This window comes from Theropithecus gelada, chromosome 2 (genome assembly GCF_003255815.1).
Source record: "Theropithecus gelada isolate Dixy chromosome 2, Tgel_1.0, whole genome shotgun sequence".
In the NCBI taxonomy this organism is placed as follows: Eukaryota; Metazoa; Chordata; class Mammalia; order Primates; family Cercopithecidae; genus Theropithecus; species Theropithecus gelada.
This window is the reverse complement of record NC_037669.1, coordinates 103,354,773-103,572,353: the sequence shown is the minus strand read 5'-3', so window position 1 is coordinate 103,572,353 and position 217,581 is coordinate 103,354,773. Positions and strand designations below refer to the sequence as shown.

The following is a 217,581-nucleotide window of genomic DNA, read 5'->3' as shown; positions in this document are numbered from 1 at the left end:
GGGTTTCACCGTGTTAGCCAGGATGGTCTCGATCTCCTGACCTCGTGATCCGCCCGTCTCGGCCTCCCAAAGTGCTGGGATTACAGGCTTGAGCCACCGCGCCCGGCCCAAACACAGACTTTAGAACAACTTTGCTTACTATGTTTACATTAAAAACAACGCAAAAATTCTGGGAGCTATAAAAAGCACCTGAGAACTTTTTCCAGGCAGGAAGCTGGGGCAATCATAGGGCTCACCTCATTTGTTTTTCACCTCTCAAGGATCACTTTTTTGATTTTTAGTATGGTATACAATTGTGTCTTTTACTTTGTTCATGTTTTTTGGTTAAAGTAGGAAGGTAAATTCAGTTCCTCTTACTCCATCCTGATCAGAAGCAGAAATCGTACCCTAAATACTCTTCATTACATCACCTTGTTTGTTTCTTCACAAATCATACCACACTCAAATTATTTTGCTCATTGTCTCTCTGCTTAGCTATTACTTATCTTATTCATCAGAATACAAACTACATGGAGCAGGAAACTTTTTCTCCTATATCCACTGGATGTACATGTATTATCTGGCATGTATCTGGCACATAGTGAATTATTAATAAATATGTGTTGACTATATAAATAAATGAGCTCATAGTACTCAATCTGTACCTTCCAACTAAGCCAATAGAAGTCCAGAAACCTTCTATATATGGCTCTTTGGGAATGGAATACATCCCCTCACAAAAAGAGCCCCTCATCATCCCTCCCAACTTGAGCCAGCAAGCTTCTCTGTCTGCCTTCTTGTTCTCCCTGTCTTTCTCCCATAGGTCAAAGGGCCAGATTCATCCCTCTGATATCTTTTGTCTGGACCGTACAATGGATTTTTTTCAATTTGTGTCAAGATTTTATAATTGGGAGATTTTGCTGACAAATATGAATTTCTGGCTTCTTTTGATCAACCAGAGCTGGCAACACTGTTTACTACCTGGAAACAGACTGCTGGAACACAGCCATGGTTACTCTTCTTAGGAGGGTCACATGCTCCCCTGTTTACCACAATCCCCACTCAACCAGCCTCACTGACTCTACCTATACAGCTGGAATAGGCATTGGAACCTACGACCTGGTTTGGCATTTGAAAATACAACCTTTTCCAATCCAAAGGAGACCCTCAATTTCCAAGGCAACAAGATCTACTTGCCTTCGTGGTAAGCCTGGAAGAAATAAAGACATTTAATTTTCCCGTTAGCTTCCCTGGTACATAATAATTGTGCCCTTCACAGAGAGACCTAGGAAGGAGACTGATAAAGGCTAGAAGTTTGACTCCAATGTAATAATTAAGTGTAAGTTTAGCTGCAAATGACACATCACTCAAAAGCACATTTAAATTAACTAGACAGAAGTTTATTTCTCTCTTTCCTGGAAGTTCAGAAGCAGACAATCCAGAGCTGGTATGACACTCCTCATGGTGAGTCTCCAGTTTCCTTGTATCTAGAACTCTGCCATGCCACTTTATGATCCAAGATGTCCCCCTGTCTCTAGCAATCTTGTCCACATCCCAGGCAGTAAGAAGGAGGAAAAGAAGAACATTAGGCTTTTATTGTCTTAAACAACTTCTGGAAATTAAACGAACACACTAATCCTGTTTCCATCCAGTTCTGATCAGAACGTAACCACCTGGTTCCCCTCAGATAAAAGGGAGGCATACTCTTTATTAGCAATGTTGACCAGGTTGCTACTACTTGGAAATGCCAGTAGTATGCCAAGCTAATAGAGATTATTAACTTGGGCTGCCAGAACACGACCATAGCTATCCTTCTTAGAAGGGTCACATGCTGTCCTGTTTATCACACTCCCCACCCAACCAACTTCGCTGACCTTACCTATGCAGCTGGAATAGGCTTTTGAACTTAGGACACCAGAATGTTAAACACCAGGGATTCTATTTCTATAAAAGAAGGGGGAAATGGATACCGCAGAATCACTTTTGGTTTCTGATGCTCCGGTATATAAAAATAAGGAAGAAGAAGACCTCAGAAGCTGCTTCATGGATGTTTTTCACTTGCTCTAAAGTTTCTTCTCGCCACTCCACGCCTAGGACTCTTTCTAATAAGTATTGGGACTCAGTAAGTGTTGCTGGAGGATCTAACATCAACATAACTCCAAACATTGACATAATCTCAGGAAAATGTAGAGAAACATGGAAAGAGAACTGAAGTTGAATTTTCCTACTAACTGGTTGGATAGGGGATTGTACTGGACATTAAATTACAATACAGAAAGTAAATGAAGTCCTATTTTTCTTACACCAGGAAGACACTGAGCAAAAACACCTGCTATTGCTTTCCCAGACAAATCCTGAAAAACAGAGCTCTAATGTTGGTGGCCTACCTCTGAGAGCAGAATCAACACTCTGTCCCTGGAATAGTGGGATCAGCTTATAGGCTATAGGAGATTCCCTGGATTCTGTTTGGCATGGGAAACAGGCTGAAGACAAAGACAGGAATAAAGAGACACATTATCTTGAAGGAAGAATTCTGTGGTTGAAGGTGGATACAGGAAAGACTCAATTATGAGCATCTCTGCAGCTGCCAATCTCCATTAGCTTAACAAATTACACACACATGCCCACACGCACGCACGCACACACACTGCTATATGACCAAGTTCACTATGAACCCATCAGCTGGGACCTGCCATTTGATTCTCCTGACAACAGCTGCAAAGAAGAGCAAGAAATATGAGGAACAGGACAGGGAAAAATAACATACATCAGAAACATACTGCCATGGAGCAATGAAAACTGTGACCAAATATTTGAACACAACCTAAGAAATTAATGAAATAATCACCCCTTTAAAACAAGAGCGCAAAACCAAATAAAATATTCAAGGAAGAAACAACACTGGAAGATGTTTCAACATAATGTGAAAAAACATCAAAACAGGAAAGAGGAAAAAAGCAATTGCAGAAATATAAACCAATTTGGAAGGAGCAAGACAGACACAGAAGGCTGAACAAAGAAGGGAGAAAAAAATACAGAAAATTCTGTAAGACAAATTAAAAACTAAACAGAGTCAAACTACAAACTATGAAGAAATAGTTGCAAGACATGATGAGTAAGAAGCTAATTTCCCTTCATATAAAGAATGTTGGCCAGGCATGGTGGCTCACGCCTATAATTCCAGCACTTTGGGAGGCCAAGGCAGACAGATCACCTGAGGTCAGGAGTCTGAGACCAGCCTGGCCAACAGGGTGAAACCCCGTCTCTACTAAAAATACAAAAATTAGCCAGGCGTGGTGGTGGGCACCTGTAATCCCAGCTACTCAGGAGACCGAGGCAGGAGAATCACTTGAACCCAGGAGACGGAGGTTGCAGTGAGTGGAGATCGCGCCACTGCACTCTAGCCTCGGTGACAACAGTGAGACTCCATCTCACAACAAACAAACAAACAAAAAGAATGCTGTCTTAGTACTTTCAGGCTGTTATAACAAAATGCCATAGACTGAGTGGATTATTAACAACAGAAATTTATTTCTCATAGTTTGGTAACCTGAAAGATCAGGATGCCAGCACGGTCAGGCTCTGGTGAGGGCCTTCTTCCGTTTCGCAAACGGTTGGACTGCTCACTCTGCTCACACATGGAGGAAAGAGGATGAGAGCGCCCTGGGGTCCCTTTTATAAGAGCACTAATTCCATTCTTGAGGGTTCCATCCTCATGACCTAATCATCTCCCAAAGACCTCATTTCCTAATACCATCACACTGGCGGTTATGAATTTGAGGGGACACAAACATTTCAGTCCATGGCAAATATATACAGTAAATAAGAAAAAAAAACAGAAACCCAAAAGAAAAATCATTAAAGAATATGAATAGACATCTCACTGAAAAATAAACACAAATGGATTTTAAATGTCTGAAAAAGTTATCATAAACAAACTAATAGTATAAAAAGTGAATATTAAAACTCAGATTGCTAGATATAACTACTCCATTGGCAAAGGTCAAAAAGCAATATAACACATTGGCAAGGAAATAGGAAAATATGTTTCTCATACATTTTCTTTTTTTTTTTTTTTTGAGACAGAGTCTCGCTTTGCCGCCCAGGCTGGAGTGCAGTGGCCGGATCTCAGCTCACTGCAAGCTCCGCCTCCTGGGTTTGCGCCATTCTCCTGCCTCAGCCTCCCGAGTAGCTGGGACTACCGGCGCCCGCCGCGTCGCCCGGCTAGTTTTTTGTATTTTTTAGTAGAGACGGGGTTTCACCCTGTTAGCCAGGATGGTCTGGATCTCCTGACCCCGTGATCCGCCCGTCTCGGCCTCCCAAAGTGCTGGAATTACAGGCTTGAGCCACCGCGCCCAGCCTTCTCATACATTTTCAAAGGAAGCATAAATTAACCATCAGTGGATGGCGATTTGTAAAACCTATCAAAATCTCGAATGCACATGTACCTTGACCTACCAACTCTATTTCTAAGAACGCATCCTGTAGATTTGCTCTCATATGTATGCAGAAATGAATGTGCAAGGTTACTAACTACATCACTGCTTGTGATAGGAATTGGAAACAAGGTAAATATCTATCAACATAAGATTTGTTACATATGTTGTAAAGGTAGAAAAAAATGAGGTAGATCACTATATACTCATACATATAAGATATGTTATTCAGTGAAAAATTCAAAGGTAATAGTGTTGAAAAGAAAATTAGGAAGTCAGCCGTGAGAAGAGGAAAGAAGACTTACTTTGCATAGCATACTCTCTGGTGTGATTTTAATATTTTACCTTATAAACATAATTGGTGTCCCTATAAATAAAAACCCAGTCAAAAATAATTAATTTTAAAATATATTATCCAATTTTAAGCTCAATGATAAGCTCATTTTAAGCTCAATGATAAATAATAAGAGGTGGTTATTTGAGAACCAATCCAAACCAAGACCAGACCAAACTCTCCAAGTGCGGCAGCTGTTGGGAAATATTGTATATTTGTAGTAATGACTCCGATTTTTCAGTCCTCCTTGTATCCATGCCCTTTGTTGTTGTCAGGTAACTTTCAGTGGTTTCTCGCTGTAGGTGGGACATAATTCGACTCCTGACATCCACATGACTTGCTTTGGCTAATACAATAAAATGGAAGTGATGAGATGTCAGCAGTTAAATTAGGCTTTCGGAGACTGTATGTTTCAGCTTGTTCCTTGTGCTTCTGCTCTCTCCATGAGAAGGACATGCATAAGTAGCCCACTTGTCCCAGGAGAAGAGTAAGAGTCATATGGATCAGATTGATTGCAGCTAAGATTGTGTATCCAATCGCAGCCTGAGCCAACCCCAACCTTGAGTAGAACGTCCAGGGGACTTACAGACTCATGAGCAAGCTCAGTTAAGATCAGCCAAGCTCAACCTCATAACCTGGGAGCTTTAATAATGAATTGTTGTTTTAAATAATTGTTAATCCCGAAATCTCACTACTGGGTATCTACCCAAAAGAAAATAAGTCATTATATGAAAGACACTTGCATACATATGTTTATAACAGCACAATTCACAATTGCAAAGATGTAGAACCAACCTAAATACCCATCAACTAATGAGTGGATAAAGAAAATGTGGTATATAGACACCATGGAATATTACTCAGCCATTAAAAGGAATGAAATAATGTCTTTTGCAGCAACTTGGATGGAGCTGGAGGCCATTACTCCAAGTGTAACACAGGAGTAGAAAACCAAAAACCATATGTTCTCACTTATAAGTGGGAGCTAAGCTATGAGTATACAAAGGCATACTGAGTGGTATAATAGACTTTACAGACTCAGAAGGTGGAGGGTGGGAGGCGGGCTAGGGATAAAAAACTACACATTAGGTACAATGTACACTACTGGGGTGATGGGTGCACTAAAATCACAGAATTTACCACTATATAATTCATCCATGTAACAAAAAAACCACTTGTACCCTAAAAGCTATTGAAATAAATTTTTTTTAAAAAGGAAGAGGGAAGAGGAATTGCCCCTCGAACAACAACCCAGCGTCAATCACAAACTCCCAATGTGTTCCAAGGTATACTCTGTATCTCAATTCTTTGTATTCGTGTAGCCTAATAAAGCACACAGATTTTCAATAAATGCTTATTAGAATAATTGGATGATTCAGAAAGTTTAGGACTACCTGGGGGATTTTGGAACAGTGACTGTGGATACATAAATGAAATTATAGATCATCTAGTAGTCTTTTCCCTGACACCTTCACTCTTGCCTGTCAATCATTTTGACTTCTGGCCAGGAGTTGTGCAGTGAGAAAATGCAAATGGGCAGAGGAGCAAAGAAGCCTCCGTTTCCTTTTTTGTGAAAAGGATAAGGATAAAATAAAGCTTGTCTGCTATTAAAAAATAAATAAATAATTGTTAAGGTGGTTTGTTACATGACAATTGCCAGCCAACAGGGATGGTGTCAAGGTGTTTTAACCATATTATCTTGAATGGAGTGTGGTAAGGCCAGAAACAGATTATGAGAGAGAAACAGAAAATAATTCTACAGTTATTGTACTCACAGGTCCCTGGGAAAACACAGCACACCATGCAGGGAGGCTCAGATGAAACTCTGGGCTGATCATGAGGCAGAGGGAGAAAGGGCACCTGTGGGCAGGTGCCTTTATTATGGTTTCTGTGGGAAGGAATGCGTGAGGCAGGGTAAGCAAGCTAGTTTTGCTAGTTTGAGCCATTCCAGAATTAGCTAGTTCAAATAATTTCTGGGGCATGGTGGTTGTTCCTAGTCACCTGATACCTGGCCATGGGCTGATTAAGGCAGGGATAGAGCAATTCAGGTGTATGGAAGCCCTGAGTGTGAGAGCCTAGTAGAGGAGGTGGTTGAGGATGTGGATTTAATTGGGTGCTCAAGACAGAGAACTGACCAGCCTCTAGCCAGGGCCTCAACCCTGGATTAAGACAGTATTTTTAGAAAACTATAATACTCAAGGTCGTAGTCCCTGTGGCCTTATGGATTTTTTTTTTCTCACAGAATATGTACTAAGGAGCAGCCAGAGGCAGGCATCCTGGGGAAAAAAAAAAAAAATCAGATAAGGGGTATATCAATTATTAATTATTCGGATTAAAAGTCCATTGAGGGTGTTCCAGTTGCTATGGTTGCATAACAAACTACCCCAAAACACACTGGTTTATTTTGCTTACAGATCTGCCATTTGGGTAGGGCTCAGTGAGAACAGCTTGTCTCCATTCTATTTGGCATCATGAGGGGCAGCCTGAGGGTCGGGGGCTAGAGCCATCTGAAGTCCTGATCACTCATGTGTCTAGTGGTCGATGCTGGCTGTGAGCTGACACCTTAGCTGGGGTTATTGGCTAAAACACCTACATGCAGCCTCTCCATTTGGCTGCATGGGCTTCCTTATAACACGGCGGCTGGGTTCTCCAGACCCTTGTGATAGGAAATGTAAATAATCTAAATATCTAACAACATGAGATTTGTTACATATACTGGTGGAAGCCATATCATTTTTAAACGACCTAACCTTGGAAATAATGCAGTTTTCCTTCTGCTATACTCTATGCCTTAGGTTAGTAACAAAGCCCCACTCAGGTTCGAGGAGGGGGAAATAGACTCCATCTCGATGAGGAGTGTAAAAGTGCTGGGACAGCATGTGGACTAGAAATACTGCTGTGTCTGTTTTTGGAAAATACAGTCTGCCTCAGGGGATGGGGGAGCACAGGAAAAATGAGGTAGGCGGTGTCTCTGAGGTGAGAGAAGAGAGTAGGGGCATGACTAAGCTTGGCTATGAAGAAGAGCCTGGGAGAAGCAGGCAAGCAATGCCCGCCTGTGGTAGAAAGTGAACTGGAGATGCTGGTAAGCAGCAAGGAGCTTTCATGGCCTGCCTGACAGTTGTCACCTTTCTTTAGTGTCATCTGTGCTGGGTGCTGCTTAGGACTAATGATGCCAGGGTGTGGTGGGAGGTTAAAAGTATGGCTGAAGGTACAGGAGTCAGTGGTACCTGATGCTGCATCAGGTCCCAGACGGAGTGTCTTGGGCTCAGGCTTGGCTGGCAGGAGGGGCAAATCTGAAAGCTATCATGGACACAGTGGGGGCAACAAATAAAATCCCTGTTATTTGTACAGTGCTAGGGAGGCATGGAGCAGTGTACTAGAAGCTGGTGAGGAAAAGGCAGTCACTTAATGTCTTTGACCTCAGTTTCCACATCTCCAAAGTGGACATTGCCTACTTTTCAGGGTTACCAGGAAGATTAAGTACAAGGATACCTGAGACATTTGGTTACAAACGCCAGTTAGTGGACACTCCTCATAGAGGCCATGATTGCTATGCTTGGATTCTCATGAGCCTTCTCAAAGGAAAAGGAACTAAGTGCCAGTATTTTGCCCAGAAATAGACTGACTCCCAGGTGTCAACATTATCTCACAATATTAATTCCTGGGAGCATTTACAGGGAAAGCAACAGAGTCTGATAGGGGAGATGATCCACTTCTTGATTTGAACCTGACAGAGCTCAGAGCCTCCCACTCACAGCAGACGACCTGCAGACTGGGTTTCCCAGAGAAACCAGCTAGTTCTTGCTGCAAGGGAGGTGCCTCTATTTGAAGCTAAGACTGACACACAGCCCCAGATTCAGACTGGAAAAAGGCCAGGAGCCTTGCTCTTTCCTCCTCCCCATGGGCCTCCCCCTGTTCTTTTTGCTCTCCCCAAGTCCCCTCTCAGAACTTAGCTAAGCCTGGCCCCTCACCCATCTTGCTCTCGGAGCAGAGGAGTTGCTGAGACAGGGAACAAAGGAGGCCGCACTCAAACGCTGACAGTCTCAGATGCACCCACTCAAGTGCACACTCTTGGCCCTGATTCTGTGTTAAGCTGTGAGCCAAAAATACGTCTCATGTAGACGGGAAAATGTGTCTAGAATAGCATTGTCTGCACCCACACACACACACCCCACCAGCCCCACCAAACTTTGGACTGTACACTAGGCCTGGCAAGCAGTAGGTGCTCCACTCCCAGCCTTCCCCTCTTTTTTCTCCTGCCTTCTGCCACTCAGGGCCAGCTGTAACTTCACTTTGGAAGTCTGCAGAACTGGTTCAAGGGCTCCAAAGAATTCTCTTTGATCATCCTCTGGTTCTCTTACACCCTCGGAAACAGAGGTCCAATTCAGTTCAACAAACATTGAAAAAAATTCAATAAACACTGAAAAAAAAAATGAGCACCTACTGCGGGCCAGCCCCCTGCTTAATGCCAGGGCAGGCCACTAGGAGCTCTTCACCAGAGCAGCACAGCCTCACTGAGCTTTCTGGGCAATGAGAATGTTCTAAACCTGGGTGGTCCAATATGGTAACCACTAGCCACACATAGCTACACTGCACTTAAAACGTGTCTAGTGTGACTGAGGAACCAAACTGTCCATTTAACTTCATTTTTAATAATTGTCACAGGTGGCCAGTAATTGCTACATTGGAGAATGTAGGCTAGAAGGACGCAGGCGTGTGCACGACAGCTCTCTTCTACCTTCCACTCCAAAGTCCTACAATAGAGGTATGGAGACCACACGCTGGGGGAGCAGGAGAGCACGAGGGTTAGGGGTTAGGAAAGGCTTCTTGGAGGTGGTGTTCTGGCAGAAGAGGATTAAAGGAGGGAGAGGATTTCAACAGGGGAGCCTAGGTGGGAAAGGGACTTCCAGGCAGACACTAGCACTGGGCAAAGGTGCAGAAGCTGGAAGCGGGGTGTATCTCCAGGGGGCTGTGAGGAAAGGGGGAGGCTGGTACATCAGTTCCTTAGGGGTAAAGAGGTTGAAATGGGACATGAGGCTGGACTAGCAGGCTGAGGAGAGCTTGACTGTCAGGCTACACGCTGCGGGCACCCTGCTGCCTTTGAGCAATGAAACGATATAGCCAAGGTAAGCTTGAAGAAGCAGGCAGCTATGTCTAAGACAAACAAGGGGGAAAGCTGGGCAGCCCTGGGAGGTGGGTGCCATTATCCAAGCGAGAGGGAATGAAGACCTGAGTCGGGACAGAGGTAAGGATTTGGGGAAGGGGGAGTGTGAGTGTTCCTTCGAAGCCACTCCTAGCACCTTCTTCTCTGTATTTGCATCCCCAGCACCCAGCTAAGTTTCAGACTATAAAAGGAAGTCAAAGCACGTAGTAAGTGGCCAATAAATGTTTGCAGCGGGGAAGGATGAAATGGAGCAATTTCTTAGGTATGATGATTGGTTAGAATGCAGCCATGGGGCTGAAACAGGGATTGATTTTCATTCCCTTGAACTCCAGAGAGCTCTTGGGTGCTTACTGAGGGCTGCACACATGGGTACGGGGAATGTGGCATAAAAGAGCCCCAGCCCTGTGCTCAGGGAGATCACAGCCTCACTGGGGGAGGCAATCAGCTTCTGAGGCTCCTGTCTGAATCCAGGATGGCCCCTAATGAAATCTGAGAAGTCAGGAGGAAAAGCTGGCAGGTCGGGCAGAGCATTATTTTTTGAGGCGTGCTAACTTCAGTGTGCCAGTGAGACATCAGGATGGAGAGGCCCAGCTAGTCCTTAGAATAGGTGTTGGCGCCACAGTCTTCGCTTGTGAAGTCCTGAGCCCAGTGGAGAAACAGAAGGAGCAGGAGGGGTAGAGGTGTCCAGGAAGTAGAATCAGAAATGGAGGCAGAAGGCAGTGCCCACAGAACAGGCTTCAGGCTCCCCTGTCACATCACAGGCTCTGGTCTCTGTGATTGCCAAGTGGGGCTAATGGACTCAACCAAACCCATTCTCCTTTAAGTGTTGCTCAAAAAAACCAACACTGTTACCAGTGATACGGACTAAACTGTGTTCTCAAAATTCATGTTGGAGTCCTAACCCCCCATACCTCAGAATGTGACTGTACTTGGAGACAGCGTCTAAAGAGGTAATTAAGTTAAATGAAGACATTAGGGTGGGCCTTAATCCAATATGGCTGATGTCCTTATAACAGGACATTAGGACACAGACAGGCTCAGAGGGAGACCCTGTGAAAACACAGGGAGGAGACAGGCACCTCCCAACTGAGGAGAAGGCCTCACAAAAAATTAAACCTGCCAATGCCCTGGTCTTTGACATCTAGCCTCGCCACCATGAGAAAATAACTTTCTGCTGTTTAAGCCATCCAGTCTGCACAGTGCATTGTATGGCAGCCCTAGCAAACTAACACACCTGGCCATTGTTCAGCAGGTGACAGCTTTAGGCAAGAAGGCCTCTATTCCTCTTCTCCTTCTGCCAAACAGGCAGTGCCCTCCCCACTGAGCAGAACTTCCTTTCCCCTTCCCCTTTCCCACAGGACCCCACTCCCACACACCTACTCTCAACCCGACAAGGGCGATAAAAGGATTTTTAGAGCCCTTCAGGTTGCAGTTTCTCACTTTATTTTTTAAAATATCTCCTGTAATATGGGCAGACAAAACAGTGTTTGTCCCTTGGTAAAGACTCCTCAGATATATTTCCAGTTTGCAGTTCATGTGCACTAAACTGTAGTTGTTTTAACTCCACCTGGACACCCCCAGGCAGCCTATGCATTTTTTTTTTTTTTTTTGGCCTTAGAATTAAATGCAAGAAGAAACAGAGGGATAAGAAATTCAGCCGCATGCATCCTCTTCCTCTGTGTCCCAGTCCCCAAAACACACCACACAGAGAGAGGAGAGCGCATGCATCCCCTTTCCCTGGCAAGTGTCCTCTCACTCAAAAGCTGTGCCCTTGGCACCCAGGCCACCTTCCACCTCCTCCAGCACATACAGCCTGACAGCACAGCATCGTTCAGTTACAAGCTCAGGTCTCCCTGACAGCCCTGACCTGACTTGGGGTCCTAAGAGCTGAGTTCTGACAAGCAAGGAGAGTTGGTGATCAAGGGCAGTAGTGCAGCCAGCTCCAAGGACTCTGATGCTTGGCATCAGGCATGCCAAGTCCCAGGATGGCAGGATGCATCTTCTGCCTTTCATCCAGCTGTTTTGAGATCTCGACGCCCTCGCCAGAGGAGATCCATGTTTTACCCCTTGCCCTGACCAAGCTCTGAGAGAAGTTGAAAAAGTCGCCAACTTGATCTGTAGTTCTGCCCACCCACCTTGTGAAATTAGGAATATCCATGCAAGGGACTCTTTCCCTTCCTTGGATCTGACTAAGCCCTCTGTTGTGCCAGGGGTCCTTCTCTAAGGCCAACGAGATGGGACAGTGAGAAAGAATCCCTGACATTGGGTTCACCACCGTGGCTCTCACCCAGGAAAATGGACTTCGGGAGCAGCTGAGCCTGCAGCTGACAGATAACAGCTGTGGGGTGGCCCCAGCTCCTTCCCACTGGCAAATTAGCACCTGCCAGACCTGCGTCAAAATAGCCAAAAGACTCTGGATCATTGGATGCAAGCTGACATCTGCTTGAAGGGAAAGTGAAAGGAGGAAAGTGGTGGGGTAGAAGACAGAAGACAGGTCTCAAGAAAACTTCTCAAGAAAACTTCTGTCCTCTCTGTATCCGTACAGTTCAAACAAACTTACCAATGCCTGGGCTAACTACTGGAGTGGAGGTCCTGAGGGACAAAGCTAGACAGAGCTCTCAGGGTCTCGGTTTCCATCTGCATAATGGATGTACAAAGACATCTCTCTCATGGGGTTGTTGTGAGTATTCACGCAGGGCCAGTCCCTGTATGCACCAGTACCAAAGGACTCATCCCAGTACACGACAGCTGTTACTACTGAAAGAAGTCAGGGAAGGAAGCAGGAGGATGCCATCAGTCCCAAGACTCAAGGGCAAGGATGCTCTCATGGAGTAAAATAGGAGGTGTAAAGCCAAGATTACGAAGAACAGGACACCAAAGGATCTGGTGATAATGTTCAAGTTGTACATAACGAACAGCGTAAGGGATTCCCTTTTAGTTACGTGTGGGTAGAGATGCATACCAGGTATGCCCTTGGAACCCAGGCCACAATCCACGGCCTCCAGCGCATACAGCCTCACAGCCCAGACTCTCCAGAGTCTACTTTCATTTTAGCAGGATTTCTGCTTCTTTAACAATTTTGTTTCGAAGCTCTTTGAAATAAATTTGATTTCAGGTCAACTGGATGAGAAGCACAGGGCCAAGCTAGATCCAGGTGAGACCTCAAAGGATGCAGGAGCCAGGATATCACCGCCATGGAGCGCACAACACTGGCTCTCAATATTGCTTTGCAAACGCCTGCGTGCAGAGAGAGGGTTCTCTTTTGACCACCTCTTTGGGCCACAAATGTTTTCCCTCTTGAACCTCTCTATTTTGCTGTCTAAAAATTTCTTTGTTGTTTCTTGTGACCACAAACATAATCCAAACTATTTTTAAAAATCTAACTCTTACCGAATACGCAAGGACACCAGCAACAACAATTTGGCACTGAATTTTTGTGTTCGTTTTACAGAGAAATAAGTTGAACCATGAAGGTTTCTCTGTGGTTTGAGTTTTCAGTGAGCGAGTGATCTTTGCCATATTTTCATGCCAGCAAATTTAGGTAGAAACCAACCCATGTTCATGGTAGTCAGCCATGCCCCTGAGGAACACATGGATTGTCTCCAATTTTGCACTCTCCCAGACACTCCTGAAGTAAACATTTATTTGGAAACTTGTAGAAATGTTTCTTTAATATAAATTCTTAAAAAGTAGGAATGCTGGTTATATTCATACAATGGAATATTATTTGGCCTTTAAAAGGAAGGAAATTCTGACCCCTGGTACAACATGGATGGGCCTTGAGGACATTGTGCTAAGCGAAATAAACCAGTCACCAAAGGACAAATACCATATGATTCTACTTACATGAGGTCATAGTCAATTCACGGAGACAAAGTAGAAGGGTGGCTTTCAGGGACTGTGGGTAAGGGGAAATGGGACTGGTGTTCAGTGGCTACAGAGTTTCCGGTTTGCAAGATGAAAAAGTACTAGAGATCTGTGGCACAACAATGCGAACATACTTAACACTACTGAACTGTATACTTAAAAATGATTAAGATGGTCAGCTTTTTTTTGTATTTTACCACAGGCAAAACACAATAAAAAAGAGAAAAGGACTGACCAAAACAAAAATTGGGAATGCTGGATCCAAGGGTGAGTCCATTTTCAATTTTAATAGATATCGTTGAAGTGCCCTCAAGAAAACCTAGACTGATTTTTGTTCTCATTACAGTGTGTGAGGGACTTCCTTGTCCACTTTTTCTCCATCATGATTTGGTAACAGCGAATGGGAGAGAAAGCGGGGAGAAACTGATACACTTTACTTGAAGTATAACAAAACAATGTTTGTCTGCTCAGCTGTGTCCTGATCCTCAAGAGTGGCCACAAAGTAAATTGGGTTGCAGCTTTCTGCAGGGTAGGTACAGATATCTGTGATGCCTCCAGAAACTCCAGTTATTCTGGTTCTCTTCCCCCATCCCACTCCCTAACCTTAAAATGATGACTCCAAAAATCACAGACTGGCCTACATAATTCCCTTAAACAGCTGTCCTACAGAATCACTAAAACTTGGGTTAAAAATAGTCTCAGTCTCTAAAAGAAGGCTGGGTCCCTGGAACAAAGCCCTCTTAGAAATGCTCCCACCTCCACAGAGGGAACACAAAAGCTGACCCACGTGGCCCCAGGGTTCCTCATCAAGCCTGACCCTCTCTGCCACCGTGGAGAACAGAGAAGCTGCCTGAAATCTTTTCACATCCTTGGTCCATCGATGAAACAGAAGTCGGAAGGGAGGGAGAATAATGCAATTACAACCAAGCTATGCATTTGTGCCATTATTTCCATTTTATAAATTCCCAAAGGCGCTCAGAGAATTTAAAATGTAAGTAAGGTGTCTGAATTCACAGTCAGTATGAGAAGCCACATTTTAATCTTAGGTCTTGCTCCAAAGATACTGTGATGACAGTACCCTGTTCCCCATTGCAGCCCATCCCCTCAAAATGTCCTATCAGATATTCAGGTCACATCATCTATGAGAAGAGTAAATTCTGAGTCTTAAACAGAGGACATAAAGTTCTGAACAGGGTTAGAATTCTGCAGCACCAGGAGGAAGGCTTCTAAACAACCCATCTCAAGAACGCCTGGTACCTTGCTGATGGCTTCTCCCTCCTCCTTAACGAGCAAAGAAATGCATTTTCCTGGGTGGCGGGTGGGAGTAAGGATCAGCTGTCTGTTGTTGGCGGGCCTGATTTCTCCGCTACCAAAAGGAATTAAAGTCTATCGGGTTACACAGAGTTTTCCAGGGAACTCTTCTTAAGTTTTGCACCATTATGGTGGTGGTTGTGGGAGGGGAAGGTGGTTCCTCAAGCACCCACCTGGGCTTTTGCTCTACAGTTAAAATCTCTGAAGCAGATTTAGAGTGACAAGATCAGGGGAAGCCAGTCTCCATTGTCTAGGAGAGATATTTGTGGCAGAAAGGAGAGCAATTTCCTGCTGAATTGATTTACCATCCTCTGAATCATGAACTTACAGATGACCCGGGACACAGGTTTCTACATGGTATTGTAGACCTGGGACACAGCTACATGGTATTGATCCAGGAACATGTTTAAGGCATCCCAGACGCCAGATTAGGCTGCTGGAGAAGGCCACGGAGAAATTTATTATTTTATTTACTTTATGTGTGTATGAGAGAGGGAGGGAGCATGGGAGAGAGATGTTGGGCATCGAGCAGATTATGATGGTTATGGCTGGAGAATCTCTGAAAGCTGGCTTCTTGTCCTGCAAGGACCCTGAAGGAGAAAAATGCATAAGGAGAAATGACCAAGAAGAGTAGCACAATGTTGTTTCGTTAGCTACATACCATACCCCAGACCTGCAATAAAAGTATACATCCAAGGCCCCCACCAATCATATTTCAGTACCCAGGAGTCCCGTGCCCAAATAGCCCTGAGCCACTGATGTACTGGGCCCAAGCAGAGGCCAAGCATGGCTGGTTGGGGAAGAGGGGGTGCAGCCATGTAATGAGTTTGGATATATGGCTGAAATGTTCACACACATGCCAGGGAGGCTGTTCATGGTATAGGATAAAGCCAAGGGTGGGAAGAGAAGGAGAGGGGAAAGGACACCATGTTCTTATCCCAGACCCCACAAATGTTAGGAATGGGCCTATCCATCTGTAACAGCCAGAAGTGTTGGCTGCCAGTGGCCCAGGGGAACCAGAACCCAGGAGTTCAGTGGAAAGAACCACGTAACATTGGTAAGAGGGACCCACCCCTCCTGCAGGTTGTCCCCGCAAGCAAGTCTCAGCTGCTGGTGAAGGCCTGCACAACTAGGTAGTTGCCAAAGTGCACATGGGAGGCAAATGACAAATACTTGGTTCTAGGGGTGGGTTCCAGGATCCCTTCAGGGCACTAGGGTCCTAGGTACTATGGTACCTAGGCCATGAATGAGGTGGACGAAGCCCTTTCTTCCAATGCTGTGTAATACATAGGATCCAGTAGTTCTGCTCTGCCACCTACCTGCTCACTGACCTCAGAACACCCCTCGCTTCACACACATATAAATGAGTAGTTCTCATTCTATATTTTGGAAAATTGTTAAGATTGAAAGTTCACAGATGTGACATGCCTAAGAGTACCGGACATGCTGGAAGTCCTTGTTTTGCTGCATAACAAACCACCCCAAAATTTAGTAACTTAAAACAATAATGATTTATTAATTCTCATAATTCTGGGGGTCAGAAATTTGGGCAAGTCGCAGCAGGTGGTTTTCTGTTCCATTTGGCCTTAGCTGGGGTCACTGACTCAGTCGCATCCTGCTGTCACCTAAGCCGAAGTGTTCAGGAGGGCCTCACTCACGTGAATGGTGCCTGGGGCTCCTCTGCGTGGCCTCTGCACATGGCTAGCTCTGGCTTCTGCACAGCCTGTTGGTCTCAGGGTATTCGAATTCTCACATGGCAGCTGGATTACCCCAAAATTTCCAAGCCTCTCAAAGGCCAGACTTGGAAATGGCACAGTATCACCTCAGCTGCATTCTGTTGGCTGAAGCAAGTCCGGTTGTAGAGGAGAGAGACTCCACCTCTGGATGGGCGAAGTGACATAGAGATGGGAAGGAATTGATAGTGGCCATCCTTGAAATCTACCTATCCCTCAACTTTTTTTCTTTTTGAGACAGGGTCTTGCTCTGTCATCCAGGCTGGAGTACAGTGGTGCAATCATGGCTCACTGCAGCCTCCACCTCCTGGGCTCAGGCAATCCTTCAACCTCAGCCTCCCAAGTAGCTGGAACCATAGGCGCGTGCCATCACACACAGCTAGTTTTTTGTTTGGGGTGTGTGTGTGTGTGTGTGTGTGTGTTTTGATAGACAGGGTCTCACTATGTTGCCCAGGCTAGTTCAACTCTTTGTTCAGTTACGAATTTGCGTTTGCTCTCTGTGTATTTTCCAACCTTTTTTTTTTTTTTTTTTTCAAGAAAGTAGCTAGGACTTTAGGCTTTCTTTGTTCAGGGGTGAGGCAGGGGCCAAGGGATGTCATGACCAATAGGGACCTGTCCTTATCCTCATGGCAATACAATGGGGAGGTGAGAAAACTTCAGGGGGTGGCTCAATTGTTCATCTCCAGAGGCCAGACCAGATACCCCACAGCTTCTAGTCTTGCCAAGCTTGACTTGGAGGGAGAAGAATCACCCATCTTCTCAGATACCCTATCAGCTGGGACAGGAATGGGTTAGCAGCAGCCATGATGAACTGAAGGAAAGAGGGGCTCCCTCATTTTCCCCATACCAGATTGGCCTCCTAATACTTCAGAGATCCCAAGGAAGCAGAAAGGCCTAATGACTTAGGCCACATTTCCCACCAAAGGAGGAATATGGTCCAGAGTAGGATTTGAATTAATTTAAATAAAATGTGACATTTCTTACATGATTGAGATTCCATGTATTATACTGTTAGACCATTAAACCCCAACATTATCAAAGCCATACTGAAATCAGAAGGAAACAGAGGAAGCTCATATCCAATGCCATTAACATTTACAAATAAAATGGAATGCCTCATATGTGTATATAAGGTAAAACCTGGAAGTTGCTTTGTTGAGATTTGAGATGAGATATTTATAGCCTTGGTCATTTTCTTAGGCCACAGGAGTGATCCTCCTATCCAGGCCTGGAGGGCTCTTTCTGAGAGCTCCAGAGTGCGAAGTACAAGCCCTGTCCATCTGCCAGCCTCATCCCTCTCACATCTCCATGAACTGGGAGCCCATCTGGCAGCACTAGACTCAGCCCCTCGGGAGGAGCCCAGAAAAGCCTCTTTGACGTCACTAGAGAGATTAATACTCTGGTGGCCAGTGGGAGACCTTGGTGACAACCAGAACCTATTATGAACACTAGTATTTCCTCTTTCCACACTACCTGAGAGCAGGTGCAACATAAGCTTTAAGTCACACAGAGCTCATGGCAGTTGGTGCTGGCCAGGATGTCCAGCATTTTGGGACTCATTTTGGACTACAAGTGACCACTCCAGGGAACCAGAGGCAGGCTCCCCAGGAAAAGGTGAATTACAGCATCTTCGTCCCTAGGTTTGGGAGTAGTGCAGTGGATGACTCTTGTATGTAAACTACAATGCTCAGGGTAGTGAAGGTTGAGGGTGCTGAAGACAGTAAAACTGGCAACTGTGGGAGCAGTGCACGCTGTGCTGTGCCATCCACTGGGAATGACTCTGGGCAGCTGCTCTGTCCCGTTCTTGAAGGACAGAGGCCAAGCTGCTCCAGGTGGGTGACAGTAGAATGCACACAAGTTTCCCTGATGGGCCCCACTTTTCTATAGGAAAACACTATTGCCAAAAGATGAGTGAGAGACTGAAGAGAATGAGCTCTCTAATGCCCAAGAGCTGGCACACACTGCACTAGTAGGCAGGAGTGATAGGCTCTGAGAAAGAATTGCTGGCATCTGCTGTTGACCTTGGCGCCTGAGTCCTTAGTGGAAAGGGTGCTAGTTAGAATCAGAAAACCCAGGTCCATGTATCAGCCCTGCCCCAAACCAGCTCTGTGACCCAGGGCAAGTTGTATCATCTGGGCCTCAGTTTCCCCACCAGTGATTTGGTAAAGTACTGAGGTGCTAGCACAGAGCTTAGGATGCTGCTAGCTCCTGTGTCAGTTTGTTCTTCCTGGAAGACTGGACTCTTGTTGCAGAGAGAATGTGAGGAGAACAAGAGCTCTTGGTTAATCAGGTAGGGGTGTGTGTGTGTGTGTGTATAGAGAGAGAATGTGAGGAGAACAAGAAGTCTTGGCTAATCAGGCCAAAGGGTGTGTGTGTGTGTGTGTGTGTGTGTGTGTGTGTGTGTTGGTGGAAGGAGGGAACAGTCACCAGAGGTTTATAGGGCCCTCTCCCTTTCCCCAGCAGGCCTCAAAGAACCCAAACAGCATTCTGAATGCTTAACACTGATTGCAAGGAACTGAAGTAAATGTCTAAGGCACTTAGAAAAACAGTTACTTCATCGTGATGGGTTTTTAGAAAATGAACTATCCCTGAAGATTCACTTCTTGACTGGGAAGACAGACAGGAGGTACATAGGTGCTTATCCAGTGGCTGGATACATGGGGTGCTTGTGAGGCAAGCTAGTGGGATATTATGACAAAGCCCCAACTTGGGGGAACCCTCTGTGCAGAAAATGTCCCAGCAGGCCTAACTGCTGCCCTTTGAAGGGTCTGCTTACTGAGTCTTGGAACTTGGATTTCAGGATGGCTCCCAATACCCCTAGAACTGATCCACGTGGCTCACAGTGCCTAAGCGGTTTGTATAAACAATGTTTATGCTGAACGCTACTTTCCTTCTGAGACTCTGGAACTTTGATATATGCTAGGCAGAAGATACCCATATGACCAGCTGCTAGTAGAAACCCTGAGCTCTGAGTCTCTGATGAGCTCCCCAGATTGGCATATTTCACACAGCAAGTTGTCACAACTCATTGCTGGGAAATGAAGCCTATTCTGTGTGACTCTGGAAAGGAGCCCTGGAAGCTTACGCCTGGTATCCCCTACACTTGGCTCCATGGGCCTTTCCCTTTGCCAGTTGTGCTTAGTATGACTTTGCTATAATCAATCAGAGCCATGACTCTGACTACATGCTGAGTCCTGTGAGCCCTCTTAATGAATTACGAAGACTAAGAGTGGTGATCTTGGGGGACCCCAGATACACATCCCCCATCCTGGACTTCCAGGCAAGTCCAAGACACCAAAGCCACCGCTACTGAACTGGGCCCAGGATTCTGGTCATTAAGGGAAGTTACTGACTCTTCTGCTGAATTCCATTCTTCTCTCCTAACCTCCACACCCCCACTCTAAGGAGCTTTATGAGTTGAGGAGTCAGATTTTTGGGGGTGGATCTCTCAGGTAGTTCTCCTGGACAGTGCTAATAAAGATATGACAGCAAGATCACCTGTCCCATTTTGAGCCTCTTTAATCTTAAAGGGTAAGATCAGATGCTTTGCTTGCTAAGACTCAGTTGTCCTGCTCACCTGATGCAAGCAAACACAGGCATCACAGCACCAAGACTGGAGAATACTCAAAACCCTGGCAACAGCTTACAGAACCACTCTGGATCAGGCAGGAAGGGACCTTAGACCACTTTCCCAAAAGGGGAAACTGAGGCCCAGCTGGCTTATGTAAATGCATTTACCACCCATGCAATACACATGTCTATCACCACTCTTTTCTCACATTTCCATATCTCTCCTACACTAGATCATGAGGCTCCTACATAATGCAGCATGAAGGTGCTCCGTGTTGAATAGACCTGATTCACCCGGCATTACACAGCTCGTTAGGAACAGGAGAGGAGTTTTATTCCAGGTCTCCTGCCTTCCAGGGCAATGTTCCTTGTTGGGAAAGCCCCAGTACATGGTACAGACAAAACTCCTTACTGTCCAATCCGTGCATGCTTGGGAGCATCCAGATTGGAAAGAATGTGCACGAGGCAGGCCCTTGAGAACACCCACCAGCTGGGAGTCCTGGACTGGGCTTTTTCTGTGTCCCTTGATTTCTGAATCTCTGAAGGCAGAGAAAGCTTCTGTCCTAGCCAGCATCAATCAGCTGACCAGGGGGAACGAGCTCCAAGACTTACCCCCTTACTCTGAGTAGAGACTGGAAATAAAACAGCAGCATGTAAGAGAAATGCTTTAACTTTATAAAAAGATGTGATAATACAGCAAGATATTATTGGGGTTTTCTTTTTTTCTGTCAAGTAAGAAAAAAAAATACCTGGAATAAAAATTAGAAACATAATCTAAGAAAAATTGGAAACAAGCATTTCAAGGAAACAATTTGGAAAGACAAGGAAGAGAAAACAATGAGCAGCATGAGCAGCGAAAGCAGCAACATGGGGGGAAAGCTGGCTCTGCTGTGAGGACAGAACAATCAAAGACCAACGTGCACCTGGCCTTCCACACCAGGCTGAGCTGAGGGGTGGGGTAAGGGTGGGCAGTAACCATCAGAGAGGCACAAAGGCTTCCCAGGTGGGACCACACTGATGGCCACTGGCTCACTGTGCGAAGAGGGTAGGCAATGGCCTCCTGCAAACAGCCCCAGATCCGCCCTCTTATAAGGCCTGCCAGCCATGTGGCAGTGACGGATTTAGCTTAGCTGGCTTCCTCTTCTGTCCACTTGCTCCAGCCTGAAGCTCTGCAGGTCACTGTCCCACAGTGATGAGCTCAGCAAGCAGAAACTCATCAGAACGTCAACCTAAGCTAGGGTAGCAAACTTGCCAGGGAGAACCAAAAACACTAGATGTACAGGGCTGTGTACAAAACACTTTTTGGAATGTCTGCACCATAGCCAAGGCAGAGTTAGGACCACTTTGGAGAGGCAGCTGGAAATGCTCCCAGCAACATTCCCCAGCCTTTCCCTCTAGGGAAGGGACATCCGAAGAACACTGGGTGAATTCTTGACTACATTCTGAGGTAGTCTAACTGTGACTTGGCACAGGTAGCTGAGAATGATCACAAAAAATCAAGGGAGGGAAGGCAGAAAAGTTGCCAAAGAGAGAAAAGGCTAACATCTCTAACAGAAGAAACTACACTACAAGTGGGCCCAGAGATGACCAGAATGTGTCCTGGGCTCGGGATGGCCAGTGACAGAGCCCACCCCTGGGCACATACAGCTCTCAGAGCACACTTGATGCTGCAGCAGTGTGGCAGGAGATGAGCGAATCCACAGGGAGATTTCCTGGTCCAGAGCAGCAGCAACTGAGGTTAGGAAAGTTTGTCTTAACACCTAGTTTACCACTAGTCCTCTGCTACCAACTCATGTCATGATGGGGATGAGCCAGACACCCCAGGGACCATGCAGTGAGGAGTCCCAACATTCCCTTCAACTACAACTCCTCTACCTTAACTTGCTTGTGGGGGGAACTAATACTGCTAGACTCTACTTGGAAACAGTTTAGAGGTGAGGGAGCAACCAGATCCTAAGCCACTGAAAGAGAAGTAATGAGAACAAAAAGCAGTGGTGTTATTAGACTCCCCTACTTTTTAAAATGCTAAGTCACATTGTTTTTGTCCTCTGCCACAGCACTCAGAATTCTAAGTCAGAATGGAATGTTCCGAAGGATGAGGAGGCAGCAGCTGTATGGACATTAGTATTTTCTCTGCTTTCCACATTTCCGAGAACGCCTTCTAGGACGAAGCTCACCAAAGTCTTCAACTTCATTTTCATAATCATCTTCCTGAACAACACCTGTGAAAGAAAGGAAAGGAGAGGACAGAGGAGGGGAGGAGAGGGGAGGGGGCAGGGGAGGGGGAAGGGGGAAGGGGGAAGGGGGGAGGGGGGAAAGGGAGGGGAGGGGAGAGGAGAGGAGAGGAGAGGGAGGGCAGAATGGTGATTTTTTTTCCCAATCCACTGTAAAATATAGCATCCTAGTAAAACCTAGTGTCTCTGTAATCATTGGTTTAAATTAATGAAATAAAGCTTTCTGCCAGGGTGCCAGAGAAAGAAAGATTTCCTTTGAGTACTGATGTTGCTTCCCAAAAAGAGTCAAAGTAAACACCCTTCTCCAGAATTAAGTTCCTTTATGGGCTGGTTCCTCTGGCCCTATTTTGGAGGCCTTTTAAATAACAAAAAAATCAAGCAAAACATAAACTCAACCATACACTTGAGTTGGTATACCAATTCTCTTCCTTTTGAAATACATATCACAAAAACCAAGACCCCAGAAGGGACTAAATGCTAAAGATTTTTTATTGGCACAGACATTTGTGCCAAGTCCCTTCAAGTTTTCCCCACCTCTGGGGTCTGTATTTTCCAGGGGCATCTGCGGTTGATGAAATACTCAGAGCAAGAAGGAATGTGGTCCTGTGGCTGGAATGGGCAAAAGGAAAGACATTCTGGATCACATATAACTTGGCAAGATCATTCTGACTGCCAGGAGAGAAAGCGCTTCATTCTACACAAACTTTTAACCCTCTGTAGGAAGAAGCACTTAAGTTTCCCCAGTGATTTTGTTTGTTTTATTCAGAAGTATATTCCCAGGCCCAGAACAACACTAATATATACTAGAAACTCAATAACTATCCACTGACTTAAATGACTGATTGACACAGGAAAACAGTTCTCAAGGGATAGCTTCACAATGCTTTGTCCATCCTTGGTAGTCACTGTATTGAGTATGTGCAGTGACTGAGCACTATCAGTACAGCTCATGAGCAGCAAGAGGTGTATGGCAACTAACACATGCCCAGAATAATGGCCCTCATAGTCAGATAGGAAAACGCAGATATTATGTTGCTAGTAATTTGCATCCTGGAGGTGATGCTCCTAGACAGTGAGAGTCCACTATTGACATCGCTGGGCTGCCCCACTTCAGATTTCCCCCGGGAGCCAGCAGTAATAAGAACCACAGAACCCAAAGTGTTACCTGTCCCCAGAATCAAGACTCCTTACCTTCCTTCTTTAAGCGGGCCTCTGTTTTCATCAACCAGTCTCGTGCATCCCTGACTGACAGGATCAGAATGTTGACCAGCCGAGTCATCGCCTCCTCCGCTACAGAAACCACAGAACAGGGCGCTGAGTAAAGATGCCATTGCAGGGACTAGAATACCAATTACTAGACCCAAAGCCTCCACGTCCCAAGAGCTGGTCTCTATGTTTTCCCTGAAAAGAGCCCTCCTTATGGGGTAAGGGACCCAAAGCTGCCTTCTGCAGCCACAAGTATAAGCTATACAACTAAAGGCTAGCCTGACGCCATTACTGTGTGTCTATAGAGACTGCCACAATTGCAAACCTTTCTAAGACACTTGTATTCAAAATGTCATTAAACCTTAAACTGAAAAGAGTATCTGAATTATGGAATGTTTTAAAATATGCAGTTTCACTAAGTTTATACATAACTTCTACTCAGTGTTGAAAGGAAGTAGCTAGTAAGAAAGTGAGGGAACTGTAATCCCAGCACCTTGGGAGGCCAAGGCAGGGAGATTACCTGGGGTCAGGAGTTTGAGACCAGCCTGGCCAACATGGTGAAACCCTGTTTTTCCTAAAAATACAAAAATTAGCTGTGCATGGTGATGGGCACCTGTAATCCTAGCTACTTGGGAGGCTGAGGCAGAAGAATCGTTTGAACGCAGGAAGCAGAGGTTGCAGTGAGCTGAGATCATGCCACCGCACTCCAGCCTGGGCAACACAGTGAGACTCTGTCTCCTTAAAAAAAAAAAAAAAGAAAAAGCCAGGGGAAATCTGATTCTAAAATGACATAAGAATTCTATTAAAGGCTCACACTGGGTAGGACTTAAGGACCCTCCTAAAAGGAAGAGACCAGCTAGACCAGCTACACACTTCCAGATCTTAATCAGGGGATGAATGGGTCAAGAGAGTCTCAAAGAGTTTTCTCAACACTTTAAACATTCTCTCTGTATCTTCTCCATAGAAGATTATTCTGGCAAGAGTCATTCTGACTGCCAGGAGAGAAAGCACTTCATTCTACACAAGCTTTTAACCCTCTGTAGGAAGAGGCATGCAAATTTCTGGAGTACCTGGGGAAACCCTCCCAAGTCAAGGATAATGACAAACTTTTAACTGGGGGAGGGGTAATCCAAACAATGAGGTTTGCTGTAACTTGAGAACATATATTCCTCATGTGTATTTCTTCTAAGGCCAAGATTCCACCATCCTCAAGTCAGAAGCCACTACAAGGAACTTAACCCTGACAAAAGTTCTCAGAGCCCAGGTCTCACCCCACCTGGGCCCTGTCTCTGCAGACCCTTACCGCCAGCCCAGGCCTTCCTCCTGTAGAGGTCCTCCACCATATCCGAAACCCTCTTGATGTGCTCCTGGACCTTTTGCAGCATGTGACTGTGCTCCTTGGAGCCCACGTGACTGTGGATCCATACACTTTGCTCAATGTCCTGCACCACCAGCTTGCCTTCATCAATGGCCGGGTCCACCTTCTCATGGAAAAATTCTGAGTATTTCTGGTAGGCCACTTGCTGCCTCTGGTGGTGTTCTAGATGGATGTGCTGCTCGTAAGACTCACTGTTCCTCTCCTGACACTCCTCCCTTTCCAACTCAGCCCTGGAAAGGACAGCCACCTCAGAAGCTGCCCCCTCAAATGCTTTGCTGGGGCTGAAATAGTTCTCTGGGTCACGGGTAAACTTCACTCCACATAGGTCACACTGGGTCCTGTCCACATCCGCCTTTTTGAAGTTCCCAGCCCTGGGCTCCCTGGCCTCCTCCCTGACACGCTCCATCTGGGTGCCCACTCTTCTCCTCCAACGGATGCACAGAGACACCACCAGGCATGCCCTTCTCAACTTCCGCTGTATGGAGGCCTTCCGTTGCTTTTGGGAAAGGATGGTGGCCAGCACATGGTCTCGGTCTTCTAATGCCAGTTCATCCATCTCATCCTGGCCAAATTCACACTCGGGTTCAGCAAAGTAGTCCACAGGGTCCAAACAGAGCAGGCGGTTTAGTCTGACCTCCTCATAATAGAGGCCACGGACTATGGACCCTTTGGTGTGTACAGGGTCCCACCGCCAGTCACAGTCCATTAGGTACTCTTCATCCCGCTCAAAGAGCAGGTCCTGCAGCGCCTCAGCCACAGACTTCACATTGACTGCCACCAACACCCGCTTCACCACCTTCAGGAGCCTCTCAGGAACCTGGCCAGGGCAGTCCATGCTCATGAGCTGCAGTCTTGACTCGATCTCCCGGAAGTGGCGGTACAGGAGAGGCTTGCAGTACGGCTGCAGGACCTCCTCAGCATTCACCAGCATCACCAAGCACAGCACCAGCGTCCGCTCAGCCTCACCCGAGACCACATAGTCTATTTCACTGAAGGCATCAAGCAGGACATTGAAGTTCACATTCTCATAGCCACATAGCACCTTGGCGAGGTAGGAGAGATGGAACCGGAAATCCTGAATGGCTCTTGTCACATCCTTGGGTTTGTATTCCTGAATGATGGAGAATACATCCCCAAGCTCCTTGTCCTTCTTGCTAAACAGAAACTCCCAGTAGTGCAAGAGTGCAATGTAGCTCTTGGGGAGGCACAGAATGACATTCTTCCAGAGGCGGGCCAGCACCACCCCACAGTGGATGAACTGGAACTCCAGGAGGGCCACTGTGTTTCCAATGCTGGGGATGAGTGGTTCTTTGCACCTCTTGATGAGGACATTCATGAAACGGAAAAAGAGCCTCTTGTAGTCTTCTGGGTTCCTATACACGTAGAATTGATCAATGCAATTCTCCAGCAGCCGGATGAAGCACAAGTGGGTCTTGTCCATATTCTCATCATCCCTGTTGGGTGCCAGCATGCCAAATTTCCCTTCTATTCCTTTTATCCTGCTGCCTCTCCCCCTGCCCCTTTCATCCTTTTCAGACTCTAGAGCTTTGAGTTCCCTGTTGTAGTTGTCCTCCTCCTGGTGGAGCAGCTTTTCAAACTCCTCCGGGTAGTTGGAAGAGAGAAGGGAAGCTTGCATGGCACTCAGCCACAGGTCTGTGGATTCCCGGCGGTTGCGTGCGCTTTCGTTTTCAAACAGAAAGTGGATATACTCTTTTAAAGCAAATCTGTAGAACCGGAAAGATTTGTAATTTGGTTTGAGGATTTCTTTGCATGCCATGGGGTTTTCTGACAAAACTCTCTGATGGAAATGCTTAGGGAAAAGGACATCCAGAATGGACTTGCAAAGGCCATACATATCTGTAGACAAAATATAATCAATTTCTTTAAGCTCTTCTGCTAAGATTTTAGGGAATACTTTTTTGGCTTCCAAAAGCAACCCGTTGATTGCCACCAAGTTCATTTTTGACTGAACTAAACACTTGGCTTCACAACGCCGCAGAGGCCTGTGAAAATGTTCACAGTTTTCATCCTCGCATTTTAAGCCTACAATAAACCTCATGCAGACTCCTCGGTAGGTCTTCCCAAGTAGGCTTCGTGTGATCTGACACAGCCTGCCCAAAAGGTGTTTGTTTAGGGCTAATTTCACTTGATCAGTCATTATCAAAAAATGGTCTTTTGTTTTCTTCTCTCTCAAGTTCAAATCCAGGTCAAAAATTATTCTTAATATGGGCCCAGGGTCGTTCTGAGCTATCTGGCAATACTTGGCATCCACCTGAGAAATCCCAAAAAACTCAAAGCAAGATTTCACCATTTCCTTCTCAGCATTGTTGGTCACTCTTTTGAGAGCCCTGACCAGACTGAGGAGGATTTCCAAGCCCCCTGGAGCCAGGCCCAGAATCTTCTCAGGCTCGGCCTCACTCTGGCTGGCTGCTTCGTAGAGTGCTTCCACCACTCCAGCTGAGTGGTTGAGCGTGTCAAACTTGAAGAAGGCATCTCTGAGCTTCTGAAAGTCTCTCAGGATTACCCCTTGCAGAAAGTGGGCCTCAGCAATGCCAGACAATTGGCCAGTTTGATAGCAGAGATCAAGTGCTTCTCTCAGAATGTCCTTGGTGTGTTCTATGTCAGAATCCCTGGCCACATTGAGGCGGGCAGCCCCCAGCAGACATGAGGCCTGGAAGTCCTTGTCAGCAGTGAGCCTGGCAGCCTCCAGGAGGCAGCCATGTTGCTTCATCAGCAGGGCAGCCTCTTCTCTCCTACCTTCCCTGTTCAGCAGGTCTGCAGCCTCTGCTAAGCGTTTCCGAGACTTCAAGAACACAAGTTGGTCTTCTATGTCTAGCTTTGAGAGGACAGCCATCATTTCCTTCATCTTATTTGCACTCAGATACTTTGCTGCAGCTTCCAAGTAAAACTGACTGGCAGAATAGGAGAGCTTGGAAATGGGAAGGGTCTTGTTCTTTAGCATTTCTTCATACCTGCAAAGACAAAGGACGCAAATGTCAACTTGGCATCACCCAATCAATAGAAAATTTCCTCCAAAATACAGCACAGAGCAACTTAAATAAAACTCCCACATGTAGATAAAACTCCCACATGTAAATAAAACCTAAACTTGTCAAGCATTCAAGTATTTTTACAAAGGCCTTATTTTACACTGTTACCAGTATAATAATAATGAATAAATTCCTTATGCTTCAATCAGGAATTGGTGTGCTTAGTTAATGAAACATAGTGGAGGTGTAACTCAAACAAGTGGGAGTGAAATCAGAAAGTCAATCTATAGGGCAAATGTTATGCATAGTCTAAATTATCCTTGAAAAACATCTCTTTGGTTCTCATAAAAGCATCAAAATCATCTGAGTCTACAACTCTGTTCAGTTTGATAAAATGAGAAAGGATAAAATGGGGGCTGCACATGCATCAGCAATTACACCAGTCTTCCTCTTATTACCCAACTTGTGATTCTTCTCTTTTAGCAGGTGTGCCTTAGTTGGGTTCCTGTGAAATTAATGAAGCTCTGAAGGACTCCCCTTTATTCTGCTGAGGGGAGTCAGAATATGTCATTATATACACACTCATAACATACTCCCATCCTCCTCAGCCCCCTTTCTTTGTGACACTGAGTCAAAGCTTATAAAGAGACTGGAAAACACAGAGTCCTGCTCTCAAAGAGCTGCTGACCCAGCACCGAGGCCACCACTTAAGTGGAAAGAGAGCAATGTGGTCAAGCCATGTCAGAAGCAGCAGTATAGCACCACCCAGAGCAGGCTGCCCCCAGAGAGAAGTGGGAGGAAGGGAGGGAGAAAGGGAGAGAATAAAACCACCTACTTTTCCACTGCAATAGCAGCTTCTTCAAAAAGCTCCTCTTGGCAGTACATTTTGAGTGCTAGATCAAATTCCTGAATCTGCTCAAAGCATCTGAAAGCATCTTTGTAGCACTGGCTTCGCTTATAGAAATAGGCAGCATCTCTTATCTAGGATGGAGTAAAATTTTACTTTTATTTAGAGTATTCATAATTAACTTTCTAATCTTAAACCAATACCACAAATAATAAAGAGGATAGTCATATATCTGCTTTTTGTTAGAATCCAGTTAAAAACCCTATAACATAGATAATATTAGGAAAACCAATTATTGGAAGGGAGAAAAATAAAGTTAAATCCCAACCTCACAGCAAACACAAACGTAAGCCCCAGGTAGATTAAAGATCTAAATGTGGAAACTATTGTGGGAAAATGTGTGAGAATATCTTTGTGACTTTGAGGTCACACTCAAGTGGAAGGAGTCTTCATGTGACTTCCAAAAATAACATAATCAACAAAACCCAAAACACAAATTTCAGGAGAAAAACTGACAGATCAAACTAATCCATCAAAACCACTCAACAAAAGACACATGAAATAAGCTAAATTAAAAAAAATAATAATAACACCTAGATCAGTACTGTCCAATAGAAGTTTTTGTGAAGATGAAAATGTATTGTTTCTTTGCTATCCAATCTAACCACTAGTCAGATCTGAATATTGAGTCTTTAAATGTGCGTAATGCAACCAAGGAACTGAACTTTTAATTTAATTTAATTTTAATTATTTTAAAGTTAAAAAGTCACACGTGGCTAATGGCTACTGTACTAGACTGGGCCTGTCTAGACAAAAAGAATTCTTGCAACCACAAGAAAAAGACTTTCCTTGAGACACAACAGAAAGCTAGGCAAAGGATATAAACTGGCAGTTTGCAGTGGGGTAAACTTGAAAGACTAACAAATACAAATGCTCAACTTTACTGACAATCAGAAGAATACAAATGAAAGCCACGGTGAAATACATCCACCAGGTTTGAAAAATGAGAAAATCACAATCTGCTGACTGTGGTCAAGAATGTGGGGAATGCAGAACCCTCGTGCACAAAGTGGAATGGCTATCCCAGAAAGCGAAGGGACTGCACTTAGTGAAGAGAAACATGTGCGTACCCTAGGCCAGCAAGCTTGCTTCTGGCAACACATCTTGAAAAAGTATCTCACAGAACCCTAAGAAGACATACTGTGCCAAAGTGCTGTGTGTGGGAGCCAGGAGCCAGTGGCAACCTGGACGTGCATCACTAGGGAAATGAATTCGTCAATGTAGTGGATGCACTCAGGAATACATGACTGTCAGAAGTATGGCCAGATCTAACACTACATAGCAAGTGATGGAAAAGGTAAAACACAGAGCAAGATGTCTTCTAGGTAAGCCTAAAGTATATATGTATAGAAGACACCAGTATTCATTCTTCAATAATGCATCCATTTGAGCACATACATAAAATATATTAGAATGACTACTAATGAGAAAAGAATGGCAATGGAGACTGGCTGTGAAGAAGAGGATGAATGAAATAAAATTCAATGACTGGACCCCATACCCACCAATGGTGGGCTTGCCATGAACAGAAGTGTCTACTAGACTCTTCTTCCTATCACAGTTCCCATCCAGTTCACCAGCTAATCCTGTCTGCTCCGTTTCCCTAACATTTCCCAGATGTGCCATCATCCCACCACCTCCACTACCACCATGGCAGTCCAGGCCCTATCATTTCAGCCTAAGCTGACGCTAGACTCTAACTGGCCTTTCTGCTTCAGCTCTTGCTGCCCTATAGACCTCTTCACAGAGCATCCAGATAATTAGCTTCATGTCACTCTTCCCAGCAAAGTCTTCCACTGGCTTCCCATCATGCTTGAACAAAGCCCAGTCCTTGCCACAGTCACCAAGGCCCTACTGATCTGGCCTTGCCACTTTCTCTTACTCATTTACCATTGCTTGTGGTTATCTCACCCAAACTGACTGGCAAGATTCAAATCAACCAACTTGGCAGCAGCCTTCTTCTGGATCCTCAGGCCACATCACCTCCCTTTTCCCAGTCCCCAGACACATTCTACCCATGGTAAGAAATGTTTATCCAGGTGCCAAGAGAGTGAAAGCTTTCCTTTCAGGGATTCCTGTGCCTTGCCTGCTTCTTGCCTCTAGAGAGTAGCGTTGTATCCCTGTTCCATTCCCATCTCCCACATCCTAAGAAGTCACATCCCATAATAAACATGGAACAGGGTAGGCAGCATCTGGAGGGCCTTGTCCTCTTCTTTGCACTGACTTGGGGCCAAACTTCAAACTTCCCAGTAGGTACCACTCCTACCTCTCTCAATGCCCAGGGTGCTCTGAGAATACCAAGAGTCACCATATTTCACATACAGACAAGGAAACCCCCTTTCCTACTGAAGGATAGTAACACCCCATAGGGGAAAACGCAACGGCTCACAGCTCCTTAAGCACAGTTTCTCCAACTATCTGTGGGAAGGGACTAAATCATTTTAAATTTCTAATCCATCACAGTTGATACATTAAAAAATGAATTGATGGGAAAATTATCACCACTTGGATGTCAAAGCAATGCCAAATGGCAATTAAAAAAATTCTAACTGCTTACTTTTATCTTTTTTGTTAATCTTGCTGCAGACAAATAATAGTTTGTGGCCTGCTGACCACTCTGTGAGTAGCTGTGTTCCAGACAAGCAGCTCTGTCCAACAGAGCTTTCTGCAATGGCAGAAGTTAACAATGCGCACTTGCAATGTGGCTAGTAAGATTGAGGATGTGAATTTTTAATATTATTGTATTTTAATTAATTTAAATTGTAAATTAAATAGCCACATGTGACTGCTGAATTAGACAGTGCAGATCTAGAGTGATTACTAGGAACACACTCAAGGAACCTCCATCTAAATGCCAGTCCACTCAGCCAAGGTGACTGAAGACTAGGAACACAGAGACAGAAAAGGAGTATATTCTAAAATCCTTCTGTCCTTTGGCTTGAGCATTTGGTTTCCCTGTGGTTAATATTAGGCCTTGAATATTAACACAGACATTAACACACAGACACACACACGCACATGTATACTGTCTTCAGAGCCTCCTAAAAGTTTGCAGAAGTAGTGAAAGTAGGATTCCCTTAGAGTTGCAGGGCCAGCGTCTCCCTCCTTGGAAGACTGTAGCCTCTTCCTGCTAGAGTAGAGGTCGAGCCTACCCCTCAATCTGCTCAAGTGCAGCAGCGGATTAGGAGCCATACCTTTCCCAGCCTCTCGCACAGCTGGGCGGAGAGCTGGAACTCCTTGGCATAGCTCAGACACTTAAGGGACAGCGTTGGCTCTTTGCACTCCAAATAGGTCTTAGCCAATTCCAAATATTCCAACTGCTTTTCCCTAGGGGAAGGAAAACAAAATAATATTTCCACGGAACGTTGACCCAACACCAATATTTAACTGCTGCTCTCATCGGAGCAAACCAGAAGTGATCCCAAGACTCTTACTTGGGGCTGACTTTCTTGGATTTCATGCTCAGGGCAGTGTCATGGGCTAGGGCCAACTTCTCCTTCTCAAATGCACCTCCTTTCTGGTAACACTTGGCTGCAACCTGGAATATGCAAAAAGTTTTATTACCAGCAAGGTTATGGAGGTAACAGACAGAACAAGAGTTAAAGTATGCATTATAAATTTGTACTGATAAAACACAAAGTCTTGCTCCAGCCCAATCTGAGACGGAGGAGCAGGAAGGTGCAGATATTCTAAAGAAAGTAGTCTTGGAGTATAAAACCCAACAGTATTCATACTGAACGGTATCTTTTAGAAGCACTCATCGAAAAGGTACAGAATACTTATTTTTTCAAGCTACCATAGTAACACCCTTATTTAATCTTCCAACAGTTACAGCAATAAGTATCAGCCTTCTCATTGTATACAGTTGCTACTTCAGGTCAGAGTCATGGAGCAACTGGCCCAAAGTTACCCAGTGGCTCTTCTGGGCTTTGACCCAGTTGGTGAGTACAACAGCTACTTTGCAGTGTTGGCAGAACAGCTGGAGTACACACACTGGAGGCAGAAATGGGGATAGAGATGGTATCACAACGTGTCCATATCCCTGGGGCATGCAGATCTGTTACCAAATCCTCTGACTATAAGATAGGCAAACAAATGTCACAGAGGAGTCAGGCTTCACCCTGATCATTGCCAGCAGAAAGCTGCTTTTCTAAAACAGGGGTGCTGATGCTATGTCTTAAAGCATACAATACATGGGCAGGAAGTTCACGTTCTGCCCAGCACATACACATTAGGTCTCAGTGTGGGCAACGGAGGGACTAAGTGGTACATGCTGATAAGGTGGACAGGATGACCACTCTCCCCTTCATGCTCTCTGTGTGGATCTCCTTTCATTCCTGTGACCTGTGCCATTTCCTTCCCATTGCAGGGCCTTTGCACACACTGTTCCTTCTAACTGAAATGCTCTTCTGTCCTTTCCCTGTCTTGTTAACTTCATCCATTCTACTGGTTTCAGTTCAAGGTTCTGTTCTTCAAAGAAGGCTTCTCAGGCCTCCATTTCCAGGAAGTTGGTTCTGGGAGCAGCTGGTCTCTCATCTGTGACACCTGCAACAGCTGGAACTGTGCATTGGTCTATGTGCCTGTTTTGCTCACCACCAGATTACTGGGATCTAAACATAATTCTTGGCCCATAGCTGCTGAAGACTAGGAACATAGAGAAAGAAAAGGGGTATTCTAAAAACCCTTTTTGTTGAATGAATGAATCTTCTGTGGTGGTTCTGAAACATTTATTGACATGCAGCCAAAAACTCAATAAACCACCTGAGTCTTGAAGTCCTTTAGCAGGATCAAAATAAAGTCAGGGGAAGAGAAGGCTTTTTATAACATTCTCATCTGTGCTGGCTCCCCTAAAAAGATTTTAGATTCAAATATTCAAAAGGCATTTTTAAAGCGATAAATAATTGGATATCCATGGGCAACACATATGGGTAACACCAACAGTGTTCTGAAGGGAATAAAGGGTAAGATGTTACATAGTTTTCCAATTTCAGACCCATACCTGCTGCCCATATTATCCCTCCCTTCCCTCCTTAACACCCACCCTCTACCCCACCAAAAAAAAAAAAAAAAAAAATTATTGGTTTCATAACAACACCCAAATGTTCAATATTTCTTTCCAATTCTAACAAGGATGGGCAGTGAATAAAATTGTGAGGCTTGGTCAACTTCTGCAGCTAAATACTACATACTTAGGAAAATACTTTCCAGACATACCCAAACCTACAATAGCGTAAATTGTTTTTTTCACCCCATATAATACATTGCCAGGGTGGCCACAGTCCTTTACTCCTCTCTATATCTGTCCATACCCCCTTACAGTGTAGCTTTCCAGCTTCTCCCATCAAGAGTGCTGCCTATTTACCCTCTCATCCAATCTAGGCTGAGACTTGCTTTGGCAACAGAATTCAGCAGAAGCGGCACTGGGCCAGTTCCAAGGCCAGGCCTCAAGGGGCCTTGTGTGTTTCTATTCACTTTCTTTGAACGCTGCTCAGCCATCATGTGAACAAACTCAGACTAGCCTGCTGGAGGAGGAAAGAAATATGATCCAGGAACCCCAGTCACCCCTGTCCCCCAAGCCAAGAGCCAGCCAACCCCCAGAAGCAGACCTGCCCCGCTGACTGCAGACACATGAGGTGCTCAGCTCAGACCAGAATCACTCAGCTGAACTCAGCACTGCCAATCCATAGAACTGTGAGCCACATAAATGACTTGTGTTAAGCCACTATGTTTCAGGATTGTTATGCAGCAAGAAGTAACTGATAAATCCCAGATGTAAGTTACATGCTACAGACTTAAAGCAATTTCCCTGAAACAATAGACAAAACTCTTCAAAGAACTGGAGCTGAAAAAACATTAAATTCCTTCTCCAGGCATGTCAGATCACAGATACCTCACACTGTGGCTTTCGTTAAGTCCTGAACTTATGATTTCATTGTCCTCATCAATTCCCAGTACCTTTACTCAGGCCCAACTCCATGAAATTCCAATTAGAAGCAGGACAAGCCCTCCATAGAAAACACTGTTTCAAAACATTTGTTCCAAAGTGGCAAGAGAAACTGCAGATACTTTTCCTGTAACATTTGAGGAGCTGAAGCCTCCTAACATGAACACTGAGGTGTAGAGAGAAAGGTGGTGATCTTTCCAAAACCCAGATCCAGTTGTTGTTTCAGAAAACATCATCTGGAGCTGCATGCATGGGGCACTCCAGGTGCCTGGGGTAGAGAAATCTTAGGGAAATGTGCATTCGGTCTGGCCATGCCTGTGGTGTCAGACACTGCTGGTTAGTTACCCACAGCAGTTACCCTCCTCTCTTTCTTGCCTTTTGGCGGAACTTATCTCCCACAAAAGGTTAAAATTGCCAGATGGGATTGCTCTCCCAGACTCTCTTGCAGCTAGAAAGGTGTATGTGACCTAGTACTAACCAATGAGATATAGGAGGAAGACCACCGAGGACTTCATGATTAAAAAAAAAAGAGAGAGATCAACAAGAAAAAAGTGCCTGCACTTCATTCCTGCTTGGAATGCTGCAGAGGGAATAGAGCACTTGGAACTGCCACAGCAGCCATTAGGCAACCAATGAAAGGGAACATCTCAGACAACCTGCAGATGACACAAGGAAGAGATGGAATGAGACTGGGCTCATGTTGACTTTGTTGAACTGCAGAACCAATCCTAAGACCTGACTTCTTGTCATTAGATCAAAGCAAAAAAAAAAAAAAAAAAAAAAAGCACTCTTTTTTTTTAGTAGAGCATTGAAAACTTGCAGGTGAAGTCATTACCACTATCTCAAGGGAGACACATCCCAGCCATGGTGCCCCACCCAAGACCCTGTAATGTGCAGGAATGCTGACTTTGGGAAAAGTAACGCGGCTGTTTAACCTAGTTTCAAAATTTCAAGAGGTCTGCTGCAGAGATAACACTTCCTGGAAGAAGACTGCTCAGGACCACTAAGATGGCTTGTAGCTGGAAGTTGGTCAGTGCAGTGTAATAATAAAGCTTAACCTATATTCACCAGACTCAGATGGGCAATGAAATCTGTTTGGTCAATTTGAAAAAAATCAAATGAGAGATCAATCTTTCACTGCTTTAAAATGCAGTATGATGACAGCAAAGCTTTTAGGCACAGAGTACAGGAGGGAAAGAAAATATATAGGATTCCTTGGTGGGGCAAAGGCCACAGCCCTCCATGATCCATCAGCACATGCTGGCACTTGGCCAAAATGAAGAGTTGTCATGCCTGCGCTGACCAGAAAAGGAGCAGGACAGGAAGCTCTCCTCATCTTGAGGTGACCTGATGTTTCAGAACACATGGCACACGCACCATTACCCTCATCCTTTCCTAGTGACAAACACTACGTTGGGAAACCTGCCCGTGAGGTCTGACGAGGGCACCAATGACAAGGATCCCTCATCCCCTGGCTCCTTGTCCAACCCCTTACCTTCCAGCACTGGTGCTTGGCGTAGTAATCTCCCTGTGCAATCCACTCCGCAGGAGTTGAGGTCTTAACAAACATGCTATCATCAAAGTCTGAAATGAGAAAGAAAAGTGTGTTTGCTTCTCTGGACTTTCTTACACTTAAAACTGTTGTTAGGGGCTGAATTGTGTCTCCCCTGCCAGTCACCAAATTCACTTGTTAAAGTCCTAACTCCCAGTACCTCAGAATGTGGCTGCATTTGGAGAGAGATAGGGCCTTTAAAGAGGTGACTAGGTTGAAATGAAGCCATTAGGATGGCCCCTCATCCAATCTCACTGGTGTCCTTAGAGGAAATTAGAATCCGAGGCAACCCCAGGGGCAAGAGTGTGAGGACACAGAGTGGCTGGTTGCAAACCAAGGAGAGAGGCCTCAGAAGAAACCAACCCTCTCAACACCTTGATCTTGAACTTGTAGCCTTCAGAACTGTGAGAAAATACATCTCTATTGTTTAGGCCATCTAGTCTGTAGTATTCTGTTATGGCAGTCAGAGCAGACTAACCTGTTGTCTTTCTAGTATTCATGTAAGATATATTTTAACTTACCAAACCACATTTCTGAGGGTATTGAAAGGAGGAGGTAGAGGGGAGAAAGGATGTGGTTTGGTTTTTAAATTTTGGTCTACTTTCCTTTTCTATGGCTATAAATCAGAAGACAGAAATTAAAAATTCCTCCTTGAAAACCCAAAGTCAAGTGGCTTTTAGCAAGCTCCCAGGCCAGGGCTTCAGCAAGAAAAAAAGGTGACAAAATTTTACACTATTTCCAAATGTGCAAACTTTGCCCTCATCACAATAAGCAATCTGACACATTCCTATTAGTGGACAGGGACCACTGTAACCACCTGCTGTCCATCCCTTCTGTTATCCTCACTAGCCTGCTGGTGACTATTTCAGCACCGCACCGCACCCCACCCCCACCCTGCCACCTGCTATCCCCCAGAGTATCACTGACAATGGGTGACAATCCCTGCAGGTTCTGAGCCACAGCTTCATGAAGCACACAAAATACAGTGAATTCCAGGGCAATATGGTAGACAAATCAGAGCTACAGGAATCAGAGACACCTAGGCCAATGGATGTCAACCGAGGGAGTGAGGCAGACAGCCCAGATTTGTTTGGAAGGTGCAAAAACACATGTTAAGCATCACAGCCTGATCCCTCCCTGCTCGCCCTCCGCTGGAGCTGTTAGCAGTACAGTGATGACTTCTCAGCATCTTATTCTGACTCCCTATGTGTTGCTATGAGTGCCCCTGTGACATTCAATTCCCACGGCAAAACCCCACCCCATATTATCTCAGAATGAGGCCAGTGACCTCTGCAGATGCCATGTAAAAGAAACACAAATCGCATAATCACTATACTCAATCCAAACACAATGGGAACAGATGCTTTAGAGAATTTATTATGTACAACTTAAAATTTGTAATTAAGACTGCACTTTTTCTTGCATTCTTAATGCTACCAAAAACATAAAATAAATTGCAGTGTTTTCATTTTGAATTTTTTAAATGTAAAAAGTCAACATCTTATGATTTTTTTTTTTTTTTTCAAATGGAGTCTTGCTCTATCGCCCAGGCTGGAGTGCAGTGGCACATTCTTGGGTTACTGCAACCTCTGCCTCCCAGGTTCAAGCAATTCTCCTGCCTCATTCTCCTGAGTAGCTGGGACTACAGGTACGCACTACCACACTGGGCTAATTTTTGTATTTTTAGTAGAGATGGGGTTTCACCACATTGATCAAGCTGGTCTCGAACTCCTGACCTCAGGTGATCCGCCCACCTCGGCCCCTCAAAGTGCTGGGATTACAGCCGTGAGCCACCGCGCCCGGCCATATGATCTCTTATAGTGGATGCCAGAACATACTTGGGGAATAAAGGGGAATGAGCTGCAGGAAAGATCGAGAAGGCCCACACTAGGCCAATCCACTCATTTTCCTTTGGGAGAGAAAATGGGCCTGAACAAGGTCCTGTCATTACACAGGTGAAGAGTTTTTGTGAGAACCTATGTTTTGTTTTTTTAACTCCTAGCCTTTGGCTTTTCCATCACAATAGTCAAGTCTTAGGATAAGAAATCTAATCCTAATCCCCAACCGAGCCATCAGTAATAACCAGAAATAGCCTCCAAATTGACTGAGGAACGCTCAGGACAAACCTCTCTCCAGCAGCCAAACCCTGCTCCTTGCCCTACCCTTCTAGAAATGAACCATGGCTTTGAGGAGATGACTTGACAACTAATCCTCAAGAAAGACAACAAATTTCTCCTTCATGAAGGGCTGATTATTTCTCTTCTCAGTTATCCTATCAGGAGAACTTCACTTCGTTAGGTAGTCTTTGCAAATTATGGAAAAAAAAAATACACAATTAAAAAAAAACCCTGCAAATAACACAGAGATAAGAAGGTGAAAAGTAAAAGGTGTCCATGTCTACTCGACAACCCCATACCCACCAATCCTAGCACCAGAGGTAATCACTATAAACGGTTTTGCATCAGAAATAATAGGTGTATACATGAATTTATATGCATGCTATCTCTCCAAATTCTTGCTATTTCCATAATCAGGAACGGAATACAGATAAGTTTTCTGATTAATTCCTTACTGTCTGAACTATCGGTTCTTACTATCGGAAATAAGAGTTCTTACTGTCTGAACTCTTAGTTTCCTTGTTTTGTGAAACTCAGAAACCAAACAGATTCAGACAACCTGTTAACTCAGTAGCTGAACTCTCACAAACCCAGTTCTTGTTAAACAAACTCAGGAACTGAATTGGATTTGATGGTTAAAGACACTTCAATAGGTATTTGTATATATACACATACGTACGTATGCATGCATAAACATTCTATTCTGATATATACTGATAAGCATAAATGGTTTTTATATTTGCATAATATAAAGTTACTTATAAATTATATCATTCTACCCATACTGTTTAAAATTTTTCTTTCACCAAATACATCTTGAACATCTTTCCTTATCAGTAAATGACAATCCACCTCCTTTTTCATTTTAATGGTTGCATAGTAGTCCCCTGAAAGAAATGCATTTAGCCTTTCCCTCATTGGAGGACATTAAGATTGTTTTTAGTTTTTTGTAATTACAAACAGGGCTGTGATGAGCATACTTATGCAGGTATCTTTGAGATTTTGAACACAAATATCTCAGATATATCCCTGGAAGTAGAACTGTTGGGTCAAAGGCATGTACCTACATGACTCCCTGAAGGAGTTAACCTTCCCAATCCCACTACAGCTATACTTTCCCACACAGCTTGGCAAATGAGTCACAACTTTCATTTCTCAGAAGATTGTGGAAAAGAAAGAAAGCACTTTCAAAAAACTACACCTTTTATTCCTGACCAGAAGAATGGTTGAAACATGATTCCTCCAACAGTGAGAGTATTTTAACAGGATCTTACCTTTATTTTCATCTGTCTTTACAACTTGGACAAAATCTCTTCTAATGAAATATTTGAATGCGGGAGCCCGTTTCTCTCGATTTTCATCAAAGATCCAGAGGTTGACCCGAGCCCGTGTGATGGCGGTGTACAGCTGCTTCAGCTCTCCGTTGAGGAGCTAAAGATAACATTGAGGACAAAGATGATGAGCCACTTGCCTATAGCTACAATGTGACACACTTCAATGGGCTTACTCTGATTTTGGAAAAACAAAGAAAACTAAATTTTAGAGAAGCATAGCACAGCTGAGAACAGGATACCAGGAACTCACTGTGGCCACAACACAGGTAAGTGAGGTTACAGTGAGGCTACGAGAAACTCCACCCCTTTCCCACCTAAGCAGGAAGTGAGCATGCCATCTGTATAGGATGACTTTTGAATCAGCCATAATTTTTTTTTGTTTTTTTTCCTGTTTTTACTATAAGTATTTTGAGTTAATTCTGAAATAATTATAGATTCACTGAAAGTTACAGTGGAAGATTCACTGGAAGGGTACAGACAGACCCCATGTCCTCAGTTTATCCCAAAGGTTACATCTTACACGATTGCTGTGATTTATTTTTAAAAATTAGACCATCATACACTTCTATTATAACTATCACTAGTACTGAATTACTCCACCTACCTTATGACTGCATCAAAATTTCTGAACAAAGCTGAGTTCCAGAGGTGAACTAGAAAGTACAACCCTCCTCCTTCCATTTTCAGACAGTGCCCACCCATCAAGCCCAGCTCTCTACTAAGAAAAAGGGAATTTACCAAAACTGAGATCCCTGCCCCTCCCTTTCTTATACTCCATTCCCTGTTGCTCAGGAAAACCAGCCAAGTACAAGCTCCATTTTTCTTTCTCATCTTCTCTTCCAGGCCTTTTTTTACTACTTCCATGTCAAGTACGCGTGTTGACAAATGGCAGAAATTCACCTTGTACATTTCTGGATTCACCATGAGAGATCGACCCTGAGAAGAGCTTGGTTTGTCCAGGGGTACTTCAATCAATGGCCGGTTTTCCTCTCTGGAGTCAGTTGATGTAGGTGTGAATGAGGAAATGATCTTCCATTCCTTATAAGCCTGAACAACAACAAAAAAGTGAAGACCAACAGAATATGCTTTTGAACTATGCATACAGCCTCCCTGAGCTTCAGCGAAAATTAAGCCTCATCGGGGGACCAGGCCTTCAACCCCAACTTTGAAGAAGATCCATCCTGTGATCTTAGAATGGATAGGAGGGAGATTAGCTTGCACAAGCAGAGATCAGGGAAGCTGTGAAAATTCCCCACACACTAGACCAAGACAGCTAAGAAGCCAGGCACACATGACCACTTCCAGGAAAGAATGCTAAGGGCTCAGGGAGTTATTCTCATTGAAAGAATTTCTACAATCAGTACGAACAGGGGAATGAATCCTCACCCCTTCTCACAACATGGTTAAGAGATGCACGTAAGTTCAGCAGTTAAGACACGTGTGGCAGAATTTTCTAACTAAATTATTTAACTGAGGATAAAGAAAATCCAGTTCTATGATGTGCAAGGTAGACTCTGAGATCAGACAGAAGAAGTTTGTATCTCAGTTCTTCCATTTATTAATTATGCAACTTTGAACACATTGTTTATTATCCTGCTCTATAAAATGAGGATAATACTACCCAACTTTGTTGAGAAAATAAAAACAGATAATCAGTGTCAAATGACTAGTACAATGTTTAATAGTTGATATTTTACCCATTTTTTCCTTTACCCAAACCCCAAAACCAAAGTGACTATGAAGACCAGGGGTTGATAAACTTTTTTTTGAAAGTGTCAAATAATAAATATTCTTATCATAGCAAGTCACATGATCTCTCTTGCAACTCCTCAACTCCGTCATTTTGGTGCTAACCCAGCCACAGTCAACAAGTAAATGAATGAATGTGTCATGTTCCAATAAAACTTTATTTGGGAACACTGAATTAAATTTCATATAATTTTTATATGCCATAAAATATTATTCTCCTTTGGATTTTTTTTCTGGCCATTTAAAAATGTGAAAACCATTCTTGGCCCACAGGCCATAAAAAAACTCCCGTAGTCTGGATTTGGCCAGCAGGCTGTAGTTTACAGACACCAGTAAAACTGAAGTGCCCAGATTACATGCAGAATTTAGAACTCAAAATTCTTAAGAAACTTCATATTTCATACTTTCCTGTGTCTTGTGAGAGTAGCTCTCCTAGCCTTTACTTTTCTTTTTATAAAATGGTGCTACTTGCCATCTATGTAACTTTTAAAGCATGCTGAAAAGGTGAAGTGGATAGAGTTTATTACCTGCCTTAAGTTACTCCATCACTTAAACTATGTAAACAAGGTTAAATGCCTTAAACACTGTCTATTAAATAGGAATGGTTATGCTACCAATCAATTATAGTACTAATCGCCATGTTCTGAAATCATGAAATCACTTAAGTAGTTGGAAGGTTTAAAACGATCTTCAGGACATATTTGTGACTGGCCTCTTTGTGAAGCTATGCAGACAACAAAATTGTTTGCCAAGGAAAGTAGGCAGAAGACCCAAGTACTTGACGTTTGAGAGGATCCTCCTGGCAGGTAGTATGAGACAGAGACTGGCTAACATTGAAAGGGCTAGGGAAACACAGTGTATTTTAAAACAGTTGTAAGAGAAGCCAAAGCTGCTCAGATGGCACACGAATGGCCTGTTTCATGAATCAAACATATTTTATTTCCCAGGTGGGCCCTTTTAGGAGTGCGCTTATGTACTTGTAGCAAGGATACAGGCCTACAGCATTTGTGGGAATAGAAGTAGGAAAATTTAAAGTCTTCCAGTTTCTTCTCTTGGTACCATCAATTGTGAAGGAAAAGGCTTAGATTTTACTAGCAAGTCTACCTTTGAGGGGTCTATTCTCTAGGTCAATTAGACAAACCATAAAGGTTGTAGTTTTCAAAGTCCCTCCTGTCCCACTGCCACAAGTATGAAACAAAGGAGGTCCCACTGGGGCAAGGTATAAATGGCAGTCACCCTTCCAAGTCCCCACCAAAGGATAGCTTGAGGGTGACTGGAAGAATGACTTCCTCTCCCCCAAAAGAAGACAACATCCTACAACAAGTTTTGGGGTGTCCGTTCTGTGGTCCCTTTCACATCTCAGGAGATGGCTTTGGTGACCATGTGGTTCAACAGGTAACAATAAACCCTCTAGAGAGAAGAATCACAAACCAGGCCAACAAGCACCATACCCCTCAACCCACTCACATATAAGCCCAGATAACAGCTGCTTCAAAGAGAGAGCTTGCCTGAAATATAAATGAGATGGAAGAAGAGGTCAAGGAGAGAGAAGAGCTCTCCACTGTTCTCCAAGTTCAAATAGCAATCACTGTTCAGCAGCCTTCAGTTACCTCGAAAGAAACCCCATGTAAGCAGCCAGACCAGAAGAGGCTGGGGATATATGGGAACTGTCTTTCCTCTCTGTTTATGAAAGCATTTCCTCTCATCTGCTGACCGATTCCCTTTGGCCTGGAGGTTGTAAATGATAAATTGAGAGTGTGCTTTGGGCCAGGGAATGCATGGTCACATTGACACCAGGAAGAACCCCAACCAAAGTATTTCCTGAAGTCTTACTGTGTACACAGGATAAAGTGGATGTTAACAAAAGATTCCGTTTGGGATTTTTTTAATTTCAGGCAACTCCCTGAGCCATTGGTGGAGGCACAGGGTCAAGATACCTGAGCCTTCGCCACTTCCAGGATCAAGGTAAGACACAAAACTGGATTTTTCTTTCACAAATAAAGCCAATCACAATTTACAGATCCTGAAGTCCAGAGCTCCTTGAGTTTCTTACTCGCACAAGCATACAACTGGTACTTAATAAAGAACAGAAACAACAAAGTCTTACCCTTCCTCTTTTAGGAGAGCCTCAGTCCAACCATGACCGATGGATGTATCATTAGGAAAAAAAGTTAGTCCTCAGAGGTAAAAATGGTTCCAGGGTTAATGAGTGTGCATCTGATTTTATTAGCAAAATTTAATAGGAAAGGAATGTACATAAGGAATCGCAGTGATATGCTAATTGTGGAAGGTTCTGGAATTCAATTCGCATGCAAGTCTTTAAAAGGAAGGAAAATGGAAAGACATTTAGAACTCAAAAATATCTGAGTTCATCTCTAGGCTCTGCCATCTACATTATGACTATGAGAAATTTACTAATCTCAGTGACCTTCTGCTTTATCTACAGATAAAGGTGGCTCATGTTTATAATCTCAGCACTTTGGGAGGCCAAGGCGGGAAGATCACGTAAGGCCAGGAGTTTGAGACCAGCCTGGGCAACACAGCAAGACCATATCTCTATAAAAATAAAAATAAATTTTGAAAAATGGAATGAGAGTAATAAGAATACATATAACCTCAGAGGGTTGGTGAGTGAGGCAATGACTCTATAAACTGCACAGCGCCTATAGCAATATTATAATAGTTGTGCTATTAAGGCAAAATAACATTTAAAAAATGATAAGAAAAAAAGGAAGGACTCTCTCTAAAGGGTCAGTTCTGGGGCAAATTTTTAAAGTGTTAAAGCCAACAGTGTTCTTGACTTGGGTATAACATAGCCCCTTTAAGCATGCATCATGTGCAATGGAAGTCTGCAACAAGGACTGGCACACAGCCAGCTAAGTCCCCAAAGAAGACCCCACAGTACAGTCAGCAGCCAGCCTGAGTCTCCACCAAAAGATGGTGGAAAAGAGAAAACGGTGGCTAGAAAACCCAGGACAATGGCCATGAGTTGGTGGCTCTACCCATAATGAACTAAGCTTGGGGAGAAAAACCCACAAGGACTCAGGAGCCAAGTGAAAGCAGTGGACCAATACAGAGGTCACTGGGGGTCAATGTGGGGACTCTTTGGCTGCCATCATCTGCATGGGCTGCAAGCAGTGGTAGTAAAGCCATGCTAGAGGGGTCTCCCATGCAAGGAAGTTGTTCTTGTCCCCCATATTACCTGATCCAGAGGGCAGGAACCAAGCCTCATTTGTCTTCCTGGAATTGTCTCTATCTATGAACTGACCTTACCCAGTTCTGTCATCACAGGGTGGACATTGCTAACCTTGGCTTCATCTGTAAGGCTCTCCTTAGAGCTTGCTCCAACTTGGGCATCCCTGGGAGCCAAGGATAACAGTGGCTAATGAGAACTGTACACTGGCACTTGGGTACTAGAGAGCCAAAGAAAGGCAGGGCACAGGGGGAACCAGCCCATGACACACTGTGAAACAACCCACAGCTAATGTCAAACCCACATCTAAACACACAAAACCTCATACTGAATGAATGATGCTCCAAAACACAAACAGGAGCCTGTGATAAACTCTCTTACCCTCAGCTCCAAATTCTCTTCCCCAGAGTGAAGTTCAGCTCATACATAAATATTCATTGTGTGAAAAGAATTAGGTGTGACATACCTCAGAATCAGTAAAAAAGTTGTAAAGGAGGACATCATCAAATTCTAAGCCTTTTGCTTCATAAATTGTTAGCACAAGTGCTAACCCCAGCTCTTCCGGAATTTTCTCCTTTGCTGTTTCATTGGCCACAAGGATTACCTGAAGAAAAACAAAAGAACATCAAATTCTACAGAGAAAACCTCAGTAAGCCTCAGTCTGTTTCTATGGGAGGAAGGTAGTGTTTTTAAAGAGAAATGGCCAGCATAAACATGGTCAGGCAGGCCAGGGGAAAGATTGAAACACTTGTTCACTCAGCCATCTCTGGAACTCACCCACTGTGGGACAGGGACTATTTTTAATGCTACCTTGCAGAATAATTTAGCTTCTCAAACCTTTTTTCAATTGCAAACTATCTTTTATTTCAAAACATAAAATCCCAAGCAGCTCACCTGGTGGGCTCCAAATTCAATGGGCTGAGTTTTCCTTTTATTCCCTCGTAGCAAAATTGCCAAGTCGCTTACACTACAAGACTCCAGAACAGTTGGCTTGGGACCATCAAAGAGGCCAGAATCCCTTGGAAGGCGATCAAAAGATTCTGGGAAATAGAACTGAAGTAAATCTACCACTCCAGATGCCAGATTGAGGATTCCTGGAACGAAATAGAAAACCCAAGTTGGATAATGAACAACATGGCTGAGTTTTTTGGTTATTTGGGGTGGGGGACATGTTTTTCCTGACAAGCAGATTTGACCCCTAGAGTATGTATAATTGCAAGCCTGTTTTCAGTTCCCATTTGATTACCATTGCAGCCCTGAGCTCTCTGGGTGCAGTGGATGAGAAGGCAGATATATGTTGCTGTGCTCAGAGAGTTTTGTGGGATCTCCTCCCCAATCTATATTCATATTAGAGAAAATTACCTCACAAAGAAGAGTCAAGGCAAAAATGTAATATAAACAATGAGACCTCGGGAGGCTGAGGCAAGAGAATCGCTTGAACCTAGGAAGCAGAGGTTGCAGTGAGCCGGGATCACACCACCGCACACTCCAGCATGGGTGACAGAGCGAGACTCTGTCTCAACTAAAAAACAAAAACAAGAACAAAAACAGAAAAGGAAAAAACAAACAAACAAACAATGAGAGCTGTTAGAATGCTCTTATAAGGGGCTGGTATTGACTTTGGTAAGAAAACCACCATTACTTTGTCCTCTCCCATTGGTGCTTACAGAGTCAGAAGCAACATTACCATGGTAAAAACAGTGCTGCATGTGAGCTAAGGAAGGCCTCCACCACTCTTTTCCCCCAGGTTTATACTCAGTTGAGAGAGGGTTACACTAAGAAAAAATGTCAGAGCAGGAGAGAGGATTTTCCAAAGAGATTTTTTCCTGGGTCCCATTTCTTCTCTAACATCTGAAGTGACATTAATAGTGACATTGACTGAATGCCTATCATACAGCAGGTACCTTAAAAGAAAGTCATCCCATTTAATCCTCACAACAACAAATCCTCACAACAATGCAGTGAGACAGATGAGACAACTGCACTTTTACAAACAGGAACTCTGAGGTCTCAGAAGTTAATAAATATCTCCAAGTGATAGGACTTCAACATAGACCTTCCTGGGTCTCTCCACTACTCTTAGAGGTCATGTGCCCTTTGCTAACACCAGATAGAATACAATGGTCTAGGCAGAACATCATGAAATGGGCATATGTATCCCCATTGCGGTTACCAAATAGTGAAAGGAAAATGTGACTATCCAATACTACTGTTATTAAAAGTATACAATATAAAGCAATAAGTCTAAGGTTTTGGAAACTGCTGAATCTAAACAAATAAGCTTCTACTGTGGTTCTCTTCCCATTAGGAGTTAGCAGGGGCCGAAGATATATCTACATTAACAGGAGAATCAGAAAAGGGAATGAAAGTTACAGTGGAATCCATTTAAATGGCCTTCTAAGGAACTAGACAAGCAATTTTTTATGTAACCATACTCAAAGAATAAAAGATGGTTCAACCATAGAAAGAAATAAAGTGCTGATACATACTATATATGCATAAACCTTGAAGACATTAAACTGAGTGAAAGAAACTAGACACAAAAGGCCATGCATTATATGATTCCGCCCGTATGAAAGGTCCACAATAGGTGGATCCGTAGAAACAGAAAGATGAGTTGTTGCCGTGGAGTGGGAGGAAGGACACAATGAGTAGTAACTGCTATGGTTATGGGTTTTGAGGGGGTTTTTAATTTCTGAAAATGTTCTAGAATTAGGTGATGGTGATAGTTGCACAATCTTGTGAATACATTAAAAAACACTAAATTGCACATTTCAAATGGGTGCCTTTTATGCTATGTGAACCTCAATGAATGCACTAGAACTCCACATTATCAACATGCAAAATTCTCAACAACAGGCCAGGCATGGTGGCTCACGCCTGCAATCCCAGAACTTTGAGAGGCCAAGGTGGGTGGATCACCTGAGGTCAGGAGTTCAAGACGAGCCTGACCAACATAGCAAAAACTCATCTCTACTAAAAATACAAAATTAGCTGGGCTTGGTGGCAGGCGCCTGTAAACCCAGCTACTCAGGAGGCTAAGGCAGGAAAATCACTTGAACCCAGAAGGTGGAGGTTGCAGTGAGCCGAGGTCACGCTACTGCACTCCAGCCTGAGCAACAGAGCAACACTCTATCTCAAAAAAAAAAAAAAAAAAAAAAGAAAGAAAAGAAATAAAGAAATCTCAACAATATAACATTAGGCAAAAATACCCAGTTGCAGAAAGGTATGTCCACCATGATCCCATTAAGGTTTTTAAACATGTAAAGCAATACTCCATATTGTTCACAGATATTTGTAGGCCAAAGGAGGTAAATTTGTTAGTATCTATAAACCACAAACGAAATATTCTAGCATTGGTACCCTGTTATTTAAACTTGTGTGCCTTAGTTTCTCCTTTATAAAATGGGACTGACGCTTACCTCGCAGTGGTGTTATGAAGATTAAGCACAGGTACTATAGATAAACTGTTTAGCGTTGTGTCTGGCACAGAAAGGGGGCAAAACTAAGACACAAATTAAAAGCACCCAAGTGTGTGTTAACTCCCACTGCCTACCACCCTCCCTTTTTTTTTTTTTTCCTTCCCTTTGGGAGAAAACCTGGTTCAGGGATTAATGACTTGTAACTGGTATATTACTTTATAAAGAATGAGCAGGTACTTCCCAAGGGCTTTAATGAAAGTTCTCAAACAGCTTAAATGTTCGCCCTGAAATGTATTCATGTTATGGCAAACTCCTTGAGATACAATTTCTTAAAGGTCAGTTGCCACCCAACCACAGCTTAAATTATCAACTTAAGGAGCAGTGGCCAAAATCATACGATCTCTTGTCCATGCGCGTATTTACTAACAAATTCCAAAATACTACCCTTACTTCAACTGTAAAAACTTAACAAGAGCTAGTCTTCAGCTTCAAAGGCAGCCCAAAGTCTGTGCCTAAGCACCCCAGTAGGCAAGCCCAAGGCCTGGACTTACCTGAGTGGGACCTGTAATTCTGGTACAGCTGGTGGATCTTCTTGGGCTTCCGAACAGCACACTGCTTGTCTACGGTGTTTCTGCTGGCGTAGTGGAACAGAGAGCGCAGATCGCTGAAGCGGAAGGCCACGCCCTTCATGATGCTCTGGGCCGTGTCCCCCGTGAGGAACATAGAGTTGGGGTCATTGATGCATTTCATCAGCAGCGCCAGCTCGGCCTGGGTAAAGTCTTGAATCTCATCACCATAGAGCTCGTGGATGGACCATGGGAGCACCCTGAGCTTCGACAGTCTCCGGGATATGTTATACAGAACATCCTCTTCATCAAAATAACCTTTCTGGGACCTGATTTGCTGATACAGACAGAAGAGGCTGTAGATCTCACTCCGGTCTTCCTTGAAATTTGGGCACCGTTTCCTCCCTAATTTCTTATATGCTTCTTCAGTGAGTCTCCCACATGGACAGCTGAGGGCCTCAAAAGAACCCTTCAGAAAAGATTTTATTTCTTTCCAAATCAGTGCGGGGTTGTAGGCAGTCCTCCCTTTGGTCATTTTGGGCCATATTTCATTTTTGAACACCTCAAATGTCACGTACACCCGGGGGTCACTGTCACCTGTACGCATTTCTACAGCTTTATCCTCCTCACTGTAGTCCCCATCCACCTCAGCCTCCTCCTCATCCTCTTGCCAACTGGGGATGGTTGACTCCTCCTGTGTGGACCATCCTATGATGGTTCTTTTCAAGCTTCCATCTTCGTTTCTCAGAAAAAAAGGTTTGGGCAGAGAAGCATCAAGCAGGAGAAGCAGCTGCTTGGAAGTGACAAACAGAGGAAAGTTCTCGTCCCTCAGGTCCTGGAGTTTGTGAATGTTGGGGTCCAGTGGTTTGTAATGACTGGTGGCCTTGGTGGACTTGGAAAGTTCAATGAAATTCCTTTGTACCTCCTGGCATAGGACGTGGTTCTTGGTCACAAAGATCTGATGTAAATGCTCCAGCTGGTGGGGATGTTCTGGTGCACATACTTCTGCAGCTTGGCCATCCCTTGCTGGCTCCACACTGGCTCCTCCTGCGCAGGCTTCGTACTCCTGCTCATCTATACTTTCTGTTTCCACTTCAATAGAACCTTCCTCTTCCTCCTCCTCTTCCTCCTCCTCTTCCTCCCCACCTGGACCCTCTTTTCCGGGTTCCACTTCCAACCTTCTCTTCAGCCAGACCTGTTTGGCCAGCAACGGGCTTCCTGCCTGCTCAGCTTTTTCCCAGTAAACGTGGAATTTCTTCCACAATCTGTACAAGCAGCAGGTTGTCTTCCCAGTGCCACTTCGCCCAATAAGGATGATGGGCTCCAGTGGCCTGGGGTTGAGGTCGATCACCGCGTACTCAAGCTCACCCACCCGGAAGGGGTACTCCACTGTGGCTGTCGTGTCATTGAGGATGTTAAAGGCCATGTTGGTGCTGAAGCTGTGGAACTTCATGATGTTATATTCTGTCTCCACTGCACTGGCTGGGGGAAAGTACTCAGGATTGACATGCTCCCTGCCCTTCTCGGCCTCCGTGTCCTCCACATAGCAGCGGGGTATACGCTTTTGAATTTTCATGTTAGCTGACACTTGGCCTTTATTGATACCCTTCAGCTTCTTCCGCAGGACACAGGACAAGCCCCGGTTGTAGGCATTGCAGATGGCCTTGATGGAATCAGCCAGTTTGCAGTGATCTAAGACGATGTCCCAAATCCGGATGATTTCCGTGTAGATTCGCCCTGATTTCTCCATTGCACACGTGTTCTGCTCCGTGGCAATGATCTTCTCAGGGTTCTCACTGCATCGAGGGGAAAAGTCAATGGCGAGCTCCCACAGCATCCGGGCTCCTTTGTCCAGCTTAGCTTCGAAGAGCTGGATGCTTCCTTTCAGGTGCTTCAGTCGCTTCTGCAGGCCCTGGGTCCACTCGCCATTTCCCAGCTGCTGAATGGCAAGGATGATTTTCTTCTTGATGACCTTGGTCATTACCTTACTAGACAGCTTCTTCAGCATTTCTGAAGTGCACTCGATCTCCCACGTCATGTTATCAAAGTCCTGGAGGCAGGCCTCAATCTCCTGCGTGCTCCAGTCATCCTGATCGTCATTGCCCTCCTTCCCTCTGTTATCAGCAGGCACAAGCTGCAAGGCCCCAAGGCCCACCTGAGCATGTCCTTCCCCCGCCTCACTACAGTCAGGGACCCCTGCACCCAGGGTCAGCTGGAGCTCATCTTTCTTTCCTTCCTTGCCAGCTCCTGCCTCCAGAGGCTCAGAGCTCTGAAGACAGTCCTCTGGGAAAGATGGATCCACTTCAATCTGCTGAATCAAAACTGTGATGTCCTGCATAAGGCAGTCTCTCAGAGAGCATGGCCTAAGAGCTCCAGGCTTCTCCCTGGTCACCTGGGTATCTGGGAGAGTCTCCCAGCTGTCAGGGACTGCACTTCCTTCAGGCAGGGTTCTGGCAGTAGCACCACATGGCACTGACTTGAATGAACCCTGGGACTTGAGCTGAGATGTGTGGCCAGGGGCAGTGGACCTTGGGAGCTTCCCCAGGTGGGCAGCAGAGTCCTGCCGGCTCCTCCGCCTGTTCTCCATCAGAGCTTTGTTCCAGGCCAAGAGCAAAGAATCGTTCTTCTTAATCCGGTGCCGTGCATCTTTGCCCTCTTTGTTCTTCAGGTTGAAGTTGATGTCAAACTTCACCAGCAGGTCTAACAGCTTCTTCATGCGCTTTAGCATGCCCTTCTGGAAGAGGATGTGCATTAGCGTGTTCCCATTGCTGTCCTGGACATTGGGGTTGAGGTAGTCGAATTCGGTGGGGTTGGACCAAAACAGATCCAACAGATGGTTGAGGAAGCTAAAACCAATGTCAGCTGAAAGGCACAAAATAAAAACCCTGTGAGCACTGAGCCACTCTTCTCAGGGGACAGCAGACCCTGGGGTTTGAGAGTGATGCCAGTCAGGGGCATCTCAGAATGCTGAACTCCCCCAAAAATCTGAACTCCATTAAAGAACTCAGTGGTTCTCAACCAACGGTGATTTGCTCCCCAAGGGACAATGGCAATGTATAGATAGAGACATTTTTTATTATCACAACTGGGGGAGTGTCACTGGCAGCTAGTAGGTGGAGGCCAGGGATGCTGCTAAACATCCTACAATGCACACGAGAGTGCCATACAACAAAGACTTATCCAGCCCAAATGTCCTGAGATAACCATATAAGATTCTAGCAAGATCCTTCATATGAAGACTCCTGAAAATGATATAAATAAATGGAAAGTACTTTTCAACTACCAACAGTCAACTATGGAACTTAAGAATCCTCCATTAACCCACCCTGACCATTCACCATGGTGGTCAGTACTTCCCAGCATGCTACAAGTGAGGGGCCAGGTGACATGGGCAGGCCTGGTCAAGAAATGGGCCTTTTTCAGATCACTGGTTTACACAAAAGGAAAGACCAGAAAACAGCATCAGTTCTAATATCCAGCTTCCTCCTCAAGGAAAAGGTTGCTTAAAAAACAAGGGCTTACCTTTGATCTCTAGAAAGATGTGGAGTGCCGCATGCAAAGGAGTATCACCTTCCGTGAGAGAAATAGCACGGGGGTCTGCGCCCTTGGTCAAGAGAAGGAAAGCCAACTCGAAGTCCTCGTATTTCAGACACATGACAAGTGGCCTCTCCTGGCTCTCCTGAAGACCATCAGGCAAGGCTGGGAGAGGGCAGAAGGGAAGGGCAATGTGAGCAGGCACAGCCTGGCTCGCCTGACGAGAGATGGACCGCTTCAGTTATTCAGTTGCAAGGGAAGAGAGCTCATGTTTACCTAACTTCCAAGATCCTCCTACCAGCACCCATTTTGGGAGGCAAAGGCTTCTGCCAGTAGTCACAAGGTGAAAGCCCAGCTCCTTCAAGCATGCTGTCCAGGTGCCTTGCCCCCGCCTCCTCTCCAGCTCCCCACCACAGGAGCATAGTTCCCATCATTCCCACTGTCCTGGCATGAGGACAGGGCATGAGAACTGAAACCCTGCCTAACATCAGTGTGAGGGCACTTTCTACATCACTTGCTTCTCTCTCTCTCTCTCTCTCTCTCTCTATATATATATATATATATATATATATATATATATATATAAAATACTTTAAGTTCTGGGATACATATGCAGAACATGCAGGTTTGTTACATAGGTATACATGTGCCATGGTGGTTTGCTGCACCCATCAACCTGTCACCTATATTAGGTATTTCTCCTAATGCTACCCCTCCCCTAGCCCCCCACCCCCAACAAGCCCTTGTGTGTGATGTGCCCCTCCCTGTGTCCATGTGTTTTCATTGTTCAACTCCCACTTTTGAGTGAGAACATGCCACAACCCTTGCTTCTACTGAGCTCCTATTCTCAACTGCCATCTTCCCTCACATCTCTCCACCCCAAATCACCTTCTTTTTAGCTCAGTCCACACAACTCCTCTGCATCGAAGTTCCCCAGCCTCCAGCCTCCACCAGAAGGCAGACCCACCCACGGTAGATCGGCAGTCTCCTCCACACACTTCCAGCAGCTGCACACTCACCTCTGTGGGCTTGGTTCCTAGCACCTGATCCTGAGGTGTGCTCTATAAGTGCTTGCTGAATCAAGGAATAAAACAGGAATTCATGACAGCTGTGGATTCCAGGCAAAGAAAGTAACACTCCACTTAAGGAAGGAGTTTAAAAAAATAAATTGTAGAAGCCGCCTCATCTACCTACTGAAAGCTGTGGACGGAGCCAACACCTAAAGGCTCTGCAAGGTGTGTGGCACTTTGAGGGCTAAGGATCAATGTGCTATTGATAACACACAATGTCTTGTGTGTCACTGTTATATCTTACATATTATGTGTTGTTGATAACACATAATGTCTGTTCTCATGAAAGACATTTCCTCATACAGCACGAAGCAAGCAGAGAACTACATAGCCAAAGCACTCTTCTAAAAGCCTGCACACATTAACTCATTTAATATCCAAAACAACCCTAAGAAAGGAGGCCTATTTATTCCCATTTTACCAATCAGGAGATGAAGGCATAAATGGCATGCCCAAGGCCACACAGTTAGTAGTGGCATTAGTGGAGGTGTGAGGGACAGAGGTAGGAGGAGGTTGGTGTTTCTAAATCAGCTTGGAAATAAAAGCCAATTCAGCAAGATGTCTGCAAACTCCAGACACACACCCAGCCATGCGTGATAGTTCTCATTAAAGCAGCAGATGCTTCCACCCACCAATTACTTGACTGTTTCTTTAAAAACAAGCATCTTGAATCCCAATCCGTTGATCAGAAAAGAATGTCACAGGAGTAGACAAGGATCCACACAGTATATCCACTGCGAGTCAAAGTCTAGCCAGAGGTCAGGAGGAAATGACTGCTGTAGGCTAAACCAGAGCCAAGGACCCTTCACACACCTGATGTTTCCCATACAAAAGAGAAAGGTAGTAACCGGAATTCACAAAAAATGCAGAGTTCCTCAAGGGCAACTCACTTACAGGGCAGTAACCTTCATCACTGTTTCAAAACAAGAATATACAGGGTAGACAATAAGGGTGAACTTCATGGTGCCTCCAAAACCAAGGGAAAGGCAGGCAGTGGCCTGGACTCCATCATGTGGAGAATGTGGACAAGTCTCCAACGCTTAGCATCCAGTCACTCTCACCTCCACTGTCTATCAGGCGGCCCAGAAGCTGTTTCTTCCGCTGGTCCCAGGTGCTGAGGTGGGGGATGATGGTACAGATGTCGAGGTCTGAGAAGTTGCAGTCTTTAATGAGGCAATCTCCAAGCGGTGGCTCTCCACTTACTTTGCGGGTCAGCAGCAGAAGCACCTCAGGCCATTTCTGTTTTTCCAATAAGAATTTGAAGACGATGGTGGCACAGTCTTGATTAATATCACAGACCAGGTCAGGAGGAATTTCTTTCAAAAATAAGAGTAAGACACATTCCAAAAACGTTCATATGATTTCTCTTCTTTCCCCAATCACAACCCAACATCCATATATAATTAACATGGATTATATAAACAAGTAATTAATTATTTGGGTCATGTTGCTTAGCCACTCGTGAACATCAGTGTAATGACCTTCAGACTTCATGGGAAGATTAGAAATACCCTATGAAGGGTAGAGACCCTGACCCAAGAGACAGAAGAATGATGACTGTGTCTTTACACAGAATACTTGAATTCAAAGTATTCTGCTGAGATCAGAAGGGCAAAAGCCTGACTTAAATTTTGCATGATATTAAGAGTGTCTTTTCCTAATAAATACTGAAATACAGAGTGATACTACAGAACAATTAAAAAGTCAAGAGCCATAAGGTAACCATGAGAAGATAGTTTATCTCTTAATTCTTGATTTTTTATCATGATAAACAAATGTTTCCATCTGATCTTTGATGTCTAAAGACAGGATAAAAGTTATTCCAATTCATACTGCTGGTGAATCTTAAGAGTAGAAAACTTGTTGTTGTTGTTGTTGTTGTTGTTGTTGTTGTTGTTGTTTGAGATGGAGTCTCACTCTGTCACTCAGGCTGGAGTACAGTGGTGCGATCTCGACTCACTGCAAGCTCTGTCTCCTGGGTTCAAGCCATTCTCCTGCCTCAGCCTCCCAAGTAGCTGGGACTACAGGCGCCCGCCACAATGCCCAGCCACTTTTTTGTATTTTTAGTAGAGACGGGGTTTCACCGTGTTAGCCAGGATGGTCTCGATCTCCTGACCTTGTGATCCACCTGCCTTGGCCTCCCAAAGTGCTGAGATTACAGGTGTGAGCCAATGAGCCCGGCCAAGAGTAGAAAATATTTTACTCAGATCTTCAGCAAGTAGATGGCCAGATTTAGCAAATAAAAACATAGGATGCCAATTACATTTGAATTTTAGATGAACAACAAATAAATTTTTGTATAAGTATATATATATGCAATATTTGGGGACACATTTATACTAAAAAATTATTCATTGCTTATCTGAAATTTAAATTTAACAGGGGATTCTGTATTTTGTCTAGCAACCCTACCACTAAGAAAGCAGGGAGATATAGCAGAAGGGGAGAAAAATCAAGGATTACCTAAATAAGAGCAACTTGATTTGCATTTGCTAGTTTTTGCTTCCCATCTTTTTCCAAGTTTTCTTAAAATGAATATTCATTTTAATATTTAAAATGTTCATTTTAAAATAAGAAGAAATTAAATATAGGCTAGTCTATCATCTTATTTTAACAGGAATCAAAATAAAAGTGTAAAAGGCAAACTATTTAAATAGGCATTTGCAATTTTTGTCCCCCAGAATCTATTCGCTCATCATCTGGTAACAGCCCTCTCCCACCTTCTGGCACTCTTCGTTGACGTATGGATGGGATAGGGTAGCATGTGATTTGGACCTAAGCCAATCAAGAATCTCCATCCTTCTGATCACATTTAGCTACAGAGGTATACATCACGATCCGAAGTGAAGCCTAGGACATTTGTTCGAACCACTGAGAGAGAGAGACAGATGGGTCCACAAGTCCAGAAATGTGGGACAAGTCAGATATTAGAGACCTCAATCACATTTCCACAGAGAGTCTGAGATGGAAGCCAACTAGTGGAGAGCTGAGTTGAAAGATGGGAGACAATGGGTCGTAGTGACATTGGTGAGCTCCCTGAAGCCAGCTGTACTTGAAGCCAGCCTGGCATTTTTATTATGAGAGTCAAAAAAGTAACTTTTTTTGCCAATTTTTAGCCCATTGGAGTCTGTCATTTTCAATAGGAAGAGCTATAAATAGCCTACCCTATGGCCAGTTAAGGATACAAAGAGGAAAAAAAGGAAAAATGAAGACAGAAAAATGTCAAAAAGGTTGGGTGGATTAGAGACCCACTCAACTCTGGAAGACAGCTGAGGGAGAGACCTTCAAGAAAGGTACAGAGAGTAAGGAATAAGAGGAAAGGGGAAAGTAACCAAGCCAAAGTGAGAGAAAGAAGAACCCACACCAACACTTACAATACCCTACAGAGAAACAAAGGAGGCATAGGAACATAGTCCATAAGACACAAAGAACATTGGAGAAGCAGCATTCCCATCACATGGGCTCTTAAGAGATTTTTACCAAATACCATTAAATAAGGTTTTATTTTCACAACCCTAAATATAAATGAGGACAGTCTTCATGGGCCATGGATCAAATGACATTAAGTCCAAAAACCAAAGGCTCCCTAGATGTGGTTTGTACAGAATGTCTACATCTAATTGATGCCATACAATGTGGCCCCATCCTAGAGTGTGTTTAACAGGTATGCTGGTTATCTTTGACTCACTGATACCTAGGAAAGAAAGGCTGACAACCTAACCTCATCTCATCCCATCCTAACAGCTAATGAGTACTAGCATTATATGTGCAGGACATTAGGCTAAGTGTTCTATATCCATTATCTCATGAGGTTAGTCCCCTAACCAAAGCAAGGGGATGAAGAAACTGAAGCTTAAAGAGGTTAATTAATTGGCCTAAGGTCACAGATCTGGTATGTGGTGGAAACAAGACTTGAATGCTAAACTCCAAGCCTTAAATACTATCATCTGCTGCATACCCTGAGTATTTGAGGTTTCTCAGGCCATGCCTTCCTGCTCTCTTTGTAAAATGGAGACATCTCAGCCTTATGAAGTGTTCATTTTAAAAATACTAAATTTTACCTACTTAGAATTTCTAGAATCTTCCCAAATTATTTAAATTTTTGTCATCTAAAGTTCTTTTCAGGAAGTTTCCTGATTTCCCCATAATGAAAAAGAACACTCAATTCTACAATAACTTTATACTCCAACATTAGCCAATATGTATAGAAGAGAGAAATATCTATAGTATTTTTTAAATGACTGTATATGCAAATATTATTTCTAGAAGGACACATAAAAAACTAGTAACACGTTGTTTCTGGGGATGGGATTTAGGGGTTGAAGTTCAGGGGTATATAATAGATTTTACACCTATTAAAAAGAACGCTCTGTACTGTGTGAATGTTTTACATGTAGATACATTATCTTTATTTTTTTAAATTAATTTCTGAACAGATATTAGAAAAGAATTTTAATGAACACAAATCATCACTTTTAACATAATTGAATGTTGTGGGAAAAATTACCTTGCAGAGTAGAAAGGAGGCGCAAGAACTTCTGAACTACTTCCTGCTTCAGAAAGTTTTTATGCAATAACCGGTTTCCTGAGTTCATATACTTCACCAGCTGCTCCAAGACCTTCCTGAAAATGTCATTTTCACTAGTGGGTCCATCACCATTGCTGAATCCTACAAAACAGCACCAGGTAATGCTTCTGAATACAGAAATTACAGCTGTTACAGATTGCAAAAATAACCACAATTCTCCAACCTTCCATATATTCACATGCTGTGCAATGTGACTTCGCCACTCCTCCTATCAAGAAGTGGAGCCTCTTTCCCCTCCACCCTCCCCTGATTCTGGACTAGCTTCATGACTTGCTATGACAAATAGTATGCAGTAGATGTGATTTTTGTGCCAGTTCTGAGTCTGGGCCTTCCAGAAGCCTTGTATACTTCTGCTGACTCTCTTGAGGCTCTGCCTTCATCATGTAAACAAGTCAAGCTAGCCTGCTGAGAGACAAGAGACAACATAGAATAGGAAGGAATCGGCCTAGTTGTCTAAACTGAGGCCCTATAGATGTGAAAGAAACCAGCCAACATCAGCAAAGACTGCAGACACTTGAATAAGTTCAATTAAGGCCGTAAGAACAGCCCAGACTAAATTGCTGACCTGTAGGATCAGGAGCTAAATAAATACGTGTTGGTTTTTTGGGGTTTTTTGGTTTTTGTTTTTTTGGTTTTTTGGTTTTTTTGAGATGGAATCTCACTCTATTGCCCAGGCTGGAGTGCAGTGGCATGATCTCGGCTCACTGCAACCTCTGCCACCGGGGTTCAAGCAATTCTCCTGCCTCAGCCTCCTGAGTAGCTGGGATTACACAGGTATCTGCCACCGCGCCCAGCTAACTTTTGTGTTTTTAGTAGACGGGGGTTTCACCATCTTGGCCGGGCTGGTCCTGAACTCCTGACCTCATAATCCACTCGCCTCAGCCTCCCAAAATGCTGGGATTACAGGCGTGAGCCATCACACCCAGCATGCTTGTTGTTTTAAGCCATGAAATTTAGGGTATTTTGTTATGCAGCAATAGATAACTGATACAACAATTCAGGGAGTGATAGCAGAAAGATGGCTTAGCACACGGCAACATCCAACTACATGTCAGCCACCCAAACTTTTATATCTTATTTGCAAGCGGAAAAGGCCAAGTAAGGAGCCATCTCTCTGGCCGAGGAAGGGAAGATAGTATCTTTTTCATTCAACTTATTTGATAAAGTAGTCATGATGAGAAAACACCCACTGGCTGGGTGCGATGGCTCACACCTGTAATCCCAGCACTTTGGGAGGCTGAAATGGGTGGATTTCTTGAGCTCAGGACTTCAAGACCAGCCTGAGCAACATGGTAAAACCCTGTCTCTACAAAACATATATAGGTACACACACATATACATATATATACACATATTCATATATACAAATAAAATACAAAAATTTGCCAGGTATAATGGCACATGCCTGTGGTCCCAGCTACTCGGGAGGCTGACGCACGAGGATTGCTTGAGCCCAGGAGGTTGAGGCTAAAATGAGTAATGATTATACTACTGCACTCCAGACTGGGCAACAGAGCAAGACCCTGTCTCAAAAGAGAGAGAGAGAGAAAAAGAGAGAGAAAGAAAGAGAAAGAGAGAAAAGAAAAGAAAAAAGAAGGAAAGAAAATAGTCACTGATGAAGTGTTGGAAAAAAAGACAAATTTTTTTATTAGGTATCAAAAACTATTCTTAATTAAAATGGAATCTTACTGAACAGATAAGGGAGCAGGACTGGACATTTATTTTCACATCAAGTGAAAAGAGCCTGGCCCAGAGTGGCACTATCATGGTTGTGAAGATATGAATGAATGTCCAATGTCATGTTCTACCAGAGTGGGAATACTTTAAAAGAGACAGGCTATTTGAAAATAGGAAAAAAAATTAAAAGCATCCTTCAGTCACGTTCCCCAGCAGTAGACACTAGATTTGCTCGCGATTTTTTAAGGAGGAAGTTTATTAAGAAGGAAGACCAGTAGGGGAGTAGGAGAAGCACAATAAGGGTGAGAGAGGAAGCCAAACACACGTATGCACTCAGGCAAAGTCCCACAGAGGGTGGCCTCAGCCTGATCCCACAAGAAGGCTCTGGAGTGTGAGTCACACTTCAGAGACGTCCCTCTGCAAGGCAAAGGAAATGGGCTTTCATATTCTCACATCTATCAGTTGCTAGCTACAGGCTGCCTTTGGACAATATAAACTCCCAGACATTTCTGGTTTAAAAAGAAGCATGAGCAAAACAGCTGCTATAAGCCCAAAGGCAGTCTCTTGAAAACAAGCCTCGGGTGCTGACTTTTCAAACTGCACACACACCAATGTCAGGGGGCACCCAGAAATGGTAAAAGGGATCCAAGGGAAGCCAGACAGAGCTCTCCAACATCTGCCACACCTTCTGACACACATCTGAATTACATTTCAAAAACTCAAGTCAGAACACCAGAAACATACACACATCCACTTCTGGGGCAAGTACTCATTGCCCACTCTAATCAAGAGACGTTCAGGTGCCAGGCAGAAAGAGGATCCACTATAGCATCATCCTCCAGAGAAGAGAAAATGATAATCATTTGGCAAAGAAAGACCCACATCACCTTGGCTGGAAGCTCACTGAGATAGAAATCGTGTGTAGTAAAGCAGTTATCTGGCTAGCAGCCCTGGACTTTGCCCTCCCATCTTCATCATAAAATACCTATGAAGACACAAAAAACGATGAAAACTCACAGTACAGAAAAAAAAATAGGACCTTTAGTAAAAGATAAACTTCCTTCACTATCAAGCTGATGGAAACTTGCTGCTTGTCTGCCTGATAAAATCTTTGCAAAAACATCATTCTTCCCCCAGGAAGATAAGTTTAGTAAAAAACTCACATGAAAATGAACAGAAACATACTAAGCTCAACAAAAGAGACAATTAGATGCAGCTGCATAATAAATACATGATTACATGGTTCAGACTTGTTAAGAAGGCAGTTATAGATGAGCAAAAGATTCAAACATCAGGAAAGAAATCAGAGAATGATACAGATGGAAAGTTGCTAAATACTGACAAATGGTATCCCTTGGTAGGAGGTCTGTGGGTGACTTGTTTATTTCACTGATCTTTTCTGATTTTGTTTCTAAATTTCCATTAAGCTTAAAAAGAGTCAAAAGAAACATCAGGAAACAAAGTTGCTTATGCATTATAATCAAGAGTTTTTTAAAAGATGACTATATAAGTACTGAAAAACAAAAGACTGAATACAAATGTGCTAACATGTAATTACAATAAATTTGCTTTTACATAAAACTATACTTTTACAAATTTTCAACAATGATCACATTTAGCAAATACAGCAGGTCCTCAAATAACATTCTCTTCAATAGTTTTATTTTAATATGGATGAGAAAACAAATTGGGTCCTCACCAGGGACACTGTGTGGAGTTTGCATGTTCTTCCCATCTTTGCATGGATTTCCTCTAAGTACTCAGGTTTCCTCCCACACCCCAAAGATGTGCATGATAGGTAAACTGGCACGTCTCAATTGTCCCAGTCTGAGTGAGTGTGGATGTGATGAGTGAGCCCTGCAATTGAATGGAATCCTGTGGAGGACTGGCTCCCACTTGGCTCCCTGAGCTGCCAGAATAAACTGGCCACCTTCAACACTGAACTGGAATAACTGGGTAAATAAATATCTTACTTGTTTTTACTAACGTTTCTTAAATGTATGTATAGCTCACATTTATTTCCATGTTTAATATTAGATCTTTATTTAGAAGTTTGGTGATGTTTTTGTGACCAAAACTATGCCCTAAGAACTTAACTCTTGTTTGTTATCAATTAACCTATGGTAAAACTGGTTTCGTTATACATCATTTTGCTTAAAGTCAGTTTCCAAGAACCTGTTAATAATGTTAAGTGATGACTTACTGTGTATATATGCAGATTTGAAATTACAAATTAAAAAGCTCTTCTGAAGTTGCAACCATAGTCAGAAGTATAGAAAATAGAAATAAATTATTTCAAAGGAGGTTTCATTTTTGTCCAAAATCTTTTTATAAGGTTTAAAAAGCAAAACTGTTAGGTTTTATTACACATATTTTTATCCATTTAAATTTACATTCTCATCGCATTTTATAAAATAAAATATAAATATGTAACTAAAAATGTGTGGAGTAAGACTAAATGACCATATCACAAATACATTAATTTTTTTCTGGCAGGTACAATTACAGAGAATTAATAGTTTCTTTTCTACATTTCATAAATTTTCTAAATATATAAAAAGATTGGTTTTATAAAAAGGAAGAAGTATGACAGACATCCTTTAAGTCTGCATTAACTGAAAACAGGCACTGTTCTGGTGCTGAGCACAGCAGAAAGCAGCTGGCTCCCCCCTGGAGGACCAGAGAGATGAGGTTTCGGAGGCCTGATGTAAGCTGACTCGAAAAGGCTAAGAACTAGTAAGTCAGAGAGAAGATCACAAACAACTGTGAGGAAAACAAAGGCTCCAATCTTGTGGTTCTTGGTCCTAAGGAAAGAGCTGAGCAGCAACAGCAGGTAGAGAAAATGGACATGCTGCCATCTGGTGGTGGCTGTGAAAACTGGATAAAGACAGTTCTGTAATCTTGACTATTTAGGACTAAAGCCTTGCTCCTCAAAGTGGTCCCTGGCATGCCCTGGCAGCTAGTGAGAAATACAGAATCTCAGGTTCTGCCCTGAATCTGCTGAATAAAAATGTGCATTCGTGTACATGTTAAGATGGAGAAACACTGGTTTAGAGAACAGCAGAAATATTTAGCAAGACCCTTTATTTCTCACCTAGATGCCAAAGCAGCCCCATCCGAAGAGATGAGGACCACTGTTATCAGCAAAATGGGTACAGCAAACTTGAGGAAGAGTCAAGGGAGAAAGTATCTTTCATCATGGTCTGTAAAGTGGAATGTTCATTCATCTGAGTGTAAAACAACTCATATCCTAATGTTATTTTGTACTCAGGACCATAGATGCGAAAAACAAATGTTAGGCACAGGTACAGCTCCCTAGCAGCAGCTCTTTCTAAAGATAATGCTTCCATCTGTCCCTTTAATGGATTAGGATGGGGAAGGATTAAGGTCCATAAAAACAAAGTGGATCCTCCTTCATTCCCATGGCCCTGCACCTCCTCCTTTGATTCTCCCATAGTCTCCTCAGCTACTGTTCTGGATAGAAACACCTTCTGGGAGCTAAAGTCTAAAGCTACATTATCCCATACATGGCCACTAACTTACATAAAATTACAGTTAATTAAATAAAATTAAATGTCTGGTTCTTCAGATGCATGAGCCACACACATTTCAACTGCTCAACAGTCACATGTGATGAGTGGCTATCATATCAGACAGAATAGGTGTAGGACATGTCCATCATCTAAGAAAATTATACTTCATGGACATGGTCTAGAAAGATCCCCCAGCCCCCGCTTAGTGGGGCTTTAAACTTTGTGCCATCAGTAAAATCTTAGAAACAAAATGTATGCATGTAACTCTGTACAACTCTCTGGATGTATAAAGGAACAGTGATATTCAGTATATAATTTCATTTGAAGATCATCACCTATGGAGTTCACATAGGCTTTAGGCTTCTCCATGAGTTCTACTGCTGGGCCAGGAGCCACGGCTCACGCCTGTAATCGCAGCACTATAGGAGGCTGAAGTGAGTGGATCACCTGAGGTCAGGAGTTGGAGACCAGCCTGACCAACACAGTGAAATCCCATCTCTGCAAAAAATACAAAATTAGCCAGGTATGGTGGTGCATGCCTGTAATCCCAGCTACATGGGAGGCTGAGGCAGGAGAATCACTTGGACCCAGGAGACGGAGGTTGCAGTGAGCAGAGATTCTGCCATTGCACTCCAGCCTGGGCAAAAAGAACAAAATTCTGTCTCAAAAAAAAAAGAGTTCCACTGCCTAGAATACTTTGGGAAATATACGACTCCACCTTGCCAGCCCTTCCTGATTAACTTATCCTCTTTATAGATTTTATTTTACTACCTTTCACTCACGTTTCTCTATAGTCTTTCAATATTCCTCTAGCACAGCAAGAAAATCTTTGTGACCAATGGTCTGGAAAACTTTACAGAAATCAAACATCCAACAAGTTTACCATTGAGTATGGAAGGCTTTAGGCTTGACTGCATCCACTACAATCACAGGCTACCTGGTGAGCCAAATGGCAAGCCTGGAACAATGCACAGTCCTCTCATGCATGCTTTTCTGCCAAGCAAGTACAGGTGAATTCTAATGAGTGAAAAGGGGACACGCTGAGATTCTACTAAGTCTTTTCTCTTGGTTCCAAACCCGGGTCACATTTAACTGGTGAAGGAGAGAGAAGAGAAGCGAGAGCAAGAACCTTGCCTCAGAAGACAAAGCATTTTTAGGATAAACAGATATTCAAGGATTGTATTAAACAAGGAAACTAAAAAAAAAAAACCTAAAACCTTAAAAACTAAACCAACACGAATGACTTAGGTCAAAGACTTTAACACTAAATAGAACATACACAGTATTGTAAGAACTGAGATTAAAATTAAAAGAAGATAAAATGTGCAGGCCAGCACAGTGACTCACATCTGTAATCCCAGCACTTTGGGAGCCCGAGGCGGGCAATCACCTGAGATCAAGAGATCAAGACCAGCCTGGCCAACATGCTGAAACCCCGTCTCTATTAATAATACAAAAATTAGCCGGGTGTGATGGTATACACCTGTAATTCCAGCTACTCAGGAGGCTGAGGCAGGAGAAATGCTTGAACCCAGAAGGCAGAGGCTGCAGTGAGCCGAGATCGCACCACTGCACTCCAGCCTGGGCAACAAGAGCGAAACTCTGTCTCTTAAAAAACATATATATACACATAAATATATACATATATATGTTGCAAACAAATCAGCCATTTTCTACCACTAAGTAGTAGTTCTTCTTTTGCTGTTTTTTTAAAATCTGAAAATTTACTGACCTGTTTGGCTACTTGCAGTTTCTCAAATCATGGAAACCATTCTGAAACTGAGATGATATGCATAAGCTCTCAAAAAGCATTCCACAATAATCTATTCATTATACTACCTCACAGAAGAAATTAGTATTCCTAAAAACAGGAGGTCATTTAAAAACTAAACACAGTATGTCAAAGCTTTGAAAGAACACCCATGAAGAGGGGGAAAAAAAAAGAGGGCTCCACCCCTCTCTCCTGTTCTCACAGTCTCATAGAAATGACACCTTTAAAATAAATAATTAAAAATTAAAACATAAACGGGGAAATGGAGTTGAGGGAGAAGTGTTTTAAAAAGCAGCTTTAATCTCCCTCACATAAAACTTTTCTCACTCCGGCAACTGCAATCATCTACAGCCTGACAGACTATCTCCGACCCCAACATATGCCCTCTTCAGGTTGCCTGCAATTTGCTGCCCACTTGCACATTCAAGGGAGGGAGTGTTTCTAGGGAAGCACATTTAAATAACTGCAGGAAATGCATGCTAACCAACTATTAAGTATTAATCAATCTAGTCCTTCAATCATAAATACAAACCATCCAAAGATCAGAAGATAATTAGGGAAAGGGAATAGCACAAAAGAGAAGCAAGAAAATGAGTCAGGTCAGGTACGGTGGCTCACGCCTTTAAGTAATCCCAGCACTTTGGGAGGCCGAGGCAGGTGGATTACTTGAGGTCAGGAGTTCGAGATCAGTCTGGTCAACATGGCAAAACCCAGTCTCTACTAAAAATACAAAAAGTAGCCGGGTGTGGTGGTGCACACCTGTAATCCCAGTGACTCAGGAGGCTGAGGCAGGAGAATCGCTTGAACCTGGGAGATGGGAGGTTGCAGTGAGCTGAGATCGGATCACTGCACCCCAGTCTGGGCAACAGAGCAAGACTCCATCTCAAAAAAAAAGAAAATGAGTCAACTAACCCCAAAAGTAACATTAATAATTCAGGGAAGAAAGGAGAAAGTTTTTTTAAAAAGTTATTTGCTTTTTAAAATGCAATTCAAGAAGATGTGGCAAATATAAAACATGAATAAGCTTCTATAGATAAGAAACAATCAGAACACAAAGAGTTCTCAAAATTAAAACTATAATTTTCCAAATTAAAAAATGCAGTGATGGACAAGATGAATTATAAAAGTAGAAGCTTTAGACGAATTTAAAGATCTGGGAAGAGAAAAGGAGATAGAGAGTGGTAGGGAAAGGTACAGAGACATATATTATAAATTCAAGAAGCTCATCCATTTGATAGCAGTGGCAAAGAGAAAAAGAGACTTGGATGGGAACAAAATAATAGAAGATAATTCCTCTGGGCTAAGAAAACAGAACGCTGGCTGGGCGCGGTGGCTCAAGCCTGTAATCCCAGCACTTTGGGAGGCCGAGACGGGCGGATCACGAGGTCAGGAGATCGAGACCATCCTGGTTAATACGGTGAAACCCCGTCTCTACTAAAAAGTACAAAAAACTAGCCGGGCGAGGTGGCGGGCGCCTGTAGTCCCAGCTACTTGGGAGGCTGAGGCAGGAGAATGGCGTGAACCCAGGAGGCGGAGCTTGCAGTGAGCTGAGATCTGGCCACTGCACTCCAGCCTGGGCGACAGAGCAAGACTCCGTCTCAAAAAAAAAAAAAAAGAAAAAAGAAAACAGAACGCAAGGGGCCAACAGATGCCAAGCCGGAAGAATGAGGAAGGACTCACATCTAGATACATATAGGCAAATTTCAGGACTCCAAGGACAGAGAAAATTCTAGAGGGGGAAAAAATGAGACTGACATCAGACTTCTATCAGTAGTAGTGGGGGCTAGAAGATAATGAAATAATTTATACAAAGTTATGAGAAACAAGGTTTTACAGTATATTTCATAAAACTAAGACAGCATAGATACTGATGAACAAAACAGAAAAGGCTGCCATTAAACTATGACATACCACTGATTATAAAACACATTCCCATTTCAAAGAAGTTAAAATTTGGCAGGCGGGAAGGCAGGGAGTGTAACTTACTATTGATGAAATAACAATGCCTATATTCAGACAAATTATCCATCAATATGAGGATAAAAGAAAGACATTTTCAAAAATTCTGTAAGTCTACTATCTATGCCTCCTCCATGAAAAACTTACTTGACCAAGTACTCCAACATATCAAGGAGGAAATCTATGTGGATAACAGTACCATAGGAGTCACGTATGAGTGTTAGAACTACAAGAAGTATAAAAATATATACATGTTTCATTAAACTGAGATGCTTAAAGAGTATCACATTTAAAGATCAAAGTTTTCAGGACATTTGGTGATTCCTTTCTATGGGTCTGCCCATGCTACTAGTTGTAGAAAAAGTAACATTTACATAATCTTACTACCATGCAAATGTCATTCACTAATTTGCAATTTTTAGAAGCAATCTGTAGATGAAGCATGAAAATCTCAAGAGTTAAGAAATAGAATATAAATAATACAAATAGCATTACTAGACAAAACCCAACAAATGGGACTGACACAGCCAAGCACTTCATCTTTTATGTGGTCTTGTCAGCAGATGCTGTCCAAAATTGATAAACCAAGAAATAGAGACATATGCGTATTTTAAATTGTTGGCCATAATTGTTTCTAAGGAATAGACTTCATTTTTGTTATCTCATATTCTAATTTTTTCCCTTTTTTTGCTGTGTACATGCATGGGAAAAAAAAAAATCACCCACACTGTCCAAAGGTGGACTTGGAAAAGTTCCCAGAATGTCATAGCATCTCTCTAAATAAGAGCTGTCTCATTCTACCTTTAAAAAAAAAAAAAAGCAAACAAGTTTTCCAAAGATTGGTAGGTCTCACTTCCATATATATACCAAAAAGAGATAAACGGATTTGTATCTAATGTCACAGAACCAGTTTTATCCCCCCCAAAAGTTAATACACTGGAAGCTGTACCTGATAGGTCCTTAGAACACGTAGCTAGCTTTTCCAAGTGACTGTTGATTTTCTCGATGGCTTTGAAGTTCTTATTCCTCTTCAGGACATCCACAACAGACCGAGACTGTCGATCCAGCAAAGTGGGATCTGCCCCAAAGTGCAGGAGCATCTGCACATCCTCTGTTTGTCCTAGGGCAGGCCAAAATGAGAAGGGGGGTTTGTCGTGGTTCCTACCATAAGATGTCCCCATGAGTGCTCTTCTTCTCAATCTCCTCCCAAGCAGCCCAGGGCAAAAGGACTAGGGTCCTCTGTTTGTGGAGCCTCAACTGCTAGCCTCCGGTAGTCCACTCAACTCCCTGAAGCAAGGAGTTCTGTGGAGAGTGGGAAGGACAATAGCTTTCAAGAGGTTCAGAAGTGCGCTTCTCTCTACCTTTCTCCCCTCTCCTTGGTAACAAGCAAGGAGAGGGGGAATCTTGTTACTAGGCAACAGTTACAGCTGTAAGGATAACATCAAGCTGTGACTTCAGATTTCTTTATTCCCTAGAGAGGAAACAAAATATTCTTCCAGGAGAAAAGTCTGCCTGGAGACAGGACATGAAAGCAGTTATTGCTTTGGCATCAGGGGCTGTTTTGTTGTCACTGTTACCACCCTCCTAGCCCCAACTCCCTGGATGCCAACTCCATTTGCTGCTCTGATGTATCTATTTGCCAAGCATCAAGGTATGTCTGTGGTCACAGATGCAACTGTTTGCAGAATGAAACAGGTATATCCCTGGGGGTACACAGGCTTAAATGGGCACAGAAAGTTAAATGAATCAATGCCTAATCTCCAACTTCCATATGTAAGCTTTCCTAAAATTCACCTCCTAAGAAGGCAACTGCCCTTCTCCCACTTTACAAAAAAAAAAAAATTAAGTCATATTTCCTGCCCATCGAGAATCTCACTGTGGTAGGCAGAATTCTAAGCCCCCAAGATTTCTGACCTGCTGTGCATCCACACCTTTTCCCAGTTACTCAATCAAATACTAGCCTAGGTCCTGCTGTGAAGAAACTTTGCAAATGAAACAAAGGTCCCAAATCAGTTTACCTTAATATAGGGAGATTATCCAGACAGGCCTGATCTAATCACATGAGTCCTAAAGGTTAAAGTTCTAGAGGTCAGAGATTCAGAGTATGAGAGGGATTTGATGCACAAGAAATTCTCCTCTGCTGGTTTTGAAGATACAGGAGACAGGACAAGGAATGTGTGTGGCCTGCAGAAGCCAAGAGCAGCCTCTGGCTGATAACCAGAGCAGCCTGTAGCTAGTAACCAGCAGAGAAACTGGGATCTCAATCGACAACGGCAAAGAACTGGATTCTTCCACAACCATGTGAGCTTAAAAGACGGCCCAGAACTCCAGATGAGAACACAGCCAAAGCCAACACCTTCAGCCTTGCAAGACACTGAGCAGAAAACTCAGTCACATCATGTCACTTTACTGACCTAGAGAACTGTGGGCTAATAAATGGGTGTTGTTTCAAGCCCCTAAGTGTATGGTGACACAGCATAACTATAATATACTGCCCCAAAGGAGGTTAAAAACTCCTCACCTCCAAGGTATCAACCCAAAGGACAATTAAAACTGATACCTGCAGAACCTCTTTTAAAAGGCACTACATAATCTATCCTTACCTATTTCCCCCCAGAATTTTATTTTTATGTTTAACAATTATAGAAATTTTACTATATTTATGTTGTTTTGATAAGCTTCATATTGATAATTAGTAATAATTCAATCCAGAAAAAAAGTAACGCTTACAGCCTTACAATCACAGAAACGTTGGAAGGACGTCATTTCCATTCTATTAAATACAAGTAAAGAAGTGAATTAACAGTTTTATTTTAAAATATCCATGTGTACAAAATTATACAAAATTCCACATGTCAACTTAAATACCTACAGAGAGGTACACAGATTTTCAAAATTCTTTAAGGGGATAAGGAAGCAAAATTTGAAAACCGCCAACAAATTAGACTTATTTTTTTGTCTCGTCAGTATCCATTCTCCCTTTTTCTGAGAACCACCCAGTTTTCCTTTGAGAAAGCACCTCCTCTCTCTCAGCCTTACCTGATTTGATGGTGTGAACACCAGAAAGACAGACACACACCCCTGTGACAACCACATTCTCTACCACTTCACCAACGCCCAGGTCCAGGGGCTAACACTTAACCAGGATCTGGCCACACCGATCATTCTGTTCTTCTGGCTCTGTCCCATACCCTCTTCCAGGGGCTAAATCCTGGCCAGGGCCTTACCAATCAGATCATTCCATTCTTCTGGCTCTAGTAATTCATTGGTTCATAGAGGACATGTGACCAAAGTCAGGTCACTAAGACACACTAGGAGGACTTGTACTGAACTATTGGGAGGAGGCATCCTCTTTGACTGAGATTGACAAATTGGCAGAAAGTAAGCCTGAAGGTTCTGGTGGCCTTAACTGAAAGGCAGCCTGTCTAAAAATGAAACTAACAGAAAGAAGAAATAACCACAAACCACTATTGATGAAAACAAACAAACGCAACAACTCTCCCAACAACACTTTCAAAATGAACATATCAAACTTGATTTTCATTAGAACGTAATTATTTCTTCACACAAAGGACTAAGAGGCAAGACAGACTCTTGAAGACAGCTTTGGAGCGAGCAACTGAATCAAACTCTGGAGTCTTCAGTCATATGAGACAATAAATTCTCTTTCTTGCCTAAACCAGTTTGAATGTAGCTTCTAACCAAGACACATGCAATGATCCAACCTCACTTCTTCAATTTTAGGAGCTAACCATATCTAGACTTGGGTTCTGCTGCTGCCCAGCTCTGGTGAGTTCCTGAGCCCCTGCCGTCCTGGGCCTCTCAAATCTGTATGCACCAGAGCCAAAGAGACCATTGTAACAACAAGCACCCACCAAACTACAAACAAAGCTGAAGATTTCTAAGGCCCAGCTGATGCTGCAATTTTTTCAAATGGGTTTAAAATTTAGGCCAACTTAAATAATCTGGAGAGTTCTTGATTCTGTATGTACCAAAAAATACTTAAGAAGAAGATAATAAACTCAGTGTTCAGGCAACATTTCTGGGGTTTAAGTTATCAATAGCTTTCAAAATCCAAATACATACCAATATGCTAGCACATCTTAAACATATATGCTTTTACTTGTACATCATAAAATATTTGCAGAAAAAAAATCTAAGATATTAGTAACATTCATTCCTTGGTGCCTAAAGGACAGAGAAGAATAGAGACCCTTGATGTATACATTTTGTACCTTTTGATTTTTTAATATATTTAAAATTTAAATAAAATAAAAATATATCCAAATAAATAGCATGTACAATTCCTTCAAACAAGCAACTTCTTAACTAGGAAATCATCCTATAGATACAACCCCACTGATTCACAAACATATACGTAAAAAAGAATGGTCTCCAAGCATTGTTTTCAATTGCAAAATGAGCTAAAATACATTTAACCATCTATCAGTATGAGCTGTTAAAAAAATGAAACTGCCATGCCGATACTATTAGGGAAAGATGACTAAGATACATTGTTGCTGAACAGAATGTAGAGCGTACCTACATTTATATTTAAAAGGGAAAATACTGGCATTATAAAAATACATTACTGGCAAAACTCACAAAAAAATGTTTTAGTAGTTGATTTTGTAGAAAGAGATTTACTTTTTATCACATTCTTTGGAAGTGTCTGAATTGTTTAAAGGAGTATAAAACTATGAAACTATGTATTGACCATCGTTCACCAGTATTTTAAATAATAAACGATATACAGTTGGATAGCATTCTGATTAATACCAAGTTGTTTTTCCTGGCTTCTGCTGAACAAGTAAAACAAATACTGAAAAGACTGAGCGTACATGTGAGGAATGAGTTGAGGTAAAGAAAAAACATGCGAGTCAATAGTTTAGATCGGGGTCCCCAACCCCCTAGCTGTGGACAGGTGCTGGTCAGTGGCCTGTTAGGAAGTGGGCCTCACGGTAGGAGGTGTGTGGAGGAGAGCGAGCATCACCGCCTGAGCTCCACCTCCTGTCAGATCAGTAGCAGCACTGGATTCTTGTAGCAGTGCAAACCCTATTGTGAACTGCGCATGTGAGGCATCTAGGATCTATATTGCCACTCTTGAGAATCTAACTAATGCCTGGTAATCTCAGGTGGAACAATTTCATCCCAAAACTATCCTCTTCTCCCACCCCCAACTACACCCCACCATCTGTGGAAAAATTGTCTTGCACAAAACCAGTCCCTGGTGCCAAAAAGGTTGGGGACCACTGGATTAGATTACAAGAGTTTGTTCACTCATTTACAGCTGCAGGTCCTAAACTGCCAACATCTCTAACCATCTGATTAGTTTCCATGAGCCACATCTTAGATATTCCATGAATCATGACCTTTTAGTCAATGTAGCAACAGGGATTTCAACTTACATGTTCTTACCTGTAAGTGAGGGCTACACAACTAGAATACATGGATACCAGGAGAGAAACAACAGACGCTAGGGCCCACTTGAGAGTGTAAGGTGTAAGGAGGGAGAGGATCAAAAAAAACCACTTATCAGCTACTATACTTACTACCCAGGTGATGAAATGATCTGTACACAAAACCGCTATGACATGCAGTTTACCTATATAATAAACCTACACATGTACCCCTCTGAACCTAAAATAAAAGTTCAAAATAAAAAAGAAAGAAAAAAAATGGCTCACTAAAAGAATCTTTTTAAATGCCCATTTAACTGTCTTGTTTAATTAAAACGTACTAGGATTTTCCTAGTTTCCTCATCCTGGATAGGGAGGCTGCTGGGTTGTTGGCAATAATAAAATTTTTCTTTAAGGAATTTTGCTAACAAACCATTGCATTTTTAGATATAAATGCTTTTAAATTATCAATTTAAATTGCCTGACTAATTAGAATCATTTATTTCACTTGATACACATGGCTTCAGGAAAATTTTCAATTTACCTGGAAGTGACTTATCCCTTGGGTTGCTCAGAATGATTGCATATTAGAAACATGGGCTTCCCTGTGAATTTTGTTTTGGCAATTGTTTAAAGAAAAAGAAAACCATTTACATATACATACACAAAACAAAACAACCAGAATGATCCTCAGGCTTATGAGAAGCCAAGTTATGATTAATGACTATGAGAATTTCCCCCAACATTTAGAAAATCTGTTCTCTACTGCAGAGCAAATAATATACCATGGTATCGAATGCTCTTTACTGATAAAGGAAGCAACTACAGAGAGCTTTTGTTTCTTCGTTCAAAGTAACCAGTGCTATTGATGAAAAAAACAACAACAAATCCAACAACTCTCCCAACACCATTTGAAAATGAACATATCAAACTTGATTTTCATTACAATGTAGTTATTTCTTCACACTAGTAAATGAAAAACCAAGACCCAGATTTTATATTTTATATTATACACACACACACATCATCATCATCATCATCTTCTGGACAAGAATGCCAAGTTAGTCTTTCTTCATAAAAAGCAATTACAATTTAAGAAAAATCCACACTTTTCTCCTTTGCCAGCATCAAGTTGGCCTCATTTGAATCTTTCCATCTCATGAGAAATATCGATTCTCCATTGCTGTCTGTGGCACCAATTATTCTTTCAGGATTAAGACCTCTAGCAAGCCCTCTTGGTTTCTCAGCAGCATCTTTTTCCTTCTTGGATTCGCTGTCATCAGATTTACTGTGAGATACAGTATTTTGTAATTTCTTTTCTTTACTTAATTTGGGAATTAATAAATGCTTCAATTAACTCTGGAGAATCTAAATTTTCTTCAGGTAACCAAGCATTGTTTCACGATGTTCTTCCATCTGCAGGTCTGTAGCATCTGTAAATTCCTTCCACTTGAAGAAATAGCCACTTTCCCTTTCACTACGTATCAATCTACTACTTTTTCCACCACAAATTCTCTAACGTTTTTACTCTTTCCTTTCTGTTTTTTTCCCCTTGTTTGCAATGTAGCTTAATTGGAGGCCATTTTCTTATTGCACACTTGAAGAGCCACTATTCACTGCCTCTCAGCAGTTCTGGGTCATGGGTCTGTGGCATCTCCAACCCTGTGCACCTTAAGCTCAAGCCAGATCCAATGAACTTTTTTTTATCAAAAGCATGAACTTTCAATATTTTCCCCCTTTAAAATATTTTTTCAGTTGAGATACAGCTCATATAACAAAAAATCCATTCTTTTAAAGTGTATTATTTGCCCGGGTGTGGTGGCTCATGCCGGTAATCCCAGCACTTTGGGAGGCCGAGGCAGGCAGATCACCTGAGCTCAGGAGTCCAAGACCAATCTGGCCAACACGGTGAAACATCATCTCTACTAAAAATACAAAAATTAGCCAGGCATGGTGGCATGTGCCTGAAGTCCCAGCTACTCAGGAGGCTGAGGCAGGAGAATAGCATGAACCCGGGAGGCGGAGCTTACAGTGAGCAGGGATCACACCACTGCACTCCACCTGGGTGACAGAGCGAGCGAGACTCCATCGCAAAAAAAAAAAAAAAAATTGCCAGGCATGGTGGCACATGTCTGTAGTCCCAGCTACTTGGGAGGCTGAAGCAGGAGAATCGCTTGAACCCAGGAGGCAGAGATTACAGTAAGCCGAGATCACATCACTGCACTCCAGCCTGGGCGACAGAAGGAGAATCTCTCTCAATAAATATAAACTGTATAATTTAATTAGTTTTAGTATATTTATGAAGTTGTACAACCATCACCACTATCCAATTCCAGAACATTTTCATCACCCCTAAAATAAGTCTCATACACGTTAAGTTGTTCTCTACTCCCCTTCCCCAACCCCTGGCAACCAGTAATCTACTTTCTGTCTCTAGGATTTCCTTATTCTGGACATTTCATATCAACGAAATCACATAACATGTGGTCTTTTTTGTCTGCTTCTTTCACCTAGCATAACGCTTGCAAGGTTCGTCCGTGTTGTCGCATGTATCAGTACTTCCTTTTTATGGTTGAATAATATTCCCTTGCATGGATATGGCATATTTTGTTTATCCATTCCTCAGTTGACAGAGATTTGGGTTGTTTCCACTTTTCTGGCTATTATGAATAATGCTGGTATGAATAACCATGTATAAGTTCTTATTTGGGCATGTTTACATTTTTTCTGGTATATACCTATGAGCGACATATTTGGTCTTATGGTAACTGTTTAACTTTCTGAGCAACTGTCAAACTGTTTTCCAAAGCAGATGCAGCGTTTTTCTTACCCACCAGCAATGCATGAAGGATCCAAGTTTTCCATTTCCTTGTCAACATTTGTTATCTTTTTTTATTTTAGTCATCCTGGTGGGTATAAAGTGTACTGAAAATTTTTAAACTGGTTTTTAGAAAGGTGATTCAAAGACGCCTATAACACATGAATAGGCAAAGAGATAAATAGAATAAAACAGAAAGTTCAGCATTAGTGGCATCTCAAATTACTGAGGTTAAGACAGACTTTTAAATAAATAGTACAGCGACAAATAGGTAATCATTTGGAAGAAAGTAAAGCTACATTCTTACAATGAACTACAATGGACCAAGAATCTAAATGTAAAAAAATGAAACACTACAGGCACCTGAAGACAATACGGGTGAGTTCCTCTTTAACTTTGGTGTAAGGAAAGACTTTGTAACTCCAAATCTGGGGGCAATAAACAATAGATTGATAAATTTGACTATATAAAAAGAAAAACAAATTGCATGACAAAAAACACCAAAGTCAGAAGACAACTGACAAACTGGGAGAAAATAATTGCAATATATACCACGGACAAAAGCTAATGAGCAAAGAATTCCTAAAAATTGAGGACAAAGGACCAAAAACCATATAGAAAAATGGGAAAGAGATATGAACATATATATAATTCATAGTAAAAGGTATTAAAATGATTCTTAAACACATTCTTAAAAGTGCAACCTCACACTTAGAGAAATGCAAATTAAAACTATACTGAAAAAAACAATTCTCACCTATGGGATCAGAAAACTTTTTAAAATAAGACAACAAATTCTACTGGTGAGACTGTTGTGAGAGAAGCACCCTCACACATTGTTGGTGGTAACTCAAATTGGTACAACCCTCTCCTGGATGAAAAGTTGATATTATCTAACAAAACTACACATGTATTTATACATATGAATTAATATGGAGTGGTTTCCAGGACACACTCTCAGTGAAAAAACTCAGGTGAGGTGCAATGGCTCATGCCTGTAATCTCAGCATTTTGTGAGACCAAGGCAGGCAGATCACTTGAGCCCAGGAGTTTGAGACCAACCTGGAAAACATGGCAAAACTCTGTCTCTACCAATAACAACAAAAAAATAGCCAGGCATGGTAGCACATATCTAGTCTTTGCTCCTCAGGAGGCTGAGGTGGGAGGATCGCTTGAGCTTGGGTGCGTGAGGCTGCAGTGAGCCAAGACTGCACCTCTGCATTCCAGACTGGGTGACAGAGTAAGACCCTGTCTTAAAACACACATACACACACACACACACACACACACACACACACACACACACAGAGAGAGAGAGAGAAAAGAAAAGAAAGAAAAAGTGCCAAAGAGTAACTACATAATGAAACTCTTCACGAAAAAAAAAAAAAAAGGAGGTATAAGAAAATAGCATGTGTGTGCTCATTGCTGCAAAAGAAATCCAGAAAGAATAGGCCTGAAATTAAAGAAACTGATAATCTATAAGACTGGATGGGCAGGGGGCAGAAAGGAGGAGGAAATGGAAATGGCCAGGGAGCAAGGATGAGAAGGAAGTGACATTTCTCTAAGCTTATCTTTTGTTAAGTTCTGACTCCTAGAATGATGGTAATATTTCACAGGCCCTTCATATACCCAAACTATAAACAAAATTAATCAGGATGTAGGGCGAATCCAAAAATGGAACACAATCACTAAAAAAATGAGTCTGAGTGTTCTACAAATTACTAACAAAACCATAGTAAAGGGGGTGGGAAAGAAAAGAACTACCAGTATCTTAACAGGATGCTCAAAGGCTAAAGACAAAAAACGCTGAATATAAATGAACATAAAATGAATATAAATCTAGTCAGTAAATGTGTTTCTCACAGAGGTATTATGGGTTACCTAGTCTGAAACTCATAGACTGAGTAAGTATAAATATATTGTAGATGAACAATGTTACAAATAAAAAAGGCTGAATGATCATGGTGTTTGGACTGGAATCAGAGGTATCAGTATAAACTCATGGTTTTTAACATAGACATACGCAGAGAGATACAATAATACAGATCTACAACTGTATTATTGATGTACATCTGTATTATATAGATCCTACATCTGATTATATACTACTTCATCAGTTAGTGCACATACACGTATGTCCTAGCTCTTATCTGCCGAGAAGTCCTAGAAACAATGACACTCCACTTAGCAATGGCATACCTAGTACCAGATCTTGTATCCTCTAACATGCTCCGATAGGAACCAGGGATCCTTAGAGAAGTGGATGATTCCAGGACTGGGACAGGGAACACGCAATATGAACGTGGAACACCTTGTGGTGTCTGAAAGTAAGGAAGTGCTCAAATAAAGATGGGGACTTTTTGAAGGAACACAGGGGCCAGTCTGAAGAATGCCTCATGGCTAAAGCTGGAGCAATGTTAGCAACAAAATAAATAATCATAGCATTGGATTTTATCCCATAGAATAAAATAAATATTGGAGTCCATACTGAAATCATTAAATAATTGAATATATAGGGAGAAGGAACAGCTCTTCATTACAGAAGAATTCCAAGAAATAGGGTGGGAGTGGTAGCTCACGCCTGTGATCCCAGCACTTTGGGAGGCCCAGGCGGGTGAATCGCCTGAGGTCAAGAGATCGAGACCATCCTGGCCTACATGGTGAAACCTCATCTCTACTAAAAATATAAAAATTAGCTGGGCGTGGTGGCATGCACCTGTAATCCCAGCTACTCGGGAGGCTGAGGCAGGAGAATCGCTTGAACCCAGGAGGCGGAGGTTGCAGCGAGCCCAGATTGCACCACTGCACTCCAGCCTGGAGACAGAGTGAGACTCTGTCTCGGAGGGGGTGGGGGGGGAAGAAAATATTTCAAACAATAAATGTAGACAGAAAGAAGGAAAACTTTAAATCAACATTAATCAAAGACCATAGTAATATCTGTAGCTGTCAAGATCTACCAATGGATAAAAAAATTAGTGGGCAGAAGTTTGAGGAGAAACAGGGTATGTGCACAGTTTCAAAGTATCCCCTCCAAGATACTCATTAACTACAAAAGAAAAGATAGTAATTTTAGAGTGGAGAAGCTCTACACATCACACCTTGACCAATAACCAAGGTTAATATGATAAGAATTATTGACATCATGAACCCCTTGGTACGATTCACTGAGGACACAAAATCGTTTCTGTAATATTGTTACCAAAAACACGTAACTTCATTCCAGTCATAACAGAATATCAAACAAACCAAAATTGATAGATAGTCTACCAAATAATTGACTACTACTCTCCAAAAGGGTCAAGGCAACAAAAGGCAAGGAAAGACTGAGGAATGGTCACAGACTACAGAACACTAAAGAGACAAAAACTAAATGCAATGTGGGATCCTGGAACAGAAAAGGTACGTTAGTAAAAAAAAGCTAGTAAACTCATATGAGGTCTGTATATTAGTGGACAGTATTATATCAATGTTAATTTCTTCATTTTGATAATTACACTTTGCTTTTATTTTATTTTTTAGAGACAGGGTCTCAGTCAATTGACCAGGCTGAATGCAGCAGCACGATCGTAGTTCACGGCAGCCTCGAACTCCTGGGCTCAAGCCATCTTCCCGCCTCAGCCTCCTGAGTAGCTAGGACTACAGGCCTGTGCCAACACACCCAGCTAATTTTTTTATGTTCATTTTTATAGAGACAGGATCTCACTATGTTGCCCAGGCTGGTCTCAAACTCCTGGGTTCAAGTGATCCTCTTACCTTGGCCTCCCATAGTGCTGGGATTACAGGCAGGAGGCACTGTGCTGGCCTAAACTTTGATTATATAACATGCTAACTTCATGAGGAGGCTGGGTGAGGGGAGTACAGAAAATCTCTGAAATATTTTTGCAACTTTTCTGTAAGTCTAAAATTAGTTCAAAATAAAACATTTTAAAAAATAGAGACAAGATTTTCCCTGATGAAAAAAGAGGAAGATGAAGAGGGTTTGGGAGAAAGCAGAAGAAGGAGAAGGAGCCTGTGAGAGTTGAGAAGCTTCCTTCGTTGGAGGTCATAGTGGAAGCCTATGTTAACATCTATATGAAGGAAGAAAAGGTCCTCCTTTTTTTTTTTTTTTAAGGCAGGAACTTTCTCTGTCACCCAGGCTGAAATGCAGTGGCGCGATCTTAGCTCACTTCAACCTCCGCCTCCCAAGTTCAAGTGATTCTCCTGCCTTAGCCTCCCGAGTAACTAGGACTACAGGTGCCCACCACCACTCCCAGTTAATTTTGCCATGTTGCCCAGGCTGGTCTCAAACTCCTGGGCTCAAGTGATCCACCCACCTTAGCCTCCCAAAGTGCTAGGATTACAGGCGTGAGCCACCACACCCAGCCAGCCCTCTCTTTACTTCACATTTTATCCTCCCAACTTTATTTTTCTGTATTAGAACTAGTATAAAATTGTTATTCTAAGCCACATACAGGTTAGAGTCTAAGCCACATATGGCTATAGAGCACTTGAAATGCATGAGATGTGGTGAAAAGAGTGAAACACATGCTAGATTTCAAAGACAGTACAAAACAAAAAATAAAGAGAAAAATGGCCAGGCGTGGTGGCTCACACCTGTAATCCCAGCATTTTGGGAGGCCAAGGCAGGTAGACCACAAGGTTGGGAAATCAAGACCATCCTGGCTAACATGCTGAAACCCCATCTCTACTAAAAATACAATAAATTAGCTGGGCATAGTGGCACGTGCCTGTACTCCCAGCTGCTTAGGAGGCTGAGGTAGGTGTTGACAGCCACAGGTATTACTATGGTCTTTGATTAATGTTGATTTAAAATTTTTGTTCCTTCTGTCTATGTTTATTATTTTGTTTTGGATTTTTTTTTTGGCTTTTTTTTTTTTTTTTTTGAGATGGAGTCTTGCTGTGTCACCAAGGCTGGAGTGCAGTGGCACAATCTCAGCAAGCTCCACCTCCTGGGTTCAAGCGATTCTTCTACCTCAGACTCCCGAGTAGCTGGGACTACAAGTGCGTGCCATTATGCCACATGCATGTCAGGAGACCTGGAGATGTGTTTTTTGCAAATCAAAGAGTCAGACAGGAAGTATTTTTTCTTGAAGATTTGCAGGGTAGAGATATGTAAAGAGAGCACAATGATTGTTGTGGCACATTCTTTAACCATAAATTACTAGGCTAATGTTAGGTTTAGCACAATGGTATGCTAAGACCCAGTTCATATCAGTTCACAAGAGCCAATTGTTTAATGTCCAGAAATGTTGCAAGCTGGTTGATAAAAATTGTAATTAAAAAAATTGTATGACAAACAAAACCCATCACTTCCTAATAATTTTTACTATATTTTGCTATTATCTATGATGAGGTTTCTTTACTTCTATCTTAATATGTATCTGTATGATAAAAATAAAATATAATAACGTCCTACCACACATCTCTTCCCAACTCTGTGTTGCCTGACGTCACATTGGTAGCATGAATTATGCCACCATGGGAGTATTTCCACACTTGTCCAACCCATGGCCCACACAAATTTGTAAATTTTCTTAAAACATTATGAGATTTGTGCACCGACCTTCTTTTTTTTTTTTTTTTTTTTAACTCATCAGCCATCTTTAGTATTACTGTATTTTATGTGTGGCCCAAGACAATTCTTATTCCAATGTGGCCCAGGGAAGCCAAAAGATCAGATACTCCTGATTATACCATGGAACTCAAGAAATGCTACAATTCAGGGCTTTTCTCTTGAAGAGCTAGTTGTTTGCCAGAATATCACTGTCTTTAAGAAGGGACTAAAACACAGAGAACATCGAAAGAACAGATAATAAATAACAAGGGTTAGGATGTGAAGAAGCTGGAATCATCATACACTGCTGTTGAGACTGTAAAATGGTACAGCCACTTTGGGAAACAGTCTGGCAATTCCTCAAAAGGTTAAACATAGTGTTACCATATGATCCAGCAATTCTCCTCCTGGGTATCTAGCTGGGAAAAATGAAAACAAATGCCCTGTACACAAATATTGACAGCAGCATTATTCATACTAGCCAGAAAGTGGAAACAACCCAAACACCCGTCAACTGAAGAACGAATAAACAAAACATGGTGTATTTATACAATAGACTATTATTTGGCAAGAAAAGGGAATTAAGTATTGATTCATTCTACAACACGGATAAACCTTGAAAATATGCTGGTGAAAGAAGCCAGTCACAAAAGGCCTTATATTCTATGATTCCACTTACATGAAATATCCAAAATAGGCAAATCCATAGAGACAAAAAGTGATGGTTGCTTAGGGCTTGGGGATGAGGGAAATGGAATGACTGCTAACGGGTGCAGGGTTTCTTTTTAGGATAAAAACGTTCTAAAATGTACTGTAATGATACTTGCACAGCTCTGAATAGATCAAAAAGCATTTAACTGTACACTTTAAACAGGTAAATTATATAGTATATGAATAACATTTCAATAAAGCTCAAAAATCCACAGAACCCTTCTCCTTTGTTTCCCTAGATATAGGTTCCTAGGTCCCAGTTCAGTGGGAATGACATTAGAGAAACATGCCTCGCTGGGCTCCTCCTGAGAGATGCTGAAGGGAGGACAGTTTCCTACGAGTAACCACCAGACCAGAGGTCCCCAAAAGGAGGCCTTCAGGCTGATTCTAGTTCACAGGCATGTTTAAATCTGAGCAGACAGCTGAAAAAAAATCACAAGATTCACAGTTTTAAAAAATCCAGATTTCTGGCCGGGCATGGTGGCCCATGCCTATATCCCAGTTCTTTGGGAGGCCAAGGCAGGTGGATCACTTGAGATCAGGAGTTCAAGAACAGCCTGGCCAACATAACTACTAAAGTTACAAAAATTAGCTGGGCATGGTGGTGTGCACCTGTAGTCCCAACTACTCGGGAGAGGCTAAGGCAGGAGAATCGATTGAACCCGGGAGACGGAGGTTGCAGTGAGCCAAGATGGTGCCACTGTTCCAGCCTGGGCGACAGAGCGAGACTCCGTCTCAAAAAAAATCCAGATGTCCAACATCTCTTGCCATGAGAAGATGACAGCCCAGCCTGGTTCCTATGATCAGCTCCAGGCTGCAGCAGCACAAGCTCATCACCACTCCCTGTCACCTCCCTTCCACAGAGGCTGAGAGTCCATTATCATTATGGGAAATAGTATGTTCTTCTCTGTCCCAAACAGAAAGCAAAAACTGAGGGGTCTGAGAGTTTCAGGAAAAGTGAGTGACATCAGAGAGCTCTGTAAGAGTGAACACAGCCTTCCTGCTTCCCAGGCTAACATGGTGCACTGGTGTCAGAAGAACCAGCTTCTCCTCGCATGTGCCAGCCTCACTCCCTCATGTGCCCGGTCTGGCCCCAGCAGGTAAGGGAAGATGCAATCCCTGTGTTAGATTCTAAGTGCCATGAAGGCAGAACCATGTGCAGTTCAGTTCATAATTCCTCTCTGGCAGCTAACACAGGTTTGGCATAAAATAAAATGAGTAACCATGTGATGAAGGAGGGAACAAAGGCAGCCAGGAGCCCATTTTCTTGAAACCATTCAACCCCACAGAAGCCATTTCAAGATGAAAGAGCACTTGAAGCCCAGCAATTCTTCCTTGTCTCACCTCACCTTCTTTCTGCATACAGCTTATCCACCCACCGACCAAAATCAAGTTTAGTTCAAGGGGAAGTTTAGCCCTCTGAACCAGCTAGGGATAGAATGGGTAAAACAAGGCAGTTGTGGGTCCTCAAAGCCTGACACCAGCCAGCCACAGCGCACCCTCTGAGACTTGAAGTCACTACTGTGAGTAGTGAGGTGCCACTACTTACGCTTGACGAGGTATCCTGGGGAGTGGGCAGCGACGACGTGCAGGACAGTGCAGCCATCCCCGTCCTTCTGGTTAATGCGGCCTTTCCACTCGGGCTTGTGATCCATTAACCACCGGAAAAGATGGTTTTCCCCTGAAGGGAATTAGAACGACTTACTAATGTTTTCCACATACAGAAAGTCAGCAAAGTTCATTTGTGCAGCAGCAATAGATTAAAAAGAAAGAAAGAAAATCAGCAAAGCAAGTCAACGTGGACCACACTAAGGTAACCAAATGAGGAATCCAACATACGTTTCCACTCACCGCAAACAGGTGTGGGGAGACACGAGCGTTTGTCAAGTAAGAGGATGAGTTATAGAAAGCGACCCAGAATCAACGTAGGTCAGGTTCCCTAGAAGCCTGAGATAGGGATTCTTATACATATGACTGAGCTAGAGATAGCACGAGAAAGAGCGAGGGAGGCAGGACAGGTAGGGGAAGCAGCTAAGCAAGGTAGTAATCCTAGTAGGGTCACTCCAGCCTGACCTCATGAGCAGCTCTGCAGCAGGAATGCACCACAGCCTAGACCCACCTTGAGGCACTGGGGCTGGCCTTTTGAATCCCCATGTCAGTCAATCAAGAGCTACAGAATGCACTCAGGGAGAGAGGCAAGGTCCAGAGAGAACCTCTCTGGGAAGTGGTTTCTGTTGACAAAGAGCAATGCTCTGCCCAAGGGGCCAGCTGTGAGTTGTTAGCAGCTAACATTGACAGCAGGTGGGGGTGAGGGGGTTGGTGGCAAAGAGGATCTGGGTGAGGCGCAACAGCCTCCACTTTAATAATCAAGCCAGTATCTCTGATGAGATTACCCTACTGCATTATTATCCATGGGACATATATATTCAATTCCTTCCTTGGAGTTCCTGAGATCTAGGAAAGCCACAAACCTCTGCCAACTCTTTGGACTCCCATTTGTCACCATGTCAGAGTTCTCTGAGAAACAAATGAAGGATTAAAGCTTACCAACTTGAAGGCTCAATCTTACTGATACTCCCTACAATCACAGGAACTAACTTAAAAGGAGACGCAATGGGGAACCATGACATTCATAACCAGAGCCACACTTCTCTGCATTCCAGTTTCCTCACTTGAAACTGGGAGGATTAGATTAAGTAGCTTTGAATCAGGCTTTACTTTTAAATGTTTTATCTGCTGTGTAAGAATAAAATCTCTTGGCCAGGCATGGTGGGGCTCACGCCTGTAATCCCAGCACTTCTGGAGGCTGAGGCGGGTGGATCACTTGAGATCAGAAAATTGAGACCAGCCTGGCCAACATGGTGAAACCCTGTCTCTACTAAAAATACAAAAATTAGCCAGGCGTGGTGGCGGGCACCTATAATCTCAGATACTTGGTAGGCTGATACAGGGGAATCACCTGAACCCAGGAGGCAAAGGCTGCAGTGCAGTGAGCCAATATCACATCACTGCACTCCCCTAGCCTGGGCAATAGAGTGAGACTCAGTCTCAAAAAATATATATATACATCTTATAAATTCCCCACTATATGAAACGAGTAACAGCAGGACAAATCTGGCTACAGCAAAGACAGGGGTCCCAGACCTCAAGCCCATGGCCACCTCCCGCTCCCCCATTCCTGGGGAGACGATACAGCCTACAAGAGGTAGACTGGACAAGTTCTCTTGGCCCCTTCTGGCGTTAAAATGCTAAGGGTGAATGTCCCACAGTGATGCCACGTGTGCTTGGAAAGAAAAACAAACTTCTATCTAAAGTGTGTGTGTGTGTGTGTGTGTGTGTGTGTGTGTGTGTGTTAATGATAAAATAAAAATATTTTTAAAGTTAAATCCTATAACCAGATGGCAAAGCTTAAAAAAGAACTTCATGAAAATAGCAGTCTTTTAAAAGAAGCACAACCAAACTGTATCAGCAAAAGCTCATGTCTCACTTGGGATCCCCCAGCCAAGGGACTGTGTTGTGTGTCCCATAACACAGCCGTCAGCCCCCTGGGCTAGAGTGAAGATGAACCTAGAGAAAAAGACCAAAGCTGCCTATGCCGGAAGGAAGAAACTCTGCAGGTCTCCTGGGAGTGTTGCCCAGCAACAGCTGTCCGTCCTAAGTCCCTTCCTTGGGTACCAGGGCTCCACCCTCCTGCCAGGATCTGTCTAGAAACACAGAATCCTTTCCGTTTGGACCTCCTGCAGCTACTAGGTGCCAGGAAAGATAAAAATGATACGACTTCCCTGCTGCTTCATTCATTTGAATAACCAGATCATTTGAATATTCAAACGGTCTGCATTCAAGTGGCTTAATTCTAGTTTCACTTGAGCTCCACAGAGTCCCAGAACTCGGCTGGAAGGGCAGCTTGGAGGGTGGAAAACAGGGAGAAGACTTACTGGCTTGGATACAGAGTCGCATGAGGGCATGAAGGGGATACGGTCCTATAGTCTCAACACTTGCACCAATGGAGATGAGCCACTGGACTAACTTGGGCACTTGTTCCATCTTCTCATAAAGTCCAATGAAAACGTACTTCTGGGGAAAAAAACACACAAGAGAAATTATAGAAGTCACTAATCAATATGAAGCTTCAAACTCCTTTACCCATAAAGTATGGAATCAGTAACACTTGGATTAGCTGTGGTCCAAGCCTAGGATTATTATAAATAACAAATTTGTGGTAAGGCAGCTGAAGGAGAAAGTACCAGACACAAAGAAGTTATGTTTCCAGAAATCACCTTACAAGGCCAGGCGCAGTGGCTCACACCTGTAATCCCAGCACTTTGGGAGGCCAAGGTGGGTGGATCACCTGAGGTTGGGAGTTCTAGACCAGCCTGGCCAACATGGTGAAACCCATCTCTACCAAAAAATACAAAAATTAGCCGGGCATTGTGGTAGGCACCTGTAATCCCAGCTACTCGGGAGGCTGAAGCAGGGAGAATTGCTTGAACCGCGAGGTGGAGGTTGCAGTGAGCTGAGATCGTGCCACTGCACTCCAGCCTGGGTGAAAGGGCGAGACTCAGTTTCAAAAAAAACAAAAAAACAAAAAAAAAAACACCTTACCTCAAAGAGACTTTTCAGTGATAACTCTGGCACATGAATATTTCTTGGTAATCGGTCTTTTTTTGCTGACAGAAGTAGAAATGACTGGTGGGAGAAGACAAGAAGAAAAGGCTGGAATGATAATGTTCTCCACATGGGTTATTAAAGCAAAAAAGTTATTTTAAGCTTTAAAACAAGCAAATTAAAAAAAACCACTCTCTAGCTTTGTCTTTTTTTAAAGTGCTTGCCAATTTTTTCAGCTATTTGCTGTGACAATCAGAGTCTCTGTCTAACCAACTTCCTGTTCCTGCTGAGGACTAAGGCCTCTCCACACTTCCTCAAAGCCTGCTGAGGACAGGAGCAGATGATGTCATGCGCATTTCACAGTATAGTTGCAATGGGATTTAAAAAAAAAAAAAAAGAGTAATTCCCTGCCAAGTTCTTAAGGCTTAACAAGTGGAAGACTCAAATCCTTTAGAAATACCCTACCCCAATCAATTATTCAGCACATCAGCATTCGAAAAGCCCCAAGTACTTGGAGCCCATTAGACCTTGTCAAATGGTATGCTGGAGCCAGCTCCTATCAGCTACTGAGCTGACGATGCACATCTCTTCCTAACTCCAAGTCTTGTATGTCATATTAGTAGCTGGAAATTGGCCATGGTGAGAGTATTTACATGACCAAAATTAGCAAATGCTACAAATCGGGACCTTTTCTTTTCAGAGACCCAGTTGTTAAACTACTGACCCTATCTAAAGTTGCTGAAGAGACTAAATTCCAGAGAAGTTAAGCCAGTTTTCATAGGTCTCACAGCACATCCTGAGAAGCCCCTACTGAGATCATTCAGGTATGCTAACAGGTCTAAGAATTCCCAGCTCTGTTATGACCATGACTGGAGACCCAGTCTCAGCTCCAACCTCTCTCACGTATGGCTCTTGCCAGTGGACTTAGGACCACAGGAACTGAGCCCATAGCCACATCTCGCTTCTAGTTTCTTTCAGATTGATACCCATTCTTTTTTTTTTTTTGAGATGGAGTCTCACTCTTGTTGCCCAGGCTACAGTGCATCGGTGCAATCTCACTGCAAACTCTGTGATGCCCATTCTTAACTTTTTGCCCTAAACAAGCCTCGCTGCCCACACTCAACCCCACGTGATAAGTTCAGCATTCTAGTGGTCCAGATTGCTGGCCTTTAAAAAGATGCTTCTGTCTGCAGTATTTGGGAATTACCAGAGCCTCACTGCAGGTAGGATGTTGGACCTGCCACTTGGGCTGGATTCCTGGGCCCTCCCTTGACTGGCTGGGATAATAATCTATTAGCAGTTGCCTGCCTCCTATTCTCTCATTCTTTACCTAGGCCATGGAGCTCTATTCATGTCCACCCCACACTGGGAAGAGAGGACAAGGTTCTTTTCCTGAGTGCAGTAAATTAAACTATCTTCCTGCTAATGAGGCCTAAGGCCTCCTACTCACAGATCTACCCTAGCACTTGGAATCACAGAATTTCAAAACTTTTTAAAAAATAAAGCTGGAAGGATCCTTATAGAACTCTTAGTCCAGCTACCTTATCCAAAGAGAGAAAAGATCTCAAATGTCTTTTAACAGGACCCTGGATTTCTGACTACTGCTTCCCCAAGAGGTCAGTCTGCCTTCCTCATCCCTGCTACCTGCCCTCCCAAGATTTTTTAATATAAGGGTAAGCTTCAGGGAGCCCATGGCTGGACTCCAGGAGGTTTCTCATGAACCCCCTGAAACTATACACACAATTATCAGTGCATGACAAGAGAGCCCCATAGATTTCATTACATTTCCAATAGAATCCATTACCTTGTCCAAAATTTAAGAATTTTCTATTCTAAAGTCACCCAATCTGCTAGGATCAGGAGTCCTTAATAGGTTGGCCTTGCTTTTGCTGACTTTTCTGGACTGCCCAGCTTTAGAAAGCCCAGCAGGCCTGTTCTAACCAAACTCCTAGCTTTGGCCAGCCCATTCTCATGAGCACTTACAGCCTATCACCAATGACAACTACTATTCACTGGGCACTTAGAATATGCCAGGTATTATAAAACCCCTCAGCTCAATGCCTGGCACTGTAAGCCTTCAACAAACATTACCTGATAGGTGCTCTTGTCCATTATTTCTGATTCTCACCAAAACTCTGAGAAATAGGTTTATATAATGCAACTTACAAATGAGGAAATAAGACTCAAAGGGTAAGTAATTAGCCCAAAATAGTAAGTGGGGGATTCTGATTCAAGGACACATCTGTGTGGCACTGAAGCCCAGGCCTCCAGAGTCCACCCACTCCTCCATTCCATGGATTCCTGGCCCTGGGTTCAGGTCCTACAACCTCACTTAGCCACTATCCAAATGTTAGCAGTCCCTCAAAACCACATGGGAACCCTTGTGAGCAGCCCAGATAGGTCATCTGGGCACACACTAGCTAATGCAGTATAAAATATGATTGTGAAAATGAACACACAGCTTTGTTTTTCTCATTCCACATTACCGTTAGCACCTGTACTTTACATTTCTTTAATGACGGTTGAGACACAGAGCAAGGAGTGAGGTTACCACAGTCTAAGTGCTTTGCCCATTTTAAAAAATAAATGGAAACTGGTTAATTAATCTATCTCAAAGATTTTTCATCTTTAATGATGTCCTAGTTAAAAATTTATCCTGGCATCAAGATCAACAAATAATAAATTACAATCCCTCAATGCCAATGGAAAGAAATCATTTAATCAAGAATGTACTCTCCCCATGAGAGAGCCATCTCCTTTTACTTACATGCCATAATCCCTTCTTAGCCAACTTTTCTATTACAGATTGCCACACTTCTGTTGGGAATCCAGTTGTGAAAATATGATCAAAGCAAGGCAAGAAACTTTGCAAAACAATGGAGTCACCTGAAAGAAAGTTTCATAATTTAGGGATTTTAATGAAGGTGAAGTCTACAGCATTTCAGAAAAGGTCCTCCAATTAAGTTCACACATAGATAAATGGTAAATTAAAGATACCCAAAAGAAAGGCATTTTCAAAGTAGTATGAAGCCCTTTATGATTGATTGAAGTGGCCATTATTTCCAGTTCGTCATAAAATCAATCCCCTAAGAGTTAGGCAGCATAATTAACATTCGCTTTGCCTTTCTAGTTATACATGCTTATATTTACATGCCCAGTGATACATGCTTATATTTAATCCCTCAAACAAACCACTAAGGAAGTGCCTATTATCTCCACTTACAGAGGAGGAAATGGAAGCTTAAGTTACAATACTCATTTCCTTTAAGAAAAATGTGACAAATATTATTGTTACCCAAAACATTAGAAACTATGACAAATGAAGATAGGTTTCATGGCATATCATGCAGTTAGTTCATGACAAGAAACAAGACTGGAACCCACATCCACCAACTGTTGTCATCAATACACATTCTTCTGACCTGGTGGCCTATTGACCTATTGCACCTTGTGATCCTCCAACCACATTTCTCAAATTCATGGATGAGAATGTCCGAGGGGACAGGTCAAGAGTCAGAATAACTTGGCACCTCTTCCAAAGTTATTAATTTCAAAAAATAAGTAAATATCAAAACAAACGTATACCATATGAAAGGATAAGAAGTTTCCCATAAATGTATTTTTCAAAATTTAGAAACTGGGCCACGCCAATTTCTTTACCTTCCAAAAAGGAGTGCTTTGGTAAATAAAGTATTGGATGCATCGTCCTAAGAAGTCCTGTTAACTGCCACCTTTCAGGTTGGGGGCAGAATGAAAACCACCCGGGCAGTCATCAAGAAGCAGTTGTTTGGAATTCCCATAACTCTGGCCTGGCTTCTGACAGAATAGTGACATTTAAAAGATGCAGGCGGCCGGGTGCAGTAGCTCACACCTGTAATCCCAGCACTTTGGGAGGCCAAGGCAGGCAGATCACCTGAGGTCAGGAGTTTGAGACTAGCCTGGCCAACAGGGTGAAAGCCCGTCTCTACTAAAAAAACAAAAATTAGCTGGGCGTGGTGGCAGAGCCTGTAATACCAGCTACTAGGGACGCTGAGGCAGGAGAATCACTTGAACCCAGGAGCTGGAGGTTGCAGTGAGCAAAGATCGTGCCATTGCACTTCAGCCTGGGGGAAAAGAGTGAAACTCCATCTCAAAAAAAAAAAAAAAAAAAAGATGCAGAGAAACCGGGTGCAGTGGCTCACGCCTGTAATCCCAGCACTTTGGGAAGCCGAGGCAGGTGGATCACCTGAGGTCAGGAGTTCGAGACCAGCCTGGCCAACATACTGAAACCCCAGATCTACTAAAAATACAAAAATTAGCCGGGCATGGTGGCACGCGCCTGTAGTCCCAGCTACTCAGAAGGCTTAGGCAGGAGAATCTCTTGAACCTGGGAGTCCGAGGTTGCAGTGAGCCTAGATTGCACCACTGCACTCCAGCCTGGACAACAGAGCAAGACTCCGTCTCAAAAAAAAAAAAAAAAAAAGATGCAGAGAAGGTAATGGGGAAGTGCAGGCCAAGTCATCAGGTTAGGAAGAAAATGAAACCAGCCCTGACCACTGTTGGCAAAAGACTGACTGAAGAGCTGTGACTCATCAGTACCTATCAAGAGACCTTCTACTTCCGTGTCTAGGGGACATGGTTGCACCTGCCTCTAACTCCTTCCCACTGCCTGCTACTCCTCTGGTCCCCTCTCTGTACCGAACTTGTCAAAATCTGTGGGATTCCACCCACAGACCACAAAAATTGCTTTCCCACAACTGCAATGGGAACAGTTTGATTGATAACAGTCTATCAATTGTCAGCTGTGGTTTCCCCACATTTAAAAGACAAAGACCATTTTTCAGAAATTCTAACGTGCCATTTTTCATATTCTAACATCTCTGAAATCAGGATGTGTCTTACAATCAATGTTGTCTCTCACTGGCACAGCATAAATTAACAGCACATCTTAGTGCAACTTAAATTTGATCAAACACCATATTTAAAAACAACAGCCTAGGTATTGGCAGTTCTTTAGACTGCACCATCACTGGCAAGGAGTGAAGTTTATTACACTGTGCTTTACCAGTTTCTGGTTTTGCCTTATCCAGGCCACTGACAAAGCTATGTCTTAGGCCAGGTCATTAAAGTAGTAGCTTAATGCAGTGACACAAAAAGTTCCCCTCCCTGCTAGGCTGAACACATGAGTCCTCTGCTGATTCTGCAGTGCCAGGCAGTGAGCTTCACAACCCTGACACGGAGCACCCATTATCAGCTTTCACAGGACCCTCCATCGGCCCTTCCAGGTTATTTTCATAGCAAACAAATATTTTCTCAATAGAGTGGAAAAATACATGTGAAAAACCACAGGAAAGACCAGGCACGGTGGCTTATGCCTATAATCTCAGCACTTTGGGAGGCCAAGGCAGGTGGATTACCTGAGGTCAGGAGTTTAAGACCAGCCTGGCCAACATGGTGAAGCCCCATCTCTCCTAAAAATACAAAAAGTTAGCCAGGCAGGGGGGTGGGCGCCTGTAATCCCAGCTACTCAGGATGCTGAGGCAGGAGATTCCTTTGAACCCGGGAAACAGAGGTTGCAGTGAGCAAAGATCACGCCATTGCACTCCAGCCTGGGCAACAAGAGTGAAACTCCATCTCAAAAAAAAAAAGGAAAAGAAAAATCACAGGAAACAGCAAAAGTCACATCAGGAGAGTAGTATAAATACGGAAATCCCTATGAATAGCAACACAAAACACTTAAGAAGTCTGAAACCAGCCGGGCAGGGTGGCTCACACCTGTAATCCTGGCACTTTGGGAGGCCAAGGTGGGCGGATCATGAGGTCAAGAGATCAAGGCCATCCTGGCCAATATGGCGAAACCCCATCTCTACTAAAAATACAAAAAATTAGCTGGGTGTGTTGGCGTGTGCCTGTAGTCCCAGCCACTCGGGAGGCTGAAGTAGGAGGATCACTTGAACCTGGGAGGCGGAGGTTGCAGTGAGCCAAGATTGCGTCACTGTACTCCAGCCTGGCGACTAAGTGAGACTCCGTCTCAAAAAAAAAAAAAAAAATGAAACCAAACACCCAAAGCTTTTAGTTATTTATGCAAAAAGTACCTTATTGTTTTTACAAAGGCAGAAGCCACTGAAGCGTCCAAAATGCTTTCTAATGTGTGAACTAGTTTCATTAAACTACATAAATCAGCCACAAAGAAACACCCAGAAATTATCTCCCCATGAGCCTGAGTCCCCAGGAGCTATTCGAATAAAATAGCAAGGACTTTACAAAAAGTTTCCCCAGTTCCAACTTACTGCTCATAGTGGTGAAGACTCCAACAAGGAAATCAGCAACTGGTGCCTGGTCTTGGCTTCTCTGCACAAGTCGCAGACCCTCAAAAAACATGCGAGCGGCTTCATAAGACTGGTGTAACCTCAGCAAGGAATAACCAGCTCGGTAGTATCCCTGGAACATGATAAAAAGCAAAACTGTCATGTATCACATCTCCTTTAACCTGCTGGTGAAAGAAAAAACAAGATTGGCAACATGGGAAATCCAACTCTAAAACTCTCACGTCTGACTGGGCACAGTGGCTCATGCCTGTAATCCTAACACTTTGAGAGATCAAGGCAGGAGGATCGCTTGAGCTCAGGAGTTGCAGGCCAGCATGGGCAACATAGTGAGACCTTGTCTCTACTAAAAAGAAAAGAAAAATTAGGTGGGCATAGTGGCATGTACCTTGTAGTCCCAGCTACTCAGGAGGCTGAGGTGAGAGGATTGCTTGAGCCCAGAAGATCGAGGCTGCAGTGAGCTACAGTCGTGCTACTGAACTCCAGCCTGGGCAACAGACTCATATCCTGTCTTACTTCTATGTAAACAGGGATTTCTAACCAACACTGGATACAGGGTTTCCACATTATATTCTGTGCCACATTGCTCTGTCATTTAACTGCCAAGAAAAGAATCACTTTCAAATCCATGACTTATATAGCATCTAACATATGACACAGAGAGAAGAAAGCAGGTCTGCTTCCAGTTACATCTCCGGTTGGTTGGTTTGTTATTGACTGATTGACTGATTGAGACAGGATCTTGCCCTATCACCTAGGCTGGAGTGTAGTGGCATGATCCTGGCTCACTGCTACCCTCTAACTCCTGGGCTCAAACTAACCTCTCATCCTAGCCTCCCAAGTAGCTAGGACTACAGGTGTGCACCACCATGCCCAGATAACTTTTCCATTTTTGGTAGAGACAAAGTCTTGCTATATTGCCCAAACTGGTCTTGAACTCCTGGCCTCAAGCAATCTTCCTGCCTCGGCCTCCCAAACTGCTCAGATTATGAGGCCAGGGTGCAGTTCAAGTGAGCCACTGCACCTGGCCTTATTTATTTATTCATACTTCAAGTCACAGCTTGGGCCAGAACAGAAGAATGAAAACAGTCCTTTGATTGGTGTTCAGGAAAAGAATGAGACTGATATGAAAACAAAGGTGTTTTTCCTGTCCCTTTCAAAGTAAACACAATTTCTACTGGGTGCATAAGAAAACAAATTGTAATGACAAACACTGAGATTTTCTGAGTTCTACATTGTAAGTGATATTCACAAGAGTCCAAATAAATATTTGATTTCTATAGAAAGAAGAAAATTACAATGATCAATAGAAGAAAATGGTCTAGTTTTGCCTGTATACAAATAATATGACTCTCAAATGGGAATAAAATGCAATTGCCTACCTCACATTGATCACCTGAATCAGCATCAGGGATCTACCAAAACAATTTTCTGTCTAAGATGACAGAAGGCCGGGTGCAGTGATTCAGGCCTGTAATTCCAGCACTTTGGGAGGCCAAGGCAGGAGGATTGCTTGAGCCTAGGAGCTCAAGACCAGTCTGGGAAACATAGTGAGACCCTGTCTCTACAAAAAAAAAATTTTTTTTAATTAGCTGGACATGGTGGTGCAAGCCTGTAGTCCCAGCTATTTCAGAGGCGGAGGGAGAAAGATCACATGAGTCCATGAGGTAAGGCTCCAGCCTGGGTGACAAAGCAAGACCCTGTCACAAAAAAAAAAAAAAAAAAAAAAAGAAGAAGAAGAAGAAGATAACAGGTGTCCACCAACTGGGTTCATAAAAAAGGAAGTACTTTAAAATTTCACATAACACCAAATTTCTGACTATGTAATTACTTGTTTTAACCTTCATTTTGAAAGTCTGAAGACCTCAAATAACAAAGAGAGGAGGGAAAAAAAGTTGTGTTTTGTTTTTTCTAACCAGGCAAGCTGGTAGAGAATCTCCCATTTCTTTGCCTTCCTCAGATTCAAGATTTTGTTGTTGTTGTTGTTGTTGTTTGTTTGTTTGTTTTGAGGAAGATGAAGGGGATCAGAATATGCCACCCTAAAATATGCCACTTTGGCATAAGGATTATTTTGAGCTGAAGGTATCTGAGATTCAATAGATGCAAAAAGAAGCCTCCCCTGAGCTTCACTTAACTGACTAAAAAGCAGAAACTCTGAAGAAATGAGGACTGCCATAAATCTCTTCTCCCAGGGAAGTTTTATGGCCATGAAGAAGAGAGAAATTGAGCACAAAGACTGGCCTGAACAAATCTGGCCAAGATAACCCTTATCTTCCATTACTTTCCCACATATATGCACCTTCCCACAGTTTGCAGCCCCTAGAGACCTAAAACTCTTTTCCTTTGTCTTGTCACATCCCCACAATTTATTATTCTTTATGAAAAATATCATAGAAGATCTCAGGCCTGTCCACATTTTTTGGAGCTTTACTTCTTTTCTAGGAAGATTCCTTTGACACATAAAAGTTAACATCTAATGAAATATGTATGCTTTTCTCCTGTTAATCTGTCTCTTGTCAATCTAATTTGCAGGGCCTCAGCCACAGAACCAAAAGAAGGTAGAGGGAAAATTTTTTGTCTCCCCTATAGAGGACAATGGCGGCGGGGAAGGGGAGAGAGGATGGAGAGAGACTCCCAGGAGCTCTGGGTAAGAGCTGGGAAGTGGCCCTGGTTGCTGTGCTGTCAGGGTCTGTTGCAGGTTTGGCCAATCAAGGAAGAAGCCCCTTGATGTAACAGCATCAAGTCCGTTGGGCCACAGTCACAGCCTCCACTTCCAGGATGTGGGCAAAACCCAAATATTAATACTGTCCCAGTGAGAGGATTGGGAATATCCTAAAATACCTTTGGGAAGAAATTTCCCAGGAATGCACTCCCATTTTCAAAACTAGTCAATAAATTCTAAAGCGGAGGTATCCAATCTTTTGGCTTCCTTGGGTCATACTGGAAGGAGAATTGTCTTGGGCTACACATAAGATCCACTAACACTAACGATAAGCTGACAAGCTTTAAAAAAAAAACCGCAAAAAAACTCAATGTTTTAAGACAGTTTATGAATTTGTGTTGGGCCACATTGAAAGCTGTCCTGGGCCAGGGGTTGGACAAGCTTGTTCTAAAGTAATTCATCCTCCAACAAGAAGTTTAAGAGTCAGTGTCACTTATTATGTAAAATATCCAAATCCCTCTCTTAAAGTACTCTATAGGTCAAACCTCCACCACTCCCTTCCCATTGTATTTTGTTTCTAGCAGTCACACATTGTGTGTTGCTTCAGATGCTCCAGAGTGGCTATTGAATTTAAGGACTCTGATTGTAATGCTCTTCTTCTCCCCAGATTGAATGCAAACTACTCAAGAGCTAGGATGAGTCTTCTGCTCCTTCTGTCTGCCTTGAGGCACCAAGAACAGTAAAGATGCCATGAAGAGTGGCACTCAGGGCATTTTTGATGAAAAAACAATCAAATGATGTTTATTGACCTTTGTTAACAACTGTAAATGGTCTTACTGACCTCTCAAATTTCCAAGATCCCTCCAAAGAGCTGGTTTCTACTATAAGAAATGCCTCCTGAAGAATCGGTTTTGTGTCATCCACCCAGCTTGCATTTGAAGTAAAGCTTTGCTCAAATGAAACTTGTGAACAGCAAAGAACGTGAACAGTGAACAGATTATGAGTTTGGGTGTAACTACATCAGAACAAAACAAGCTCCTCTGTGATTTCCATTGTGCTCCATCCACTATGAGGCCAAGTGCATTCCTACAAAGTGCATTTCAACACTAGGCGATCCCTGTTTTTACTCTTCTCCAGATAATGATCACATGCCCCATGGGCATCTGTCTGAAGAGATTTGAACTAGAAGCACTCCTAGCATTTCCACTTTTAAAAGGAATGGAAAGAGGCAGGCTAAGAGGAAGGCAGCTGCCACCCCCGGGTGCCACTGCCCCACCACACCTTCACTCATCCTTTCATACCTTCATCCACTACCCCAATACTCTCAAGTCATCTCCCCACACCTTCACCCTCCCACCCAATACCTTCACGTAGGTTGGATCCCATTGGAGACATTCCTTGGCAGCAACAAATGCCTCATTCCACTTCCCAAGGCTGAAAAATGCATTTGATTTATTGCACAGCAGCACAGCCAAGTCCCTCGGGGGAACCCTGTAAGAACAAACCGGTGGTCTGTCATGGTTCTGCAAATACAGAAAACAGTCCTTGAAGTCCCCCCAATTCGATGCTGGCTGCTGCCATCAGGAAGGGGGTTTCAGTAGGAAATGACTCATTCATGCTTATCAGATCAGTCTCCCAGACCCCAAAAAAGCCTGGAACATTTACAATATATAAATCTGTCCTTCCTCACTCCCAAATACTCTGCTCCCATGTTTTAAAGACAATCGTTCTCAACATGTTGATTTCATCTCTCACTCATCTCCACGCTTAATCATTTCATCTCCGATGCCAGCCCTCAGAAGAACAGGCTGCAGGTAAGAGGCCTGTGCAGGCCCTGGGAGTAGGGCCTATAAAGCAGGGAATTCTATAGTCTTGATACCCACAGTGTAGACCAAAGGGGAGGCAAGAACTCTGGGTGAGTACAGCCCTGGCCCCACAGACTCCTGCCTGTGAGGAGGGGCACAGCTGGAAGGTGGCCAAAGGAGGGCCCTTTAAAGCGTAGCAGAGGCCGGGCGCGGTGGCTCAAGCCTGTAATCCCAGCACTTTGGGAGGCCGAGACGGGCGGATCACGAGGTCAGGAGATCGAGACCATCCTGGCTGACACGGTGAAACCCCGTCTCTACTAAAAAATACAAAAAACTAGCCGGGCGAAGTGGCGGGCGCCTGTGGTCCCAGCTACTCGGGAGGCTGAGGCAGGAGAATGGCGTGAACCCGGGAGGCGGAGCTTGCAGTGAGCCGAGATCCGGCCACCGCACTCCAGCCTGGGCGACAGAGCCAGACTCAGTCTCAAAAAAAAAAAATAAAATAAAATAAAAAAAATAAAGCGTAGCAGGGCAGGGATGGCTCTGGCCTTGGCCTACAGGTAACATAGCTGCAAGTTAATGCTGCAACCAGGCCAGAAGAAGAACAAAAATTCAAAGCAAACCACAATATATCAAGAGAAGTCCAGCTACCAGTGGAATATAAGACACACAAATAAAAAAAGCAAGCCTTATGACTTCTTTTTTATTTAATATCTTTGAGACAGAGTCTCGCTCTGTCACCCAAGCTGGAGTGCAGTGGTGCAATCTTGGCTCACTGCAACCTCCGCCTCCTGGGTTCAAGCGATTCTCCTGCCTCAGTCTCCCAAGTAGCTGGGACAATAGGCATGCACCACCACACTCAGCTAATTTTTGTATTTCTAGTAGAGATGGGGTTTCACCATGTTGGCCAGGATGGTCTCAAACTCCTGACCTTGTGATCTGCCTGCCTCAGCTTCCCAAGGTGCTGGGATTACACAATTAAGATATTAAATAGGCCAGGTGCAGTGGCTCATGCCTGTAATCCCAGCACTTTGGGAGGCTGAGGCCAAGGCAAGGAGTTTGAGACCATGCTGGGCAACATGGTGAAACCCCATCTCTACCAAAATACAAAAAATTATCTGGGTGTGGTGGGGCGCACCTGTAGTCCCAGCTACTCGGGAGGCTGAGGCAGGAGAATCACTTGAACCCAGGAGGCGGAGGCTTCGGTGAGCCAAGATTGCACCACTGCACTGCAGCCTGGCAACAGAGCAAGACTCCATCTCAAAAAAAGAAAAAAAAAATCTTAATTGTAAAAGTAATACAAATCGCTGTAGAATAATACAAAAATCACTGTAGACAATGCAGATAAGCACAAAAATATTAATAAACAAAGGAAAAATCATCTCCATTACTGTCCCCACCCTCAGTGTTTTGTGTCTGGCTTCTTCGGTGGCACACCATTCCCTCTAGGTGAAGGGATGAGGCCCCAGAAGCACACAGGAGGCAGTGGGTCAGGCAGTGAGGGATCAGCAAGGGAGCTGTGACCACGAGTGTAAGAGATGCCATGGTGTCCATCCCAGACACTCTGGCCAGTGCAGCCATTCCCAGCTGCAGTGTCTGTTGGCTGCAAATAGAAGTTCTCAGCACCCTGTTCTCCAGAGATTTATCCTCAGCCTAATGAGAGCTACCCTCTCCCCAGGAGGTTACACCTACACTATGGACTGAACTTCCCCTGCCCCCAACTGCCAAAAAAAAATCCCTGTGTTGAAGCCCTGACCCTCAATGTGACAATATTTGAACATGGGAGGCCACTGGGAGGTAATTATGTTTAGATGAGGTCCTGAGGGTGGAGTCCTCATGATGGAATAAGAAGAGACACTAGACAGCTTGCTCTCTCCCTCTTTGCAGGTAACACAGTGAGAAGGCAAACGTCTACATGCCAGGAAGACAGCCCTCACAGGGAGCAGCTTGATCTTGGACTTCCCAACCTGTAGAACTTTGAGAAATAAATTTCTGTTGTTTAAGCCACTCAGTCTGTGCTATTTTGTTATGGCAGCGCAAGCAGACTAATATAGCCCCACTCCCTAGGATGACTGTCGGGAGCCAGACAGCCTAAAACCAGTGACTGACTGATACAAGAATCAAAAGGTTAACCTCCTTGCCTCAAAGTGGAACCAGCTCTGCAGTACGATTCATGATCCAGAGCTGCCCATAGGATCAGGTGAATCTTGCTTGGTTTAGACACCATCCCTGCTTAGAGCCTTCCATTGTGCCATCCTGCCTCCCTCAGTCCCCTTTCTCCTGCAAGTATGCTGTAAATCACGTGCACCTGAGTCTCAGCGTTAGCTAGCTGTGGCAGGAATGCCAGAAGCAGGCAATGGGCAAGGGGAACAGTGTCAGAAAGGCCCCATAAAAGGCAATATGACAGTCCAGGCAGAAGTCCCAGTAGGGGTCACACAGTAAGTGGTGGAGCTGAGCTTTGAACACACATAGTGTGGGGTCAGTCTACAACCATAACCACTATACAATACTACCTCCTTCTAAGAAAGCTGAATGTTTGCCTTGATCGAGGATCTCTAGACCTAGCTCTGACGCAATTCTGGTATGTACCAAGATGAGGCAGAACTGCAGAAACTGCAGACACAAGCCAATTACACTCAACTCAAGCTCAACTAGAGTGTAGACATCAAGGAGATGGGAGTGGGAGGTGGAGCCGTGTTTCAGTAATTTAATTTGGTGTCATTTCCTAGCACAAGTTTAGGTTGTGTGCACCCTACAGATGCCAACCTCTGCTTGCTCTACTGCAGCTGTTCCAAAAGGATGATCTGGGAACTTCTGGGGACCTTTAAGGTCACTGCAGGTGATCCACAAGGTGAAAATACTTATACAGTCATGGTAAGCTGAATAATAGCCCCCAAATACTGTTCTTTTTATGGAAAAAACAAACTTCTGTAATTAACAAACAATGAGCAGATATGATCAATTTAAGGATTTTAGGAATAAGAGATTGTCCTGAATTATGATAAAATCACAAGGGTCCCTGTGAACGAGAGACAGAGAGAGACATGAGCACAGCTGAGGAGAAGACAAGGTGATGACAGAAGCAGAGACTGGAATGGTAAGCTTTGAAGATAAAGGAAGGGGCACAAGCCAAAGAATACACACCACCACTCAAAACTGAGAAAGGCAAGGAAGGCCCTCAGAGCCTCCACAAAGAACCAGCCCTGCTAACACATTGGTTTTAGCCCCATTAGACTCATTTAGAACTCCTGACCTTCAAAACTGCAAGAGAATAAATTTGTAATACAAATTTATTTAGGCTTTAAGCCCTAAATTGGTGGTTAACTTGTTATAGCAGCAACAGGAAACTAATACAATAAGTAAGACACCATGCGCCTTGTTCATACTCATTCCCTCACACTCACACAGGGAGTTTTCCAGAAGCTATATGACATGTGATATTGCAACAGACTGAATACAGATGTAAGAAGCCAGCTGTCTTTTATGGAGACAAGACATTAAGAAGGAGATTTACAGAAATGTGCAAGTTTTTGTTTTGGAAAATATACTTTAAAAATACAACATGTGATAGATTTACTGATTTTTTTTTTATTATTATTTTTGAGACAGAGTTTCATTCTTGTCACTGAGGCTGGAATGCAATGGCACACCTCGGCTCACTGTAACATCTGCCTCCCATGATCAAGTGACTCTCCTGCCTCAGCCTCCCGAGTAGCTGGGATTACAGGTGTGCGCCACTACGCCTGGCTAATTTTGTATTTTTAGTAGAGATGGGGTTTCACCATATTGGCCAGGCTGGTCTTGAACTCCTGAAGTCAGGTGATCTGACCACCTTGGCCTTCCAAAGTGCTGGGATTACAGATGTGAGCCACTGTACCTGGCAAATGTATTGAATTTTTTTTTTTTTTTTTTTTTTTTTTTGAGATGGAGTCTCGCTCTGTCACTCAGGCTGGAGTGCAGTGGCAGGATCTCGGCTCACTGCAAGCTCCACCTCCCGGGTTCACGCCATTCTTCTGCCTCAGCCTCCGGAGCAGATGGGACTACAGGAGCCTGCCACCACACCCGGTTAATTTTCTGTATTTTAATAGAGACAGGGTTTCACCCTGTTAGCCAGGATGGTCTGGATCTCCTGACCTCATGATCTGCCCGCCTCAGCCTCCCAAAGTACTGGGATTACAGGTGTGAGCCACCGCACCCAGCTGATATTTTTAAATAAATACATATTTTTTTCATCAGTTTTAAGTTCTCACATATTGTATTGACAGCTACAGCCTACATAAACAGAAGGAGCTCTTTAGGTTCCTCAGCAATGCTTAAGCATGTTGTGATACTACAATGTTGGAGAACAGATCTACAAGAAGCTGAAGGGGCAGGGAAAGAGAAAGTAGACCTTAGTGCCCAGCAGATTATGCACTGTGGCCAGGGAGTAAATGGCATAGATAATAAAGAAGATGAAGTGAATGACGAGGAGGTTTGTTCGAGGACTTCAGCCATACCGTTAAATCTGACACCTAGCCAGCCAGAAGGGGAAGTTTTATCAACAGTCCTCTGTGTTTCACTTTCTATTTCCCTTCTTACACAATCCCCATTCAGTTTTTAAGCTGACAATGCAGAGAAGATAAATAGGAAGTGAGGGAGAAAGAAAACAGAAACAAGGTGGAATGATAAGAAATGAAAAGAAAACATAAGGAACAGAGTCTCCATGTACTGAAAAAGAAAAGATGAGGTGAAAGTGCAAACACTTACCCCCACTGGTATAACTGCAGGAGAATCTGGATGGCTTCATCGTACTTTCTGATAGCCAAAGAGAAGTTCCCATTCTTAAGAACCTGGTTGCCGGATTCTTTCAGCAGCTCAGCATAAGCAGTCAGGTCCATCCTGTGAGGAGACGGGGGAGAGGCTTGCTGCCAGACCCGTGCTGGGCATGTTCACCTTCCTGTCTGCCTTGCTGAAATCTGGAGGAGTTTGTTCACTATGGCCCCACCTACCTTCGAAGGGCACATCTTGGCAACGCCTCTCACTACCAGGAAACCAGGCAGAGTGTCTGACAAGACCATTTCTTTGTCAGTTCTTTTCTATTCTCAAGGGTGGTCAGACCAATTCCATTTATTCAGCATTAATGATCTGGAGGAGGCTGCTTCCATGCATGAGACAACATAAACCTGGTAGGTAGTGAGTGCTATCCCTGTAACTGGCATTATTAATCTCATTTACCCATCACCATAGCCCACAGGAAGGCATTGTCCCTACTGTTCAGATGAGGAAACTGAGGCTCAGAGGTTCAAGTCACTTACCTAAAAATCTGCTAATGGCATTTCCCATTTCTGACCCCAGATCTGACTAATTCCTAGTTTCTGCTCTTGACCACTGTACCACATCACGTACTGGTAAAAACAAAACTCAGCTGATAGTACTTCCACTCTCTGAGAAGATGGGACACGGAGGGGAGATGAAGGCCCCAATATACAAGAGGCTAGGACACAGAACCATAACCTCTGTCTCTCCTGTCCCCCTCCTTTCTTAAAACACTATAAAATAAGCCTTGAAATATTTGTCCTGAGACAGCCATTGCCTGCCTACCTGTTTGTGTCCCCCAAGGGCATTTTCCTCTTTCAGGCCATACCCCTATTTTGTTTATTTTTTTAGCCACATGGCCTCGAACATAAGGAGTACTTAAATATCTGGTATAACAGTTTGAATTGCCAGACCCACAGAAGACGCACGTTACTGATTTTCTCCAGTGTGCCCTGGGTGGTTGGAGAGAACTGCCTGGCAGCCCTGACCACATAGGGGGCCTTGGTAAGTGCGCTGAACAAAGGCAGGAGAGGAGAGCGCCCAGGAAGACCTTAAGAAGCAGCTGCCACGGAGACAGGGAAAAAGTGGGGGTCAGAGGAGAGGTCCTTTAGGATTGCTTCCTCTCAAGATGGCAGAGGGAAAGGCAAATTGGTAGGGTAGGGTAGGTCTTAAATATGTGGACAGTTTCGGGTATTCACAGATGACACGTACCTATGGGGTCATAAAATGTATTAGGTGTCTGGATGACCAACACAATTCTTGGATAGATAGTAATTATTAAGTTTATCATTTCAAATCCTGGTAAGGGGTCAGAGGGGGAAACAGACCCAAGCACACATAAGTGGTGATTTATTTTAAACTTTGACTTCTTGGGAATGGGGTTTTTGAACTGTACTCCATTTCTTAGGCAGAGCTTTAACAGAATGAGACACATGACTCTTAAGTCAGAACACAAAACTCTACCTATCCTTTTCATTTAGTAATCTCTAAATTGTATGGCTACTATTTACACAGAAATGACTAAGAAGAACATGAAAAACAACGTAAAGAACTGATGTACTAGGGAATAAAGATTTCTTTCAAATATTGTCGACCATTTGTCCAATAAATATTCTTTAAGCTGGTCATGGTCAAACAACTGAAACAAGAAAATTATTGTAATAACTGACAAAGAGTTCATATCCCTCCTTTATAAATAGCTTTCCACTGCAAGACCAACATTCTCACCAAAATGTATAAGAGTGCTAAAAAACAATTCACAAAGAAACACCAAGTAATTGATACTAAATATATGAAAAGTGGGTAAATAGGATAACCCTCACTAGTATATAAGTAAATCAAAAATTGAACAACAAAATATCATTGGAAAATAATTTTTAAAATGACACAAAATGTTGAGGACAGTACTTACAGGGGAAATAGAATACATCATAAATGGGTTTAGCCTCATGGACGTTCACCACCTCGAAAACGCGGAAATAACTCTAAATGTTCGATAATATATGATGGGGTTAAATCAGTTATAGAAGATCCATATGTTAGAACACCACATAGTTATTTTTAAAATCATGTTGTGGCTGGGCGCGGTGGCTCACGCCTATAATCCCAGCACTTTGGGAGGCTGAGGCGAGCAGACCACCTGAGGTCAGGAGTTCGAGTCCAGCCTGGCCAACATGGTGAAACCCCATGTCTTCTAAAAATACAAAAATCAGACAGGTATGGAGGCACACACCTGTAATACCAGTTACTCGGGAGGCTAAGGCAGGAGAATCGCTTGAACCCAGGAGGGAGAGGTTGCATTGAGCCAAGACCACACCACTACATTCCAGTCTGGGTGACAGTGAAACTCCATCTCCAAAAAAATAAAATAAAATAAAATCATTTTGTAAAAGGCCCAGTGCGGTGGCTCATGCCTGTAATCCCAGCACTTTGGGGGTCCGATCACCTGAGGTGGATGGATCACCTGAGGTCAGGAGTTCGAGACCAGCATGGCCAACATGGTGAAACCCCATCTTTACTAAAACTGCAGAAATTAGCCAGGCATAGTGGTGAGCACCTGTAATCTCAGCTTCTCGGGAGACTGACACAGGAGAATTGCTTGAACCCAGGAGGCAGAGGTTGCAGTGAGCCAAGGTCATGTCACTGTCCTCCAGCCTGGGTGACAAGAGCAAACTCCATCTGGAAAAAAAAAAAAAAAAAAAAAAAAAAAAGGTTGTGTTGTAAAAGAACATTTAATGACAGAGTAAGTTAGTAAATGAAAAATACAGGTCTATAGGGCTGAAAAGGCATATTGTAAAAGAACACTTAATGACAGAGCAAGTTAGTAAATGAAAAACATAGGCCTATAGGGTGGAAAAGGCATATAATCCCAAATTGTTTTAAATACATAAAATGTATTGAAACTATGCCACAATGTTAAAAGCCAAACCATTGGGATTTGGCAGAATTTTCATTTTCCTCCTTGTTTTTCTGAATTTCCAATCACTCTACAATGTACCCCCTTATTAATCAGACCATAAATGTTATCAAACAGACTTTAAGTGTTTAACTGAAGAATTCAAACACAAGATGTTTCCACTGTATTTACAAATACAAAAAAACTCTTCATTTCAAGATTATTTTTCATACTCCTCTAGAAACCAACAGTCAGCTCTTAATGTTATGTGGGCAAACAACAAATGTATTTACCCACCTATGTTTCTGCTTTTTCTTGATACAATCACATCAAAGGTGAAAGGAGGAATGCCAACCATACGGAAGGCTTTTTTCTTCCTAATAAGATTCATTGAGAGTTACATTCTCATTACATGTAAGAACGCTTTATATCTCTATAACAGAATACAGATGGCTCAGTTGTTGGGTCTTTAAAAAAAAAAAAAAAAACTGACCAACTGACAATTTATTTAGAAGATGAAATTATTAAATAAAAGTGGTAATAATTTACCACAATGACAATACTCTTCATAGCTAATATCTCCTAAGTACCTACCATGTGCTTTACATCACTATATCTTTTCATTATTATAAGAAGCCTCGGCCAGGCACAGTGGCTCACACCTGTAATCCCAACACTTTGGGAGGCCAAGGCAGGCAGATTACCTGAGGTCAGGAGTTCGAGACCAGCCTGGCCAACATGGTAAAACCCCTGTCTCTACTAAAAATACAAAAATTAGCCAGGCATGGTGGCACATGCCTATAGCCCCAGCCACTCAGGAAGCTGAGGCACGAGAATTGCTTAAGCCCAGGAGATGCAGATTGTAGTGAGCTGAGATCAAGCCATTGCACTCCAGCCTGGACAACAGAGTGAGACTGTCAAAAAAAAAAAAAAAAAAAAAAGGTGCTATAAGGTCAGCGTGACCGTGTCTCTATTTTGCACATAGGGGAAGTGAAGCAAAGACAGGTTAAGTCACTTCCCACTTGCCACAGTCACACTGAAATTGGTAATGTGAGAATTCCAACCTAGGTGGCCTCACTTTAAGAGCTAAACTACACTCCACCCTGCACTTTCAGTTTCATTAATGGTGTAAAAGCTACAAAATACTTAAGGACAGTTACACAGCTGCCTGGCTGGCTTTCAGAAGTTTTCACTATGTCTCTATGAGAATTCAAACTCTAGTTGTTGGAAGCTGTCACAGGCTGCTGAGCTACACATGAGGAAGAAGATGCAAGAAAAATGCAAATGCACTGAGTAGATTTTGAAACAAGGAAGTCTGAAACAGAGCAGATCCAAGTGGTTGTGGTTTTTATGACTCATTGTGTATACATATACACATGAAGTTCTGTAAGTGACGTACAGGATTAGAGCAAAGAGCAGACTGGCAACACGGATGGCATATGGGGGAGTTATTACTGAAATGGGCAGAGAGGATGGCTTTCCCTTCATCCATTATCTGGGTACTACTTGAATTCTTGAAAACAAATGTGTTTACTTTTTTAATTTTATTTTTTGGGGTTTTTTGTTTGCTTGCTTGCTTTTTTTGTTTAGGGTTGCCAAAAGAGCCCAAAAGCAGTCAGTGATCCAAGATTAACTCTGGAATGCTGACAGTAGCAATAGATCCAAGATGAAGCTAGAAAGAGTATCTCTTTTTTTGTGTGAGATGGAGTCTCACTCTGTCGCCCAGGCTGGAGTGCAGTGGTGTGATTTCGGTTCACTGCAAACTCCACCCCTCGGGTTCAAGCCATTCTCCTGCCTCAGCTTCCTGAGTAGCTGGGATTACAGGTGTGCTTTACTACGCCCGGCTAACTTTGTATTTTTAGTAGAAATGGGCTTTCCCCATGTTGGCCAGGCTGGTCTCGAACTCCTGACCTCAAGTGATCCGCCCACCTCGGTATCCCAAAGTACTAGGATTACAGGCTTGAGCCACCGTGGCTGTCCTTTTCCTTCTATCTTTTTATCTTCCTTTCTTGACTGCTTGCTCGCTTGCTTGTTTTCTTACTTGCTTTCTTTCTCTCTTTGTCTTTCTTTCTCTCCTCTCTTCTCTTTCTCTCTTAAAAGTGACTCTTTCCTCTTCTCCACAGGAAGGGTGCCACAGACAGTAAAGGATAAAAATCCAAAGTCAGAATACATCCTGGGGACTTCAATGTGTGTGTTTGCTATTTTTTTTCTTCTTCTTCTTCTTGAGGAAAGGGGTACAAATGTGGGAAGAGAAGAACAGGAACTTTTTTAAGAAACTCACCCAAAATCTTTCATAAAGCCCCTGGAAAAGTATGAGGTGCTGCGCCCAAGTCTTCCCTACCCAGGGCATTTAAATAGGACAAGACCAGAACACCTTGCCACAACCCCCCTCAGCTGTCTCACCATCCTGTCCCCACTGACCAAAGCCCAGACAAGTGGCCTACACTAAACCTAGGGCATTATCAGTGCAACTTATCCCCTTTGCCCATCAACTTTAAGTTATTCCTCCTTTATTTACAGCCTCAATTACACCCAACTACATGCACACCAAAGATGGTATTTCTAAAACCAGTTGACTAGCCCAGCTCTGAACTGTTTTTGTAAAATTTGTAGCCTAAAAGTCATTATGACACCAAAAAGTAAACTCCATAAGGAATTATCTCCCTCCCCAATATGTGGGGTCTCTTTTGGGTCCTTTTTTTGAGACGGGGTCTCACTCTGTCTCCCAGGTTGCAGTGCAATGGTGCAATTTTGGCTCACAGGAAACTCCGTCTCCCACGTTCAAGAAAGTCTCCTGCCTCAGCCTCCTGAGTAGCTCGGATTACAAGCGCACGCCACCATGCCAAGCTAATTTTTATATTTTTAGTAAAGGGTTTTCACCATGTTGGCCACGCTGGGTGTGAACTCCTGAGCTCAGATGATCGCTCAGGTGATCCCTCGGTCTTCCAGAGTGCTGGGATTACAGACATGAGCCACTGCACCCAGCTGGTTTCTTCTTCTTCTTTTTTAATAAATTTTATTGAGGTACAATTTACATATGATAAAATTCACCCGTTTTAAGTGTTAATTCATTTAACAAATTTACAGTCATGTAACCACAACCACAGTCATGATATAGAACACCCCCAATCACCCACCGCCAGCTCCTGGCAATATTTTTCTAGATTATTTATTTATTTATTTATTTGTTTGTTTTGAGACGGAGTTTTCACTCTTGTCACCCAGGCTGGAGTGCAATGGCACGATCTCGGCTCACTGCAACCTCTGCCTCGCGGGTTCAAGCCATTCTCTTCCCTCAGTCTCCCTAGTAGCTGGTATTACAGGTGCCTGCCACCACACCCAGCTAATTTTTGTATTTTTAGTAGAGACAGGGTTTCACCATGTTGGCCAGGCTGGTCTCAAACTCCTGACTTCAGGTGATCCACCCGCCTCAGCCTCCCAAAGTGCTGGAATTACAGGCGTGAGCCACCACGCCGGGCCTATTTTATTTTATTTTTTGTTTGTTTGTTTTTGTTTTTTTGAGAAGGAGTCTGTCTCTGTCGCCCAGGCTGGAGTGCAGTGGCCCGATCTCTGCTGACTGCAAGCTCCGCCTCCCGGGTTCACGCCATTCTCCTGCCTCAGCCTCCCAAGTAGCTGGGAGTACAGGCGCCTGCCACCACGCCCGGCTAATTTTTTGTATTTTTAGTAGAGACAGGGTTTCACTGTGTTAGCCAGGATGGTCTCAATCTCCTGACCTCGTGATATGCCCGCCTTGGCCTCCCAAAGTCCTCGGATTACAGGCATGAGCCACCGTGCCTGGCTTACCTATTTTATTTCTTAAATTGGCATATTAATAATGTACATATTCATAGTGATGTTTCGATACATATAATGTATAGTGATCAGATCAGGGTATGTAGCATATCAATCATCTCATTTATTATTTCTTTGTGTTTGGAATGTTCAATATCCTCCTTCTAGCTATTTGAACTATATGTTATTGGTAACTACAGTCATCCTACAGTGATAAAGAACTGTTTTTCATTTTCATACACCCGACACATATGTGCCTTCCCACTGGATCTGAACTTTCAGCACACCGCAGTCCTATTGTTCACATAGCATCTACCCTGTGCTGGGCACTGTGCTGGGGATCAGGAGTCTGATGGTGAAAGGATGGCCACTATCCCCACATTCCAGAAGTTTACTGTCTGTTAGGGAGATGAACATTAAGTAAATCAATAATCACACAAATATGACAGTTAAAATATTTTTCTTCTTATGAAGAAAAAGTATAGGGTATAAGAAAGCCTGTAACAGGAGATCACAGCTTAGATCGCAGGGATCAAGGCAAGTCTGTTGGAATTGACATTTAAGACAAGATCTAAATAGTGAGCACTTAGCCCAGTGAAGAGGAGAGTAGGTGTCCAGGCCATGGAAACAGCACATGCAAAAGCTCTGAGCTTCACAGTTCGAGAACTGCCAGGTGAGTAGGATGCAAAAGTGAAGCTGAAAGAGATGATGGATCTTGAAGGCCATCAGAAGTTCTTGGAATTCATCTAAATGCAACTGGGAAAGCAGCATTGTCTATGACAACTTTCTGTGATAATGCAAATGTTCAATTTTATACTATACAATACAGAAGCCACTAGCCACACATGGCTACTGTACATTTGAAATATGGCTAGTACAAATGAAGAACTCAATTTCAAATCTAACTTAATGTTAATTAACTTTGCTAGACATAGTCACATAGGGCTAGTGGCTACTGTATTGAATAGTAAAGCACTAGAGGGTTTTAGGTTGGGGATTAACAAGATCCAATTGGGCCTGGCACAGTGGCTCACATCTGTAATCCCAGCACTTTGGGAGGCCAAGGTGGACAGATCACGAGGTCAGGAGTTCAAAACCAGCCTGGCCAACATGGTGAAATTCCGTCTCTACTTTAAAAATACATATTAGCCAGGCGTGGTGGCACGTGCCCGTAATCCCAGCTACTCGGGAGACTGAGGCAGGAGAATTGCTTGAACCCAGGAGGCAGAGGTTGCAGTGAGCCAAGATCGTGCCATTACATTCCAGCCTGGGTGACAGAGCAAGACTGTGTCTCAAAAAGTAAAATAAAATTTAAAAAACAAGATCCAATTGATACTTCCGGATCATCCTAGCTGCAGGCAAGATGGAGAGAAATGGGCCAATGTAAAATGAATGCAGAATGAGCAGCCAATAAGAGTTCCTGATGAATTTCATGGGCGTGAGAGTGGAGGGCAGAAGAAATCAACTCCAAGGCTTTTAGCCAAACTTTACTTTGCATTATAGAAACAGGGGCTTTGGTTTCAAATATAAACGTATGTTTTTTTGTTTTTGTTTTTTGTTTTTTTTTAAGAGACGGAGTCTTGCTCTGTTACCCAGGCTAGAGTGCAGCAGTGCAAACTTGGCTCGCTGCAGCTTCCACCTTCCAGGTTCAAAAGATTCTCCTGCCTCAGCCTCCCAAGTAGCTGGGATTACAGATGGACGCCACCACGCCTGGCTAATTTTTTTATTTTTAGTAGAGCTGGAGTTTCACCACGTTGGCCAGGCTTGTCTCGAACTCCTGACCTCAAATGACCTGTCCACCTTGGCCTCCCAAAGCGCTGGGATCACAAGTGTGAGCCACTGTGCCCAGCCAAATGCATGTAATATTGGATTTTCTTTTATACAAATACATACACACACGCGCACACATACACACAGCCTAGCTCCCTGAGGATAACTATTGTGATACCACTGCATCTAATGGGGCAAAGTATACGCTCTATAAAGCACACAAATTTGGGAAATACACAAAAGCCTCGAATAGATACCTTAAAACTGTCAAAGATGAACCAAATAGAAATATATTCTATATTTTTTCCTTGAAATGGGAAAAAAAGAAATATATTCTATAGGACAATATACGTTATGAGCTAAATATGGCATCATCAACCCATTAAAGTGTTTCAGCAACAGCAGCAGGGGAGGGAAGAGGCAGGAGACACAGAGAACCAGTCTCCCATCTAAAAGAGAGGTCATCCCCATACGAGGACCAGGAAAGATCAAGAGGTGAACTTCTTTCTTTCTTCCTGTGTATTTATCTGTTTGTTTAAGGAAGGGCAGGAGATGTTGGAAGTTTGGTGGGAGCAGAGAAGGGAGAGTTTAAGATTTTCTCCAAGTACCATTTCTTTCCTTACCAAGTATTTAGTAAACTTGGTGCTACCTCTATATGTATTAATCTGGAATTGGTTTTCCCTATAGCATGCATTCTCAATGGGGCAATATTGCCCCCAAAGGAAAGAAAATGGGTTACTGGGGAGTAAAAATGTTTATTATTTTCATGTACAAAGCACAGATATACATACAATACAAAAAAAAGGATATACAGATTATCCCTGGTATTTAAATTTCATGGGGTGTGGGAAACTAGATTAGTTAAAAGTCTCAAAAGGTTGGAAGGAGCTATAATGAAAAAATACTTGAGTAACACTACCCTAGAGGAAATTGAGGGACGGAGGAAAGGGTGTTAAAAGTAAACAAAATATCTACTGATGAATGTATAAACAAAATGTGGCATATACATACAATGGAATATTATTTAACCTTAGAAAGGAAGGAAATCCTGACACAAGATACAACATGGATGAACCTTCTGGGCATTATGCTAAGTGAAATAAGCCAGTGACCAAAAAACAAGTATTTTACGATTCTACTTATATGAGCTACTTAAAGTAGTCAATTTCATAGAAACAGAAAGTAGAACTGTGGTTACCAGGGACTGCAAGGAAGGAGAAATGGGAAGTTGTTGTCTAATGAATATGGAGTTTCAGTTTTCCAAATGAAAAAGTTCCAGAAATCGTTTGCACAATATGAATGTACTTAACACTACTGAACTGTACACTTAAAAAGCATTAAGATGGGCCGGGCGCGGTGGCTCAAGCCTGTAATCCCAGCACTTTGGGAGGCCGAGACGGGCGGATCACAAGGTCAGGAGATCGAGACCATCCTGGTTAACACGGTGAAACCCCGTCTCTGCTAAAAAAAAATACAAAAAACTAGCCGGGCGAGGTGGCGGGCGCCTGTAGTCCCAGCTACTCGGGAGGCTGAGCCAGGAGAATGGTGTAAACCCAGGAGGCGGAGCTTGCAGTGAGCTGAGATCTGGCCACTGCACTCCAGCCTGGGCGACAGAGCTAGACTCCGTCCCAAAAAAAAAAAAAAAAAAAAAAAAAGCATTAAGATGGCAAATTATGTTTTGTGGTTTTTTAACCACAGTTAAAATTTGTTTTAAGTAAAAACAAAATAAAAACCCAGAAAGGAAAAAAAAGAAACACCAATGTAAATGAATATGTTCTGGACTTGTATTTGTACTCCAAGTTTGACAGAAACATTACTGATTTTTGGCCGGGCGCGGTGGCTCAAGCCTGTAATCCCAGCACTTTGGGAGGCTGAGACAGGTGGATCACAAGGTCAGGAGATCGAGACCATCCTGGCTAACCTGGTGAAACCCCGTCTCTACTAAAAAATACAAAAAATTAGCCGGGCGTGGTGGCGGGCACCTGTAGTCCCAGCTACTCGGGAGGCTGAGGCAGGAGAATGGCGTAAACCCGGGAGGCGGAGCTTGCAGTGAGCTGAGATCCGGCCACTGCACTCCAGCCTGGGCGACAGAGCGAGATTCTGTCTCAAAAAAAAAAAAAGAAACATTGCTGATTTTCCTTACACACACTATGTTACAACATGATACCCAAAAGATGGCAGGATATCAAAGTTTCCCTGGTTTTGTAGTAGTACTGATTTACATGCACATTCAGGAGCAGCCAAGAAACTAATTACTTACAGAGACACCCTAAGACCCTGGGCCCACTGACAAGATGACAGTTAAAATATCCCCCAGCAGCCATCACAGGCAGGTAGGTTTGCAGTATTCAAAGTATAATTTATATGACCATAAAAAAACTATATTATGCAATAAGCGTATTTGGGGTTACAGTCAAATGGTCAAAAACATACAGCAACAATTACCGTGCAATATTAACAAAGACATACAGTAGAGGTCTGTCATATCCCATTATCTTGATGGGCCCAATTGTTTTTAACATTTTTATTGAGGCAAAACATAGTATAATGTGTGTAACATGCACTACTCTTCGGTGTTCAGTTCTGATTTTTATACCCATATAACTCCCACCTGGGTGAATATATACAACATTCCCAGGTCTCCAGAAGGTTCCCTCTTGTCCATTCCTGGTCTAAACCCACCTTCTTCACCACTATTCTGATCTGTAAACTATAAATGAGTGTCACCTGTTCTTGAACCCCATAATAACACAGTGGGATCCCTCTTTCCTTAAAGATTATCCATGTGAGACTCAACTATATTGTTGTATACATCAGTAACTCCTTTCTCTTATTGCTGTGTAGTGTTTGATTTTATGACTATACCACAATTTACTTACTCATTCTGTTGATGGGCACTTGAATTGTTTCTGGTTTGAGATAACTGTGAATAATCCTGCTATAAATGATCCTATATGTATGTCTTTCAGTGAGTTATTTGTCTGTCTTTCTTCCCAGGAGTGAACCTGCTGGGTCACAGGGAAGATATGGTATTTACTTTTAGTAGAGACTGCCAGTTTTCCAAGTGGTTGAACCAATTTATACTCACAAAAGCAGTGTTTTGTGTATATAAACTGCCAACATTTGTCAATTCTGGGTACTATCAGTCTTCTTAATTTTAGCCACTGTGGTATCTTATTGTGGTTTTAATTAGCATTTTCCTGATGACTAATAATGTTGTGTGCCTTTTATTGGCCATATGAATGTCCTCTTTTGTGAAACTCCAAATACACCCAATCCTAGAAGAGTTATTTGTTTTGTTTTCAATAATTAACCACTAGACGACAATATGCCAGGCCCATTTTAGCTCACGTTCTTGCAATATTGCTAATAGCAGGGGAAAGAATGGACTCTGACCTGGACACTGGACAGCCATCATTCAACTATATGGTACACAAACTATAATAAGCTCAGGAAATAAATTCTCTTAAAATGCTTTACCAATAAATGGCTAAGGAGATTTCATTAGATTATAATGACAACATGGTGCCAGGAAATATTCTTGTAAAAAACTAAAAACAGGTTAAATTTTTATGGCAGATACTTGAAAGTTGACCCTTAGTAATAATTAATGATATTTGTAATTTAGGAAGCTCTGACACTCTACCCATTTGGCTACAATGAACCATTCTTGGGACCTTTGAAGTGGCCTGTCCTTCCTCACTGAGTCCCAGTTTTGTTTCTGTTATCTGCCTCTTTTCCCCAAGCTCCTTAGACTTAAGGGAAGCTGACTCTGCCCTTATTTCCTAAGGGGTTGTTGAGCAAATTTATCTCCCTGAGAGAAACTGGTTCAGTATTGAGTGTAGGGCACAATTCTGGCCCCTGGAACTTAAAAAGATGTTTATTGGAGGATTCTGAGAAAGTGTTTTATCATTATTCTGGATAAGCTTCTAGAACAGATTACATAGGGAAGTTGTGAATCCTGACACTGAGATGTGTAAATGCTTGGCCCTACATTTCAGCTGCATTTTGATTCTGGCGTAAGGATGAAACCAACACTCACAGGATGAGAGGACAGGGCCCAGGGAAATAAAGGAAAATAGTGGGGAGCCATCAATTTGGGGAGAACCCTCAGGCCTGCCCTATCTCTATCTCTGGACTTCTACTTATATGACTGCATCAGTTAGGATGCCTTTGGCTGCAAATGAGGAGTCGGGGTGTGTGTAATTTTCTTATTGGATATAATGAGTTCTAAATTTCTCTTCAAAGAATCAGTGTGTCAGTATGTTCAGTTCTTTGTCCTCCATTTTAAAGTTTAACTTCCTCATAGTTTTAATCAGTAGTTCACATCTGTTCCCCTGGTCACCTGCTCCATCCTGACTCATCCTAGTTACCTGCTTTGACCTGAGTCACCCCCGGTCACCTGCTCTGACCTAAGTCACCTTTAGTTACCTGTTCCATAACTGTCTTCCCTGCCAAACTGCTCACCCCACCACTCTGGTTCATACTCCTGCTCTCTTTAAAATAGCCAACTGGAATTAACTTAGACTGTACCGTCCAACCCTAGCCAATACGGGAACACAACAGTAGGGGCTACCTGAGACAGGAATAAGAACCCCTTCCCCTCCCCTGTCCAGGTGTGCTCTCATCATTACTCTATTCATGAGTCGCATCCTTCTATAGAACTAAAAATTGCCTTGCTGAGAAAATTAAATTTATGTTCCAGTGCTATTTCCTTGCAGCACTGAAAATTTATTTATAACATTCTCATAGAATCAGAAGTAAGGGAGTAAGAGTACAGCTCTTTATTTCTCTGTAACACCATCCTAAGCACACTGGCTTTATGCCCTCATGCTTGTCCCCTCAAGGTCGAAGGTTGCTTTAACTCCAGGCATCACATTAAAGACAGGAAGAAGGAAGGGGTCCCTGCAATCACTGGCTCCCTGGTACCACATATCTCTTTTGTAAAACAGGAAAACTTTCCCAAAGCCCCAAGTAGACTTCTCTGCATTTCACTAGTCAGAAATAGGAATCTAGAAAAATAAGTATGTGGCTCCATAATGGTGGGTGGCTAGGGAAGAGGATGCAGGTAGGAGCTGCTGGGTTTGCCAAACAACAGGGTGAGCCAGTACATATCCTTATTGTTTAAATTAGGCTTTCTGTTACTTATAACTAAAAACACACCAGGCCAGGTACAGTGGCTCACATCTGTAATCCCAAAACTTTAAAGGCCAGCTGGGAGGATTGCTTGAGCTTAGGAGTTCCATACCAACCTAGGCAACACAGTGAGACCCCATCTCTACAAAATGAAAATTTAAAAAGTAGCCAAACATGGTGGCATGCACCTGTAGTTCCAGCTATTTGGGAGACTGAGGCTGAAGATCACTTGAGCCCTGGAGGTCAAGGCTGTGGTGAACCATGACTACGCCACTGTGCTCCAGCCTGGGTGACAGAGTAAAGCCCCATCTCAATAATAATAATAATAATAATAATAATAAAATGAAAGCACAGCAATTAGCTCTGTGACAGTTACTATTCTATCTGGCTATTATTACTATTCTATCTGGAATATTCTATCCAATGTGGTAACCACACATAGCTATTTACATTTTAATTTAAATACAATTAAAGGTTCAAGGCCAGGCGCAGTGGCTCACACTTGTAATCCCAGCACTTTGGGAGGCCAGTGTGGGCGGATCACGAGGTTGGGAGTTCAAAGAATAGCCTGGCCAATGTGGTGAAACCCTGTCTCTACTAAAAAATACAAAAATTAGCTGGGCGTGGTGGTAGGCACCTGTAATCCCAGCTACTCGGGAGGCTAAGGCAGGAGAATCACTTGAAACCAGAAGACAGAGGTTGCAGTGAGCCGAAATTCCGCAACTGCACTGTAGCCTAGGTGAAAAAGCAAAACTCTGTCTCAAAAAAAAAAAAAATAGCTGGGTGTGGTGACCTGTAGTCCCAGCTACTCAGGAGGCTGAGGCAGGAGAATCACTTGAACCCAGGAGGCGGAGGTTGCAGTGAGCCAAGATCACACCGCTGCACTCCTGCCTGGGTGACAGAGTGAGACTCGGTCAACAAAAAGTAAAAATAAAAATAAAAAATAAAAGTTCAATTCCTCAGTCACTCTAGCCACATTTCAAGTACTCCATAGTCACCCGTGGCTAGTAGCTATCATATCTGTGAAGTCCTAATTAGGAACCGAAGTCAGGCTGGCAGAGCTGAGGGAAAGCAAAAGCAGACATCAGATAAACTACAAATCAGTTTTTCTTCATGGTCCAGGAGACACAGCCCTCCTGCACAAATAACTTACAATCTTCTTTGCCCAACTATCACCAGACACCTGCACCTTAGGCTCACTGCAACCTTGGTGTTTTATCAGCACTGCGCATAGCATTCTGCAGCCTAAGAACCATCCTATAAAATCCCCAGCAAGACTGTTTCCTGGCAGTCAGCTCCTCTTCTACTGATTCTGACCGTTACCCTCTGGTAACATATTTTCCTATTTTCTCTAATAAATCCACCCTTCTTCACTTACAACTGTCTGGTAATTTTTTTTTTTTTTTTTCTGAGATGAAGTCTCACTCTAGTTGCGCAGGCTGGATTGCGGTGGCGCATTCTCAGCTCACTGCCACCTCCACCTCCTGGGTTCATGCAATTCTCCTTTCTCAGCCTCCAGTAGCTGGGATTACAGGCGTGCGCCACCACGCCCTGCTAATTGTTGTATTTTTAGTATAGATGGGGTTTCGCCATGTTGGCCAGGCTGGTCTCGATCTCCTGACCTCAGGTGATCCACCCACCTCAGCCTCCCGAAGTGCTAGGATTACAGGCTAGGATTACAGGTGCGAGCCACCGCACCCGGCCTTGGTAAATAATTTTACCCCCATGCCACCAGCTTTGATAGTCACTGCTCACCCACAACATTTTGGTGGCCTGTAGGGGAAACTCTCTCTGGACAGGAACTCTCTGTCCTCACAGCAAACTCTCTCCCCCTCTCTTTCCTTTTCTCAAGTCAGCACCCTCCGAAACAGCCTCTAAGCATGGAGGCAACTGCAGGTCTCCGGCAGGAGCTACACTGCGGTGGGACTGAAAGGTGACTGTGTGGAAGCATCTGACTGCCACTGCCCAGTTAGGGTGAACGACCTGGGCTCACTTACTCTTTTCAGTCTTTCAGCAGCTGGCTTCTATGGTAACCATCCTGGCGCTCTCCAGTGCTGCCTGAAGGCGGAAGGGTGAACAGGGCTGGCTGCCTTGCCTGAAAGGAAGAAGATGCTCTCTCCTCTCTGGCAGCAGAAGCTCATTCAAAGCGAATTCACACATGTTTGGGGTAACTCAGGGGCCCTTTCTTTCTCACTCTACATTCTCCTATGGGGTCAGCCAGCCATCCTGTCTTGGACATTGCTAAATCAGGTGACCTCGGACAGCCTCAAAATGGTGACGGCTCCCTTACCCACCCCCTCTCCCAGGTGGGCACCAGGTGAGATCTTCCTTTACCCTTTTTTCCTCGTACCCAGGCTGATCACCCAGAGTGAGTACCTGGACTGGCCGTCCTAAGCAGCCAAGTTAAGGCCCCTAAGCAGCCAAGTGCTCTTTTCTAATAGGTGGAACGCCCCTTTGGAAAGTGCACCCAAGTCCCTCAGCAGACCCAAGTGGAACCCTCTTTTCATCTCGGCAGGATGGCCCAAGAAAATGTGCATTTAGTGCCCTCAAGTGGCACCGCCCCCAAGCAGCATGTTTTCCAGTCCCACCATGGGACCAACCCCATCTATCCTTCAAACTCACCTCTGGGCTGCATTCTAAAGCATTAAAACAAATTTAACTCTCAGACTCTCAAAAAAGAGAAATGTGTAATTTTCTTGTGTAACACAGCATAACCCTCATGCAAAAAAAAATCATCAAATTAGCCTCCTCAGTCTTTTATAACCGAGAGCAGAATAAGGAGAACAGGGCCAAAAAGAAAGACGCAGAGACAAAAAACAGGCTCAACTCTTGGCTGCTTCACAAGACCCCAGCCCCCTCCTCGTTGACCTAAGGACACTCCTCCAGATAACTGCCATCTGTGCAAAAGGCCAGGCCACTAAAAGGCAAAGCACCTCAATTGAATAAATGAAAAAAAAGCTCCACATGCTTGCCCCCTCTGCCACAAGCTTGGGCACTGGAAACAGGACTACCCTGAGAGCCAAAGGACCCCCAGGACAGAATCCCAAACCCCGATGGCCATAAGCTAAAGAGACTCTCTGCTCCTGCTAAAAACAGCTCACCTTAACTGGTAACTTGGAGAGGTGAGGAAGAGTTCATCTCACACCATAAAGTCTGGGGTGCTAAGGCTCTCCCTGATGGGAGATAAACAAGGGTGTTGGGGTGTTGGCCTCACACCATTCAGTGGCTGAAAGGGGGTAACCCAGGCACTGTCACACAAACTTTGCAGGAGGCACACAAACGCCTGTAAAGTTTAACCTTTTCCTCTCTGTTCCTTTTATTTCTTTTTCTGTTCAATCTAGGGGTGCAGATTGAAAAGACAGTTTCCAACATCCTAATCCCTGATTTTATTGTTCTTTTTAAAACTCCAGCTGGTTACATATTATGGCCTGTTTTGTGCACATTTTAAACTAGTGGGCAAACTACAATGAGAAAAAGTCAGAGCTGAAATGGTTAACCTGCACCATGGGGTTAAGTAGAATCATCTAAAGTTCTCTATCTTCCTCTCTTTTTGTTTCTGCCTCCTTTAAATCTACTGATACCGAGTTGCTGGTGCTGAGATAAGACTCGTTATTTATGGTCTAACTAGAATGTAAACATTGGAAATTCATTTAAAGTTAAAGAAAAAAAGGTAAAAGAAGTTTTGTTAAACAAACAACCTAGAATTTTTTTAACCTTCCTTAAAAGTTAATAAAAATAAGTCCAACACCTCTTTTGAATCTTTTTTTTTTTTTTTAAATGGAGTCTCACTCTTTCACCCAGGCTGGAGTGCAGTGGTACAATCTCTGCTCACTGCAGCCTCTGCCTCCTGGGTTCAAACAATTCTCCTGCCTCAGCCTCCTGAGTAGCTGGGACTACAGGCACGCACTGCCACACCCAGCTAATTTTTGTATTTTGAGTAAAGACACGGTTTCACCAAGTTGGCCAGAATGGTCTTGATCTCCTGACCTCACGATCCACCCACGTTGGCCTCCCAAAGTGTTGGGATTACAGGCATGAGCCACTGTGCCTGGCTGTTGAATCTTATTCTTAAAGCTAACTCTTTTTATTCAGTTCTACTGCAGGCTCTCAGTAATTCTCCAACGACCTCTCTTAAGCAGCTTCACCCTCTTAATATTGATGCTTTTATAAGGGAGGTGGTATACAATTGCTATTTGCAAGGAAACTTCCAAGATTACTGCCCACGCAAAATTTCTTTATATTTGTCCCAGTAATGACGTATACCCCCCACATCACAACAATGTGCTGAGGTACTTGGTGTTTAACTGTTTTTCTTACACTCTTTACAGCCCTTCTTCTTTCCTGTCTTCCTGAGTTTCCTATATATTATCATTTTCCCTAAATATGGCTCTGTTTTGATTCGTCTATCATGGCTAACTACTGTCTCAATGGCTGTACCCAGGCATCCACTCCACTCAGTAACATCACAGATTACTAACATAACACACAGCACTAACTGCTGGATGTGCCCTCACAAACCAGCACTTGAGGATGACATTACACTCCTAGCAGTCCCATGATCTACAGAAGAAATTGTTAAGCCCAATACTGTGGATTAGACTATACCATTGACATGCACACCAAAAACACAGGTCTAGGAGAGGGACCTAGGCCAATCAATCCCCCATGGCAATCATCCACCGTGACAATGCAAATAGGGAAGGCACCAGAAATGGCCTGTAAGGCTCGCCTCTGCATCAGAAACTTCAAGGGGTCTGGCTCTTTCCTAGGGGCTTTAACACAAGCCCATTATAGTTATATCATTAACTATAATCAAACACAACAGGAATGGTAGCCAAACAACAACTCTAACGAGTTCACTGTGTACCTCTGCAGGTTTTCTCTCTGGTTGGGAAACAACAAAGTTAATGCCAGCAAAATTTAGAGTGACTGCTTTATGCCTATAAATAGTTCAGCAAATGGGACGGAATATAGAGGAACAAGGGTTGAAACTGGGCAACTTCTTAACCTCACTAATATGTCTATATCTGTTCCTCAGTTTTCCCTTATCCCATGAATATTTAAAAACCTTATCTGTCAGGCCAGGCCCCACTTCTCCTGCCTATAATAATGCTTATACTAGTTTATTTGCCCCTTGTATTGTTCATGAAATACCTTGTTTTGTGTCTTCCAGAATACAACAACTTCAAACCAAAATGTTACTGTAGCAAGGGTATTAGCCAGTAAAAGAACTAATGAATCCCTTTTGGAGCCAGCAGAACAAAATTTTAGGCTGCAAATGCTGTTTCCCTATGGTCTCACAGCGACTCTGCCTAATTTATCTCGCAACCCAGGGATTGAGGCTTATGTCACCTCCTGACCGACTAACAATCCTAGGTCGAGCCAACTCTACGTCCCTGGTCAGCAAGAAGGTGAAGGTGAGACCTTCACTCACCTGCCAAAGATTTGCCATCGCTGCCCTGTCAGGGGAGGAATGTGGAGTCCTAATTACAGAAAAGAAGTCAGGCTGGCGGGACCAAGGGAAAGCAAAAACAGACATCAGATAAGCTATAAGTCTGCCTTTCTTCATGGTCCAGGACACATAGCCCTCCTGCGCAAATAACTTACAATCTTCCTTCGCCCAACTATCACCAGACACCTGCACCTTAGCTCACTGCAACCTTGGTGTTTTATCGGCACTGCACATAGCATTCTGCAGCCTAAGAACCATCCTATAAAATCCCCAGCAAGACTTTGTTTCCTGGTAGTCAGCTCCTCTTCTGCTGATTCTGACCGTTTCCCTCTTGCAACATACTTACCTACTTTCTCTAATAAATCTGCCCTTCTTCACCTACAACTGTCTCCGCAAATTATTTTCTCCGCACACCACCAGCCCAGTCGTTGCTCACCCCCAACAATATTTGACAGTGCAGATCTAGAATATGTCAATCACCGCAGAAAGTTTTGGAGAGTGCAGTTCCAGATAGAATAGTAAGCCAGGTGCAACATCTGAAATATTATTTTTCTACTCAGTGGAAATTTAGCCTTCAATTCTTGTGTATGAAAGTATGAGGGCTGTTTCCCCAAATTTTGGAGTGCCCCGGGGGTTGGGTGTGTCCATGCTCCATCCTATTCCCACCTCTGAGAATCATGCTGTCTTTCTAGCCTGCACATATCTAAGACATAAAGATGAATATCTGCAGTCAGGAACTAAATTCTCGTGGAATTACTTCTGTGCCGCATTTTGATATAGAATGTGGGGTCACAGGTTGTAGTGAGCAAACCCAGCCCATATCTCTCCAAGCATTCCTTGATTAGTGCCCACAGTATTACAACTGGAAACTAGTTTCTTGCTCCATAGCTCCCCCATAAATACATAATTTTAAGTTTCTATCTACTGATTCCTTTGAAAACTAGAGCAAAGGCCTGCAAAACCAAGATATGCCCAATAACACTGCCGTTGACCTTGCAAAGCAAGAATGAAGAAAAATTTCTGACATGATTTCATGAAGCAACTTGGTTTTTTGTTTGAGAAGGGGATGGGGGAAAAAAAAGTCTTTTTTTTTTTTTTTACAGATTTGATCCCTATTTGACCAGCTGTTGAGAATTTTCAATACGGCCAACTTTAAAGTCCTGTTTCCCTTGATATTCATATTAGGACTTCACTCACCACACAGTGACTCACTCTTGTCCCTTCACCAACCAGTACTTCAAAAGATGTTTTTCATTAAATTTTTCATTACACATGGAACATTTCACTATGGGAGAAAAGCAGAAGCAGGACTCCTGGGAAGTTTAATTACACTAATACTGCTTTATGATTTGATGTTTACAGGCTTAAATTAATGCAAGACTAAAATAACTTGTATCTGTGTGACCTGAGGAAATAGATGCAGATTTTCAAAGAAAAACCAAGGTAATAAGAAAAATGTTAATTAAAAACAGTATGCATATAATTCTCATAGGAGCATTTTTTAAAAGCTCCTTACAAAATATGAACTAATATCCTTAAATTTTCAAGACTTACATGGAGAAAAAACAAAACTTTACTTTAAAAAAAATATTTTTAAAATATTAACATGTTTCTGGTTTGGGCAAATTCACTATTATAAAATGTCAAGTCCTCCCATGTTAATGAATTAATGTATATTTTCAGCAAAATTTCAATTTATAAAAAATAAAATGTTTAAAGAAATTAATGAAGCAGTTGTCAAGATTATCTAAAAGAATACATAAGCCAGAATTGCAAAGATTTTTTAATAAAAAGAGAAGTATCAAGAGGAAATCTTCTTCCAGGTGAGGCTTAAAGGATAATAGTAAATGAAATAAAACAGAACAAATAAATAAAACAGTAGATGAGGGAATCTTCTCTAACATTTTTAAATATATATTTATAAAACATTAATTTTTTTTATTTTGAGATGGAGTCTCACTCTGTTGCCCAGGCTGGAGTGCAGTGGCAAGACCTTGGCTCACTGCAACCTCTGGCTCCTGGGCTCAAGCAATTCTCCTGCCTCAGCCTCCTGAGTAGCTAGGGTTACAGGCGTGTGCTGCCACACCTGGCTGGTTTCTCCATGTTGGCCAGGCTGGTTTCAAACTCCTGATCTCAAGCGAGCCACCCGCCTCAGCCTCCCAAAGTGCTGAGATTACAGGCGTGAGCACCCGGCCTATAAAACATTAAATTGTTAAAGTCGGGTACTAACATGAAAGTAACCACATCAATGGAACAAAGTAGAATATCCAGCAATAAATACATATATAGTATAAAACACAGAAACACATTCCATATGTGATAAAGGTGGCTTTTTAAGTAAATTGAAAAAGAGTGAATCATTTGGTACAACTGGCTAAACATCTGGAAAATAAGTTAAATTCCTACTTCACCCCATGGGGTAGGCCAAGTGATGAATTCCCCTAAAGATATCCAGATCCTTATCCCCAGAAACTATGAATATATTACATTACATGGTAAAAAGAACTTTATTGATGTAATTATGATTACAGACCATAAGCTAGGGATACTATCCCTGGATTATCAGGGTGAGTCCAATCTAATGACAGGAACTCTTTGACTGAGGCTCTGTGGCCAGAGTCAGACAGGCTCACGGAAAGAGGAGGGCAAGAGAGACGCAGCAGATTGCTGCTGTTTGTTTGTTTGTTTTCTGAGACAGAGTTTCACTCTTGTTGCCCAGGCTGGAGTGCAATGGCACAATCTCGGCTCACTACAACTTTGGCCTCCCAAGTAGCTGGGATTACAGGCATGCACCACCACGCCCGGCAATTTTTTTTTGTATTTAGTAAAGATGTGGTTTCACCATGGTCAGGCTGATCTCAAACTCCTGACCTCAGGTGATCCGCCTGCCTCGGCCTCCCAGAGTGCTGGGACTACAGGCGTGAACCACTTCGCCCAGCTGAGATGCAACAGAGTTGAAGCATGAAAAGGAGTGGGCCCATCACTGCAGGCCTTGAAGGTGGAGCGGGGAAGAGTGATGAGGAATGTGGGTCACCTTAAGGAACAGAGGCTCCCAGCTGACACTCAGTAAGAAAACAGGGACCTAAGTCTTACAGGAACTGGATCCTGCCAACAACATGAGTGAGTCTGGAAGTCTTTGCAGACTTTCCCGGGAGAAACTCAGCCAGCCAACATCTTGGTTTTGGCCGTGTGAAACCAGTCAAGCTAGCCCACACGTCTAACCTATGGACTGTGAGATAATAAATTCATGGTGTTTTAAGTCACTAAGTTTGTGGTCTTTCATTATGGCAGCAGTAGGAAACTAATACACATCATATACCAAAATTAGTTCCAAATGAATAAAAAATGTCAGTGTGAAAATGATACCACAGCAATAAAAAGGAACAAATTGCTGATAAAAACAGCAACAAGAAGAATCTCAAAAAATTTATGTTGAGCAAAAGAAGCCAGATAAAAGAACATAAACTGTGTGATTCCATTTAGATGACATTCTAGAACGGGCAAATCTAAGAAATCAGAACAGTGATTGCCAAAAAAAGAGAGGGGGACTGACTGGAAAGGGGTATCAGTGAACTTTCTGGAAGAATGGAAATGTGTATTTTGACATTGTGGTGGGGGCCACACAGGTGTGTATGTTTGTTAAAACTCATTGAACAGTAACTTAAAATCTGTGCCATTTATTACATGCAAATATCTCATTTTTAAAAAAGCACTGAGAAAAGGAAAAAAGCACTAGGAGAAAATATAGGTACAGATTTTAGACAACCTTCAACCACTCTAGGAAGACATTTGGCAATACCTAATAAAGTGACACATACATATGGCCTTTGATCCAGCAATTGACTCTATTTCTGGGAATGGATCTTACAGACTGACTGCATACATTGGAAATGGCAAATGTATAAGATCATTCACTGTCATGTTGCTTGTAATAATAAAAGACTGGGACCAACTTTAATACCCATCAACGGGGGATTGGTTCAATAAATTGAAGTGCAGCACCCCCACCCAAAAACAAAATATTAATCAAATGTTAAAAAAAAAAAAGAATGAAGACAGTTCTGTATATTGATCTAGGATAACCTCCAAAATATATTTGAAAAAGCAAATGCAGAATAGTGTGTATATTATGCTCTCTTTTGTGCCGAAAGAGAGGGGCTGAATAAGAATACATAGTAATATTTGCAGCCAAGTGCAGGGGCTAATGCCTGTAATCCCAGCACTTTGGGGGACCAAGACAGGTGGATCACTTGAGCCCAGGAGTTCCAGACCAGCCCGGGCAACACAGTGAGACCTCATCTCTACAAAAAATACAAAAATTAGCTGGGCATGGTGGCACACACCTATAGTCCCAACTACTCAAGAGGCTGAGGCAGACGGATCACTTGAGCCCAGGTCAAGGCTGTAGTTAGCCATGATCACACCACTGCACTACAGCTCGGACAACACAACAAGACCCTGTCACAAAAAGAAAGAAAGAATATATATTTGCATTTGCTTATATATGCATAAAGAAATTCTGGGCCAGGTGTGGTGGCTCACACTTGTAATCCCAACACTCTGGGAGGCCAAGGTGGGAGGATCACTTAAGCCTAGGGGTTTGAGGTTACAGTGAGGTATGATTGTACCACTGCACTGCAGCCTAGGTGACAGAGCAGGAGAATCTGTCTCTTAAAAAAAAAATCTGGAAAGATCCACTAGAAATAAAATTATTTACCCTTATTGGGAGGGTGGGGCAGAGAACACAGGAGAGAGACTTTTCTTCATAACCTTTTCATATATTGTTAGATTATTTAATTACATAAATCCAAAAAAGCTTTAGTGTAGTTTTATGTAATCTTCACAACTGAGGTCATTCTAATGATACCAAAAGCAGAAATCATAAAGAAAGTAACAGACATGAATCCATGACAATTACAAACTCCTATATATCAAAAGGCACTGAAAATATTTTAAATCAACATGGTTATGGGTAGAGATTCACTCACATACTGCCATGGCAGGATAAAGCAGTACAGCATCTGTCTGTAGAAATGTTAAGTGCACAGCTGAGTGCAGTGGCTCACGCCTGTAATCCCAGCACTTTGGGAGGCGGAGGTGAGTGGATCACTTGAGATCAGGAGTTCGAGACCAGCCTGGCCAACGTGGTAAAACCCCGTCTCTACTAAAAATGCAAAAAACAGCCAGGGGCGGTGGCGCGTGCCTTTAATTCCAGCTACTCAGGAGCCTAAAGCAGGAGAATCGCTTTAACCCGGGAGGTGGAGGTTGCAGTGAGCCGAGATCACACCACTGCACTCCAGCCTGGGCAACAGAGCAAGACTCCATCTCAAACAAACAAACACACACACACACACACACACACACACACATACACACACACACACAAAACCTATGAGTTAGAGCTATCAGAGTGTCAAAATATGCAATTGAAGTGAATAAAGCAAACTGGAGAGCAATTTGGAGAGCAACTTGGAGAACGAGTTGAAGAGCTTAAGGATGTATGTGTGTATACTTCATCTATAGAGAGATTTCTGACTTAAACTAGTAAGAGCAGTGATCTTCGGGGAACAGATCTGGGAATGGGAAGAATGCTACTGAACTATGAGAGAGTATATTTTTCTGTTGTTTTAGGTCATCTAATTTGTGGTAATTTGTTATTGCAGCCCTAAGAAACTAATACACCACCACTCTGAACACATTCACAGAACCATATAAATAGAAAAAAATGCACTGAAGTGTGGGATATGATGAGGTTTCTCTTCAAATAGCCTGATCAATCCTTTATTCTTTAATTCATAGTACCCCCTCAGCCCCTTTTTCTCTTTTTTTCCTCCTTTCTTTGTTACATGCCCAGATATGCCACAGTACCAGGTGTTATCAGTACTAGCTCACATTCCTTTCCTTATTTGGAAAGAAGACTAGCTCTCTACTCATTGCGGATACCCCTTCCCCTTTCCCCTCTCTCCCTTACGTGCCCACCTTATCTAAAAAACATTCAAATGTTTAACCAACCAGGATTAGTTTAGAATTTACGACCCGAACCCGGCCAATGGGGAAAGGGTACAGGGGCAGGACTTGCATCAGGAATAAAGGCTCTTGTGCCCCTTTGTTCAGTTGTGCTCTGACCATCACTACCCAGTTAGGGTGAGAGACCTGGGTTCACTTACTCTTTTCAGTCTTTCAGCAGCTGGCTTCTATGGTAACCATCCTGGCACTCTCCAGTGCTGCCTGAGGCCAAAGGGTGAACAGGGCTGGCTGCCTTGCCTGAAGGTGACTGGCCAAGGAGGCACCCCTCTGCGCAGAAGTACGATTGCTTTGCTAAGAATCCTCTGTTTGAGTGTTCAATCTCCTTAGGACTTTGAATGTTATTCCCAACAAAAGTGAGATGGTCGGACTACAATTTCTAGAGCAAAGAACCCAAAGCTAAGAGATTAGGGGGCCTCGAGCCAGGCCCCACAGCAGTGAGCACCAGGGGGGAAACCCAGGCTTATCTCCTAGCACCCACCCCAGCACCCTGGTCCACGCTACCTGTCACCTGCAATTTCTGGGTGGGCAGGAAAGACAGGCCTAGATCCCAGGGCTTGCCCCTGGTTCATGGTGTTTCAGGTTAATGACATAGGGGCCATGGTGATCCCTGCATGTTATTTGAGTATAATCCCTGCAACATTTACAGAACCTTTGCTTTGTTTACCCAGTAAGGAGAAAATATTTGGTAAAAACATAGCCCTAGTATTTGCCTATTTTTCAAAGGGGTTCCCTGAAATTACTAATCAATTAAGCAGCTACAGCTGAGAAAGTCTGTGGGACTCAAGACCTTGCCCCACTTCCCAAGCTAAGCTAGGCTGTGAGGATGAGGGGTGGGACAGGTCAGACTGTGATGTCTGGAAATGGCCCCAACTCTTTCTACTGTGATTGTTCCTTTAGGAAACAGGGCACTTGCTCAGGGGTCCTAAGAAATCCTTTTCAGCTGGAAGGCAGTATCACCATGGTAGGTATGCTCTAGATGGCTGCTCGGCTCATTGCAAAGGCCTTCCAGGGCACAGCCAAGGTACACAGAGGCAGGCCAGGGCCTTGTGTGTGCTCCATGGGCCAGACCTGCCAGGACAAGGCCCTTTCCTGGGAGTTTCTGAACTAGAATTTTGGGAAGAGTCCACTTGTGTTGGAAGCTGAGATGGGAGGCTCCAGAGGGTTGCAGCCTTACTTCCTACCCTAAGAAGAAGCCAACTTCTGGGATGAAAGAATACAATGCCTGTGCCCAGAGAGAAGAAAGGCAGAAAGTGGGGCTCCTACAGCCCCCAAATTCCACATTCCATTGCCCTGAGGCCCAGCTGCTCCCTACCCCTTCCTTGGTTACTAAGCACCCTTCAAGAACTTTCCTCCTTCTAGACAGAAGGAGGCCAAATTTAGACAAATGGTTTGGTTATTTTTTCTCTCATTCATTAAAAAGGAAGGAAGCAAGGAAAAGTGACCTGCCTGTTTCACCCTTCTCTACAGCTTCACATTAGACAAGCGTCTATAATACCAGAGGTGTCCTACCCTCACCCCACCCTGGGTATCTCTAGTCACAGTATTCCTTCCTGCAGCACCTGACAAGGCCTCAGAATCCTTTGTGAAACATTCATTCCGTGGCCACATGTTCACGCCCCAGATGAATGCTATGTGCCATTCCCAATTTACATGACAACAAAGACTTGGGCCAAAAAATCAACTTGTGCATTTAAGCACAAGCATCCAGAATGTCCTAGCTAGGAAACAACAAGCCAAAGACACACAGTCACCTGTTCTCGGGCTCATTCCCAGCTTGCCTCCCTTAGGAGGCATGCAGGCTCCAGAATAGCTATCCCTGAGTTGGGGTCACACTCACCTCCTAGAGGTATCTTCCTTGCCAGGCTGGATTACTACCATCTTGGCCTTTTCATTGCTCTCCCTGGCCCACCCTCACCCAGCTCCAGCTTGGCCTCTTCTCCACAATCTGTAAGACAGTCCCCAAGACCATCAGATCATGTGCTATGTGTCCAGGTTTAAAAAGACCCCAAGATCGGCCAGGTGTGGGGGCTCACGCCTGTAATCACAGCACTTTGGGAGGCGGAGGTGGGTGGATCACGAGGTCAGGAGTTCGAGACCAGCCTGGCCAACATGGTGAAACCCTGTCTCTACTAAAAATACAAAAATTAGCCAGTCGTGGTGGTGCACACCTGTAATCCCAGCTACTCAGGAGGCTGAGGCAGGAGAATCATGTGAACCTGGGAGGCAGAGGAGGTTACAGTGAGCCTAGATTGTGTCACTGCACTCCAGCCTGGGTGACAGAGCTAGACTCCGTCTCAAAAAAAAAAAAAAAAAAAAAAAAACCAAGATCACCCAGGCCCCAACCCCATCTGCCTCCCAGCACAATTGCCATGAACATCAGCTCTTCCCCAAGGGACTTTCAGATTCTCTAGGCCCTTCTCCCTCCCTCCACTCTAACCCCCTCCAAACCTCATGGTCTCCCTGCATGCCCACCCTGGGAGGGTCAGGGGCCACAGTCACTGCTGCTGCTCTTTAACGCACCTCTATAAGGTTCTGTGTGTAGGTTTTATACTACTTAACCCCCTGAATTATGATTTACTCGTTCTTTTGCCATATTATTTCCCACCCTGCCTATATGTTTGGGGCACTGTGCTGGTCTCAACAGCTCTGTGCCAGACACTAATTTGTTTTACTGCTTTCCCTAGAAGCCTGAATTCTTTTTTTTTTTTTTTTTTTTTTTTTTTTTTGAGACGGAGTTTTGCTCTTGTTGCCCAGGCTGGAGGGCAATGGCGCGATCTCGACTCACTGCAACCTCCGTCTCCCGGGTTCAGGTGATTCTCCTGTCTCAGCCTCCAGAGTAGCCGGGATTACAGGCGCATGTTAACACACTCGGCTAATTTTTGTATTTTTAGTAGAGACGGGGTTTCATATTGGTCAGGCTGGTCTCAAACTTCTGACCTGAAGTGATCCACCCATCTCGGCTTCCCAAAGTGCTGGGATTACAGGCATGAGCCACCACTGCACATGGCTGAAGCCTGAATTCTTAAGGCAAAAACTAAGTCTTAGTAAGCCTTATTATTTCTGCAATCCAAGGGCTCAGCATTTGTTGCATGAATAAATGAATCTCTGGCCACTTCCTTTTTTTTTTTTTTTTTTGAGACAGAGTCTGGCTCTGTTGCCCAGGCCGGAGTGCAGTGGCCGGATCTCAGCTCACTGCAAGCCCCGCCTCCCGGGTTCACGCCATTCTCCTGCCTCAGCCTCCTGAGTAGCTGGGAGTACAGGCGCCCGCCACCTCGCCCGGCTAATTTTTTTTTGTATTTTAGTAGAGCCGGGGTTTCACCGTGTTAGCCAGGATGGTCTCGATCTCCTGACCTCGTGATCCGCCCGTCTCGGCCTCCCAAAGTGCTGGGACTACAGGCTTGAGCCAACGCGCCCGGCCTCTGGCCACTTCTTACTTATCAGAGGCAGATGATTAAGCTGGAGGACTAGAAAAGAAATAAAAGTTTGGGGGATTTAATTCAAACTAGATTATTTCACTGGTGTTACTGGATTTCTGGCCATTTCCTGTAAAACCAAGAAATGCTGAACAGTCAGCAGTTCCTTGGAGAAAGATACAAAGTTTTAATAAAAGCCAACCACACAAAGTACAAACCAGAAACAACCAGGTAAGTCCAATCAAAATACAATCACCAAAGCTGTTAGCTACTTGGGGAAAACAAAGGAAAAAGATGTATACAAATTAATAATCACCTGTTGAGAATCTAATGGTCAGCAAACAAGGTCACATATCCCCAGGAGCAATTCTAGTCCTGGAGATTCAGAAATGCTAAAAGCAAAGAACAATCCTGGAGGATCAGCGGTTCCTAGCTTTTTGGAACTGGAGAACAGTAACATTTGCACACACGAAAAAAAGAAAAGGGATAGGCGTGGTGGCTCACGCCTGTAATCCCAGCACTTTGGGAGGCCAAGGTGTGAGGATGATTTGAGGCCAGGAATTCAATACCAGCCTGGGCAACATAGGAAGATCACATTTCCACAAAAAAAGTAAAAGTTAGCCATGCATGGTGGTGCATGCCTGTAGTCCCAGCTATTCAAGAGACTGAGGTGAGAGGATCATTTGAGACAGAAGAGGTCAAGGCTGCAGTGAGCTGTGATCGCACCACTGCACTCCAGCCTGGGTGACAGAGTGAGACCCTGTCTCAAAAAAAGAAAAAAAGCCGGGCACGGTGGCTCACGCCTGTAACCCCAGCACTTTGGGAGGCCAAGGCAGGCGGACTACGAGGTCAGGAGATTGAGATCATCCTGGATAACACAGTGAAACCCTGCCTCTACTAAAAATACAAAAAAATTAGCCAGGCTTGGTAGCTGGCGCCTGTAGTCCCAGCTACTTGGGAGGCTGAGACAGGAGAATGGCGCAAACCCTGGAGGTGGAGCTTGCAGTGAGCCGAGATCGCACCACTACACTCCAGCCTGGGCAACAGAGCAAGACTCCATCTCAAAAAAAAAAGGGAATCTAAGATAGGGTTGCCAACACTTAATTTTGCCAAAAAAGAACTTTCTTAAAAAGTACCATCTACTGCCCCAATAATTTCACAAAAGAAGGACTATTTTAACTCCAAAAAAAAAAAAGGATGAAGGGTGTAAACTCAGACTAAAAACAGTCATTCTCGAGGAATGATGAGCTGAGAGCCTTGCCCCACATTTTAGTCATGGACAGTGTGCAGATGAGATGGGCCCTGAAAGACAGATGATGGTTCCAACTCCCTAAAACCAAGCCAGGAAAATGCTCAAGAAATACTACTAAAGGGCAGACAGACTGGCATAATGGCTCACGCCTGTAATCCTAGCACTTTGGGAAACTGAGGAGGGTGGATCACCTGAGGTCAGAAGTTTGAGACCAGCCTAGCCAACATGGTGAAATCCTGTCTCTACTAAAAATACAAAAATTAGCCAGGCATGGTGGCAACTGCCTGTTATCCTAGCTACTCTGGAGGCTGAAGCAGAATTGCTTGAGCCTGGGAGGCAGAGGTTGCAGTGAGCCGAGATCATGCCACTGCACTCCAGTCTGAGCGACAGAGTTAGGTTCTGTCTCAAAAAACATATAAATAAATAAATGGCAAAGACCAAAGACAGATCAATTTCAACTCCTGGGTCTAAAGTGGAGTCTCGGTCATTCAACCTCCAAAGAGGAGACCCTAAGGCATCTCCCCCTTTGTGCAGCTAGTGGTAGACACACGATTTCTCCTCAGCGTGCCACAGACTGTTGTTTTTCCAGATCATTATTTGGATGAATAGTTCAAGACAGCTGCATGATAACAAGTAAAATGTATTCAGCACTTACTACGTGCCCAGCCCTGTCCTAAACCCATCTCAAGAATCTTCTCATTGAATGTAATTAAGAATGCCAGGAGGTACAAATATCCTAATTTCAGAGGTCAGGAAATAGATTTACACAAAATGAAGGAACTTCTCCAAGCAAGGAACAAACTTAAGTCTGATATAAAAATCTGTGTTAACAACCCATAGGACAGAAGAGGTGTACAAAGAGTAAAGGTTATTGGGAAAATCAGAAAAGAGGCCTTTAAAATTAAAATAAAATTCCTGCAAAAGCCAGCCCAAAGAATAACCAATAAGTTAGCATTCCACACTGTTTCAAGACAAATGATTTAGTTAAGCATCAGCCAACCACAGGTTACTCATAAATCTTGACTCAAGTATCTGTGCTAGGCCCAAGTTGCCCAATAACTGCCATTTTTCCTTCATAGCTCCCATTGTTTATGCAGTGTCCCAGGAGCGATGAAGCTGGGAGCAGCCCTAAAAAGGGAGTACACCAGGTACTCCAGTGACAGCCGTTAAAAAGATGTTTTCTAATCAAAGGAGAACTTGGGCTTTGATAATAGCAGCCCAGGAATCTCTCCACCCAGAACCTTCTCCAAACCTCTATGTAGCACTTTAAATGCTAACTAATACCCTTCATTCCACCTCTCAACCTGGAAACCACAGCAATTTGCTTCCTCCTCAATCTGAGAGGCAAGTCAAACCCAGCAGAGAGGTGAAAACACCAATCACTGCTGCATAGGGAGGGTCTGGAGGTGTCCAGGAGCTCCCCATAGGTAAAACAATCTCCCATGGACAAGGACATCTGAAGGGAGGCCCCTTAGCAGCACTGGGAGAATCAGAGTTCTAGCCTCTGTCCTTTTTTTTTTTTTTTTTTTTTTTTTTTGAGAGGGAGTCTCTTTCTGTCGCCCAGGCTGGAGTGCAATGGCATGGCATGGTCTCCTCAGCTCACTACAACCTCCGCCTCCTGGGTTCAAGCGATTCTCCAGCCTCAGCCTCCTGAGTAGCTGGGATTTCGGGTTGCCCGCCACCACCCTCGGCTAATTTTTTGTATTTTTAGTAGAGACGAGGTTTCACCATGTTGGCCAGGCTGGTCTGAAACTCCTGACCTCAGCCTCCCAAAGTGCTGGGATTACAGGTATGAGACACCGGGCCCACCCATTCTAGCCTCTGTTCTAAAACTAGTTCATAGTTTCCTGATACATACATAGGGACTTGAACTTTACCTTGAAAAAACTGTGGACTTTGGCCAGGCTGGAAGATGTATTTATCCACACTCCCAGCCTCCAGAGTCAAAACTTCTAAATAAAACACAGAGCTGGCCAGGTGTGATAGCTCACACCTATAATCCCAGCACTTTGGGAGGCCGAGGCAGGCAGATCAGCTGAGGTCAGGAGTCCGAGACCAGCCTGGCCAACATGGTGAAACCCTGTCTCTAAAAATACAAAAATTAGCCAGGCACGGTGACTTACCCCTGTAATCCCAGCACTTAGGGCGGCCGAGGTGGGCGGATTGTCTGAGCTCAGGAGTTCGAGACCAGCCTGGGAAACATGGAGAAACCTGATCTCTACCAAAATACAAAAAAATTAGCTGAGCGTGGTGGCACGTATAGTCCCAGCTACTCAGTAGGCTGAGGCAGGAAAATTACTTGAGCCCAGGAGGCAGAGGCTGCAGTGAGCCTAGATTGTGCCACTGTACTCCAGCCTGGGCAACAGAGCAAGACTCCATCTCAAAAAAAAAAAAAAAGGCCGGGCGCGGTGGCTCAAGCCTGTAATCCCAGCACTTTGGGAGGCCGAGACGGGTGGATCACGAGGTCAGGAGATCGAGACCATCCTGGCTAACACGGTGAAACCCCGTCTCTACTAAAAAATACAAAAAACTAGCCGGGCGCGGTGGCTCAAGCCTGTAATCCCAGCACTTTGGGAGGCCGAGACGGGTGGATCACGAGGTCAGGAGATCGAGACCATCCTGGCTAACACGGTGAAACCCCGTCTCTACTAAAAAATACAAAAAACTAGCCGGGCGAAGTGGCGGGCGCCTGTGGTCCCAGCTACTCGGGAGGCTGAGGCAGGAGAATGGCGTAAACCCGGGAGGCGCAGCTTGCAGCGAGCTGAGATCCGGCCACTGCACTCCAGCCTGGGCGACAGAGCCAGACTCAGTCTCAAAAAAAAAAAAAAAAAAAAAATACAAAAATTAGTTGGACATTGTGGCATGTGCTGGTCATTGCAGCAGGAGTCTGAGGCAGGAGAATCACTGTAACCCAGGAGGTGGAGGCTACAGTGAGATGAGATCACACCACTGCGCTCCAGCCTAGGCGACAGAGTGAAACTCAGTCTCAAAAATAAATAAATAAATAAATAAATAAATAAATAAATAAATAAATAAAACACAGAGCTGTGTGTACACAGGCACACAAACACATTTTCCATGGCCTCTAACCTCATGTAGAATAAAGCCCGAATAGTTCAGATTCCCATTCTAACACACACACACACACACACACACACACACACACACATATACACGCCTCTGCTTACCTTTCTAGTATTCTCTAACACTATGTGCCCACCATAATTTAGCCACATGACCCCAAATTCATGTGGCTCCCTCCCATTCACATGACTTTGCACAGCAGTATTAACAGGGTTGGGGACCAGTCCCAGAAGGAAGATGTAAGGATATATGTTTTCCTCATAGAAGAGAAAATCCAGAAATCTGGGATCAAGTCCCACTTTTCTCTCTCCCAGGCCTGGTGTCAGGTGGTAAATTCACTTAATTTCTAGGCCTCGGTTTCCTTACTGGAAAACAAGGACAATATCACATACATACATGACTGAACTCCTTGTTTCCTCAGACGGTCAACAAATATTGATTGGTCCCTACTGTGTGCCAGGTACTCTGCTAGATGCTTGAGCTCTGTGAAACAGCAACAATAACAAAAAACACTGCTGCCCCTTCATGAAGCTCACATTCCAGTACAGGTACGTCTGTAGAATGGGACTTGCTCAAAATATTTATGTGGGAATGAAATACAATAATATATGAAACACAGTTAACACAGAGCCTGGCACAGGGTAAACTATTATTATTATGTTGATGTTTAGGGTCTAAGCCCTTTTGCTCACTTTTTTTTTTTTTTTTGACACAGAGTCACACGCTGTAGCCCAGGCTTGAGTACAGTGGAGCAATCTCGGCTCACTGCAATCTCAACCTCCCGGGTTCAAGCGATTCTCCTGCCTCAGCCTCCTGAGTAGCTAGGACTACAGGTGTGCACCACCATCCCTGGCTAATTTTTTTTTATTTTTTAGTGGAGATAGGGTTTCACCATGTTGGCCAGGCTAGTCTCAAACTACAAACCTCAGGTGATCCACCCGCCTCGGCCTCCCAAAGTGCTGGGATTACAGGCATGACCCACCACACCTGGCCCACCTTATTCTTATAAGAAGCTGCTCCTTTAACCTGAATGTCCCTCTCTCCCTCCTGGCAACCCTAATCTGCCTGCTAGAAGTGCTCTTCACCTGTTTAGGTACAGCTCAAAACTGACCTCCCATACTTCTTCTGGGAAAGATTCAGGAGCTGGGAAGTCTCTTAGAGTGCTTGTCTGCACCTCCACTAATCCTTTCCCACAGGTCTACATGATATTAACTCTGTTCTGTCACAATTAGCAGAGCCTATGTCTTATGTATTTACATCCTCCATAGCCCAATACGGACCCTTGGACATATCTGAGGAGCAGAACTGACTTGAAAAGCAAGTAGAGGTGAGAAAAGTAAGAAACAGCATATTAGAGCAACAGTCTGGGGGCCAGATTATAGATAGCCTTAGTGCCTGGCCAATGAGTTCAGGCCAATGAGTCCCTAGAAGTCATCAATGATTGAGCCCCTGGGTAGAGCGGACCTTCATGGGCAGAAGATGAGCTATTCTAAGGGTGAGCAAAAAAGATTGCCCTGGTGGCCACAGCTGAACATGAAGGATGAGCCCATCCAAGGTCAAGGCTGTTCTCCGTGCGTTCTTGTCCCAGTGAATCAAGATCACCCAATATAGTGCTATAATTCTCTATATTTTATGTGTTGTGTAGTACTGGCCTGGTTTCCTTCAAAATACCATCACCGATTTTTAGGACTGCGAATACTGCCCTCTTTCCAAGTGCTAGGAGGATCCAGTGCTTAAAAAATAAAAACATCCCAATCTAAATGTTGCTGGAACTTCAAAGACAGATATAGCTAAACCCAGAGTTAGCTTGGCTCCAAAAGACACACAGGAGTCCCACCAGCCCACCAGGCTCACAGGAGCCTCACAAGCATGCTATGGTGAGTGCAGGGTAGGCACTGACACTGAGGCTCAACATCTAAACAAAAGATGGAATTGATTCAGGTAAACTGAGTCCAGGGTATCTTAGGCAAAGGTTATTCACACTTCCAGATTTTCAACAAAAACAAACAAGGCAATACTTATGCAATTTTAGACCAAGAAAAATGTCTGCTCAGGCAGAATGAACCTCGCTAACCAAAGGAGTGACCAAAGGAGTAACCACTCTTGGCTGGGCACTGTGACATTTTTGTGTTCCAAAGATGCCTGTTTATCTGGTTCAGTACTTTCTTTTTTAAAGCTTAAACTTAACCATTCTTCCCATTGCTGTAACCGGCCCAAGTATCAATCTTCGCTGTAACTGTGACAGTGTCATCTTTGCTGCCCCAAATCTTTCTTTCTTGTAAAGATTTCATACAAGAGTGCTTTTGGCCTTGGGAACCTCAGGCGGCACTCCAAGGAAATTTGTTTTAAAAGCAGTGAGCCTGTGGTCACTCTGAGGGCAAGGCACTAATGGGTCAGCCCCACCCCCCTATCTGGAAAGGCAGTAGAGAGTTCATTCCTCAAGGTCAAGAAAACCAACACCACATACTTGATAACGGCCAGAGAGGCCCACACCTCAACCACCACTTCAGTTCTTAAAACCCTCCTCTTCAGATCACTTTACCTTCCCCAAACAGGGGCCTGCAGGCTCTACTTGGCTACTAAAATAATCTTCATCCCCAAAAGCAAAGACAAAATAATGTGGGCATGTACTATAGAAATGGGTCTTTGGTAGTAACTTCAGGAAAATGGAAGCAACCAGCAGAGAGAAGTTTAATATTTCCACAAGGCCAGTCTCTATTTGGTTCCTGAGAGCCATGGACTGGGGAGTCAAGAGATAAGTTGTCTAATCCCAGATCTAACACTAACTTGTAGGTAATGACTAACAAGTGATGGCCTTTCTGGGCCTTAATTTCTTCATCTATAAAATGATCATGGTCCAGCTCTTGATTGCAGCTGTGAAATTCTGAGACAAGACCCAAAGAATCCTTTTAGAAAACTGTGAATCCAAGTTTGCAGTAACATTGCAGCATCTTCCTTTCTTCTTCCTCAAAAAAAAGAACAGGAGCTATTATGCCCCTACCTCCCTAGCGTTCACTCAAGGCCCCACTGGGATCCATGCAGGAGGCCAGCTCTGTGTGGACACATACCCAGAACGAAAGTAACCAGAAGCATCTGCGGTCTGTCTTTGCAGATGGTACTGGCTTGGACCACACAGCCATGTCCTACAGTATTCTAATTACTCAAGTATGAATTTCAGTCTCCATCTCTCCTACACCAAGTCCTCACTTCCAAAGTCAATTCCCCAGTGAAATGCTGACAGTCTCCTCATACTCTGGGAGACTGGCCCAAACAGAACCTGTAGTTGCCCCATAAAGCTGGTCAGTCGGTCATAAAGTGAAGTTAACAATTTACAACCCGCTTTAAAAAAAAAAAAAAAAAAAAGAATGGACTGGCGTGGTGGCTCTGGCGTGTAATCCCAGCACTCTGGGAGGCAGAAGCGGGTGGATCACTTGAGGTCAGGAGTTTGAGACCAGCCTGGCCAACATGGTGAAACTCCGTCTCCACTAAAAATACAAAAATTAGCCAGGTGTGGTGGCGCCCCACCCCCCGCCCCATAATCCCAGCTATTTCGGAGGCTGCGGCAGGAGAATCGCTTGAACCCAGGAGGTGGAGGCTGCAGTGAGCCTAGATCGCCTCATTGCACTCCAGCCTGGATGACAGAGTGAGAATCCCTCTGGTGGGGGGTGAGGGGGCAATAGAATGGAAAATATCATTGTGCCTCACCCTGTAGAAAGAATAACTATACCATGAAACTCTTGCTCCAATTTTACACGTGTACGTGTGGGTGTGTGTAGATATATGTGTATACATATAATATTACACACATATTATGTATATATACATTATATACATACAGGTGGGTAGGTGTGGATCTTGATCGAAAAAAAGACTTAGAAACCCATACATAGGTCAGTGGCAGTGGGATGTGACTCTGGGAGTGAATGCCACACACGCCTATCCCACCTCTACCCACCCCCCCACCCCCACCCCCTGCAGAGGATGCAAAAGCCAGCAAAGAGCATATGAACTCAAGCACCTATCCTGCAATCCTACACAAAACAGACCTGCCTGGAAAACAGTTGAAACAAACTCATGACCACCGCCCCAGCCCTCCAACACACACAAGGTAGTACATTTTTTTTTTCTTTCTATAAAGGACCAAACAGGATGCCATCAGGGTAACAGCCTTGTATCAAAAAGGATCCTGGCACCCAAAACGCTCAGCACGAGGGAGCAGGAGAGCATACCTATGCTGGGAACACAAGGCCTTTGCTCCCAGCTATTCCTTCCCGCATAAGGACTAATTGAGCCAGCAGCAACTGGGCTGGAGCAGGTCGGGGGACTAGAGACCTCAGAGCCCCATTCTCTTTCTGTTTCTTAAATTTTTCTTTTATTTTCCAAATTGCACACTTCTATAAAAATTTTCCTAGGAAGCACCAAAGCTTTCAACCGCCCAGAAACACCCCCATCTGGGAGAAAAGGTGGCTCGCGCTGCACGCCAAAGATGGGCTCTATCATCTCAGTCGGATTGCAAGTGCACAGGGCTACCCGCGGGACGGAGACAGGGAGTTGGGAGGAAACGCAGAGCGCCTCCCAGGTAACAGACTCCGAGCTCCGGTTCGGAAACGCTCTGAGGCAGAAGCAAAGGCTTCTAAAGACTCCGCTTCCCAGCCTTGGGTCCCTGCTACTACCTTGCCCCTAGACTCGGTGAGCCCAGGCTGATGGACCGTGCAGTCCAGTTTGAGCCAGCCCAGCAGCCCACAATCCGGCGGGCAGGGAAGAAGGCCTCCTACTGCCGGGAAGAGGCCAGCGCGCTCCAAGTTCCCCGCAAATTCCGCCCTTCCCGCCTGGCACGGTTCCCTTGCACCGCTGTGCTCCGCTCCCGGGCGCCAGCCCGCCAAGAGTGCTTGCCCCGGGGGCGCGTTCGCTGGTCAGGAATGTGCCGGCAGCCCCCGGGAACCCCCGAAGATGCGGAGGTGGGCCCAAGAGCAGAGGCTTCGATGCCGGGGTGGGAGCTAGGCAGGCCGCGCGCCGCCGCAGTCCTGTCGCAGCGCACGCCCTGGTCCCTCCGGACTGGAAAGGCCGGAGCAGTCCCCCGCGCCCGACCCCGCGCGACTGGCTCGGGTCTGCACCTAGATGGCTGTGGGCCCCACAGGGATGTCCCGGCGGGCCTGTTCGGCCGCTACCTCAGGGTCGCCAGTCCCCGCGCGCGGCCGCCTCCCGCCGGGAAGTGTGGCGGGCCCAGAAGGCCGAAGGTGCCCCGTGCTTCCCGCGCCACTACGCACCTAGCTGCCCGCGGGTCCCACATGGCTGCGGCCGGAGGGTCCGCACCAGGACCGCCGCCGCCTCGGGAAGCGCTTCCCTGTGGGCAGGGCGCGGCGGGCAGTGCGGAAGCCCGAAAGCTACCGGAGCCCGGGGCAGGGGCGGCGCGATGCAGAGGCGGCGCTCGGGGGCCCCTAGCTCGCTGGGGCTCAGCTACCCAGCCGCGATCAGAGGGGGCGGGGGGTGCAGGAACCCCGGCGCCCGGGCTGTGTGCAGCCGCAGACCTATTCCAAGTTTCCACGTAGTTGCGAGAGCCCAAAAACTGTCGCGTGCACGTCGCTGCTAAGTGGGAGGGGGTGTTTGTCATCGCGTTCAAAAGGGGCGTTTCGATGTCTCCCATCATGCAAGCGAGTGCTCCAGTGGTATGGCTCTCGGCCGCCTTTGAAAAACGAGTGCTTCGAGCCCTTTACCAGGAGGGACTAGGCACACAACCACCTCCGACACTCCTCGGGCATGCGAGAATTCGGCTTTCCTTAGAGGGGCCCACCGCTGTTGTCCGGGAGGTAAAGAAAGTGATCAGTCAACGGCCTCAGTGTGGCTTTTCTCTTTCCCTCGTTCCTCCTTCCAACAAAGGAGGTACGGAGAACAAGCCTCCTAGCTCCCACGAAGGAGGAGCTCAGGAGTCAGGCGAACATCAAGTACTTACTGTGCGCTCGCCCCTCCACTCTGGGGAGGCTGGGGGTCCGGGAGTGAAGGGGAAAGCGAGACCGCAGGCTGCTCCAAGCTCACCGTCGTGTCCATGGCGAGTAAGTGCGCACAGGCTTGAACAGGCAGGCAACCAAATGAGGATCTTGCCTCGTCCTTCCACTTCCTGGAAGGGCAGTGATGATCTACAGAGTTGTGGGTCGGAAAGGACCACCTCAGGCTGCCACCTCCCCAGTAGTTCTCGGCCTGGGGAGCTGCACGTCCATCCGCCTACCGCTCCTATTTGGTCTTCACAGCTTCTCTGGGCCTGGGAGTACTTTCCTACACGCCAGAGAATCCACCCAATCAGAGAGCTAAGCCCGCCGCCCTCTCCTGGGGCAAGGTTCGGCCTACACTGCATCCCCGTGGTTCGCCCATCCTTCTGGGGGACCATCATACCAGGCTGCCTGGTGGCGGGGAGGACACCACCAGAGCTTTAGCGAGGGGAACCACACATTTCAGTGAAGCAGAGAGGCTTTGGTGACACGTGGACACACCTAAGGCGCACAGTGTACTTCTCTGCACTGGTCATTCTGAGTTATGAACTAGTCTCAGTCTAGCTAGTGGTCTCCTTGCTTCTAGAATCTCACAGAGGTTTCTTCTGTGCATTGATCTTCCCCAAACATCATGATGAATCACATGCAGTTCAAAAGCCATCAGTGGCACTCCATTGTCTCCTAGAGATCAGGTTAAGTAGCCGGGCATTTGAGATTCTTCTTCACAATCTTACCCCACATTTCCAATCTTGGCTTCCTCATGCAAACTCTATACTGCAGTGGTTCCCAGTCTTAGTTACACAATAGAATCACCTGAGGAGCATAAAAACAGAAACAAGGCCGGGAAGATGGCTCCCATCTGTAAACCCAGCACTTTGGAAGCCCGAGGCAGGCGGAATACTGGAGGTCGGGAGTTTGAGACCAGCCTGACCAACATGGAGAAACCCCATATCTACTAAAAATAAAGGAAAAAAAAAAACAAAAAACAAAAAACGCGAGTGTTTGGCTTTTACTCCCAAATTGTCTAATTTAATTGGTATGGGTATGTCATGGGCATCAGGATTTTTTTTTTCTTTTTTTTTTTTTGAGACAGAGTCTCGCTCTGTTGTTCAGGTGATTCTCCTGCCTCAGCCTCCTGAGTAGCTGGGATTACAGGTGCCCACCGCCTTGCCTGGCCGAATTTTTTATATTTTTAGTAGAGATGGGGTTTCACCATGTTAGACAGGCTGGTCTCAAACTCCTGACCTCAAGTTATCCACCCACCTAGGCCTCCCCAAGTGTCTGGGATTATAGGCGTGAGCCACCACAGCCAGCCACATCAGGATTTTAAAAAGACTATAACATGCTGCAAAGTTTGGGAATCACTGCTAGCCACCAAATAGTTGGGCTACTTGCTATTTCCCAGACATCATTGGCCCTTTCACTTTTAGGATACTTTCCATATTCTTCCTCCAGTACTTTTCCCAGCATCCCTCAATTCTATATTTAAGAAAGCTCATGCCACCTCTTCTAGCATACCTCTTTCTATTTGTGATTTTTGGGTTTGTTCAGTTTGGGTTTTGGTTAGGTTTGGTTTTGGTTTGGGGTTTTTTGGTGAGGGGGTATTTTTTGGTTTTGGAGATATTTTTGGTTTTGGTTTTGGATTTTTGTTTTTCTTTTTGTTTGGGGGGGTTATTTTGTTTTGTTGTTGTTGTTGCTGTTTTTGCCAACTACAAGGCGTCTACTTCCAGAAAGTCTAGCCAGTTTCTTACATCAAAGAGAGCAAGCCAAGGGATTAGTGACGGAGAGGAGGATTTAAAAAAACTGAAAAGGTCCTTTTACACTTTGACCACTCTTTCACTAGTTTTCATAAGCATCTCAGAATCTTGTTGTCATACATCTTCTTTTGATATCTTCACCATAGTCCTCAAAAGTCACATCAGTATGTTATGTTTCTTTTTAAAATTGTTTCTTCTCTGTCTTCTATTTTTATATTTTTATCAGTTATACATTCACAGTGAAAAGAGCAGGCCTCAGCCAGGCACAGTGGCTCACGCCTGTAATCCCAGCACTTTGGGAGTCCCAGGTAGGCAGATCACCTGAGACAAGAGTTCAAGACCAGCCTGACCAATATGGTGAAACCCCATCTCTACTAAACATACAAAAATTAGCTGGGCGTGGTGGTGCATGCCTGTAATCCCAGCTACTCTGGAGGCTGAGGCAGGAGAATCTCTTGAACCCGGGAGGTGGAAGTTGCAGTGAGCCAAGATTGTGCCACTGCACTCTAGCCTGGGTAACAGAGCGAGACTCCATCTCAATAAAAAATAATAAAAATAAAATAAAAGAACAGGCCGCTTTTCCCCTTCCACCTGACTTCTTCCCTAGAAACAACCACTTTTACATCTTTTACCTGATTATTTTGATGCCTATGCTCATATCTCTAAATAACGTTTGTATTGCTACTTCTTGTTGTTGGGGCTTTTTTTCCTCTCAGTTTTATGCATGATCAGGTAAAATTTTTGAGACTGTGCTTGTCTGAAAACCTTTATCCTTAATATAGTTTGGCTGGGTATAAAATTATCAGCTAGAAATCATTTTCTACCAGGCACGGTAGCTCATACCTGTAATCCCAGCACTTTGGGAAGCCGAGACAGGAGGATCACCTGAGGTCAGGAGTTTGAGACCAGCTTGGCCAACATGGCAAAACCCTGTCTCTACCAAAAATGCAAAAATTAGCCAGGCGTGGTGGTGGAAACTTGTAATCTCAGCTACTTGGGAGGCTGAGGCAGGAGAATCGCTTGAACCCAGGAGGTGGAGATTGCAGTGAGCCAAGATCACGCCACTGCACTCCAGCCTCAGCGACAGAGGGAGACTGCATCTCAAAAAAAAAAAAAAAAAAAAATAGAAATCATTTTCCTTCAGAATTCTGAAGTTATTACTTCAGTGACTTCTAGCTTCCAGTACTGCTGTTGGGAATTCTGAAAACATTCAATCACCAATCTTATTTATTTATTTATTTATTTATTTAGAGACAGAGTCTCACTCTGTCATCCAGGCTGGAGTGCAATGGTGCAATCTCGGTTCACTACAACCTCCGCCTCCTGGGTTCAAGCATCAGTCACCAATCTTTTTATAGGACCTCTTCTTTTTTTAATCTCTGGAAGCATGAAGAATCTTCTTTTCCTCCCCAGTGTTTTGAAATTACACAATGATCTGCTTTGATGTGGGCCCATTCATTGATTCCACTGGGTACTGAGTGGGTTCTTTCAGTCTCAACACTCAAGCTCTTCAGTCTGGGAAAATATCTTGAATTATTTTATTGATGATTTTTTTTCCCTATTTTCTTTTTTCTCTCTCTCTCTTTTTAATCCTATTATTCCTATAATATAGGATTATTTAAACCTATATTGAACTTCCAGGACTGATCTCTGTGATATAGTTGCTTGATTTTCAAATCACTTCTCTCCTATTTTCCATCTTTTTTGGCCTTTTTTGCTCTAGTTTCTGGGAGAGTTTCTCAACTTTATCTTCCACTTCTTCTTAATGAGTTTTTTTTTTTATATCATACTTTAACTTTTCTAAGAGCTCTTTTTTATTCTATAAGCATTCCTTTGTTGGAATACTCCATTGTCTTTTCATGATTGCATATTTTTTATTATCTCCTTGTAGATGTTAATAGGGTTTTTTTTTTCCTTTTGCATAGGCTCCATTCTCCATGATCCTTTTTCTGTTTCTGTTTTCTGTTTTGTTCCCCTTGTTATGGATTTTCCTCAGATGCTTAGCTACTCATTACTAACACTGGGGAACAAGATATCCATCAACAAAGAACTGATAATAAACTATGGTACATCCACATTGTGGGAAAATATGGAGCTGTACTAAGAAATGAGAAGTATCTCTATACAAGACTGTGGGCTGAAGGCCAGGAAATATTGCTAAGTGAGAAAAATCTAGACGAGAACAGTGTTTATAGTGTGCTACCTTTGAAGTAAGTTGAAGTGGGTATTTTTATGTGTTTGCTTATGATTTCTGAAAGAAACAATGGAAAGAAAACTAAAAACTGAGATATGTGGTTATAAGAAGGTAAGGGGTAGAGGAGACCAGGAGGGAAGCTAGGCTTCTTTAAATATGCCTTGTTTTATAGTTTTAGCTTCATAACCATATATGTATTTAACATAATTGAGAAGTTGTATTTAAGTTTTTAAAAGCAGTTCCTAAAATTGAAAACAAACTGAGACAAACTAAACTCAACTGTATATCAAGTAGATAGCATAACTACACAAAAATTATTTCTAGTGACACAATATTTTGACTACAGGGATGTATTCTAAGGGAAAAAGATAACAAACAATAAAAATTTTGAATTTCATAGTCATATTTTTACTAAGTAATACTGGCACACTATTTTTAAAACATTTATTTAAAAATATTGCTTAGTATTTTTATTACTTAGTAATGAGTGTAAATTAGAACAAGCAAATAATTAATTATGACAATGTCTCATTCAAAACCAAGATTTTCAATATAAGAGAAAAATACAAATATAAAATGAAAGAAGTTGAGGGAAAAAACCTGTAATCTGAAAACTGAATTAGAAATACCAGTATGGACTCATGATTTATTTCCTATCTCTATTCATTCTGTCCATCTTTGATATGATGTGGTATTACTGGGCTCATTAACAATGTGCACCTCTGGCACCCAGGAAGTGATCTCTAAACAACATTCTTCTCTACAAGAAACCAAGACTCTAAAGAAATTTACTGATTCTAAGTCTGGGGCAGAAATGTACAAGCTGAGCCTGGGACATTTTGTTGTTCCAGAAAGCAAAGAAGCTACCAAAGAGTAATGGGATTGTGTCCAGGGATCCTGCAAGCAACTTAAATGGGCTTCCACTGTTCAAACATGAGAAAGTAAGCATTAAAAAAGAAAAATCAGGCCTGGCGTGGTGGTTTGACTAATCCCATGCCTGTAACCCCAGCACTTTGGGAGGCCAAGGTGGGGAGGGATCACCTGAGCCCAGGAGTTTGAGACCAGCCTAGGAAACATGGAAAAACCCCGTCTTTACAAAAAATACAAGAATTAGTTGGGCATGGTGGCATGCGCCTGCAGTCCCAGCCACTCAGGAGGCTGAGGTGGGAGGATAGATTGAGTCTGGGAGTTCAAGACTACAGTAAGACGTAATGGCACCATCGCACTCCAGCTTGGGCAGCAGAAAGAGACCCTGTTTCAAAAAAAGAAAAGAAAAAGAAAATTCATTTTTCTAATTATATCATTCTTTCTGCATTTATTAGCTGGAATTATTTTATAAAGAACTATCCATCTACACCCATTTGGTTGCCCTGAAAAATAGTTCATATAGAAAAAGTGGGTTAAATGCTTTTTTCCCTTTATTTACCAGTTTCAGAAGGAGTTGGTACCCTAGGATTCAGCAAATTTTTTAAATGATTCACGGATTTAAAAAATACAGTCGGTGTACTTTAATCATTACAATATTTTTTTTCTGAATGCTCTGATTTCCCATATTCAAAAGGTGGGAGCCCATCTAGTCAGTGATTATCAATGGAGCAAAAAACACTAGGAGAAAGGATAGATCTGGCCAGGGATTTTAAAATCTCATTTACCAATCCCAACATCATTAAAAGTGGGACAACCAGATTTTATGTGCCTCCTGATGTGATGCAAAAGGAAGTACACAGCAACACGAATGAAGAACTTTTACCAAAAATATTGAATCTGAATTTAAGCAAGGCTCTAAACCAGAAGTTCTTAACCAGAAATCCATACACAGAATTTGGGAAGTCTGTGAATTTGAATAAGAACATAATTATCATCTTTATCTGCACTATTCTTTAACTGAAATTTAGCTTTGCCTTCGATTACACATGTAGGCAAAAACAAAGAAAAAACTAAAACTACAATAAAAGCAGTATCCAAAGCTTTGTCAACAATAGAAATCATGGATTCTTTCATATTCCATTACAGTGTTGTGGATACCCCAGAATATTGTTTTTGTTTACCTACTTTATAATTATGATTAGACCTACTGTTAGATCTTGTTGTTTAATGTATTAATAAAGAAGATATATTATATCACAAATGAGTTATTTTTAATATGTTGAGAATTATAGTTCAATAGAAATAGTTTTCTCTGTAATCCTATATATTTCATTTTATGCATTTAAAAATATTATCCTGGCTGGGCGCGGTGGTTCATGTCTATAATCCCAGCACTTTGGGAGGCCGAGGCAGGCGGATCACCTGAGGTCAGTAGTTTGAGACCAGCCTGGCCAACATGGTGAAACCCCATTTCTACTAAAAATAAAAAAAATTAGTTAGGCGTGTGGCATGAGCCTCAAATCCCAGCTACTTGGGAGGCTGAGGCAGGAGAATCTCTTGAACCTGGGAGAGGGAGGTTGCAGTGAACCGAGATCACACCATTGCACTCCAACTTGGGCAACAAGAGTGAAACACTTTCTCAAAAATCAATAAAGAATAAAAATAAAAAGATTATCCTGAGCAGGGGTCTATGGATGTCATCAGATTGCTAAGAGGTTCATAACACATAAAAGGTTAAGAATCCCTGCTCTCGATCTACCAATTCTAATTTTTGTATTTTTAGTAGAGATGAGGTTTCTCCATGTTGGCCAGGCTGATCTCGAACTTCCGGCCTCAAGTCATCTGTCTGCCTCGCCTCCCAAAAAGGTGGGATTACAGGCATGAGTCATTGTGCCTGGCCTATTTCCCACTTTTCTAATAGCTTTCCAGCTTCCAGGCTTTTGTCGCTGTTGCCTTCTCTCCTGTTCTTCCTCTCCGTATGCCTTTTAACAATTTAGTGGGGTTTCAGGAGGGAGAAAAAAACAAATACTTGTTTTCAATTCACCAAAGTCCTACAATATTTTTTTAAATGGTTGAAAGTCCTGTCTTTTGGAGAATGTGCTCAATAATGCTTCTTCTCCCCATTCCACATCCCCCACTCCCATGCCTCCCTAAGCTTTTGCTCTCTGGCGCTCAGGGCCTTAGATTGCAGACAGATCAAGGGGTGATTTGTCTGGGCAACTGCCTATGCTACTCACCTCTAACAAGCCCCAAAACATTACTGGAAAGCTAACAAGATGAAGTAGTTTTATCTACCAAAACTCTGGAGAGAGTTTTATATGGGATTGGAAAGAGCATTTGGAAATACCAGTTGGTTTGGAGGCTGGAGGCAGGAGTGATGGAGAACCAATCCAAAGGACAAGTTCACTAACAATAGAAGGTGACTCAACTGCTTTTCAACGGGAATAGGTCCTATTAGATGCAGGGTTCTGCTTGTGATAAGCAGTGTAAGGAGTCAGGTCTGAAATAAAATTCCCTGGACCACAGAGGAAAGGCTAATATTCCAGCAAAGTCTTTGTCCACTGCCTTTGCCCAGACACTGCACAGTCTCTCCTCTATAGACAGACTGAACACAAATTTTAAAGTATTAATTTAAAAGGATAAGAAAACGATAAGAAAATCACCCAACCAGGGTGTCCACAGGTCTCTACCTTCTGAGTCTGTGGCTTATGCGTTACAATAATATCTTGAGGGCATTGTCTTGCCCCACCTATCTTTCTGCTTCTCACATGTGGTGGTTGGTTGAAAAAAGGTAAGCTCTTCTCATTTGAAAGTAACCAAGGACCAATTTTAATAACACTGAATAACTGAAAGTTGTCAGATAATCTTAGGGATGTAAGCAGGCCAGAATCATCACTGTCAAAAACATCAGCAGACTGGGCATGGTGGTTCACACCTGTAATCCCAGCACTTTGGGAGGCCGAGCTGGGTGGATCACTTGAGGTTAGGAGTTCAAGACCAGACTGGCCAACGTGGTGAAACCCCATCTCCAGTAAAAATATAAAAATTAACAGCCGGGTGCTGTGGGTGGCTCATGCCTGTAATACCAGCACTTTGGAAGGCCGAGGTGGGCAGATCACCTGAGGTCGGGAGTTCAAGACCACCCTGACCAACATGGAGAAATCCCATCTCTACTAAAAATACAAAATTAACTGGGCGTGGTGGCACATGCCTGTAATCCCAGGTACTCAGGAGGCTGAGGCAGGAGAATCGCTTGAACCCGGGAGGCAGAGGTTGCAGTGAGCCAAGATCCCACCATTGCACTCCAGCCTGGGCAATGAGAGCGAAACTCCATCTCAAAACATAAAAAATTAAAAAAAATTTTAAAAAAAATTAGCTGGGTGTGATGGCAGGTGCCTGTAATCACAGCTACTTGGGAGGCTGAGGCAGGAGAATCACTTGAACCCAGGAGGCAGAGGTTGCAGTGAGCTGAGGTCACGCCAGCCTGGGTAACAGAGCATGACTCTGTCTAAAAAAAACAAAACAAAACAAAAAACAAACAAAAACAAACAAACAAACAAAAATACAAAATCAACAGAAACAAATGACTATTGAGTTATGCCATGGTAGACACTATACCAAGTGAAGACCACAGACCAAACTCTATATACCCAGATAGCTAACCAAGTAAAAAAGACAACTACTTACATGATCAGGAGCATGCAGTACAGAAATAAATATCAGTTGATTTTTTTTTAAAGAGAAGAACTTAAATAATGCAAGTACAGGAGGAAGCACAATTTATCTTCACTCAACATTTCTGAAGCACTATTCTTTAAATTCCTTATGATAATGTAAGTTGTTCTTAAAACAGTCTTCTAAGAAGGGTATTAAAACCTGCATTTTACAGAAAGGAAAACTAAAGAAATTAAAAGTTAAGCAATCTGCTATATAACCAGTTGGTTAAAAGGCTAACGCTAGAAAATAGATACAAGTTCAGAATAGGCTTGGCTGTGTGTCTCTTGGACCCTGAGCTTAGTCCATCCTGGATTCTGATGCTCAAGTATGATGTCACTGGAGACCACTGGGAGCATTATCTATTACATATGCTTAGAGGCAGACAGGTTTATACAGCAGCAACAACAACAAAACAAACAAACAAACAAACAAACAAAAACACTGAAGCAGAAATTGTTTTCCATTTCAACTTCAGTGGAACTGATTCTTACCTTGTATAAGGGTAAGAATCTGAGAATGCCAATGAGGTGTGTCACATATGACACTAATCTATCCTGATAACATAGGAGGGGCAGCATGGACTATTTACAGTCCAACCTTGAGATACACACACACATATATATGCCCTCACACAGATACCTTCGCCCACACAGAGAATTGCACATTCTTGAAAATGTATACATACACAAAGAGTAAACCAATGAATATGCTCACTCAAGTCCGTGAAGCTGCAACACACACACACACACACACACACACACACACACACTACTCTGTCTTGATTTCCCCATTTTGAATGAGCACAGTCATTCATCTATGAACCCATCAATGCTCGATCTGACCCCTGTCCTTAGCAGAAGCTACTTCTCTCAGTCTCTGAGCCAGCCCTGAGAGGGCAGATATATAATCAGTAGCCTTCACACTCACAGTCCTAACTACCTACTACACCCACATGGATGGGCTAATTCTGGTACCTCCCATACCGTTAGAACAGTGGTTCTCAACCAAGGGTGATTTTTCCCCCAGGGAATATTTGACAAAGTCTATAAACATTTTCAATTGTCATAATTCTGCAGGAAGGGGAAAGGGTTCTTCTGACANCTATAAACATTTTCAATTGTCATAATTCTGCAGGAAGGGGAAAGGGTTCTTCTGACATCTGTTAGGTGGTGGCCAGGGATGCTGCTAAACAGTCTAGAGCAGACAGGTCAGTACCCCACAACAATGAGTTATTCAGCTGAAAATGACAGTAAGGCCAAGGTTTGGAAACCTTGTCTTAGGAGGAGCAATGGGCAACTGTCCTGCCCTTAGCCACCACTAATAAACCACTTAGACTGTTTCCTCCGAGATAACTGGCCATGGATACCAGGGACACAGCTACTTGGACCTGAGTGGGCAGGCACCTATCCCTAGGGCAGCCAATATGCAGATTATCCATTTTCCCCTGAGGCAAACTGGTGAGAAAGCTATGCCAACAGAGACCACAGCAATTTTCTGGACCAGACTATCTCTCAGCAATTTGAACTGCAGATTAGGGGCAACAGGTAGTGGGAGCAAAAGATGAAAAACAATGAAAGAGCAGCTACAGGGGCCACAGAGCCAGATTCAGCTGAAGCCATCAGGTCAAGAAAAAGATACACAGAGTGAAGGCAGTTGCTTGGGAAAGCAGCAGGAGTGATTGAAGTTGATGAGGAGGGACTGGGGCACTGTGCTATTAGATGATCTATTAGCATAAGTCAATGAGCCAGCCTGGGCAACATGGTGAAACCCTGTCTCTACCAAAAAGACAAAAAATTAGCCAGGTGTGGTGCCATGCACCTGTGCTCCCAGCTACTCAGGAGGCTGAGGTGGGAGGATCGCTTGAGCCTGGCAGGTGGAGGTTGTAGTGAACCAAGATCATGCCACTGCATTCCAGGTTGGGTGACAGAGTGAGAGCCCGTTTAAAAAAAAAAAAACAGTCACGGAGAACCAAGCTGTCCTGGGGGAGCATCCATCTTGTTCCAAAGCTGTTGGAGGCCTGGCTGCAAGGTGGTTTCTGCAAACTTGTGAGTCCTACTTCCCTTGTCGGTGCCTGTGACTTGATGATAGACTCTCTTGTGGGCTGAATTGTTTCCCCCAATAAGGATATGTTGAAGTCTTCACTCCCTGTACCTCAGAATATGGCCTTATTTGCAAGTAGGGTTGTTGCAGGTATAATTAGTTAAAATGAGGTCATTCTGGAGTAGGAGGAGCCCCTAATGTAATATAACTTGTATCCTTATAAGAAAATGGCCATGTGCAGACACAGAGAAACAGAGAGAATGCCACGTGAAGATGGAGGCAGAGATTAGAGTGATGTATCTGCAAGCCAACCATTGCCAGCTGTCACCAAAAACCAGGAGAGAGGTGTGGAATAGATTCTCCCTCAGAGCCCTCAGAAACAACGAATCCTGCCAACACCTTAATTTTGGACTTCTAGCCTCCAGAACTGTGAGAGAATAAGTATCTGTTGTTTGAAGCCACCCATTTGTGGTACTCTGTTACAGTAGGCCTAGCAAACTAACACAGACCCCATTACCCATAGTAACCCAAGTGCATCCCTGTTCCTGATAATATTTCAGCCCTTGCCCTCGAGTTTATAAGGCTCTTGGACGCTGGCTGTCTTCTGACCATGCCCCTCCATAAGGGATGAGGAGTCTACCAGCCCAAGGGGTGCCCATCTAGAGTCCACACCTAGCTTCTAGAACACGTTTGCGGTACTTAGACCCCAAAATTCCCTGCCAAAACAGCTCTGAGACTTATTTAAGAGTCTGGTCAGGCCTGGTTTTTGTGTCTATCTTTCTGATAGTGAGCCACGTACCAGTGCACATACCCCCAGTTTCAATGGTTGACCAAGGGCCAGCTATTTGCCAGCAACTAGGGAAGCTGTGGACAGAACTTGGACTTATGGCCTGGGGTGGCCACACACATGTGTATCTTATTCTGTAGGACAGAGGTAAGGCTGTGAAGAGAAAGGGAGCAGGCTGTGGGCTCTGGATCTCCATTTGAACTCTTGCCCCAGCTCCCAGGACAATCAGGGGTAGACCTATCACTCTTACCCCCACAGGTCAGGATTAATGTCCAACGAATGGGTCCTGGGCATCTTCATGCATCATTCTGTTCCTCCTGTAGGCCCCAGCCACAGGAAGGGACTGCTGCCTCTTTCTCTTTCTATGCTCTGACCCATTCCCCTCTAGGTGGCGCTCTACACAACCAACCTCAGCAGCTGGGTCAACTCCTGCTCCCTGCTTCCTTCTTCCCCTTCATTTTCACCTCCACAAAGGGGATCTGCACCAGATTTCTTAAGAATCTTGGCCTACTCGTGTAACTGGGGCCCCCAGATGTCTGAAAACAGAGGTCACATTCAGCTGTCTACAGAGGTCAGACAAATATCACAACTAAATGTGTCTGGCCAGGTAGGTGTAAGCGCCCAGGAGAGGTAAGGTCTACAGCAAACTGGGACAGCCAGGCTCCTTCTAAAGTGGCTCCAGCTAATAGTTGCCATGGAGATGGTGGGCTTGATGTCAAAAAAAACTTTTGATTTTCTGACAGAGACTGGAAAACTTGATTTAATTATGTGAAAGTTCCTGTTCAACTAATTCAAAATTTCGGCACAGTGTCTACCATATAAAACTCAGCCACAGACAGGCCAGAGAGGTTGGCAAGTTTATTACCACAAATAAAACCAAATACCTCTATCAGATCTAGTTGACAAGCTGAGGAAGGCTGAAGCTATCCTACGCCTTGTTTGCCCTGACCTTACTGAACTCCAGTTTGAAGAACTAGTGGTATTTTCATGAATTGTTATTTTTGTGGCCTGATGTGACATTCCCACCTCCTTCTATCTGGCAAATTCCAAAAGCTTGTGATGAGTCCTTTATGACTCATCTTTATCATTACCTCCCATGTGTAAACCTGGACTGTCCCAGATAGCCAGCTCAGCCTCTCCATTTTCACCACTCCCTGCTCAATACTCCTTATTCATGCCTCTATTAAAGCCCTTATCACATCATTTTATAACTGTCATCTGTCACTAGACGGTGAGCACCTCAAAGTCTAGGATTTTATCTTGTTCACTCTATGTTCCTAGCTCCCTGGCACTTTGCTGACACAATGCTTGTGGAATGAATGAATAAACAGCACAGATCAGTAATTAAACCAATGTCAGGAAGCTACTAGATATAATTACAAATTAGTATTCATGACAATAAGTTTATCATCATAAGAGCTTAGGAGTGGAGGAAAATAATTTTCAGCAGGATGGCTAAGGAATTTGCATTTGACCTGGGAAACTAATTCTTATAGGGAAGGGGAGGAAAAAGGAAGAATAGTCTGGAAATGAAACTAAAGGCCCAAAGGTCAGATAGTTTGCAGTGGTCTCTGATGGTGAGAATGGTAGGGGTGGCAAGTAAGACAACAAATGAAATAAAATAATTATAATAAAGTTTTCTTAAAGGGGAACTATGAGGATAGAGTTGTGTAGGGACAACTGAGGTGGTGGCATGATAAGAATAAGAAAGTGCTTCCAGGACTCTGCTGACAGCCATCTTGAACCATTGCCACACTTGTAAAGGTGTTTGTTTCCTATGGTGACATCATTGTTGCTTCTTTTCCCTAGCTTCAGTCCTGCAGGGACTTGTTACACCAGGAGCTGCTGCTTCCATTTAGGTATGCCGCCACCGTGCGGTGGGAGTGCGCAGCTACATGACTTACTGGCAGGCTCACATTTTACCTTAATACAAGTGGATGGAAATTGTACTCAAGCTCAGCACGTTTACAGATTCAACTTTAATGACATCTAAATATCATATAGAGATTTATCTTTACATTAGCTGAAGTCAAGCAAAGAAGACCATACGCAACTCAGTTCATAATCAATCAGGCCCTCCCTCCTTCATGTGTATTCATTCTGTGTTCCTACTCTTTAGGGACAAAGATTTATTCATCTTTGCTTTCTCCATAGGGCCTTACATACTGCAGGTGCTTTAAAAAAAAATCTCTTCTTAGTGGACTTATATAAAGATGATATAGCAAGGTTTTTTTTTAAGTTCCAAAAACATTTTATCACTTTTTCAGAAAAGTGAGAGTAAAAACTTGTCACCCATAATTCCACCACCCTAAAACAGTGACTATTGATGATTAGCAAACAATTCAAAAGAACTATCCTTGGCCAGGCGCAATGGCTCACGCCTGTAATCCCAACATTTTTGGCGACCAAGGCGGGCGGATCACTTGAGGTCAGGAGTTCGAGACCAGCTTGGCCAACATGGCCAAACCCCGTCTCTACTAAAAATACAAAAATAGCCAGGAGTGGTGGTGCATGCCTATAATCCAAGCTACTCAGAAGGCTGTGATCCCCACTACTCAGAAGGCAGGAGAATGACTTGAACCCAGGCAGTGGAGGTTGCAGTGAGCCAAGATTGTGCCACTGCACTCCAGCCTGGGTGACACAGCGAGACTCTGGTTTTTTTTGTTTTTTTGTTTTTTTCAAAAAAAAAAAAAACAAAAGATCTAGCTTTGTTTTTACTCTCCATGGACCACTAGCCATAAGGAATTGCTGGACACTATATGATATGGAAAGAGATTTATTTCGAGTTAAGTGAAGGAAATTTAAAGCAGGTTAAAATGCTTTTGGTTTTAAGTAAGAGAGAACCTGACTCAAATTAGCTTAAATGGAGATGTACTGGTTCATGTAATGAAAAATGTGGGATTCAGACACAGTGTTTCCAGAGCTTCACTCAGGAAGATTCGGTCTTCATGGTGGCAATATGCATGAAGTTAGAAAAGATGTATGTGCCAGAGTAAAGCCCTCCTCTTTATGACATTTGGCTCCCTCCCCATCTCCTTGCCAATTAAACCCATTCAACTAACTTAATGTGTGCAGAGCCAGCTCATTCAGCCTCCCTGTCTCTTCATTGTTAGATATGATTAGTCAACCAAGAGACTCCACACATTTGAGGAAAAACTATTCATGAAAGACAAAGATAAATAAATATAAAAAATATGGCCCGAGAAGTAATAGAGATGGTCTTGGAAATAGAAAAAAATTACAAAAATTAGCCAGGCCTGGTGGTGGGCACCTGTAATCCCAGCAACTCTGGAGGCTGAGGCAGGAGAATCACTTGAAACCGGAAGGTGGAGGTTGCACTGAGCCGAGATCCTACCACTGCACTCCAGCCTGGATGAAAGAGTGAAACTTTGTCTCAAAAACAAAACAAAACAAAACGAAAAACCCCATACTTTCAAAACACAGAACCACTGGGCACAGTGGCTCACACCTATAATCCAAGTACTTTGGGAGGTCTAAGCAGGTGAATCACTTGAGGTCAGGAGTTCGACACCAGCTTGGGCAACATGGCGAAACCCTGTCTCTACAAAAACTACAAAAATTCACTGGGCATAGTGGCGTGTGCCTGTAGTTCCAGCTACTCAGAAGTCTGAGGTGAGAGGATAGCTTAAGCCCAGAAAGTTGAGGCTGCAGTGGGCTGAGATTGTGCCATTGTACTCTAGCCTGGGCAACAGAGCAAGACCCTGTCTCAAAACAAAAATGAACAAACAAAAACAACAACAACAACAAATTGCAGTACCATTTACAACCACTCCAAGGAAAATAAGGTACTTGGATATTCATTTGATGTGGTTTGAATGTTTGTGTCCCTCCAAAATTCATACTGAAAATTCCCAATGCAGTATTAGTAAGAGGCAGGGCCTTTATGAGGTGATTGGGTCATGACTAATCCCATCCATGAGGGATTAGCCTTATAAAAGGGTTTGAGTGAGTCTGTTAGTCCTCTTTGCCCTTCTACATTTCCACCATGTGAGGATGTAGCAAAGAGGTGCCGTTGATGAAGCAGAGAGCAAGCCATCACCAGACACTAAATCTGCTGGTGCCTTGATCTTGGACTTCCCAACCTCCAGAACTGTGAGAAATAAATTTCTATTTATTTTTATTTTTATGTATGTATGTATGTATGTATTGAGACATAGTCTCGCTTTGTCACCCAGGCTGGAGTTCAGTGGTATAATCTCGGCTGACTGCAACCTCTGCCTCCCCAGCTCAGGTGATTGGGGATTACAGGCACGCACCACCATGCCCAGCTAATTTTGTATTTTTAGTAGAGACGGGGTTTCACCATGTTGGCCAGGCTGGTCTCGAACTCCTGACCTCAGGTGATCCACCCGCCTCAGCCTCCCAATGTGTTGGGATTACAGGCATGAGCCACTGAGCCCAGCCTTAAATTTCTATTATTTACAAATTACCCAGTCTAAGGTATTTTGTTATAGCAGCCTTAATAGACCAATATAATGTTTTATTTTTATTTTATTTTTTATTTTTATTTTTTGGAGACAGAGTCTTGTTCTATCCCCCAGGCTGAAGTGCAGTGGCACAATCTCAGCTCACTGTAACCTCTGCCTCCCGGGTTCAAGTGATTCTCATGCCTCAGCCTCCTGGGTAGCTGGGACTACAAGCACACACCACCACACCCAGCTAATTTATACATACATATTTATTGATTTTTTTTTTTTTTTTTTTTTTTTTGCTTAATTTTCACTCTCATTGCCCAGGCTGGAGTGCAATGGCATGATCTTGGCTCACTGCAACCTCTGCCTCTTGGGTTCAAGCCATTCTCCTGCCTCAGCCTCCCAAGTAGCTGGGATTATAGGCGTGCGCCACCTCGCCCAGCTAAGTTTTTGTATTTTTAGTAGAAATGGTGTTTCGCCATATTGGCCAGGCTGGTCCCAAACTCCTGACCTCAAGTGATCTGCCCGCCTTGGCCTCCCAAAATGCTGGGATTACAGGCATGAGCCACCACACCCGGCCCTAACTATTTTAAAATGAACAATTCACTGGCATTCAATACATTCACCATGTTAGGCAACCACTACCTCTACCTAGCTCTAAAGCATTCCCATCACTCTATGCTAAAACCCCTTACCCATTAAGCTGTTCCTTCCATTCCCTCTCCCCTTCGCCATTGACAACCATCAATCTGCATTCTGTCTCTATGATTTTTTTTTTTTTTTTGAGACAGGATCTCACTCTGTCACCCAGGCTGGAGTGCAGTGGCGCTATCTCAGCTCACTGCAACCTGTCTCCCAGGTCAACCAATTCTCCTGCCTCAGCCTCCCAAGTAGCTGAGACTACAGATGCCTGCCATCATGCCTGGCTATTTTTTGTATTTTTAGTAGACACCAGGTTTCACCATTTTGGCCAGGCTGGTCTGGAACTCCTGACCCCGGGCGATCAGCCCACCGTGGCCTGCCAAAGTGCTGGGATTACAGGCGTGAGCCACCAAGCCCAGCCCTGTCTCTATGAATTTATCGATTTTAGATATTTCAAGTATACAGAGTCATATAATATGTGACCTTTTTTGTCTGGATTCTTTCATAATGTAGCATAATGCTCTGGAGTTTCAGCCATGTTGTAGCATGCATCAGTACTTCATTTCTTTTTATAGCTGAATAATATTCCACAGTATTTATATACCAAAATTTGTTTATCCATTAATCTGTTGAGGGACATTTCGGCTGTTTCCATCTTTTGGCTATTGTGAATGGTGCTACTATAAACACATGTATACGCACGCCTGTTTAAGTATATGTTTTCAATTCTTTGGGGTATACATCTAGGAGTGGAATTGTAGAATCATATGGTAATTTTGTTTAACTTTTTGGAAAAATATCAAACTGTACCCAAAGTGGTTGTACCATTTTGCATTTCCACCAGCAATATGTGAGAGTTCTAGTTTCTCCATATCCTTGCCAATACTTATTTTTCTTTTTAAAACATAGCTATCCTAATACATGGGAAGTGACATTCATTGTGGTTTTTATTTGCATTTCCCTAATGATTAGTGATGTTGAGCATCTTTTCATGTATTTATTAGTCATTTGGGTATCTTTGGAGAAATGGCTATTCAAGCCCTTTGTCCATTTTTAATTGGTTTGTTTGGTTTTGCTGTTGAGTTGTAGGAGTTCATTATGTATTCTGGATATTAATCACTTACCTGATACATGATTTGCAAAGATTTTCTCCCATTCTGTGGGTTGCCTTTTCATTCTCTTCATGGTGTCCTTTGATACACAAAAGTTTTTCATTTTATGAAGTCCAATTCACCTATTTTTTTCTTGACCAAAAAGTAGAAACAACTGAAATGTTCAGCAACTCATGAACAGATAAACAAAATGTGGTATATAATGGGATATATTCAGCCATAAAACGAATGAAGTACAAACACATACAACATGGATGAACCTTGGAAACTTTATGCTAAGTGAATACAGTCAGATACGAAAAGGGAAATATTGTATAATTCTATGCATGTGAGGTACACAGAATAGTCATTTTCATAAGAACAGGAAATGGAATAGTGGTCACCAGGGGCTGAACAAAGGAGAAGATTGGCAGTTATTGTTTAATGGATATAGAGTTTTTTTTTTTTTTTTAATGATTAATAAGTTATGGAACTAGATAGTGATAATCATGAATGTACTTAATACCACTGAATTGTACACTTTAAAATTGTTAAAATGGGGCTGGGTAGAGTGGCTCAAGCCTGTAATCTAATCCTAGCACTTTGGGAGGACAAGGAGGGAGGACGGCATGAGCCCTGGAGTTCGAAGTTACAGTGAACTCTGATTTTAACTACCCAATGGGTTCACTTTGCCCGCTGCCTAGACACAGCCGATTTATCAAGACAGGATAACTGCAATGGAGAAAGAATAATTCACGCAGAGCTGGCTGTGTGGGAAACCGGAGTTTTATTATTACTCAAATCAGTCTCCCCAAGCATTCGGGGATCAGGGTTTTTAAAGATAATTTGGCAGGTAGGAGCTTGGGAAGTGGGGAGTGCTGATTGGTCAGATTAGAGATGGAATCATAGGGGGTTGAAGTGAGTTTTTCTTGCTGTCTTCTGTTCCTGGGTGGGATGGCAGAACTGGTTGAGCCAGATTCCTGGTCTGAGTGGTGTCAGCTGATCCACTGAGTGCAGGGTCTGCAAAATCTCTCAAGCACTGATCATAGGTTTTACAATAATGATGTTATCCCCAGGAGCAATTTGGAGAGGTTCAGACTCTAGGTGCCAGAGGTGGCATGATCCCTAAACTGTAATTTCTAATCTTTTTTTTTTTTTTTTTTTTTTTGAGACGGAGTCTGGCTCTGTCGCCCAGGCTGGAGTGCAGTGGCCGGATCTCAGCTCACTGCAAGCTCCGCCTCCTGGGTTCACACCATTCTCCGGCCTCAGCCTCCCGAGTAGCTGGGACTACAGGCGCTGCCACCTCGCCCGGCTATTTTTTGTATTTCTTAGTAGAGACGGGGTTTCACCGTGTTAGCCAGGATGGTCTCGATCTGCTGACCTCGTGATCCGCCCATCTCGGCCTCCCAAAGTGCTGGGATTACAGGCTTGAGCCACCGCGCCCGGCCAATTTCTAATCTTGTAGCTAATTTATTAGTTCTGCAAAGGCAGACTGGTCCCCAGGCAAGAAGGGGGTCTTTTCAGGAAAGGGCTGTTACTAATTTTGTTTCAGGGTCAAACCATGAACTGAATTCCTTCCCAAGGTCAGTTTGGCCTACTCGCAGGAATGAACAAAGACAGCTTAAAGGTTAGAAGCAAGATGGAGTTATTTAGGTCTGATTTCTTTCATTGTCATAATTTCCTCAGTTATAATTTTGTAGAGGCGGTTTCATGATCATGCAACTGCACTCCAGCCTGGGCAACAAAGCAAGACTTTGTCTCTAAAAAATATAAATAAAATGGTTAAAATGGAAATTTTTATATTACGTGTATTTTGCCATGATAAAAAAAAAAAATGAAAGAGGCCCGGCATGGTGGCTCACGCGTGTAATCCCAGCACTTTGGGAGGCCGAGGCGGGCAGATAACAAGGTCAGGAGATCGAGACCATCCTGGCTAACATGGTGAAACCCCATCTCCACTAAAAATACAAAAAATTAGCTGGGCGTGGTGGTGGGCGCCTGTAGTCCCAGCTACTCGGGAGGCTGAGGCAGGAGAATGGCGTGAACCTGGGAGGCGGAGCTTGCAGTGTGCCGAGATCAGCCACTGCATTCCAGCCTGGGCGACAGAGCGGACTCCGTCTAAATAAATAAATAAATAAATAAGAAAGCAAGCTGATCTAGCTCTATTAATAAGAGGCAAAACAGAATTTAGGACAAAAAAATTAGAGAGAGGACCAGTTAATTGTGATAAAAGCTTGAAGTCATCAGGAATAATTAATATTGGTACAAAATATGTATGTACCAAATATTATTGCCTTGACATGTATAAAGCAAAAGCTGTCAGAATCACGAAGAGAAACTCACAATGCTTAAGGAAGATTTGAACAAAATTATCTCAGTAACTGATAAAACAAGAAGTCAAAAATTTTCTTTCGGCCAGGAGTGGTGGCTCACGCCAGTAATCCCAGCACTTTGGGAGGCTGAGGTGGGCGGATCAGGAGGTCAGGAGTTCGAGACTAGCCTGGCCAACACAGTGAAACCCCGTCTCTACTAAAAAATACAAAAAATTAGCTGGTCGTGGTGGCGGGCACCTGAATCCCAGGTACTGGGGAGGCTGAGACAAGAGAATCGCTTGAGCCCAGGAGGCAGAGGTTGCCAGGAGCCTAGATCATGCCATTGCGCTCCAGTCCAGGTGACAGTGAGAGATTCTGTCTCAAAAAAAAAAAAAATGTCTTTCACATCAGGTTGAGAAAACATATACAAAGATCTTCCTAGAAGCATTATTCATGACAGCCTCAAACTGGAACCGACCTATTAATAAATAGCTATCATTAGTAGAAGAGATATACACATTGTATTAGATTAATCCAATGTAATACTGAACAGCAATGGAAATGAATGAACTGTAGCTACATCCAACTACATGGATGAATTTCAAAACATAATGCTAAGCAAATAAAGCCAGACTCAAAATAATATATTCTGTATTATTCTATTTATGTGAAACTTAAAAATAAGCAAACTAAATTATGTGTAGAGAAGCGTATTTATTTGATAACATTATTTTTATAAAGCAAGAAAGTTATTTCCATAAAATTCAGATTTATTATTATTATTTTTTTTTTGAGACAGAGTCTCATTCTGTCACCAGGCTGGAGTGCAGTGGCATGATCGCAGCTCACTGCAATCTCTGCCTCCAGGTTTGAGTGATTCCCCTGCTTCAGCCTCCCTAGTAGCTGGGATTACAGGTGTGCACCACCATGCCCAGCTAATTTTTTGTATTTTAGTAGAGATGGGGTTTCACCATGTTGGCCAGGATGGTCTTGATCTCCTGACCTCGTGATCCACCCACCTCGGCCTCCCAAAGTGCTAGGATTACAGGCATAAGCCACCACACCCGGCCTCTTTTTTTTTGAGACAGAGTCTGGTAATTGTGGATATTTCTAAGAGGAAAGAGGAACATTGGAATTGGAAAGAGACCAGTGAGCCAAGGGTGGAAAATGTTGATGTAGACGTCTAAGATTTTGACGAAATGTTATTTTATGGCCTGGATGGTGGTTATATGGATATTTACCCTGTAACAATTCATTAAGATACACATTTGTGGTTTTTGTATATATGTGTTCCATTTCACAACCTTAAATGTTTCTTAAGGAATTAATGGAGCACACCTTCAGAGTTGGGTGGGAAAATAATTCTGAACCTAGAAATCCAAACTTAGACAAGCTAGCTATCAAGACTGAGGACAAACTAAAACCATTCTTACACCTATAAGGATTCAGGGTTTATCTACTATTTATGCTTTCTGAAGGAGATAATTGAATATGTTGGCCAGGAAATCAAGTGTGAGGAGTATGTAGAAAACAGAAAATGATAGTACTAACCCTGTTAATCTAATAAAAAGAAACCCTAGGATGACTGCTTGCAGTGGGGTTTGAAAGAAATCTATTCAAATTAAAACAGGAGGTCCATGTGCCCCAAAAAGATATTCTTGAGAATTCTAGAATAGACCCTGAACAATTTTAGAATAAGGAACTAATAGATATCAGTGCTTTGATGAAGAAGGTTTTTGCTTCTCCTAATGAGGGAAAAATTATTATAAAAATTCTAAGACAGGAAAGTTATGATCCAAACTTGAAGTAAACTAATGTGGTATGAATTTGGGTAACTGTGGTTCTTTAAGAAAAGAGAATCCATCATACAATTTTCTTTTTCTTTTTCTTTTTTTTTGGAGATGGTCTCATTCTGTTGCCCAGGCTGGAGTGCAGTGGTGATCTCAGCTCACTGCAACCTCTGCCTCCTGGGATCAAGTGATTCTCATGCCTCAGCCTCCCAAGCAGCTGGGATTACAGGTGCCTGTCACGACACCCAGCTAATTTTTGTATTTTTTAGTAGAGACAGAGTTTTACCATGTTGGGCAGGCTGGTCTTGAACTCCTGACCTCAAGTGATCTGTCCACCTCAGCCTCCCAAAGTGCTGGGATTACAGGCGTGAGCCACCATGCCTGGCCTATCATACAATTTTCTAGGAATATTGTCCTTTGAGAGGTCTAGGGTCATGACATAATTATAGAGGAAAATATAATGTCATAACAATTTAATATTTTTATTATTTTTAAATTTGTGTCATCGACCTACAGACAAAGCATGGGGATTCAGTTATGATTTCTGAACAGAATGTAAATATTTTCAACCTCAACAATGTAAATATCAAAGTGAAGTTCACAGAAACCAGAAGGTAGAAGTAGGAAAAGAGATAGAAGCAAGGGTCGGGGAAAAAAGTCAAGAGACATTAGTGAAAATGGACAGAATTAAAAACGAATAGTTTAAGGACAGAATCTAAATGCATAAAAGTAACCAATGGAAAGAAAACCAATGATACAACAAAAGTTATGGTAAAAAGAAGAAAAGGAGAAATGGGGTGGTATCAATTAGCTAAATCCTTATTAATCATAGTAAACAATAAGTAGACGATGCCTACAGTTGATAAATTAAGAATTAGCAATATACAGAAATATATATGAAACCAAAATAACTAATGAAAGAAAAGGTGCCTGTAATCCCAGCACTTTGGGAGGCAGAGGCAGGCAGATCATTTGAATCCTGGAGTTTGAGACCAGTAGTGAGACCTCATCTCTACAAAAAAAACCCAGAAAAATTAGCTGGGTATAGCGGTGCATGCCTGTATTTCCAGCTACTTCAGAGGCTGAGGCAGGAGAATCAGTTGAGCCCAGAAGGTGGAAGCTACAGTGAGCCAACAGAGTGAGACCAGCTCACAAAAAAAAAAAAAAAAAAAAAAGAAAAGGAATAAATAAGAAGAGGAAGCGGGGGGGGGGGGGGGGGGGGGGGGGGGAGGGGGAGGAGGAGAAGGATAAAATGTTACAAATGGTTGTTACTAGGAATGGGGAGAAGAGAAGTGGGTAATGGCACTGAAGCTTTTTATTATGTCTTTCAGCATTCTTAAACCATCAACAGATCTGAGTATGTAGACTAAAAGGGAATATTTGGTGAAGAGATCTTTTTTCACTATGTACACTTGCTATGGACATGTTCATGCCTGCTGCCTGGCAGGCACCATTCATTAAGTAGGCCCCTGTTGCCAGGGAAACCAGCTCTTCACTGATACCAAAGATAATGCAGAAGCCTGCTGCTCACCAAGCAACCTTCCTCATGAGCTATTTCCTCATGAGCTATGACCTCACCTTTCTGAACTGTCTCTTGTCCCTGTGTGATACTGTCCTGCTGCACGAAGCTTACACTTGCTATCTCTCACTTCCTTCTTAGTCACCTGTGATGCTGGCTAAGGGAGCTAGGCCAGTCAGCAGTGACCTGTTGCCCTTGGTTTATTATAAGCAACCTGTTCACAAGAAATGATCTTCTGTTGTTTTATAAATTATATGCATCACAGCACACAGAATAACATCAAAACCACATTAGTTTTTTCATACTTTCTTCACTGACCCCAGGGGAAGAGGGGAGAGCAGGGAGAGGACTTTCTCTTTTTTAAAATACTAATTTTGTTGAGGTATAAAGAACATATAGTAAGTTCACAGACCTTAAGTATACAGTTTGATGAGTTTTGGCAAATATATATACCTGTGGAACCAACATCCCAGTCAAGATATAAATACTTACATCAGCTGGGCGCGGTGGCTCATAACTGTAATCCTAGCACTTTTGGAGGCCAAGGCAGGCAGATCATGAGGTCAGGAGATCAAGGCCATCCTGGCTGTCTACTAAAAATACAAAAAATTAACTGGGAGTGGCAGTAGGCACCTGTAATCACAGCTACTTGGGAGGCTGAGGCAGGAAAATCTCTTGAACCCGGGAGGCAGAGGTTGCATTGAGCTGAGATAGCCCCACTGCACTCCAGCTCGGGCAACAGAGCGAGACTCCGTCTCACAAAAAAAAAAAAAAAAAAAAAAAAAAAAAAAATACATCGACCCAGAAAGTTCCTTCTGTCAGTAGCACTTCACGCCGCCATGCCCCCAACCCTTAGTCTCCCTGCCTTCCCATCTCCACTCCCACCCCTCACTGCTCTGATTCTATCACCATGGTTTAGATTCTTCCGCTGTTGATCTTCATAAAACCAGTATATTTCCTTTTGTGTCTGGTTTATTTTCCTCAGAATAATGTTTTTAACATTTATCCATATTGTTATGTGTCCAGATTAGTATTCTATTGTATGGATAGAGCCTATTTTGTTTACCCATTTCCTGTTGAGAGACATTTGATTTGTTCCCAGTTTTGGGTTATAATGAATAAAGCTGCTATGAACATTCTCGAACGATGAACATTTTTGTGGACATATGTTTTGATTTTTTTGTGTAAATACCTAGAAGTGAAATTATTCAGGTATGGTATAGTTTTATGCTTAACTTTACAGAGTACTTAAACTTGATTCTTTTATCTAAAATTGTGATAAAATACACATAACATAAAATGGACCATCTTAACTGTTTTTAACTGTACAGTGCAGTGGTATTAAGCACATTCACATTGTTGCACAACCATCACCACCATCCATCTGCAGAACTCTTTTTATCTTGCAAAACTGGAACTCTGAACCAGGTATGGTGGCTCATGACTGTAATCTTCTTTGAGAGGCTGAAGCAGGAGGATCGCTTTATTTTATTTTTATAAAAATAAAATAAAAATAGACCAGGCGCGGTGGCTCATGCCTGTAATCCCAGCACTTTGGGAGGCCAAGGCGGGCAGACTGCCTGAGCTTAGGCATTCAAGATCAGCCTGCTCAACATGGTGAAACCCCGTCTCTACTAAAAATACAAAAAATTAGCTGGGCATGGTGGCGCATGCCTGTAGTCCCGGCTATTCTGGGGGCTGCAGCAGGAGAATCGTTTGAACCTGGGAGGCGGAGGTTGCAGTGAGCTGAGATCGTGCCACTGCCCTATAGCCTGGGCGACAGAGTGAGACTCTGTCTTAAAATAAATAAATAAATAAATAACATAACATAACATAAAATAAAAATAGCCAAGTATGGTGATTGATACACGTCTGTAGTTCCAGCTACTCAGGAGGATAAGGTGGGAGGGTGGCTTGAGCCCAGGAGTTCAAGCCTGCAGTGAGCTGTGAGCATGCCATTGTACTCTCCCTGGGTGACAAAGCAAGGCCCTATCTCAAAAAAAAAACAAAACAAACAAACAAAAAAAAACAGAAAAAAAACCAAAACTGGAACTCTGTATCTATTAAACAGTAATCTGTCATTGAGTGGTGCTAAGCGTAAACAATTTTTTTAACAAAAGAAAAAAGTAAAAAGTAAATTTTGAAAAAAAGAATTAAAAAAAAAAAATCTCCATTACCCCCTCCCCCAGCCCCTGGCAACCACTGTTCTACTTTCTCTCTGAATTTCACTATTGTATATAACCTTATGTAAGTCACAAAAAATTTGTCTTTTTGTGACTGACATTTCACTTAGGATAGTGCCTTCAGCTTTAAAAAGGAAAGACATTTTGATACATGCTACAACATAATATTCCGTTGTATGTACATACCAAATTTTATTAATGATTTCATCTGTCAATGAACATTCAGGTTGCTTCCACCTTTTGTCTATTGTGAATAATGCTGCCGTGAACATGTTTAAGTCCTTGCTTTCACTTTTTTGTGTACACACCCAGAAGTTGAAATGCTGGATTATATTTATATGCAATTCTATTTTTAATATGAGTTACTGCCATACTGTTTTCTATAGCGGCTGCACCGTTTTACGTTCCCACTAAGAGAACATGAGTGTTCCAGTTTTACCATATCCTCACTAACACTTATTTTCCGTTTTGTTGGTGGTAGCCATCTTACTGGATGTAAACTTGATTCATTTTTCCAACCTTTTTAATATGGAATTTTCAAACACACACAAAAGATGAGAGATCTCCAGGTACCCACCACAAGCTTTAATAATGATTAACATTTGGTAGCAGGTGGACAAAGATATACCTTCTCTATAGCAGCTATAAGATCAGGGACAAACAGAGATCTATTTGGAACTGCCAACTAAGAATGGTGTTTTATAGGCTGCCTGATGAATAAGGTTAGATAACTAATGGCCAGTCCTTCAGCCTGTGCTCAAGGGACGGGATAACAGTAAAGCATAGTTGGTGAAGGAGCAGCAGAGAAAGGTCACAATCAATAGGCCATAAGAGAACCCTCACTATCACTTACCATTCAGATCATTCTCTTCATATTCTCACAAGTTATTTTCCTTTCATAAAAGAAAGCTGAGGAGTTTATTTGTGTTTGTGGTGCATGTGATCCATGAGAGGGGACTCAACCAGATGCTATGTCTAAGTAGTACTTAATCCGACAGTATTAGTGGGCTGGTGGGCTATCCTGGTTACATGGGAACCCTAGAAACCCAAGCCAAGCACAAAAGCCAAGACTGAATTCTCCAGTAAGTCACCTGGTAGCCTCGACAAGCTGATGCTTAAAAAAAGAGCCAGTGACCATTAATAGGAAGCTCCTGAAATGAATCCTCTGAACATCTGCAAGTATGATCAGCTACACCTGAGCTGAGACTTGCCTTTTTCCCTGCCAGGAAATCATGGGTTCAGAAATGGCAGGTACCACGTATATTAACTGTATTTCCTTATTTTTCTGTCTTCTTGATGTTCTGGCATCAGGTGCCTCATTGACCCAAGAGACTTCCCCTCCTAGGACTAGCTAATTCCTAGAAATATCAAACCACTCCCTTGTAAGCATGCCATTCCTATGCAAACCAACCAATCCAGAGCCCATACTCTAAACCACTTCCTTTACCTGGCAAGATCTTCCACACCAGGGGGCAATGTTCCTCTGTTCTAATCATCCCCGGGGCTAGATACCAGAGAGTTAGTTACCTGGTTACATCCTAATAAACCCATCAGAAGTTGAAAATATCATAAGCCAAAAGTAAATTTAATCAGGTGTGGTGGCACATGCCTGTAGTCCCAGCTACTTGGGAGGCTGAGACAGAAGGATCACTTGAGGCTGTGGGGCACTATGATCATGCCTGTGAATAGCCACTGCACCCCAGCCTAGGCAACATGGTGAGACCTCATAACTTAAAAAAGATTAAAAAACAAGCTCTTACCAGTCGAAGATGAGGCAATATAAGCAATAAGCACTAAAAAGAATAATGACTGAAAACCAAAATACATAAAAAGATAAAAGTCCACAAGCTGATAAATAAAAGGTTTTATTTAAAAGCCCACAAGTAAAAAAGAGGAGAGAGACACTAACTCCTAATTCTGAAAATCAGTAATTAAAGGGAAATAAGCCTTCAGCAAATTTATTTTTCTTTTCTGAGACAGCGTCTTGCTCTGTCACTCAGGCTGGAGTACAGTGGCACAATCACAGCTCACTGCACCCTTGAACTCCTGGGCTTAAGCAATCCTCCTGCCCCAGCCTCCCAAGTGGCTTAGACTACAGTTGTGTGCCTATACACTTTGCTGATTTTAAATTTTTTTGTAGAGATGGGGTCTCACTATATTGCCCAGGCTGGTCTCCAACTCCTGGGCTCAAGCAGTCCTCCCACCTAGGCCTACCAAGTAGCCAGGACCATAGGTGTGCACCACCATGCCCAGCTAATTTTCTTTTTTTCTATTTTGTAGAGATGGGGTCTCGCCATGTTGCCTAGACTGCTCTCCAACTCCTGGGCTCAGACAATCCTCTTGCCTTGGCCTCCCAGGTATGAGCCACAATGCCTGGCCAATAATTTTTTAATGAAGGCCCCCTGGGGCCAGGCACTGGTTTGGGCACTGGAGATTCAGCAGTAAAGTAAAATAAATTTCCTCATTGATCTTGTCAGTGACTCCTTTGCATGCTTGCTTCAGACTATATTTCAAGGTAACAAAATAGTTGCAGTTGATGAGAAAAAGTTCCATCTTACAGAAAACTTTCAGCTAATAAATGTAGAGGGAATGATAAAGTTAGAAAAATAATTATATTTTAAGTCCTAATGAAACAACAGACCCAGACAATAATGACCGATAGATGAAAAATATCAGGTGAAACACTCAAACGGAACCTGTCAATGGCAAGGTTGGGCTGTAACCCTGAAACCACTGATCAATCTCGGCATTACTAAAACAGGCCTGACCAGATAGTCTGTGATCCTGATGTAAAGCAATAGCACCACGTTTTCAGTAGCCAAAACAGTTAAATCTTAATCTAATCAAGCCTTTAGAATTACCTTCATGATTGGATGAAATATGGAGAGCAGAGGAACAAAGTCAACAGCACAAAAAGGAAGAAAACAGATAAATCTAGAGAGTGCCACATTCTGCAAAACTGAGCTGGTTTCTTCATCAAGACAATGGCATGGAAAAAAATGAGAAGTAGGCAAAGGGACTCCTCTGGATTGAATGAAATTTAAGAGACACAGTAGCCAAGTATGACGTGTGGACCTTGTTTGGATCTAGATTTGAAGAAATTGATTGTAAAGTCATTTTTGAAAACAAATAGTGAAATCTGAATATGGGTTAGGCATTAGTTTTTGCCAAAGAATTATTATTAGGTGGGATAATGGTACGGTAATTAGGTAAGATTGTAATTATTTCTTTAAATTATATTGTTTTTAGAGATAAAAATAAGACCTTCAGTGCTGAAGAAGGGCACAGTGGCACATGGCACAGCACAGGCATCTACATCATCAGTCAAATAAGAATTCAAGACAGCTGTCAGGCTAAAGTCCAGCGAGCGAGGCGCAGCTGGGAGGCGGGAGAAAACGCGGTGCGGGCCGGGCCCTGGAGATAGTCCCTGGCGCGGCGGGCTGGTGTTGTCTGGTGCTCCCCACTGCTTCCGTATCCATGATTATTTGTACTTTCAAGTGCTAAGTCCTGGACACATTCGATACATCTTCAGAGCCACACCTGCCAAGTACTTCGGTGGTATCTTTCACACAAGGTATGAGCAGATTCACCTTGTCCCCGCTGAACCTCCAGAGGCCTGCGGGGAACTCAGCAACGGTTTCTTCATGCAGGACCAGATCGCGCTGGTGAGGAGTGCTCCCTCCTCTCCAAGACTCGGTGGTCCAGGAGCATGGCGGGCGGGCCGTGATCATCTCTGACAACGCGGTTGACAACGACAGCTTCTACGTGGAGATGATCCAGGACAGTACCCAGCGCACAGCTGCCATCCCCGCCCTCTTCCTTGTCAACTGAGAGGGCTACATGATCCTCCGCTCCCTGGAACAGCATGCGCTGCCATGGGCCATCATTTCCATCCCAGTCAATGTCACCAGTATCCCCACCTTTGAGCTGTTGTAACCGCTCTGGTCCTTCTGGTAGAAGAGTTTGTCCCACATTCCAGCCATAAGTGACTCTGAGATGGGAAGGGGAAACCCAGGAATTTTGCTATTTGGAAATTGGGGATAGCATCTGGGGACAAGTGGAGCCAGGTAGAGGAAAAGGGTTTGGGCGTTGCTAGGCTGAAAGAGGGAAACCACACCACTGGCCTTCCCTTCCCCAGGGCCCCCAAGGGTGTCTCAGAAGAGGCAAGAGAAAGGCCCCAGGGCTTCTGGCTAGAGCCTGAAACAAAAGGCGCTGAAGGTAGGTGGCTTGAGAGCCATCTGTGACCTGTCACATCTTATCTGGCTCCAGCCTCCCCTACCCAGGGTCTCTGCACAGTGACCTTCACAGCAGTTGTCGGAGTGTTTTAAAGAGCTGGTTTTCAAGGACTCAATAAACCCTCACTGACTTTTTAGCAATAAAAAATAAAAATAAAAATAATTCAAGGAAATAAAAGGCATAATATAGGCTTTAGAAATTTATTTTATATTTATAACGGGTTTTATGTACAATAAAGATACATTAGTTATTAAACAAGGTATAAAAACACTCAATTCAAGGATATGGAAAAATAATATAATAAAAAAATAACAAAATAGGAAGAATTAATTTTAAAAAGCAGAAGTCAATGAAATAGAAAATAATAATACTGATATATAGGCTGGGTGTGGTAGCTCATGCCTGTAATCCCAGCACTTTGGGAGGCCAAGGCAGGAGGACTGCTTGAGCCTACGAGTTGGAGACCAGCCCGGGCAATATAGGAAGACCCCATCTCTATAAAAAATTTAAAATCAGCCAGACACGGAGGTGTGCGCCTGTAGACCCAGCTGCGGGGGAGGATCACTTGAGCCCAGGATCTTGAAACTGCAGTGTGCCATGTTTGCACCACTGCACTCCAGCCTGGGTGATAGAGGGAGACCCTGTCAGGAAGGAAAGAAGAGAGGAAGGAAGGAAACAATAATAATAATATATAAATGCAGGAACAAATTCTTTGAAAAAGACAAAAATAATCTGTGGTGAGCCTAATTAAGAAAAAGAGAAAGCCCATGAGAGAGGGAGCATAACCTGAGATACAGAGAAAAAAAATGCTAAAAATAACTCAATAAATTTGAAAACCATAATGAAAAACTCCCTAGGAAAATTTGTCAAAATTGAAATTAATTCAATATGTGTAAGATAGAAGAAATGTAAAAGTTGTCAAAGAACTACCTAAAGTGAAGCTGGGTGTGGTGGCTGACACCTGTAATCCCAGCACTTTGGGAGGTTGGGAGCAAGAGGATCATTGGAGCTCAGGAGTTCAAGACCAGCCTGGGCAACATGGCAAAAACTCCGTCTCCACAAAAAAACCAAACCAAAACAAAACAAAACCATTAAAATTAGCCGGGTGTGGTGGTGTGTGCCTGTGGTTCCAGCTACTTAGGAGGCTGAGGTGGGAGGATCACTTGAGCCTGGAGGTCAAGGCTGCATGAGTTGTGATTATGCCACTGCATAAGCCTAGGTGACAGAGCGAGACCCTGTCTCAAAAAAACCAACACAAAACAAACCGAAAAAAAAAAAAGTAGCACCATTCTCATTCTTTCTTTCTTTAAAAAAGAATTATTTTAATGATGTATAATAGGTGTACATAGATTTGGAGTACATGTGATTACAAAGTTCAAATTGGGATATCCATCACCTCAAATATTTGTCTTTTCTTTATGCTAGAAACATCCAAGCTATTCTCTTCTAGCTACTTTGAAATGTACAAGATTACTGTAAACTATCAAACAGTAGGTCATATTTCTTCTATAAAACCATATATTTGTATCAGTTGATCAACTTCTCTTCCTCCCCTCCTCCTGATACCTTTCCTGGCCTCTGGTAACCATAAATCTACTTTCTATCTTCATGAGATCCAAATTCTTAGTTTCTACATATAAGTAAGAGCATATGATATTTGTCTTTCTGTGCTTGGCTTATTTAGTTTAGCATGGTGACCTTTCGTTCCCTCCATGTTGCTACAAATGACAGGATTTCGTTTTTTATGGCTGAATAATATTCTATTTTGTATATGTACCACATTCACATTTTCTTTTCTTTTTTTTTTTTTGAGATGGAGTCTCGCTCTGTCACCCAGGCTGGAGTGCAGTGGCGCCATCTAGGCTCACTGCAAGCTCTGCCTTCTGGGTTCACACCATTCTGCCTCAGCCTCCTGAATAGCTGGGACTATAGGCAACTGCCACAACACCTGGCTAATTTTTTTCTTTTTTCTTTTTTCTTTTTTTTGTATTTTTAGTAGAGACGGGGTTTCACCGTGTTAGCCAAGATGGTCTCAATCTCCTGATCTCGTGATCTGCCCGCCTTGGCCTCCCAAACTGCTGGGATTACAGGCATAAGCCACCATGCCTGGCCCACATCCACATTTTCTTTACCTATTCATCCATTGATGAGCACTTTGATTCCATATTTGAGCTATTGTGAGTAATGCTGCAACAAACATGAGAGTGCAGATACCTCTTTGGTATACTGATTTTCTTTCTTTTGGATATACGCTCAGTAGTGGAATTGCTGGATCATGTGGTAGTTCTAGTTTTAGTTTTTTGAAGAAACTCCATACTGTTCTCCATAGTGACTGTACTAATTTACATTCCCACCAACAGTGTACAAGGGTTCCCCTTTCTCCACATCCTCACCAGCATCTGTTACTGCCTGGTGTTTTGATAAAAGCCATTTTAACTGGGGTAAGCTGACCTCTCATTGTAGTTTTGATTTGCATTTATCTAACGATTAGTGATGTTGAGCACTTCTTCATGTACCCATTGGCCATCTGTATGTTTTCTTTTGAGAATTGTCTATTCAGATCTTTTGTCCATTTTTAAAACAGCTTTTTTTTTTCTATTTGTTTGAGCTCCTTGTATATTCCGGTCACTAATTTCTTGTTAGATAGGTAGTTTGCAAATATTTTCTCCTATTCTGTGGGTTGTCTCTTTAGTTTGATTGTTTCCTTTGTTGTGCCGCTTTTTAGCTTGATGTAAGCCCACTTGTCTACTTTCACTTCGGTTACCTGTGCCATTGAGGTCTTACACAAAAAAACTTTGCCCAGACCACTGTCCTGAAGCATATCTCCAGTTTCTAATCGTTTCACAGTTTCACATTAGACTTAGGTCTTTTTTTTTTTTTTTTTTTTTTTTTTGAGATGGAATCTCATCCTATTGCCCAGGCTGGAGTCCAGTGGCGCGATCTCGGCTCACTGCAACCTTGACCTGTGTGGTTCAAGCAATTCTCCTGCCTCAGCCTCCTGAGTAGCTGGGACTACAGGTGCACGCCATCATGCCCAGCTAATTTTTTGTATTTTCGATAGAGATGGGATTTCACCATGCCGGCCAGGCTGGTCTCAAACTCCTGACCTCGTGATCTGCCTGCCTCAGCGTCCTGAAGTGCTGGGATTACAGGTGTGAGCCACCGCGTCTGGCCCAGACTTAGGTCTTTAATCCAGTTTGATGTGATTTTTTTTTTTTGGTATGGTGAGAGTTTACTTCTTCTGCATAGTTATCCAGTTTTCCCAGTAACACTTATTGAAGAGACTGTCTTTTTCCCATTGTATATTCTTGGTACCTTTGTCAAAGATGAGTTGGCTGGGTGGGTTTACATGAGTTCTCTATTCTGTTCCATTGGTCTATGTGTCTATTTTTATGCCAGTACCATGCTAATTTGGTTAATATAGCTTTGCAGTAAATTTTGAAGTCAGATATTGAAATGCCTTCAGTTTTATTCTTTTTGCTCAGGATTGTTTTGTCTATTGGGGTCTTTTCTAGTTCCGTATAAATCTTAGGATTTTTTTTTTCTTCTATTTCTGTGAAGAATGTCATTGGTGTTTTCATAAGGTTTGCATTGCATTGGTAAATTGCATTGAGTAGAATTGCCATTTTATTTGAGATGGGGTCTTCACTCTGTCATCCAGTCCAGAGTGCAATGGTGTGATCATGGCTCACTGTATGATCATCGTTCATTGTAGCCTTGACCTTCACTGGGCTCAAGTGATCCTCCCACTTCAGCTCCTCAAGTGGCTGGGACAGCACGTGCATATTGCCACATCTAATTAAAAATTTTTTTTTTATAGAGACAGGGTCTCACTATGTTGCCCAGGCTACTCCGAAACTCCTGGGCTCAAGTGACCCTCCCACTTTGGCTTCCCAATGTGCTGGGATTACAGGTGCAAGCCATCTCATCCAGCTATCATTTTAACAGTAATTCTTCCAGTCAATGAACAGGGAATCTCTTTTGTGTGTGTGTGTCCTCTTCAACTTCTTTAATGCTTTATAGTTGTCCTTGTATAGATCTTTCACTTCTTTGGTTAAAATGATCCCAGGTAATTAATACTCTCTGCAGCTACTATAAATGGGATGGCATTTTTTTCCCAAATTGTTCTCTTTGGGTGTAAATAAATGTTACTCTTTTTTGTATCTTACAATTTTACTAAATTTATCTATCAGTTCTGTTTTTTTTGGTGAAGTCTTTAGGTTTTTCTAAATATAATATCATGTCATCTGTGAACAAGTCTAATTTGACTTCTTCCTTTTCCATTTTTCTTTTTTGAGATGGAGTCTTGCTCTGTCACCCAGGCTGGAGTGCGGTGGTGCCATCTTGGTTTACTGCAACCTCTGCCTCCTGGATTCAGGTGATTCTCCTGACTCAGCCTCAGGAGTAGCTGGGATTACAGGCACCCGCCACCATACCTGGCTAACTTTTGTATTTTTAGCAGAGATGGGGTTTCACCATGATGGCCAGGCTGGTCTTGAACTCCTGACTTCAGGTGATCCACCTGCCTCGGCCTCCCAAAGTGCTGGCGTTACATGCGTGAGACACGGTGCCCGGCCCTTCCTTTTTCATTTTGGTGCCCTTTATTTTTTTTTCTTGCCTAACTGCTCTGGCCAGTCCCATTCCTTTCAAATGTTTATTTATTTATTTTTTTTACATTTTTAAAATTTATTTTTATAGCAATAAGGGTCTTGCTCTGTCACCCAGGCTGGTCTCCAACTCCTGGGCTTAAGTGATCCTCTCACCTCAGCTTCCTGAGTGGCTGGGATTGCAGACGTGCACCACTGTGCCCAGCTAGTTCCATTATTTTCAGATAAATTTTTTCAAATCCTCTAGAAACAGGTAATATTTGTGCTTTTTAAACAGTTCATAATACACACAAAATATAAAATGTTTCTAATATTTATTATGTATATAACATATTGATAATCTCAAAGAATTCTAGATTCCTAAAGGATTTCTGTGTAAGTACTGAGAGATAACCTGTCTTAGCTATTGCTAGTCAGAACCAAAGAAAATACCATGAAGATTCTGAGGTCTTCCACCAAGAAAAGTTTCTTAAAAGAAATGGAGGCATGAAGGCAGTCAGGTAATGACAGCAATGACAGAATGAGAAAAGTACTGCAACAGGTCAAAAAACTGCTTTTTTTTCCTGGTTCTGCTACACAATTCAAGATAATTTTAACCACTTCTCTGGGGCCCAATTTCTTTACATTGCGAAGAAGTTGGAATAAATTATCTTTCTGTGGACCCTTTAATACTCAGTTCCACAAATTCTGACTCAGAGGGGTCAGTGAGAACTCCGATCATTGGGAGGCAATAAACTCACCGGATGGCTTTGAGTAAGATGACTTTTGGTGTGCCTGTCAGTTCAAATCCTCCTATAAAGTCTCCAACCTCAACTCATCCCAACCACAGGGATGAGCTACATATTATGGATCCTTTTAGGAAAAAGTATCTTGCTAGTCACAACTATGTTCTCCCTTGAAGAAAAATGAGCAAGTGAAGCTACTGTTTAGAGAGAATGAAGCAGATGTGCAAAAGGATCACAGACAACCATCAGGGTAGGAAATACATCTTGCTTTACTGCTGAATCTCCAGTGCCTAGATCAGTGCCTTGGGCCTAGCAGGCTTTCATGAAATAATTATTGAATGACCACTGAATTTCATTCCCTCATGTGGCTTCCATGAGATACTTCTGTATTTCTCTAATCATTCCATTATTCCTCCCCCTTACACTAGTGCAAGTTGCTTTCTTACAACCAGAAAGCTCTTCCAAATACACTCTGATATTCTCCCCTTCATAACCACCACTTACTTCACTACAGGTACATGTCACGCCTCAGGAAAGACAACACCAGAGACTGGATCACATGTTCCCCGCTCACGAATATAGAACTGGCACGAGATTAGGTCGGTTGGTCAGCGGCACTAGAGTAAAGGTGGTGACAGACATCAATGCAGTGCATAAAGGCTGGCCAGCAGGTGAAGTGATAAGAAAGCAGACACAGAGAGGAAAGTAGACAATGGTGGTTCTGAGACATTCCTGTATTTTCCTGCTACGGACTGAACGTTTGTGTCTCCCACATCCCCATTCATATGTTGAAATTCTAACCTCCAATGGTATTTCGGGGTGGGATCTTTCACAGGCAACTAGTTCATAAATGTGGAGCCCTCATGATAGGATTAGTGCTCTTGTGATGGTTTCATAGGTTTATGTCAAAACCAATAAAAATTTATGCTTTAAATACATGCTGTTTCTTGTACTTCAATTGTACATGAAAGTTGCTAAAAATGTGGAGAGTTCAGTTATTAACTGATTTTAGTTAGAACAACCAGTAACGTACCAATAATGGAACAACATTTAAGGCGGTCCCTTATGACTGTGCTATTTTGGACTTAATATCAACACTTACTGATTTATTCCACTGCTTTGCCAACTCCCTTTGCCCTCTGCTCCCATAAAAGTGAACAATCATGAATGCCATAACAAAATTGGTAAACTCGGGCTGGGCACGGTGGCTCACGCCTGTAATCCCAGCACTTTGGGAAGCCAAGGCGGGTGGATCACTTGAGGTCAGGAGTTTAAGACCAGCCTGGCCAACATGGTGAAACTCCATCTCTATAAAAATACAAAAAATCAGCCGGGTGTGGTGGTGTGCATCTGTAGCCCCACCTACTTGGGAGGCTGAAGTGGAAGAATCGCTTGAACCCAGGAGGCGCAGGTTTCAGTGAGTCAAGATCATGCCCCTGAACTCCAGCCTGGGTGACAGAGCGACACTAAAAAAAAAAAAAAAAAGAAAAAAAATTGGTAAACTCTAATTCAGAATTAGTAGAACTAGGATGCAAGATCTTATATGTTCCTCAAATTTGTCAAGGTTTTGCATTTTAATCTCTAAATCCCTTCCAGGAGTTAAACATCAGTATAAACTGGGGTAGCTGATTTTAACATAAACCAGTGTTATGGTTTATGTCAAAACCATCTACTTAAATTACCATCTCTTTTAAGGACAAGGCCACATATTAATTTTAATTCCCAAGTTTACAAGCACCATGTCTAGTACAGAGGAGAGTGAGAAGGAACAGGGAAAGGGATAAAGGATACAAAGTAAGACAGAGTAGGAAGAAAAAGGGTATGTCTGCAGAATATGTGTGGGTACTGATTATGCAGGGTCTTGTAGGCCATGATAGACATTGGACTTTAGTCTGATTGTAATACAAAACCATTGGTGATTTTGAACACACAAGTGGCAAGTCTGATTTATATGTATATACACACATACACATACATTTTGTTTTGAGATGGAGCCTTGGTCTGTCACCCAGGCTGGAAAGCAGTGGCGTGATCTTGGCTCACTGCAACCTCCAACTCCTGGGTTTGAGAGATCCTCCTGTCTCAGCCTCCTGAGTAGCTGGGATTACAGGCACGCCCCACCACGCCTGGCTAATTTTTGTATTTTTAGTACAGATGGGGTTTCACCATGTTGGCCAGGTTCGTCTCGAACTCCTGACCCCAGGTGACGCATCTGCTTCGGCCTCCCAAAGTGCTGGGATTACAGGCGTGGGCCACCACACCTGGCCTAATTTGTATTTTAAAATAAGGATCACTCTGAATGCTATGTAGAGAATAAATTACACGGGGAAAATATAGAAGCAGGGTATATACCAAAGAGTATGCCAAGAATAGGTGCACATGTTCACTGAAAGACAGGGTGATAATTTTCATAGTAACTTTATTCATAACGACCACAAGCTGGAAACAACCTAAATTTCTATCAACGGTAGAATGGGTAAGTTGTGATGTAGTCACACAATGGACTACTACACAGAAGTAAAACATGAACTGCTACTACATATAAAATGGATTACTCTCACAGATACAATGTTGAACATGACACGGAAGAGTGCATATAATTATCTCACTTATGTAAAGTTTTAAAACAGGCAAAGCTAATCCATGGTGATAAAAGGGGTTGGTGTGGGGGCCTGGGGAACATAAGCACATCTACTGAAGTGCTAGAAATATTCTACATTTTGACCTGGGTGGTGCATTCAAGGGCATATATAAAAATCCACTGAGGTGTACACTTAATATCTGTACATTTTAAAATTTTACCTCAATAACAAGTTAAAAATATATTGGAAGCAAGCATATAAATGAAGAAGTGGTGGTGTCTTCCAAATATTTCTGATTTTTCTCCCAGGTATATGTAAGGACCACACTCTTCCTAGAACTTTAATGTGGCTATGTGATTTGCTTTGGCCAATGAAAGTGCTTTGAGAGTCCTTAAGTGATTTGCCATACTCTCTTTTTTCATTTCACAGTTAGCAGCCACACTCCTGATGGTATCTGCTTTGTCAGCCTGAGACCCAGAATGAAGGCAACTTAAGAGCACAAATTGGTGAACTTTGTCTGTAAAGGGCCACAGAATAAATATTTTAGGTTTTGTGAGATGTACACACACTGTGTCGCAACTACTCAACTCTGCCATTGTACAACGAAAGTAGCCACAGATATAAATAAATGGACAAGGCTATATTCCAGTAAAACTTTATTTAGACAAACAAGGAGCTAGACAGATTTTGCCCGTGGGCCATAGTTTGGTCATGGCCAACCTATGATCTAAACCAAAGTCCCTAGGCAAGTTGCAATAGAAAAGTTGTGTGAGACAGTAAGATTTTGCCTTTGTTACCCAATGGCAAGCTAGCCCATGCTGACACAGAAATTGGTCCCTTGTTTTTTAAAATGCTAAAATACTGAATACTGGCTTAATGATTAGCTGGAAGGCATTCAGGAAATTGCTATCAAAGAAGGAAGAAATAATTTACGCAAAAGTAATTTATATTATGGAAAGGTGAAACTGCCCCTTGAGATAACCTGAAAGGCAGATCATCTTACCCTTTACTAAAGAAAAAGACAGAGAAACAAAATATTTTGTAGTTGCTGTCTACTGCACTTGACAAAACGTATAGAAAAGAGATGAACTCAGAACAGATGGGTCAGTTTGCAGGCAGAAATGAAAAGGAATACAGAATTCACAAATTCAAGTAGTTACTGGGTAGGATGAGGCAACATTTTAATAACAAAAAGATAAAAATGAGAAATCTTTTTTTTGTTTGTTTGTTTTCTTTTTCAGACGGAGTCTGGCTCTGTTATCCAGGCTGGAGTGCAGTGGCACGATCTTGGCTCACTGCAAGCTCCGCCTCCTGGGTTCACGCCATTCTCCTGCCTCAGCCTGAGTAGCTGAGGCTACAGGCGCCCGCCACCACGCCTGGCTAATTTTTTGTATTTTTAGTAGAGACGGGGTTTCACTCTGTTAGCCAGGATGGTCTCGATCTCCTGACCTCATGATTCGCCCACCTTGGCCTCCCAGTGCTGGGATTACAGACGTGAGCCACCGTGCCGGGCGAGAAATCTTTTAAAAAATAAAAAAAAAGAGAAATCCTTTAGCCAAAAGGCTGATTAAAAGCCAGTGTTGCAGCCAGGTGCAGAGGCTCACACTTGTAACACCAACATTTTGGGAGCCCGAGGCGGGCAGACTGCTTGAGTCCAGGAGTTTGAGACTAGCCTGGGCAATATAGCAAGACCCTGTCTCCACATAAAAATACAAAAATTAGCTGGGTGTAGTCGCATATACCTGTAGTCCCAGCTACTTGTGAGGCTGCAGTGGGAGAACTGCTTGAGCCAGGAAGGCAGAGATTGCATTGAGCTGAGATTGCACCAGTGCACTCCAGCCTGGGTGACAAAGTGAGACCCTGCAGCAAGGACCAAATCACTGGATGACTATGACACCTACTGCTAAGATCTCTGAATGACTTAGTATGCCTCAGACTAAAAGTCCAACTAAGATTATACTACTTAATCCCTTAAATTGGTCAGAATGGCTTAAGGAAATAGACTAAGGGTGTGGCTTTCCCACCCAAGCCTGAAAAGCCTCAGTTACCCAGAAATTAAGTTCAGAGAGGCATGGGAACAAGAAGGCAAAGAAATACAACAAACTTTAGAAGTATACATTAACTAGATGTTACTTTTGGGTCATCTCCCTTTGGGTGATAAGGACATTCTGCAGGTATAAAAACAAGTGAACTGAAAATATAGTGACCAGAAGGGCTGAGTCAGTCCTCTATTTTGTTAAATTTACTTACTTTTAAATCCCAGAAGAGCCAAAAATCATCTGTAAAGGAAAGTAGCAAGTAAATAGCATGCCATTTTCTCCTAGTGTTGATGCCTACAAAAGGAAAAATGATTATTAACTCTTAGGCGGCATTATCTTTTTCCAATACTAAACGTAACATTTTAATCACTTAAGTATTGTTTTAGTTCACTAAATAGTTGTCCAATCTTTTCCATCTATATGTAGGTTCCTTTGGAAATTAAAAAAATATATATATATACACATATATATGTATGAAACACTGTTCATAAAGGGCAAAAAAAAAAAATAAGATTCTATACATGGATATACAAACTTAATATTACATAGTGGATTTGGTGTGTATATCTGGTTGTGAATCCTAAGTTTACTACTTACTGTGTTTACCACAGAAAACCGCAGTTTAACATTCACATAGTAAATATTTGAGTCACATGCTAAGCGCTACACTAAATTCTGGGAATACAACAATGAGGTCCCTAGTTACAAAGAACTTATCTTCATTTTTCAATTAGTAATATGAGGATAAAAGTTACCCAATGGACAATCTAAGGCAGAATGACTGTAAAGGTCAAATAAGACTGTGAGAGAGCTTCAAAAATTGTAAAACACTACACAAATACTCGTTTGTCCAAACATTTATTGAAATGCCAGGCATTGTGCTAAGCACTAGAGATATAACAGTGAACAAGGCTTATATGGTCCCTGCCCTTACAAAGCTTACAGTCTAGCAGTGATCAATAAGCAGTAACAATAAAGTGTGCCAAGTGTATGTTTGGGAAAGAACAGAATGTATAGGGAATGGAGAGTAAGGGCACCTAATCTAGAGGGCATCAATGAAGGTTTCCTAGATGAAGTAGCATACTGAGACCTTAAAGATGAAGATAAATTTGTATAGTACCCTAAGAGCAATGGTGAAAGCAGTGCAGTGATATGATCAGTAAGTCTTTTGGAGCAATTTAGTTGTAGTGTAGAAAGGAATAAAAATAAAAACAGGGAGACTAATAAGGAGGCTGTTGCTATAATTAGGTAGGTTAATGGCCTGAATTAAAGTGGTAGCATTGGAGAATTGGGAAAAAGGACAAATGAATGGTTGGTAGTGGTAATGCCATTTAGTGAAAGAGGAAACATGAGAGAAGCAGGATTGGGGGCAAGATCAATAACACGTAGTGCCTGAGACAGCAAAGAGGATTTGTTAGCAATTAGATATATCAATTAGGGAAGGTCTAGAAACGAGATAATGAATCTGAGAGTCATTTGCATATAAGTGGTAACGAAACCATGGAAGGAAATAAGATCAGCTAGCGAGATGACATAGAATAAGGCAGTCTAAAACACATTTTTCAAAAAATACGAAGAACAGATATTTAAGGGAAGAGGTGCCTGCAAAGACTAAGACAGCATACCCGGAGATGGTATCTTCTCAAAGCTAAAGTAATCAAGTGTTCAAGTGTTTCAAGGAGGGTAAGACTATTAACAAGGACTTAGTGAGCATAGTGGAGCAATTTGAGTAGCAATACGGGAGACTGGGAATACAAATTTGTCAAGAAAACTAGTAGGAATGAGCTACAGAGCAGTAACTGGTAAGGACATATTTTTTTTTTTTTTTTTTTTTTGAGACGGAGTCTTGCTCTGTCCCCCAGGCTGAAGTGCAGTGGCATAATCTTGGCTCACTGTTAATTTCCACCTCCCGGGTTCAAGCGATTCTCCTGCCTCAGCCTCCTGAGTAGCTGGGATTACAGGCGCACACCACCACGCCCAGCTAATTTTTTTTTTTTTTTGTATTTTCAGTAGAGATGGGGTTTCACCATGTTGGTCAGGCTGGTCTCGAACCCCTGACCTTGTGATCCCCCCACCTCGGCCTCCCAAAGTGCTGGGATTACAGGCGTGAGCCACCGCACCCAGCCGATTATCGTTTTTTTTAAAAGGTACTTATTTTAACTATATTCACTGCTACAACAGGACCAGTAACAACTGTATTTATAAAAACAAAAACAACAAAAAACTGCCATGCAGTTACAGAATTACTTAATACAGAAAACACGAAAATACACTTTTTTTTTTTCTACAAACAAGACTAGCTTATAGCAAATTCTCTATAGCTAAGGGTCAATTTAAAATCCTTGGCTTATATCTCCCCCTCACTCAATGACTATACGATACAAACTAATTTTATTAACACCTTAAGCAAAACATAGTAGAATTTCACAAAATGTACAAGATTTCAATATTTAAGGAACTGGTGTTAGAAAGCTGAAGTGGCTTTCAGGTCTTCCAATCTTTCTCTCAAGTAATAAAGCTCTGCCGTGGGAAATTACCTGCAGAATTTTTTTTTTTTTTTCCGTTTTCCCACTATGTTGTTTTTCTAGATATGTAAGCTTACTCTATTAACCAAAATCTCAGCTTGATCATTCTTGATAAGTACCTAATCGATATACAATTTTTTTCTGCCTTAAATATGTATAACAGGACAGAGCCCTTAAATCTGATTCAATTATTAATTCCCAATTTACAGGTGCTACTGTGAACTAACAGAACTTATCAATGCCTTTATTGTACTTTACCAGCCAAATTTAGAAGGTTGGAATTAGTCTCTCCTATGTAGTATTCTGTCAGTTTGTCCACCTTGCACTTTTAATTTTGCTTCTAATGGTAAAGTGCCCTATCCCTTGAAATAATCTACATTTTGGGAGGGATAATTCTTCATTGTGCCAGGCTGTCCCATGCACTGAAGGGCATGAGTGTCTTTAGCCTTAAATGCCAACAGAAGCCCCGAGTAAATATGACAACCAAAAAAGTGCCCCTACACATTTCTCAGCATCCTCTGGAAGGACAGGTTACTGCCTCTATTTGAAAGCCACTGGCACAACTTTGGTTTTCAGGCTCTTATGGCATTTATTTTAATTGCCCAGACATCAATTCCATCTAAATTCTTAGTTGTAGCCTGGTTCCTTGAATTTGCTGGAAGGTGTTTCAATAGTTAAGACAGGACTTTGGAACAATAATTTTTAACCTGTATAATACTTGAGAGGATCTATGAATGTAAGTTGGGTCCTGTTTATAATTAGTTTTACATAGCAAACTTTAAGATTGCCTTTTCACGGTTAACAGAGGTTTAGAAACTACCGTTTTGGCACAAAGCAGATTATCTTAATGGAAATACAGAATTATTGAAATCTGTGAATAAGACTGCTTTTAAATATTTCTACTTGTGTGCTATCTTAAATATAGAACGTGTTCCACAGTTCCAAATTTTAGAATCCATTTCTAGCATCTAAAAAAGTCTGATACTGTATCATTTTAAAACAAAGTGTTTACTTTAAGCAGGATTTTTTAAAATACAGCAGCAACATCCACGCAGATAAGACAAAAAAGCTAAAACATCTCACACCTCCTAATCCCGGAGTGCAAAAATCTTTTTTCCTCATCCTTTTTGATAGGGCCAAACTTGTGTCTACAGTAAAAAAAAAAAAAATAATTACTAACTGGCAACCATTAAGATTCTATACTTACCATAGTCCTTTAATAGGCAAGCTGATAAAATAGCCCCTAGTTATAAAAAAAAATCCAAGGAAAACCCCCAATAATTAGTCTTATCTCCAAATTGCAGGAAATCTCCTATATCAGCAACTTAAAAATGATTCTAATGACTTCCTCTATCAGTAATGTCGGTATCACTGAGGTGGGTGATGGGGAGGGAAGAGGGAAGAAATTTGTCAGTATTACCTTCGGACTCAGAAATGTTTAAAAAAGAGTCTCAAACATTTTGATAGTTACAAAACACCTCCACTGTATGTATCATCTTCCTTTTCGGAAACTTATGAACTTGCTATGTGAGTTTTTGCAAATTGGTTCAAAAGCACATTTAAAGAGTTGATAATTTAAGACTATATGAATCAGAATTTTAACACTCCATTAAAACAAGAGCTGAAATTTTTGGCATATATCTTCAGAACACCTAAAAAACAGACCGCAAATTCAACTCACATTAATACTAAATCTCTTTAAAATTAACTATATCATAAAAGACAACGACTTTGTCATTAAACTAAGTTTTAAAAAAGGTGGCATTCTCATGTTTCAGTCCCATGCTGCCATTTGAGATGAAAAAAAAAGGCAACTGTCAGAATTTTAATTGTGATCAGTTTGGACGGCTGGTACTTGGTACTTTCTCACAATCCAAATTAGTAAACTTGAAAACTCAAACCGATTTTTGCTTTTAGAATTAAATTCTTGTTGAGTTTTTCAATCTTGTACTACAAAGTCTTATGGATTAGATTCATTTCTTTCTCTCACAAGATCATCCCAACCCGGCTCCATTTCAGTTGTGGCAACCCGAAACAGGGCTTGGAGATGCTCATCTGTCAACGGTTGACTCAAAGTGTGTTGGTTTCGTGTCAAATATGAAAAAGCCTTTTCGCAGATTTGGTTACTATCAAACAAGGATGCGACCTTACAGGCAACCCCTTTGATAATTGGGTAAGATTCAGCAGACAATCCAGCATAAAACTGCCCCAAGTCTTTGATTCTGTATTCATTCCAAAGATTAGTGTTTGCCTGAAGTTTTGTCAGCTCCACCCTCACTGAAATAGGTGCATATTCAGGTTTAAAGTTAAATGGATTTGAAAAAAGTTCTAAGTCCTTTTTAATGAACCTGAGGTCCTTAAAATGTCTCTCAAATTCTTTTTGTAGACGACAGATCACCATTTGATACCTATCAGGATCAAATATTTTTTGATCTTCCTTATTTTGCTGTTTTAGCTCATCAACAACTTCTCTGAGGGCAGGAAAGTCTGTTAGATTTTTTTCCTCAATATGTCTTTGAAATAAATTCAGCTTAACTTCGAAAGTACAAATATGGTCAAAGGCAGCAGCAGCAAAGACTTTACTAACTCCTAATTCTTCACTGAGTTCTCGAAGGTGTTCCATAATGTCTACCAAGAAGCCAAAGTCACAAAGCCATTGTTTGTCTGAGAAGTGGACTGTTGTTGCCCCTACTGAAACCAAGAAAGCTTCCAGTTCTTTTCTTAGAGAGAATATTAGTTTTAAAGTTTTCCCTCTCCTAAGCCAATTGTTCAGACATCGTCCATTAACCCTTTCGCCATGCTCTGATTCAGATTCAGTTAGTAAAGTCTGAAATTCAGGTCGCCTAACGCCTCTGGTCTTAATCAAAACTATCCATTCGGATATGGTATTTATGATCTGATTAACATCTACATCATAGGAGCTCAACAGTTCCAAGTGAAGAAATCCTGAATAATGAATCACATTCCAACAGTTGGGGCTTACAGCCTTTTCTCTCATGTATGAGACGAGTCCTGAGTTCTCACCAATCATCCTCAAAGTATGGGTCGTAGTCAGTCCAACCATTCTCTGCAAGCTAAGCCCTGCTGTCTGCAGGGCCTCTAGGATTGCCGACATGAGCGCACCAACACTGAAATGATGAGTCAGGTTGATTATGGTCAAAAGATCTTCTTGCACCTCCAGCTCAGGGCCTACCCCGCGGATAAAGACCAGGAGGTAGTTCTCATAGGCCACAAAAGCCTGGTCGTCCAAGGCAAGAGAATAGGCTTTAAAGTCCCTGGCTCGGTTAAAAAGCTGGCTGCGTAGATTCTCGTCAATGCTCAGGATCCTCTGCCTTGTGATCTCTGGAGATAAGTCAATGCCTTGCAAGACGCTTACATGCTCGGGCAGTACCTCTCTCAGCAATACCTCCATACACTGGTATACAAAGTCCCCCTCACCCCAGCCACGACCCTTCAAGGCCAAGAGGCGGCAGAGCCCGAGGCCTGCACGAGCAGCTCTCTCTTCAGGAGTGAGCGAGGCCACGGGCAAGTCGCCCTGACGCAGACGCTCCACCAGGGCCGCGCGCTCGCCGTCTGCCACATACCGCTCGTAGTATTCGTGCTCAGCCTCGTAGTGGCGCCTGACGTCGCGTTCGCGGGTAGCTACGATGAGGCGGCGACAGACCAGGCACAGGGCCCCGTTGCCCTCCGGAGGCTCCACCACCAAATAACGCTGGGTCCACTCGGGCCGGAAAACTAGAGCCTCATCGACTTCCATCTTGCTTCTTTTGGGCGTCATCCACATTCTGCGGGAGGCCACAAGACCAGGGCCAACGTTAGAAAGGCTGCAAGGGGAGAGGAGGAGCCTGAGAAGCGCCAAAGCACCTCCTCCGCTCTGCGACAGATCACCTCAGCGGAGGCACACAAACCCAGCTCCGGAATCTCTGCCCCTATTGGCTGGATATTTCGTATTCTCCGAGCTCCAAAAACGAACCAATAGGAAGAGCGGACAGTGATCTCTCTAATGCGCAAGCGCATATCCTTCTAGGTAGCGGGCAGCAACCGCTTCAGGGAGGGACGAGGAGACCCAGCAACCCACAGCGTTGAGAAATTTGACTGGCATTCAAGCTGCCCAATCAATAGCTGCCGCTGAGGGTGGGTCTGGGCGGCGTAAGCTACAGCTTGAAGGAAGAACGTGAGCACGAAGCACTGAGGCGATTGGCTGAAGGCACTTCCGTTGAGCATCTAGACGTTTCCTAGACTCTTCTGGCGCCAAAATGTCGTTCGTGGCAGGGGTTATTCGGCGGCTGGACGAGACAGTGGTGAACCGCATCGCGGCGGGGGAGGTTATCCAGCGGCCAGCTAACGCTATCAAAGAGATGATTGAGAACTGGTACGGAGGGAGTCGAGCGGGGCTCACTTAAGGGCTAGGACGTAACGGGTCGCTCCTTTCAATGGTGCGGACACGCCTCCTTGCCCGAGCAGAAGCATGTACAGCGCATGCCCACAACGGCGGAGGCCGCGGGGTTCCGTGACGTGCCAGTCAGGCCTTCTCCCTTTCCACAAACCGTGTGTTTTCTTTACCGCTCTCGCGAGACCTTTTAAGGGTTGTTTGGAGTGCAAGTGGAGAAATATACTCAGTGTTGTTGTAATGGTACCGTTAACTAAGGAAGCCACTTAATTTAAAATGATGGTATGCAGAAGATGCAAAGTTGAAAGATGTATAAAAGCTTAGGATGGGGAAAAAAACCTTTTTTTCAGAGGATACTGCGTTACTATTTTCTTGCTTTTCATTCATTCCAGAAATCATCTGTACACATCCAAAGGCACAATTCATTTTGAGTTTCATTCAAAACAAATCGTTTGTAGTTTTAGGACAGGCTGATGCACTCTGGGCTTGACTTCTGATTACCCTATTGTTAGATTAGTGACCCCACTTAGTGTTTTCCTGTCCTTTACTTGGGAGGGCGCAATTCGAAGATACCAGATTTCATGGGTCATCCGTGGATTTTGAAGCTTATAACTGTCACAAAAAATGTAGAGGGAAGAAATTTGAAACATGTGGAAGGAAAAGTGAGTGTGGACTATAAACTTCCAAAAAGACATGCCCAAAATACACCTAAACGTTATGTCAGATCATTTTGTTAAAATCAGTTGATGTTAGTGAAGTCCGTATATTAATAGAAAAAAGAATGCTTCAGTTAGGAGTGGTAGGTTTCTAGAGGGATTTATTGTGAAAGTATAAACTATTCAGGGCAATGGGACTGAAAGAACAGTGGGTAGAAAGGACCACTGAAGGAAAGGAAGAGAATTGGAAGGTAGATGAAAGAAGGAACAAGAAATGGGGGGATGTTTTCTCCTTTTCACGTGTAATAGTAGTAACAGAAGCAGTGGCAGACTTGCATTTGTTTCTACTATGTTAGAATGAATGACAGAACAACTGGGCCTATTATTGTACTGTGCCAGAATACTGTAAAACAAAACTGAACGTACTAGCTTGGTGGCTTGTAATTAATTCCTTAAGTGGAGATTTTTTATTTTATTTTATTTTATTTTTTTGAGTTGGAGTCTCACTTTGTCACCCAGCCTGGAGTGCAGTGGCGCGATCTCAGCTGACTGCAACCTCTGCCTCACGGGTTCAAGGGAGATTCTCCTGCCTCAGCCTCCCGAGTAGCTAGGACTGTAGGCGTGTGCCACCACGCCTGGCTCATTTTTTGGATTATTGTATATTTTTTTGAGATGAAATTTCACTCTTATTGCCCAGGCTGGAGTGCAATGGCACGCTCTCGGCTCACCGCAACCTCCACCTCCTGGGTTCAAGTGATTCTCCTACCTCAGCCTCCCGAGTAGCTGAGATTACAGCCATGTGCCACCATGCCCGGCTAATTTTGTATTTTTAGTAGAGACAGGATTTCACCATGTTAGTCAGGATGGTCTCGATCTCCTGACCTCAGGTGATCCACCCACCTTGGCTCAAGTGGAGATTTTTATATGGAGTCCAGCTATACTCTTTTTAATATATAAGTTGAGCTGACTAATACAACTTCAATACAGGGGCCCATGAGAAGGGTCTATAATGTTTAAGTAACTTATTGTCTTCTTTCTTTTTTTTTTTTAAGATGAAGTCTTACTCTGTTGCCCAGGCTGAAGTGCAGTGGTGTGATCTTGGCTCACGGCAACCTCTGCCTCCTGCCTCAACCTCCAAAGTAGCTGGGAATACAGGCGTGCACAACCACGCCCGGCTAATTTTTTTATTTTTAGTGGAGATGGGGTTTTGCCATGTTGGCCAGGTCTTGAACTCCTGACTTCAGGTGATCCGCCCACCTCGGCCTCCCAAAGTGCTGGGATTACAGACATGAGCCCCCATGCCCAGCCTATTGTTTCTGAATAAAGAATTGTCTATGTGGAGAAGAGATAACTCTTTCTCGTGCAGCCCATGATAGAAAATTTGTTTTCTCTAGCAGGTGGTCTATGCTTGTAGGCTACTCTTTGAAAGCACAAAAAATGTATTGACTTCTTTTTTTTTCTTTTTTTTTTTTTTTGAGATGGAGTTTTGTTCTTGTTGCCCAGGTTGGAGTGCAATGGTGTGATCTCAGCTCATTGCAACCTCCACCTTCTGGGTTCAAGTGATTCTCCTGCCTCAGCCTCCCAAGTAGCTGGGATTACAGGCATGTGCCACCATGCCCGGCTACTTTTGTATTTTTAGGAGAGATGGGGTTTCTCCATGTTGGTCAGGCTGGTCTCGAACTCCTGACCTCAGGTGATCCACCCGCCTCGGCCTCCCAAAATGCTAGGATTACAGGCGTGAGCCATTGCCCCTGGCCAAAAAATTGATTGACTTCCTAAAGATTTATTAACTTTCTGCATTACTGTTTTTTTCTAACCTGCATCATAAATATAAAAGGGAATAGTAGAGAAAATCGTTCAGAATTTGTATTTTTTAGTGACATTTTATTAGAGTCACTAAGGAACCTGAGGCTGAGTTAAGAAGAGGCATCTGCCAAAAGAAATCTATTTTTAACTTCTTGCTGTCTTTCCTAGAGGAACAGAAATAGTGCTGAATGTCCTATTGGAAATGATGGTTGCTGTGCCGTCTGTTCCCTCTCTCACACAGTGTGTAAACTCATACAGTGTATGAGCCTGTAAGACAAAGGAAAAACATGTTAATGAGGCACTATTGTATTTGTTTGGAGTTTGTTATCATTGCTTGGCTCATATTAAAATATGTACATTAGAGTAGTTGCAGACTGATAAATTATTTTCTGTTTGATTTGCCAGTTTAGATGCAAAATCCACAAGTATTCAAGTGATTGTTAAAGAGGGAGGCCTGAAGTTGATTCAGATCCAAGACAATGGCACTGGGATCAGGGTAAGTAAAACCTCAAAGTAGCAGGATGTTTGCGCACTTCATGGAAGAGGCAGGACTTTTCTCTGTTCTGGAAACTAGGCTTTTGCAGATGGGATTTTTTCATTGAAAAGTTCAACACCAACAATAAATATTTATTGAGTACCTATTCTTTGCTGGGCACTGTTCAGGGGATGTGGCAGTGAATAAAATAGATTAAAATCTTTTCTGATGCTTACATTATAGTGGTGGGAGACAAAATGGGTATAATAAATAGTATGTCAGATAGCATTAAGTGCTGTGGAGAAAACTAAAGCGGGGAGGAAGATAGTGTGCAAGCTGGAAAGGATGCAATTAAATTGAGTGGTTCAGGAAGGCTTCCATGTGGATGTGATATTTGAGGGACCGGTGGAAGTCAAGGAGCAAATTGTGAGGCTACCTAAAGGTATTGGCATACAGAATAATATATGCAAAGACTATTAAATGGAAGCATACCTGACATGTTAAAGGACTATGAAGGAGGCCAGTTTGTCTAGAGGCTGAAAAGGAAAGAGTAATAGATGAGGTCTAAGTGAGAACATGTAAATCCTTGTGGGCCAAGGTAAAATCTTTAGCTTTTTTTCTGAATATGGTGGGATACTATTAGAGGGTTTTAAGCAGAGGTTGCGTGGTGTGGTGAGTTTTTAAAAAAAAATCCTTTGTCTTTCTGTGCGGAAAATAGCAGGACAGGGCAGAAGCAGTCTGTCCTGCAGACTGCTTGGTCGCAGTAAAGATGTAGGAAGCAGTGAGATTCTGGGTTGATTGTGGAGGCAAAGCTCTCAGAATTTGCTGATATAGGTTGTGAGAGAAAGAGGAATCAGGAATGATTTCAAGGTTTTGGTCTGGTAAATGGAAGAAGGAGTTGCCATTTACTAAGATGGGAAAGACTATGAAAGAAGCAGATTTTCGGAGAGATCAGAAGTTCATTTTGGGGCATGTTCAATTTAAGATGCCTGTTAGTTGGATGTTTATGTGAGTTTGGAGTGCAGGGTGGAGATTTAGGGATGAATATTTGGTGGTTGTCTGCATTGTAAAGGTATTAAAAGCCACAAGAAGGCTGGGCGCGGTGGCTCATGCCTATAATGCCAGCACTTTGGGAGGCCGAGGCAGGCAGATCACCTGAGGTCGGGAGTTCGAGACCAGCCTGACCAACATGGAGAAACCCCATCTCTACTAAAAATACATAATTAGCCGGGTATGGTGGCACATGCCTGCAATCCCTGCTACTCGGGAGGCTGAGGCAGGAGAATCGCTTGAACCCAGGAGGTGGAGGTTGCAGTGAGCCGAGATTGTGCCATTGCACTCCAGCTTGGGCAACAAGAGCGAAACTCCATCTCAAAAAAAAAAAAAAAGCTTTGAGACTCACCTGAAAAGATACTCAACATCATTAGCCACTAGGAAAATGAATAAAAACCACAGTGAGATATCACTTCATACCTATTAGGATGGCTATTATCAAAAACAAAAACAAGTGTTTGCAAGGATGTAGAGACTGGAATTCTTGTGTATTGCTAGTGGGAATGTAAAATAGTGCAGGGTGCTATGGAAAATGCTGTGGTGATTCCTCAAAAAATTAAACAGAATTACCATATAATCAAATAATTCCACTTCTGAGTTATTCCCAAAAGAAGGGACACAAGCAGATATTTGTACACTCATATTCATGGCAACATTATTTACAGTAGCCAAAAGGTGAAAGCAACCTAAGCATCCATCTGTGGATGAATGGATAAACAAAATGGACTAATTTCAGCCTTAAATAGAAAGAAAATGTTGACACATGTTGCAACATATATGAACCTTGAAGACATCATCTTAGGTTAAATAAGTCGATCACTAAAGGACAAATATTGTGTGATTCCTCTTATGAAGTTCCTAGAGTAGTCAAATTCATAGAGACAGTAGAGTGGTGGTTGTCAAGGGCCAGGGGGAGCGGGGAGAATGGAAATTATTGTTTAATGGGTACAGAGTTTCCGTTTGGGGAAGATGAAAAAATTCTGGAGATGGATCATAATGGTAGTTACACAGCAGTGTGAATATAGTTAATGCCACAGAACGGTACATTTAAAAATGGTTAGGATGGAAAATTTTCTGTTACATGTATTTTACTGCAATTTTAAAATTTAGAATTTTTTTTCCCCTTTTTTAGAGGCAGGATCTCACTCTATTGCCCACACTGGAGTGCAGTAGTGTAAGCATAGCTCACTGTAACCTTAAACTCCTGGGCTAAAGCAGTTCTCTCATCTCAGCCAGCTGAAGTAGTACCTGTAGGTGCACACCACCATGCCTGGCTATTTTTATTTTTGTTTTTGTAGAAATAAGGCCTTGCTTTGTTGCCGAGGCCTCCCAAAGTGCTGGGATTATAGGTATGAGCCACTGCGACCAACCCTGGAGATTTTTTTTAATTTTTTTTGAGACAGAGTCTTGCACTGTTGCCCAGGCTGGAGAGTAGTGGCACGATCTCGGCTCACCATAACCTCCGCCCGCTCCTGGGTTCACACCATTCTCCTGCATCAGCCTCCTGAGTAGCTAGAACTATAGGCACCTGCCACCATGCCTGGCTAATTTTTTGTATTTTTAGTAGAGACGGGGTTTCACCATGTTAGCTAAGATGGTCTCGATCTCCTGACCTCGCGATCTGCCCACCTCGGCCTCCCAAAGTGCTGTAATTACAGGCGTGAGCCACCGTGCCCGGCCGGAGATTTCTAATAAAGAAGCTTGTCAATTAAACAAACAACAAAAAGCCCTGAGACTGAATGAGATAATCAAGAGAGTATGTGTAGATAGAGAAGAGGTCCAAGGACGGAGTCTTGGGTGACTCTGATGTCAAGAAGTGAGGACATGAGGCAGAAACAGCAGTGACTGAGAAGGAGCCACCTAGTAAGAAAGGAGGAACACCAGGACAGTGTGGTATTCTGGATTCCAAACAAGGAAGTTACTGTTAATTTTAAAGCTCTTCTCAGGCTGGGCATGGTAGCTCACACCTGTAGTCCCAGCACTTCGGGAGGCTGAGGTGGGTAAATCACTTGAACTCATGTGTTTGAGACCAGCTTGGGCAACATGATGAAACCTCATCTCCACTAAAAATATAAGAAATTTAGGTCAGATGTGGTGGCTCATGCCTGTAATCCTAGCGCTTTGGGAGATAAAGGCAGCCAGATCATTTGAGGTCAGAAATTTGAGACCAGCATCTCCAGCATGGCGAAACCCCATCTCTACTAAAAATACAAGAAAAAATTAACCGAGCATGGTGGTACATACCTGTAATCCCAGCTACTCGGGAGACTGAGACATGAGAATTGCTTCAACCTGGGGGGCAGAGGTTGCAGCGAGCTGAGATCTCATCACTGCACTCCAGCCTGGGTGACACAAACTCTGTCTCAAAAAAAAAAAAAAAAGAAAAAGAAAAAAGAAAAAAAGCTCTTCTAAGAAGATTTTTTTTTCCTGGATTAAATCAAGAAAATGGGAATTCAAAAAGATTTGGAAAAATGAGTAACATAATTATTTATTCATCTTTTTGGTATCTAACAGAAAGAAGATCTGGATATTGTATGTGAAAGGTTCACTACGAGTAAACTGCAGTCCTTTGAGGATTTAGCCAGTATTTCTACCTATGGCTTTCGAGGTGAGGTAAGCTAAAGATTCAAGAAATGTGCAAAATATCCTCCTGTGATGACATTGTCTGTCATTTGTTAGTATCTGTTTCTCAACATAGATAAATAAGGTTTGGTACCTTTTGCTTGTTAAATGTATGCAAATCTGAACAAAGTTAGTGAACTTTTAACTTTCTAAGATGGAGAATTGTTCATAAATAAACTATTTTACCTACAGAGACCTCTGATATTATATGTCTCTTGATGGAAGTACCCAATACCACCGATGAAGTTTTCTTGTGAAAAAATCAAATGTGAATCTTATCATTACTTAGATCTAAGTACCAATATGTGAAAAATATAAGAGACAAGGAAGGTGGTAAATAATTCTGAGATTGGGAGACTACATGAAAAAAGACTTGTTCCCTTCAACAGATAGACGGCAGGGAAAAAAAGAGTAGAGAAAGGAGTAGAGAACCTGTGGATTAAAAGACATTTAAGCGGCATATGAACCTGGTCCAGTGTATGACTCTTACCTAAATCTTGATGGAGCAAACTACACAACATTTTTTTTTGAGACAAATATTTGAATACAGGTTGACTATTTGATGTCATTAAGGAGAAATTATGAATTATCTTGGTATAAAAATATTGTCGTGGGGTTTTTTTTGAGTCCTTATCTTTTAAGATATATCCTAAAGTATTTGTGGGTAAAATTATATGACATATCATAGGAGTATATGATTTAGAAAACAGATTAAAATATAAAAGGATAAAATATGATCTTATATTTTGTGACTCACTTCCTCATGGATATCTTTCTACCCAGTAAATATAGGCCTATCTAGGTTTTAATGGCTACATAGTATTCTGTTACCTGTATGTACTATAGTTGGTTTAGTTTCCTGTTGAATATTTATGCTCTTTGACTTTTTTTCCTGTTTAAGATTCTTGTTTTTTGTTTTCTTTTTTTTTTTGTTTGAGACAGAGTCTTGCTCTATTATCCAGGCTGGAGTGCAGTGACATGATCTCAGCTTACTGCAACCTCCACCTTCTAGGTTCAAGCTATTCTTCTGCCTCAGCCTCCTGAATAGCTGGGATTACAGGCGTGCACCACCATGCCTGGCTAATTTTTGTATTTTTAGTAGAGACAGGGTTTGGCCATGTTGGCCAGGCTGGTCTTGAACTCCTGACCTTGAGTGATCTGCCTGCCTTGGCCTTGCAAAGTGCTGGGGTTATAGGCATGAGCCACTGCATCTGGCCCTGTTTAAGGTTCTGATGAGTATTCTTATAGGTATACTGTGTTTCGTTTAATTGTTTCCTAAGGATAAATTTATAGAAATAACATTCCTTGGTAAAAAAATATATATATTTTTTAAAAACTGTATTAGTTTCCTGTTGCTGTCAAAAAATTTCCAGAAATTTAGTGGCATTAAACAATACAAATTAATCATTCTACCGTTCTGGAGATCAGAAGATATGGGTCTTACTAGGCCTCACTAGGCTAAAATCAAGGTTTTGGCAGGGCTGTGTTCCTCTATGGAGGTTCCGGGGGACCAGAGAAACTATTTTACAGTAGTTATTTTAAGGGAATGAAAGTGAAGATGGGGTTGGGCAGTCAAAGAGGCTATTACTTTTCATTTTTGGCCTTTCAGTAGTTTGAATTTTTTTTATCATATACGTGTATTACTTTAATTTTTAAAAAGTAAAAGGCAGGTGTGATTCAGTCTCTGTAATTTAGATCAATTTACAGCAAACTAGGGTGGTCTCATGTATCGTCTTACTCACAGTGACCACTTAATTATTCCAAGAAGGGACAATTTCCAAGACTTGGTTTACACTGAGACTGCCCCTGATTTTAAGGATACCTTAGATCAAACTCTAGGAAGGCAGTTTCATTTTGGCCTTGCAGCTACCTGGGTCATTTTCCAAGCCCATGGCCTCCTGGAGTCTTCGCCTAGCTGTAGGTTATCTTTGTGGCTATTATTTCACTGTAATTACACAGGGAAGATTTATTGAGGGATTTCTGTGTACCAGCCATGGTTCTCAGCACTTTGTATTAACTCTTACTCCTGACAGTAACTCTACAGAGGTTCTGCTGTTACCCAGTTTTACATGAGGGAAACATGGCCAGAGGACACAGTTAGAAAATGGCAAAGTGGGGATTAGAAACTAGGCAGTTTGACTCCAGAGTCTGTGCCCCTGTCCACTTGGCTCCACTGCTGGGGAAGAGGCCTCTGAAGCAGCAGGACCATCTGCTGTGCCGTGTGTAATGGCAGTCTGTCTTCCTGGTGTGATGTTGTGTTCTACTCTGCATTTTCATGTCTTTCCTTATACAGGTCTCAAAATCATTTACTTTTTTTTTTTTTTTTTTGAGACGAAGTCTCACTTTGTTGCCCAGGCTGGAGTGCAGTGGCACAATCTCCACTCACTGCAACTTCTGCCTCCCAGGCTCCTGCCTCCCAGGCTCCTGCCTCAGCCTGCCAAGTAGCTCGGATTACAGGCACATGCCACCACAGCTGGCTAATTTTTGTATTTTTAGTAGAGTTGGTATTTCACCATGTTGGCCAGGCTCTTCTTGAACTCCTGACCTCAGGTGATCCACCCACCTAGGCCTTCCAAAGTGCTGGGATTACAGGCGTGAGCCACTGCGCCTGGCCTTATGTTTTTTAATGGTGCAAATTAGCTCAATTACATAAACCAGGAAAATCCAGCTAGGACCTGGTGATCTCTGAGCCTGACCCATGTGCCTTTCAATGAACTGAACTTGCCACAGGTGTATTTACTGTCTAATGAGATGCTGTCACACAGACCCCATCATAGCACAGTTCCTGAGTTACACCTTTACATACTATAATATCCTTCTTGTGAAAAAAGATACAGATTCCAAAGGTCTGAGAGACCAATCTTGGTTATAAAGGGGAAAAATGGTCATGGGTTTTTAAAATTTGTTTTGTCTTAATAGCATAATTTCAAATTTACATTTCTAAATGAATAATTGCTTATATAAAGCAGTTTTGAGTAACAACGTAAAACACTATCTATTTGGAGTGATTCCTTTACCCACTTCTGAAGGCAAGTTTTGAAAAGTACTAGAAGACACTTCATTGAGAATATTATTAAACATGCCTATAGTTCTACCACCTGAACACAATTGCTTATTAACCCATTAATGTTTTGGACTTTTTAATATATATTTTTCACTTGTTCTAGTAATTATGCTGCAGATTGTTTGATCATTTTTTTTTCAGCATGTCATCAAAGTGAGCAAAGTGCTTCTCATTGCCACATATTAATAAAAAATGGAAGAAGCAGTTCAGATAACCTCTCCCTTTGATGAGGTGACAGTGGGTGACCCAGCAGTGAGTTTTTCTTTCAGTCTATTTTCTTTTCTTCCTTAGGCTTTGGCCAGCATAAGCCATGTGGCTCATGTTACTATTACAACAAAAACAGCTGATGGAAAGTGTGCATACAGGTATAGTACTGACTTCTTTTACTCATATATATTCATCCTGAATGTATTTTTTGCCTGGATCTCAGAGTAATCCTGCCTCAGCACCAGTGTTATCTTTTTTGGCAGAGATCTTGGGTACGTTTTCTTTTCTCCCTATTGATAAATTGATGATCCACGACGATGATTATTAGGTAATACTCTTACTTCATGGATTCTTAAAAGATATGATATAACGTATTACAAGTGCCTAGCAAGGTGTCTGTTACACATAGGTGTTCTAAGTAAATGGTAGCTGCCCCTTTGCCCTTCAGTTGGGGTATTGCTTTGGACTGATTAGAGGGCTGTGGCTGGGATGCTAAAGGTTCATGTTTCCTTAGCTGGCTCCTGAGCCACCAGCTCCCACCACCTGTGTATGCCTGTGCTGGTTTGCCTTCCCACAAGTAGCTGCTCTCTGTCTGTTATGCTGGCACAGTTTTCAGAAGCTGATGAATGGCCTTGAAACAGAACAAAAATGGGATTCAGGATAACAAAATCGCACCGTTGTTTTTATAAGCACAGGCCATTCACTAGTTGAAGACTGGTGGGAGTACCTAATTCATGCCAAAAAAAAGATAATTTTTAAAAATCACACAGATTGTTTGTAGATTAAAAGGGAAAATAGGCTGGGTATAGTGACTTTGCCTGTGACTTTGGGAGGCTGAAGTGGGAGGATTGCTTGAAGTCAGTTTGAGACCAGCCTGGGAAACAGAGCAAGACCCCGTCTCTACAGAAAATTTTTAAAAAATTAGTTGGGTATGGTGATGCACATCTGTAGTCTTAGCTACTCCAGAGGCAGGAAGATTGCTTGAGCCCAGCAGTTTGAGGCTGCAGCAAGCTATGATTACACCACTGTACTCCACCCTTAAAAAATAAATAAATCAAAAAGGGAAAATATCTTCAACAAAGGATAGTTCTGTCTGTTTGTCAGTCTTCCTCAACAGATAAATGTGTGAAGTAATGGAAGGTGGAAATTTCAGAGTACACAACATTAATGCTAGGGGCGTCTGACTCTGTGTGAATTATAATTGCCCTAGATCTAGATGGGCTGATAATATTAGAATCCCCTGTCACTAACTGAAGAGAGAGTTGTGAGTTAATGCCTTCCTAGATAACCTAGATTATAGACTCATTATCTTGGCAACCAGCCCCTTCCAATGTGCTCTCAGTCTGCCTTTCCAGCCCCTTCTCTCTACCTATTCCCAGCTGCCATGTATTCTAAAGCCTCTATGCTTTCATTTTTGTTTTTGCCTTCCTGGATGGTCTTTCCTGCTGTCTCCACCTGAAACTATTCCTCTCTAAAGAACAGATGAATTGCCAGCTCTCTGGGATGCTTTTACTCACCCTCACTCCCACCCCAGGCTGAATGGACCCTTCTCTAGATCACTTAGCATGTTGTTCTACAGTTAGGTAAAAAGTACACATCACTAGATGAAGAGCTTTCTTTTTTATTTAATTTAATTTTTTTTTTTGACAGCCTGTGTCACCCAGGCTGGAGTGCAGTGGTGCGATCTTGGCTCACCGAAAGCTCTGCCTCCTGGGTTCACGCCATTCTCCTGCCTCAGCCTCCTGAGTAACTGGAACTATAGGCACCCGCCACCATGTCCCACTAATGTTTTGAATTTTTAGTAGAGATGGGGTTTCACTGTGTTAGCCAGGATGGTCTTGATCTCCTGACCTCGTGATCCACCCGCCTTGGCCTCCCAAAGTGCTGGGATTACAGGCATGAGCCACGGCGCCCGGCCCCAAGACCTTTCTTTATTACCAGGGCTTCCACAGACCTGACACATGGTAGCTCTTCAATAAATAATTGCAGAATTACTGGAAAATTTTACTGTTAACTTAGGCAGTGGCAAAACCATTGTTTGGTAGCTTAGGATAGCAAGTAAATAGGAACATTTGCTAGAAAAACAGATATTTTTAAAAATCCAATTCAAGGACTGGGTGTGGTGGCTCATGCCTGTAATCCCAGCACTTTGAGAGGCCGAGGCAGGCGTATCTAGGAGTTCGAGACCAGCCTGACCAACAGGGTAAAACTCCGTCTCTACTAAAAATACAAAATTAGCTGGGTGTGGTGGTGGGCATCTGTAATCTCAGCTACTTGGGAGGCTGAGGCAGGAGAATCTCTTCAACCCTGGTAGGCGGAGGTTACAGTGAGCTGAGATTGCGGCATTGCACTCCACCCTGGGAAACGGGCAAAACTCCATCTCAAAAAAAAAAAAAAATCGAATTCAAATGATTATGGAAGTAGTGGAGAAATAAACAGGAAAATGATAAATAATTAAGACAATATATAATATGGCTATATTTTAATCTGTTGTTGGTATGGTTTTCTTTTTTCCCTTGGGATTAGTATCTATCTCTCTACTGGATATTAATTTCTTATATTTTCTCATTAGAGCAAGTTACTCAGATGGAAAACTGAAAGGTCCTCCTAAACCATGTGCTGGCAATCAAGGGACCCAGATCACGGTAAGAATGGTACATGGGAGCGTAAATTGTTGAAGCTTTGTTTTTATAAATATTGGAATAAAAATTAAAATTGTCTCTGAGTTTTCAGGGTAATAATAAAATGAATTTGCACTAGTCAATGGAGATCCCAAGATATCATCCTCTAAGCAAGATAAATGACTATTGGCTTTTGTGGCATGGCAGCCTGCGACCTCCTTGTCTTTTTTAAGGGCTAGGAGATTCTTTACTGGGATGGCAAAAATCAATGGCAGGGTAGTTGGCATTGAAAGAAGATTAAGCTTGACTCCAGAGGTGTGGGTTAGAGCCCAGCCTTGTCACTCAATGGTTGTACGTCCAGAGGCAAGTCACTTAACATCCCTTAACCCCAGTTTTCTCATCTATCAAATGAAGCAAAGAATACTTGCCCTCTTGACTTAAAGGGTGTCTGATGAGACATATGACTATATCATTAGCTGGGAGAAAGTCCATCATGCTGCCTATGTATAGTGCCTCAAGTTGGTCTCTTTCCCTTCTGTGATTCCACAAAGCACCCTGCTGTCATGTTATGCATCCTGCCCCTCCACCCAAGTCCCATCTAGAGCATATCTTCTCGAAGTCCACTGTAACCTGCCTAATCCTAGGTGTGACGAGGCAGGCAGGAGGCAGAAAAAAACGTGTGTTTTGCAATACATGTTAAGAGAGATCTTGGGCTGGGCACAGTGGCTCACACCTGTAATCTTAGCACTTTGGGAGGCCAAGGCGGGCGGATCATCTGAGGTCGGGAGTTCAAGACCAGCCTGACCAACATGGAGAAACCTCATCTCTACTAAAAATACAAAATTAGCCAGGTGTGGTGGCGCATGCCTGTAATCCCAGCTACTCAGGAAGGCTGAGGCAGGAGAATTGTTTGAACCCGGGAGGCGGAGGTTGTGGTGAGTCGAGATCGCGGCCTTGCACTCCAGCCTGAGCAACAAGAGTGAGACATGGTCTCAAAAAAAAAAAAAAAAAAAAAGAGAGATCTTATACCACAGTGACCACAGTGTGATTTCCAAGAACTTCAAATGATCTAAGAAATTTTGTGATTATTATTAGTTTGAAAAATATCTTTTTTTTTTTTTTTAGACAAAAGTCTCAGTCTGTTGCCCATGCAGAAGTGCAGTGGCGTGATCTCAGCTCACCGCAATCACTGCCTCCTGAGTTCAAGCAGTTGTCCTGCCTCAGCCTCCTGAGTAGCTGGGATTACAGGCATGCGTCACCATGCCTGGCTCATGTTTGTATTTACATGTGTGTCCCACTAAATCATGTACTCTTCTGAGCAAGATCATGCTTTGTCTTCATATTTTCTGCACAAAGCAAAGACCCTGACACACAGATAGCCCCCAGTGCGTAGTTGAGAAATCAGTGAATGAATGTGGGAGGCAGGAAAAATGTCCTTTAATTCTTCTATTAATGCTGTGTTATCCCTGGCCTCAGTCAGTTCTTAGAACTGAGCTGTTGGTAAATATAATTGGATTCACTATCTTAAGACCTAGCTTTTGCTAGGACATCTTGGGTTGTATTTTCATATACTTCTATGATTTTACAAGAAAAATCGATCTTCTGTGCAGGTGGAGGACCTTTTTTACAACATAGCCACGAGGAGAAAAGCTTTAAAAAATCCAAGTGAAGAATATGGGAAAATTTTGGAAATTGTTGGCAGGTACAGTCCAAAATCTGGGAGTGGGTCTCTGAGATTTGTCACCAAGGTAATATGTTCTAGTGTTCATAAATTGTGAACAGTTGCTGAGCTAGATGGTGAAAAGTAAAACTAGTTTCTGGCCAAGGTTTAGCCACCAATTTTGCACTTTCTCTCATCTCCCCAGGAAAGAGCAGTTGGTCTTTAGATCAATGAGAGCTCTTTGATGGCCGCAAAACAAACTGACTCTAGCCAACTTGAGCTAAAAAGAAATTTAGTGGAAGGCTGAGTTACAACATGAAGTGTGTGCAGTTGCCCCTTGGAGAGAATAAGAACCAGGGTGCCTCTGGGACTTAATGTCATTACTGTACACCAGTTGTTTTTATTCTTTTCCTGACTTTGCTCTGGAGTCAGTTTGCTAACAGTGCATTCAATGATCATGTGCCCATATCTATGGGGAGAAGGTTTCTTGATTGGCAGTCTTATTAAGGGTGCATATCAAATAGAATGGAATAGAGGTAGTTTCCCAAAGGAAGACATGAGAGACTGTTACCAGAAAAAGGAGAAGGGATTCAGGACAGATGAAAACATTATATCCATAACAGACTTACTCTGCTGGTACAGATGGTACAGATGGCTTCAGTATAGGCTCTCCGAACCCACATATCATTGATTGGGATATATAATATATATATATTTCTAAAAAAATCTAAAATGAGTCAAACATTTCACCTCTCTCTATATATATATATATGTATTTTGAGACAGAATTTTGCTCTTGTTGCCCAGGCTGGAGTGCAATGGTGCAATCTCAGCTCACTGCAACCTTTGCCTCCTGGGTTCAAGCGATTCTTCTGTCTCAGCCTCCCGAGTAGCTGGGATTACAGGCACATGCCACCATGCCCAGCTATTTTTTTTTTTTCTTTTTAGTAGAGAGGGGGTTTAATCATATTGGTCAGGCTGGTCTCGAACTCCTGACCTCAGGTGATCCACCTACCTCAGCCTCCTAAAGTGCTAGGATTACAGGCGTGAGCCACTACGCCTGACCATTTTTCAGTATTTCTTTTTTTTCTGAATCAGAGTTTCACTCTTGTTGCCTAGGCTGGATGGAGTACCATGGTGTGATCTCAGCTCACCGCAACCTCTGCTTCCCAGGTTCAAGCGATTTGCCTGCCTCAGCCTTCTCGAGTAGCTGGGATTACAGGCATATGCCACCATGCCTGGCTAATTTTGTGTTTTTAGTAGAGATGGGGTTTCTCCATGTTGGTCAGGCTGGTCTCGAACTCCTGACCTCAGATGATCTGCCCGCCTCGGCCTCCCAAAGTGCTGGGATTACAGGCATGAGCCACCGTACCTGGCCCATTTTTCAGTATTTCTAAAAAAATCTAAAATGAGTCAAACATTTCACCTCAATAAAATGACACAGGTTTATACATTAAGTGTCTTTGCTTTTTCTTGAAATTTTATAAATCAGTGTCAGAATATTCATTACCTCCTAAAAATAAAGGAGTTCTAGTTGACTGTTTTGGTTCTAGGTGTGGTAAAGTGAAACATTGTTACTTAAATGCATTTTGCTAGGCACAATCCTTCCCTTCACAAGCTCTGTAGAGAAAAGAGAAATAAATGACTGCCAACCAAGAAAAGGTTGGGAGATACTGGAATAAGACCCAGGGGCAGGAAGAAGCCAGTGAGGAGGGCGTATTGAGGGCTCTGAGAGAGAGTAAAAGCAGGGCTTGTTAGAGCTAGCTTCTCAAGATGTCCTTGAGGCAAACCAGACCTTTGGGACACTCTGAAAATAAAACTGAAAGTGAAAAGATTGTGGGCCGAATGTGGTGGCTCACGCATGTAATTCCAGCACTTTGGGAGGCCGAGGCGAGCAAATCACCTGAGGTCAGGAGTTTGAGACCAGCCTGGCCAACATGGTGAAACCCTAAAAGTACAAAAAGAATTAGCTGGGCCTAGTGGCAGGCGCCTATAATCCCAGCTACTCGGGAGGCTGAGGCACGAGAATTGCTTGAACCCAGGAGGTGGAGGTTGCAGTGAACTGAGATCGTGCCATTGCACTCTAGCCTGGGCAACAAGAGTGAAACTCTGTCTCAAAAATAAATAAAAATTAATAAAAAAAGAGATTGTGGTGTGATATCCTGGATTCTATCAGCAACCTATAAAAGCAGAGAGGAGCCTGTGTTTTGATTCGGTCACATTTAGCATTTATATCTCTATGAAGTTTCTGCTGGTTTATTTTTCTGTGGGTAAAATATTAATAGGCTGTATGAAGATATTTTTCTTTATGTGCACCTTTGTTTAGATTACTCAACTCCAGCAACTTATTTAACTAAAAGGGGCCTCTGCCATCTAGTGTGTGTTTTTGGCAACTTTTTTCTTACTCTTTTGTTTTTCTTTTCCAGGTATTCAATACACAATGCAGGCATTAGTTTCTCAGTTAAAAAAGTAAGTTATTGGTTTATGGGGGATGGTTTTGTTTTATGAAAAGAAGAAGGGATTTTTAATAGTTTGCTGGTGGAGATAAGGTTATGATGTTTTCAGTCTCAACCGTGAGACCATAAATCCTTGTGTCTTCTGCTGTTTGTTTATCAGCAGGGAGAGACAGTAGCTGATGTTAGGACACTACCCAATGCCTCAACTGTGGACAATATTCGCTCCATCTTTGGAAATGCTGTTAGTCGGTATGTCGATAACCTATATAAAAAAATCTTTTATATTTCTTATCTTGGTTTATCATTCCATCACATTATTTTGGAACCTTTCAAGATAGTACCTGCCTTAAGAATTTGCTTTAGTCAAATACACAGGCTTGTTTTACGCTTCAGATTTGTTAATGGAGTTCTTATTTCATGTAATCGACACTTTCTGGGTGCATGTAATCTTCTAGATGCTGTGGCGTGAATCGTGTTCTTTCAAGGTCTTAGTCTTGAAAATATTTGTAGTGTAGTAAATTATTTTATCCTCCAATGCTCCTTCTTTTCCTTGTATTTCCAGTATCATCACTTTAGGATTTCACTTATTTATCATTCAACATTTATTAATTGCCTCTCATATTCCAGGGTTTGTGCTAGAAGTTAGGGATATAAAGACAAATAAAATATTTCCTGCCCTTGAAGACTAGATTTGTGTCACTAAATCTTCATTTTCAAGAAAAGCATAAGAGGGGAAGGTGCTTGCATTATGGATTCCTCATAGTGCTCCTCTCTGCATATAAAAACCACCATTTCCATCATAGATTCCTAGCTGTCTCAGGACTTTATAAAGCCCAAAGTACCTATGTCATAATCTGAGGGGAAAAATACTGAGACCCTTCCATATATGGGAGGTATATGGATGAGACAGCTCCTGACTTCATTTTTCCCAGAAATCTGAAAAGCAGCAGCAGTCATTCCAGAGCCCAGTTTCTACTTTGAAGGACAAATTTTTTATTCTTTGAGCTAAACCGACTAAGGAACAATTCGTTTGCTTTTAATTTACTATTTTCATTCTAATCGCGAATGAATTAGTTTTTTAAAACTGCTCCCAGAGCGAAGGGAGAGCTCTGCTTGTACAGTGTAACTTTTCAGAGCTTCTTTAACTAGATTTTAAGATCAGAATTAGTTGTTGGGAAATCTTAGGGATTGTACAAGTTTAGAAATCCTCTAGAGCAGCAGTTCCCAAAGCAGGCTTCCAGAACACTAGCTTCTTGAGGCATTTTGAGAAAAAAGAGTTGCTGGTTCAGTGTGTATGGGAAGTGCTGCAAGCCATACCCTCCGTTGAAGACACTCAGACCACACATTACTGCATAAAAAGCTTCCACCAGCCATTCGGCAAACCCTTATTGAATGTCTGCTATTTCCTGGGTATTGTGCTATATGGTAGGGATATAGTAGTGAATAAAGAAGAAATGATGCTTGCCCTCAGCTGACTTTTCAGTTGGAAAGACACATGAAATAATTATGCCATTCATTAGCAGATTGTCCTTGATGCCTCACTGGAAAAATAAAGGACATAATGGGAAACTCCGTAGGGTCAGAGAAAGGGATCATTAGAGAAGGTTCTTTGAAAGAAATAATTTTTGAAATATGAAGGATAAATAGAATTAACTAGGTACCAATAGGTTAAGAGTAGAGCTTTCCAGACAGGGACTAGTTCTTCGGAAGGTCGCCAGACAGAAATAAGTGTTGCTTGTCTGAGGACCTCTTTTTCACCTATTAACCTTCCCTCCCCAATAGACACTCCTGGGAACAACACACACTGTAGAACCACATTGTGGTGCTATTCGGTATAGCAAGTAATTCAGCGGAGATAAGTTCTTGGAATCTCATCTTTGGGATTTGTTTACTAAGATACATTCAAGTTTCAGCAAAATAAGGTCTCAGAGCTTGGACTCATTGTTCTGTTTTAGCAATTAGAGCAGTACCTGGCGCATAGCACAGGTGCTTGAAAACACTGACCGAGTAGGATGGGTGGGTGGGTGGGCGGGTGGATGGATGGATGGATGGATGGATGGATGGATGGATGGGATGGTTGTTGGGTGAATGGATGAACAGACAAATGGATAGATGAATGGACAGGCACAGGAGGACCTCAAATGGACCAAGTCTCCGGGGCCCTCATTTCACAAAGTTAGTTTATGGGAAGGAACCTTGTGTTTTTAAATTCTGATTCTTTTGTAATGTTTGAGTTTTGAGTATTTTCAAAAGCTTCGGAATCTCTTTTCTAACCAGAGAACTGATAGAAATTGGATGTGAGGATAAAACCCTAGCCTTCAAAATGAATGGTTATATATCCAATGCAAACTACTCAGTGAAGAAATGTATCTTCTTACTCTTCATCAACCGTAAGTGAAAAAGAACCACATGGGAAATCCACTCACAGGAAACACCCACAGGGAATTTTACGGGACCATGGAAAAATTTCTGATCCATAGGTTTGATTAAACATGGAGAAACGTCATGGCCAAGTTTGGTTTTATTGGGAAGCATGTATAATTTTTGTCCTAAGTCTGTGCTTAGCCCTCCCACATGTGCTCATTGCTGGTTGACTGTTGGAGTCTGGTTCTCACCTCTAAGAGGAAGCCCAGGAGAGGGCGTAACAGGCTTCTGTGAGCCAGCACACCTTCCTCACCCTGATGGTGTCAGAGTCTTTACAAGCAAGCCCTAGCCAGAACATTGCTGCAAGAGATCAAGGGCCACATTTGAAATTGCACAGCAGGACATGGAAAAGGAGTACCTTAGGTATAGGCATTGTCATTAAAGAAATTGCTAAGATACTTGAGATTTTCCTTTTTAAAGAATGAGCTTTATGATACAAAGAGAAGTTCTAAAAATTAGGGAGGAAATTAACTAAATTAATTAGGATATTTCTCAGATTCCTTTACAGTTTTTATCTCTCTGCTGACATAGTGTTTACATGATTGTTATTTACTAAACAAATGCTATTTTATATTCTGCTCCTTATAACTTAATTGTTTATTACAAGGTTTTGGTGGTGACCTAGCAACAACAAATAATCCCAAACACAGTCTGAATTTTTCGTTTTCCATCCAGAAATAAGATGAATCTTTCCATTTCTGTGTTTTCAGTTTTCATCATTTTTATCTTATGGATTACTTATCTTTATTGTTTTAAAGCATTTAATAATAATTTTATAGTTTTGGTTTTGTTTGCTGTTGGAAATGGAATATTCCCTCCTTCCATTTAGAGTGCTAACCAGTCGTAAATGTCTCAAAATATGCAGTTTTACAGCAGTTGTTCAAAGCAATACAGGAACAGTAAGGACAGAGCCAATCATTTTACAAACACATTCTGTTAAACTGATGTCTATTAGCAGAGTTTTTCCTATTTTATTAGGAAGGACTTACACCTGATATATAACAAAGATTGTGTTAATCAAGGCTCAGAAAATGTTTTTCATTAGTTTTTTTCCTAACCATGAAGAATAACTGCTTTGTAACACACATGCTGGCTATAAAGCAGACAAAAAATTCAATGTAGGTGCTCTCTGACTCTCCTCTGTCCGTGTTTCTGTTGGGGCTGGTTACCACAGCCTCTGCATTATGATTAGCTAATGTGTTCACAATATCAAGTTCCCAGTAGCAAAGAAAGGTCGAGCTCTTATGCATGCCATTCATTTATCTACACTGTGCAGGCGCACTCAGGTGGCAGAGACAAAGAACACTCCTTTGGCGCATCTCAAGTTCAGAATTCTCAGCAGAGGGGCTCCAGCTGTCCTTTTGTCAGGTGCCCACGCCTGCTCCAGGCCTGTGTGGTCAGGACACATGTTACAGAGTACAGTGACATTAATGGTGGGGCCATGGATGAGGTGAGCACTCAGAGGATGTTAGTCTCTTCATTGATAAAGTCACAACCACTCTTCCTGTTGGAAATAAAAAGATTTGACATATCCTTGTCTACAACAACACAGGACAACAGATAATCAGCAGGTCATCTAAAATCTGTCCAGAGAGAAAGGAGAGCTGTGTTTCCTGAAAATACATCTTCCTCTGATTTTAGTCTTATTTTTTTCTGCCTTTATTGCTTTCTACCCTCTCCAAACTAGCCTCATTTCCTAAATTACCTTGAATGTGCATTGACACTTGTACTGCCCGAAATTCTGGAAAACTCATTATGGCTGCTCCACCGTCGGAACTTCCTGAGCAAAGTTAGTTGCTCTCTCGGCTCACTTTTTAGCACACATAGCTCTATAATAGTGCTGGCCACTTGGGATTGGAATTGCTTTATTTATCAGCATGTTGTCTCCCAGCACTTGGTGTGTGTGATATCCAGTATGTATTTGCCGAATGAAAAGACTGAGGGCTGACATCATACTTCCCACTGTGCCCAGCAAAAGCACAGTTAGTCCACATGAGCTAATGGGGGCAAAGGGAAGTGAGGAGGGAGAATGTATTACCTTATCATGTTTTCTGTTACTTGACTGAAGTAAAACAGTCCCAAGCTGATAGTAAGATACTGGGCTGGGAAGTGGTGACAGGTAAAGGTGCACCTTTCTTCCTGGGGATGTGATGTGCGTATCACTACAGAAATGTTTTTCCTGAGGTGATTTCATGACTTCGTATGAATGTACACCTGTGACCTCACCCCTCAGGACAGTTTTGAACTGGTTGCTTTCTTTTTATTGTTTAGATCGTCTGGTAGAATCAACTTCCTTGAGAAAAGCCATAGAAACAGTGTATGCAGCCTACTTGCCCAAAAACACACACCCATTCCTGTACCTCAGGTAATGTAGACCAAACTCCTCAACCAAGACTCACAGGGAACAGATGTTCTCTCAGGCTCTCCTCTTTGAAAGAGATGAGCATGCTAATAGTACAATCAGAGTGAATCCCATACACCACTGGCAAAAGGATGTTCTGTCCCTTCTTACAGGTACAAGGCACAGTTTTCCTTCATTTATTCACTAATTTAGCAGAACCTCACTAAGAGCCTCCTATATGCCAGGCTCTGTGTTAGCAATAAAAAAAAGGAATGCCGTGCCTCACCCCATCAGGAGGTGCTGACAGCTTGTAGGCAGAGTGGAAACAGATGTGCTCTGAAGGCTCTAAATATTACTTCTGCTGGGGTCAGTTGGGAAGCCACAACAGCTACTGTTTTTCTTCCATAAAAGACAATCAGCCGGGCATGGTGGCTCACATGTGTAAATCCCAGCACTTTGGGAGGCTGAGGTGGGTGAATCACAAGGTCAGGCCATCAAGACCAGCCTGGCCAACATGGCGAAACCCTGTCTCTACCAAAAATACAAAAATTAGCCAGGCATGGTGGCGGGCACTTGTAGTCCCAGCTACTCGGGAGGCTGAGGCAGGAGAATCACTTGAACCTGGGAGGTGGAGGTTGCAGTGAACTGAGATTGTACCACTGCACTGCAGCCTAGGTGACAGAGCGAGAGTCCATCTCAAAAAAAAAAAAAAAAGAAAAAAAAAAAAAAAGACTGTGTCCTGCTCTGTGGGGGTTCTTGTCTTAAAATATCCACTGTTGTTTGCCCAGATGTTGATGCAATTAGTTTAGCAGTCATACAGTTTAGCACTTGCATTAAATAGACCAAACCCCATAGTAGGTATTTGAAATACAGAATAAATGTGAGGTACCCCTGCTCTAAAGGAATTTACAGTCCAGAGCTGACTTATGGAGGATTTCTTTCTATTATTTCTGGCTCTGCTACTAATTTGTCTATTTCATGTCCTAATTATCCTAATTTATCATTGTTTTCATTTTGATTGAAAGGGGGAGAGCATAAAAATTGTGGTCAAAGGTAGTTTTATTTTATTTTATTTTTGAGATGGAGTCTTGCTCTGTCACCCAGGCTAGAGTGCAGTGGCACAATCTCGTCTCATTGCAACCTCTGCCTCCCAGGTGCAAGCAATTCTCCTGCCTCAACCTCCCAAGTAGCTGGGATTACAGGTGTGCACCACCACGCCCAGCTAATTTTTGTATTTTTAGTAGAGATGGATTCTGCCGTGTTGGCCAGGCTTGTCTCGAACTCCTGACCTCAGGTGATCCTCTCACTTTGGCCTCCTGAAGTGTTAGGATTATAGGCCTCAGCCACTGCACCCGGCCTAAGGTTAGTTTTAATCAGGGTCCAAACAGGAGATAGAAACCATGCAACAATTTGAATAGATGAATAAAGAATTACAAACTGGAGATTAGAGTAATGGAGAATAGAGTAATAAGACACAGGAACAGCATATATAAAGAACAACCATTTCCTCCTAGGGCTGAGATATCATCCCCTCACCACACTCCCCCACCTACTGTCTGAGATGCATACCTTGTTGAAGAGAACGTAACTGGCTCGCTGCGAGGTAAAGTCAATGAGGCGCTCCCCAGTACCACTCTGAGGGGATGCTGGGAAAAACTGCCCGTGAGAAGAGTACACGTGCTGCTGGCCACTTGTGCTGAAGAACTTGAAGTCTGATAGGAATGCACCCTAACCTGGCATAGAAACCCCTTTCTCCTGCTGAGTCCCTCTAGCGCCTTCTACGGGCAAAGCTTCACATTGCAAACCTGCATTATCACAGAGCAAGCAATGAAAGATGGACTCGGAGCTGAGGCAATAAATTGATAGCTAGCATAGCCTCTAAACTGATTTTTATGACTACATTTTATGGATAGAAAGTGTTCTTGCATATATTGTTTCCTCACATAATAGAAGACTTACTTATTCATGCTTGCAGATGAGAAAACAGATCCTAAGAAGTTAAGTGACTTGCCCAAGATCACACAAAAAAATTCCACTAGTTCTAAAATGAGAGTAATTACAGTTAACATATATTATATATGGCAGGTACATATAAAGCACTTGGCATGAATGTTTGTTTTTTTTTTTTCTTTGAGACGGAGTCTTGCTCCGTCGCCAGGCTGGAGTGCAGTGGTGCGATCTCGGCTCACTGCAACCTCTGAGTCCCTGGTTGAAGGGATTCTCCTCCCTCAGCCTCCTGAGTACCTGGGATTACAGGCATGTGCCACCAACTAATTTTTGTATTTTTAGTAGAGATGTGGTTTCATCATGTTGGCCAGGATGGTCCCGATCTCTTGACCTCGTGATCCACCCGCCTCGTACTCCCAAAGTGCTGGGATTACAGGCCTGAGCCACCGCGCCCGGGCACTTGGCATGAATTTAATTCCCACCATAAACCTGTGAGATAGGTAATTCTGTTATGTCCACTTTACAAATGAAGAAACTGAGGCAAAGAAAGATGATGTAACTTAACGCAAAGCCACACAGCTCTGAAGTAGTATGGCCAATATTTGAACACACTCAGACTCGATCCTGAGGTTTTGACCACTGTGTCATCCGGCCTCCTCAAATCTTCTGGCCACCACATACACCATATGTGCCATATGTGGGCTTTTTCTCCCCCTCCCACTATCTAAGGTAATTGTTCTCTTTTATTTTCCTGCCAGTTTAGAAATCAGTCCCCAGAATGTGGATGTTAATGTGCACCCCACAAAGCATGAAGTTCACTTCCTGCATGAGGAGAGCATCCTGGAGCGGGTGCAACAGCACATCGAGAGCAAGCTCCTGGGCTCCAATTCCTCCAGGATGTACTTCACCCAGGTCAGGGCGCTTCTCATCCAGCTGCTTCTCTGGGGCCTTTGAAATGTGCCCTGCCAGACATGAGAGCCCAGATTTTTGCCTGTCACTTAGGAACTTTCTTTGCAAGTATTACCTTGATAGTTTTAACATTTTCTTCTTTGAACCTAGTTATAAAGGTATTGTGCTGTTGTTCCTAGGCTTAGAGTCATAAGGCCTGAGCTCACTTCCTCACTTTGCCTCCATCTGGAACCTTAGACCAACTTCCTAGGAAAACGAGCTGTCTGAAAACAGAATAGGGTGCCTCTTCAATGCGCTCTTCACTTTAGATGTTCAGGAGGAGGTTACTCCTACCTACACATGGCACAGTGGAGGGGCTGGACCCCAGGGAGGCAGTGGGAAGAGTGGAAAGAGCGGAGGCTCTACTGTTGGACAGACCTAGCTTACCAGCTGTGCGACTAACCTTCCCTGGCCTCCATATCCCTCTCAGTAAAGGAGGAATGGATCATCCCCACATCCAGGGACAGTTACAAGCAGTCAGTGAACAGAAAGTCTCTGGTACAGCTTCTAAGTGCTTCTTATTCTAAGTCACTTCACTTACCTGAGTTCTCAGTTTTGCGGTTTATAAGATAAGCAGGTTGGATAAAATGCTCTTCAATATACTCCTGGTTCTGAGATGATGTGATTGTGGACAGCCCTTTAATCATGGTGAAGATGTTCATCATAAGCACACTGAAACTACAAAATAGAAATATAAATATTTTCTGCATTAAATTATGCTGGATCCTAGAAGCAGAAACTGGACTTCTGTGAGACCCTGCTTCACAGAAAACTTAAAATTCCCAAGCAGATGAATGCTTCTCAGAAGGACACTCACAGTTACCTACCTGGAAAGAATCTAGATGGAAGTGGCATGGGCACTAAGCGGTGAGATTAAACCCAGCTAGGGCAGACCCACCAGCCTTGGACCCCCCAACACCTAGAGATTGTTGATGCAAAGAGGAAGGTTCTTACTGGTGAGACCTGAAAGGGATATGTGGCAGACCTGAAAGGGATATGTGGCAGGAGGGAGGAAGAAGTTCTGTCTGGAAACCAACCCTTGTTCCTCCATTATTGATTGACTCCTGGTACCAACATGAGCCCTGGGTCTTACAGAGGCCTTAAGTCCCTGTGCCTTCTAGTGCCCATGGATGAGATGAGCCCACACATGCCCCCAGTGGGTTAACGTGTCTAGCGTGAGTAAGGCTCTTGGAGCACTATGATACACAGGAAATACCCAGTAACTGTTAGTTGGTTTGATATCTGTTCCCGTTGCTCACTTAAGCTCAGTGCCCCTTTACTGCTCCTTTTATTCTGCCTCCCTCCGCACATGTGCATCGAGAATCCTGAGACACACTGTGTTGGATGCCCAGGGATGCAGCATAGATGTTGCTGCCTTCCACAGAAGCGCTCATGGACTACTAGAGAATATATCCCATGGGAGAGAAAAACAGACTCGGGAGAATATAGCAGGGGCCCTTGTCCTGGACTTGGTCAGTTAGGAAAGGGAGGGAAGAGACATGGAGCCTGGGACTCAAAGGGGAGGGGGAATGAAAAGAGTATTTCTGGCAGAGGAAATGGCAAGAATAAAGGCCTGGAGGCGCAAGAGAATATGTGTTTGAGGATCTGAAAGCTGAGTGCAATGGGTCCAGTATATGCTACCCTGGCTGCCATTAGAATTACCTGGGAAACTTAGAAAATTCCAATGTCTGGGCCCTGCCTAAACCAATAAATCATTCTTGGGTGGTGGGGTCTGGGCCTCAGGATTGTTTAAAACCCTCCCCAGGTACTGTCATGTGCAGCTGGGGTTAAGCTGTGCTCGGGTCTGAGTATGGATCTGTTAGGACAAGCGGCAGTGGTGGAGTTGAGGCTGCAGAATTCAGGCCAAATAGAGAGGTTTTCATCAGGATATTAAAGAGTTTAGATTTCAATTTCATGGGAATGGGTGGGATCTTATTTGCATTTTATGAAGAGCTCCCTGGTTGCAATATCAGAATGGACTGGAGAGGAGCAAGATAGAATCCTACAATGATTTGGGAGAAGTGGTGAGGGGCTTGAGACACAGGAAGTAGCCCCATTCACTAATAGTTGAGCATGTAGAATTGCCAAGACCTGGAAATGGTTTGGCTGGTGGGGAGTGGGAAGAAAGGCCCAAAGTGTGAAATGAAGATGGAGAGCACATTGCCTAGCACAGAGTGATTGCCGTTTGCTCTGTCCCAGTTGAGGTCTAAGGGGCTTGCCAGAGATCATATATGGAGTCTGTGGCTCCATGGGGAAAAGAACCTCTCAGCATGCCTGCTTGTCTTATCCTGGGTTAGTCAGATTCATTTTGTTAGATTACATTTTTTTTCTGGTGGAACTCTGCGTAAGTCCTGACCAGTGTGTTTTCAGAAGGATCAGAGGGCCTGCCCCTGTCGGTTGGTGCATGACACCAGCTTGGTGGGCTCCTTGCCGCTCCCTGTTTTCATGGATTATCAGGATACCTTCTCTCCCTGCCAGCAGCAGGTCGCACTGGCTCCTGACTTTTTGGCCCATGGAGCCACCATCTTTCTGCTTCTCAGATTGTGCCTTGTACTCCACTGATCATGGCCAGTACATCAGAAGCCCTGGTTTGCAGTGAATGCATTTGGTGTGGAAATGAGGAACCCTGGGGATTCCACACATCATATTTGGTTGCCATGTTTTTCCTCCAATCTTTCACCATAACAACAATCAACTCAGAAGATTTCTATAACCACTTATGTGGAGGTTTCTCCCCACACACTAAACAAGCAGTCAGTTCCACAGTGGACAGCAGCTGGTCTCCTCCAATTTAATTCCAACACTGTCTACTTGGAGATAGCATTAGATCCCACAGGTTCAGGGTACAGTCCCCTAGACTGCCCCCAGTCTCCTGCTTCAGGTACCAGTCACAAGTCCAGGACTCTAGAAGTTCTGACCAGTTTCAAGTTGGGGTTCCCAAGACCCCCCACTTTATTTTTTATTAATTTGCTGGAGTGGCTCATAGAACTCAGGGAAACGCGTACTTAGTTTTCTGGATTTATTACAAAGATTTAAAAAGATGCCAATAAATAGCCAAATAAAGAGATACACAAAGCTAGGTCTGGAAGGGTCTGGAGCGCAGGAGCTTCTGTCCCCATGTACTTGGCTCCCAGCACATGGATGAGTTCTTGTTCATTTTCCTGTCAGCCTCAACATGTTCAGCTTTCCAGAAGCCCGCAAACTCTGTCTTCTTGGGCCTTTTATGGAGACATCGTTAGGCAGGAGTGATTGAAACGTGGACAACTGTGTCGAAATATGATTGGACATAAAGGGGTCTAAACTCAGTAAGACCTGTTTGTTCAGATTCTTCTTGGCCTCTCTGTGGCCATTCTTTCCTCCAGGATATGGGGCAGGACCCCTATGGAATGAGGGTCTTATGACCCACAATCAGATTAGAGTCCTGCCTTGGGCAAGTGAAAGGAAAGCAGGAGAAGGTAGAGAAATTCTGTTTCCTAAGACCTTCTGAGGCCTACAGCACCCCAACATTGTAACAAAAGACTATAACAGGACTATGGGAGTTATGAGCTGGAAACCTTGGACAAAAATATATGCATATTAAACAAATATTAAGTGTATACGTACTTATGTATATTAAGTATATACGTGTGTGTGTAGATACATATATATATATATATTTTTTTTTAATTTACAGGTGCGTTTTGGGAAGAAATTACCATAACTACTCTTAAAAATCTTTTAAGTCTGTTTGAAGTTAGAAAAGTCACTGTACCTTTTTGTTTCCATTGGCCCTGTACTTCCTAATATACCCCAGCAGGAGGTGCATAATGTCTTGTTATGTCATTTTGGTGATAAGATTCATAAGTGGGTTCAGCTGGTGACAGCCTGATTCCCTCATTGTAAACTTACCCATCAACATGGAGCTTAATGGTGTCACCTTTCACTGATGACCATTACCTGAATCAGTTATTTCATTAGATTGCAAGATTATGATTTTCTGATTTTATCGTTTCTTCTGTATTGACTGTAATTCTTTTGTATAGAAGAACTTTCCCTTGTTATAGCTATTTGGTTGTCCTGAAGTACAGTTCTTACTAGAAAGTAAGACCAAATGCTGAATTATATCCCTCTAGCTATCAAGTTTCAAAGGAATGAATGATGTCCTAGTAATTTCCAGTGGTGTTTAATGATGTTTTCCCTTCTCTTTCTCCCCTCTTATTCCCTCCCTCTCCATCTCCTCCCTCCTCACTTTCAGTTTTTTGCTTTTTCAGTGTTTTGTCATAGCTATTAACAGAGCAACACATTTTAATCAATTATAGTCATTTTTCTTTTTGATGCTCAAATTATCCCATCTTAGTCCAGTGGAACCAAGCCCTTGGAGTTAGGGCCCTCTACCTTTTGACCGAATTCCATTAGTCTTGATAATTTCCTTGTTTCTGACAAGACGATGTTGCAGGCACATTTTATACTTTTCCAGCCCAAGCGCCAGAATAGGCTTTTTCTCCAAGGAGCTGTAGTTCATTTTAGTGGGAAATGGTATTTAGAGACTATAATCTGGGATCTGGGAGTCCTCATTGCTACTGGGTAGTCATTACTTTTAGGCCTTTGCAGTGGTCAGAGCTAGGAAATACGTGTATTTAAAAATGGACAGTTGAATGGTTGTTGCCAAGAGCTGGGAGGAAGGGGAAGTGAGAAATTATTGTTTAATGTGCACAGAGTTTCAATTTGGGGAAGATGAAAAAGTTCTAGAGATATCTGGTGGTGACGGTTGTGCAACAGTGTAAATGCCACTGAGCTCTCACTTAAAAATGGTTAAAATGGTAAATTTCATATATATTTTACCACAGTAAAAAGTCTTCTGGCAGCATCCCCCAAGACAAAAGTATGAAAATTTTACACTGATTTTTCCATTTCAAGATAATTTTAAGATTATAAGTATTTTGCTTAATTCTTGAATTTTATACCTGTAAACCTTTTGTACTTCAAATTTTGGGCAGAATTGCTTCTATAACAATCATAATTATATCTCATTCTAGCTTCTTTCTTAGTACTGCTCCATTTGGGGACCTGTGTATCTATGCTTCTTATTCTGAGTCTCTCCACTATATATATATGTATATATATTTTTTTGTTTTGTTTTGGTTTTTGTTTTTTTGATACAGACTTTGCTACCAGGACTTGCTGGCCCCTCTGGGGAGATGGTTAAATCCACAGCAAGTCTGACCTCCTCTTCTACTTCTGGAAGTAGTGACAAGGTCTATGCCCACCAGATGGTTCGTACAGATTCCCGGGAACAGAAGCTTGATGCATTTCTGCAGCCTCTGAGCAAACCCCTGTCCAGTCAGCCCCAGGCCATTGTTCCAGAGGATAAGACAGATATTTCTAGTGGCAGGGCTAGGCAGCAAGATGAGGAGATGCTTGAACTCCCATCCCCTGCTGAAGTGGCTGCCAAAAATCAGAGCCTGGAGGGGGATACAACCAAGGGGACGTCAGAAATGTCAGAGAAGAGAGGACCCACTTCCAGCAACCCCAGGTATGGCCTTTTGGGAAAAGTGCAGCCTACCTCCTTTATTCTGTAATAAAACTGCCTTCTAACTTTGGCTTTTCATGAATCACTTGCATCTTCTCTCTGCCTGACTTGCCCTCTGCTTCCTCTGGAATGGTGCTGTGGCCTTGTCCACTGTCTGCCTTTGACCATAACTTGAGAGTCACCCACCATAATGTCCTTCGAAATAACTTAAATGTCCACAGTTCTAAGCATGAGTTAAAAACACTTCAGACTGTGGAATAGTTGCTTAATTGAATAAACACACATACCAGAAAAAAAGCAGGTTTATCTTTTATTTTTAGTAAAGAATTTTGATAGAGCCTCAACACCAGAAATGGCTAGAGAGAGAATCTGCCTAACATATCTGGAGGATTATTTTTCATCCTACTTAAAGCCGCTTTCACTTTTTTTCAGGAAAAAACACATGTTCTGAAGCTAATTTATAAAACTCCCTGGCTGGGTGCCATGGCTCACACCTATAATCCTAGCACTTTGGGAGGCTGAGGCAGGTGGATCACCTGAGGTCAGGAGTTCGAGACCAGCCTGACCAACATGGTGAAACCCCATCTCTACTAAAAACAAAAAATTAGCCAGGCGTGGTGGCACATGCCTGTAATCCCAGCTACTCGGGGGGCTGAGACTGGGGAATCACTTGAACCCAGGAGGCGGAGGTTGCAGTGAGCCGTGATCATGCCATTGCACTCCAGCCTGGGCAACAAGAGCAAAACTCCATTTCTTTTTTTTTTTTTTTTTTTTTTTTTTTT

General features: G+C 43.0%; 3 protein-coding genes and 2 pseudogenes across 5 annotated transcripts in view; 2 read left to right on the top strand and 3 right to left on the bottom strand.

Annotated features, from left to right (window-relative positions):
- Positions 1-21,046: 21,046 nt before the first annotated feature.
- On the bottom strand, positions 21,047-140,122 carry TRANK1 (tetratricopeptide repeat and ankyrin repeat containing 1). Of its 2 annotated transcripts, XM_025377250.1 has the most exons (24): positions 139,858-140,122; positions 101,721-101,852; positions 96,537-96,663; positions 92,475-92,625; positions 88,973-89,091; positions 86,203-86,286; positions 85,536-85,674; positions 83,150-83,281; positions 68,068-68,238; positions 58,098-58,259; positions 54,652-54,906; positions 52,509-52,685; positions 48,972-51,848; positions 45,893-46,092; positions 45,465-45,602; positions 40,957-41,103; positions 39,997-40,153; positions 36,549-36,637; positions 32,544-32,647; positions 32,304-32,436; positions 29,038-29,183; positions 25,138-28,184; positions 23,820-23,918; positions 21,047-22,616 (listed from the first exon to the last, which is right to left on the bottom strand). In XM_025377250.1, exons 1-24 carry the CDS (start codon positions 139,878-139,880, stop codon positions 22,516-22,518), a joined length of 8,910 nt encoding a protein of 2,969 aa, XP_025233035.1. In that variant the 5' UTR covers positions 139,881-140,122; the 3' UTR covers positions 21,047-22,515. The 2 variants fall into 2 exon arrangements, with proteins under 2 accessions (XP_025233035.1, XP_025233036.1); XM_025377251.1 differs by lacking the exon at positions 101,721-101,852.
- Positions 73,520-74,100, bottom strand: LOC112618363 (annotated as a pseudogene).
- Positions 140,123-163,503: 23,381 nt separating the features above from the next.
- LOC112619356 lies at positions 163,504-169,863 on the top strand (annotated as a pseudogene).
- Positions 169,864-182,278: 12,415 nt separating this feature from the next.
- Positions 182,279-186,794, bottom strand: EPM2AIP1 (EPM2A interacting protein 1). 2 transcript variants are annotated; one of them, XM_025374943.1, is made up of 2 exons: positions 186,363-186,627; positions 182,279-186,227 (listed from the first exon to the last, which is right to left on the bottom strand). In XM_025374943.1, exons 1-2 carry the CDS (start codon positions 186,402-186,404, stop codon positions 184,581-184,583), a joined length of 1,689 nt encoding a protein of 562 aa, XP_025230728.1. In that variant the 5' UTR covers positions 186,405-186,627; the 3' UTR covers positions 182,279-184,580. The 2 variants fall into 2 exon arrangements, with proteins under 2 accessions (XP_025230728.1, XP_025230727.1); XM_025374942.1 differs by having other exon boundaries at positions 182,279-186,794.
- The window catches only part of MLH1 (mutL homolog 1), a 55,302-nt gene continuing 24,382 nt past the window's right edge, over positions 186,662-217,581 (top strand). Inside the window, exons 1-12 of the mRNA XM_025377362.1 lie at positions 186,662-186,992; positions 189,878-189,968; positions 193,515-193,613; positions 196,978-197,051; positions 199,466-199,538; positions 201,125-201,216; positions 203,601-203,643; positions 203,791-203,879; positions 205,908-206,020; positions 208,326-208,419; positions 211,101-211,254; positions 216,432-216,802. Coding sequence (XP_025233147.1) covers positions 186,877-186,992; positions 189,878-189,968; positions 193,515-193,613; positions 196,978-197,051; positions 199,466-199,538; positions 201,125-201,216; positions 203,601-203,643; positions 203,791-203,879; positions 205,908-206,020; positions 208,326-208,419; positions 211,101-211,254; positions 216,432-216,802 — 1,409 coding nt within the window. The 5' untranslated portion in view covers positions 186,662-186,876. The remainder of the gene's footprint in view (positions 186,993-189,877; positions 189,969-193,514; positions 193,614-196,977; positions 197,052-199,465; positions 199,539-201,124; positions 201,217-203,600; positions 203,644-203,790; positions 203,880-205,907; positions 206,021-208,325; positions 208,420-211,100; positions 211,255-216,431; positions 216,803-217,581) is intronic.

What these genes read in the sequence shown, in the direction of transcription:
- EPM2AIP1 (XM_025374942.1), bottom strand. Translation starts at nt 186,404, where the DNA reads ATGTGGATGACGCCCAAAAGAAGCAAGATGGAAGTCGATGAGGCTCTA.
- TRANK1 (XM_025377250.1), bottom strand. Translation starts at nt 139,880, where the DNA reads ATGTGGGACCCGCGGGCAGCTAG. An exon ending in GAATTACAGGTCCCACTCAG is followed by an intron (nt 46,093 to 48,971) that starts GTAAGTCCAGGC and finishes ATTTCGTTCCAG; the next exon opens with GAATCCTCAATCTGGCATCT. An exon ending in GGCCCGCTTAAAGAAGGAAG is followed by an intron (nt 22,617 to 23,819) that starts GTAAGGAGTCTT and finishes TTTCTTTCACAG; the next exon opens with GTGTTGTTCAGGAAGATGAT.